The sequence below is a fragment of the Protopterus annectens genome, chromosome 9.part0 (assembly GCF_019279795.1).
Source record: "Protopterus annectens isolate FY-2018-M chromosome 9.part0, PAN1.0, whole genome shotgun sequence".
NCBI classification, from domain to species: Eukaryota; Metazoa; Chordata; order Ceratodontiformes; family Protopteridae; genus Protopterus; species Protopterus annectens.
Genome location: NC_056743.1, coordinates 1,562,382,920 through 1,562,671,277, shown reverse-complemented (window position 1 = coordinate 1,562,671,277; position 288,358 = coordinate 1,562,382,920).

Sequence of the window (288,358 nt, the reverse complement as noted above, 5' to 3'; positions counted from 1 at the left end):
ACACCTCTTTGCTTTTTATTACATTCTGAATGTGGTAGTAATGTGTAATTATGCATATTAATCTTATTAATGTCTTGCTGTATAAGATGTGTTTTTTGTAATAAATGCTAATTACACTTTATATAGCTTAAGATATCTTTGTAAGCTTCCTCTTTTACAGCTATTTAAGCTCCCGACATTGATAGAAATGTATTTCACAGTTGGACTAACTATATCTTTGTATTTAACCATTGTCCTGTTTTTGTGTTTGTACTTATCCTTGTATGTGTGCTGAAAACGTCTTACCATTCATTTCACATATGTTATAAATGCATTGTATAGACATCCACTTAAAAGATACAAATAAAAACTGTCTGCATAAAAAGTGATTTTCAAAATATAAACAACCAATCCTTCATTTCATGGGAGAAAACATGTCATCTTTGAATAGGTTTACCATTAAAGTGACCCCTCGTATCCCTATTCAGCATCTTCCCTCAGCTTTCGCAACAAGTATAACTAAAAGCATCAGATTCTTATTGCTTGTGTGCTATCAAACTTTAACTATTGAACTGTATAATATTCAATTAAACACTATTACAGTGGTTGTCATAACAAGAAACTGGATACTTTTTAAAGAGAATAGTAAAAAGCAAATCCAACAACTACAGGAACTGATAAAGCAACAGAACTTGATGATAGAAAATATGGAAGAAACTTTAACTGATGTAGAAAACAGAATTTCTGACTATGAAAAACATACTGACACACTAAATAGACAAAATATTTCACTAATGGACAAAACTGAAGATCTAGAAAATCAATCCAGATGCAACAATCTCTGGATTTATGGAATACCAGAAGAAACTGAGGGTAGTAATATGGTGAACTTTCTTAATACATGGCTTCCAGACATTTTAAAGCTTCCAGAGGCTCTTTCCTCCGAGATTGATAGAACTCACAGATCCTTAAAGCCAGTCTCAGCATCAAACAAAACAGCAAACAGTCCCAGGTCAGTCATAATCAAACTCTTTTCATCTCAAGGTAAAGAACTTATATTAAAAACTGTCTGGTCTAATCCCCCTATCAAATTTGGAGAGCACACAATCTGGTTTGATAATGATTATTCATCTGGGGTGGTGGCCAAAAGAAAAGAGTGTTTACCACTAATAAAAGAACTTAAAAAAAGACAACTCAAAGTGCATCTGCTTTTTACAGCAAGAATTAAAATCTTCTTCAGTGATGGCCCAAAAATATTTGACTCAATAGAAACAGCAGTGATTCATCTATCAACTAATGTATGAGACTGTCTTAATGTGTATTATCACTGTAAAGGTTTAGATGATGTAACAAAGCAGGTGTGCTATTCATTTGTGTAGTATATTTTACATTTAGGAACTGCTACTGACATATGTATTTTCAAGTGCATTAGTGCAGGTCATACATGTCTGAGCAAATATGTGTTCAGGCAGCAACAAGTGTCTTCCCTTTGGTTGCATTTTTACATGGATTATAATGGGATGAAGAGTAACAAGGCAGTAAACATACTAATTCATGACAATCAGCTCTTTCCATAGAGCACTGATGAGCAACTGGTTTGCGCAATCTATGGCAAAGTGTTTGCACATGTGAGACACACATTTAATGAGTGCTATTTGAACTTGATAAGCACTTATGTACATGGCCTAGGGTAGACATTTTTGACAGATACTATGGTGTTTATAATGTAGTTTATATATTGCAAACATTGTGTCATAAACGTTACGACATTAAAGACTATAAGTACTGCTTTCCCAGTTTGTGCAGTGTTAAGTAATGAGCAAACGTGGTTCTCTGCTTTATTGGGAAATACTAATACACCTGTTGGTTCGCCTTCCTCCATGCAGGCACACTAAGCTGAGTGGTACAGCAGTCAGCACTTTGGACAATACTGAGTGTAATAAAAACACCTGCTGCCTAGCTGTCCCTGTAGCAGCAGGTGTAACAGCAGTGAGCTCTTATTTTGAACACAGATAATACATGGTTCAACTCCAGCTCAATATATATATATATATATATATTTTATCTTATATATTCATTTTTTGCAAATGTGAGTTTGGATGACTATAGTGAAATGCCATATAAAAACATACACTACTCGATTTATGTCAACAGTACACATATGGATTTGCAGATGGATACATTCATCGGTCTAAATAAATATTATAGGAAATATTTAATATTAGTGCAATTAATCTTCTCTAACTGTGTGTTTCTTTAGTATAGTGAGTTTAAGCAGCATTGCATGGAGGTAACTGCACTATGCTATAGGATATGAAGAGCCATCTGCCATCACTCAGCATTGGTGCACAATGCCAAACTCCATGCAAAAGCAGTGAACAAATAGTGAAGGGCATCATTAAAGATTTATTATTTATGTGTATGGTGTGTGACTCTATTTTTTGACCAGAATAAATGTGTGAAAATAGGGTAGATAGGAAAGTGGTGAAATGTAGGGGGGACAAGCAGGGGGAAGAAAAAGGGAAAAACAATATAGGAATGTATAGGAGGGAATTAGGAAACAATCATAGCTATCAGCACTGTAAAATGACCATGGATAGAATACTGGATACATTTTAATTGACACCTTAGCAAAGATGAGTGACAACAATGCACTAATGTTGTATAGCCAATTGGACTAAATCAAGTGTGTCAAGAAAATACATGTGCAAAGCAGAGAGCTATATATGGGACAATATTTTTTTGTGGGACAGATGCACATGTTTTTATTTTTTTTCACTAAGAGAGGAATGCTGGGTAAGGGACATAGGTATGTCAGAGTCAGCTAAACAGTGTAGGTGAGAAAGTGGTTGCAGACAAACAGGACAAGCAAAACAGAGACAGGGATGGTGAGATGTATAAAAGGTAGGGGTACACCATGATTGGGGATAGGGAGGGGAAATTGGAGGCCCATGCTTGTCAAACATGGTGACAGTGAAAATCTAGTCCAAATCCACAGAATTGTCATCACTGACCCCTTCCTAGGCCTGCTGTGGGAGTGCTTGATGTTTTCTTTTCTCAAGCATTCTGGTGAGCATCTTCTCTTTTATCTGAGGCGTGCACCAATGGTACTTTCCAAGACCTCACGCACCATGCCTGGCATCTCCTGGCAGGTGATAAAATCACCACCTCTACCAATACTTCTGGAGGTACCACTGCATCAGATGCCAGAGTAGTGCTACCTGATGTTGAGGGTTCAGGTAGTACAGGGGCTGCAGAGGCAGTACTGCCAGACTGCATCCCAGATGAGTATTGATGGGGCAGTACTTGGAGGGATTGCAAGCTGAGCCACACTGTTTGGGCTACTTCTCTGTGCTGGAAAATTTTTAGTAATTTGTCAGAAATTTATGACATCAGAATGTTGTGACCACATATATAAAATAACAAAGAGAGATAAGGGGTGGGGTAAGAAAGAAAAAAGAAAAAAAGATAATTATAACCATCATATGGAATATATAATAAATTACTATGATATAAATATACATTTACTTTTACATTAATTATACCTTTTAAAAACTACAAACTAGGACTGATAATTATTCTAAGTAATCCTTACAATATGCATATATTGCACATAAGCTTTTTCAAATAATACAGATTGTGTTAACAATATGGCATTTATGTCATTTAAGTCTAAATTATTATGTTAATATTTTTTAATTATTTTATGATATATTTGTTAATTGTGGAATCTGAACCCACAACATCTGAATTCAATTGTTTACTACAGTTGCCTTGACCTACAGAATGAAGCATGCCTGCTTGATTTTACAGTTAAGATATGCATGCTTAATTTGCTACTTATGTATAGAAAAGCAATAGTTCATAGGTTCATAGGTATGTACTAGGCTAATGGCCCTGGAGTCTTTGCAAGCCTATCCCATAAAAGTGCCCTGGCATCGTGCCGCCCGACATTAGTTCCCAGTGCCTCTATCAAGCAGAGCCACTGGAGTGATCCCCGAGGTGAACTTTCTATAACCCATCCACTCATCAAGAATTTACTTGAAGAGTGCCAGCAAGATGCTCTGCTTGACATGTATGGGAAGTTTATTCAAGAACTTGGGCAGTCTCTGGGTGAGGAACCTGTCCCTCCAGCATATTCTGCTGATTCTGGTAATGAGGTTGAGGTCTCTGGAGCATGTGGTGCAGAGGTATTGGGATTTCTTTAGATGTAGCATTTCTAACAGAGATGGGTCAAACATGGCTTTGTAAGTCAAGCAGAGATTGCCTCTAAATAGGTGATATGAGACAGAAAATAGCTGGAGTCGTTTGAGTCTGCCCATGTAGGACATGTGTTTAATGCCTAGGATCCTCTTCGTGAGGTACTTCTGTGGCCTGTCCAGCTGTTGCAGGTGTCTAGTGAGGTACATGCCAAATGGTGCATTATACTCAATGATTGGTCTAATGATGGAAGAGTAAAAGAGAGATGATGACCTCTTTCTTCTTGGATGCAAAACCCTTGGTAATGAGATGTGCCACATAGAAGGACTTTCTGACCACAGTGGCAATGTGGTGGTCAAAGGAGAGGTTGCTGTAAAGCTGCCTCCCCAGATCTCTAATGCCTTCAGTGTTCAGTGGGCTCCCACCAATGCGGTAATTAGTGGGAACTAAGTTTTTACCAAAGGGGATGATGATGCATTTTTTTTGGCATTAAGCTTAAGGCCATGGTTTTGACACCAGTCATTGATCTCAGTGAGGCCTTTCTGTAGGATGTCTGCATCACTTGGGGAGTTAATAATGGCTCCCAGCTTGCAGTCGTCTACAAACTTGGTCAGCCAGAGTCCCTCCATGTGGGTCTGGACTTCTGAGAAGTAGATGCTGAACAGGAGAGAACCCAGAAGCAATCCCTGTGGGACTCCACTCATGACTGGTTGGCAGTCTGACTTGGAATCTGCTATGTTTTCACTGTGAGTTCTATCTGTGAGCCAATTTGCAACCCATTTAGTGATATAGGGATTGATCCCTAGTTTGGTGAGTTTATCAATAATTCCTGAGTGAGGAATGGTATCAAAGGCCTTGGCCAGATTGAGGTAGGCTGTATGCACTGCCTTACCTTCATCCACAGCCCTGGTGACTGACTCAAAGAAGTCAACCAGGTTGAAAAGGCATGATCACCCTTTCACAAAGCCAAATTGCATGAGGTCTAGAGTTTGGAGATTTCTTATATCTTTGCTAATGAGGTCCATGATGATGCGCTCCATAGCTTTACATATCAGACTTGTCAGGCTAATCGGGCAATAATTCCCAGGCTCTGTAGCTTCTCTCCCTTTATGGAGAGCAATGACTGTAGCAGTGTGCAATTCGGTAGGGACAAAACCTGAGGTGAGGCTGTGACTGAAGAGGGCACACAGATGTGGTACCAGTTCACTTTTTGGTTCATGTAGAGCACAGCCAGGGATAGTATCAGGTCACATGAAAGCTGTATTCTTGGCCTTCATCAATGCAGCTTTAACCTGTGCTGCAGTAATACTGGGTGCCTGGCATTCTTCCGGTATTGTGATTGGTCCTTTGTGGGGGAGGGGTAAAGTTGGCACTGAATCTGTCGGCCAGTATGTTGGCAATATCTGTTGGCTCAGTATAGGAGGTACCATTGTGCAGTAAATCAGAGAAAATCTGGGTATTGCTGTGGAGGTTCTTGATATAACTATAGAAGGCCTTATGATTGTTTTTAGTGTCTGCTGCAATTCTGCCTTTATAGCTGCTTTGGAGGATTTGATGAAGGATCTTAACTTTTTGTTGAGGCTAAGGGAGTTTTTCCAGTCTTGGGACTTCACCTTTTTTTGCAGCAGTTTCTTCCTTCTGTTGTAGAATTTTTATAACAGGGGACCACCAGATTGACTTCCTTTTTTTTGGAGGAGAGCGGCTTGGTTTTGTTGGGTATGGCTAGTTCCATGCATTTTTGTACATGTTCATACAGTGCATTGGTGTATGATTTGGCAGTCATGAAGCTATTTTCCATTGGCATGGGTGCCATGAAGTTATCCACCTCTGTTTTTAGGAGCCCAAAGTCAGCTTTGGAGAAGTTTTTCAAGGTAGTTACCTTTGCGGGAGGTGTGGGTGAGATGTGGATTTCCATGGTGATTAGTTTATTTTTGGATCTGACCAGGGAGGGGTTGACTATTGGTGTAGAGCAATGGTTGTTAATGTTAGTAATAACCAGGTCAAGGATGTTGCTTCCTCTAGTGGGGGTCAGAATGAGCTGGTTCAGGGCATTGGAATTAATGAATTCCAGGAAGCACTGGGCCAGTGTATTGGTGCTTGAGTAGTTTTCCCAGTTGATGGAGGGGTAGTTGAAGTCTCCTAATATGAGAGTGTTGGGTTGGACCTTAATAGATTCCAGGGTGCTTAGGAACGTGGAGTGAGAGTCTAGGGACATGGTTGGGGACCTATAGCAGGCTATGACCTGGATCGCCATTTACCCAATGTTAGTTGTACCTATAGTATCTCAGATGCTTTATGCTGTGCTATTAGTCTGGAGGTGTGCATATCCTTTATGAATATGGAGAGACCACTGCCATTGGAGCTTTGGCCCATGTTTTGGGGCTGAAAAGTGTGGAATGAGTTATAGCCTGGTAGTGCAGGGGTGCTTTTTGCTCCTTTAAACTAGGTCTCCATTACAGCACAACTGTTGATGTTCTCCAGTTTGAGGAGTGCTTCAAGTGAGTGCATTTTTTTCAAATATAATTTTTATTTCACTTTCCTTTTTACTACTATGAACATTATAATACAAGGTGAAAGTAAGAATAACAATGGGGTTACATATGATCAAATAACATATGTTGCATTCAGATTACATGGCGTACATGGTGATTAACCTTGATATTTCAAAAAATAAAACAAAAATCATGCAGAAAAAGAAACAGTTATTTTTTTCATTGTGATAAGCATTAGTAAAAGATAAGTATGACTTGTAATGTTGAGTATGACTTAGAATTCACACTTGATATAAAACAACTAACCTTTTATATAGACAATATAACTTTAACCATTGTTATTTTCACAAGAGGAAGCACATAATCGTATATCTGTGTCTATCTAAGCAACTATTTACATTTACACTGGGTTGTCACTCATGCAGAATGTTCTAGTAAAGTTTAGAAGTTAATATTGTTACATATAATAGCGGTAGATACAAATATCCAAGTACTAGAGGACAGTTTGCTATATCTAATGTATTGGCACATTTTTTGTAAAAAAGTTGAATTGTGGTCTCTCTATTGAGTTAGTAGGAAAGTTAGTATTGGTGGGGAGTAGTGGAGTAAAATAAAATGCTCTAGCTGACTTAATGAAGATCTAGCTAAGGACCTCTATACGTCTTTTCCAGTATTTCTTGAAATATGTTAATTTCTTGTGGCTTACTGTTCTTAGTTTGTTTGCTAAAACATATTTGATAGCTATAGATTTGAACTCTGCCCAGGAAGTTCTGGATCTGTCAAGCCATTTGAGGGCTATATAGGATTTCAGTATTGTACACAGTGTTACAATGATATGTTTGGATTCTGTATAGGAATTGGGGAAAATGTTTAATATTGCCATTTCCCATGAGAGGGTGGATTTCATATAGCCTGTTTTCTCCAGTTTTGCTCTTAAAGAGCACCAAAGTTTATATATGTTTTTGCAAGACTAGAATATGTGGAGAATATCAGCTATTGTATTGGAGCATGTAGGGCAGAAAGGTGATGAATTAGCATTTATTTTGCTCAGAAAAAGTGGTGTGTGATATGCATTGTTGTTAATCATAAATTGAGTGTAAATTAATTTTTTAAAGGGAGTTAGTTTTATATTTATGCCTATTGCTGCTATTTTTTTGTTCATTAGTCAACTTATTATTTTGACTCATCCAATAGGTTAAATATAGTATTTTGTTTTGGTATTTAATTTGAGTAATTAGTCTATACTTATTTGATAGCATTTTAGTCCTCAGTAGTAGAAGGGAGATTATTTGTTGGTTTAACTGAAAGTCTTGTAGAGTTACGTTAATTTCTGATGTCTTTAAAGTTACTAAATACAGAATTTGTTTAATAATTAAGCAGTATTTTTTACTTGCTGCTAGAGAATCAATAATTGAACTCAATGGTTGATCTTTTATTTGGTGAAAGTCCTAGACTATACAATTTTGTATGATTGGATACCTATCTAGGTTTAACATATTGTTGTTTAGTCTGATATTAGGGTTCATGTGAATTGGTTGAGCCATAACTAAGGAGTTCTTTAAGTTTAAGGAAGTTATGAGCTTTTGGAAAGGTTACATTACTGACTATGGTGGGATGTATTTTGAAGTCTCTTAGAATCTTGTTATTAAGAAAAGGTATAGCTCTTGGATTTATATTGGAGGAGCTTAGATGTTGGTGATAAATTTTTATCCAGAGAGGGTGCCAAGAAGTATCAGAGGGTTCATAGTTGATTAGGCGCATAATGTGGTTAGCAATGATAATGAGATAATATGTCTGAAAGCCGGGGAGGCTTATACCACCCTTTTCTTTGGGCAGGGTTAACTTTGTATAACTAATTCTAGTGTTTTTTGGATGCCAAATAAATTTGCCCAATATTGCTTTCATTTTGGAAAAAAAAAACTGGAATGAATTGGTTGACGGCATGGAAATGATATAAAATTTTAGGGAGAATATTCATTTTTATGATTGATGCCTTGGAGAAAAGGTAAAGGTTTAAGTTTTTCCACCTATCAAGGTCTTCTATAACTTTTGACCAAACTTTATAAAGGTTATTTTTTACAGTTTTCTTGTGTGGGTGAATAAAGGTAATGCCCAGGTATTTGAGTGAGTAATCTACTTTAATCTTTGATTCTGGGAAGAAAAACTCCTTGTGGCTTAGAGGGTTTAAAGGGAATATAAGTGAGTGCATCTTGAGATTTAGACTTCTAACACTGAGCAGCATGACCCTCCGATTGCATTTATTTATAGGTGTTATGGTGGTAATTTGGTCTTTGGAACACCGCCTATAAAAGGCACTATAGGAGTGGCAAGAGCCTTAGTCAGTACCCAGAAACCCAGGGTGACAGATGCAGGCCATCTCTGGCAAAGCATCGAGGTCTGTCAATCATGTCATCCCAAGCAGACAGATACTGGATCCCCTTAGAATGACACCAGAAACTTAGCCAATTGTTGAGGTCAATTATTTTTTGTTTGTACTGGGGTATCATTCTGGGTGATGGTAGGATACTGCTCAGGGCTAGGGTCATACCTGCCTGGGCCACATAATCTGAGAGCTCCTCTTATTCTTTCTAAACATTCAGCATGGGCTTTCCTGTTCAGTGCTATCTCCTGGGTGGCTGTAAAATAAAAAGGAGAAAAAAGAGAAGAGCATTATGCATACCAGTCTTGGCTATTTCCAGCTTTCTGTCTTATCTAAAGTATCTTTATCTGTATACTTACACAGCTGTGGGGTGTCAGCATTCTTAAACTCATCCAGCCATTGGTTGAGACTGTGCCTTTTCAGGTAACTGAAGTGGCACCTGCATTGCTCTCCAGTGCATGGAATTCCAGTTGCACTGGAGACAGCCTTGGCAAGATTATTCCAAGCCTCTGATTTATATTAAGACACAGTATAGTCCCCCTGCAATAGCCTACAGCTGTGGCACTTTTCAGGGAGTCCAATTAAGATTCTGGACTCCTCTACACCCCATCTTTGAGCCCTAAATTAGGCTTCTTCCTTTTTTGCTCCTGCCATGTCTGTACAGGTCATACAGCAACAGTTAAAGTGTTTCTTATCGCATTTAAAGGTCAGTGTGCAAACACGCACAATCATGTCAACTGTGTTTGCATGATATTAAGCAGAGAGTAACAATGCCAAACAGAGAAGAAGGCAGTTTATGAAATAGGAAGGGTAATGTGACAGTTGCCATTAGTTTTGGGGTTGGTTGCTGCTGTACCTGTTAGTTGATTTAAAGTGGCAGACATGTATTGGGTGAATAAATTTTATGACCTGACACATTTTTTTTGAGTTACTTTACACACTGATCAAAGTAATTAATAAAATGTGGGATTCAAACTTATGTAAAACAGACAAAACATATTCTTCTACATAGGTGCTTTTCCATCCATGCCACAGAAGAAGTGCTTGTCAGACATGCTCATTAATTATATGGACACATGAAACAATGAATGGTTAATCATGTATGTGTGTGACCTGACAAGGTCCTGGTTTATACATCTATGTGTATCTAACATTTTATCATTGAAGTATCATTGAAGTATGAAGTCCATTCTAGGGCAGAAAATACACTTTTAAGTACAGAAACATAATTGTCAGTGTACCCTCAGTCACACATATAATTCATATGATCTCTAGTACTCTCATATATATATATATATATATATATATATATATATATATATATATATATATATATATATATTGTTATTTATAGTTATGTTTATATTGTTCTTTAGTTTTTAAAATTGAATGGACAAGCATTAATATAATTCATAGGTGTGCTAGAGTAGAACCCATGCTCACCTATATTGTGGGCATTAGCTTATAGCAATTGCCACAGGGAAGAGTGGGCAACAGATGTATTTTTTTACAGTCATTAATGTACAAAGCGCTCATTGCAGCTGAGACCTTGTTTGACAGACATGCTCATCTGTTATACATACACATTAAAGAGTTGAGTGGTTAATCATATATGTGCACAACATGAAATTCAGAACATAAATGTTTAATTGTAGAACCATAATTGTATTAACAGCCACAGTTAGACATGTAATATATATGATATCCTGTGTATGCTCAATGCACATGCTATACGTAAATAGTTATGAGTGAGTTTTTCTATAAAGTAAAGTGGAACAGCATTAATAAAACTTTTGAGCTTGCTGGATTAGAACCCTGGCCCACCTTATTGTAGCCCTTAACTTATACCTGCTAACACAGGAAGAACTTGACAGCAGCTGTAGATTTTTACATTCATTACTGTGTATGTGTGTTGACTGCTGTGTAACGCAGCTTAGCGGGTTTGTGAGGTGGAAGCCAACACATGCTACAATGAATCCCTTTTGAAATTGACAATGTCTGCTTGTTGTCTGCAAAAAAAGGAAAAAACTGTTGCAGAAAAGAGGAAAATCCCAGGACGAAAAAAACTCCCTTAAAAGCCTCAGTAAAAAGCTGAGATCCCTCATAAAATCTTCCAAAGCTAGTTATGTAAATAAAATTGCCAAAGATTCCAAAGACAACCACAAGGCATTCTATAACTATGTCAAGAATCTAAATGACAATGCTCAGATCTGCTCTGAGCTACAGCAGAATGGCATTAAATATACTGATCCCAAGGATATTGCCAATATCCTGGCAGATCGATTCAGTGCCAGCTTCACCCCCCTCTCTCACCCCCTAAATGGCCCATCTCAATACTGGAAGATTACCAAATTCTGGTAATAACGGCCACATAGGTAAAAACGCACTCTCCAAAGCTAAGAATACAGCATCCATGGGACCAGACGACATCCCGGGCTGTGTACTACATGAACTACAAAATGAACTGGCACCTCACCCAAGTGTCATGTTTAATCATACCCTCACCTCAGGCTTCATGCCCACTGAGTGGTGCACAGCTACAGTTATCCCACTTCACTAGGGGGGATCCACCTTGGATCCCGGGAACTACTGCCCCATCAGTCTGATGAGCCTGATCTGCAAGGCCATGGAATGTATTATCATGGAACTTATAAACAAAGACATTGGCAACCTTAAAACACTGGACCCCACTCAGTTTGGGTTTGTGAAGGGCCGATCTTGTCTCCTAAACCTTATTGACTTCTTCAAGTCAGTCTCCAGAGCCGTGGACAAGGGTAAGGCAATCAACACAGCCTATCTGGACCTCACCAAGGCCTTTGACACCATCCCCCACTCTGGAATCATAGATAAACTTACTGAGCTGGGCATTAATCCCTACATCACTCGGGTTGCCAACTGGCTTACTGACAGAACCCACACTGTAAAAGTAGCTGACTCCAAATCCAGCTCCATACAAGTGAAACGTGGAGTACCTCAGGGTTCAGTCCTGGGACCTCTCTTGTTTGGCATCTACTTCTCTGAAGTACAGGCCAACGCTAAGGGACTCTGGCTAACAAAGTCTACAGATGACTGCAAACTGGGAGCCCTTACTGAATCCCCAAATGATGCGGATAATCTACAAAAGGGCCTTACAAAAACAGATGCTTGATGCCAGATCCATGGGCTCAAGCTCAATGCCAAAAAATGTATAGTTATCCCCTTTGGGAAAAAACATGTACCCGTGAGTTATCACATAGGTGGCAGTACACTAAACACTGAAAGTATGATAAGAGACTTAGGGACACAGGTGGACAGTGGTCTCACCTTCAATAACCACATCGCCACAACAGTCAGGAAATCCTTCTATGTGGCACACATCATCACTAAGGGCTTTTCATCCAGAAAAAAGGAGGTCATTGTCCTACTGTACTCATCCCTCATTAGACCCATTATAGAATACAATGCCCCATTTGGTATATACCTCTTAAGACATCTGCAACAACTGGAAAGGCCACATAAATACCTCACTAAAAGAATCACAGGCCTAAAGCAGATGCCCTATGTTGACCACCTTAAAAAACTCCAGCTATACTCCGTCGCATATCGTCTACTCTGAGGTGATCTCTGCTTAACATACAAGGCCATGTCAAACCCAGAGCTGTTGGACATGCTACACTTAAAGAAATCCCAATCCCTCAGAGCCACATGCTCCAGGGATCTAAATCTTGTCATCACAATAAACAAAACATGCTGGAGGGATAGGTTCCTGACCCAGAGACTCCCCAGACTCTGGAATAGACTGCCCATACATGTCAAGCAGAGTGCCTCTTTGGTCCTCTTCAAAAAGAACCTTGATGATTGGATGGGAGAAAGGAAATTCACCCCGGGGTCCAGGGGAAGTAAATAGTGTGGGAAGAAATAGCCAGGGAATTGTTATGGCTTGGCTTGTATAGGCCCTAGGGCCGATAGCCTAGTACCAACCTATGAACCTATAAACCTAGGTGTTCTGAACCTTCAAGTGTTGTGGAAGCCTGCTGACCACCGCTCAATGCCGCTTAACATGTTTATGCAATGGTCAGCAAAAGATGCAACAATGTATCCCTTTTGAAATTGACAATGTCTGACTATTGTCTGCAGGTATTATGGACCTGCAGGTGTTGTGGAAGATTGCTGACCATTGTGCCATACCACTTAGCATGTCTACTTGTTGTCTGGGCTATTACACCATGTTTGCACAGAGCTGAGCAATGCTTACGCATCCATTATACATGCTTTGATTGGATGTATTCATTTTAAATGGATGGATCAAAGTTTTTTATCTTGTCTGATGAAGCAGTCAGTGAACCGTGAAAGCGCTTACTTTTAGATTGTTGGTGTATTAAAATGAGAGATATGCTTTATCTAGCCATGGTGAAAATGGACTCATATTTTGTACTCTACTTATGCTCTTTGGAGCAGGCGATCTTTGTTCAGCAGTGTTACCTTTCTTTTTCTTTTTGACTACATGCAACTGGTCAGTGGCTAGACAGCTCTATACTCTTCTCCATATACCCTTCAATATGGCTACAAAAACTTGAACAAACTTGACAAAGCTTAATATCATCATATGAAGTACTCATTAAAACCAGCATAACTTTAACAAGGCAAATTTCAGTGTAATTAACATGCCTAGAAACATTTCATAGTTTCAAACGAAATGCTGTAATGTACGATATAAAAAGCTTACTCTTCTGTAATTTTTTTTTTTGTTGAAATACACCATTCAGAAAAAAATTACATAAAACTGAATTCTCAAAATATTAATATCAGAAAACCTGTGTTAGTGCCATAGATGGATGAAGGCCTGACTACAGATCAAGCAACCTGAGTTGGTGTAGCAGATTGGGTGTTTCATGGCACAGACAGGGCGATAGGAATGCAAATCCTGTGGGTAGAAATGGTGGATCCTGCCTGTGTCATACCACTGCACTAATAACAGAGCTTTGGCAGGAGAGTGGAGACCCATCATGATGCAAGGAGGTGGTGTCAGGAAGGTGTGTCTTTTGACTCCCAATTTGGTGATGGTAGCCCCTGCTGGCACAAATGGAGAAGCATGCATGCTGAAAAGATGGGTATATGTGTCCCTTGTAGTTATACAAGTGCTCATGTCACCACTAGGAGCAGGGTTAGTCCTCCACAGAAATAATAGTCACAGATACAAGAGGGAGATCCTTACTAGCAATGAATGATATATAGGCATTCCTATTTCATTAGGGATCAAGATAGCCTCTAAGGTTGACCTAGACATTGAACTGCACATCACTGTCTCATTTGAAAATTGGCTTTGTGTCTTGTTATTTCACTCAAACTTAAAACAATATAACTATAACTTGGGCATGGTGTCCCTAGAATCTTTTTATGCAATTTTAGTATACTTTAATACTGCAGATGTTTCTTCACAGAAGAGACTACATGTCACTGACTGCCCTGTATTTTGAAGTTAAATGTTTGCTAAACTACTGCAAAATGACCAGTCTGCAAAAAAGCAGGGCAACATTTTCAAAGTATGCTTAGTGACTGAAACTTTGCATTGAAATGCTGTACTTTCACCAAGACATTTATTTATTCTCGCTAATGAATCCCAATATAGCGATCTAATTCCACACTAGTGCTTTATGATCTTAAAATTTTCTTAAAAAAGTAATGGAGTGAACTAAGTTTTACAAATTTGTCTTATTTATACTGCCACACTTGGCTATATCATCATCAGCAGCAGCAACAGCCTCCATTTTCCCATTTTTTCTACATGGGGTCAGGGTATCCTGTTAACTGTCACCAACTCTCTTGATTCAGTGCCACACTCCTGCCTTCTTCAGCACTCATGCCTAACTGTCACAGATCTTCTTTCACACAATCCATCCACCTCTTTGCTGGACACCCTCGCTTCCTCTTACCTTCTTCCTGTCTGTCCCAAATCTTCCTCACCAGATTGTTTTCTGCTTTTCTACACATTTCCAAACCACCGTAATATGTTCTCTTTGATCTTTTCTGCAATTGGAGCTACTTTGGCTTCTGCTGTTATGTCTTCATTTCTTCGTCTGTCCCATAGTGTGCATTCTACCACCCATGTCAGGCACTTCATTTCCATCAGCTCTAGCTTCTTCAACTGTTCTGCCTTTACTGCCCAGGTTTCTGTACCATATAGTAGTACTGATCCCACCACTGTCTTGTACACCTTACTTCTCAGCTTCTTTGGCATTCTTCTGCCATAGACTACACCTGACACTCTATGTCAGCCCCTCTGATTCTAGCTTTGACCTCTTCATTCAGACTCCATTTCTCCTCAGCTATCCCTCCCAGATACTTGAAACTGTTTAACTGTTCCACTACCTTCCTTTCTATATTTATTATCAGCTTCTTCTGATTTCCCCAGTTTGCTGCCATTACTACTGTCTTATCTGTGCTTAGTTTCATCCCATGTGCCTTCACTTTTGAATTCCATTCTCCTATCCTTTGCTGAAGTTCTGGTTCAGTGTCTGCCTGTAATGCCACATTGTCTGCATACAGCAACTTTGTTATCTGTCCCCTCCAACCTGTTTGCTAATGTAGTCCATCATCAGAATGAACAACAGTGGACTCAGAGCTGAACCCTGGTGTATACACACTCCCACTGGGAGCCCCTCTTTGAGGCTGAACACTGTTTGGACTTGAGTCATTGGGTCCATGTACATAGCCTGCACTAATTCTACCAATGGGACTTCAAACCACCACAGTACTGCCCAGATCAGCTTTCTTGTCATATGCTTTTTCCAAGTCTAGGAATGCCCATTTGGGCTATCTCCTCATCTCTAGCTTCTTCTCAAGTATCTGTCTCACTGCAAACACTGGGTCAATTGTGCTGCACCCTGATCTGAATCCAAACTGCTCATCTCCCATCTTACATTCTACTTCTCTGCTTATCCATTTATCAACCACCCTCTCCAGAACTTTCATGCAATGTGGTAGGAGTTTGATGCCTCTGTACTGCCCACAGTTATGGATGTCCCCTTTGTTCTTGTACACATGAGTATGCTTATTCTCCAGTCATCTGGGATGTGCCTTTCTCTCCACACTGCTATTAGTACCCTCAGGAGTCATTTCTCCTCTATCTCACCCAGCATCTTTATCATATCTGCCGTGACCTCATCTGAGCCTGCTGCTTTCCCTGACTTCATTTTCCTTAGTGCTGTTCTTACTTCTTCTAGAGTGGGCTCCTCTTCTTATCTCATTGTAGGCTGTTTATGGGGCAGTACAGCTTCTGTGGGTTTTTTTCTTCATTCAGAAGTTGCTGGAAATACTTCTTCTATCTGCCTTTGATGTCCTGTGGAGTGGTGAGCAGGTTGCTGCTGGCATCCCTTATGAAGGGTGTCTAACTATCTTCTTTATTTTTCTGTCTTTCATAGTTTCATAGTTTCATAGTTTAGTACTTGGCTATCTGCCCTGGGGCATTTATAAGCCTAGCCATAGTGATGTGGCTTTCGCCACCCCATGTAATGGTACAAAAGTGTAAGAATACTGTGCCTCTGTCTAGTAGTAACACAGTGAAGACCCCCTTACATAATATAATTAGTTTACTGTGCCTCTGTCTAGTAGTGACACAGAGATGACCCCTGGGGTAAACCTACGATCTCCCATCCACTCGTCAAGATTTCTCTTGAAGAGAGTCAGTGAGGGGCTCTGCCTAACATGAACTGGGATTCTGTTCCAGAGTATGGGAAGCCTCTGAGTTATGAATCTGTCCCTCCAGCATGTCCTATTCATATTTGTGCTGAGGTTTAAATCTTTAGCTCTCGTGGTTCTGATGGATTTGGATTTTTTGAGGTGGAGCATGTCCATCAATTCCTGATTGGACATGGCCTTGTACATCAGGCACAGATCACTTCTGAGTAGGCGGTATGCTACTGAATAGAGCTGGAGTTTCTTTAGTCTGGCAGCATATGACATATGTTGGAGACCCTTGATCCTCTTGGTGAGGTACTTTTGGGGTCTCTCTAGCTGTTGCAAGTGCCGGGTGAGGTACATACCAAATGGGGCATTGTACTCAATCATGGGCCTGATAAGGGAGGAGTATAGGGGTACAATGACCTCCTTTGATCTGGATGTGAATCCCTTCATGATAAGGTGGGCAAGGTAGAAAGTCTTTCTAACCACTTTGGCAACGTGGGTGTCAAATGAGAGGTCACTATCGACTTGGGTCCCCAGGTCTCTGATTACTTTTTCTGTACTCAGTGGGTTACTGTCTATGTGATAATTTGTGGTTACTTTGTTTTTCCCAAAGGGGATGACTATACATTTTTTGGCATTTAGTTTAAGGCCATGACTCCGGCACCAGTTGCCGTTTCAGTGAGGCCTTTCTGTAGGATGTATGTGTCAGCTGGTGTATCGACTATGGCGCCTAGTTTGCAGTCATCTGCGAACTTTGTCAGCCACAACCCTCCCATGTTTGCTTTCACATCTGAGAAATAAATGCTGAACAAGAGAGGTCCCAGGACAGAGCCCTGTGAGACACCACTTGTGACTGGCTTTGAGTCTGACATGGCTCCAGCGATTTTGACTTTATGGGTTCTATCCTTTAGCCAGTTTGCAACCCATCTTGTGACATATGGATTTACATTTAAGCTGTTGAGCTTGTCTATGATGCCAGAGTGGGGTATTGTGTCGAAAACTTTAGCCAAGTCCAGGTAGGCTGTATGGACTGCTTTGCCCTCATCAATGGCTCTAGTGACAGTTTCGAAAAAGTCAACCAGGTTCAAAAGGCAGGATCTGCCCTTTACAAAGCCGAACTGGGTAGGATCAAGTGTCTGTAAGTCCCCAATGTCTCTGTTTATGAGTTCCATAATGATTCTTTCCATAGCTTTGCAGACCAGGCTGGTTAAGCTTATGGGGCGGTAGTTACCAGGGTCTGTAGAGGTGCCTCCTTTGTGGAGTGGGACTACTGTTGCTGTACGCCAGTGTTCAGGTACATATCCTGTAGTAAGGCTAAGGTTAAATAGCATTTTTATGTGCGGGTTTAGCTCCTCTTGGAGTTTACGTAGCACGCAACCCAGGATACCACCGGGTCCCATTGATGCTGTGTTTTTAGCTTTAATGAGGGCGGTTCTCACCTGGGCATCTGAGATGACAGGGAGGTTACATTCAGCTGGCATAAGTATTTCTTCTTTTGGGGGTGAGGGAGGGGAGAAATTTGCACTGAACCTGTCTGCCAGGATGTTGGCAATATCTGTGGGTTCAGTGTATTGTTTGTCATTGTGAACTAACTCTGAACATATCTGAGACTTTCCGCCCAGGTTTCTAACATAGCAGAAGAAGGCCTTGTGGTTATCTTTAGTGTCTATAGTGATTTTTCTCTCAAAGTTGGCCTTGGATGTTTTTATGAGAGAACGTAGCTTTCTACTAGTGCTGGTCAGAGATGCCTTCTCTTTATGGGATTTTGCTCTGTCGTGCAGTAGCTTCCTTCTTTTGTTATACAATTTGTTTATGGCTGGGGTCCACCAGACAGGACGCCTGCCCTTGGTGGAGAGGGTCTTGGTTTTATTTGGGATTGCATGATCCATGCATTCTTGGAGATGTCCGTAGAAAGCATTTGTGAAAGATTCTGCATTGTGGGATGTGGTTTCCACTGGCCCAGTGGGCTTAAAGGATACCATCTCAGTTTTAAGAAGTGTAAAGTCGGCTTTTGAGAAGTTTTTCACTGTAGTCTTTTGTGTTGGGGGTGGAGGTGGGATATGTACATCCAAGGTGATTAGTTTGTGGTCAGATCTCACTAGTGAGGGGTATACTTCTGGTGTGGAGCACTTTGTCCCCATGTTTGTGATGATCAGGTCTAATATATTATCTTCCCTTGTGGGAGAGGTAACTAGCTGTTCCATTGCATTTGAATTTATGAATTCCAGGAACCTTTGGGCTAGGGTGTTTGGGCTAGAATAATGCACCCAGTCTATGTTAGGGTAGTTGAAGTCTCCCAATATGATGGTGTTTGGTGAGACATTCATATCCTCCAATGTCTTCAGGAAGGCTGAATTGGGTTCCTGGGATTGGGAGGGTGGTCTGTAACATGCTACCAGTTGTATAGCAGTTTTGCCTATGGTTAGTTGCACCTGGATGGTCTCTGATGCTTCATGTGTTGCCACTAACCTGGAGGTGTGGGTGTCCTTGATGAATATGGACACTCCCCCTCCCTTTTTGGTTTGGCCCGAGTTTTGGGGCCGAAAAGCATGATACAAGGTATAGCCTGGTAGCACTGGGGTGCTCTCATGAGCCTTGAACCAGGTTTCACTTACTGCACAGACATTGATGTTCTCCATGCTGAGGAGTGCATCAAGTGCCTGCATCTTGAGATTTAGACTTCTGGCGTTGAGCAGCATTACCCTTAATTCTTTTCCATTTTTGTTTTCTAAGGAGGTGGGTTTGTCTTTTGAGCCTTGCCTAAAAAAGGCACTATGGGGGTGGCAAGAGCCTTAGCCAATATCCGGAAGCCCAGTGGTAACAGATGCAAGCCGTCCCTTGCGAAGCAGACAGACATCGGATCCCCCTAGAATGACACCAGTATTTGAGCCAATTATTAAAGCTGATCATCTTGTCTTTGTATTGTGGCATCATTCTTGGTGAGGGCAAGATGCTGCTCAGGGTCAAGATTATACCAGCCTGGGCTACATAATCAGAGATCTCCTCTATGTCTCTTTTCATGTAGTCCAGGGAGGTACGTCTCAGGTCATTCACACCGGCATGAACAATGACGGAGTCATATTTGTACTTGCTTTGGAGTGACCTGAGTGCATGTGTTATGTGGCGGATCCTAGCTCCCGATAGGCAGCTCACCGTTACTCTCTCCTTGTTCAGCCTGGTAAGCGGAACATCAGTGTGTCTGACTATAGAGTCACCTATTACTAGTGTATCAGGCATGGTGTTTGGCCTTAAGGGCTGAGATTGTTTGACACACTGATTTATTGAAGTATGTGTTGCATGTCTTATGTTTTGAGGTGGTGGATTTTTGGGTGCCTGCTTTGGGAGCCTCTGCTGTTTTGGTAAGTTTTTTGTTAGAGCCTCCGAGTATGTCTTTGTGTTATTATGTGTTAGATTTGCAGTTGTGGTAGGTCTATGTGGGACTGGGTTTGGTGTGTGTGTGGTTACCTTCTCCTCCTGTCTGGTCTTGCCAGTCCTGAGTTGAGAGAGTTCAGCCTCCAGTTTGGCTATATAGTTGCATCTCTCACATGTATTTGTGTTTGTTGATAGGAGGAGAGGGTTGTCTGTGTACATGAGACAATTGTAGCATTGTCTCAAGATTCCCAGATTAACCAGCTGAACCAGAGAGGATGCTAGTAATCTACCACTCAACATGCTAGAATATTATAAGGGAGTGCTGTGCCTTTAAGGGAAGAGGGTACTCACAGGGGTGGTAGGTGGATGTAGTGATATAGACCAAACCACAAACCAAGAAAGTACAAACGGATCCAAATGCAGCAAGGTATTCAAAAATAATCCACTGGCCACAGGACAACATGAAAGTTTAATGAAATAAAGCGCTTTTCGTCTGCTTACATAAGCAGACTTCTTCAGACAATACAGAACTGTAGCACAAGGCTTAAATAGTTACCAGACACCTCATTAACAATCAATTGACCGATCAGTCTATTAATTACATATGTAAATTTAAAAGCATAGTCACAGTGTAACTTAAAAAACACAGTAAATAGGACTCATAGAAAGTTAAAATGACCACTCTAAGCTAACATATTCAATACTGTAATTATTGGTTTTAAAAAATAAATGTGTATAAATATAAACATAAAATATGCATTAAGTAAACATAAAATATAAAATATAAGTGATGACAAGCAACCCTAACCTGTCAAGACAAGGAACTTATCTTGACTGGTTTCTCAATTTTAACAGGCTGCTAATAGAGCAGCCATCATTCAATCCAGGTAATACATAAGCATTAAACCTAATCTGCCATCTTAATTCTGACGCCTCCAAAAACAAATGTAATGGGGCCCCTCTCTTATTTTCAGATATCTGATCGATCACTAAAAATCTGAAAAAATGATCTTTGTACTGAATAATGTGCTTGGCAAGGGCATTATCTTGTTTTTCCTTGCTAATGGCGTATTGATGTTCGTAAATTCACTCACGTAATCTACGCTCAGTCTTTCCCACATAAAATCCTGCACATTTTTGACATTGTGCTAAGTATACGACCATCCTGGAATTGCAGGTACATCTACAATGCAATTCAAATCTATGATTATTAATTATGAATCGATTAGATGCAAAGATGTATCTACACTGATTACAATTTTGACATTTATAAATCCCTGGTGTCCGTGTGGGAATACCATCAGGTTGTTCTAGCAAAGATTTCAGGTTTTTGCCTCTTCTAAAAGTGAGTTCTGGTCTGTTACCCACTTTACCAAACACTGCATGGTTACCACGAAAGACATTCCAGTTCTTAGTAATGATGTCCAAAATAAGATGGCTATTAGCGCAGTATGTTAAAATTAACCTGGCATTAATGTTGATGTCATGGGAAAATGGTTCATCGTGTCTAACTAACTCGGGTACATCCATATCAGCAAACTCCCTATTTAAATCAATCTTGAGTATAGGTTGATATATACCATTCAGTCTCTTATTAGTAACCTCTTTAACTAAACTCTCAAGTAGGGATCGGGGGTACCCTCTGTGTAGGAACATGCTAACTAGTAGCTTACACTCATTATGAAAATCTTCTTCAATGCTCACCATGCGAGCTGCTCTAACTAGCTGCCCCTTGACTACCGACCTTTTTTGGTAGTTCGGGTGGCAGCTGCTAAAGTGTAGAAAGGAGTTGGAATGTGTGGGCTTTCTATAGATACTAGCTGCATATTTATTCAGCTCCATGTTTTTAACTAGCCATATATCCAAATATGCAATGGCATTCTCGCTGAAGTTAGAAGTAAAAGACAAAACGTCTGTGGAAGAGTTGAAGAAATCCAGTATCAAATTGCTGTCTGGTTCACCTCCCTCCAGCAAGATAAAAATATCATCAAGGTACCGTGTATAGTACCTGATCTTCTGCATAAGTGCATGATTGTTCAATACGTACTCCTTTTCCCAATAGGACATCACCATGTTGGCTAAACTTGCCCCACAAGGTGAACCCATGGCAACCCCAATTTTTTGTAGATAGAAATTCTCACCCAACATAAAGTAGTTGTTAAATAAAATCAAGTCCAGTAGTTCCATAACTAATGAGGTTTCGTCTACTGGGGCACCCTTGTTCTTAAGGGTAAAACCCACCCATTCAATTGCTAATTGTAGGGGGATACAGGTATATAAGTCTTTGACATCTATTGTCAAGAAGTTGTATTTTTTATCAAATGTCAAGTCACCTATTTTTTCCAGGAAGGACCATGAATCTTTGCAGATTTGTTCTTCCTGTTTCAGATATTTCTGTAAAATAGAATCTACTAATTTAGTGCAAGAATATGTGGGGGATCCTCGTCCGTCGACTAATGGACGCATAGGAGGGTTGGAAAGGTCCTTATGTATTTTTGGAATCCCAAAAAGACAAGGGAACCTGGGGTATAGAGTGGTGAGATACTTGTACTGGTCTTGATCTAGTCGACCTTCAGAGAACATTTCATCTAGATTATTTTTAATGTTGTAATAAGCTTTGTTTACTTCAGATCTAGAGCTTAAGGTATAGGCGTTGTTGTTAAGTAGATCAAGCATTCTATCAAAATAGTCAACTTTATCAAACACCACTACTCCCCCTCCTTTGTCCGGTTTACAGATACGTAAACTATGCGCTTTAGCAAAATCAAGTAGTTCCGGTTCTTCCCTGCATTTATCAGCTGTTCTAGTGTTGGATAAATGCATATTCTTCTGCCTTAAGTCTAGTTCACACATATTTTCAAAAGATTGAATTATAGGGTGCAGTGGGGGATTAAAGGTACTAGGTACCCTGATTGGGTTGTCCTAAGTGTTATTAATATTAGAATTATTACCAAACAGCAAATTGAAATTTAGCTTACGGGTAAACAATTTAATATCGATAATAGTCCCTACTAGGTCAAAACTTTGTTGAGGTACATAAGTTTGCCCTTTGGAAAGAAAATCTGCTAAATCACTTGGAATCATAACAGAAGAAAAGTTGTAAATGTTAAAATCCCCTATTTGATTAGTAGTAATGACTGGTTTCACAACTTCATTAGCAAGGTCCAAGGAAGTGTCAATATTCCTAGCTATATTGGGAATATCAATAACAGGGGCAACAAGATACCCAGGATATAAATAGTCAATACATTGAGTATTACTGTCAGCATTAGCAACAATAGTCCCATCATAGCAATTCTCTGTGGAAGGGCTCAAGTTGCTGACAGAAGTAAATGTTAGTCTCTGTTGGTTCAGTCTCTGGTAGTTCCCCTTGTTCTGCTGCTGGTAGTTGTTGCGTTGCTTTGGAATAGCCCCCAAATGATTGGCGTTGTGAAAAACCTGCTGTTGGCCAGTGTGCACAGATGAAATTACTTTGTTGGCCTGTTGCCTCCGGTTTTGCAACCTCTCGCTTCTCCTAACTACATGTTCAGTTTGGGAATCTACAAAAGAGTCCAAATCTCTAATACTAGTAGTTGGGATGTCACTGACGGAGTTCTGCCTTCCGTCATTAGCAACAAAACATTCATTAGTGTTGGATGTAGCGCTTACTTTAGTTAGCGAGTGCTCACTTAGAAGAGAGGTTTTGAGAACAAGTGCTAGGCTTATAATAAAGCGAGTAGACTGATTATTATAAGAGTAGAGCTTTCTTAAGGGAAAATTTGAAGAGCAGACTTGGTGGAGCCAGAAAAAGTTTAATCTTGTTTAACCGGTGCTGCGCTATGCGCACAAGCGCGCAAAGCCATGCAAACGCGGATTTTAAACAGGGAACTTCAAAAGAGCTAGAAATGGTTCAAAACAACCAATTACTACAAGCTATTGTGCTGAGGTCACTCCTTCAGGGACAGATAGGCTGCTCAAGGCTCCCCACTCCCACTGGTGAGCAAAGAAACTTCCTTCTATCCATGTAAGGTAATGGACAACACAGGAACTACACCACAGCTCAGAATACAGCAAAGCCTGTATACTGGTCTAAACTAGTCGAGGAGAGGCGGGAAAACAACCTGATATAGTTTCTTTGTGTCACTTACTGAGTCACTTTCCATAAGCTGGTAGAGTGCCTCCAATGCCTTATTCTTTGCTATTGCAATTTTTTTCTTAGCTTCTTTGTTAGCTAACCAGTAGTCCTGCCTGATTATTTTTTTCTATCTCCCACTTTTTCCTGTACTCCTTCTCATAAGCGGCCTTAGGTCAACTGGTGCCCTAGGCAAAAGGGCTCCATGGCACCCCCCACCACACCACCTGGTGCCCACATCCTGGTCTACCTACACCAAATAAATACTGGAAAAGTGCCCCTAATAGAGCAGCGCCCTAGGCCGGACATCTGCATTCCAACACCAGCTTTCCTTATGTACCTTATTTCCATACCTGGCTTGGCCACATATCTTTTCTGTAGTCCTAACACATGATGTTTTAGGTGCTGCCATTCTTGTTCAACTCCACCTATTTCCTCCTTTTCCTGGGGTGCTAGAATTCTGAGTTAATTCCTTGAACTGCTGTACTTTCTCTCCAGTCAACTTCCAGGTCTTCAGCCTGGTCTCTGTTGACCTTAGAGCCTTCTCTGACCACTGCTTGCAGCTGATTGTGGCAACTAGTAGTTTATGCTGTGGGCTGATTGTTCCACTGGGGATATCATTCTTGACTATATAGAAGCTGTAAATATGAGGCAATAAATTACATAAGTGTTTTGTTGATACTTGGACCTACTTTGCAACACCCAGTGATTTAAGTACCATGAAGCATTTTGTTACTCGTTACACTTTTGTATCATATTTTAATAAAATACATTTTAAGCTTTTTATTAAAATTATGGCCCAGATAAATTTAGGATATCCACAGTGATGTCACTTTGTAGATGCTATGCTTGATATCCATACACTTTAAGAGATGCGTCTTCTTGCATGCTCAATACTGCATGCATTAAGGTGCATGGTTATACATAACACTTTCTCTATGCTGATTCCACTGAGGTTAAATTCCATTGTTTACAATGTGGCCTCAGCATATGGAAAATGTTCTAAAAGTTTTTTTTTTATTGTAACACTGAAATGGTGAAAATGTTGGTGGGGAGAAATATATATTTTTGTCAGTTTATGTTCCACATACTGTGGTGTATAGGTATTTTTTCCTCATCAGCAAATCATTTTAATTAAGTCCACAGAATATAATTTTCATGAGTTAGTCATCATAACAAAAAAATGTTTGAATACAAAACAGCAAAATATCTTATCATGAATGGAAAGTGGCCATAAGTAGATATATGTGCACTCAGCCAGACTCAAGAGTTATCCCTGCGTAGGGCTGAAGATGTCAACAGAATGCTGGACAGAAAAGGGGGAATATCTAACACAAACTGCATTTTATTTTATTTTATTTAGTTTTATTTTGTTTTACTTTTGTGCATGTGAAAGTATGAGAGAGAGAGAGAGAGTGATGTACACCATCAAGTGTGCCAGTTTGCCTAGACCTGCTGGGCAGCATTAAAACAGTCCAGCAAATAAAGCTTTCCTTTCCCAGATTTGCAGGGTTGGTGGGTGAAGAAAGCCAAATTACTAAAAATACAGACAGCAGAGTCAGCCAAAGAACCTCTAAGCATAGGAATGCAAGGAAGTTGTGGTTTGGTGGGGGGAGGAGGGACAGAAAATGCTTCAACAGTGATATGTGTTATTTATGTACCCACGGTCATAGTCCGCCACTCGTATAACTTTACAATACTTGCTTAATGATCACTGTTGCAGTGAGATTCCTCGTGGATGTAAACAGTACTAGATCAGTATAGACCAAGACCATAACGGCTTTGTCATTGTAGTCATAAAAAAATAGTTACTCACTTAGACAGAGGTCATTTGAATACTGATCTGCTATCTTTCACTAGTTTCAAAAATAGAAGAAATAAGTAGTTCAGTTAAGTAGTTGTTCCCTCAGCATAGTATGTTTATTGGCTATGTACATCCATTTATAAACATCAGTTGCAGATATATTTCCTTGCTGTTATGGTGTTTAAGAAAAAAGGCTGAAGCTGAATAATCTGGTTTGAGGTTAATACAGAAACTGCCTTAGGCACAAATAATGATTTTGTCCTTAAATAGCACTTAGCTCCTGTGCCTGCACCTTTGAGATTTTATGAGCTGAGAGTATGGCTGCTAGAGAAGCATCTTGCAATATGAGGATTTCATGGTAATTGTATTTACTGGTTCACACAGACCTGAAATCAATTTTTTTCTGTTGGAAAGCAGACATTCCAAGGAGGGAGAACTAGTTTCCTTAGGGGTCTCATGTGGTGGAGTCCTTTCAGAAATTGTATAATTATGGGGATGGATGTCAAAAGAGGATCCACAGGCAGACAAGCTAAGATGTGAAGCAGGCAGATAAACTAAGATGGCTGACAAATAAATTTCAACAGAATCATGTGACAGCATTTTGTCAAACTAGGTTGAGTAGCTGAAAAAGTTTTGTAATAAGGTTGCCTCAAAGTGAGTACCGTATGATATACACCATAAAAAAAAAATTCCTTTTGGCAAGTGGGGATTTTCTGGTAGTGCTTTTCACCATCTCTTGTAATATATGCAGCACCTCAGGTGGTAATGTGTGCATGTGTGGGATTAAGGTTCTAGTCTCCATGCTGCTAGTCTGAGCATTTTGAGGTTTGGTTGTACAAAGGTCCCTCCATGCTTTGTTAACAATGTCCAGGGGTTCAGAAGTATGTGTTGGTAGAGCCCCTCTTTGCTTAGTTGCAGCTGGTGGAAGAATTGAAATTGTCTGCCAAAAATGAACTATTAGGATAAGATCTGCTTTGCCATCTCAAGCTTCAAGCATTACTCCAAGGAAGATGTGAATGGGAGAAGTACATATATTAGACTCTTTTTCCACTGCAGAAAAAAGATATTCATTGCCTTGGTCTCTCTGCATGTGTACCTATAAAAAAAACATTGAGCTGATTCAGATCTAAGCAGGCAGGTCTAGTACTGGATTCTCCAGAACAGTGTTACAGTGTGAAACAACTGGTAAATATTCACACTCATATTGCTTCTAAGAAAACCTGCTTATTGACCTACAGAAACATTGTAGGCCAAGAGAATGAAGAAGACCTTCATGAGAAGGATCTGTTAGATAGCCAGACTCAAGGCCATCATAGTCATTTTTCAGGGCAGGTAAGAATATCCCCCCCCCCCATTTTTGATATACCAAATGCATGGAATATTGCCTTTAATAATCCTCAGTACTCCTGTCATTCAAATTGCCTTGAAAATTTGAAATATATCAAAGCCAATATCTATTTTACAATTATATACTTGTTCTAATCATAATAATTTAATTTCCAAAGTGCTTTGAAGATTTAAATCCTGGGTGGACTATTTTACTCATCTTTGGTTAGGGTTTTCACAACCCTGAGATATTTACAAAGGATATCCTTGGATTGTTTATTAAATTTGTGCCATGATTTGATCTCCTTTATTATGGCCAAGATGACAGCTAGCAACTCTTCCAGTGGATATCAGAGTGTATGTATTTTGCGCATCTGTAAATGCCCATATCCCATAGTCAACCCTTCACTTTTTCCTTATAGGATTACAGCTCATGATCCATTCTGAAAGGAATGTTTGTACAACACAATAGGCTTATTCACATCTCAGTATTTTAAGACTGTTGCATTTGTTACTATTTTGTGCATTTCAGAATATTTCATTTGTAATAACTATACCAAGCTACATCTTGCACAAATAGCTTTCTTAAAAGCATAGTCATTGTTCAAATATTAAGTCAAATTTTGTAGGATAATGTTTTATTCTTAGAAATTTCTGCAATGTGTACTTGTCTTCTAGCTTTGGCATTTGCACAACTGTTCTGACTTTTTCTTCATCAGGTTCAAGTCCCTTTGATATTAGAATATGTCCCATTTATTTTAGATTTCCAATCATTTATCTTGACATCATGCAGTTTTATCTGTTTAGTAACTATATCAGTTTCCTATTATTCACTTTTTTAATTAAAACCAACAGTTACAGATTAAAAAAATATATATTTACAACACCTTCCAGTTTCACTTTTTAGATTCAAACTATGAATTGTTTTACGACTCATAGACAAGCAATTTAAAATTTAGATTTTGTTCTTTTTGCTGAAATATTGAAACAGGATTCTTATTCTTCTTAACTTTATTTTTACATGCAAGAACCTTTTAACCTGGTGTTTTGCTAATTCATTCTCATTCATTATTTTCGACATGCTGACTTATTGTCTTGATGGCTGTGATGCATATCACATATGATGCTCCTCTCACTTCAATATTACCAGCAAACAGGTCATTTTCATATTTCTATTCAATAACATATAAATTATTTAGAACACACGTTTGTCCTTTTTTAGCACAGATTCTACAGCATTTTTAAATTTGGGACAAAGCTTCTTCTCGTTCGCCACAATTAGTATATGAGGCATTAGTTTCAATTGTATGGTATTTTCGTTGATTTCCATTACTGTTTCTCCGTATTGGCTCATGAATCTATTTGATGTCTTTGAAGAAAAAGTACACTTTTGATTTCAAAGCTTTCATTTTTCTAACAAATGTCCTTCCACTGAGAAAATTCCCTGAGTATTATGAAGCATTAGTAAATGCTTTTAAATATCTAGCGTGGTAGTGATAGTCTCACACCTCGCACATTTAGATAGACATCCTGAATATAGTCATCAGTGATCTCTTGAATGCAAATAAATCTCTTCACTTCTAGGCATATTTTTCACTTAGACTTATTTGATGTTGATGGTTTTATCAGGATAGTGGGTGAGCAAGACAGAGTCACTGTGGATTATGATCAGCCACCTCCATGAGACATTTCAGCACTCTGGAAGCCCACGTGTTAGTATTTACAACTCTAATGTTCCCTTGCTCTCTCTCTCTCTCTCTACATATATATATATATATATATATATATATATATCCCTCTCTCTCTCTACATATATATATATATATATATATATATGTTTCTGTTTGTGCTGGGAAGCAGGAAAAGAAGCAAGCCATTAAGCAACATTTGCATTTCTCCGTACTAAAGAATGCAAAAAAAAAAAATCCAGATAAATGATGCCACTTTTATTGAAACAGTCATGTTTAGAGCAATTTAAACATGGCAAGGCCTTTGGATTAAGCTAATGGAGAGAAGGTGATAGTCAAGACTGGTAGCAGAACAGAGACAGGAGAGTGGCCCGCTGACAGCAAAGTTATTGCCTCTCAATTTTGACTTTCAAAACCTACCCTTCTTCTCTCTACTTTCCTCTGTCATACAAACTGTAGGTGGATTATTAGCTTTCAGGGGCCAAACATTTAAATTCACCAATTACTTTAAGATGAGGAAAGTTATAATTTCTTACCTTTATTGAAATGTTTTGTCTATGTCCTTTTGATATTTCCTTGGCAGAGTCCATACTGGACAATGTTCTTTCTTTAGCTGCCACTGAAAGAATCCCTCAGGAAAATGAGATAGAGTTTTAGTCTGGACTTTTCATGTCCCCAAGAAGAATAGATTTTGGAGACTTATTCTTATTCTTAATATAATAAACAATTTTATTACAATAAGTTCAACATTTCTGCAAATCCTGCTTCCCTTTCTTTTACCAGAGGCTGTCATGATCATCAGAGATATGAAAAAAGCCTACCAATATATCACCATCTACAAGGGCCACATACCATTCCACATGTCTCTTACTGAATTTCAGTGCATACAGTTTGCCACCTTGCCTTCTGGGCTATCCACTGCAACCAGAATAATCAACAAAATGCTAAGTTTCAGTTTTTCATTACCTCTAACTCAAAGCATCCTTATTTACCTTTACATTGATAACTACCTAATTCAAGCCCTCTCTGAAGAGGATAAATAATCCTAGAGTACATTATTTCATGCCTTTCCAGACTGGATGTCTCTATAAACCATGCAAAATTGGGTCTCAGCCTCTCACACAGGAAGACTTTTCTTGAAACATTCCTGGATATGAAGAAAAAAGGCTATCAGTCCCACAAGACCTGTCCCCTGAATGTTTTATGTTGTTGAAAGCAACAGGAAGACGTGTGTGACAGTAACAGGCATCCAGAAGTGACATAAGCACATGCAATCCTTCGTAATCATAGTCCCTTTTTTCATGCTCCATATAAGGAAAATCCTGTGGAACCTGGAGAGGTTGTGGCACTAAACTGCTAGGTGGGAACTAGTGATGATATCAGGCTTCTCACTCTTTTCTACCCAGCATCCCGCTCATGTCCTTAGAGGAGCTAGTAGATCAGCTCTACTCTGGCAATGACTATAATTCTGGAAGTGTAGCTGGATGGGTGCACCTCTACTGTGGCTGTTCTCCATTCAGGATGGATCTCTCCCCTATTGTTAATCACCCCCAACAATTCTTCCAACTTAGTACCCCATTAATCTTTGTTGTGCAGCAATTATATTTATTATTCCTCTTCTTATTTTTTTTTTCTTTATCTTCTAGGTGCTTTGCCTGCAAGGGATAATAAGTTGGGGATTGGAAGACATTTTTTGAGTTGGTGGGGTAATAACATGATAGAGATAGTTATTTTACTTTTGTGGAATCTAGTGTTCAGAGAACTTTTTGTTTTCTTTTTATAATGTCGTTTGCATTAGTTAAGAACTTGCCTTGTCATATATAAGTCAATGAACATGGGGCATATGTTCCTAGAGAGATTTTCAGAGCACCTTTTGTTTTCCTTTTATTATGCCGTACACATGGGTTAAGCCCCACTTTTTCATACATAAGCCAGTGCACATGATAGGCATGTTAATCTGAAACTCATTAGTATAAACTATACTTATGAACCGACATAAATTAATTATGTCCCTAAAATCCTATAAAAGAGTTTTGTTTCCACATTCCTGTTTATTAATACTACCTTCAAGTCTTCATACCCAGGAAATAGACCTCAGGATCATTAACCCAATTCCCAGTTCAGACAGTCTGGCCTTCAAAATTACATTTTGAGTTTGCATATGACAAATACTCGTATGAATCCTATATGACTTTATCATAAATAAAGTTTATTGATATGTTCTCTGTTTTGTATGTTCTGCTGCTGTAAAATGATATTATATTTCTTCATTATGTGGTCATGCTCAAATTTAACTTGCAAATCATACCTAATTACTTTCTTAACTGAAGCCATGCATGAAAAGAATGAGTTGATAGCTTGATTTACTTTACATTTGTCCACCTGACAAGGAAAGCAGAGGCCTATTAACTATGTGCAAAAAGAGCAATGGGTCACATGATCAATGGTGTGTAAGCAGCAGTTAACATAAAAAAAATCTGGCTAATATTGACTAACATGCCATCATTAGATTCAAGTCATATTACTATGTATGTATGCTCAGACATATTGATTGGTAGCACTGGATATCATTCTGAATTTCTTTGCCAGCTTCTGAAGGCATAGTGTATCACTAATGTGAAGGCATGGCCTGTGTTAATCAACATAAAATACAAAGCCAGTGTTTTTCAAAATGGTCTTCAGCCACTAAACTAGAATCTGGAAAAACACATTTTCCCCTGATATGCATCTTCCATGTAAATATTGGCCCATAAACCTAATGTCCAGCCTTCTATAAACATGTTTAGATGGAAAAACAATAGTGTTGATAATACCTAATGACCAGTACCCAATGTCCAGCCTTCTACAGCCATTCTCAGATGGAAAACAATAGCATCGACAGTACCTAATGTCCAGCCTTCTACAGATATTCTCAGATGGAAAACAATGGCATCAACAGTACCTAATGTCCAGCCTTCTACAGACATTCTCAGATGGAAAACAATGGCATCGACAGTACTCTAATGTTCAAATCCTATACATTACACTTGCTTGTAGGATATAGTGTATCAGTGGTCCAGGTGACTCCCAACTCTGTTCCAACAGACAGAGGTCCTACAGTCATACAAATAGCCATGGCCACACCTCTTTTGACCCAAAACACATATCTGGTTGAGCAGTGATAGTAAATGGCATCTTCTTCTCAAAGGCAGATAGCTAACTGCCAACTGGATATATGGATTATGTACTTTTAAAAACATGCTTACCAAAATATAGTGACAGTCTGTGGTTGAATCTGCTGCTGTGTTGTGAAGAGAAAGACTACTTTTGAATTTATTTGATCATAAAAGGTGACAGGGAATTGTTATTGGGAGTCTGTCTGCTAGTTTAGATGCATATAGAGATTTTTATCTTGTTACCTACTGACATTTGCTGTCTCAAGGAATGAGGGATAGTAGATAGCTGCATTTTGTGGGGATTGTTCATATAGGTGGCTAAGAACTCAAAAATTATATGGTTTTGTGCAAGGTGTATGATATTGAGAAAAAAGCTATGGTTACACTTTAAAGACTGGTGGGTGAAACAACATGTCAAAAAGCTGTTTTATACACCTTAATTTATGTTTTGATAGCATGGTAAAGTGGAAGGCATATATTGAACTGTGAATTTACAGATGTCATATTTTTCTGCAGTGCAGATGTCATGTGAACAACAGCTTATTGCTCTTAAGGCTTGTCAGGGATCTCTACAGCCCACTTGGTCATTCCAGTAAGGAATCATGTACTTTAAGAAAATCCATGGACTATCTTGGAATCATTGATTATTATTATCACATTTCATAGCATAAAGCGGATGGTTACCAATTCAGCACTCCTGTGCAAAAGAGAGTCTAGTCCTCAAGGAATTCAGGCAACAAGTGGCATACAAACAGTGTACCTGCAATTCTGTCTTAGTTATACAGTAGCATTACCAGAGACTACAACATGAGATGTTTAATGTGCTAAACAGTCCATGGCCCTGGATGCTTATTTTCTCATACAAGACCGTTTCGTAAGCATTTTATGAATTCTAAGCTAAAACTGAAGCAGCTTTAAACATCTTACTTGTACTGTATAGAAGATGCAAAGAACTTGCAAAATCTCTGTCATTAAATTGTCACTTGTAAATTCTAGCAACAACAACAACACACACACACACACACACACACACACACACACACACACACACACACACACACACACACACACACCACCACCACCACCACCACCACCATCACCACGTACACCGGTAGCTCAAAGGTTTATGACCATGAACTCCTGAGGAGCATGCAAAATGTTATATTTTCCAAGATGCCTTAAAATATTCCCTGCCCTGCAGCATTTACTTTTTGATTTTTTTTCTGATGTGGTTGTTCACCTGTAAAGTCTTTCCAAAAAATGTGGAAGTCACTTTCTTGTCTGATTAAAAGAATAAAATTATCAGAGGTATCAATTAAGATATTTTGATTTTATCACTGGGATCTTATTAAATATGTTATAATGAGAATTGCTTTCTTTGGCTTAGTTTCTTTGCACTGCTTCTTTAAATCTATGAAGTCGAGAGGAACTTTTATTAAGTTGCGTTTCTGCACTTCAGTAGAGCTTGTGCTTTCTGAAAGCATATCATATGATGCTGTTCATGTGGAAAATAAGAAAATGGTTTTAGCTCATCATACCTTATTACAAGCTGCAATGATCTTTGAGAAAATGTGTTGTAAATAGCATCAGATGCAATTTTCACTTATGGCATGATACCATCCTTAGGAAAGTATGAACAAAGGATCAGATGAAATGTTTTGTATAAGAAAGTAAATCAAAGGTACAGGGACCATATTTATAAGACTGCATAAGAAAACACGCAGCAAGGGAATTTTTAGTCTATAATGTTTCTAAATGTTTCCAGGAATCTGGTGATCTTTAAAACTCCCTGTAAAATTAAAGAGAAACTAGCTGAAAGCAGCTTTAACGTTGCTGTCCACAGATGCTATAGTTTTCACAGCTTTACAAGAATGATTATGGAATTTACAGTGATTTCTTTTCCACACTATGCAAGATTATTAAAAATAAGATGACATACACAATGGTCAGTATACATAGTTCACATGATAATAGGAGGTTACTAAGCTATTGGCCCTAAGGCCCTTATAAGCCTAGCCAAGAGTTTAGCCCATGTTTAGACAACTCAGCACCCAATGCCCCTGTCCAGCAGTGACATGGGTGGAATCCCAGGGGTATATTTTCTTTTTTCCATCCAGTTTGTACTTATAAAGGGGTAAAGAGGTACTCTGCTTGATATGGAGAGGGAGTCTATTCCATAGATGGGGGAGTCTATGGGACATAAATCTGTCCTGCCAACAAGTCCTGTTGATGTCAGAGACCAGGTGTTAGTTACTCAAGTGGAGCTTAACTTGTGGATATGCAGCAGTCCCATCAAGATGGGGTCTGTGATCTCCTTGTATGCTAGACAGACGTCACCTCTGATAAGTCTGTATGAAACTGAGCAGATGTATAGGGCTTTTTACGGGTCTACTGCAGGAGGTGGTTTCCCCTATTTTGACTAGGTGGGCTCTATCAGTGAGCCAGTTTGCTACCCATCTTGTAACATATGATTAATGCCTAGTTGAGAGAGTTTATCTATTATGCCAGTGTGGGGAATAGTGTCAAAGGCTTTGGCCAGGTCAAGTTAAGTGGTGTGAACTGTCTTCCCCTCATCCATGGCTTTAGTGACTGACTCAAAGAAGTAGACCAAATTTAGCAGACATGACCTCCCCTTGATGAAGCCAAACTCGTGGGAACAAGTGTTTGGAGGATGCCAATGTCCTTGTTAATGAGGTCCATGATAATCCGTTCCATGGCCTTTCAGATCAGGCTAGTTAGGCTGATGGGTCTTTAATTTCTTGGATCGGTGGATGCCCCACCTTTGTGTAAATGGATGACAGTGGCTGTCCTCCACTCAGCTGGGATGATGCCGGTACTCAGGCTTTGGTTGAATAGGGCTCCTAATGGTGCTGCAAGTTGCTGCCTGAGTTCACGTAAGATGCAGCATGGTATGTTATCGGGTCACATGTAGACTGTATTTTTTTGCCTTTGAGAGAGCAGTGATAACCTGTTCCCTAAATATAAGGGAAAGGGGGTAGGTACTAGGGGTGTCCTGATTTACTGATGGGGACAAAGAGGTGAAGTTTTCGCTGCATCTGTCAGCCAGCAAGTTTGCTATATGTATGGAATTTGTGTATGTGGTATTCTTGACCACCAGTTCTGAACAGATTTGGGTGCTTCCTTTGAGGTTGCGGACATATGTGAAGAAGGCCTTATGATTGTCTCTGGAAGATGTGGACAATATGGACTCAAAGTTTGCTTTGGAGGATTTCACTAGTGCTCTTATTTGCTTGTTCAGGCTAAGGAGACATTGCTTCCAATTGGGCACCTGCTTCTTCTTGGTCTTGGACACAATTTTTTCCTTTTGTTATAGAGTTTTTTTAATTGCAGATGTCCACCAGTCAAAACCAAAGTATGTAAGCTATCAAGACAGTTTTCATTCATAAAGTCCCCTCACTGCCTATAACTGTCACTGTGCACTTTTTGGTTCTAAAGTTTGAAGTGCCACATAATTATAATGCAGTATTCCTTGTAAGGGATCCGCAAATTGATTCCCCCAGCATGATACTCCACTGGAGTAACTGCATGCTATGGAATTCATGGATGCTGGGAAGAGATCTTTACAAGGAAGAGCAAGCAAGACATACTCATGATTCACATCTGTGCATCTGAATGATAGGAATTTGGGTAGTGTAAAATGGAGCTGAATTACCCTGCACAGACTGACAATGTAAATGATGATGTATGTGAAAAGGAAAGTATAACTGTGTCTGTATGTGTGTGTCTCTGCATGTATGACAGTTCTAGCATAGTTGTGGATGGGACTGCCTCATACACAAACACAGACACATACTCATGTGCACACACACACACACACACACACACACACACACACACACACACACACACACACACACACACACACACAGTCAAATTATTTCTGCAAAGAAGGTCTTCAGTCTCTGCCTCTTCTTACACGTATAGTAGTACCCTGCCCTTCCCCTGTTCTTATACCTACCTCCAGCTACAGCTTTCTTTAATTGTCCTTACGCCGGTGTAAACGTCTTAGAGCTCCTCATTTTTTCCATGCGTTTCTCACTCCTGTTATTCATTCTAAGTTGTCTTCCATCCTCCACACATTCTCCCTTGCCAGACAATTTTCCTTCTCATGTCCTGCTCTTGCTTCCTACTAGTCCTATCTCCTCTTCTGATTGGCTGAAACAATAAAGCTTATTATAGCAAATTCATCTAACTTCTTGTACCATTTTAACTTTCCTAGAAGCCACTTTGGTCTTTACTTGTCTCATGGTTTGTACTTAGGATAACTTGCTAAAAAAAGTTTGCATGGATATTTGTTTATTTACTTATCTTTTTTGACTGGGTTAGTCCCAGTAGGCTAGTAGCCTCTTTTCTGGGGACACCCAAGGTGGTATTTATACTACAAGGGGACATTTGGCCAGGGCATTGGGATACTTTCCCAACTTTTTTCAATATGTGCCATGGGATCTTTTACATCTACCTAAAATACCATAAATTCAAACTGATTGGACTATGGTTTACAGGTACCATCTCATGCAAAGGACAAACTGTTTTAAACAGAATAAACAGTTCATGGATGCATTTAAATAGCAATGTTTTTATTTGGGGGCAAAGGTATCTAACCCTATTCTGGGGGATGCACCCCTTTCTAGATAATAAAACTAGCTCTGGATTCACTGCCCTTCAGAGGAAATGGACATGCCCTTTTTAGGAAACTGAAATAGATTTTAAATTACCAATCTATAATGTCTTACATTCCCACCCCCACTCTGTTGACAAATTTAGTCCCACTAGGCTAGTAGCCTCTATCCTGAATGATTTCTTTCCTCATACTTTAAATGAGTAATGCAAAAGATTATCTTTTCTGGGTAAATGTTGCTTTTTATTTTTGGGGTGTATTTAAAAATGTCAACGTTTTTTTTATATGCATCCTTGCATGTGAATATATTCGCAGATGGGAACTAGATACCAAAGAACACAGACTCACTATTTAAAGCCATTTCACATGTATCATACTTCATAATATTTTGTGTCTACTCTTAGGCAACAGACACTTAGAATACCATAATTAGAGTGTACTAGGCTGTTTCATTCATTTGGAAACAACTCAAGCCTCTGCAGATACGGCAGCTGCAAGGACTCAAAACAGAACCAATACCAAAGGAAAAAATTAGACCAGCACCTGTAGCATCAAGATTACTTTAATCTGATGGTAGTACAAACTACATATCAATCAGATAGAGTGAATGCACAAACCGGTGCATTCAGTGTGAGGTGATTATACTGGGCATTTGTGTACATCTCTGCATAGGAGTCATTATTGCTTGTGATTGCAGGGAGTATAATCTTTTTATACCATCACTTAGTCGGCTGTAGTTTGCTTTGTAGTTTGCTTTGGTGAAGTTCCTTAGTTTTTTTGCAGCTTTGGGAGTGTGGGCTCCAATAGTTACTTTGATCGAGACTGATTTATGGTCCAACCTTACCAGGGAGGGAATCACACAGGAGGCAGTGCAGTGACCACCTATATTGGTGAGTACTATGTGAAGGACATTAAAGCCCCTTGTGGGGGTGCAGATGATCTCCTCCAGAGCATTTGCATTGACAAAGTTCGTGAACCTCTAGACAGGCATGTTTGAGCTCATGTATGTCACCCAGTCGATGGAGGAATAATTGAAATCTCCCTTGACTAAGGTGTTGGGCTGTATGGTGAGTGACTCCAACAAGTCCAGGTAGGCATCGTGCTTTTCTTGGTTCATAGAGGGGGGCTTATAGCTAGCAATGATGTGGTAGGGTGTTTTGATCATAGTTAATGGGGCATGAAGTAGTTTGAGGGAGTCATATTGTTTGACCAATCTAAAGGTGTATTTGGCTTTAGTGAAGATGGACACATTTCTACCTTTACTTCTTTATCACTCGTTCTGAGATCTGAATGGGTGTAAGGTATCATAGCCTTGTATTGCTGGGGTGATGTCCATGGCCTTGAACCATGTTTCAGTGACTGCACAGACATCAACATCTTCCAAGGTAAGGAGTGCTTCCAGGGAGTGCAGTTTCATGTTTAGACTCCTAGCATTAAGCAGCAAAACCTTGAGTTTGTCTTGAGTGGATTTTGCTGTGTCAGAAATGTTGTTGTTCTGATATTTCCTAAAAAAGGCACTATGGTGGATGCAAGCACCTTAGCCAGTATCCAAAAGCCTAGGGGAGACAAGTGCAGACTATCTCTGACAAAGTAGCATGGCCTGTTGACCATATCTTCCCAGGCTGACAAATTTTGGATCCCCCTGGACTGATACCAGAAGCTAAGCCAATTATTGAAGTCAATCATTTTTGTTTATATTGTGGCATCATTCTGGGTGAAGGTAGAATACTGCTTAGGGCTAGGGTCATACCTGCTTGGGACACATAATCTGAGAGTTCAGTTATGTCTCTCATCGTATAGTCCAGGGAGGTAGGTATCAAGTCATTCACCCCAACACAGACTATAACAGAGTCACAATGGTACTTGTTGTTGAATGACCTGAGTGCATGTGTGATCTGACAGGTCCTGGCACCCGATAGGCAGCTGACCATGACCTTCTCCTTGTCCAGCCTGGTGAGGGAACATCTGTGTGCCTCACTGTGGAGTCTCCTATGACCAAGACATTAGGTTTTGAGGTGTTTTGCCTTCGAGGCTTATTTGAGACACTGATATGTGTGTCGTTATATGCAGTGGTTTCCATACATGTTGAGGTGTGTGCAGGTAATTTGTATGCTAGACTGAGGCCACCTCTGAGGAGTCTGTATGAAACTTTTAGAGGGATAGGGCTTTTAGCCTAATTGTGTATAGTAGATGTTTCAGGCTTTGGATTCTCCTGGTGAGGAATCTCTGTGGTCTCTTAAGCTGCTGCATGTGCTTTGCAAAATACATGCCGAAAGAGGCATTGTACTCAATAATGGGCCTTATAAGGGGAAGAATACAGGGATGTTATGACCTCCATGTCCCTGGATGAGATACCCTTACTTATAAGGTGGGCCATGTAGAAAACTGTCCATACAATGGAAGTAACATGGTGGTCAAAAGTTAGGTTGCTATCAACCTGGGTGCTCAAATCCCTCACGACTGATTCCATGCTTAGGACATTGTTATTAATGTGATAATTTGTGGGGATGTCACTCTCCCCAAAGGAGATGATGATGATGATGCATTTTTTCGTATTCAGTTTGAGGCCATATTTCTGGCACCAGGCATTTGTTTGGGTGAGACCCTCTTGGAGGATGTCCACATCACTAGGGGAATTGATGACAGTGCCCAGCTTGCAGTCATCTGCAAACTTCATCACCCATAGCTCTCTGGTTTTGGCCTGCACCTCAGAAAAGTAAATCCCAAATAACAGAAGCCCCAAGACTGATCCTTGGGGTACGCCGCTCATTACAGGTCTGCTTGAGGTGGATTCCCCTATTTTGACTAGGCGGGTTCTATCAGTGAACTCACACTGAGGAAGGCACTGTAATCATTTGCCGAAACCGGTTTGTGCATTCACTCTATCTGATTAATATGTAGTTTGTACTACCGTCAGATTAAAGTAATCTTGATGCTACAGCTGCTGGTCTAATTTTTTCCTTTGGTATTGTTTCATTTATTTGCCATACCAATTGAAAGCAAAAATATAGCACTGACACATGCACATCTTGCCAGAATCACAGTCAGCATAACACTTCTCCAGATCATTAAAGGAGATCCCATTTATGTCAGCAAAGACACAGTCCATCTAACACTCATCGTCATGGTGCTCCAGCTTCAACACATCTCACAGTCCATCTAACACTCATTGCACACATCATCATAGTGATCCATCTTTAATACACCTCATAGTCCATCAATCACTGATTGCATACATCATCGTGATGATCCAGTTTCAGCACATCTCACTGTCCATCGATCACTGATTGCACAGACCATCATGGTGATCCAGCTTCAACACATCTCACTGTCCATCCATCACTGAGTGCACACACCATCATGGTGATCCAGCTTCAACACATCTTACTGTCAATCCATCACTGAGTGCACACACCATCATGTTGATCCTGCTTCAGCACATCTCACTGTCCATCCATCACTGATTGCACACACCATCATGGTAATCCAGCTTCAGCACATCTCACTGTCCATCGATCACTGATTGCATACTCCATCATGGTAATCCAGCTTCAGCACATCTCACAATCCATCTAACACTCATTGCACACATCATCATAGTGACCCAGCTTCAACACACCTCATAGTCCATCAATCACTGACTGCAGACACCATTATGGTGATCCAGCTTCAACACATCTCACTGTCCATCCATCACTGATTGCAGACATCATCATGGTGATCTAGCTTCAACACATCTCATAGTCCATCGAACACTCATTGCACACATCATCATAGTGTTCCAGCTTCAACACACCTTATAGTCAATCACTGATTGCACACATAATTATGGTGATCCAGCTTCAACACATCTCACAGTCCCTCTAATGCTAACTGTGTGCATCATTGTGGTGATCCTGCTTCTACACGTCTCCCGTCATCTGAGTAGAGAATAAAATGTTCTTCTGTATTTAAGACATTATGCACATTTATACATCATAAAAGTTTCCATGCACGTTTTTTTTCATTTTGAAAGCGGGTATTATCAAACACATTTGACCTTACTTTAGAACAGTTTGCATTTCTCACTAACACAGAAAATATTTAGGCTTTTATAATCTCTAAACATATCTTCCAGTTTTGCTGCTTGTCTGTTTCTGGAATTATTCTAGGTCTCAGAGCTTTAGTGGAAGCTTTATTTATGTCATGCTCTCAAAGTAAGTTCTACAGGTTGGGGATGCAAGGGACTTGTCTCTCCTGACAAGTTATTATTGGTTAATGTGTCGCTTTCAGGTACATCATTGATATGTATGTCACTGGACTCTAAAGACACTGACACAGAGTGTCTAAGTTGTTTGGAATTCTCCTGTGGCAATTGCTCAGCCACTTGTAACAACTATCTGCTTAGGTTGGATATTGGATATCTCAGGAATGACCTATGTTTCTAATTTTTCAGTGGTGCAACTACACCATCAGTTTGGAAAAAAAAAAAAATATATATATATATATATATATATATATATATATATATATATATATGTCCACTTTGGAATTTTGAAAGACTGTAATCTCACAATTCAGTATTTCAAACTTACAAAGCCACAGACTCACATTTCCGCAACTGGCAGAAGCGCAAAATTCAAAATACTGAAGAGTGGATATTTTGAATTTCCGCTTCCGTTGGTACGGTATGTGGATGTGTAGGTTTAATTTTGATAAGTTTGTGTGTGTAAGTATGTTGGTTAGGGGTTTAGTGTGTGTAAGTGTGTGTTGTGACTGTTGTGTGTGTGTTTGAGGGACTGTAAGATGTGTGTGAGTTTTGTTTGTGTTTCTGTTTGTGCGATCTTAGAGTTAGAATATATAAGTAGGGGAGGTGTGGGGAGCACAGCCCCCCACATGGGGGGTGCAAGGGCGCTTGCACCCCCTGCTTACATGTAGTTTAGATGAGTTTGTTTGATTGTGAGGGGGAGTTGTGTGCATGTTTATGTGTGTATTCTATCTGTAGCGTAATTACGGGATTTTGAATTTCACGGTTGTGTGTTTTCGAATTTTTGAGTTGTGGTTGGGTTTTCGGTTTTGTAGTTTCGAAATACTGAATTTCAAGATTTCAGTATTTCGAGATTACAAAGTATATATATATGGTTTCACTTCATAAATGCAAATTGCTGAAATACAGAATTTCAGCAATTCGTGTCCATGTAGCCTAAACTTCTAAATAATGAAAATGCATAATCGCGAATAGGACTATGTCGAATTCGTGCTTATGCATTTTCATTATTGTACAGAAGTGTTCGGCTGGGATGGTGTCTGCAGTTTAAGGTGAGTGAGTGTGCGGGAGTAGTTTTTATATCTTGTATGAGTGGGTCAGGGTAGGGAGGTGGGGGTATGAGTGTGTGTATTGGCTGTGTGTGATTTTTTTGTTTTACTGTTTGTGCAATCTCTGAGTTAATATATATAAGTAGGGGTGGGGGGTGCAGGGGCATTTTCCCCCTGCATATGTGTAGTGTAGGTGTGTGTCTGTGTGGTGTTGTGTTGTTTTTCCGTATTTTGTGGTGTGGGTGCTATAGTTTGTGTGTTGTATGCTGTATGCTGTGTGTTCAATGTTGTGATTTCGTGGTTGTGAGGTGTCGGAGTTTTAATGGTTTCAACTTTATACTGTCGAAATGCTGAAGTTTGATATTTCAGCATTTCAGCACTATCAAGTGTGTGTGTGTGTGTGTGTGTGTGTGTGTGTGTGTGTGTGTGTGTGTGTGTGTGTGTGTGTGTGTGTATATATATATATATATATATATATATATATATATATATATATATATATATATATGTATATAAAAATGTATATGCAGCTGGTATCCCCCACACAGGTGAGCAGTGTCGTCACCACCATGATGACCTGAAGAGATGAAAGGGGGTGGTCAATTGGACACCTGGGTCCAAGAATTTTGGGCAGGGGATGCCCCACAAGTACGTAAGAACTTTTTCCTCTGTTTCACCAATATCTAATCCGAATGTCTACTAAACTGGTATGCAAAATGGTGTGCTTCTCTCCCAACAGCTGCAGGGGAGAAGGCTGGCAACATCGAGGCACATGCTGGTTGCTTGGCCAGGTTGCATCGGGAGTGTGGTGAGTATGGGTGTATTATGCTAACTGTAGTGAAATAAGCAAAAAAGAGTAAAGCATTAACTGCAATAAAGTATGTACAGTAAAGTTTGTATTGTAATAAATGTGGACTTAGAGATGTAGTGCAATAAATGAATAATGCCAACTGCAATAAAAACATGAAACAATACCATTACCTGCATTAAAGTATATACAATAAAGTCTGAGGTTCAATAAGTGTGGAATTAGAGCTGTTTGTCAAGAAATGAATAATGACAACTGTTCTGAAATAACACATGAACCAATACCAATAACACCAAGGTAAGTTGTGTACAACACCAAGATAAATTGTGTACATCAGGATTGTCTTGATTTAAGAACTGCAGTACAACTGCATGCATTCAGGCTGTAAGATAAGGTACTGCAGTCAAGTATAACACTGTAATAGCTGTAGAATACACATGTAATGGCTGCCAAATGTCCTATTTAACACATACAGTACTGTTCAAGGCTGTTTCTAGGCCAATATTGTTCACATAATGCTCTGTCATCCACAAACAGCAGGTAAGCAAGGTAGATGGGTGAGGTAGCCCACTTCATGATCTGATATTGTTTGTTGACTTCACAGATATTTCAAACCAATAACAATATATTGTGTACACCTGCATTCTATATACTATTGTATAGATTACCTACTATCTCTGCCATGCTTGTATTTCATGCATGTGCATTTGTTCTACTGTCACTGCAGTCTAGTATACAACTGTAGCACTACTACCACGTCATATTTTGGTTCCAGGTGAGCTCTAGGGAAATATCAATCAATCAGTAATAAGCAGTGACTCAGTAGCTTGGTTTTTTAAATGCTCTGTCTGTAGTGCATTTTGCCACCCAACCAGACCAGGGTTCAAATCCAGTGCTATGTAGCACTAAATATTACAGTATCAATCACGTAATGTTTACAGATTTTTCTCTCCACAGGAACTGCAGGTAAATGGGTGAGGTAGCCCATATTATGAGTAAATAATCATGTGTTTAGATGTCACAGACTGTTAAAATCATTAGCAAGAATGTGAAAGTACAGCATAACATAAAGGAAATAAATATAATAATAATAAAATAAAATAAAATGTGTAATCTTGGTATGGCTGTATGTCTGGAATGCCTGTTCAAAGCTGCTGCAGCCAATTCATACATACCATGCAGATGTCTTCTGCAGTCACTGCTATTAGGTTCTATCCCCATGCCTGCCAAGCAAGGCATGATAGTTGTTTAGTTTCTGTACTGTACACACACATGTCTCTCAAGTGTCACACTGTCATGTAATGTAATTAGTAGTGCTTAATCCATCTGTCACAGGATTATCTTCAGAATGATTACTTAAATTGCAAAGTACCACTACATCAGCTCACAGTACACCTTGGTAGTTATATAGGTCTACCTGATGTGCAAGTGTTCTGTGTAGTTGTGTACCCACAGTTGTTACTGCTTGATCCATACTGTCCCATGTAAATAGCTTGAGAGGTACGTACACACTACAGCAGCTATAGGGGACTGCTGCACATAAAGAAAGGACAGACCCAAAGAGCAGATAGTAGTACATTTGTCAAGTAAATAGCCTATAATGGTAATAATAGACTGTTTTTCTCTCTTTCCCCACCCCTTATCTTCATTTATTTATTATCGTTATGCATTGGTTATGGTTTACTATTCACATATGTTGTTAAATTAGTTGTATTTTAGGGTATGTGTATTATTATTGTTATGTATTATAATGGTTGCATATTGACATTTCTTGTTGAATTACCTATTTTGTTGACTTTATGCTGTAACTGTTACTGGCATGCTGTTAACATACTGACTGTTCTGTCATTTATTGTTGTGTTTTACATAATATGCATTGATATGTAATTGGATTATTTCCACAGTTCTGACATGTTGCTATTACTATGTTTTGTTCATAACTAACCTATACTTATTGCTATAACTCCATTACCACAACACATCAAGGCAGGCTGGTTCCCTGTGATCTCCCTACCTTGCCTCAACTAGCCATGGCACTGGGTCCTAGCACATCTGGGACCCAGGCTGGTGGTGTCCTCCCCGCTGCCTCTGCACCACCTGTGGCATTGGGTGGAACCACCTCAGAGGATGAGGCCTGGCCTCCCCCTGGGAATGGTGCTGGAGAGGCTGCAGTCACCCAACAGGAACTGCCGGTCATGATGGGCAGGATCATTCATCAGACCTATGCACATCACCTGTGCAGGATTGAGGTCAAACTAGCCAACCTGGTGGAGCAGGCTGGCCCTGGTACCCAGCCTCTTGCACAGCCACCCTCGGAGCAGTGTCAATTGCCCATGGGTGGGGATGTCAGTCATGTTGTTGCTGTCTGGAGGCACATGTGATTCCGATTCCACAACACCCTGCCCATCCAAGGTGTTTACCTCCACATGTCTCACATACTACCCTTTTCTGCTTTCTTGTCTGTCCTGTCTATCTGCTATTGCATCCACTCCTACCCAACTTACCTCCCCACACATACCTATGTCCCTTCCCCAACATTCAACTATCTCCTTAACTCATTAACCCCGAGTACCTTCTCATGGTGCCTCTGTGCTTAACACTGAGCGCGCCATGAGAAGATAGTAATTTGAAGCTGTTACCCCCGAGTGCCTTCCACAAGCATGAGAAATTGGCATCCAGATTTGTAGCTGAACTTAATATAAAACACGCTGAAATGGTAACTGAATGTGTAAATTACCTTATATAGTTACCATTCAGCATGTTTTTACATTAAGATCACATTAAAAATATTTTAGAAAATCCTGTTTAAAAGTTCTTGATAAAGCAAGTGGTGGCAGCCAATCGGATTCTTGTAATCCAAGCCACCACTTGCATCACACTCCCACCCACAACAGTAACAGCACATATGAAAGCTGGAAGTTGCTCTTTCCAAAATTCCAGTTACATTCCTAGGGCCTCGTTGTTATAGAAGTCTTGTACATAAATGTGTAGGTCTTTTTAATGTAAACGCGATGCTATTCTAGTTGTTTCAAATTAGGTTTGATGTTTCTTTGACTGAGGTGGGCGGCCACGGTGGTGCAGTGGTTAGCATTGCCGCCTGACAGCAAGAGGTTCTCTGGTTCAATCCTTGGCTGGGGTGCCTTGTGTGCGGAGTCTGTATGTACTCCCTGTGGCCACGTGGGTTTCCTCCGGGTGCTCCGGTTTCCTCCCACATCCCAAAGACATGCTGTAGGTGGATTGGACATTCTAAATTGGCCCTAGGTGTGAGTGTGTGCATGTGTGTGCCTTCTGTGGAAGGTTGGGTGCCGGGCTGGAAACTCTACACTGTAGAAATCCACTGCCAATCATGAGCGGGCAGGTGATCCACTGTGGCAACCCCTAACTGGGAAAAGCCGAAAGAAAAAGAAGAAGTTTCTTTGACTGAGGTATATGTTTTCCTGGGGTCTATATTAGAACATCAAAATTTCACAGTTTCGAATGTTCTAATATTGACCCTTATTCAGTGAATGCTGACAACATTGAACATGCAGAACAGCAAATTTTTTCCTAGGGAAAAAAATTTGCTGTTCCGAAACACATACACACAACACAAGCACACCAAACAAACAGCAATCCACACACATACACCTAAAAGCTTACAGCTAACCCTACACTAAACTGTACAAACACCACTAACTATCCACTTACCTTAACTCAAACCCTAACCCTAAGTTCCATCACTATCGCACACTCACCTCACCTGCGCCCTAACCCTAACTCACCTAACCCACCCTAACCCTCATGTCCACATAATCACACACATACCTAACCCGCACCCTAACCTTAACTCACCTAACCTGTACCCAATCGCACACTTACCTGAACCCGACCCGTAACTTTCCACCACAGTGCTGAAAATAGTGAAATGACAGAAATGGACAACTGAATTCTTTAAAGAGGAAAACATTTGATTTTCTGTCGTTTCACTATTTTCAGCGTTCACTGAATAGGGGTCGATATTAGAACATTTGAAATTGTGAAATTTCGATGTTCTAATATAGACCCGTTTTCCTGACATTTTCACAGTCTGCATTTTGGAGTCTTTGTATGATTTACAGCATTAACAAATCCCAATCAGTATTGCTGACATTTACTTGCTGTACTTACTGTAAGCATATACTGCCTCTTCTTTTGCTAATCTGAGTGCTTTTGATTACTATCTGACAGCATAATCCCTTTACGGTATTCCTGTATAATTATTCTATTGTTGTTTTTGCCTTCCTTCCCTCCTAGACTTTATTCCTTGATCACTTAAAATAAAGCTGAAACGAGACACTGTAATTGTTCCTGAGCTAACCATTACCAAGAATAGTCCCAGCTCAAAACGGCAACCTACAAAAAGTTGCAATAAGATTTTGACACTAAACTTTACGCCTTAATCACTTAAAATAAAGCTGAAACCAGACACTGTGATTGTTCCTGACCTAGCAAAAAAGAACGAATAAATAGAAAACGCTCACTTTATTACAAAAACAAAGCTTTTGGGAAATATCCCTTCTTCAGTGTTCAAATACATTACTTAAAATCATCTTATTTAAATGAACTAACGTACAACACATGACACAGCCATCCAATAAGAACACACAAATCATTAACCATTCAATTTTTAAAAGAAATATATTACAATATAAAACACTTTGAATAAAAATGGAAAATTAAACCTAACATTTATTCAATAATAACGCATGATTATCATAGGGGTATAAAGACTTATTTATACTGTTTTTGTTTAAAATCTAACATAGGTTTAATACTTACCATATTATTAGGCCCAGGTGCTCTATTAGCTTTGAGTCTTATAATCCACTTATATTCAGACATCTCTAATTTATTGTTTATATCTCCAAGCCTCAGATTTTTATATACAACCTCTAAAACTTTAAATTTAAAGCTATGTGAGACTCCATCATCCATTGTATGCTTTGCTAAGGCATTTGATCCAACGTCCCTTCTTATATCCGATTTGTGCTCAATAATACGGTCCTTTAATCATCTTGAGCATTTTCCCACATAAAACCCTTGGCATTGTACACATGTTGTCAGATAAACTATCATAGTCGTATTACATGTTGCCTGGTGTTTAATGTCAAAATTTGCTCACTGGATGCTCAAAAAACCTTTTATCACAAATGTTAGGAAAACAGCTACAACTACAACATGGAACTGTTCCAGGTTTATACACTATTTTGTTCACCAAGTTTACTACAAAATCTTTATAACATAATTGTCTCTTCAAATTGTTCATGTTTCTATATGCAAATCGAGGTATACTACCTAATATAACACGTAACTCATGTTAAGACATTAAAATCCGCCAATTCTTTTTAATTATTGTCTCCACAAATTTTGTCATACTATTATAAGTGGTGACATATCTTAAAGCAGGAGGTGAAGTTACATCATTTTCTTTCATTATTAGCGAGTGATCACTAAAATGTGGGGGTGCCAAAGTGGTTCTACTCTTTAGTATATTGTCTTTTATTTCCATGACATAATCCTTATCATAACCTCTATTTTGAAGTTCCTCACATAGAACTCCCATCTTTTCCTCACACTTTCTAAGATCTGTATTCAATTTGCTAATTTTTAGTAATTGGCTTTTAATAATGCCACCAAACACATGTCGAGCATGCATACTTTTTGCGTACGTATATTTATTCACTTGTACATTCTTTCTATGTACACAAGTTTCTAACATATTATGTTTTTTATATAATTCGACATCTAAAAAAGACATTTTACTATAAGAAAATTTCATGGTGAATTTTAAAAAATCGGTGGTGTTGTTTAAGTATTGAGCAAAACACTTTAGCTGTTGTTCATTCCTTTCCCACAATAAGAAACAATCATCAACAAAACGCTGATAAAAGAGAACATTTTCTGTAAATGGATTATTATCACACATGACATATTGTTTCTCCCATTGACTTAAAATAATATTAGCATATGTGTTTGCCATGGGCATGCCCATGGCTACACCTGATGTTTGTAAATACGGTTGCCCATTAAATAAAAACACGTTTTTTTCCAAAACAACTTCTATTATACTACAAAGAGTTTCAATCTCCCTCCCCATCATATTCACATTGAAACACAAAAACTCTCAAATTGCATTTACTCCATACTCATTAAGTATCACAGTAAATAGAGAACCCATATCCAAGGTCACCATTATATATTCTTGAGTTCCATTATCACCATACCATGAATAAAGTTTTTTTAGAAAATCACCAGTATCTTTTATATAACTGGACATACTGGCAGATATTTGCTTAATTTTTCCTGAACATATATGGATAGGGGCTATGTTGACCACCCTCTTCCTGAGACTATTGGTCTCATTGGTGGTACAGTGAGAGATTTGTGTAACTTTGGTATTCCATATATAACCAGAATAACTGGACTTGGAACAGAAAAATAATTAAAAAGTTCAAGTGTGATGTCCCCTTGCGTTTGCATTTCATAGACAAACATATTTATCTCACTAATAATCTTTCTCACATCACTAAATGAAATTTCTCTAAAAGTGTGTTCATCATTCAAAAAGCACCTCCTAAGTCCAATGTATTCATTTTTATCAAAAATAACTGTCGCTCTGCCCTTATCAGCTTGTTTGATAATTATATTCTCGTTATCACATAATTGCTTGCAAACTAAAAATTCAGCATATGACATATTATACGATCTCACCTTTAATCTCCCACTGGAGACATCATTATACAGTTGTCTGAGCTCATCCTCACATACAATACTGAATACGTCCAGTATCGGACAGTTATTAGGAATGAGAGTGCTTTTCTTTTTAAACGTATCAATTACCTCATTTTGTGTGTTCTTAAACAACATTTTTAAGCATACATTTCTAATAAACTTCTTCAAATCAGTCAATGCTTCTACAATCATGTCCTTGCTGCTGGGAATAAATTGCAAACCCTTGTTCAGCAGTCTTTCCTTCTCAGCAGTTAGCGTTAAGCTCGATAAATTTAAAACAGAGCTTTGTGGCTTACCAGTCATCTGCGACCCTGCTTGCTGTGAGGTAAACGGGCTGTCGTTTTTCCTCTTGCCCATTGCTGGAATCATTCATTGCTGAGAACTCCCTCTTGATTGTGGGCGTTTGTTGACTTCCACCTTTTCTGGCAATTTGGCCACTATCGGTTGGGATAGTTTTAAAAACACTTCTGCTGGTTTGTTTTTCACTGACGTTGGCATTGACCCCAAAGAATTCACATAATTTTCAACCAACACATTCACAGTAGTTGAAGGGGGTCTCGCTGTGGCTGTTTCATTAATATTACTTTGCTGGCCAATCATGCTGCCCGCTGCACTGTCCACGATATTCCGCATTTCGTGATTGGAATGCTGCGATTTCTGGACACACCCATCCTGAACTTACAAAACCTTTTCAGTTTCGGAGAAGGTATCTAGTTCATCCATTTTACTTCTTTTTCCTCTAGAGTAGAAATTATTACTTACATGATTTTTCAGTCATGAGAAGATATGGCCCATCTTAAAGTCATTAATGTCTCTTTGTAATTTATGTTGTTTGATTGCCTGCAGTTTATTATCCAATATATTCATTCTATTTAACATCAGCTGATAGGAACCAGAAATATCCATAAAATTTACGGATCCAGTCAATTCATTCTCCATTCTTATAATTTCATCTGAAAGTGCTTTTTCAGTTGGTAGAAAGTGTTCATTCATCAAGAGCATATAACCTCTGCTCAATTTTAAATTAAGTTGTTGCCATGCTTTCAGAAGCTCAGGGTATGTGCCTGACCTAACCATTACCAAGAACGGTCTCAGCTCAAAATGGCAACCTACAAAAAGCTGCAATAAGATTTTGACACTAATTACAAGAATGAAGCTAAAAGCCATTGTACTTTGATAAATTAAGCTCAAGTTAGCTATGTTTATAGGCTTTGTAAACCTAACTAGCCATGGTGAGCACACTATCAGGAATGCATTGCAGTCTCCTACTGCTTAAATTGATCCTTTCCCACCCTACCCATCCCGTCCTCTTCAATTGCTTTTTATTTTAATTAAATAAGAATTGTAACTGGCTTACCCCGTACTACTTCATCCCCTTCCCATTAATCAAAAGTCCCCCAGCAAAACAAAATATTTACAAAGTGAAAAGACTACTACTTGTCCCTCCTTATACTGGTTAACAAAATTTACCTTACTTTCTGTTTTTTACTTACTGATTGGCTGTTGCAGACTCCTTCATTTAAGGTGTAGTCCCCCCACCCCCACCCGTTACCTCACATCTGGATTAAACCTATAGTAGCCCCCCTAAATCCTGGGCACCATTTTCAAATAATCCACTCTACTAATTTGGCTTCCTCCTCCTGTATGGCTTCTGCAATAGCATGCTCACTAGGTAACTTGAACTAAAATAAATGTGGAAATGCAGTATCTTGTTCTGTAGTATTAGACTAAATGGATGCTTATATTTTTTCTCATTATAGTGTTAGGGGTAATTAATTGAATGTACAGATGTCTAGAACTTAACATAGATTGATAGTTGCTGCTTGTGATAACTTGTCGCACTGCATAGTGTATTTATAGCAACTGCTGTATGATGTCTCTATTTCCAGACTCCACGAGAAATTAGTACTGATGAACATTACATTGTAACAGCATATATGAAAGTTGGAAGTTACTCTTTCCAAAATTCCAGTTACATGTACTTCAGTGTCCATTCAGTAAATGAGCTGCTGTCTGTCTAATACCCGGTAAAGGACTGTTTTTTATTTCATTCTACCTGGACGTGCACATGATATTCTATGTCACTATTCTACTGGCTTCACATTAAAGCGATATTCAACATTTCTAATACAACAATATATTTACAATATTAATTCAATAATGTCAAGTCTGTTTTACTGTGAGGAAAATAATCTGTGTGTAAGAACAATGGATATAATTTTTGAAATTTATCAAATTAGGTGTTAACTTCTCAAATCAATTTAAAATGTATTTTAGAAAGTCAGCATTTTATCTCATGTTTATTTTACGTTATTATTTGAAGTGTGTTACCAGCTTGTGTAATTAAACCATTCTACCTGATCCATTAAATAGTATAAGATAATAAACTGCTGTGCACTTTCCCAAGAAAAAGGTTCTATTTGTGCGTGAATTTTGGATGATAAGAAATGGAATGCTAAAATAGTTGCTTTACCAATGTGACATAAAGCTACATCTTTCTGTCCGTATGCTGAAATAAAAAGAATACGGAATAAATTCCATATTTCCTTTATATATCAGTTAGCAAAATAGAATACCTGTCACTGTGTTCTAAATTACAATTTATTCCATTTTTCCAGTATCATAGACAAAAGCTGACAGAAAGGTAAATGATAAGCAGTGTAGCATTTACAGAATTTACAGCATACGCTTTTCACTTTTTGATTTTTACTGCCTGAAAAGCTGCAATGTCTTTGCTGCTTTCTCATTTTCATGTAGGTTTGAATCTGAACTTTCACATTTATCACATCACATTAATCAGTTCTACTGGAGAACCACTGTAACCTCACCTATGCATCTGGTGATCAAATATTTTCGCATGTTTCTCAGATTTGCCTAGTCTTAACTTTCCTAACTTCTCAAGCAAGGACTTGTGTATATTTTATGCTTATAAGGTGCTCATCACTCACTTCTCAGCTGTCTCCTTTTCATGATGTGATCTCCTTATTTGCTGCATCATTTAGACTCCATCTTTTTTGTTTCAGCAAGTAATATTTTGAACTCCAGGCGAGTTCTCACAAATGTTATTATATTGCTAATAGAACTCTGCTTCACATGGATGGAGAGCCTGTTCCAGAGACGAGATAATCTTTGTGATACATACCTATCTGCTGATATTGGCTTTGACTTCAGAGAAGTAAATGCCAAAAAGGAGTGGTCAAATAACTGATCCATGAGGGACTCCACTTGTTACTGACCTCTTTGTAGAGGTGGACTCCCCAGTTCTAACTTCCTGGGTCCTATGAGTCAGCTGGCTATCCACCGGGTAACATACAGGTTTATACCTAACCTCTGGAGTTTGTCAACAATGCCCAAGTGGGGTATTGTGTCAAATGCCTTGGCCAGGTCAAGGTAGGCAGTGTGAACCATTTTTCTCTCACCACAATTCCTACACCATTTCTAGCCTGCCTTCCACCTGAGTAGTAGACTCTGGATCCCAAGACAAGTGGCTCTGCCCTTCCATCATCTCATCTCTTGGATATATAGGATGTCTAGCCTCCTCTTTATCATCATGTCATCCACTACCTAGCTGCATCTTGTTAGTGAACCTACATTAAGTGTAACAATTCTCAGTTCATGTTTGGCAGGTTGATTGGTTTTACATCCGGCTTTTGCTCAACAGAGCTATCACAGGTAACCCAGGCTGGGCAATGAGACATCGGCCAGCCAGTAGCTTATTCACCCAGGGCTGCTGGGCTTTATGGCGGGCACACACTGGCCAACAGAAGCACATATACCCCTCCCTCCATTAGCAAGGTTCCCTGGCATAGGTCAGAATAGGCCGGGTTCTCTGCCCACTTATCACTGGTAACTAGTGATCATTCACTAACTTGTGAAAATCTGTGAGTCAGATATTTATACAGGTACATTTGCAAAGCTGTTTGTCGTACATGTATTTTTTATATGGTTATTTTAGGTGCTAAAAAGAACAAATTGTGTTGCACATTTTTGAGTAGGATGAAGAAGTTTAGTTTTGCCTAATTATGCAAGGTATTTGATTAAAACTTTGTGAGTAGTATTTTGAAGGTAATGTTAAATATAGATATATGCAGGCCAAATAGTAGTCTTTTGTTTTAATCTGACCATTTCCAGTTTAACTCTTCTGCTCCCCAACTTAGATTTCCTCATATGATGATCTTCTGGACTCCACAGACTTTAGGTAACTGTAAATTGTAACACGTCCCTGTGTCACCTGTTACTTTTTTTAGTTTTAATACTATTTTGAGCTATCCTACCAACACATAGATGCTGACTGAAGGACTGCACTGCAATATTTTAACTGCAGCATGCATTCTTTCACTCTTTTTATTTATTTTTTTACTTTGTAATCATTTTGTACCATGTGCATCTGAAAAAAAGAGATTGCTTGGGTGACTGTTTCATTTGGTGCATGTACACACCAGTAAATGTTACTGAAGGGTAATCTTATGTAAAATTTCATTCTGGTACTTGTGCGTAAATCATTTTATTGAACAGGGTGCTTGGGGAAATGCTTCATTTGGTGGTTACACAAATTAGCAGATGTTACTGAAGAGTTATGAGTAGTGATCCGATCAGAATTCATGGGTGAGGTACATGCTGAAAGGGGCATTTTACTCAATAATGGACCTTATAAGGGAAGAATACTGAGATTTTATTATATAACTGTGTATGGCAGTGTGAAACGTCTGTAACTGTACTCTGGTTTTTGTCTTATTTTTGGAATTGTATTGGTTGAGACAGAGTTCAAGTTTGAATGTGCTGCAAATCCTTAGATCAGTTTTACATACTGTTGTGTTCCTGAATATCTAAAGCTGACTATTTCCAAAGGCCCACTTGCTCACCTCTGTCAGCTGCTTCAAGTGAAACCCTGGAAAACCAAATGTCCTTTATGTACATCTGCTGTTCCAAAATTTGCAAGGGCATTTCTTGTGCACAGCCCCCTTCAGGTCACCACTCACATTTTCTATTGGATTTAGGTCTGGGATGTTTTTCTGTGTAAGAAAAGGCTTCTGACTTGCAACCCTACCCCATAGTCCAGACACATGGAGAATATGGGAGATTGGTGTCACATGTAGTATATAACCAGTACTTGCCAGAAATTCCTGCAGCTCCTTCAATGTTGTTGTTGTAGGTCTCTTGGCAGCCTCCATGACCAGTGTCTTGCCTTTTCATCAATTTTGGAGGGACGTCCAGTTCATTGCAACATCACTGTTGTCCCATAGCTTCTCCACTGTTTGACTGTCTTCACTGTGTTCCATGGTATATCCAATGCTCAGTAAGATATATCTGCTGTACTACTTTAACTTAATTACTCTGGTCTTTGTCCTAACAGATGGTAATGACTCTGTCTTATATTACACCTGTACAAGGAATATGATGCATGTCTACTCAACAGATAATGTGATGCAATTTCCCACTTGCACATTCAGTGTTCGTTTCTGAATTTTTCATTTTGGTGCTTGTGCATACCAGGAAATTTTACTAAATGGTTGTTTCAGGGAAATCTTTCATTCTGGTGCCTGTGCGTACTTCTGCTTATACTCAGTAGTTGGGCATGTTTCCACGCTTTGTCAGTCATGGGTGGAAATTAGGTGGTAGGTGGTAGGGCTCAGTAACATCCAAGTGTTATACTATTTTGACTGAATTATAATGATATAGTATTTCTACTGAATGATAATGAATGCCTCTGCACTCCACACTAACATGTATTAGAACATGCTAATGCAAAGAATACTGCCCCTGTGGATAGGATGGAAGATTTGGATGGACTAATCAGGTAATGCATATGATATACATATATATGCAGTCTTCCAATACATCTGTCAAATATCAGTACTAATCTGTTTACAATTTCTTTCCTGTGAAGGCTTGTCCACCTTCTGACACTGGCATGGCTTCACGACCAGGAGAACGATAAGTGAGAGTGTGGGTATGTGGCCAGATATGGAAAACAGCAAATAGTCGATGGGCAGCTCACAAGGCCAGACGTTTACATAATGGGCTCATGCATGGCTTGATGCACAGGGTCAATGGATCTACAATCTGCCATGACAGCATCACCGCAGAAGAAGTTCACCTGTTCACCTAACTGAGGTGGGCATTGTGTGAGGAGAGCTATGCAGGATTGGTAACATGCAGCTTGTGAGAAGAATGGAAAACACCCATGACCAAGTAGAACCAGTATAGTAAGTAAAACTCTGTTATGAAATGTGTTGTGTAAAATATATTTATCTGAGTTTGGCAAATAACTGTGGTAAGGAGCTGATGAGGATGCTGGGAAAGAACAACTGTTTTAGGAGAGTGCTACCTCATACAATCTAATATGTCAGTGACCATCCTGCAATACTTCTTTTTTTAGTCTGCTTTTATCAGGCATGTGTAGAGTTTAGATGACAGGAAGGGCTTACTAATACAGAAATTGATCCCTTAGGTCCATTGCTGAATGGACACATGTAAAGAGAAAAGGCATAGGTAAGGCAGACTGCTGACACTGAAGAAGGTCATGAGACTGCAGTGTTATCTGCTGTCTGAGTGGGTAGCCAGCACAGGTATCAGACAGATGAGATGGCCTTGCCTACCACTGTCCCATGCCTGTCCTGGGTTCATTAGTGGAGTGGCGGTCCTTACCTTGCTTTTTCTCTTTACATGTACCCATTCAGCAGTATGTTGGCTATACTAAGAATGTGTATATTTACAATCATATGTGTCTACATGGTAAAACAACTGCTCCTGAATGCTGTACACATGCACATATATCAGTTTTGTTAGGATTTACATTATGGAAATTATGATTTTTTCATATTTTGGTAAATAACTTTGCAAGGGAGCATGTCAGTATGCCAAGTAATACCTCATTTTGAAGACAGTATTGATAGTTTCAACATGGTAAAAGAATTGTGCCTGTATGTTGTACACATGTGCAGATATCAAAGTTTGTTTCGGACATAGGTTATGGAAATTATGATTTTTTTTCATATTTTGGTAAATAACTTTGTTAGGGAGCATCTGAATGTGCTAAGTAATACCTCATTTTGAAAACAGTATTGATAGCTCTAACATGGGAAAAGAATGATGCCTGTATGTTGTACTCATATGCAGATATCAAAGTTTGATTTCGGACTTAGGTTATGGAAATTATGATTGTTTTCATATTTTGGTAAATAACTTTGCAAGGGAGCATCTGGATGTGCCAAGTAATACCTCATTTTGAAGACAGCATTGATGGTTCCAACATGGTACAAAAATTGTCCCTGTATGTTGGACACATGTGCAGATATCAAAGTTTGTTTCAGACTTAGGTTTTGGAAATTATGATTTATTTTCATATTTTGGTAAATAACTTTGCAATGGAGCATCTAAATGTCTGCTAAGTAATACCTCATTTTGAAAACAGTATTGATAGTTCTAACATAGTAAAATAATTGTGCCTGTATGTTGGACACGTGCAGATATCAAAGTTTGTTTCAGACTTAGGTTATGGAAATTATGATTTTATTTTCATATTTTGGTAAATACCTTTGCAAGGGAGCATCTGAATGTGCTAAGTAATACCTCATTTTGAAAACAGTATTGATAGTTCTATCATGGTAAAAGAATGATGTCTGTACGTTGTACTCATATGCAGATATCAAAGTTTGTTTTCTGACTTAGGTTATGGAAATTATGATTTTTTTTCATATTTTGGTAAATAACTTTGCAAGGGAGCATCTGGATGCACCAAGTAATACCTCATTTTGAAGACAGTATTGCTGGTTCCAACATGGTATAAGAATTGTGCCTGTATGCTGTACACATGTGCAGATAGTTTGTTTCGGACTTAGGTTATGGAAATTATGATTTTGTTTTCATATTTTGGTAAATAACTTTGCAAGGGAGCATGTCAGTGTGCCAAGTAATACCTCATTTTGAAGACAGTGTTACTCCTTACAACATGGTAAAAAACTGTGTCTGTGCACTGTACACATGTACAGATATCACAGTTTGTTTAGTCTTGTATGATTATGAAAATTATACATTTACAATACTTCTCATTATTGTGCCCATATCGTTGCAAGGGAGCATGGTGATCACACAAATGATGCATAATTTTGAAGCTTACATTCAGATGCACAACTTCTATGCTGATATGTAGGCTCTGTCTGTTACAGGTGATGAGATATTATGCTTTGTTTATTTATCAGTTATGAGAAATAGTATATTAATCATATTTCTGTGAATATCTCAAGCAAGGAGCATCACACAGTAATGGTTATGGTATCATTTTAAAGCTGGCATTCATACTAACAAATTAAATTCAAATTGTATGGGTCTGCATGGTACATTGACCAAGATATTGTGCTTTGCTTTTCCAAAAAGGTAAAAAATATGCACAATATCAGCATTCCTTGCCAAATATTTAATAATGACTTTGATATGCACTATCAACATTTACACTGTTGGAAAGGTCAGTGTCTGCTGAACAACTTTCATGTTTACATTTTTAGTCTAGCTCTTACAGTTAGAGAGTTATGAACATTTGTTTTCTGTATGATATTACAAATGGATTTTCTGAAAATGAGCTCAGGCTGCACTGTTGTTCCTATGGTGGAATTAAGCAGGCAGCTTTTTCTGAGCTGCTCCAGAGTGAATGAGTTAAAAAAATGGGCACCTGTCACACAAAAACATCGCCCCATACATAGCTCTCCATTTTGCACACGTAGGTTCATAGGTTCATAGATTAGTACTAGGCTAACTGCCCTTGTGGGCCATTTTAAGCCTAGCCAAATACCCAATTTAAGTATCAAATCTTGCACTTTGTGCATGTAAGGTAAAACCTTAACCATTATGCCAACCTCCCTCTTCATACGACTTTCTACTGATTAGCTTTCTTGATTCGATGTTACAAAAAACATTTTATATCAACCAAGAAAGGATGTTTAACTCACTGTGTGAGAACCAATGAAATTATACCATTACATCTTTGTGCACACTTTCGAGCTATGAAATTCTAATCTTCCCCCTTCAATACCCAAATTTTTCTTAGAGTCTGACTTGGCCTCCATCACTTACAATGAGAGTCTCCCCAGTGATATAGGAAGCATCAGAAGAGCAAAGGAAAGACACTGCACTGGCACACTTTTCTGGCTTCCCAGACCTCTTCAAATGCAAATTTTCATTTACTTCTTTCATCAGATCTGGATTTTGTCACAGATATGTACTGAATCTGTTCTTAATGAGTCCAGGAGCAACACAGTTCACACGAATATTCATGGGACCAAACTCAGAAGCCAGGACCTTGGTCAATCCTAGAAGGGCAGTCTTGCTTACACAATATGGACCAATACCCACTGTGGGATTGTAACCAACAATAGATTATATTAACACAATGGACCCACCACCTCATTTCGGCATATGAGGAACAATGAGTTTTATTAAGAGGAAGACTGCTGTCAGATTTACATCAAGTATCAACAAGTATCTTGTTCCAAGTTTCCTTGCTGCAATCCAGCATATTGCCTACAAGGGAGTTTGTTGCTGCATTAGACACAAAAATATCAATCCCACCATACTGCTCAACATTCATCTTGACTAGCCTTTATAGATGATCTTTTTTCCTACATGGTAGACAACTCCTGAAACATTAAGACCTTCAGACTTCAGCTGTGCCAGTGCTATATCAACATGTTCCTATGTTCGACTGCTTATTACAACATGGGCACCTTCTTGTGCCAAGTGTTATGTAATAGCTAGGCCAATCCCATTAGTAACACCAGTAACTAGAGCTACTTTCCCTTTATGCACTTCTCTTGAAGCCGCTATTCCAGTGGTCTGCATATTTATGAACAAAAGGACACAAAATGAGGAAAAGGTTTGTAGTGAAACTGTAGGACTCTCTAAATTTGCATACCTCCATATAAATGAACTTTGATCCAAATTCTCTGGACATAACTAATTTGGTCCAATTGGCTTGACAGCACCTTTATGTTGTCCTCACCCATTTCTCTAGGGCTTCAAAATGCACAGCTGTTGCTGTACAAGAAATGAATAGCTATGGTTCTTTCTTACACCCGTCCTGCACATCCCTACCTGCCTTTCACATTGTTTTTCCCCTGCTTGCCCCCATTTCACCACTTTCTTATCACCCCCTTTTTCCTTTTCTTTATATTTTATTAGTGCGGGTTTGCACAGAGCAACGTGGTGCAGCACGCCACGCCACTTTGCTTAGCTCAGCTTAAAGGAGCTAATGTTGAACCCTGGTTCTTCACAACTATAGCAGACTGCATTAACCCATCATACTACATAGGCTTTAGGGTAAACAGCTGTTTCCAGCAAAACATACTGCTTGCTGCTTACAGTCATTATAAATGTAGCTGAAATAAAAACCTAATGTGTAAACTGGGAGTGTACCCTGAACTCTGGTGCAATAGTAAATAATAATGAAAACCTGCTAATGGATGTAAGTGAGGCCTGTGATAGCAGGTATTTGTGCCCTTTTATCAGCAACTTGTGGAAAGACACCTGCTAAGGCAGCAATGGCAAAGTACATATACAACTGGGACCCTGGTGCAGAAATACAATCATATAAAGCCACGCATATACTCATGGATGTAGAAATGTTTCTCACAGCATATATATGTGCACTATGGCCACCATCATCAGCAGCATCCAATGAGACACTGACATCAGGTTGTGAGGGTGACATACTCCATCCCCCTGATCACCTGTGAAAAGTAAACAACAGCAGTACATTACTACCTGCACTTTTATGTAGAGTAATCCACACAGACTCATACAGATGAGGATCCACAACTGCATTACAAGTCCCACATCTTCACATCTCTGCTCCCATGCACAACAGACAAACTCACAACAACATGCACAGACAAGTCAGGCGTTTTATAACATGCAGTTCAGCTATATCCAGTTAATGCTGCCAGTACAATACACCTGTGAGGTATGCAGTATGACAGTGTATATGATAGAACTACACATAACACCCAGTACACCTATCCTGAGAATGATATGTCAGTTGTAGTATCATTGCCTCGGGTATGTACCATCTCCCTATTATGTTTGAAGAGGCATCTTGGAGTAATTGCCTCATGTATAGCAGGCTGCATAGTCGCTCATAACTATAAGTGCAAACGTGTTAATATTTGTACAAATACACACCTGTGATTACCCAGGTTATGCACTGTGCTTAGCTGTTCCAGACTGGAACATACAAATAGTCTACTGTGGCTAAGCACAACAATTGTACATAGGATGAAATGGCAGCCCTTAACTTTCTTAGGGTATATATAATCCATGAAAAACAGTATCACACTTACCAGGTACAGGACCATGGGCTTCAGCCACACCTGACAGACCTATAAAAAGGTGAGGGAGAGGCATTGTCAGCATTACCAAATGCTGCAGCACTACAAGGTAATATGTGCATATATCCATATGTACAGTAACTGCTGTGATAATGGCTATATTACTGACATTCTAAGTATGCGTGTACAACTGTGCTTAACCCCCCCCCCCCAATGCAGATAGACCTGACACCCATGTACTGGTATGCACAGCTTTCCACAATGACTGATACTGTATTACACTGGTCAACAAAGCAAGTTTATTTGGATGCTCCTCTTCTGTGGACGCTGTGGCACCCACCTCCAGGTTGTATGGTGTGATGGATGCTTGGGAGCTGTTAGTTGATCCTAGGTTCACCAGGAATTCCTCTGTGGCCAAAAGTGTTTTTTCCATTGCAGGCCCTCTACTGGTTGCAGCACAATTTCTGGCAACAGCAGCTGCCCTATGTTGTGCACCATTCACCATATCTGTGGCCCGCTGTCGGACTTGCTCATAAGTCCTATCCTGTTGGACAATCTGATTAACAGTCTGCACAAGGTGTGCCCAAAATGCTGCCTGTTGTTCACGATTGTGCTTAGCCCTGCTAAGCAGGATGTGATGGTGGTGCCTCAGGCCATCCAGTATTACATCATTCTCTGCAGTTGTGAATGGTGGATGTCTCCTTCGATACATGGTTCCTGAAAGATAACAAGAGGGAAACACATTACAGGACCAGATACATGGACATCCACTATGTACAGATCCTGCATGCCCATAATGGCCTGCACTATCCAGTGCTCCCTCACACGTCATACCCCACAGTCTGGAAATACACTACATGTGTGGATATCACCAAGATAGTTATGTCCCTGTGTGCAGAGACAGAGTCTGCTGAATGTCACTACACCCATCAGTGCAGTCTACTGTGGTGTGTCCCCTATGGGCAAATTCCCACTAATATGTTATACAGCCACTGTCAGACAAATAGCAGTGTGCTATTACAAGAACTATATGGGGGCAGCCCAGCAACACCAGTGTGCCAAAATAACAGAAAGCAATGCAAGCCTGCTGTAGTATATGCCCTTTTAGGCATCATACCTCTCAACTTTACAGATGTTTGCAGAATGTCACGATGTTTGCCTCATACATGTGGTCATAGTCACACAAACCTGTGGATGTCTGACAAATGGTTGGCTAATCATTGATTGCTGATGTAAGAATATACTGTCTGTGTCTCATACAGCACCAATTTGCCTTTTGAAGGTAATGCTCAATAGCAGTTAATTGCTTCTGCACCAATGTACCAATCAGTGTCTCAAAACTGCTAATTGCAGCCAAAACAGCTTAATTACATCAGTAGCCAATGAGATGCCACCACAGTGCAATATATAAGGCCTTCATGCAGGCCTTGGCCCCTTTCTTATTGTTTGAAATGGACATTACTGGGGTGTGGAGACTAAAGCATTACAGAGTATAGGTGCAACTGCTGTCCACTGTAAATATTTGTGAAATATGTGCACAGTTTTGCCTCATATGTTTGGTCAGTGTCCTACAACATTGTGGTCATCTGACAGTTCACTGGCAAACATTGTGGGCTGATGTAAGTAAGGGAAGAGAGACACATGAGTGTCACACTTCATACCCATCAGAATTTGCATGCTAATGCAGTAGCTGTTATACTATCACTCCACTATCTTTGTAGGGTCAGACTGATGAACATGTCCCATACCTCTCAACTGTACAGATTTTCGCAGAATGTCCAGATTTGTGCTTCATATTTTTGGCCAGTTTTTCATAAAATTGTGGTTTTCTGGCAAACTCATAGCAAGTCATTACAGATTGACATTAAAAAGTAATGACAGACATTTGAGTTTCAGACTTCATGCCATACAGAAAATTCATGTTAATGGAAAACCTGTTATTATATCAACTTTCTAAGTTTGTAAGAGCAGTATTTAAAAAGTGTCACTATTTTTGGGCCTTTGTCCCACTTTTATTTATGGCTTTGTCCAGATTTCTAGCTCTAAGAGGTTGAAAGGTATGACATATCCATATCTCTGGCTCTTTGCCACCCCTCCCAGTATGTATGGCTGTGTCCAGATCTCTTGCTCTAGGGGGTTGGGAGGTATGGTAGGTCTGTAGCAGCTACCTTTACATACAGCTATGCATGCTACAGGTTGCAGCTGCTGTTGCAGCCTACAACACTTAGGTGGGTTTGTTAACACTTTGCTGGACAGCAAGTTGTACATGTCACTGTGGCAGCTGTGGCAGGGCTGTCATTACGGCAGAGCCAGGGTAAGGGTATTTTGTACAATCCAATTGGTGAATGTGCGCAAGGTACATCTGTTATGCAACAATGAGAATAATAGAGTGGTAGACAACATATAGTTAGGTGATATGTATATGTGCATTGTGATTCTGCCTGCAGGCCTTTAACTTACAAAACTAAGTAGCAGTTAATTAAGTAGCAGTAAACTGTGGGGATTCAGACTGCAAGACACAGTCATTACTTGTTGTCTGCACAATAATGTAATTTAAAGTGTGTCAGAACACTGGAATTGAACCCAGGACTGTGTGTGGCAAAATGTACTGCATCCAAGGCATTTAATAGACTGAGGTACTAAGACACTGGAAAAGCATGTGTATTTGCAAGATATATGTGTACATATACAGGCTGTGAGAGACATTTCTACAACCATGAGTATGTATGTGGCTTTATATGGTTGTATTTCTGCACCAGGGTCCCAGTTGTACATGTACTTTGCCATAGCTGCCTTAGCAAGTGTCTTTCCACAAGTTGCTGACAAAAGGCCACATATACTTGCTATCACAAGCCTCACATGCATCCATTGGTATGTCTTTGGCTTTCCACTGGTATATTATTGCACCAGGGTCCAAGGTACACTCCTATTTCTCCCATTCCTTTTATATATCATTTACATGCTTAATGACAGTAGGTAGCAGTCCGTATGTATTGTGGAAACACCTGTGTAACCTAAAACCTGTGCACCATGGTGGTTTTATGCACTGTGCTATAGTTGAGCAGGGCCCTGGTTTGAGAATTAGCAGAGGTATTTACTTTTTACATGAGAGTAACACCATCATAGACACATAAAGACATTAGAGCTCTTGAAAGCTCATTTATGCTGAGGTAAGTGAAGGTCGGGTGGCATAATGTCAGGGTAATCTTATGGGCTAGGCTTGTAAAGGTTCCAGGGCCATTAGCCTAGAACACACCTATGAATCTATGAACCTAAATCTGTGCAAACCCACTTTAAAAAATATATAAAGAAAAGAAAAAAAGGGAAATAGGAAAGCGGTGAAATAGAGGCAAGCAGGGGGAAAGCATAGTGAACAGCAGGAAGGGTGTAGGAAAGAACCATAGCTATCCATTTTTTGTACGGCAACAGCTGTGCATTTTGACAGCTTTTTTAGATGAATTTGGACTTTCAAACCCCAGAGAGAGGGGTGAGGACAACATAAATTTGTTGTCAAGCCAATTGGATCACATTAGTTGCGTCCCATGGACACATGTGCAAAATGGAGAGCTATGTATGGAGCGACATATTTTTTATGCTGCAGATGCCCATCTTTTATTTTTAAGGAGAGAGTGGAATGTTGGGGAAGGGACATAGGTATGTGTGGGGAAGTCAGTGGAGTATGAGAGGATGCAATAGGAGACAGACAAAACAGCAGACAGGGGCAGTATGTGACACATGAGAGTGTAAACAGCTTGGACAGGGAGGGTGTTGTGGAATCAGAGGTGCATGTGCTTCCAGAAAGCAGCAGTGTAACTAAGGTCTCCACCCATGGGCAGTCAACACTGCTCCTTCACTGCTCCAAAGGTGGCTGTGCTGGAGGCTGTGTGCCAAGGCCAACCAGCCCTACCAGGTTGTCCAGTCTGCCCTCAGTTTGGTGCAGGTGATGTTCATAGCTCCTATGAATGATCTGGTGCATCATAACCAGTAGTTGCTGCTGGGTGACTGCCTCACCTCTGCCACCACTCCCGGGGGGGCTGGACCCTGTCCCCTGAGGCAGTTCCACCTGATGCTACAGGTGGTGCAGGGGCAGCAGAGAGGCCACCACTGGCCTGGGTCCCAAATGTTCCTGTTGAGGTAGGGTAGGCGGATCACTGGGAACCGGCCTACCCTGACATGCTGTGGTGACAGAGGTATAGCAATAAGTATAGGTTATTTATGAACAAAACATATTGTTAGTAATAACAGTATGCCAGAACAGTGGAAATAACCCAAGTACATAACAATGCATATTATGTGAAACACAACAATAAATAACAGAACAGTCAGTATAATAGCAGCATGCCAGTAACACGGTATAAGGCCAGCAAAATAGGTAATTCCACAAGATATGTTAAAATGCAACCATTATAATAGATGACAGTAATAAACACATGCCCCAAAATACAGTTTAATGTAACAACGTATGTTGATAGTGAACCACAATCAATGCATAACAATAGTAAATTAAGATAAGGGGTGGGGAGACAGAGAGAAAAACAGGGTATGTGTACTATTGTTGACTATATACTTGACAGCAGTACTACTATCCACTCAATAGGTCTGTCCTTTCTTTATGCATACAAGTCCCCTATAGCTGCTGTAGCATGTAAATACCTCTCAAGCTATCCGCATGGGGCATTATGGGCCAAGCTGTAAAAACTGTGGGTTCACAGCTACACACAACACGTGCACATCAGGTGGACTTATATAACTACCAAGGTGTACTGTGGGCTGGTGCATTGATACTCTGCTATTTAGGTAATCATGTTGATGATAAACCTGTTTCACAGGGATTACACACTACTAATTACATTACATGACAGCGTGACACTTAAAAGACATGCATGTGTACAGTACAGAAACTAAACAATTATCATGCTTTGCTTATTGGGCATGGGGATATAACCCAATACCAGTGACTGCAGAAGACATCTGCATGACATGTATGAATTGGCTGCAGCAATGGTTTTACAGACACCCCAGGCATACAGCCATACCAGGAATACATGTTACGTATTTCACTTTATTTTATTATTATAATATTTATTTCCTTTATTTTATGCTGTATTTTCACATTTTTGCTAATGATTCAGTCTGTGACATCCAAACACACAATTATTAATTGATAATATGTGCTATCTCACCCATTTACCTGTTGTTCCTGTGGAAAGAGAAGTTGTGAGCATTATATAGTGAAACCTAGTACTGGATCCAAACCTTGGTCTGTGTGTGCCAAAATGTAATTTATACAGTGCATTTAACAAACTGAGCTACTAGTCACCACTGATTATTGACTGACTGCTATTTGCTTACAGCTTACCTGGAAACAAAATATGACCTGACAATAGTACTACAGTTTTATACTAGCTTTCAGTGACAGTAGAACACACATGCATGAAGTATAAGCATGACAAAGATAGTAGGTAACCTATACATTACCATATACACTAAAGGTGTACACAATATATTGTTAGTGGGTTTAAATATCTGTGGAGTCAACAAACAATATCAAATAATGAAGTGGACTACCTCACCCATATACCCTGCTTACCTGCTGTTTGTGGATGACAGAGCATTATGTGAACAATTGTGGCCTAGAATCAGCCTTGACTAGAAAGAGAAGTTGCGAGCATTATATAGCTCTGAATCCACACTTATTACACAATAGACTTTATTGGCTATACCTGCACGCAGGTGCTGGTATTGTTTCATGTTTTTATTACACAGCAGATGTCATAATTCATATCTTGCAAAACAGTTCTGCTAACACACTTATTGCACAACAGACTTTATTGGAAATTCCTTCATGCAGGTCCTGGAATAGTTTTGAGTTTTTATTGCACAATAGTTGCGATTATGCAGGTGTTGCAATACAGCTGTAATTCCACACTTATTGCAGTAGAAACTTTATTGTAAATACTTTGTTACAGTGAATGCTTTACTCTTCCCTGCTTATTGCACTACAGTTGGCAGTATTCACTTATTGCAGTACAGCTCTTAGTCCAAATTCATTGCAATACAATCTTTACTGTATATACCTAATTGCAGTTAATGCTTTACTCTTTGTTGCTTATTTGACTATAGTTAACATAATACATCTGTACTCACCACACTCACAGAGCAACCTGGCCAAGCACCTGGCATGCACTTTGAGGTTGTGATCCCTCTCCTCTGCAGCTTTTGGAAGAGATGAACACCATTATGCATACCAATTTAGCAGACATTCAGATTAGATATTAGTGGTACACAGGTAAAAGTACTTACATACATGTGGGACATTCCCTGCCTGAAATTCTTGGACCCAGGTGTCCAATAGATTCCCCCTTATATCTCTTCTGGTCATCATAGTGGTGGCAACACTGCTCACCTGTGTGAGTGATACAAGTTGCACTGGTGAGATCCCTTGCCAGCCAGTCCCAGGACTCCGCCTTGCACTTTGAGCCCTGGTAACCTCAGTGCAGAAGCCAGCCTTCATGGTTTTTCCCAAGGAGTCCAATCAAACCATGGATTCCAGGATGCCCCAATGCTGTGCCCAAAAGTGTGAACCCTCACCAACACCTGCCATAGTATCCTTTAAAGACATAACTCCAATGGATTAAGCTGCATTCCCACCTGTTGGGATTAATATAGCCTGTTTACCCACCCTTATATGTCATTGGGCAATATTTGAAAATGCAGTGTGTCACTTAGCAGCACACAAACCAGCACAGCTAGGTTGAGCAGTGCGAAAACCCAAAGACCCATATGCTTAGCAGTGCTTAGCGATGCACAAACCAGTTAAGCAGAGCCGAGCAGTATGTAAACATTTCGAGCCATTATTGTGTTTATACAGTGCTTAGCAGGTTTTAGCATGCTTTAGCAGAGCCTAGCGAAGTGCAGCAAACCAGAATTTACAAATAATTGCCATAATTTATATTTCAACACTAAATGCTTATTTCCCTTCCATGTATTTAAACCCTGCACCTTCTGCTGATGAGGCTGTAACTCTATCCATTTGGCTACATGGATATGTGAAATTCTGCCAAATCTTTACATACACATCTGAGCTACGTATAAGCACTGCCGAGCACCACACCATGCCACGCAAACCCACTCAGCTATGTTTAAATCTGACATTTAGGTAAATTAAAAGCATCCGGTTTCTATTTTTAGCTGTCTGCCAGGTGTCTCAGCAATGCTTAACATTGCATTGCTGAGCTCCATTCCACAACCCACAAACATGCTTTTTAAATTAAAAAAAAGTACACTGATATAGTGAAATTGGGTAGTGCAGGGAGTGTCTTACTCATCTACAGACACAGTTAACACTACACTCCCTTCACTGATCCAATAACTGTATTCCTCATCTCTCTATCAGCAATACACCATGATTATTATGCATAGTGTGCTGCCGAAGGGGAACCAAGTACACAGACATAGTACCATTCCATATAGGCTCTACACTATGCCTACACAGATTTTATTAAATCCTGGGGACACTTTTTCTGTGAGTTGCTCAGAAAAAATGTAGTCACTAAAACGCAATAAGTAAATAAGTATGCTTATCTACTCACTTGAATGGTGCATAATGCTCATTTGAAATGCAATAAAAGCTGGTCTAATGTGCTGTATGCTGTCTGTATCAGTTTGTCAAAGGTTCACTTCCACGAACCTTTCTTTACCGATCCCAAACCACCCAACGTGCATGAATGTTCACATCGAAAAAAAAAATTTCATCAGGGAAAGAAAACACTTGGCCAACACTACACCAGAACACACACTGCAGTATATCAAACCCACCCAAGTAGGAGGCTGTGCCCCCCACCCCCCAACCATATATACCAACTCCGAGTTTGCACTACAGTAGGGAAAAAGGCAAATTTGTGCCAACTGCTTCCTTTCCATACTTAAATCTTTTGCAGATGTGAACATTTGCAGAACTGAATGTTCAGTGGTTTCAGGTCAATGAAGGAAGTTTTGCAAAAGTGAACCTTTGACAAATTGATATAGACCCTCTGTATGTATATCATATATATGTCAAAACTGATGGTGATATGACAACATACTGCAGTAGTAATACCAACAGTACCACTGTTTGTTAAGAATCACATGGAGAACTGTCATTAAATGAAGGCCTGAAAGCCCATAAAATTAGATATGCTTGCCTCTCACTGATGGGGATGCTGAGTCCATGATTGTAGACTCTTAGTACAACCCTAACCTGAGGAAACCATGAAAATTACCAGGAGAATTGATGGAAACCCTTTGAAGATACTCAAGGAGTACCAGGAACCTGGTTCAAGATTTAACAATAGAGTACTACAAGCTCAATAGTGGATGTAGGTTAAACAGAGCTGCAATACCAAAGATTACAGACTACTCTGTGTCATTAAGAAACTTTAAAACTATAACTGACCCAAAATTATATTATGCAGAGGTATGCTGTTTAAGTCAAAAGTGAACTTTAATTCAACTTTTGCATTGTAAATGAACTGCACTTAAGGAATGAAACTGTATCCAGTGTATTGCATTTGCTAAAGTAGAAGTTTTAACATGCCCAGATCAGTTGAAATATAAAAAATTGTACTATTCTGTTTTTCCATTCCTGTGTTACAGACAGCAGCTGTAGAAATATTGTGAGTTGATTACTCCAACAGAAAAACAATAGCAAGATTTTTTCTGATCTGTGGGTGAACCACACTTTTTTCAAACACTGAGTGACTCACAAAGACTCTAGTGCTGACCATCTTTAATATTGATCAGAATGTAATTGTCTTCAGGTCGATGAGTGAGGTTACTGATGGACACAGGCTCCAGGAACATATGTACATGATAGCTACTGTTCTGACCATGTCAAAAGGCAAACCACCCTTAGAAAACTGTGTAAGGATTACATAAATAACAGCTACCTCACTGGTTTCAAACGATATGATAGCCAGGAGAATATGGATCAGTCTGACTGGAAAAATGTTTGTCTTAACAACTTTCAAGGAAAGCACTTAAGGCATATATGGACATGGAAGGCGTCAAATAGTGGACTACTAAAAATCAAAGAAAGAAGTGTTAGCTAGGACCAGTGTGCCTTCTAAAATTCAAGGAATGACATTTCATTATCAAATATTTAGTTACTGTAAAATAAAGCACAAAATTCTAACCTAAATCTGTTTTCATATTATAGTTAGAGTCAAAAGGGATTGACAGTTATCGTATAATAATACACGTTTTAGCAGTTGATAAGTGTTCAAGAATAGAGAATGTCCCTGACTTCAGTAAATTATTTACTGAGTATACCTGTCCATCTAAAATTGGGATGGGAACTGTATTATCCCAGAAAGTGGGTGCTGAAGAGGAACGAGTCTTTTACAACAAAAGGAAGTTAAATAGGGCTGAGACAAGATACTAGAATGATTCTCTGTTCAGTGTATACTAAATTCAGTGCATTATTACTTACAGGGACACAGATTTACTTTATCGGTTCATAGGTGTGTACTAGGCCAATAGCCCTGGAGCCTTTACAAGCCTAGCCAATAGGATTACCCTGGCATCATGCCACCCGACCTTAGTTCCCAGTGCTTCTGTTGAGTAGAGTCACTGGAGTGATCTCCGGGGTGAATATTCTATTTCTCATCCATTCATCAAGATTTCTCTTGAAAAAGGCCAGTGAGGTGCTCTGTTTGACATGTATGGGAAGTCTATTCCATAGCATGTGCAGTCTCTGGGCTATGAACTTGTCCCTCCAGCATGTTCTGTTGATTGTGGTAATGAGAGGTCTCTGGAGCATGTGGTGGGGAGGGATTGGAATTTATTTAGATGTAGCATTTCTAACAGAGCTGAGTCAGACGTGGCTTTACAAGTCAAGCAGAGATCGCCTCTAAGTAGGTGATATGAGACAGGAATAGTTGGAGTTTTTGAGTCTGTCCATATAGGACAAGTGTTTAAGGCCTACGATCCTTTTTGTGGGGTACTTTTATGGCATCTTCAGTTGTTGCAGGTGTCTAGTGATATACATGCCAAATGGGGCTTTGAACTCGATAATTGGCCTAATCAGGGAAGAGTAGAGGGAGACAATGACCTCCTTCTTCCTGGATGCAAAACCCTTAGTAATGAGATGTACCACATAGAAGGACTTTCTGATTACAGCGGCAATGTTGTGGTCAAAAGAGAGGTTGCTGTCAACCTGTGTTCCCAGATCTCTTATAATGCCTTCTGTGTTCAGTGGACTACCATCAATGTGGTAATTAATGGGAGCTGGGTTTTTCCCAAAGGGGATGACGACACATGTTTTAGCATTGAGCTTAAGGCCATGGTTCTGACACCAGTCATTGGTCTCAGTGAGGCCTTTCTGTAGGATGTCAGCATCACTTGGGGAGTTAATAATGCCTCCAACTTGCAATCGTCTGCAAACTTTGTCAGCCAGAGTCCCTTCATGTTGGCTTGCACTTCTGAGAAGTAGATACCAAACAGGGGAGGACCCAGGAGCATGACTGGTCAGCAGTCTGACTTGGAGTCAGCTACTTTCACATTGTGGGCTCTATCTGTGAGCCAGTTTGCAACCCACCTGGTAATATATGGGGTTGATACCTAGCTTAGTGAGTGTTTCTATGATTCCTGAGTGGGGAATGGTATCAAAGGCCTTAACATGATCAAGGTAGGCTATATGAACCGCCTTGCCTTCATCCACAACTCTGGAGACTGACTCAGAGAAGTTGACCAACTTGAGCAGACATGATCTACCCTTCATAAAACCAAACTGTGTGGGATCCAGAGTTTGGGGATTCCCTATATCCTTGTTTATTAGGTCCATGATTATGCATTCCATAGCTTTGTGTATCAGACTTGTCAGGCTAATGGCTCAATAGTTCCCAGGGTCTGTAGTCGCTCCTCCTTTATGGAAAGGGGTGACTATAGCAGTGCGACATTCAATAGGGACAAAGCCTGAGGTAAGGCTGCGATTGAACAGGGCACACAGGTGAGGTGCCGGTTCACTCTGTAGTTCATGTAGAACACATCCAAGGATATCATCAGATCCCATAGAAGCTGTATGCTTGGCCTTAGACAGTGCTGTTTTAACCTGTGCAGCAGTAATACTGGGTGCCTGGCAATCTACTGGTATTGTGATTGGTCCTTTGGGGGGGGTAAAGTTGGCACTGAATCTGTTGGCCAGTATATATTGGCATTATCTGTTGGCTCTGTATATGACAGACCATTGTGCAGTAGCTCAGAGCAAATCTGGGTATTGCCGTGGAGATTCTTTACATAACTATAGAAGGCCTTGTGATTGTCTTTACTATCTGCTGCAATTCTGTTTTCATAGCTACCTTTTAAGGATTTGATGAGGGATCTCAACTTTTTGTTGAGGCTGATAAGGGAGATTTTCCAGTCTTGGGACTTCACCTTATTCCGCATCAGTTTCCTCCTTCTGTTGTAGAGTTTATTTATGGCAAGGGACCACCAGACTGGCTTCCTTGTTTTGGAGGAGAGCCTGTTAGCTCTATTGGGTATGGCGAGAGCCATGCATTTGTGTACGCGTTCATACAGTGCATTTGTGTATGATTTGGCAGTCATGCAACTATTCTCCATTTGCATGGGTGCCGTGAATTTAGCCACCTCTGTTTTTAGGAGCCCAAAGTTAGATTTGGAGAAGTTTTTCATGGTGGTTACCTTTGGGGGTGGGAGGGATATGCATTTTCAAGGTGATTAATTTGTGGTCGGATCTAACCAGGGAGGAGTTGACTATTGGTGTAGAGCAATGGTCGCCCATTTTAGTAATGACCAGGTCAAGGATGTTGCTACCTCTAGTGGGGGTAAGAATGAGCTGGTCCAGGGCATTGGAATTAATGAATTCCAGGAAACGTTGAGCAAGTGTATTGGTACATGAGTAGTTTTCCCAGTTAATGGAGGGGTAGTTGAAGTTGCCTAGTATGGGAGTATTAGGTTGGACCCTAATATTCTCCAGGGTGCTTAGGAATGTGGAGTGTGAGTCTTGGGACATGGTTGGGGACCTATAAGTGGTAACGCACCCCTGCAGTGGTTATGCAAGCAATAGGACATGAACACTGCATTATGTGGGTGAGCTTTAGTAGTAGTACCACTGTCTTTTTATTATGCCATCAGATGTAGGCTTGACAACAGCCAGAGGAATGTGAATGGTTTATCTAGGTCCCATAATTCATCCCATAGAATTAGAGGTTTTATGCGAGGTAGAGGATCATTGTGCCATAGTGGCTATATAATATGTCAGAAATGCTGTTTTGATCTGCTTACATGCACTATATAGATTGACAACCATGGTGGTGTGTAAATTCAATATATTGCAGCAGCTTAACTCTGTAATAGCACAGTTTAGTGTGAATCAATGGATAACTAATGCTGAAAGAAATATTAAAAGTTGATAAATTTAGAGATATTTGTCTCTGACAGGCAAAGATAATGATACAAAAGTGGAGGCTGTTGGTAGACCCCGACCAGAAGAAAGTGGAGAATACCAACTGAACTAATGAAAGTCCTATGGATCCTATGAATCTACTCAGGAATTGTCAGGAGTTTAAGCAATTTAAGCTTCACACCAAGAGTGTGGCTTTGTCAAGGGGAGATCCTGCCTGCTGAACTTAGTTGACTTTTTTGAAGCAGTCACCAAGGTTGTGAATGAGGGTAAGGCTGTGCATACAGCCTACCTTGACCTGGCCAAGGCCTTTGATACCATTCCCCACTCAGGTATCATTGATAAACTCATCAAACTAGGCATCAGTCCTTACATCACTAGGTGGGTTGCAAACTGGCTCACAGACAGGACCCACACAGTGAAAGCTGCGTATTCCAAGTCAGATTGTTGACTAGTCATGAGTGGAGTCCCACAGGGCTCAGTCCTGAGCCCTCTCCTGTTTGGCATCTATTTCTCAGTCCAGGCCAACACAGAAGGACTTTGACTGACTATGTTCACTGATGACTGCAAGCTAGGAGTCATTATCAACTCCCCAAGTAATGCAGACATCCTTACAAAAGGGCCTCTCTGAGACCAATGACTGCTGTCAGAACCATGGCCTAAAGCTTAACGCTCAAAAATGCTTTATCATCTCCTTTGGAAAAAGCTCAGTTCCCATGAATTACCACATTGATGGGAGCCCACTGAACACTGAAGGGGCCATAAGAGATCTGGGCACCCAGGTCAACAGCCACCTCACCTTCGACCATCACACTGCCAGTGTGGTCAGAAAGTCCTTCTACGTGGCACATGTTATAACCAAAGGTTTTGCATCCAGGAAGAAAGAGATCATCATCCCTCTCTACTCATCCCTCATTAGACCAATCATCGAATATAATGGCCTGTTTGGCATGTACCTGACTTGACACCTATAACAGCTGGAGAGACCACAAAAATACTTCAAAAAAGGATCCTAGGCCTTAAACACATGTCCTACATGGACAGACTCAAGAAACTTCAGCTGTTCTCAGTTTCTTATCATCTGCTTAGAGGTAATCTCTGCTTGACTTACAAAGCCATGTCCAACCCAGCCCTACTTGAAATGCTACACCTAAAGAAATCCCAATTCCCCTGCGCCACATGCTCCAGAGATCACAACCTCATTACCACAATTAACAGAACATGCTGGAGGGATAGGTTTCTCACCCAGAGACTGACAGTGCTCTGGAATAGACTTCTCATTCATGTCAAGCAGAGCACCTCTCTGACCCTCTTCAAGAGAAATCTTGACGAGTGGATGGGTAACAGAAAGTTCACTCCAGGGATCATTCCAGTTGCTGTATTGGATAGGGGCACTGTGAACTAACATCGGGTGCCTTTGCAATTTTTTTGAGCTAGGCTTGTAAAGGCTCCAGGGCCATTAGCCTAGTACACACCTATGAACCTATGAAGAGCTACTGTGTTTCACTGAGAGACTTTAAAAGCAAAACTTGTGTAAGTGGCCACATTATGTTAAGCAAATGTATGCTTATTTTACTTTAATTTGTATTTTTCATTGTAAATAAAACTGCACTCAAAGAAAGAAACTGTCTTAAGTGTGTTACACTTTCCACAATGCATACATTTAATATGCGTACAATTACAGTGGTCAGTTGAATAATTAGTCAACCAGTACGGGAAGGCATCACGGTCCTGAGAACCAAAATAATATTAACCAGTGGTATAATCCAGCCTTCTGTGATTGACCTAATCACTGTAGTATGACTTGCCTCATGGAACCAGCTGTGTAATGATAGACTTAGTCTATATATGTATTAAAGTAAAATGCCAACTTAGGGGCTCCTAAGTAAATGATATCAAGACAAACTGAATTCATCCTTGGTAAATACATTCTACATGCAGAGGTCAGCATGGAAGACTAAAATGTTTTATAGGAATGTATTTATGTATTAATTAATTTATTTATTCACTTTCTGTAACAAGTTAAAGATGTAGCAGAGAGGATTACTGTGTTACACCAATTTGGTTGTCTATTTGACAAACTGACATGGTAGATGAAGTAGGACGAAATGTAGATTTCTCATAGTTATGACAGTGTTTTGGGTTTTACCGACTGGAAAAGGAAACCTTCTAGTTTCACTTTACAGTCAGGTGTGAGGCAAAGTAGTGAATGTTCTACAGGAATTGTAGGTGATGGATTGTGTTTGCTGATGTGGGAAGCCATTTTATGGTCTTATTTAAAAGGCTTCCTGGGTATATCTGATTACTATAGCATATACAGTGTTAAATTAAAATTAGCTATGTTTTAGGTATTTATTAGCCTATTCAAATATTGTACAATTTCTATTATAAATCTCTTTTTATGAATGCACTTTATGTCACTTTTATCAAATCATGTTAAGAATTCAGACTGGAATTAATATCTGTGTTTTATTCATATCTGATGCAATTAATATTCAATAATGACTATAAACTTTGTAAAACGTTTTAAAAGTAAATACATGTGCAGAAATACAATGTTGTTACAAATTATCAAACATGTTTCTGTTCCTTAGCCAATCAGCACAGGACCTATTTCAAAACTTAGGATAGTTGGGGTATAATACTCCAATGCATGTCTAATAAGACTGAATCAAATATAAGTAGTAATGAAAAATTTTATTATATACTAATACATTGACTAATGATTATAGAAATATATTTCTTATACATTATCATAAATATTTCATTTTTATTGAGATACTAATTTATTTATTTATTTGTTTACACTGGGAAAGTCTAACTAGCAGGTAGACCCTTTTCAGTGGAGGTCTGGGGTAAAATGTTACAGGAAATTACAAATAAAGGAAGCTTCCAAACTATTTATAAAACTTGCATATCATATATTGACAATGATGTACAAAGGTCATTAAAGTGATTTTATGAGCCAGTATCTATACAGTATGATGTCATTTATTCAAAGTAGTTCTCAATTAAAAAAGTTTAAAAAAATTAGCATAGCTGAAGATTAGGACAGTTACAAACATGTATATAGTATAGAATATACAAAATATATAGCTTTGTCACTCGGCAGTACGATAGAGCAAAAATGCCTTATCTTGGAGAAGGTTAATTGTTCTATCTAACTCAGAGTAAAGTTTATTGCAGCCTTCCTTAATTTCACCTTGATATATTCATTTATTCTTTTCACTTCTACAGAAAACCATTTTAAAGCTTGCTTTAAACATTTTACTCATCTGTCTCTTCACTTAAACATTCAAGTTACTGCTCACAAGCAGAGATTATGGCATATCTCATACTTTTGACAGAAAACAAGAAACTCTGTCCATCCATGCCCTAAAGATCCAGTTAAAAGCAACTAGACTTTAGAATCACAGTGTTTTGATTTGTCTAAGATGGAAGCTGTTTGTAAAAATGCACTGCAAATTGTCTGTTAAATTATTATGGTATTAATTCCATTATACTGTGTTCTGTCCAATATTTTGTAATGTCTCATAGCTGAAAAATAAGCTTTTGGTATAAAGAACCTATTAATAAAATAAGTAAGTAATTCTAACAATAGTTGTTATCTTAAAGCAGTGCAATTCTTCTATGAAATGTTTGTTTTCAAGTGATACTTTATTTTGAGGTTTATTGCATTGGTATGGTCATCCATTAAGAGAACCATTGTAAGTTTAATATTATTATTTCATTTATGTAATTGTCATTTATTTTTCAGTAAAACTGCGACTAGGAAAATGAGAAAGGTTGATAATCTTTTCAAGTATGTCCATTTCACAAGTTATATCTTTAAATATCCATTTGTGTCTGTAATGATCACTTCTTTGACAACAGAGAACTATAATAAAGGATTATGCACAAACGTGAATCATAACAAAAACATACATTGTCATATCTCCTGTCCTAACAAATGTGTTTTAGAGAATGCAAGCCTACAGATACTTTTTAATAGGGGTAGTCTACTGCTGGAAAAAGCCACAACATTTAAAAATTATTTTAGTGGTAGATTGTGTTTTTCTTCCAACAGGAACAGCAAATAGCACTACTTAATAAAGTCTCATGATGGATTGATTATTTATAATCAAGCTATGAGCTCCAAACTAGGAACCAGTTCTCTAATGAGACATCTGTGACAGTGTTGTCAAATGCCTGTAATACAACCAGGTTTCTCTACAAAATTCTTAGTTAAAATAATAAGAGGGAATGCCGAACCTTGCATCACAGACTGATTTTTGCAAGTCCTTTCAACAGAGGGAAAACATCTGGGCTATATGTAAAGTCCCCCGCTGAGAAATCTCTTCTCAGAATCAGCACTTCTGTATTTCATGAACCTTTATTTACTATAAACGAACTTTGGCTGAAATAATGCCATCCATGTGTTTTATTACAATCAGCATTAGTTATTCAATCTGTAAATGACAGATGAAGAGATAATGCTATTCTGCCTCAATTCCAGAGCTTAGTATTTATGTCAGATTGTTAGTAATGAGAAATGTTATTGTACCTGTCACAAACTCACCATTGCTGTACTATTTAGTGGTGAGAGTGCATATATGTACCTGTCGTTGTGGATTTTCCCTCACCTTTCAAATAATAAAGTTAAAAAAAAGTGTATTTTTAGTTAATTATTTTAGTTGATAATGAGTGAATGAAATGCTTTTAAAAGACTTTTTAGCCACAATGCAGATAAAAGACAAAATGAAACGATCTAAAATAAGTTCAGAAACCAGTAGCTAAGTATAGACTTAAGTACAACCACAAGTATAAAGAACAAAATTAATAAAAGTGGATTCAACATAGAAATGATTGGTATCATCACAGTCACATTAATAAACCTCAGAACAAATAAAAAATGAACACTGTGCTGAATTAGAGGTTGAAGTAATGTTGGTATAAAGCAAAAAAGAATCACGGAAGTTAGCCCAAGTGGCCACCTAGAACAAGATACAGACAATTATTCAGCAATTCACCCAAGGATAAAAGAAACCATGACTGAGTTAGTCACTAAAGGTAATGGAAAGGTACTGCTTAGGGAAAAGTTTACAGTGCCTTTTTGTTGTGACTTTCGGCTTTTCCTGGTTAGGGGTCGCCACAGCGGAACTCCGGTCTGCTAATGATTGGCAGTTGATTTTTACGTACCGAGTTGCCAGCCCTGATGCACAACCTTCAACGAAGGTACACCCATTCATGCATGTCTCCACGCACAAGACGCTCTAACTGAGAGTCGAACCGGACAGCGTCTTACTGTGAGGCGACAACGCTATTGATAGGTATTCTTGAGAAAAATGTATGTAGTCAAACTAGGGTGTGACCAGAAGACACTAAATGGAAAAGACACTTACCTGTTCTCCTAAAACAGTTGTATTTACAGAGATCCTAGAGTAGTGGTAATGTTAATTCAGGTATCATATGATCTATGCTTTCTGCAATTAACTTGAAAGTTATCCTTCACACTGGAAATGAGTTGAGACTCACAGATATACAAACAGAGATCCACTAGGGTCTTTCTAAATTGTATCTCTTTAATGAAAAATGACCAAAACTAATATAATCAAATAGATCAACAGTAGAGACACATATAAAACCTTAGCACAAAAAATAGCAGTAATGTTAATTCAGGTATCTAAGCCCCCTTACACTCAATGTGGATTCTGCAAAAACATTTTACTGATAATTTGTAACCTCAAATTTAGAATACAAAATGGGTGTTTAACAGGTACTTCAAAAAAAAATAAGATTTTATATTTCTGAACCTGCCAGGATATTTAAACTCATGAAGACAAGTCTATTCCATCACAATAAACAGCACTAAAATACAAACTGTCTGCCTTTCCTGAGATTCTCATCAAAATATGAGGCTATGGCTTTTGCATCCTAGCCCAGGTTTAAGTTTATTATAGTGCTTATGTCCTAAGCACTTTTTCATAACAAGCAACTTAAAACAGTATAATGCAGTTCAAAATCTAACCAATAAAAATTATCAATAAATATGTAATACATTTGTTAAATAACCTTCTTACTAGACAACAAACCCCTGCTGCAAAAATGGCAATTGTTACACTAAGTATGCAACACTGGAATAATAAGAAACTTTGTAAATTAGTAAAAACATGAACAGATACCAATTGCAAATAGCTGCAAGCCAGTATTGCCAAGTTCTCCAATAATGTCCTTAATTATTGTATATAGCTAGCAGGTAAAATTAAGCAGAGCAGACTTGTTTAAAACAGATAACACTGATAGATAAAATAAAGCAGCAAACAAGCATGCCAGCTGGCAAGATATTCTTGAACATTCCAGACTTAAAACAGGCTTCAGAGAAAAAAAATCATGATGTTTCAATGTTTGTCATTTAGCAAGCAACTTTCTAAGGTTGTAAGGTTAATATCTGCCCCTGATTTTGGACCTTTGCCCACCATTACTTTTTGGGGTCTATATTAGAACATCGAAGTTTCAGAACTTTGAATGTTCTAATATCGACACCTACTAACCGAAAACTGATAAGACCGAAAATTTAGAACATCAATTTTTTTCCTAGGGAAAAAAATTTGCTGTTCCAAAACACATATACACAACACAAATACACCAAACAAACAGCAATCCACATACATACACCTAAAATTTTACATCTAAACCTAGACTAAACTATACATACACCACTATCTACCCACTTACCTTAATCCAAACCCTAACCCTATGGTCCATCACTATTGCACACACACCTCACCCGCGCCCTAACCCTAACTCACCTATCCCACCCTAACCCTCAAGTCCACACATTCGCACACTTACCTGACCCACGTCCTAACCCTAACTCACTTATCCCACCCTAACCCTCACGTCCACACAATCGCACACTTACCTGAACCTGACTGTAACTTTCCACCGCAGAGCTGAAAATAGTGAAGCAACAGGAATGGACAACCAGATTCTTTCCCTAGGAAAGAATTTGGTTATCTAAAACTTTGCTATTTTCAGCTTTCGCTTATTAGGTGTCAATATTAGAACATTCGAAGTTCTGAAACTTCAATGTTCTAATATAGACCCTTACTTTTTGGCTTTCTTTTTATTTCTAATTAAGAGTTTGAGATGTATGTGGGTGGTTGCAGTGGGTTGTTTGCTACATTGTGGCAACATTGAAATGAGAACAGGCATTTCTGCATGGAAGTTATTTAAGCATTTATTAATTTGATCATAATCAAACATTTAGGTATACAGTTACAGTTATACAAGAGGCATGGAAGTTATTTAAGCATTTATTAATTTGATCATAATCAAACATGTAGGTATACAGTTACAGTTATACAAGAGGCTGTGGTTAATGGCCACATCTATGCTTTTTTGTGTGTTTTGTGTGTGTGTGTGTGTGTGTGTGTGTGTGTGTGTGTGTGTGTGTGTGTGTGTGTGTGTGTGTGTGTGTCTAAAAGAGGGTTAAAATAAATTACTGTGGACAGTTTTTATATTTTTATTTTATTTCAATCTATTTGAGGTGTACACAATAAATATATGTGGCTTTAATTGCTGAGTTCAGGGGCAGTCTGTAAATGATAGTAACTGACACTACTTCCATTTGTTCAAGTTAAGCAGTCATGATTCTGGCTTTGAAAAACTAGTATGCAGCTTTGTAATGCCAACTGGAATAATTTATTGTGGCTATGTCAGACATCTGAGGTATGCACAGTCAATAAACTGGCTATAATTGATGTGTGTGGGGTTTCCATGATGAAAATGACTGCACAGGGGATGGCTGCAATGTTTCTAACATTAGCAAATTGGCCATTTTTCACTTTCAATCACAGCCAAACATCAGCATTGCACAATATACATGTCTGACTGTGGAGATGTGTGATAGGATATGTTTGATAGCAACTGATCATTGGCATAGTGGTACAGTTAGCAATATTGTCATCTAACAGCACTTAGTTCCCTGGTTGAGGTTTTGGCTGTAATTATTTCTGAGTGGAGTCTGCTTGTATTCTTTGTCTCTGCATAGGTTTTATCCATGTGATCTGGTTTCCTTTCCCAGACCATCCTCTGAATAATGTATGTCTATGGATATTGGTCCTTTTATTGTCATTACAATCAAACACCATACACAGGGTATAGAGAACTACACTGATTGACTGTATTACAGTGACCATAAAACAGTGGTAGAACACTTTTCAATTAAGCCATGATAAAGGACAAATTATTATCCCAAGGATAAAAATTCAAAGGGGGATATTCCAAGGTGACTCTCTGTCATGGCTGCTATTCTGCCTTGCCCTTAACCGATTAAGCTGCCTACTTAGCTTAGGTCATGGCTATAATTTGGCTCCCAGAAAAAAACAAAGTGTAAAGACTTCTCATCTTCTCTCTGTTGATGATTTAAAACTTCATAGCTTATCATATGAGGAACTGAAAGCACAACTGCAAATTGTTAAAACTTTTTCAGATGATATAAGAATGTCTTCTGGTCTTGATAAGTGTGGAAAAGCAATCTTTAAAGCAGGAAAGCTGCAGCACCAAGAAAAGATCAGTTTGGCTCAAGAATGTGATATAAAAGAACTTGAGCAAAAGTAAGTGTATAAAAATTTGGGAATTGATGAAGGATCAACAATAAAACATGAACAAATGTGAATAAAACATAGTAAGGAATACTTTAGTAGACTTAAATTAATCCTGAAAACAGCTTTGACACACAGGAACAAAATCCAAGCTATAAACCAATTTGCTCTTCCTGTCCTAACTTACAGTTTTGGAGTGACTGACTGGTCCCAAAACATGTTGGCTAGATTAGATAGGAAAACAAGAAGGATGCTTCATGCCCACCAAATGATTTATAAAAAATCAGTGCATACCAAGATTATATATTCCCTGTTCCAAAGGAGGGATGGGTCTCCTTGAAATTGATTACATGTATAGATCTACAATTGTGGAACTCCACACATGTTTTGACCTCACAAGACCCAAATGTAGTGAAAGTTTTGAAACATGAGGAGAATAAATCTAAGATGACTTCTCTGCTTAATCTAGCAGAAGCATATTGGTGTCCAGCAGGAATGGAAATCAAACCAAAAGTGGATAAAAACCGGGCAGCAACTGAATCTGTCAAAAAACAAAAGAAAGAATATAAGTATAGAAAACTTCTGGAAGAACCTCATGTTGATCAGCAACAAATGCAGGAATGGTTAAGGGAAGGCAAATTCAAACCAAGAGATGAAGGTTAATATTGGCGGTCCAAGATAGTGGGCTGCATGCAAATGACAGTAGTATTAGTCACTTTCATTCACAGTCAGCCCCTGAACCCAGCAATTAAAGCCACATTTATTTATTGTGTACATCTCAGATATCAGATTGAAATAAAATAAAAATATACCACAACTGACAGTCAAGAAACTCCAGGCAAATACTCTGCTTAGAACAAAAATTAAGTCCAAACACATAAATTAAGCAGAGTAACTCAATGGCTGTGTTCAAAGTCAAGCAAAATTTATTAAATGATGTAATGTAAGTGTAAATGCTAGAGTTCATAGGTAAACTTGTTATAGAAATAATTTATTGCATAGAACGTGGATCCTAATCAACAATATTGTTAAAGATCAGGGGATGAGAATTTCAGGGTTATGTGTAGATGATGATAAGTTTGAGGAAGAGATGGCGGACTTATCAAAGAAGTTTGTAGATAGAAGCTTCCAACCACATAAGGTAAATGCAACCTTATCACAGGTAAAAGGACTATGAAGGACACAAGCTAGACACTATTTATCGGAACATGATATGACAAGTATTAGACAACATGTTAAGAGTAATTTAATGAGAATGCCGGTATATTATTCTAGTAATGTCAAACAGGTTTTAAATGTATATAAAAAATTTTGGCCAGTTCTAACAGCGGATGATAAAATAAAAGATATAGTGGGCTCACAACCAAATTTTACCTTTAAGAATATGAAGTCATTAAAAAGAATTTGATGCTATCCAAGATCAAGATGTGACAATGTTGAGGCTATAAAGATTACTAGACCCTGTGGCAAGTCCAAACTTTGTGGATGTATAGATGATACCAGTCAGTTTTTAGATCCAGACATGAATGGGAATTTTATTTTCAATGTTAATGCTGATTATAACACTGTGCATTTAGTCTACCTTGCATATTGTGTAAAATGTCAGTCCTTTTATATAGAGAAAACCATTCATAAATTTAGATACCAAATAAGGGAACATCAGTATAATATAGCTAGGCAAATTTCTATGAATGCGCTAGCTAAACATGTTATGAATCATAGTAATAAGCATTATTTTAAGTTTTTAGTTATTCATAAGGTCGAGGAGAGTGAAAGGTTGGGGGACATTATTAATAAAACAGACGAAAGGGAGACTGGATGGAGCATTTGGTACCATTGAGTGGGTACCATACCAATCGGTGGATGAATGTGGCTGATTCCATCTGTTGTTTGATCACACGTAATGGTTATTGACCTGCTGTACCACAGTTCCACACCATTTCAGCTTACCCACTGATTCAATTGCTTCCTGTAGCCCTATCCTTTGCTTTGAAATCAACAGCCACCACTGCCTATATTCTTTAGTTTACTAGAGAACTTGACAGAATATGCTTTCAGTGATTTGAATTTGATCATGTTAGTTCCAACAAAAGGAATATAAGCAGCATGTGTTATAGTCTACAATTATTATGTATTGTATAACATGTATGGTCTACAATTATTATGTACTGTATAACATGTATGATCTACAATTATTATGTACTGCATAACATGTAACTCCAACTTAGCCTATAATTTCTTTTCCTCCATCTCCCTTAAGAAGATCTTTATGACTGATCCTAACTCTACTGCCTCTTCAGAAAGGCCATTGGACAGCTGCCCAACTACCATTCTTCCTTGTTCATTGAAATGTTCTTAGAGAATGCAGTTTGTCTATTTGAGGCTGGGTTCTAATGACCTGAGAATACTTCAGAATAACTTACAGTATCATTATATATATTATCTACTAGTTCGTATAAATATCTGGAGAGTCCTCAAGCTTGGAGACTTGCACAGAAGGGATAGGCATACCCATTGGGAAGGGAGTTGGGCAGTGGGCCTTGATCTGGTTATATCCACTACTTCACCTGATGACCTAGTCTTGGCCAGTGAGTAAGAAATATGACATAAGCAAAGACTGGACAGCAGTCATGTAAGAACAAGGCCACTCAAGCCAGTGACAGTAGGCCATGTCAGGTGCATGTGAAGGACCACACATATGCACAATGTAAGGGTTCAGATGATCCTAGTCATGAAGAATGTGCCCATTTCATCACCAGTCAATAATGTTGTCATCTTCAGGATGATGGCAAGAGCACTAACTCCATGATAGTTGCCTGAATGGAGGTGCTCCCCTCATGATCGCTTTCACCATAGAAAAACTGGAGGGATGCCCCAATCTCTAGGGAGTAAACAGGCTCAAGTCGGATTGGGTAGGGCTTAATTGTCCACAAGAAGATGAGAAAAAAGACACAGAAAAAAATAACAGACACATTAAATGAATCTCAAGCAGCTATAAGTTTGTGATTTCATTTGTAGAAATACAGGACGATGTGCTGATGTAGACCCTGAAAAAATAACAAAGCGCAACAAAAATTTCAACTCACAGCAACAGCAGCACTGCAATACCCAAGAGAAGTACTATAAAGATTTGCAAATATGCAGTACAGAAGGACAAAAAGAACTTCCACAGTCACACAGCACTGATGCAATATACATTGAAAGATAATACATCATATCTATTTTTAAAGTTACATGATCAGTGTTACTTTATATGGGAAGGCCCTAAACTGGACAAAGTATCTGGTACATTGTTATGAACACATATGTATTAATGCCAGTTGTGTATCAAGTATCATCAGATAAAATTAAGAGTAGTTTGTATAAAATTAAAACAAGTACAGCTAATAGTTAGAACATTTTGTGAAATGTCCACTGGTTTCAACATTCACAAATCAAGTAACCATTATTTGTTTTTCTTGTAGCTGCTCCCTGGCAGTGACTTGACTGCTAAGTAAAACAACTTGCAATGACCTTGTACATGAAAGACAATACAAATCCTGACTCTACTGACCTGTAATTTTCTGAAATAAGGAGTGGTTATTATTATAACTTTACTAATTCCATAAAAATACGGCATATTTCCAATATAAGCATACAAAATGAAGCATAAAATTTAATAATAGTTACCTTTACAGTGCACTGATGTATTATGCAGTAGAAATGACCCATAAATTACACTTCACATCTGCAAAATGTTATACTCCTTTATTTATCTTTCCTATCTCACTCACTCACTCACTCACTCACTCACTCACTCACTCACTCACTCACTCACTCACTCACTCACTCTTTTTTGAAATGCTATGAATACTATAGAAACTTGCACATTTAAAATTTTCCACATTTGTTTTTGAAGAGTTAACATATGTATATACTTTCTAAAGCTGGGCGTGAGTCCAGTAAATTACTGTTTCTAGATTTTACATTCAACGCACTGAAAAGGCTACACTTATAGTGACTACAAATTCTAGTGTTGTACACATCCATATGGGTTCATAGGTGAGTACTAGGCTAATAGCCCTGGAGCCAACACAAGCCTACCCTAAGGACATACCCAGATGTCCTGTTGCTGGACGTTAGTTCCCTGTACCCCTATCGAGCAAGACTGTTGAAATGATCTGAGACCTGGTTCAAGGCTCCAGAGACCACCCCAGCGCTACCAGGCTACACAGCATATCACATCTCCTGACCCTCAAACCTTGACTGAATCCCCAAAGGATGTGTGGACCAAAGCCCCAAAGGAGGTGAACATAGGAACATGGTAGGCAAGTGATCAGAGGGCCAAAAGATGCCTAGCCATATGTATATTTAAACAGAACAACTTTAAAGTTCTTGCCACCCTTTTCAAGCACTTAATAGTATTCATCTCCCAAATGGAGCAGGACCGTACATGATAACCGCGGTGTAAATTTGCATCTATCCATTCCAGTTATCAAGACTAACACTAAAGGTAGCCACATTAGTACTTTTATTGACCAATAAGGGTAGTTTATTTCATAGGCTAGGAATACCTTTAGTTAGGAAATTTTCCCTTCAGTGAGTTTTATTTATTTGTTGGTCAAGATTTAGGTGTTTAGTGTGGATTTTTGTAGAGCCATTGGTTTTGCAAAGAAATAGGAGGTAAAATAGGACTGGATCTTTGATGGTTCAAAAAGCGAGACGCAAGTCATCTCTCAGCAACTTGTAGAAGGATAGTGGTGCTAATCTACTGGAGTAGCTCAAGGATTTAAGGCCTTTCATTCTTTTGGTTTGAAATCTTTGGGACATTTCTAATTCAGCAATATGCTTGGATTTGTGCAAGCCAAAGGAGGCATTGTATTCAAAGATATTTCTGTTAAACATAAAGTGTAATGGTAGGATGATTTCAGTGGATCTTCAAGATATTTCCCTAGAAATTAACTGAGACATTGAAAGGATTTCCTGACTATGATGGAAGCATGATGACTGAATAAGAAAGCGAGTTATACACATAAGTACACAGGTGTCTTATGACCACATATGTCTGAAGAGCAGTATCATTTATAATGCGTTTATATTACCTCATCGAAATTTTACTGCATCTAAGCAATAAATGTCGAACACAGTTGATCAATGCAGCAAAATATCGAACGAGGATAAAAAAAAAAAACTAAAGGGCGCCCACTCTCCACCCCCTCCCCGCTACTTAAATTATATCAACTCCAAGACCGCACTACATTGAGGTAAATGGAAATCTCCCCCTACAAAGATTTCCATTTACCTGGCCGATATTCTTTGCTTTCAATATTGTCATGCCAACAATATGAGATTCGATATTGTCAGCTTGCGACAATATAATACAGACCCTTTATAATATATGGGATGGAAGTCACTTTGTGACTAAATTCAACTATGCTGCACTTTTTTTCCATTTAGTTTGAGACAATTTTTGATACAGCATGTACGTGCATATTCTAGCCCTTGCTGGAGCTATTTTGTATCAGTGCTCAGTTTGCAAACTTCAGTAAATTTAACCAACCACACTTCTAGGATATATATTCATTGATAGATAGATGCATACATATGTAGATGGTTGTAATTCAAAAATTTGAATACTCATCTGGTTGAAAAGTTTTTGTGGATGTAAAGCAGAGAAAATGCACAAATAGGTGAAAGATCATCTGTGAGAATCACATATGACTGACTTTAATTTTATATAATGTAGCTCAGTAGGAGTGTGTAGGAAAATTAATGTTTGAATAAAAAAGTGGTGGCTGTGAAGTTGGTGTGTGTATGCAATTGTGCGAGGGTTAACGTTAGAGTATGGGTTAGGTAATGGGATACATTCAGGGTTGTGCATGTTTTATGTTGTGTCTACTGCCTGTACTGTTGTCATGTGCAGTGATACTGCTAGCAAAGGGGATTTTAGTAAGGTAATATGTAGAGTTCATCCCTCTGCACCAGTTCATTCATGTGTGCTAACCCTAACCACAATCCTAATCCTAACGCCAAGCCTACACATTACATTATGAAAAAACCTTACCCTAACAGTACCAGTACCAAGACAATACTTGAGCTTTGATTTGTCACTGGGGTTTATTGATATACGTCTTTTGTAGTGGAATGCTTAGTCACACGATCTTAGATGTGAATATTTCTGAGCCTCTGTTTTGAGTTTTCAGCCTTTCGTGATAGCATCATATATACATGTTTATAATATATATACATATACATACCTTCTCCAAAACATCATACACATGCATACGCACTATATGTGTGTGTATATATATATATATATATATATATATATATATATGGTTCCCATTCAGAAGGTCGAACGGCTGAAATCTCGAAATGCATATGGTCGAAGCCATTTGCTCGAATTTCAGAAGCTCGACCTTCTTAAAGGGAAATAAAAAAAAAACAACAAAACACAAAACAATGTTTCTGCAGGGGGGCAAACCCCCCTGCACCCCCCACACAACACGCTACTTTTTTATTCCAACTCTGAGATCGTACTACAGCGCAGAAAGGGAAATCTCGCATTCTGCGCTGTATGCTGATCCCCAGTCAGAAGGTCGAGCTTCTGAAATTTCGAGCATATGGTCTCGACCATATGCATTTCGAGATTTCAGCCGTTCGACCTTCTGAAGAGGAACTGTATATATATATATATATATATATATATATATATATATGTATATATGTATATATATATATATATATATATATATATATATATATATATGGGTCTACTTTTATTAGTCAAAGTTACATTGCTTCGACTAACAAAAGTATGACCCGACATCCACGAAAGTGCACTTCAGTGACAGTGCACTTACACAAAAGCCTATTCACCAAAACATGGTACAGTGGGGATAAGGAAATATATCCTTTTCCCCACTATAGTGCGATCTCGGAGTTGGTATATTTAAGTAACAGGGTTTTTTGTTTATTTTGCATTTATTTTGCTGATTCAGTGAATCAGCTTAATAAATACAAAGTAAGCAAAAAATATTATTTTACAGGGGTCAAGCCCCCCCACTCCTCATGTGGGGGGCCATGCCCCCCCACACCCTTGCTATTTAAATATACCAACTCCAAGATCACACTACAGTGGAGAAAAGGATATATTTCCTTATCCCCACTGTACCGTGCTTCAGTGAATCGGCTTTCGTGGAAGTGGGGCCGTACTTTTCTTGTTCGAAATAATGTAATTTCAAACAAAAAAGTAGACCCATATAACTATATATATATATATATATATATATATATATATATATATATATATATATATATATATGGGTCTACCTGACATGGTCGACAGTTCATATAGTCGACAGTTTATTTGGTCGACAGTTCATTTGATCGACAAGCATTTTACCAATGTGGGGGGCTGTGCCCCCACCCCCCCAACTATATATATCAACTCCAGGGTTGCACAACATTGAGGAAGGGGGCAAATCTGCTTGTCGACCAAATGAACTGTCGACCAAATGAGTGTCGACTATATGAACTGTCGACCATGTCAGGTAGACCCATATATATATATATATATATATATATATATATATATATATATATATATATGTGTGTGTGTGTGTGTGTGTGTGTGTGTATTATATATTTATAACTATATATAAATATGTGTATATATATATATATATATATATATATATATATATATATATATATATATATATATATATATATATTTATATGGGTCTACCTGACATGGTCGACAGTTCATATGGTCGACAGTTTATTTGGTCGATAGTTCATTTGATCAACAAGCATTTTATATATATATAAGTTCATAGGTGCATAGATGTGTACTAGGCTAATGGCCCTGGAGCCTGTACAAGCCAAGCCCAAGAGAATTCCCTCGCATTATGCTGCCCAAAGTTAGTGCCCAGTGCCCCTACTACTTCTAAATTTCGAAGTTTCAAAATGTGAACGTTAATGTGGTTGAGACCATAAGACTGAAGTTTTGAAATGTCAAACAATTTAAATGGAGATTGCCGTACAGTGCAGAATGGTATATTTAGTTTTCCTTGCTGTAGTGCAATCTCAGATTTGGTATATTTAATTAGCAGGGGGTGTTGTGGGTGTATGGTGCTTTGACCCCCTGCAAAAATGTAAAAAAAAAACAAAGAAAAAAATGTTTTTGTTTTTATTTTTTTATTTAAATTTTGAAGTTTCAAAACTTCAGTCTTATCATCATGGCCATAAGAAAGTCGACGTTTTGAAATTTCAAAATTTAGAAGTAGACCCATCAGCCCCTTTTTTCCTATTTTCTACATGAGGCCTGGGTGTCTTTCTTGATTTAGTACCAATCTTCTACTGTCCTTGATGGTCATGTCTGATTGACACAAGTCTTCTCTCATGCAATCCATCCATCTGTTTTCTGGCTGCCTTTGTTTCCTCTTACCTTCTTCCTTTTTTTGCAAATCTTCTTCACCAGATTGTTTTCTGTTTCCCTGTACATGTGCCAAAACCTCTGTAATCTGTTGTCTTTGATCTCTGCAATTGGAGTACTTTGGCTTCTTGTCTGATGTCCCCATTTTTTCATCTGTTGCACAGTGTGCATCCTACCATCCACCTCAGGCACTTCATCTCCATCATCTCTACCTTCCTCATCTGCTCCGCCTTCACTGCCTGATTTCTGTACCACACAGTAGTACTGGTCTAACCACTGTTTTGTATAGCTCACATTTCAACTTCTTTGCCATTCTTCTGTCATATACCATCCCTGACACTAGCTTTGCTCTCCTCATTCAGACCTCCTTTCTCCTCCGGACTTCCTTCCTCCTTAATCACCTCTGCCAGATACGTGAAACTGTTAACCTGTTCCAGTATTTTCCCTTCTATCTCAGCTTTCAGCTTCTGATTCCCATATTTGCTGCCATGGCACCTATCATGTCTTTACTCAGTTTCATCCCATGTGCCTTCAGTTTTACATTCCATTCAGTAAACTCTCAGTTAACTGGAACTCAAGCAACCGGCAAAAAAATATCAAAGAAATACATTACAATTTTCATGTGTTGCATTTTCTGTTTTCCCCTGCAGAAGCATACCTTATGTTTTTAGAGTTTTAGAGTTTTAAAAAGGAAGACAGGAATAAATTCCCTCTCTCTCCAACCTGAGATCAAGATAAACCAAACAAATAGCATAGGGTACATTATTAGTCAGGCCTATTTTTAATAGTAACTATCAAGCAACCAGAAACTACAGTTATCCGGCATGTACCAATCCTCATGGGTGCCAGTTAACTGAGAGTTTACTGTATTATTTGCAGAAGTTCTTCTTCAGAGGCTGCTTGTAATGCCATATCTTCTGCATTGAGCAGCTTTGTTGGCTTGTCTCCTTCCACCTGATTGCTAATGTAGTCCATCACCAGTATGAACAGCATTGGGCTCAGAGATGAACCTTGATGCACACTCACTACTACTGGGATTCCCTCTATGAGTCTGATCATTGTTTGTACTTTTGTCTTCAGTTTGTGTACATAGTCTACTCTTAATTCTACCAATGCTTTTGAGACTTTGAACCATTACTAAACTGCCCACAACAACTTTCTTGAGACCTTGTTATATGCATTCTCCAAGTCTAAGAATGCCAAGTTGGACTCATTCCTCATTTCCTGCTTCTTCTCAGCTGTTTCTCTCACCTCAAACATCAGATTAGCAGTGCTGCATCCTGATCTGAATTTGAACTGTTCATCTCCCATCTTACTTTCTGCTACTTTGCATATTTGTTTCAGTCACCATTTCCAGTGTAATAGGAGTTTGATACATCTATACTTTTCACAGCTGTGAACACCTCATTTGTTCTTGTATATTAGCACCAGGATGCTTATTCTCCAGTCATCTAAAATATGCATTTCTCCCCATACTGCTATGAGTACCCTCTAAACCTTCTCCCCTAATTTATACACCATCACAAACATATCTACTGTGACCACATCTGAATCTGCTGCTTTCCCTGTATTTATTTTCTGCAGTGCTATTCTTATGTCTTCTAGGGTGGAATCTTCATCCTCTTTCATTATGGGCTGTGTCTGGGGCAGTAAAGCTCCTGTAGGGTTTTCTTCCTTCAAAAGCTGCTGGCAGTACCCCTTCCATCTGCCTTTAATGGCTGTTGCTGGCATCCCTTATTTAGGATGTCTCATATCTATCTTCTTTATATTTTTGTCATTGCCTTGTAACCTGAGTTTCTTTGCGCCATCCATTGAGTTACTTTCCAGAAGCTGGTGGACTGCCTCTAATGCCTTGTTCATTGCTATTGTGACTTCTGTATTAGTCTCTTTGTTACCCAACTAGTATTCCTTTTAGTATGCTGTTCCTTTTAGTCTGATCTGCATTTTCTGTCCCTCGCTTTTTCCAGCACTCCTTCATTCTTTTGATAACTTTCCGGACTTCTACATTTCACTACCAGCTTTCCTTATCTATCTATTTCCATACATAGCTTTGCCACACAGCTGTTATATAGTGCTCCCATGTGCTGTTTTGAGAAGTTACTATTCTTTGATGACTTCACCTATTTCCTCTTCTTTCTGAGGTGCTATAGCTCTGAGTATTTCCTTGCATTTTTGTGTTTTTGTTCCAGTCAACTACATGGTCATCTACATAGTCTCTGTTGACCATATAGCCTTCTCTGACCATTGCTTGCTGCTGATTATGGCAACCAGTGGTTTATGCTGTGGGCCAACTGTTTCACTGAGGATGACTTTGCAATCTCTGACTCTACCCCAATGTCTTTTCCTTACTAGGAGGAAGTCTAACTGAATTGCATATTGATCACTCCTGTATGTCATCGCGTGACTGTCTCTCTTGATGAGCCATTTGTTGACCACCACCAAAGCATTTGCCAGACAGAAGTCTAGAATGGCCTCGCCACAGATGTGCATGCACAAAATCTTAAGTTACTTGAAACAGAAATATAAAGAGATACAGTATGGTTGGATTAAAAAGAAGTGAGATAAGATTGTCTCATTTTGGAGCTAGGGACTTGCATCAGTTATGCTGTTAGTATGTAAGCAAAGGGAGGAGCGTAATGAGATATCTAGCTATGCTATCAAAAATAAAGCAGGAAAACTAGTTCATGACCCATTGGTAATTAATAAGTTAATGGTGCAATGCTTATAAGGGATATATAGCTCTTTTAGACAGAGGATTCAAATTGAATTGAGGAATTTTATCAAGTTGCACCCTTTCTCAACTCTCCAAGCAAGATAGGGTGGCCCTTACAAAACCTTTCATAACATTGGAAGTTCATGTTGCAATTAAATCATTATATTCAGTTAAAACTCCCAGCTCTGGTGGGCAAACACAAGAGATTTATAAAAATCCATGACCCAATTAATCCCAATTATGCTTAAAATATACCACAAAGCAGAGTTTATTAACATTTTTCCATTATCAGCACCCCAAGCTAATATTGTTATAATCCCTAAGCCAGATACATATGTTCTGGATTTAGTGTTCTATCGACCAGCATCCCTTCTTAATTTGGATAGCAAAATATATGCTAAATTATTATTGCCTGTGCTAGAGAAGGTTGCTACTAAATTGGTAAATGAAAGACTGTAGGGCTTTGTTAAAGGAAGCTATGGGGACCCAATTTAATTAGGCTATGGTTAAATTTCAACAAGCCAGTGCATATCAATAAAAGCCCCAGGCAGCCAAGTTGCTGGATTTCAGCAATGTATTTAATTTAGTTGAGTGGAAATGTATGTGGTAAACAATGGTCAAGTACAATCTTCCGAGGCAGCTTGTTGCCAAGATTCAGCTGCTCTATCAAAACCTACTTTCTTCAGTAGGGTCAGGAGGCTATTGTTCTCTTTTTTCAAGTTTCCCCCTTTCTCCCTTGCTTTTTATTTTTGTCACAGGAGGTTTAGCCTCATACCTTGTCAAGGAAGCCATTTTGTATGTCATTTTAAATTTATTCCAGGGACGATATTGTCTTCATGGTTTGCCAACAATGGTTTTATTTGGGTTAAAGATCCAATAAATGTTATCCTGCTTTCAGTGAGATTGTTGAATAACTCTGCTACTGTTTCAAGTTTAAAATTAAATATAAATAAGATGGTTATATTTCCCTTGAATAAAGCCTGTGCTGACATAAAGGATTTAATTGCCTCATCCAGTAAAATGAGCTTCATAACTGAATGTAGATGCTTGGACATTATGACTTATGCATGTAAAGGTATGGATATAAAACTGTAAAATGTTATCTAAGCAAGTAAAAAACTAAATTCTTGTTAGGGATCTTTAAATGCGTCTTTTTGGCATAATGTACAAGCTATTAAAATGATATTATTACCCAAAGTTTTGTTTTATTTATATACTTTACCTTGGCAGTTAAATCAAAAAGGCATTTTATACAATTAAACTAAAAAAAAACAGTGAAATAAAACAAAACCAAGATCTTTTTAATAGCTAATGAACCATCAAAACAGAACAAAAAAACAACATTAACAACAAAACAGAACAAAAACAGCATTAACAGTTAGAGCTTTTGTCTTTATCAAGACTTCTTCAGACTGAATAATGCCAAAATTAAAGATTTAAATAACAAGCAAAGTCACATGATATAATTACAAATTAAAATTTTTAACCCATTCTTCTTCATGTATGCCACAAAGTCTTCTCTATTATTAAGACCATGGGGGGGGGGGTAGGCGGCATTTAATCTCACCTGCCAAGCATACTTACACCACCATAGTTTATCCTCAGCATCAAATATTTTCTCAAAATGTACTACTTCATCTAAAACTATAAAGCTAAAATTAACACTACATGTGCCTAGCTTATAATGTTTTGCCAAAGTATTCCTTTCATCTTTTACTTCAACAGCATGTTTATGTTCAGAAATATGTTTATATAACTCTCTGACTGTCTGACCAACATAAAACGAAGGACAAGATTTACATAAAACTAAATAAATAACAAATTTAGATTTACAAGTAAAGATCCCATTAATCTTAATTCTATAATTATTAACAACTTCATTGGATTCAACATATAAAAACTCACATAAATTATAATTAAAACATTTAAACATTCCTTGCACTCAGTACTTTAGGTTTATTGAGCTTAGCCAGGAAACGTTTTTAAAACGTTTGCCCTTTTTATTTACAAAACCAGGTTCATCTCCTACCAGTCTATTAATGTCAGGGCAAGTCTTTATGATTTTCCAATTATTTCTCATGATACTTTTCATAGCTTTTTGATCTACACTATTATTTAATTGATGTCCTCATATTACAGACTTCCTCAAAAGAACTTGAAAGCACTTTTTCTGGATACCCTCTACTTAAAAATGTATTGCTTAACCTTGCACCTTCCATATAAAAATATTGATCCATCTTAGAAAGACTATTGACTCTCATTAGCTGAGCTTTGACTATGTTCCCTTTAGTTTTTTTTTTTTTGAATGCATACTACTATAATGCAATTAGGTATTACTTTGCACCTCTTTTTTGTGTATTTTAGTTAATAAAATTTCCTCAGCTTTTAACACAGTGACATCTAAATAATTAATACTTGTTAAATTATACTCACAAGTAAAATGCAAAAAAGAACAAATTCCATTAATATATTTTAAGAAATCCTTTAACATTTCCTCACCCCCTCACCAGACCAAAAAAAGTCATCAATAAAACATTTAAAGAAAATTATACTGGTTGAATAAACACTTAACATAGTATTCAATCTTCCCCAGCCTTGCATAAAAAAATTCTGGTCTATATCACATAGTCAAATTGCCGTAACTTCGACTGACATATGTTCGAACATATATATCCAAAGTTATGGAACATCGACAACCTATAAAAAAATAAATAAATAAAAACACAACAGAAAAATGTAAAACTAGTTTTATGCAGGGGGGCAAGCCCCCCTACACCCCCACACCCCCACCGCTTCTTAAATATACCAACTCCAAGATCGCACCACATTGAAGTGAATGGAAACCTCCGCTTATGGAGATTTCCATTCACATGCTCGAACATTTACAAATTCGAACATATGGTCTCGACCATATGTCGTTCAAAATTGTAACTGTTCGACTATGTGATATAGACCCAAAAAAATTCATATAGCTGGGGGCCATAGCAGTTCCCATAGCCAGACCATTGGTTTGACAATAAAAACTTCCATTAAATTCATAAAAGTTATAACTTAAAATTAAGTCAAGCATTTCCATTATAAGACTAATCATGTTACTAGAAAACAATTTAGAATTCAATAATTCAAACCTTACTGTCTCTATACCTTCTCTATTTAGTATTACAGTATAAAGTGATTGAATATCTGAAGTCACTAACAAATCAGACCGGGATGCTGAAACACTTTCAAATTTCTTTATAAAATCAAATCTGTCTCTAATAAAAGTACTGTTTGTTTCAACCACTTTGTGGAAGTGTTTATGCACACATATTGCCACAGCAATAGTACTTTTGATACTAGATACTATAGGCCTGAGTGTGTGTGTGTGTGGGGGGGGGGGGGGGTATTCAAATCTTTATGTATCTTTGGTAGGCCAAAAATATGGCTTAATTTTGGATTATCTGTTCTTCAATATCTTCTTAAAGAATCAGTTATCCTGCCACTGTAAAACCACTGTTCAATAATAGAGTCAATTAACGAAAAAGTTTTCTTTACTTCTCAAAATGATACTACTTTATAAAACCTTTGATCAGCTAAGCTAATAACTCTAATGTTCTGTTCTCATAATCTTTTCTGTCCAATAAAACTAAAGCACACCCTTTCTCTGCCTTAGTTATTAAAATGCTGTCTTTATTAATCATATCATAAAAACCTCCTTTTGTCACATTGGCAAATTGTTATCTATAGTGAGGCTTATTATCAAATAATTCTATTAAATGCAACTCAGTAGTCATAAGAAATAATTCCAATTCTTTTTTGAGTAGTGGATTCAAATGCTGGATTTAAAAACACATCATCATTAAAAAGATTCATTATTAAAAAAGTTTGAGGTTCAATTTATGCACATGGTCTCTAAGGTCAATAATAGTCTCACATTTATAGGCCCTTCTGGCCAGGACAAAACCCCAACCGTTACTTAAAACAGTGCACACTTCATCACTTGAAGCATAGGAAGAAAGGTTAACAATTTTAAATGAAAAATCAGCACCTGATGCACTCTTTGTTGGTCCCTTCTCTTCTTCCAGTTTCTTTTCTGAACCTCTCTTCTCCAAGGGACGTTCTTTGCTGCTTCTCTTCTGCCCACGTCCTGGTTGTTCACCCTTCCTGTTGGTAAACTTGAATTGGCTGCCTTTTTGGGCCGTTCTGAAAAGTTTGATTGACCTGGTTTTCTACCATCCTCGCTGTTTGGGTTGTTATTATTAATACGTTTAGCTAAACGCTGAGATTACTGCACAGTATTCTCCTCAGTGCCTGCCTGAGCATTTACAGCATATACTGTTCCTCTTGCTTCATCACTCACTTCTTTGGCTCTCTGAAGTGGCTCAGAACAAGGATATGCCATGCCCCCTCATAGTCAGCTTGATCCCTTTCATATTTTTTTATTCTTTTTTTTTAAGGATCTCACTTTCTTTAATTAATCTGTCTTGAAAACTTAGCCTCAAAATTAACACTAGAGATGCTCTTTCAAAGAAAAGAAAGTAGTTTGAATTTTGTCATTTAAAGCAGTGATTCTGCTCTTGTTAAGCACTGACAACATTTCAACATATTGAAAACCAGTTCTCTGGTTTAGGTCAATCCATTTATCTATGAAATTCTTAGGCAAATAATTACCTATGGGCATAATTGTGACTCTAAACCATTTTGAGACCCTTTACACTCTTAAGCAGTTCTCAAAATATATATTGTCCCATTGAAGTCTCTTCAAATGAAAAAGGTCTTTCTCTAATTCCTGAAATAATTTAACATGACTGGGAGCCCCGCTGGTTGAATTGAGCAAAACCCCTTCATGAAATGGGTCTACCGGAAGAACCAAACATCCTGGCACACATCATCACTTCTCAGGATTCCTGTGTTGTATTTAGATGGATTGCTCTTAGATGTATACGGAACTTGGGTAACAGTTTTACTAATGCAACCCTCTGGATTCAAAATGATTGAACCACTTGGAGTTTCATTTAATGTGAATCCCGAAGGCAGCATTAAAAACTGGAACTGGTCTGGCTTTGCATAATAAACCACTAAAGACACAAAAATAACAAAAAAATAGTAAAACTGTTCTAAGAAAAAGAATCATACTCAAAAGATGGCAAAATAAAACAAAACAAAGACTGTTTAATAACTAATGAATCAAAAAAACAGAACGCAAAACAGCATTAACAGTTAACGCTTTCGTCTTTTATCAAGACTTCTTCAGACTGAATAATGCCAAAATTAAAACAAGATTTAAATAACAAGCAAAGTCACATGACATAATTACAAATTCAGTGTTTTAACCCTTTTTATACAATTGTCATGGAGTGGGTTAGCTAGGATAGACTATACAATGTTAATGCTTTATAGGCAATATGGAGGATTAGGAATTCCTAATTTGAACTGATATGGACAGGCAGCTGTTGAATGGCAGTTTCTTAGACTGAGATCTGACACTTGTCCATCATGATTTTGGGCAGAATTGGGAGTTATTTATTTTCTACATTTTGAATTGTTAATTGAAGGGGAAAACAGAGTATGGGACCCTAGAGGGTTAGACAGATGGTAGGTTAAACTGAACTCAGAAGGTCTGGTAGTAGGATGTGTAAGAATCTGGTTTAATAAAGATTTCTAATTACTAACAATACGTTGTATTGCAAAACTGGATTAGGAATGGTTATCATTTTTGTGAATCAGATTTTGAGAAAGGATTTCACTCAACTTAATGGTATGTTAATGGTAATGATAATCTGTACTTGTGGCAATATTTGCAGGTATCTTCTAAAACAGCAGAAGCTTGTAAATATCATAATACATTCATACAGTATAGCCTGGGTACTTCTAACTTTACTCGCATGTGTAGGCTTTCTACCATTGAACACTTCAACTTTTCAACTTTATATCGACATTTGGGAGAATATACAAATCCATGACAAGAGTGTCTTAGGCAACAGTGGTTAAGGTGAGTAGTCAGAAATATTAGAATGGATAGATAAGTTGAAGTTTTCAAAGGGTATAATAACCCTGCATTCCATCCTTGTATATCTTTTGTCCTTTCTAAGCTGATAAATGTGTGTCAGAATATCCCAGAAAAATTAAAACATTAAGGCTGGTTGAGTAATTCAAATTGTTGGAGATGTGGTTCTGTGGACTCAGACTATTACCATATGGTACATGAATGTGTAGTAAAAAAGGGTAGTATACAATTCTATCCTGGCCTACTTACTGCATCATGGGCCACTATTCCCATTTGGAGGGAAAGCTCCATCTGGCTGCTTGTTTTGTTAAGGTCATGATTTTAGAATCTCAAATGCTACATATACTGAATATAATATTTAAACCGTGGAAGGCCTCTAATATTGACATGGAAAAATTTTTATCAGTTGAGTAACATAAACATCACAATATGTTTGGCAAACATGGATCAGTGCAGTTATATAATCAGTTTTGGTCTGTTTTTGTATACTGTTGATCACAAAGTGACTTTGATTATTTTCTTATGTTTTTTTTTCTTTATTCCAAACAAAATGTGTCCTAAAGTTTGTGATGTTTTGCATTTAATAAAGTTTATCTAGAAAAAAAAAAGAAGTCTAAAGTGGCATCTACCTCTTTATTCATGTTGCCTTACACATTCTATCTGTCCCAATATGAGCATTCAAGTCCTCCATTATCAACAACTAATGTTATCCTGCTTATTCTAGTCAGCTCTGCAACTGCTGATGAATGTACTTATTTCATCACCATTTGCATAGGCTGAGATTATGAATGCTGCCATGTCTTTACACTGGAATTCAATCTCCTCCTTTCCATCATGTCAGCCACTTCCAAGATACATCCTGACAGTTTACCTATAGTCAGTGTAGAAATCCTTAATTTGTTTTTGAAAAGTTGATTGATTTTTGCATTCAACTTTCACTGGATGGGGAACTGGATTCTGGCCAGCCAGTAGCTTAGTGAGAGCACACTGGTGAATAGAATCATATAAGCCCCTCCCACCTTTAAAATTTGCCTTTTGTGTAGGCCGGGTCCTCAACTTTCTTATCTCTGGCAATATTAGTCAACATGACCAAATCACCTAGAGTAAATTTTTACACTGTCAAATGCTTAGTCATGACATGGCACATACTCTATGATCTATGTTATCTTCTCTAGAGGATACTGCACCACAGTTAATGTCCAAAATGGCTGATCTACACAAATTATTCTCCAGATAAGTACCCCTTAGACTCTGAGATGGTGCCCACAAATCCATTTAATTTTGGGTGCACTCTGTTTAGCCTACCTCTGAAGTTTGAAGTGGAGCACCTACAGTATCATGATTCTGGGAAGGGGATGGAATACCACATAGATAGACATGGGGAGAATAGGTAAACACCACACAGGAATTGGCCAGACCTTAGGCTTGAACCAAGATCGGAACAGAAGGCTTTCTAAATTTTTGTGTATTTGATTACTGTAAACACAACAAATATTTTGTGAAATTACACCACCATGAGAAATGCATACTGTTCTGCATTTAATCTTTCATTTGATAGACAGCTTAAAAACATGCCATCAGTTTCCTTATATGGTTGCATCACATCTTGGTAATTCACTTCTTGTAAAATGATTCATCATTTAATATACTCAAAATCCATTCAATATTTTATTGTGACCATAATAACCACACCCTTGCATTGCCCACTTCCCTACTGTGTACTGAATTTTGTAAAGAATGTTGCTTAATTTCATTTCTGTAATAAAGTTCTAATTTCATTGTCACTCATTTTTTCAACTGTCTGCAAAGTTTGCCTCACTGGAGGGTTAAAATTATTGCAGAATTATAAATATGCACATTCACGAAAACTTGACACTCAGTAGAATTTTTAAGTTCAATTTTAAGTAAGTAACACCATCATGATTAAAATGCCCATAGGCCTAGTAATTTGAGTTTGTTCAAAGCTGAAATTTATGTAACAATGCTGGATGTATGGAAGCCATCACTTCTGAAGTTAAATTAAAAACCTGAAACTGTAATATATTTGATGTTATTTATTTCTTCAGCACCTGCTACAATTGTGGCCCATCACACTTGGGCAACCTTGCCTTCCAGCTGTTGAATGCATTATACACAATGATGTTTGTGGACCATTGTGAGATCTTTCTTAGTCCATTAAACTTTCCTGACCTTACAGAGAGCTCCAGGTATACATCTGGGCCAATCAGAGCATTTTTTGAAAGAATGCATGCTCTGCTAAAAAACATTCATGCATACTTAGTGAAACAGCATTTTAGTGCAAATCTTAGTTTTTATCAAATAAAGTAAGTCATTGCACTCATTTTCATCTCAATTTCACCTGTTTTCTATTTTCTGTAGATTCTTCATGTTGTTTTGCCTGCATGAATACTGATTCTAACTTGAATATGTAATTCTAGAAATCATTTTGATTTATTGATTTCATTAGGAATGCATTTAATCTTAATGCCCAACTATTTATGTGACAGTCATTACGCTTTTAATATACCCAGAAATTCACAACCTGCTCTATCAAACATGGCTTTGAGCTCCTCATGCAGTGCAGAGTTCTCCTAAATACCTTTTGGAAACTTTCAAAGCCTTACATCTTTTGGAGCTCTTCAGCACTTTGATGCATTCCATAAAACATATTAAATCATTTCTTCTCTAGTTGTTTAAGTTTTCCAGATCAGCGCTAGCAGTACTTTTCATTGATGGAGTTGACATTACTGGTAAACAGACCAACTAGAGCTACTAATATTCCTTCTGTTTTACATATATCATAACCCATAGATTTACTATTATTGTTGCACAAACAGTTATCTAAACCCCTCTTAACAGTAGGTGAGCCATTTTTTGCTGAACAACTATTGGTGAAGGTGGCCAATGGGGGTGAATTAGGGTCAATATCACATTGTCGAACTCTTAAAAGTTCAAACGTCATATGGTTAACACCATATGATCGAACTTTTAAAATTTTGAATGTTTCAATGGAGATCTGCGTACAGTGCAGAATGGAAAGATTTCCCTTTTCTGCACTGTAGTGCAATCTCGGAGTTGGCATATTTAAAGAGCAGGAGGTGGGGGTGCAGGGGGATTGACCCCCTTCTTAAACTGTTCAGGTAGGTTTTTTTCTTTGTTTTATTTTTTTATTACATTTTTGAACTTTTAAAAGTTTGATCATATGGTGTCAACCATATGACGTTTGAACTTTTAAAAGTTCGATTATGTAATGTAGATGCATGCAATAGCTTAATACGTAGGTTCAGTGTCCAGATATCCATTCAATGTATGGAGTAAATTGTAAATTTTGGCAAGAAGCAAGTGGAAAAAAATCCTCTTCAGGACTAAATAGGTCTTTTGACTTCATAGTGGGAGCCAAGTGTAAGCAAGGACAAACAAGTTAGTAAACCACTGTAACCAATATGGAAATCAAAACCAGTAAACCAGGTATAAAACTATAACAATAAGCTCCAGAGACTAATAACATCTCTAAGGATTTTAATATTAAGTGATTTTGTCTTCTTAACTAAAGAAGACTGCTTCCGAATTAAATTAAAACAGTGAGGCAAACAGTTATAGACACAAGTCACATAACATAAACATTCTAACCAGTCAATGACTTCTTATAAGTTCATAGATAGTACTAGGCTATTGACCCAAGAGCCATTTTAAGCCTAGCCAGTGTTTTCCAAAATTTACCAAAATATTGCTGACTTAGTGCCCCAGGGAATTTTATGAGTTATGTTATAGACTTATACACATCAAGTGTTCACAGACTGTACCTGTCCATAAGTTTATAGGTTCATAGGTTCATACAAGGTTACTAGACTAACAGTCCTAGAGTCCTTACAAGCCCAGCATATTTATCCCTAGTTGCCCCAATTGTCGGTGGTTAGGTGAATGAGGTTCACAGATTTAAGGGTCTATAGTAGTTAATACCCTTGTCCAGGAGGGACATGGGCACCACCCCAGGAGTAAATTTGCAGTCACCCATTCATTGAGCTAGGTTGCATTTGAAGAGGGTCAGGGAAAGGCTCTGTTTCATGTGAATCAGAAACTTGTTCCAGGGAAGTGGCAGTTTCTGGGAGATCTCTCCAGCATGACCTGTTCATACCAGAGGCTAGGTTAAGATCCTTGGAGTGAGTGACCCACGTGCAGTTTGATTTACAAATGTATAACATTTGGGAGCGATACCTAAAACTATGCATCTTAATTCTTCTTTTTTACCTTACAAAAGGAAATTCACCCCCCAGTTCAGGGGGAGGTCAAACAGTCGTGGACCAAAAGACAGGAAAAGAAAGTTTTCAGGAGAAAGGCAGGATCAGAGCAGAAGAATGAGACATTGACTGATCTTGTGTTCAATTATACTGATGTTGTTCTTGATGTCTCATATTTGACACTGTTGAATAAGGGTCTGAACTTTATTCCTGCTAGTTATGCAAAATTAAGTGATGTGTTGTTGGATTTAAGACTTTTTTGCCGCCGTTTATCGCTAAAGTTATTCTTCATTGACAAACATGATGCTGTTGGGATGAACAATGAGTCATCTAAGTTTCGACATAACAGCTGCTTCACACCATCCTTACCATCTCATGTTGACTCATTTCTGAAATTATGTGAAAAGGATTTTTATGCATTGTTTTTTGATGGTAACAAGAGTGGTAGGTTTTATAATCTAACTGTTGATGAGTCTACAGCACTATATACACTCAAAAACAACTATCATATTACCATCAAACCTGCAGACAAGGGTGGTGGTATAGTGTTATTGAATGTTTTAGACTATGAGACCTCCATGATTTCTTTGTATCAGATACTGCCACCTATAAGGAAATAAGTATGAATACCGTTGCCTCTATTATTAACAATGTCCATGATGTTCTACATGATCTGCTCATGTGTAGACAGATTAGTGTCAAGCTTTTTGAATATTTATACGTTGAACATCCTGTGACACCCATCATAAAGGGACTTCCTAAGATCCATAAGGGTGTTTCACCTGTGCCCTTGCGACCCATAGTTTCTAGTGAAGGATGGGTCACCTCCCATGTGTCCAGTTTTTTAGAGTATCTTCTTAGACCAGTTGTTGTTAGATATCCATCTATTTTGAAGGATACATATGATTTATTGGACACTTTAGAGAGTTTGACGTTAGATACTTCTACTGATTATCTCCTTATTTCTATGGATGTCAATAGTCTTTTCACCTCAATACCTAATGATGTAGGGTTGCAATACTTAGATGAACTTTTGGCTAAGGAGAATGGTTTCAGTAATGATAGGAAGATATTGATTCATCAATTGCTTGAAATCGTGCTCTGTAACAATGCATTTTTGTTTAAGGGCCAGCATTATTTACAGCAGTGGGGGGTCGCCATGGGCACCCCCTGCGCCAATACCTATGCCAATCTGGTTGTATTGCAATGGGAGAAACAGTTTTTATTTTCACATGAGATGTATGGTCTTATCTGACTATACAAACGTTTTGTGGATGATATAATCATAGTTTGGGGGGGGGGACTAGAGAGGAGTTCATCAACTTTCTACAGTATCTGGAAACGACTACCTCATTTCTTAGGTTTACTAGTGAAATCTCATCAGATGAGATACATTTCCTAGCTGTGACTCTGAAATTCCATACGGATGGTTCCATTAGATCAACCTTATACAGGAAGAATGTATGGAAAAACAGCCTACTTCCCTTTGATAGCATGCACCCTAGAGGTATGTTTCCTGGCATTGTTAAAAGCCAGTTCCTCAGGGTACAGAGACTATGTAGAGAGGAATCATCCTTGTTAAGAGAAGTGGATATTATGGAGGGTCTATTTCTAGATAGGGGATATGACCACACTATGGTCAGTAGTATTAGATGTGATACCCTTGGTAGTATACAAGGTGGGAGTAACACTGGGAACCTTATGGATGGACAATTGGCCACTACTAAGAGCTATGTTACTAGTAACAAATTAAATAGAATGAATGAAATGGTCAAGTTTATAACTAAGTATACTAGTAACATTAATGCCATCAAGAAGGTCATATCGAATAATTGGAATGTGCTCATGATTGATGATAATACTAGGAGATTAGTAGGAGTTAGACCAGGTTTTGTTTTCAGAAATTGTGAGAATTTGAAGATGATCTTATGTAATGATCATTTTACTGTTCCTCCATCTATGCCTTCCACATCATTACCCCTTGGCACATTTCCTTGCCACCATTGTAAACGATGTCGCTACTTAGCAGACACACAAAGATTCTTGAATCCTTTCACTCATTTTGTGTTTAAACCCAGGTTTCATGCCACATGCAACACTAAGAACTTGGTCTATCTTGCAACCTGTAATGATTGTGAAGCGCTGTATGTTGGGCTAACCACCCAGAGGTTGCAAGATAGGATTTATAATCATTTATACAGTATTCGCAAGTTGAATGAAACAAATACCCTAGCGAAGCACATAATGGAGTTCTCTACACACAGTTTTTCCTTTAGAGTTCTAGAGGTATTGAAGCCAAGGATACGGGGTGGCAATTTAATCAATAAGTTAGCTTTGATGGAATTAAAGTGGATATTGCAATTAGGCTCGCATATACCTCCTGGGCTCAATAATTATGTATCCCTGAAACCAGTTCTTGAGTTGAGTAACAAATGATGGTAACATTCTAGAATATAGTCAGAGAGTTTCTATTTAAATTTTAAGTACATATTTTTTAGAACATTTGGCTTTTAGAATATTTGGTTTCTTACATTCTGGTTTCAAACTGTGGCTGTGTGAGAGATGGTGGTTATTCAGTCACTGTCTCTTTCTACTATATTTGTTATTTGATTAATATTTATATAGATATGTATTCTTTTTGCTTACTTTTATATATATTTTTTATATATATTTGTGCATTCATATACATTCTCTGAATGCACGATATATCATGTTTCTAGTACAACATTCCATCAGGTTCTTCATATTTCACATATATACTAATATATATATATATATATATATATATATATATATATATTTTTATAACCATATTTCCTATGTACATATACAGTCTACATCCTTTGTTGTGTTTTTTGTTTCATATTTCGTATTTATTAGTTGTCATATGGTTTTCGGCCCCTTAGTCAGTGGACCGTAACTTTTGCATATACGATATGAATAGTGGACTTCTAACAAGATATAGTTCTGACTATAGTCCACTATTTTTGTGATGTGTGAATATATATATTCTTCTACGTACATGCTTATATTTATTTACAGCCCATGTCTCGTGATGTTTCTTGAAACTAATGAAGTTAAGAACTTTTTAACTTTTTAATACTTTTCAATACTTAATTATGTGCCCTCTAGACTTGAGCTGAAGTTCTGAGTTGCGTGCACTGTCGGTTTGACAGTTGCGATCTTCAGCTGGTTTTTTGGACCTTTGATGTCTTCTAAGTCTGACTGTACATTTCTAAGACATAAAGCTATATGCTTTGAGCCGTAAACAAATAACGGCTTGATGGCTATGATTTTTATGTATACAAGACAGCTTTTGGAAAATATATATGCTATAATGACAACAGTTTTTTGAGTGCTATTTGCATTTGATTTTCTGTAATTAAGCCATAGGATAATTTACTTATAGTTTATGTATAGTGACATTTTTTGAATTTAATGGAGTAAATTTCTTAGTATTTAATCATGCGCTTTTTAGACTAGAACTGACGCCTTGAGCTATCTGTACTGTTCGTTTGACAGCTGCGATTTCCAGCTAATGTGGTGGATTTCTAATGTTTTTGAAGTCTAAATGAGTATCTTTAAGACATAACTTCTATGTTTTGAGTCGCAAGCAACTATCGGCTTGATGCCCATGTTTTTAGTATGTACATGAAAGCTATGAGATATATACGATATATGATAGTTTTTTGAATGCTGTATGTTTTTAAAATTTTCTGTAATTAAATTGATTGAATGATTGACTAATTCTCCCGCCTTGCTGTATCCAAGTGGTATATAAGGGGCTTGTGTTTTATGCATTTTTAATGTCTGATGAAGCGTGGGATGACCCACGCGAAAGCGCTTATGTTTCTGGTTGAAATAAAGAATCTCTTCGTTATTTTACTTTGCTGAATGTTTTCATTTTTTTGGACTCATCGTGGTTTGGTAATCCTTCTACTTTCTACAAATGTATAACATTCCCATCAGAGCCATGTCAGAGACTGACCTTTAAACCAGCACAGGCTACCAGTTTGCAACCTCTAGGAGACAGAATACAGTGACAGGGCTTTCAGTCTTTCTGTGTAAGACTTGTTTTGTGTACCCTGTAATTTCTTGGTGAGAAACCTCTGTGGTCTCTTCAATTGTTACAGGTATCTGGTGGGGTACATGCAAAAGAGAGCATTGCACTCAATTATTTGGCCTGATGAGGGACAAGTATAATGGAATTATGACATCCTTAGATGTGGATGTGATGCCTTTACTTACAAGATGTGCCGCATAGAAGGATTTCCTTACTATTGTGGATACATGGTGGTCAAAGTATATCAACCTGAGTGCTAAGATCACATACCACTGGGTGTACACTTAGGGGTGTGCTGTCTATAATGCAGTTAGTAGGGATGTCAGCTTTTCTGAAGGGAATAATAATGCATGTTTCCATTTAGCTTTAATTTTTGGCTTTGGCAGCAACCATTTATCTGTGTTAATCCTGTTTGCAGTATATTATTTATTTTATTTTTTTATTTTACATTTATTTTACATTTGTTTACCGGGCTAGTCCAACTGGATATATGTCCATTTTCAGTGGAGGCCCGGGGAGAAAAGCTCCACTACATACTACTAAACAATTTCAAGATATACATCAATATACAAAAATAGAGGGGAAAAAAAAAAAACATATGCAATAACTTTGAAACAAGTTGAATTAAATTTTGAGTAAAATGAAAAACCTAGGATGGTAAAGAGAGAGAAAGGATAAAGAATATTTAATAATTAGTTAGAGTAAGTAGAAGAGAAGAAAAAGAATGGATGTTAAGGAGTCAGATAATGATGGGAAAAAAAAGAGAACGTTGTTGGGAGCCTCAGTGATTGCTCCCAATTTGCAATTGTCACTGAACTTGGTCAGCCACAGGTGTCCAAGTTTGCCTAGACTTCTGAGAAATAAATTCTGAACAGTAAGGGGCCCAGAGCAGAACCCCGTGGTATATCACCGGTGACTGGTCTTTTGCTAGAGGTGAAGTTGCCCACTGTGACAGTAGGTGTCTTGTCGGTGAGCCAGCTGGCTACTCATCTGGTAATGTAGGGGTTAATTCCCAATTGGGAGAGTTTCTGTATAATACCTGAATGACAGATTGTGTCAAATGCCTTGGCTAGGTCAAGGTAGGTGGTGCGCACTGTCTTTCCCTCGTCCAGAGCCTTGATGACTTTCTCAAAGAAGTCAACCATGTTTAAAAGTCATGATCTGCCTTTAAAGAATCCGAACTGGGTTGGGTCCAGAGTTTGAGATTACCTATGTCCTTGTTGGTAAAGTCCATAATGATTCTTTCCATGGCCTTGCAGATGTGTTAGTCAAGTTTATGGGCCTATAATTCCCAGGGTCGGTTGATGGTCCCCTTTGTGCAAAGGGATTACTGTTGCTGTCCTCCATTCCACCTGAACATAGCCAGTTCTCAGGCTATAGTTAAACAAGGATGATCCAAGCGGGTCTGCTAGGTCATGTTTTAAGTTGTTTAAAAGGCAACCTGGGATGTTGTCCGGTCCCATTAATGCCATGTTTTGGGCCTTGGAGAGCACAGACATGACCTGTTCTCTTGAGAAAATAGGCTGAGGTTTGCTCCAAATCTGTTAGCTAGCAGGTTGCCTATTACCTCTGGATGAGTATGGATGGTGCGATCCACAACTAGTTCAGCACCTAGTCGGGTATTAACTTTTAGACTTTAGATGCAGTTAAAAAATGCCTTGTGATTATCCTTAGCTATGGTGGCTATTTTTGCTTCATAATTAGCTTTGGAGGATTTGTTTCTTTAAGCTAGACAGGGATTTCTTCCTCTGCTGAGCCAGTTCCCTCTGGTTCTTGGACATTAATTTCTTTTGCTTGTTGTATAGCCTGTTTATACTAGGGGTGGTTTTAATACGGTCAGGTGCAGCTTATAATCAACTGCTTCATTGGTTATACAGGGCATTGGTATACACCTCTGCAGAGGAGTCCATGTTATCTGTGTTCAAGGGAACTTTGAAACTTCTTATAAAATCACTTAGTAGGAAGTAATTTGTCTGAAAAAATTTTAAGCATTTTTGAGCTTGCTAGGGTATCTGGTCTTATAATTACAATCAAACGAGACTGATTTATGGTCCAGTCCTACCAGGAAACACATCAGACAGGGGGGTGCATTGTTTTCCATGTTAATGAGTACTATGTTTAGGACATTTGATCTTCTTGTGGGTGCGCTAACTAGCTGTTCCAGAGCATTTGAATTGGCAAAGTTCAAGAACCTCAGAGCCAGCATATTGTGGTTATGTATGTTTCCCATTTGATAGTAGGATAATTAAAATCACCCAAGAGTAAGAAGTTGGGTTGTATATCAAATTACTCCAGTAAGTCCAGGTATGCAATATGCTTTTCATGTTTCATGGTGGGGGACCTATAGTTAGCTATGATGTTGTGGGGGGATTTACCTCTAATTAATTGGATATGGAGTAGCTCATGAGAGTCATACTGTATGACCAGTCTTGAGGTGTACTTCTCCTTAATGAAGATGGATACACCTCATTTTTTGGTTCTTCCACACTTAGTTTGTGGTCGGAATGTATGGAAGACATTGTAGTCCTGCACAGCTGGGGTGCTTTCCACTCCTTTGAACCATGTCTCAGTGACTGCACAGACATCATCATCTTACAAAGTAAGGAGTGCTTCCAGGGATTGCAGTTTCTAGTTTAGACTCCTAGCATTAAGCAGCAGTACCTGCAGTTTACCTAGAGAGGATTTTATTATGTTGGGAGGTGGGTTATTTTGACACTGCCTAAAAAAGGCACAATAGGGGTGACTAATGCCTTTGCCAGTATCAGAAAGCCTACAGGAGATAGGTGCAGACCATCTCTGGCAAAGCAGAGTGGCCTGTCAACCATGTCTTTCGACGCTGACAGATATTGGATTGCCTTGGACTGACACCAGAAGTTAACCTAATTGTTAAAATCAATCATTTTTTGTTTGTATTGTGGCATCATCCTTGGAGAAGGTAGAATTCTGCTTAAGGCTAGGCTTTTACCTGCCTGCACCATGTAATCTAAAAGCTCAGTCATGTCTCTCTTCATATACTCCAGTGAGTTACATTTCAAGTCATTCACTCCCATGTGGACTATGACGGAGTCATACAGGTACTTGTGGTTGATTGACTTGACTGCTTGAGTGACTTGATGGATCTTGGCAGCTGACAGGCAGCTAATTGTAGTCCACTGCTTATGCAGGGGGAACATCCATGTGTCTCACAATGGAGTCACCTATGACTAATACATTAGGTTTTGTGGTGCTAAGCCTTATGGGGTTATTCGTTGAGACACTGGTGTGTGTGTGTGTGTGTGTGTGTGTGTGTGTGTGTGTGTGTGTGTGTGTGTGTGTGTGTGTGTGTGTGTGTGTGTGTGTGTGTGTGTGTTTGGGAGGCATCTGATCTTTTGGTAAGTTACTAGTAAGTACCTCTACATATGTGGGTTTATGTATCGTGTCTTTATTTACTGTGGGAAGTGTGTGTGTTTTTATGTGAGAGGCTTGCTGCTAATTTAATAGTGTAACTACATCTCTCACATAAAGTATTTGATTGTTTCAGGAATAAGTGGTTGTCAGTATAAATGAGACAATTCATACATTGCCTCAGGGTGCCCTGCCTGTCCATAATAGCAGGCTCTTACTGTATGGTTTATTAGGGAAGGGAATGGGTTAATTTGATAGGACTGTGCTGGTAGCACCAATACTACAAGAGGGATATATACTTTGTATAGCATTAGGAACATAAGGGCCATACCAGGGACAAACCTGCGAGCCTCCATCAACTGGTCCAAATTTGATTTAAATATGGTTAGGCTTAAGCTTTGCTTCAAATGGATGAAAAGCCTGCTCAGAAAAAGGGCAATCCTCCTCCCCCACCCCACACCATGGTCTACAAGACATGTAATCCTTATGACTGGGCAGTTGAAAATATATAAAACCATTCTATTACTTACGGATTTCAGACGAGAATCACGTCCCTTCTATAGACACAACTGCAAACAAGGGAAGGCAACTAGTGTCTTCTTCTGCTTTAATGTTTTGTCTATGGTCCCAACTCAGCCACATTAAAAAGGAACTGAAAATAGCACAAGAAAGTATTGTAGTACTGACTACAATTTGGTGTTTACTCAGGGAAGCAGGTGCAGCTCTTGTTTCTTGTCCTTCATTCTAAAGACAGGTTGTAAACCAATGTTATCTAACATGAGGGAATAGCTTGTAGCATAGAATGTCTTTGGGACCTTCGTATTTACCTAAAACACAGATGTTCTGATAGCTATTTGAAGGAACCAGTGTGGCATTTCACAGTAACATTATGTAAACCAAGACTGAAAGCTTAGCTACAGACAACAAAGAGCTCTTCTTCATTTTCTATTTCTTTTTTTATGTTGTAGTCTTGGGTAAGAATTAAAGGGGTCAAAATCACTGTGATGAGAAAAACTTGCCAACTGTGCAAAGCAGGCATTCAAGGCATATACAAGACCAGATTCATATGGTTGGGGCTATATGATCAAGTTTCTGAAAACCTGAAGCTTTTGAATGGAGATCGCGGTACAGTGCAGATTGGAAAATGTACCTTTTCTTCACTGTATTGCAATCTCAGAGTTGATATACCTAATTTGCAGTGGGGTGGGGGGTGTTGGGTAGATTTTTGTTGTTTGTTTGTTTGTTTGTTTTGTTGTTTTTTTTTGTTTGTTTTTTTTTTTTTTTTTTTTTTTATGTTCAAGTTTTCGGAAACTCGATCATATGGTTCTGACCATAGGAATTGCGAGTTTCTGAAAACTCGATCATCTGATAATGATCCACAAGAGCATATATTTAAAAACATTTGGTAACATAATTTTTTTCTTAACAAAGTTAAAACTTTTAATCAATTTAAAATACCAAGAGGTAAATACACAATGGTATAATGAACTTGTATAGTATTAGAGTTAGGATGAGACTATTATAAATACATTCATGTGACTGATTTGTTAATTAAAATAAACCAGATAAGGCAGCCCATAAATTAGTGAGGAAACACAAAGGGTAGTACTAATTATATTATGCCATGTGATGATCCATTATGTTCCTTTACATTATGCAATGTTATGCTTTTCTATCTTAAGTTGTGATATGGTTACTTATTTTGCTTCAGTAATTGATGACAGATTAAGTGATAAATAATTAGTTGTCCCTTCCAAGTCTCCAAAAATATAAATTAAAAATTCCAAAGAATAATATTAAGCTGAACTTATTAGTGTTGCATAGCAACAAACTTAAATAACTTGATATACATGATACTGTCAGGTCAAATGCCTTATTCTACAAAGAATGAGTATTGAAGTGCACACATATCATGCCTCAGTCTTTACAAAAACAGCTGCACTACCTCAATATAACATACTGAAAACACATATTCTATATTTTCCAATACTTGCAAATACTTTATGCAGCACTAATATAGTCTTTTGCCTAAATATTATAACTATAATGTTATGTTAACAACTGCATTAAATATTTTGAAAGTAATATTTTTCTGTTTAACCAAAAGCACCATAAAGCGATGCAAGACCTGTCATTCTGCAACAAAGTAAATATGTTTGTCAATGTATTTATTTATCATATGTAAATGGGAAGACTGTAAGTTGTAGTGCATTCTCCAGGCAATCAAACTTGTATAGCAATTCTGCAACATAAAATGGCAGATATGTTATTTGGATACATATTACCTTATCTCTTAAGAAAAGCAGCAGACAATTAGGGAAGCTACAACAATGTTCTATGCACCATAGCTTAATTTTGTTTTTTTCCATGTGTATTAACATTTCATGTTACGAAGCATTTAACTAACTTGAATGACTTTAGAAGTGGAGGGCCAGATTCCAAAACATTTTATGCTGGAAAAAAGCTAAAGACATATATCCTAATATTAGGGGAATCTGAAAATGAGTATGACTGCAATGTAGCCTTGAGGATGCTTGATGCAAACAAGGCATCTTTGTTAGTTCACTTTTAAATACTCAGAATGAAACTCAAAAGATTCCTGACAATTCTCAAACTTGGAAGTTCTACTCTGGTTAAGATGCCTTGAAATCCTTCAATACATCCACAGTAGGTTCATAGAGCTATACTAGGCTGATGACCACTAGGGTTTTTTCTAAGCCTAGCCATGCAATCCAACCCAATTGTGTCCCTATGTATCATGGGTGTTTATTAGGAGGAGGAGGTATGTTAGGTTGAAAGTTTCTAGAGGTTATGTGTGGCAAAGAGTATGTTCGTTTGGGAATTATCATCTGCCTTTATCTATCAAAGACATGTAGGCCAGACCTGGGGTGAATTTCCAATTTTCCATCCATTGGTCAAGGTTATGGTTAAATGTGGTTGGGCATAGACTCTGCTTCACATGGATGGGGAGCCTGTTCCAGAAAATGGGGATCCTCTGAGATACATATCTGTCTCACCAACTATCTTATTTATGTCACAAGCAAAATTTAAATCCTTGGACCTGTTGGTTCTGATGCTGTTCATTTTGTAGATGTACAAAAGGTCCATTAGGGCAGGATCTGAGGATGTCTTGAATGCCATGCATAGATTGTCTCAGGTACATGCTGAGGGAGGATTTATACTCAATAATGGGTATGATCAGGGTCAAATAAAGTGTCATATTGTATCCCAGGCATAGATAGCCTCTCAGTAACCTGTAGGAGACAGAGTATAGAGAGGGGGCTTTAAGACGATCTGTATATGACAATGTGTTTTTTCCCTGCAGTCTACTGGTAAGGAATGTTTGTGGCCATTCCAACTATTGCATATGTCTGGTCAGGTACATGCCAAAGGGGCCATTATACTCAATGATGTGTCTGATAAGGGACAAATAAAGTAGTACTATGACTTCCTTGAACCTGAATGCCATGCCCTTACTTATAAGTTGTGCAACATAGAATGATTTTTTACTACGTTGGCCACATGTTGGACAAAGGTCAGATTACTGTCTACATATATTCCTGCATTCCTAACTGCAGGGTCAATTCTTAGGGATGTTTTACCAATAGAGTAATTAATCTTGGACACAGTTTTCTTTAAAGGCACTATAGTGCATTTCTTGACATTGAGATTTAATCCATGACTTTGACATCAATTATTTGTCTGTGTTAAACCCTCTTATAAGATATTTGTGTCATGGGGGGAGAATCTATAATAGCTCACTTTGTCAGCCTAAGACCCTTTACATTAAACTTTACCTCTAAGAAGAAGATGGCAAACTTGGACTGGGACCAGAATGGAGCACTAAGGTACCCCGCTGGTGACTAGTCTCTTAGTGGAGGTGGTATGTATCACCAGTCTTGACATCATGGGTCCTAGCTTTGAGCCAACTGGCAATCCAGTGAGTTATGTAGGGGTGTATGCCCAGTTTGCTGGGTTTGTTAATTATATTCAACCGGGGTATTTGATCAAATACCTTAGCCAGGTCTATGTAGGTGGTATGCACCATTTACCTCTCATCCATTGCTTTGGTGACATCCTCAAAGAAGTCCACCAGGTTTAGTAGGCATGACCTTCCCTTGACTAAGCCAGACTGGACTGGGTCCAGTGTCTGATGGTTGCCTATATCTTTCTTGATCTTTTCCATAATAATTGCATATTAGACTAGTCAGAATAGTTCAGTAGTTGCCAGGGTCAATTGATGGTCCAACCTCGTGAAGTTGGATAATAACTGCAATCCACCAGTTAGACTTCTGAAACTTCTTCAGTAGATCCACAGGTCCTTGAGCTTCTTCTGGTCAGGGTCTTCACATTTAGTCTCAAAACACTCTCTGTCTGACAGACAAAACTATGGACCTCTGCTGCTTCTTCTAACAGGATTTATCCAGGTGATTCACTTTATACTATGTTATTATAGGCTTTTTATTACCCTGATATGTTGTTTACACACACACATACACACACACACACACACACACACACACACACACACACACACACACACACACACATACACTATACTAGTTTTTGATATGTGGTGTATATACAACCCATCACAGCAAAATTTCTAACATATACATCAACACTATACCACAGACGATTCTGGATAATATATCCATTTTAAATGTCATGTTAGAGTTTACTGATGTGGTCTGCCAATTTGAAGCTCTACCATCTGTGGCATCTCTGTCTTGCAATTTTGGAAATGTATATTTTCTTTTAAGTTGAAAATGAAATGAAATGTGAGAATTGCCTTGTCAGAGAATACACATTGCTTTTTGACTTGATCCTAAAGATAAGTGACAGGTGTAAGTTTATCCAGAATACTAACAATAACTCTCATCATCATCCCCATGTCTAGTCATATAATGATCTATTCCTTAAATGATCACACAAAATTATATACGGGGACTGAAACTTACCCAAGACTAAGTAGAACATCATTGGTAAATCAAATACAAAAATGTTTATTTGCTATTATACCATGATCCCCCCAAAACGTGCACGCTGATTGGCCAGCGTGCCCATTGTAAATCGAGTTATACTAATGGAAAAAGGTCCGGTCGCCCGGACTTTTTTCCATTAGTATAATTGTTTTAACACTGTTCGCTATGTTAAATGGGTTTAACATAGAGACAGCTTTAAAATAAGCAACGGAGATCTCCGTTGCTTATTTTAAAGCTGTCTCGCTATGTTAAACCCATTATACATAGCGTGACATTGTTTTTAAAATAAGCAACGGAGAAAGCAAGATCTCCGTTGCTTTTTTTTAGTGTCTCGCTATGTTAAATGAGTTTACCATAGCGAGACAGTTTTAAAATAAGCAACGGAGATGTCCGTTGCTTATTTTAAAACTGTCTCGCTATGTTAAACTCATTTAACATAGCAAGACACTAAAAAAAAAGCAACGGAGATCTTGCTTTCTCCATTGCTTTTGCCCACAGCTCTGATGTACTGCGCAGGCGCGCAGTACATCAGAACTGCCGCGGATGCCAGACATCTGCGGAAGGGCAGTAAACAGGCATTATACTATGCCATTATTTAAGAAAAGTAATAGTTTCTTTTCTTAAATAATGTCATGGTATAATAGCAATAACCCACTTCTGGGTGTGGGTAATGCTAAATTTACCCACGGTTGGCTTTGTTTGGTCCCTCGGGCTTCGCCCTCGGGACCAAACCACGCCAACCGTGGGTAAATTTAGCATTACCCACACCCAGGCTTGGGTTATTGCTATATTGTTTTACAAAATAAGACATACAGGCAGATTATTCAAAGTCCCACCAGAAAAAGTAGATTCTTCACATTCTTTGTATCTCAAATAGCATAAAGGATATATTTGCTGCTATCCACCCACTATTACCACTCTGGGGTTTTAGCAAAGTTAGAACTTGACAAAGATCAAACCTGTATAAAATTATCACCGAGTCTAATAATGAAACTAAAAGTTTTCTACACAGAATTTCTTCACTGTATCTTTGAGCATATGGATGCTAATAAAATGTTGTCTTTTTTAAATATATTCTAACATTTCAGATGGAAGGAAACTAGTCTTAGTAGGTATGAAACATCAGTTGCTTAACTGAAAATCAAATAGAAATAGATCAGCCACTTCAGTTAATAAATGGTAAAAAATACTAAAGAAAGAAATTAATAAATATATGAATAAATCAGGTACCTGAAATAATCAGTCAATGTAGAAAGTATAATATGCTTTCATAAATAGAATGTCTAGAAAATATTCTCAAGCTGAAGCGATGGCGTTAACAGTGAAGAAGTTATTAAAGACAAAAAGCTGATATCTAATTCACCAATCATTATTCTAAGGTGTATGTAACACATAGCAGTGTTGTATATATCCTGGATCTGACTGAAAGAATTTATTATGCACCTGTAAATGACAAGTATATCCATGAAGTTCTGGGAAAATTATATTATGGACTTGATTCCAAAAGACTTGTTCTCAGTGTTATCAAGCAGGCTGAGAGCAGGTATTTTGGTATCTGGTCCCCATTGTAAGACTGTTTGCAGACAGGCTTTAAACCAGAGTAAGTCACTTGTACTGAGAGCAAGTCCTTCGGTACTGAGAGGAACTCTTTTGGAATCTAGCCCTTTATGAAAGCAGTGGGTATGGAATAAATATCCAACAAAGGTAGACGTTAAAGAAGAAACTTACAAAACCTTTAATGATTATATTTACACAAAGTACTGACAAGGCTGAAATCCTTACTGACTGGAAATCTGCTATTATTAAACCAATATATGAAGACAAAAGTTATATTAAATGTGTTAATTCCTATAAATCCACAAGTTTGCTTTCTAACACTGCAAAACTGATTGAGAAGCTACTACTACAGGCTGAATTAAAAGAGCTGAAAGCCTTTGTTCATGACAATATTAACTAACTGGCTTACCAGAAAAAAAAGATCAGTTTTAACTTGCAGCAATTTATTTTACCGAAATGTTATAAATGTATTAGGAGGGAATTTTTTGGACAAGTGTGGATTATGTCTGCTGTTTTAATTCTGCCTTCATTAGGGTTCTACATCAAAAACATATTGAAGAAAACAGAGAAACTGGGATTATCTGACAGCTTAGCATGATGGACAGCTGATTAGTTATCAGGCAGAACATAACAGGTGGAATATAATGGTCAAAGGGGTAAGATAATGGGTTATGGGCAAGGTACATCAAAAAGGTGCATTCTTGGACCACAGCATTTTAATTACTAGCTGTTGGATATAAACATCCAAAAATGTGTTTTATTGTCTGCATGCTGAAAACTTACAACTTTGGGAGACTCATTGCTAGTACATATGATCCCCTTGTTCTGCAGAACTGTATCAAAAGCTTAAAAACTGGGCTGAATCTTACATACATATTGTCAAGAGGGACTAAATGAAAAGAAACTTAATTTCCCATTCAAATAAATTCTGCATTTTGTGATGAGATCTGTCAAAATAAATATTATGTGAATCCAACAAAGTGATTTCCCCTAACTAGTTATGCAGCCAAATGCTTGAAACAATTCACGAGGCACACATAGGTATAGTTAAATACAAAAAGAAAACACATGGGATGGGGATCTACTGGAAGTTTAAGATCTGACAGAGCGAGTCCTGAAACTAAGACTCTTTCAATGGGATTGATTAGAAATAACAGAGAACTGTGAAAGTTGTTGTTACACATTAGGAATGAGTTTTGCAGTCACAGCAGCCCTGCTACTTTGTATACTAACTACAAGAGTGCTGTAATTTATAGAAAAGGGACTTTTCCGAATTAGAGCAATTTTGGCCTCAGTATGTATTTCACTGTAATCACACTTACATTGTCTCAGTTCTGAGGATCACACTTAGTTTCATAGATAGTTTCATAGATTAGTACTAGGCTAACAACTGTTGTGGGTCACTTTAAGCCTAGCTAATTATCCCGTGTGAGAATCCAACCCTGCACCAACCTCCCACCCTCCCACTTACATCTTCAAGCTTAAGCTTACAATATGAACCTGATTTGGACTGGCATTCCTCACCAAACAGTGTTGGTAAACAATTTTTAAATGAGCCGTTCCAAAGATAAAATGATACCCCATAAAATACCAAGCAATTCAAAGAGAAAATTAGCTGCAGATTCTTTCCTCTTCAAGGACAGTCTGTATCTTATTTATATTAGTTATTATTTTATGCATCCAACAGTTACACAGTTGAGAGATACATCAGTACATTAATTCATTATGTTTCTTATGGAAATCTTCTTATGTCAATGGGATTCTAATCATCAAACATTTGACTTATTTTTTCAGGATCGTAAAATTCAGCATATAACAATCAGTTCAAGATAACATCAATCAACTGGTCAATCAACCATGAGGGTGCTTTATGATATTGCTGGCTTCCTTACAAAGAGGGTGCTTTGTAATGCCCTAACTATACTCCTAGACTGGGGGGCATATGATTTGCACCACTACCAACATGAATGAATGCTTCTTCAGAGTGATGTTAAAGGATAACACAAGGCAGTGGCTTAGGATGCCAAACATCAAACCACAGGGTGCTCATTTGCATTGCTACCTATCCTACAAAATTGTGGTCCTCCCTGCCAGTTCTATCTGGTGCCCAAGCTGTTATTCAAACAATCAAACACATATCACCTTGTGGGCCATAGTTATATTTTAATTTCTCTACACTGCTGAAGCTGCCTATTTTCCTTTTTTTCCCCCATAATTGTTTATTTTTGAATTGGAAAGTAAATGTTCTCATCCCTTCATCTGCCTCTACCATTTATTTCAAGAATTTGTGGTCACAAAGAGCAGAAAATGTTTTCTATGCTGTCATTTTCAACTGACTTTTTACATAGTCATCTGCAATTAATTATTTCCCTTTTAATAAGAGAAGCTTGCTTAACCCTTTCTCAGCAGTATTCTGTGTGCAGAAAAATGCTAGACCATCAGACTGATATTAATCAAGTTGTTATAATCATGTGCAGATGTGTTAGCATAAAACACACCATTTATTTAGGAAGTAATAACAGTTTAGGTTGTTCGACTCATACGCAACTCAAAATAAAACATTTCATAAATTAAGAGTGATACTTTGAACATACATTTGTCTTTTGAAGGGGGCAATATTGTTTCTCTAAATATATTTCCAAATTTGTATTTCATATCGAGATATATTTTATAGCAAGTTGTTATTGACTTGGAAAGATAAATTATTTTATTAAATGCATCTGTGGTTTATTTTTCGAAGGTTTATAACAGCTATATTTATAATATGACATCATGAATATACTTGAGTGCTTTCAGTTCCAGTATGCATTTTTTTTTATCTCCCATACAGATGTTTACTTTATCTTCCGCAGTGGTGCAGCGGTAGCATTGTTGCCTCATAGCAAGAGGTTATCCCGTTCGATTCTCGGCTGGAATGCGGGGAGTGCATTCTGGGTGGCATCTGCATGTTCTCCCCGCGGTTGGGTGGGCATTCGAAAGACATGCGTAAATGGGCGTGCCTTCATTGAAGGTTGAACGTCAAGCTAGCACCTCGGCATTCATCAAAATCTACTGCCAATCATTAGCGGACCGGAGTTCCGCTGTGGCGACCCCTAACCGGGAAAAGCCGAAAGACAACAACAGATGTTTACTTTCATTTTGAATTTATTCATACTGGTCCTGTGATGTATTTGAAAATGTGGATTGCTCTTACGCCTTGGTATGGACTAGGTCATAAACATATCCCTTTTTCATCTGGCATCAATACCCAATTATAACATATATCACTAGAACTTCAGGACAGGTATAGCCAATCGAAGAGAATTGATCAGACAGGTTTTGTAGACCAAACATGTTATAAGGTCTCAATAAACACTCAGATGCTGTTTTCTGTTTAGTGCTGAATTTTGAAAGGGAATCTAATTATAGAATGTATATCCCTCACAAGTATAGAAAGTTGTGGTTGAACTAATAATAAACTACAGATTAGAGCTAATGCCTGAACCAGTGGAGAAAAGGAGGTAACAGCACTCTTTCTCAATATGATGATAAGCATGTAAAATTATTTACCAAGGAAAGTGAAACAAATAATAACAGCTGAACATTTAAGTGTAAACCAGCTCCATAGACATATAGATATAAATCCCTGACTACAATCTAAGTGTCCCGGGTTCAAATAGTGGCACAGGCACTTGTTGGGCTGGTGTGGTAAAAGAGATGAACAATGAGGCTTTACCTGCTCAGCTAATCATGGGATAGGGGAAGGGGCATGTGTTCAGGTATATCACTGTGGTAGAATTCCTTGTGAAAACTGAAGATCACACAGTGGTGTTGTCTGTGGGAGAGTTACACCAGGATTGCATCATATGCATAGATGTGGTTGCATACTGCAAAGACCATTAAATGCCTCCTAGGATGTTGCAAACATGAGTAAGGGAGTCCAGGGACTCAGCTATTATAAACCTTACAATGAGAGTAGAAGTAATGGCTCATAGGCCCATTCTCCTCCAATACCCTGTCATCACCTGCCTGTTTCTGTCGACCCCAGGCCAGAGGAGTCAGGGTACTGAATGAAGCTGTTTAACCTGCAGTATTTGGGAAAACAAGAGCACAGACATGAGTTTTTTTTTTTGCCACATATGTTCAATACAGCTGAGAAGCCTGCACAAAAAAATATTTATACATACACACATTAATATTATAAATACATTTGAAGTGCCAGGTATTGATACTCTACGACCTAACAAAACCAGCTACTACATTAACTTTATAAACTACTAATCTGATCATGCAGTGGTCTGCTGATTATTTCCATTCAATAAAATACATTTATTGAACAAGCACATATTCCAGATCTATATAGCAGTTACATTCACAGAAACAGATGTTACGCCAAATATCACACATGGACTACTTATGTTGAATTACGTTCTTATGAGTGAGCCATTTAAGCAATATAAATTTTAAATAGTATCTTAGATTATTAAAGTAGGTACATTGAATTTCATTATAGGTAAATAAGACCTGCCGAAAGATCGATTTAATGATTATTAACCCATCTCAATCAGTCAAGAAAAGTAAAAATTCAAACCATAATTTGTGAAAAAGAGGAATTAAAGCCCTGACCGTAACCCAGATAAACATGGTTGATTTAGTGGTCCAGGAGTTGTTAGGACTGTGGTAGGGACTATGGAAGTGAGTGACTACTGTCAGGGGGGCAGAATTGGTGTGGCCAGTTCACCCTTGATGACCATAGGACTGCAGAGGTATTGCAGGTGACAGCTATTGGCCAGTGACTTTATCCTGCAAAAGGATGGGAGACTTGCTCCAGTGTGGAAAATATAGCAGCCCCTTAAAGGTTTTAGTATTGTCACAGTCTCTGGGGGATGAGTGTAGACCAGAATAAGGAATAAGTCTAATGTGACAGGGTGGTCTACCTACTCCAAAGCCTCCAAATAGTTTGATATGGCTCTCTCCCTAATAAGACACCAAAAGGGCCACAGAGCATTCTCTTTAACTTGGGAGTAAATAAGTTTGGCTCCTCCCCAAACAAATAGCTCTGGCTCTTACTCCTTACTAACATGAATGAATGGGCCAGTTTAGGACCAGGAAGCGGAGCTATCAGGCAGATTGTGCAGCAAAAAATATAACTTTCTCAGGGTAGAGTCATTCCACCACCATGGAAGGTACTGTGCCTAATGCATCCCTTAACTTAGATGGCACAGTGGTGCAGAGGTTTGCATTGTTGCTTCACAGCAAGAGGTTCTCTGGTTCAATTCTCTGCTGGGGTGCCTTTTGTGTGGTGTCTGCATGCCCTCCCTACATTCATGTGGGTTTCCTGTGGGTGCTCCAGTTTCCTCCCATGTTACAAAGACAAGTAAAATAAACATGGTTACAACTGCTAAAGCTGCCAATGGAAACAAAACAAACTGCAAGAAAAACCTTCTGCAGACCACCACAGCTCCACGATGCAACTGTATACATGTCTAAAAAAACAATTGGTTAAGACCAAGAAGTTTATCCAATAGGAACGTTACCACTGAATGCTTCACTACTGGCTGTTGACTAATTTCTAGAACTGCAGTTGGCCACTATGCTTCCAATCAATACTAAGACTATAAATCTGCATTTGCATATGTGGTCCACCCCACATTTGTGATTGGGCATCTGGGTTTTAAATAGAATCTGTAGCAGGATTCACATATGATCTGAAGAAGGCTATATCAGCTGAAAGTGCTTATTGGACCTATTTTTATTCCGACATTTCACAGTCTTACTCAATAAACTTTTGATTTTAACAGTTGCATCATGGAGCCGTGGTGGTCTACCGAAGGTTTTTCTTGCAGCATGTTACAAAGACATGCATCTGGAGTGCTTCTCCCTGGGCTTCCTCTGAAAACTGGCTTGTTCCAAGTCAGACTTTCCTGGTAAACAAATAATAAATAAATAACCTTATGTAACACATTAAGAGTGCTGCAGCTCAGACAAAAGTGTAAACAGTCAGCATATTTTCACTGTGAGTACCATTTTTGATGCATCACACACAGTGAATTCACACTTTATCTCTCCTTCTTCTATCAACTGTTGCATTTCTTCCCTTCATAGTATCTGTCCTGTAACTGTAGAAGGTAGCTCATATGACTATTACTTGCTCACATTTGCTTATTAACTGAATATTAACCTGTGTGTTTGAGTAAGCCTCACAATATACTGTTTGCAAGTCGGTGTGATCTCAAAGGCAGTATGACTAGATATCAGGCTGTTGGGGCAAGTCCCCAGTTAAGGTAGCACATGGATACAAGCCTCTTTTAGAAAAACTTTTGTTTAACATGCTGATGATCATGAGTTTGTACACTTTAAGGGAGTGGCAGTAAACTGGTGGAACTTAATCAACTGTGACTCAAGCTGCTGAAGCAGATCCAGATAATGTATGTGTACTGAGATATGGATGTAAGCCACTGTAGTGACCCACTTACCCTTAGCTACCTGAACTTAGCATACTGCGTCATCCAAATGGACATGTTTTGTCCTTCATGAAAGGATTATTTTTAATAACCTCACCTCACTATCCAGGTTGAAGTCAGGAGAAGAGCAGAAGTGGGCAGTGATCTGTAGAAGACTGGAGTTTTTTTTTTTATTAGCCTGACCCCCAACCACTGAAGTCAATATGCTCAGTCTTACTAGGCTCCATCAGTGAAGCATGTGTTTATAAGTTCATAGGTTAAGTACTAGGCAATCAGTCTGCTGACCATGATAAGCCTAGCCTGTGTCTTTTGGCTTTTCCCAGTTAGGGGACGCCACAGCGGCACTCCGGTCCGCTCATGATTGGCAGTGGATTTTTACGGTGCCGAGTTGCCAGCCTGATGCTCAACCTTCAAAGAAGGCATGCCCATTCATGCTTGCACCTACCTGCATGTCTTTAGTGTCACTTGGCCGTTGGGAGAACATGCAGACTCCACACAGAAGGCGCTCCAGCCGAGAATCGAATGGGAAAACCTCTTGCTGTGAGGCAACAATGCTAACCGTTGCACCACTGTGGCTCATGACAAGCCTAGTCAATAACCCATATTCAAAAGTTCCCTCTAGTCTCAGGAAAGGCAACAGAAGATAAACTGGGGGAGAATTTGAGGTTGCCGATCCAATTATCTAGGGTTATTTTTAAGGTAGCAAGGGGTACTACTCTACTTGACATGTAGTGGAAATTTGTTCTAGAAATGGGGGATACATTGGGGTATAAATCAATCATAGCAACATGCCTTATGTATCTGCTGATGAAGGTTTAGTTATGTTAGCCAGGTATTTGAGGAACTGTGTGTTCCGAGAAGGAAAAGAAGATCAAAGAGAATTGAATCTTACATGGCATAAAAGATTAAATGCTGATCCCCATGGAGGAGTCTATAACAAACTGAGTAGAGAGAGAGGACTGGCAGTCTGCCCTGCTAAGGAAGATTTTTGAGGCCACTAATCCTTTTAGTTAGGAATCTGTGATGTCTCTCAAATTGTGTGACATCTTTAAAGAAATACATGCCAAAAAGGACTTTATATTTAACGATGAGTCTGAGAAGATATGAGTAAAGGAGAAATAAGATTTATTTGAATCAAGAGGAGCTATCTTTGGAAATTAGATAATCCAGATAGAAGGCTTTCTGAAGAGCAAAGAAAGTATGATCAGCAAGTGTGCCTAGCTATCTCTTGACAGTGTCTGACTGGAAGGGTTAGTCACCTATATGGTATTGAAAAATGTTTTTGTTTACCTGAATAAATTACATTACATACTTCCACATGCATAACAGCAAAGGTATTATACATGTACAGCTTGGATAATGGCAGGCAGTAATTTACTGGTCCTTATTGATGCATGTTACACATTGTCATTCACCAGAGGACATCAGCACTTGCAAGGGGTTGGACTGCCACATGTTCCACTGGATGGGTAAGAAAGCATCAGCTAGACACTCCCTTCTTTCCCTTTTGGCTCCTCTAGTCCCTGGGCCACTACTGAAAACACAGTCATCTGGGCCATAGTCAGGAGTTTGTTTTTCTATTCTACTGAACTACAGGTTGTTGTTGTTGTTGTTGTGTCTTCTGGCTTATCCCGGTTAGGGGTCGCCACAGCGGAACTCCAGTCCGCTATGTTTGGTAGTGGATTTTTATGTGCCAAGTTACCAGCCCTGATGCACAACCTTCAACGAAGGCATGCCCATTCACAAATGCCTCCATACAGAAGACGCTCTAGTTGAGAATCGAACGCAACAACGTCTTGCTGTGAGGTAATAATCTATTATTTGTTTTTTTTGTACAAATAGATTTTTATAACAAATATTACAGTTAGAAACAAGGCTTGAAATGGCCACCGGGTCGATAACCTACTAACCTCCTATGATACTGTGATCCTATGATCCTTTGCATTTGCACCAGAGCTCTCTTGAATGAAGATCAGTGCTTGACAGTATATTCGTATCATCAAACCTGAGGACATGTTTAAGAAACTCAGGTGAAAGGAGCATCAAACATATAGACTAATGACCACTTTGTTGTGAACCAGGTTTGTTGCATGGAGCACTGAGAGACCAGATCTAGGTGACCCAAATGAATGATGAGAATCACATGGGAATGTCTGATGGAGGGTTCTGTGTAAATAAGTTCTGGATGGACCATGTTTAAGATCTGACTCATTAGAAAGCAGAGAGAAAGTGTGGTCAGGTAGCAGTTATTTACTGTCATGATAATAACTCTGGCACCCAGTGCTGGACACCAACAGTTAAATTAGCAGTTAAATTGAAGAACGTGATTTTTAAGGCAAAACTTGTCAAAAGTCACAAACGGTTCTTTTAATTTATCAGAGAGGTACCTGCAGGCCTAGAAGGCTGCAGTGAAAGCAATTGTTAAAATGAAAGCTATTGCATAGTTAATGTTTGGAAATGTGGTAGAAAGAATCTATAGCTGGAATTAAAGATGTGCACAAAACTGTCTGTAACCTCAGGATGGGAAGAAGAAACAGCACCCATGCTGTTCTACAAAAGGACAAGGAAGTGTTGAACTCTGCTGGGTGTTGGTTGGGTAGAACAGAACATTTGGAGGAAATCCTTAACTACACAAATCTGTTCTCCTGTGAAGAAGTAATGCCTGAAATCTCTGGTGTCTTGTGATCCATTATTGGAGCTGACATCACTGGGGTGCTAAGAGATCTCTGAAGTGGTTGGTATATAGGTGTGTATAAGATCTGGCTGAAACCATACACTGTTGAAGTATGGTTACTGTGCATCTATACTGCTGCATGGAAGCCCAGCACAGTGCCTTTGGTCTGGTGACCTGGTGGGTGGGTTGATTTTCATCATCTTTGAGAAAAGAGACAAGAGGATATGTTTCATTTATTGTGGGAACACTTCTACATAGCCATTCAAAGTATTAAGGCAGAGTGCTGGAGTGGATGAGACCCTTGACTGGTAGTCAAGCCACAGGTTCAGGAAGCACTTTTTGGATTTCATCCAGGCCGTGGAACAACAGACCAGCTTGTTAGCTTTTTGTATTTATCTTGGAGGTGGTCATGAGAATTTGGTAATTCTTATTGCATTTTGTACGTGAACATTTAAAGGCTTTTTTTAACAGAACTCACTGGGAGAAATGTAGAACATCCTAGAGGATGTTCTCTCTCTCTCTTTCTCTCTCTATCTCTTGGCTGGCCTAGGAAAACTTAGGAATCCCATGAGTAAAGCACGTTTAGGTCTACCCTTCTTAGTCTGATGCCACTGGAACTGTCATGAGGAGAATGGAAAAAAAGTGAGTGGGTAATAATGCCAGTATGCTTATGTATGGCTAGGCTTGGCATACTATACTGCCTTTATCTACTCAGAGATCCCACAAGTTAATTAAATGCAATTGTTAATGAGGTGAGGCTCTACTAGGAGACACATCCAAAGTGAAGATATCTTACAGACCGCATCACACAGGCAATGTCTAATATTAGTCTAAGTACAAATGTAAATGGTAAAGTACATAAAAACGTACCAGAATAAAAAACAGGATTATGTACCAAAATTATATATTTACTGATAAAGGTACAGTAGGTTGCCCTTGGGTGCTAGATTTAGGCAATAGATACATGTCAGATGTCTTCTATCACTGCCATATTTTTTATTATTTTGAAAATTAAATTATAGCTTGACTCTTAAGGATGCTAAAATTCAAATGATTGTTGTGCTTTAAAATAAGATATCTCAATTCAGTATTAAACAAAGGGAGACCCAACAAGGCTACCTTATATCTGAGGTAGACAAGAATAATCATGCCTCTCAAATCAATGAACTTTTGCAGAAAAACTAAAAACTAATTACAAAGTATCTGCATGCTCATTGTCTTTGTACAATAAACAAAGCTTTCAGTTGTGCTATCAAAATAAAATTACCATAAATAAAAGAATAGGTGAGTTAAAATGATCATAAATAAAAGAACAACTGATTAATACTTTTGCAATTATTATGCATCCCTAGGCACAAAACAAATTAAAACATTTGAGTACTGTTTGCAGATTCAACTACACAGGTTTGTTGACTAATAAATAATGTATCCTACTCAGCCTGTTTAATACGTTTTGGGATACAGAGTGACCTTTGTTGGCAGTGAAGTTCAGTCTGTAGCCATCAACTTTACACATTTATAACCATACCATATTAGACAGTACTGAACATCTTTCAACTGAAGAAAACTGACGAAATGAAACAAAAGAAAACAAAACAGGATAGCCATCTGCTTAGAACAACGGATTAAAGCGATAAACTTACAATGAGCTTTGTGGAGTTATACTGCGTTTGGTTCCCTTAATATACACATTTAAACTGTGTGCCACTGTGCTTGTCATTTAACTGGACAGTAGTGATTATTTAAATGTATATGCAGCAGCACAGGTTCTTTGTACACTTGGGAAATGAAGCTCATTTTACTGTCACGCATACTCTAACAGATTTACCATCATTGTTATCACTTTATACTCTTCAAATTTTGGCTGTTTTTAGCATATAATAACAGCTATTGTACAAAGTAGAAGACTCTCAACAAAAACTGTAATTTTAATAAAAGATTACATTTAGCATGTTTATTAACTTAGAATTGCAGTCAAGTTTTAACAGCTGTAATTCAGTCCAGTGTGCAGCAGTGCTGTTAATGTCTATACTCTCCTATAAGCATCAGACCAGAACAATACAAGGCAGAAAACTGGACACGCAGTAATGTCCAGCAGTGTGATCTTTATTGGGGAAATAATGGCTGCCTGGGTCTGTTACAAGTCCTCATGCCACAGGTGGAGGTCATCTCCACAGCTGGACAGTCCATTATGTCTCTTATAATGTGTACCTTGGAGTACACTACTGCACTGTTAAATTGGTTTGTACTTGTTTTATTATTACTCTGTTTATATATCCTCTACCAAATGTCTCATTAAATCCATATACATGCATTATTTAAGTATACACACACACAAATACACACATACACACGCACACGCACACACACGCACATGCACATACGCACACACGCACACACGCACGCACACACACACACACACACACACACACATACACGTACACACACATACATGCGCACACACACACACACACACACACACACACACACACACACACACACACACACAAACACACACACACAGACACACAGACACACAATCAGGTATGAAGGAGAGAGAGTAGTATTGCTGAAACTTAATTCATTCTCAGATAGCTCTGAATACCTTAACATGGTAGACCCTGGTTTTATAAAATCTTATCAAGACAGCACTGATATATAGAGACTTTATTTTAAATATCATGCAGAAGATATCCTGAAAAAAATTAAAAAAAGAAGACAGACTTGATGCACAGGTTCCTAGATAAAAACTGCCCACTGCTTGCATACACAACTGTACCAGGACTGGAAAAAAGTGGCAGTGTAAAATCATGGGTACATAGAAACATTCATACCATAGAGTTATGCCAGACTGAGGGCAAGGCTTCCTTGCTAAAAGGAAGTAGTCCATAGAAACCAAAAGCTGATAGGCCAAATAAGAGGCATAGTGACAATAAAGAGGACTGATGAGGGTAAAAACAGATTATGCATTGTTACTATGACACAGCAAATTCATAATTTCTAGACAGAAGATATGTAGCAAGAGTAAAAAAGAAAATAGAGGAAAGAGACATATTTACACAAGAAAAACTGTTCAAAGTTACAGATAATAATTTAAGACATTTGATGCAATGGATAAGAGCAAAACATTACCAAGATTAAGAAACACTAAACTGCCTAGAAAAGGAATCAACAGAGGTTGTGAGACAAGATAAAGAATGCAAAGCAGAGGACACTGAAATTTATAAAAAATAAAAAGGACATTGAGAGATCTATTATGATGCAACATTTTTACAAAGAAGAAAATCAAACTGGTCAATATGAAAAGAAAATATAGCTCCAAAGATATCTGAAGTGAAATACAGACAATGACACTTGGATATGGTAAATTTTACAATAACATCAATACGATCACAAAGGTTCAATATAAAAGCAATGTTTAGTGAGGCAGAAATTAAACAAGCAGAAATTAAAGTAATAGACCAACTGTGAAATAAAGGATTTAGTGTGGAAATTCTAACACAAGCAATACCACAACACGATGAGCCAATGAGTTTATCAGATGGAGGAACAGCTGATGGAGTGGTATGCTTCTGAGGAAAATATGTCAGAGGGCAGTGTTCTGGAACCTTCTGTATGAGACTCACATGAAAGTCCAGCTAAAATTGCAAAGCAAAAGGAAAAAACAGGAACCATAGAGCAAAAAGGATGCTCTCAGTCTAGAAGAGAGTGATCTAAGAGAACACATGCTTGATTTAATAGAGACATACAGGTATATTTAGACAGATGAAAGAAACAGATCACAGAAAGCAAATAAAACCCAAAATGTTAGAAGACAGGTAAAACAGATAAACATTGTCATTGGAACTATTAACAGAAATTCAAGTTGATATAACAGAAATAATAGATTATAGTTTCACGCAGCTAAACTAATAGTAGAAAAGTCTTACTGCAAAAAATGTAGAGTACTGAAAGGAAGTCAATACATATAATGTCACAGTGGAAGCAATGCTAGAAGAGCACAGCATAGGGAAATATAATCAAAAATTCTTAGAAAGACAGATATGGTACAAGCAACACAATATCAAAACAGATCAGGGATATCATATGTTATTCCCAATAATAAACTAAAAACCTCGGCAAAAGGTAAAAAAGCTAATAGGTATGCAAACAAATATGAATCAAATTTGTAATCCAATCAATTCACCAATGATCAAAATTAGTTTTATAAAAACATTTTTGGAGAATTGTGAAACAAGCCCCCGGATTCAGCAAGCTGTGCACAGAGTGCAGGAATAGTGCAAGAACTGCTGCACGCAATATGGCTGACAAGCGATCCAGGAACGAACTCCCGGGATGTGCATGAGTGCTCCTACACTATTCCTGCACGGACACACTGCTATATGCTAATTACCTAATTTGCTGGTGAAAAACATGCAAATGAGGTGAATCAGAGATCCAGGAAGCAGGCAGGCGTCTTTGCAGGAATAGTGTAATCTGCAGAAATGGAGGCATAACAGCTCCAAAGAAAGCATGTATTCAATGTAGTAGGCATGCCAATGGCCAAATATATGGCCATTGGCATGAAAAATAGTTGCAAAATTATAAAAAAATAACTTTTTTTCTCTGATTTCAGCCGTTTAAGTGTAGGGTAGTGGTGTCCAAATGGGATCAGTCCAAAAATAAGAAAAAAAGTTGGAAACAAACTTTTAAACCCAAATCAGCATTTTGCCATGATAGTCAATGACATGCATAAGACAACAATACCAGGAAATAGTGGTTGCTAAGGGGGAAGGCTCAGTGTGAGTATGGTAACTATGAATTATCATTTTGTTTTATGCAAATGAGGGAACTGATACTGAATCATAGATTTCTTCTCAGTGCTAGCTTGCACCCAACCGTGAAGGTGCAGCAACACCATGGTATAAGTATAAGAGGTAGATGACCTCATAAGGAGGAGTGTCATGCATGCTGTAAGCTTATTGGAGTTCTGTGGCTCGTGTTTGCCCTTAGCTAAGCACAGCTAAGGAAGGCGGTGTGTCTGAGGCTGCCTAGCAGTGTTTACATTGCCTAAATGGCTGTGCACGCTGCGCACTGGGTTTTAAACAAAAAAAGGAAAAAAAAAAAAAAAAAACAGGAAATGGCAGCTCTATTCACATCTGAGCACTGGGTATGTGTGCCGCTCCTTGGGGCTTAAACGAGAAGGTAATGGGAAGGGAAAATGGCAGTAGGAAGGCAATCAAGGAGAACTAACATAGCTGGCAGGTGAAATGTATCAGAATCAACCAATTATATATGGAACAACCTAGCACAACTATGCAAACACCTTCCAGTCTGTTTTTTCCCGCAAACTCTACACCACCGGTGTACACAGATGGGCAAATTTTACCTGACAAAACTAACAAAATGTTAGGGGCTGCTGTTGCTCTCAGACATCAATATGTGGAAGAGGCTGAGGGTGGTGAGGATGTGAATGCTGATGACCAACCCACAGTGAGGAGAAGGAGAAGAGTGTACAGACCCAGGGTAACCTACCAGGGGCTACATGAGCTGGAGATAGTGGAGAGCTATAGGGAGGACAGGGACATTCTACAGCAAATTGTTGAGCTGTGTTGGCCATGCCTCACACACAGAACCAACAGAGGGGAACTCATCCCAGTGAATACCAAGGTATGTGCAGGCTTAAGAATACTAGCCACAGGACCCTTCCAAAGGGCAACTGGGGATACCATGGGGATCTCACAGGCATCAGCATCCAGGGTACTCAACCAGTTCCTAGATGCCATGTCAGCACATGCCGGTGAGCACATATATTTCCTCAACACCCGTGAGGCATTGACCAGCAATATGCATCTCTTCCACAAAATAGCAGAATGCCTGAGGTAGTGGGTGCTATAGACTGCATGCACATACACATCAAAGCACTACCCAGCGTGTGGGGTAGGGTCTACATAAACTGCAAGGGCTTCCCCTCCATCAACTGCCAGGTCATGTGTGATACCCAGGGCATTATCTTGAATGTGTGTGCTGGCAGCCCTGGAAGCTATCACGACTCCCACATCTGGCATATGACACAGTTGTACCAGTTATTTGCCAGTGGGGACAGCCCATATGACCAACTAGTGGGGGGATGCTGGTTACGCACTGGAGCCGTGGCTGATGACACCCATCAGAAATGCACACACACCTGAACAAGAACACCATAATGAGGCACATGCACAAACCAGAATCATAACAGAAGATGTGTTTGGGATGCTCAAGTCATGGTTCCGCTGCCTGGACATATCCAGTGGAGCCTTGCAGTACTCTCCAGCTACATGTACACAAATGTTCATAGTATGTGCCATGCTACACAATATGATCCTGCAGAAACAACTGCAGACAGAACAGCACGGGGCAAGGCCACACAGCCTCCCACCATTGCCAAGGCCATCACAGGCACAGTGGGACTCGGAGGAGGAACAACCTGAGCCTGCCCATGTAGGCAGAAAGAGGTGTGCCCAGTATGCTCAGGCTTTGGCCAAGAGGCAATGCATAGCACATACACTGACATGGTAGGGACCCAGGGAATGACACCTCTCTGCGACTCGCACATACAGTAAAAGAGAAGCCAAACATGACACTACCTGTGCTTTACCATGTATAGGGAGTGTACTATGTGCATCCGACATAGTCAGCCCTCCTGCACCGTCCTCAATACTAACACAGCCACAAGGTAAGTCACTCTTCCTATCAATTGCGGAATGGAGTAATGTTCTGATAGTTGTGTCTATGGTATGAATGTGAGCATGCAAGGGAATCAGGTAGTTGAATGGGATGGCAGCAGATAGTAGACACCTATATGGGCAGCATGAAATCCATAACAAATACTGGTGTCAACATACTAGGCAGTACTAGACAAGGAGACAAATCCCACTGCAGTACATGTGGTGGCCCAAATGTGTGTCCATAGGACACACATGCATGTCAGTGAGGCATACCCAACACCAGCCTCAGCCAGCAGGGCAAGTGTAGATGACAATAAAGAAAGGCTGGGCTAAGGCCTCCAATTGATGACAATGATGAACAGCCCCCTCCAGACCTACACAGACAGACTACAACAGGTCTGGCAGTTGTATGTTAGTTCTGAAGGGTAAGAAGTCTGAAACTAAAATGTAGGTCAATAAAACCTAAGATCTGTACTCTACCGATATGCCTCCAGTCTGCATGATAGGTCAGAATGCAAAATGAAAAGGAAAGCAACAGAGTACCTGAAATACCAGTACAGTCATAGCAAATGTTTAAATTCATGAGCAAAGTTGATATTTAATTTAAATAAGGTCCGTGAATTGACAACTTTTTTTATGCATGGACTTTTTACTAAAGTTTACTTTATGATACATTCTATGCTGTAGAATGAGTTTCTCGTTTTTATATAGTTGACTTTATATAGTCAAATTTTTAGAATGTACCTTTAATAATTTAACTAGTTTGTAAAGGTGCGTTCTAGTCCTGAACTTGTTTTTACCATTTAGAGACTATTGCTTTTACTATTTAGAGATCACTGATTGGCTGGCGCAATCACGTGTATTTTAGCGCGGCCATTTTTAAACAAACTGCAACTTTGTGGTTTATTTGTTTCTGAAGACGTTACTCTAATAGAGTGACAAAAACGTGCAAAGTTATAATAATCTTTTCAAACATTAAAGAAGAACTTAGCGAGTGGCTGTTTAGACATCTCTTCTTGTTTCACCTTATTTGTTCACCTGGTTTTTGTTTTTTCATCTGCGTGCCCATACTACCCCTGCCTGCAAACCCAGTAATAGGTGGCTACAAACCTGCTCATAAACCACAATGTGAAGGGGAACTGACCAGATATATGAGCCCTGCCTCTGGGTAACCAGGGTGAATCTGTACAGCTGACAGGAATGGCCACAGCAGGATATGGCCATTCTGTTATGTCGATAAATGTACAAGAAGGGGATCCTCAGCAACTACAGTACCAAGGTGCAGGGCCATTTGCACAGAACCATCAGCAAGTGTCTGCAGCTACTTCTCCAGAATGGCATGAGTGTGCAAGAATATGTAGGCTGCAGACCACAATACTGGACACAGCTTCATTCATGCTGTATTTCCTAGGAAATAACTGTGAGCAAATAAGTATATCTGTCAGTAGTTGATGACATAATATATCACAGTGCAAAACAGTACATATGTCTGAATATCTCGACAAACACCAACCATGTAACACAGGCAGCACAGACACAATAGTTACAGCATCCCACTATCTGTTGCCCATTGTGACTCCATATTGTCAACCTATCTACAGATATCCTGTAGAAACAGGTTGTTGCTGTAGCTGTAGAACACCAAACCCTGGACTGGAGTACAACCTACCTGGAATGGATTCACACACTCTGTACAGAAGGTCATACTGGGCATGCTCCTACACTTAGAGAAATGAAGCCCATGTCTGACAACACAGTGGACTATACATATCTGTCAGTTGCAAATGTCTGTGCCCACACACCACATTGTACACCATTCATGCTTTTCACACACATTAGATAGGAATACTCACACATATCCCAGGCCAACACACTATAATATGTCAAACATTCACACACAGAGATGTGGGGAAGAGAGAGACAGACAGTGACAGAGAGATTTCAATCATGAGGCCTGTCCCACCCACCACACATTCAATTGGTCAATATCACATGATGCGCTGATATCAATCACTGTAAATATTGCTTTTGGTAGCCCTCAGCCCAATAGTGTCTGTGGTGCTTATGATAACTGTGTAACAGGATTGTACAAATCAGTATTTATCTAGCATTTGTATACCTAGTCCTGTCAAATGTAAAGTTGTTTGTGACTGAATATGTGTGTGTTTGTGTGTGTGTGTGTGTGTGTGTGTGTTCCCAGAGGAATGGTTTACGGCCCATTCACACACACTGCACTTCCCATTGCCTATGTTAGCACTCCTGCTGATGTCAGTCACCTTGAAATAACCCTTTGGACAAGTGCCAGCCCCATAAGCTCTGTGGTACTTGCAATAACTACATAATGCTATAGTGTAGCATACTGTTTAGGTAGGAGTTCTAATCCCAAACATGACAACTGTGAAACTGTGTGCATTTGTGTAATAGAGTGGCTGTGTCTTTGATAATTCCTGATGTTATGGACACTGACACTTACTACTCTCCCCTTGCCCCTCCATTAGCACTGCTGCTGATGTTAGTCACCTTCAAAGATACCTGTGGAAAGCTCTCCAACATATAAGCACTGTGGCACTTGCGATAACTGTGTAATACTATAGTGTAGCATATCAGTTAGGTAGGAGTTCTAATCCCAGACATGGCAACTATGAAACAGTGTGTGCTTGTGTGAGAGAGTGTGTGTGTGTCTTTGATGATACATGATTTTTATGGATACTGACACTTACTACTCTCCCCTTACCCCTCCTTCAGCCCTGCTCCTGATGTTAGTCACCTTCAAAGATACCTTTGGAGAGCTCTCCAACATATAAGCTCTGTGGTGCTTGCAATAACTGTGTAATACTATATATAGTACAGCATACTAGTTAGGTAGAAGTTCTAATCCCAGACATAGCAACTGTGAAACGGTGTGTGTTTGTGTGAAGGAGTGTGTGTGTTTTTCATGATACCCGATTTTATGGACATTGACACTTACTACTCTCCCATTACCCATCCTTTAGCACTGCTGCTGATTTTAGTCACCTTCAAAAATACCTTGGCACAGCTCTTCAACATGTAAGCTCCATGGCGCATGCCATAAATGTGGAACAAAGTAGTAGCAGTAACTACATAGGTATGGGTTTGAATCTCATCCATGGCAAGTGTTTGTGTGTGTACATATGTATGTCTGTACCTCAAAGATTTTAGCCCCATTTACACACAGGACACATCTCAGAGCCTGAATTTAGCAGTCCTGCAGATATCATCCAACTTAGAAGTACCTGTTGCCAACCCTCAACCATGTAAGGTCAGTGGTGCATGTGGTAAATGCATAACCATAATGGTCCATAAAGATTGTTAGATAGAGGTTTGAACATCACCCCTGGCAAATGTAAATGTGTGTGTAGGGTAAAATTATTTTTGGGATCTCTTACCCACTACATCACCCAATGCCAGTATTTACAAGGCTGGTGATGTTCCTCACCCTAGAAGTACCTTGGGACAACATCCATCCTGTAAGCTCCGTGGCATGTGCGATGAATATGGTACACTGTAGTAGCAATACATAGCTAGGCAGGGGCTTGAATCTCAGTACTGGCAAGTGTGTGTGTCTGTCATCGGTATCCTGTGTGGAGTTTGCTGTGATTGTGTAATAACAGGATCCATTGTAGGGTGGGTTTTTGCTTAATTATTATGTTGAAGACCTAGTATATGTCACAATGTTCACCTTACAAGGACAACAGATATCACACACCAGAGAGGTTGGTGTAGCCAATCCATAGCCCTATATGTGACATTATGAACTGGTGAACAATATAGGCAACCCTTTTATTACTCATAGAACACTCTCCACCCACATCTCATACACAAACACACTTGGCTAGGCAACAACCACTATACTGATAGTTCCCTGCATATTGCCTCACAGATCGTAACCACAGTGTGATTGCAGTAGACTACATGCCTATTGACCACAACAGTGCCACTGACATCAGAAAGTACTTTGATGTGCTACATCTCCTGACTGAGTGTGTGTTATCCAGCAAATAAAAGGACATGGCACCCTGTTCCATCCCCTCAGTAGGTAAATAAATGTATACAGTGGCCATTTTGCTATGTTCCCCACTGGACACCTGCAACAAATGTAGAGTCTGCCAACGTAACCCACAAAGGGAATACCATGCCTTATACACATGCCCTTATGGACAGACACCACTATCTTCACTGAATACCTGTATCATGCTGTCAATGTAGGTGCAAGTGCGGCCTCAGTTGCATAGCCAGGTCTCACCAAATGAGGTCAGGAATGCTACTTGAGAAGATAGCAATCTGTCCACATACCATGACCCAGAGACCTCAAGTACACTTCCACATGTCAAAGAACGTGTGTGTGGGACATGTTCACAACCCAGACACTGTCCATGTTATGGAATATAGATCACATAGATGGGAAGCAGTGCACATCACTGGCCACCCACAATAGTAACCCAGATAAGTGGATGGTGAATACAATACTCACCTCTGGGGACCACTCCAGGGACTACACCCCTGAGCCACACTGGGGACTATTGTCATGTGGCCTGATGCCACATTATTCCCTTGGCCTAGCCTTGTACAGCCTTCAGACCAATTAACCTACTACACACTTGTGAAGCAATGAACCTATAGATCTCAGTACTGGAAAGTGTGTGTGTGTGTGTGTGTGTGTGTGTGTGTGTGTGTGTGTGTGTGTGTGTGTGTGTGTGTGTGTGTGTGTGTGTGTGTGTGTGTGTGTGTGTTTCCAGAGGACTGGTTTATGGCCCATTCACACACACTGCACTTCCAGATGCCTGGTGTCAAAGCCATGGCCTCAAGCTCAATGCCAAAAAGTGCATTGTCATCCCTTTTGGTAAAAACTCTGTACCCATGAACTACCACATAGGCAGTAGTCTACTTAACACCGAAAGTGTGATAAGAGACCTTGGGACGCAGGTGGACAGTAGTCTCTCCTTTGATAATCACATCACCACAGTAGTCAGGAAATCCTTCTACGTGGCTCACCTCATCACAAAAGGTTTCTCATCCAGGAAAAATTAGGTCATTGTTCCACTCTACTCATCACTCATTAGACCCATTATAGAGTACAGCACCCCTTCTGGTATGTACCTCACAAGACATCTACAACAACTGGAAAGGCCACAGAAATACCTCACAAAGAGGATTACTGACCTCAAACAGATGCCCTACGCAGACCGTCTCAAAAAAACTCTAGATTTACTCTGTTGCATATCGCCTACTCAGAGGTGATCTCTGCCTAACATACAAAGCTATGTCAAACCCAGAGCTGTTGGACATGCTCCACTTAAAGAAATACCAATCCCTCTTAGCTGCATGCTCTAGGGACCTAAACCTTGTCACCACAATAAACAGAACATGCTGGAGGGATAGAGTCCTGTCCCAGAGACTTCCCATACTCTGGAACAAACTACCCATCTATATCAAACAAAGCTCCTCATTAGTACTCTTCAAGAAAACTCTTGATGATTGCTTGGGAGATAGAAAATTCACCCCGGGGATCACTTCTGTGGCTCTGCTTGACAGGGGCACAGGAAAATAATTTTCTTGGGTGGCAAAAGCCAGAGTACCATTTGGCTAGGCTTATATAGGCCCTAGGGCCAATAGCTTAGTACCTACCTATGAACCTATATATAAATATATATATAAATACATATGTGTGTATGTACATGTATACATATATCGACATATATATATATATATATATATATATATATATATATATATATATATATATATATATATATATATATATATATCCACACATATCCTTGTTATGTGTAAACATGAGTGTTGTATTTACCTTCCCAGATGTATTCCACCATATTTATCTGATATGTGTATATCTAGATATAAAAACATGATTGATTCAACACTATTTTCACTTACAAGTACTAAACAATTGTAGAAGTCAAAGCAGTTCACTACTATTCAGTATGTGTACTGAATGATATATTTGAAAAAACAACAGACATCATTACAGCTCAGATGGCTTAGTGGTTGACAACTGTGACTATAGTGTACAGGGTCCTGGATTCAAGACCTGCAAGAGCTGTTTATTTTGTTGCCAGGCAGAACAAGGACTGTTGGATACAGAGTGGTAAGGCAGATTTCAGCAGTTTTAAGCTGGTTTGCATGGTTTTCATGATGGTAAGAGCTGCTAACGTACAGTTAAACAAAATGGTGCTTACACCATGCAAGCTTCGTTTACCACTATGCAAATCTGCTTAACATTTACATTTACGCAATGCTGAAACATGCTAAGCATAGCTCAGCCCTAGTAACCAATGATCACATTTCAGTCTGATAAAATAGCAGGGTAATGACATTTTAATAAGTGTATTTAATTCCATGTACATAACATGCACTATGTGCTGATATTACAGTAGCAAGGGGTGTGAGTGTACTGTATGGGACACCCGAGTATACATGTCTAGCACAATCTTTTCTCTTTGTATGTGTTTCATACTTGGGTATTATCCCAGATTATATGCAGTCATACTTGCATGTATTGTATCATTACGTTACTACTTTTAGCAGTGCTTTTCCAAGTAAGAGTAGATTGCTGATTGTAGTACTGGAACCATACACCCCTGCATGCAAAGCTCGACTCTGAGTACTATCGTGTTCTTGGTGTGTGAGCTGTATGTTATTAAGTATCTCCTATTGGATATTGATCTGATATGTGGATATTAACTGTAGATTACTATGTGTTTAGGACATGTCATTGAGGGCTGCTGTCATGTAATAATGGCATACCTATCAGTGTCAGACATCTATCTTTCAAAACATTCATCCTAATGCATAACCTGTTGGCTAGCTGATTTCTGTGTGTCCCCTGTAGAGATGTGCAGATGTCAGGTATCCATCTTGGCTGCTTACAGACAATCTATGATTGACACTGACATGTCTGCCAGCTGTGTTATGAATGCCACAGCTAGGAAACCCCACCCTGTATGCACCACATGCCATAGATACCTCAATCAGACTACCACAGTCAACAGAACATGCTTGAGTACAGGTCTCTAACCCAGACACTGGCCATGTTATATAATATATGTTACATGCATGTCAATTAAAGCACCTCACTGGCCTTCTGCAGGAGAAAACCAGATGATCGGATGTTAAATTTAACTGTCACCCTGGGGATCACTCAAGTGGCATCGGTTGATAGACGACCTGCTGACAAATGGCAGGTGGCATGATACCAGTGTATCCACATGCCCTACTCTTCTCATCTCTCCATGGGCATTAGCCTGGTACACACCTAGGAACACTTGCATCTATGGACCCCAGTACTGACAAATGTGTCAGTGTGCATTGCTGAGAATAACAGTGTCTGTGTGTTTGTAAACCTGTAGCTGACAATAATCTGAGGGCTTTCTCACCTACTACACCACCATTGCCATATTTAGAAATGGCTGCTTCTGTAATTGACATTAAATGTACCTTGTTATACTCTTCACCCTATGGGTTACCTGGAGCTTGCAGTACAAGCATAACACTGTTCTACAAATGGGTAGATAGGTGTGGGTTACCGTCTGAGTCCTGGCAAGTGTGTGTATGTGTGTGAGTGTGCATATTTGTAGGAGACAGCATTCTGAGGCCACATTGTCCAAATACAATAAACCCTGACATACATTATAAGGGATAGTGATGTTGCTGACATTAGGAGAGCTATGACAAACCCTCACCCTACTATCCCTGTGGCATGTGCAGTAAATGCATATCCCTGTAGGAGTACTGATTAGATAGACAAGGGGTTGTATTGCAGTCCTGGTCAATATGTGATTGTGGGTATGTCAGAGCATTATCATGGGTTTCAGTGAGTACAATATCCAGTGTGGGTGCTGGGTATACTGTCTTTAATCCATGGTACCCCCAGTACATGTCCCAAGGCCCACTGTGTGAGGACCGCTGTCACCATCAACCATACAGGTAACTGATTACACTATCCAACCCAATGATGCATGTGCTGTGTGCAAAATCTCTTTAACAAAATGGACTCACTGACAATGTAGTTAGCACTGCTAAACCCCGGTCTGTCAAATGTGTCTATGATGGTATGTGTTTGTTAATGTGTATATGACAGTATGTCATACTATGTATTGTTCCCACCCAGCACATCCCCCATTACTATACTGTACAAGGCCTGGTGCTGTTCTTCGCTTAACAGGAAACTCAGGACACACCTCACCCTAAAAGCTCTGTGGTGTGTGCAATTAAAGCCAAACACATTAGTAGTGATAAGTACCTAGGTAGGGGTTCTACTCTCAGTGTTGCCAAGTAAGTGTATGTGTATGTGAAGGGATTTACTTCAGTTTGCAGAAAATATATGTCCCAGGAGATCACTTGTCTGAGAACTAACTGGCTAAAGGTAACATTTCAAAGCAATCATCATGTGGAAATGCATTCAAGCAAAATTAGTAGTGGATGTGTACATGCCCTCTTCCCCACTGTACAGCTGTACAGTGATACAGGAATTGGTATATATACATGGGTGTCATTGTTGTGACCACAGCCTCCCACATTGGGGTTATTGCTGTGGATATCCCCCTGCTTAGTGTGCTGTTATACTGTACAGTTTATGTTAACAGGTATCACACTATGTGTGGTTCTACACCACCCCACACCATCCAAAACTGGGGACTGTGCTACCCACACTAGCACACCTATACATACCAAATTCAGGATTGCACTACATTGGGGAAGAGGACATATACCTTGCCAGTACCATTGTCAATGACATTAAAGTGGCGAACTGATTACTTCCTGATGTGATGTTTTGGCAATTTGGCCTGGGTGTAATTACATAGGCCAAAATGAGTTCACTGCAAAATGAAGTACATCCATGTGGACAGTATTCTCTGTGTAGTGCATCAACACCAAAGCCTCTGTTTGTGTGTTATTCATGGACCTTTGTTGTGTGCCACCCAATACACTTACAATTGTCCACTGCAGAAGAGCTGCTGACATCAGCCACCATGCACTCAGCTGTATACACCCCTCAGACCTATCAGCCATGTGGCACATGCAGTAACTGTTATACAGACCTGTTACCTGTGTTCAGCTGTACCTGGGATATTACACAGTCAATGTGTCACCACAGTGCTACACCCCTTGTAGGACAGGACAGCAGACCAACATCCTGCTGACACATAGACACCTAGAACACAAACAGAATACATTATGGAGACCACGATCAGTCAGTGTTAATAACAGCTATAATACATCATGGCTGGATGACTACAAACTGTGACATGTAAGCATTAATCATTCCACCTGAAATCATGTTGAACAGCCTTACACTGCTAAACCTTAGGACATTCACCCTGTGCATCAGAGCCATATATGCATGTCCCTGCATCGATGGTATGGATGACAGGGATGTGGCACAGGTATCATCATATGCCCAGGGTGTGCTGTGGGTTAGCCAGAGGCCTAGGTTGAGCCATTTGCTTGACATCATGTGTGTGGGTTAGGCAGTTCTTTATTAAATGGGCTGTGCAGATGTGGTGTGTGTAGGTATTGAGGTGTGCTATCTGTGTTGGTGAAGTGTGTGTGTATGTAGGCATGTCTGATATGTGGCTGCCCTATACAGGGGTTTGTTGGACAGCTGCAGACCATACATGGTAGGGTGTACATTTCACTGTCTCTGGGCATGGACATGGGAGCTGTGCCTGCCAGGGGTTTCATGGGCACTACCAGGCAGAAGCCCAGATATGTTACTCTTCCCCAATGATGACAATTGTCCACTGGATCAACATCCCTGTTGGGTCCGGCCAGGACCACATGCATGTGGTGTTGTGGTGTGGACAGCAGCCCCTCTGCAGTGCTGGTGCTGGTACTGCCACTACGGGAGCAGCCGTGAGTTGTTGTATGTCTTTACAGACCTCCACCTGTTGGTGTTGCTGACCTACATCCATGTGGCCACCACCCTGCTCCCACCACATGCTCTACCACAGACACCAGAGGATCGAGGATTCCCACCATCTCACCCAACCATCTATCCAGGATCTCTGCAAAATAACAGTGGGCACCTGCAAGATCACGGATGCTGTCAAGTACAACAGAATGAGTAGCCCTTTGGAGCCTCAGACTCTGTCTAGTGTAATCTTCCATATGTGCCTGTGCCTCCATGATTGCCCAAAACATCTGTCTGGTGACACCTGCTGTGGCACTTTTGCCAGGGGTATGAAGGCCAGCAGCCCTTCGATGAGCACCCCTGTACATCTGCCTGTGTGGTACCTCGCCTGTCATCCGGCTATGGCTGTTGTGTACAGACACATTTGCCATAGGCTCCACACTGTCCTGTCTCATGCCACCACCCGGCAACTGCCCCCCATCTATGGCCACCGGTGATGGGGCATGTATGTGCATTGACACTGTGTGTGGGGATGGGGTGGATAAGAGTGGGATGCCAACTGATGGCACAGCTTCAGCCCCTGACAACCCTGCCTGTGCCTCACCATGCCTATCATTATTGTCAGAGTCTGTATGGACACTAACATCAGTTTGCCGGGACCCTGACCCACCTCACCACCTAAGAGGGGCAAACAAAAAATGTAATTTAAGACCTGTACATTATGGTTTACCTCTATACACATATATACACATGCACACGCACACACACACACACACACACACACACACACACACACACACACACACACACACACGCACACATGCACACACGCGCACACACACACACACACTTACAGGTGAGGTGGCACAAAGATATTGCACAAACCTCTCATTACTCAACAGTCAACATGCATGACATATGGCATTCAACAGCATGCACTGCAGCCATACTCAATCCTTGTTACCAACATTATACATCTCTATGATGCATGAGTTGTGTTAGTAGGTGATGCCCCTTCCACTGGAACACACTGCACCCATGTATACAGTATTGCTGTGCACCTGTACAGTACACGGGCATGTACTGTGCACCATACCTCACTAGTGTACACACCATTGTTGAATGTGTATATGTGTATCAGTTACGTCTCTCTGTTGCTCACAGCCCCTACGTGTTTGTCTGACACACACCTGGGATGATATGAGGACTGATGTCAATAGTTAATGCCTGACCTCTGATTTGTAGATCTCATCATCACCAGTGCATGTATGAGCAATAAAATCTGATTACACTGACAACCTTCAAAGCTAAATGTGGATATGAGGAGTGGACACACCCTTGTTGACATGTCAGCCTTTTCCATGATATACAGTGGGGTCACAGTACTGCATATGTTAACATTACACACACTCGATATGTGGCATATGACCTGTGCAATCCAATGCAATGTCAAACAAATGTGTTAGTCATGCAGATGCTGAATGAGATGCATACAATATGTGGGTTACATAAGTGTGCATACCCTTAACACAATGGTTTGTTGCAGCACCTGTTAAGAGCACTACAGCATTCACTATTCCTGGAAGGGGTATACTAGCATGGCCCATCTTCACTTGCCATTATTTGGTCACTCTGCCCTACAAATGTCCCCCAACTCTGCTGGATTGCAAGGGCAGCTCATGTGGACAGTCCATGGAGGTCACACAGTGCCTTCACTACTGCTGTGGAGCTAGGGTTATGTCTGGCACAATTCATGACCTTGACTGTGTTCAGATACAGCCATTCTTAGTGAGCTTTGGATGTATGACTCAGTTCACTGTTGTGTTTCAGGAATGACACTCCTCCCCATCCTCAGCCTTATTGCAGATGCTTGACAGCTATGGGCCACACATGAGTGTTATTTTGCAGTGTTTCAAATTCCAAATGCCATGTCTACTTGTCTAGTTCCAGCTAATGAACAGCAAACCATAAGGTGTACACTGGCACCAGCAAGATAAAAATGGGGATGGTGGCCCTGAGGTGGAGTGAGGTGTTACTTGTGAACCACATGTATCTTTATGAATACTGTCGGTAGGTTTCAGCCTTGGTCTCATGACATTATTACACACTGCAACATATGCCTTTGGGAGACCTGATGTTATGCATATGCTACTGGCAGAGAGCCCTGGATGATGTTTGCTGTGGAACAACTCTTCCATTTGATTACCCTAACCCAGAGGCCACACTTATGCAGACTCCAGGTGATTGTTGACACTGGTACTGCACAAGCAGTACTTGCTAGACATTCCTGCAAGTCCCTCAGTGCTGCTGCATATTTCTGGGCAGCCTCCATGACCAGTTTGCAACATTTGTTGTCATCTGTTTTGGATGGGCATCTGTTTATTTTCTACATAATGTTGTCCCGTACTTCATACACACATGCATGATAGTCTGCACTGTTTGCCATGGTATATGTAATGGTGAGGTAAGGCTATTTTTCCAATTCCTGAGTGCTACCTTTTGGATATGAGATCCACTTCATGGTTTGTAAGATGTGTGCAAGCCACAGCTGCTTCTGTTGCAGGTGAGTAGGCAAATGTCATGGACATACTTCTTGGACAGCAGACCATTACTTGGTGTGACATTGAGGCCCTGTTCTTGATGGAACGTGTGTACTCAAGAAGAGTGAATGCTATCAGTACCTCACAACCTGCGTCCACAATATGTTATTTGGAGTGTATGCACACATATGCTTCCAGTGTTTGTTGAGGTATCTATTCCCCTTATTTGTTGTCCTAACATAGGATTCCATATTACACATTCATTGCTCATGTTAGGATCACAGTACAGGTTGAAAAAGGTATGGAATGTGATATTGTGAGTTGCCGTTGTTTAGATCAGGTACAGTTGTCATTGTAATACTGGTGTATACACTGTTATAGCCACTGTATAAGGGTAATGTTTCAGACATGTCCCTACTGAAGGCCATTTGTCCCACCATTATGTTCATCTCTGTCCACACACATTACACTGACAGGTTGTTAGATATACTGCAGGAGGACTCTTACAAACCCTTCAGATATGCCACCATGGTGACCACTGTGATGCAGTGCAGTTAACAGCAACAATAAGTGAATATGTACAGCATGCATTATGGGTAGGTGTGTTAAATGTGTGCATGGCAACTATCATATTGGCAAACCTGAACAAAACAACTCCATACTCACCAGCTACAGTCTGCTGCCCCAGTCACATACCAGAGGGACTTAAATAGTCGTGTGAGAGACTTAATGTCAGTAGCCACGCCTGTGGCATTGGTACAGGGCGGGAGCAGCATTTCAGCACATCAACAGTACAAGCCCACAATGCTAGAGATTATGCACATCTTTTCATTACTACTCTGCAGCAACAGACTATCTTATCTGACATATGCATGTAGATACTTTACAGATGAAAATGGATAAGCAACAGTGGTCTACTAATGTGCCCTGGGGCATTACCTGCATGCTCCTTGACGATTGTGTAGATGGCATCCACCTCCACAATGCTGTCTTCAGCTTGCTGGCTTGGCTGGTGGACGGGTGCCCCAAGGCTGGCAAGGAGCTCTTAGCCTGTGTCAGTGGGGGCTGGATGGCATGACCCCCACCTGTGGCTAGCTGGTCCCTCCTAACTGCAGTGGGAAGCTGGCATAATGGTTACGGTGTTTACCTTACAGACAAAAGGTGCAGGGTTTGATTCTCACAGAGGGTAATTGGCTAGGTTTAAAAATGGCCCACAGGGGCAGTTAGTCTAGTACTAATCTATGAACCTATGAACCTATGGCATGCTGATGGGCATAGCGGATCAAATCTGTGCAGCGTTGCTGCACCTGCTCATAATTACAGTTGTGCTGGCCAACATCGTTTAAACTGTGGACGAGTTTGTTCCACAGGGTGGTCCTCTGCTGTAGATCCGAGGCCCTGTGCCCAAAGAGGATGGCATGATGGACTATGAGGTACTGGATTATAGCATCATTTTCCAGGGGTGTGTATTGCAGGCAGGTGTTCCCGGGACATTGTACCTGGCAGACATAAACAGCAAAAAAGGTCAGAGGACCTCATACAGTTCTCCATGTTCACATCAACAGTGGGTATTACTTGCAAATAATCCAGACTATACCATAACACTGTAAGCTATCATGGCTTGTATATCTTGCATTACACTCTTGGCCTTGACCTGTCCAGTTCACCCAGTGTTGGATACTTAATGGCATAATCCACTACACACCATTCATTTCTGTGTAGAGGGATGACAGTGACCATCTTCCATGTGTATGCTGTTTAGATGGTGCATGAGTGTGTTTGACTGTAGTGTGTGATGGGACTGTAAGCACATGCCTGTGTTCATGTAGGAGGCAAACTGTGATGTTCTCATGCCCCATGTTGTTGCCATCAGTCGGCAAACTGTGATGCAGTGCAGTTAACAGCAACAATAATTGAATATGTACAGCATGCATTATGGGTAGGTGTGTTAAATGTGTGCATGGCAAATATCATGGCCAAAACATGGCTGATGTATTGGCAAACCTGAACAAAACAACTCTATACTCACCAGCTACAGTCTGCTGCCCCAGTCGCATACCAGAGGGACTTAAATAGTTGTGTGAGCGACTTAATGTCAGTAGCCATGCCTGTGGCATTTGTACAGGGTGGGAGCAGCATTTCAGCACATCAACAGTACAAACCCACAATACTAGAGATTATGCACATCTGTTCATTACTACTCTGCAGCAACAGACTATCTTATCTGACATATGCATGTAGATACTTTACAGATGAAAATGGATAAGCAACAGTGGTCTACTAATGTGTCCTGGAGCCTTACCAGCATGCTCTTTGACCATTGTGTGGATGGCAACCACCTCCACAATGCTGTCTTTACCTTGCTGGCTTGGCTGGTGGACAGGTGCCCCAAGGTTGGCCAGGAGCTCCTAGCATGTGTCAGTGGGGGCTGGATGGCATGACCCCCACCTGTGGCTAGCTGGTCCCTCCTAACTGCAGTGGCATGCTGATGGGCATGGTGGATCAGATCTGTGCAGCGATGCTGCACCTGCTCATAATTACGGTTGTGCAGGCCAACGTTGTTTACTCTGTGGACGAGTTTGTTCCACAGGGTGGTCCTCTCCTGTAGATTCTGGGCCCTGTGCCCAAAGAGGATGGCATGATGGACTATGAGGTACTGGATTATAGCATCATTTTCCAGGGGTGTTTATTACAGGCAGGTGTTGCCGGGACATTGTACCTGACAGACATAAACAGCAAAAAAGGTCAGAGGACCTCATACAGTTGTCCATGTGCACATCAACAGTGGGTATTACTTGCAAATAATCCAGACTATACCATAACACTGTAAGCTATCATGGCTTGTATATCTTGCATTACACTCTTGGCCTTGACCTGTCCAGTTCCCCCAGTGCTGGACACTTAATGGCATAATCCACTATACACCATTCATTTCTGTGTAGAGGGATGACAGTGACCATCTTCCATGTGTGTGCTGTTTGGATGGTAGCATGAGTGTGTTTGACTTTAGTGTGTGATGGGACTGTGAGCACATGCCTGTGTTCATGTAGGAGGCAAACTGTGATGTTCTCATGCCCCATGGAGACTTGCTGTTGTTGCCATCCGTCGGCATTATGTCCATGCTCACCACTGATGGAGGCAGGAGTGTGGGTGATGTGGATATCCCCCTGTACTACTGTTGTGGACAGGGTGCCACTGTTCCCACCTATCGTGTCTGATGTAGGTTGCCTGTATCCATAGCATGTGTGTATGAGGTGTGCTTTACCTCTAGTACAGGTTGACTTGTGTTACTGGCTCTGAGACTGTGTACATATGTGTTGACATGGTTGGAATTGGCCTTGGTGGTTTGCATATGTCTGATTTCTAGTTATAGTCAGACTTACAGAAGGTCAGCTGTCAACCTACATTCTTGTTCAGATAGAGGTGTACTTGCATCCAAGCTGTGGTTTGCACCTATGTGTCCCTGTATAGCCACTATAGCAACCTATTATGTGCTTTATGTCTTGGAGGTGTCCACCAAGGGTAATTACTCTATTGTTGGTGGAGGATGGTTGTACAGGTAAGATACTGCTGATTCCATATAGCTACAGTGGATATGAAGTGTACACACTCCTGTTACAATGCATGGTACTTGTGCAAATGGAACATGACCCCACAAAAGCCCATGTCAACACAAACCCCACCTGTGATGTGTCCTATAGCCTGTTCAGTTCAATAGGAAACATAACAACCTGTCCTGTGAAAACATATAGGTTCATAGGTGTGTTCTAGGCTAATAGCCCTGGAGCCTTTACAAGCCTAGCCCATGGGATTACCCTAATATCATGCCACCCAACCTTAATTCCCAGTGCCTCTGTCAAGTAGAGCCACTTGAGTGATCCCTGTGTGCATACCCTTAACACAATGGTTTGTTGCAGCACCTGTTAAGAGAACTTCAGCTGTCACTATTCCTGGAAGGGGTATACTAGCATGGCCCATCTTCACTTGCCATTATTTGGTCACTCTGCCGGATTGTAAGGGCAGCTCATGTGGACAGCCCTTGGAGGTCACACAGTGCCTTCACTACTGCTGTGGAGCCAGGGTTATGTCTGGCATAATTCATGACCTTGACTGTGCACAGATACATCCATTCTTAGTGAGCTTTGGATGTATGATTCAGTGCACTGTTGTGTTTCAGAGATGACACCCCTCCCCATCCTCAGCCTTATTGCAGATGCTTGACAGCTATGGGCCACACATGAGTGTTATTTTGCAGTGTTTCAAATTCCAAATGCCATGTCTACTGGTCTAGTTCCAGCTAATAAAAAGCAAACCTAAAGGTGTACACTGGCACCAGCAAGGTAAAAATGGGGATGGTGGTCCTGAGGTTGAGTGAGGTGTTACTTGTGTACCACATGTGTCTTTAAGAATACTGTCTGTAGGTTTCAGCCTTGGTGTCATGACACTATTACACACTACAACATATGTCTTTGGAAGACCTGATGTTATGCATATGCTACCTGAAGAGAGCCCTGGATGATGTTTGCTGTGGAACAACTCTTCTGTCTGATTACCCTAACCCAGAGGCCACACTTATGCAGATTCCAGGTGATTGATGACACTGGTACCGTACAAGCAGTACTCGCTAGACATTCCTGCAAGTCCCTCAGTGTTGTTGCATGTTTCTGGGCAGCCACCATGACCAGTTTGCAACATTTGTTGTCATCTGTTTTGGATGGGCATCTGTTTATTTTCTACATAATGTTGTCCCATACTTCATACACACATGCATGATAGTCTGCACTGTTGGCCATGGTATATGTAATGGTGAGGTAAGGCTATTTTTCCCACTCCTGAGTGCTACTTTCGGATATGGGATCCATTTCATTGTTTGTAAAATGTGTGCAAGCCATGGCTGCCTCTGTTGCAGGTGAGTGGGCAAATGTCATGGACATACTTCTTGGACAGCAGACCATTACTTGGTGTGACATTGAGGCCCTGTACTTGATGGAACGTGTGTACTCAAGAACAGTGAATGCTCTCAGTACCTCACAACCTGCTTCCACAATATGTTATTTGGAGTGTGTGCACACATATGCTTCCAGTGCTTGTTGAGGTATCTATTCCCCTTATTTGTTGTCCTAACATAGGATTCCATATTACACATTCATTGCTCATGCTAGGATCACAGTACAGGTTGAAAAAGGTATGGAATGTGGTATTGTGAGTTGCCGTTGTTTAGATCAGGAACAGTTGTCATTGCAATACTGATGTATACACTGTTGTAGTATTGTGAGTTGCCGTTGTTTAGATCAAGAACAGTTGTCATTGTAATACTGGTGTATACACTGTTGTAGCCACTGTATAAGGGTAATGTTTTAGACATGTCCCTACTTAAGGCCATTTGTCCCACCATTATGTTCATCTCTGTCCACACACCTTACACTGACAGGTTGCTAAGATATACTACTGGAGGACTCTTACATATCCTTCAGATATGTCACCATGGTGACCACTGTGATGCAGTGCAGTTAACAGCAACAATAATTGAATATGTACAGCATGCATTATGGGTAGGTGTGTTAAATGTGTGCATGGCAAATATCATGGCCAAAACATGGCTGATGTATTGGCAAACCTGAACAAAACAACTCTATATTCACCAGCTACAGTCTGCTGCCCCAGTCGCATACCAGAGGGACTTAAATAGTTGTGTGAGCGACTTAATGTCAGTAGCCATGCCTGTGGCATTGGTACAGGGTGGGAGCAGCATTTCAGCACATCAACAGTACAAACCCACAATACTAGAGATTATGCACATCTGTTCATTACTACTCTGCAGCAACAGAGTATCTTATCTGACATATGCATGTAGATACTTTACAGATGAAAATGGATAAGCAACAGTGGTCTACTAATGTGTCCTGGAGCCTTACCAGCATGCTCTTTGACCATTGTGTGGATGGCAACCACCTCCACAATGCTGTCTTTACCTTGCTGGCTTGGCTGGTGGACGGGTGCCCCAAGGTTGGCCAGGAGCTCCTAGCATGTGTCAGTTGGGTCTGGATGGCATGACCCCCACCTGTGGCTAGCTGGTCCCTCCTAACTGCAGTGGCATGCTGATGGGCAAGGTGGATCAGATCTGTGCAGCGATGCTGCACCTGCTCATAACTACGGTTGTGCAGGCCAACGTTGTTTACTCTGTGGATGAGTTTGTTCCACAGGGTGGTCCTCTCCTGTAGATTCTGGACCCTGTGCCCAAAGAGGATGGCATGATGGACTATGAGGTACTGGATTATAGCATCATTTTTCAGGGGTGTTTATTACAGGCAGGTGTTGCCGGGACATTGTACCTGACAGACATAAACAGCAAAAAAGGTCAGAGGACCTCATACAGTTGTCCATGTGCACATCAACAGTGGGTATTACTTGCAAATAATCCAGACTATACCATAACACTGTAAGCTATCATGGCTTGTATATCTTGCATTACACTCTTGGCCTTGACCTGTCCAGTTCCCCCAGTGCTGGACACTTAATGGCATAATCCACTACACACCATTCATTTCTGTGTAGAGGGATGACAGTGACCATCTTCCATGTGTATGCTGTTTGGATGGTAGCATGAGTGTGTTTGACTGTAGTGTGTGATGGGACTGTGAGCACATGCCTGTGTTCATGTAGGAAGCAAACTGTGATGTTCTCATGCCCCATGGAGACTTGCTGTTGGTGCCATCAGTCGGCATTATGTCCATGCTCACCACTGATGGAGGCAGGAGTGTGGGTGATGTGGATATCCCCCTGTACTACTGTTGTGGACAGGGTGCCACTGTTCCCACCTATCGTGTCTGATGTAGGTTGCCTGTATCCATAGCATGTGTGTATGAGGTGTGCTTTACCTCTAGTACAGGTTGACTTGTGTTACTGGCTTTGAGACTGCGTACATATGTGTCGACATGGTTGGAATTGGCCTTGGTGGTTTGCATATGTCTGATTTCTAGTTATAGTCAGACTTACAGAAGGTCAGCTCTCAACCTAGATGCTTGCTCAGATAGAGATGGACTTGCATCCAAGCTGTGGTCTGCACCTATGTGTCCCTGTATAGCCACTATAGCAACCTATTATGTGCTTTATGTCTTGGAGGTGTCCACCAAGGGTAATTACTCTATTGTTGGTGGAGGATGGTTGTATAGGTAAGATAGTGCTGATTCCATATAGCTACAGTGGTTATGAAGTGGACACACTCCTGTTACAATGCGTGGTACTTGTGCAATTGGAACATGACCCCACAAAAGCCCATGTCAACACAATCCCCACCTGTGATGTGTCCTATACCCTGCTCAGTTCAATAGGGAACATAACCTGTCCTGTGAAAACATATAGGTTCATAGGTGTGTACTTGGCTAATAGCCCTGGAGCCTTTACAAGCCTAGCCCATGGGTTTACCCTAGTATCATGCCACCCAACCTTAATTCTCAGTGTCTCTGTCGAGTAAAGCCACTGGAGTGATCCCTGTGGTGAATTTTCTATTTTCCATCCACTCATCAAGATTTCTCTTGAAGAGGCCGAGTGAGGTGCTCTGCTTGACATGTATGGGAAGTCTATTCCATAGCATGGTTAGTCTCTGGGTTATGAACCTGTCCCTCCAGCATATGGGAAGTAATACTCAGTACAGTAAACCAGTTGAATGTGTGTGCACACCCTTACACTGTTATGTTGTGTAAACACCTGCTGAGATGATTACAGCATCCATTCATCTTTGGTTGTACTCTAACGTCATATCACATCTTCACTTGGCAATGGTTACTCACCTTCCATGAAACAACTTTGTTTCTTTTTTAATAGAATTGTACAAGTTATTGGTCACATTTGACGTGAGAAACATTTCAACATGACTTCCTGTGGCCTCATTAGCATACAGCACACAGACCTGGCATTCCAACAGAGGTGTGTACACTTTGATATCCAGTGTATATGGATGTTGATATAGCTGTTAGTGGTAGGCATGGACAGTAGGTTGTAACACAGTTGTACACTTTTCTCATTACTACATGATAAGCATGCCTACTGTAGTACCCATATCAGTGGCATGGCAATGCAACAATCAATAACAGTGCACATTTTATTTTGTTGTATATAGTGACAGTGATATTACACACATGTGTAACATGCACATCCTATTTTCCAGACTGCTTGTGAACCATGTTATTACTTTTGTGCCTTTCAGCTGAATATATGCATACATACACATACTCAGGGGATACCTGGTACACATTTGTGTTCTATGTCATTATGGCACACTGTATTTACAGTCTTTCAGTTCAGTCATATATCTCAACCTGTTATACCAGGACTTTTGGTCATTGGTCCACCTCATTGGATGACAAAACAGGGAAGTCAATTTTGATAACGTATCAATATAGCTGCCATAACACAAGTATATATGTAAGTGACTAGAGATATCTGTCACAACTGTGAACTTTGTCCAGAAAAACACTGTACAGTTGAATGTTATTAATTCAATATATCACGTACAGTTTAACACACACATCTGCAACAGTGCTTTACTATGCTCATGCCCTATATAGGTATCCTAGATTTACAATACAAACATGTAGAATACTCATATTCACAGGTAACATATGGATATGGACAAAATCCCATTAACTGGCCTAGCAGTGGTACAGACACAACTGTTTGACAGACACTCTAGTGGTTACTATATGTGAACTGTCCTTTCCCAGGGTGTGTCAGGCTCCTCAGCTGTGACCCAACCTTTCCACCTCTTAGAGCATCACATGTGGACAAAGCCTAACATTACGGGGAATATATAGGGACAGATCATAGATATGCCTATTACAAAGCTATGAAGTTTGTGCATGATACATGTCACATTACCATGACTGTTCTGAAGGTGGTGGGGTCCGAACCTCATGTGTCTGTCATAGCTTCATTACGTCCACCTTCAGCTATTAGCCAGAGTAATATAGATGTTTGGAGGAACAGAATAAACACTATGATAGCTAAATCTTGACATTCTGTGCAGATCTGCACAGTTGACAGGTATGACCCACTGCAGACAGAGACAAATGCTATGTCCATAGCATTTGTTCAGCAGGACAACATTACAGCAAGTATTGATAGCACATATACATCTTTCATAATCATCTATCCCATTTTTATAGACCAGTTACTACATTCAATTTCATGCTTACATGTTGCACATACCTGGTTTATCTTCAGGTTCCTTCTGTGTACAGGATGTCTTCCTGTTTCTTAATTTGAGGTTTTGTTTAATTAATTAATTAATTAATTAATTTATATATATATATATATATATATATATATATATATATATATATATATATATATATATATATTTTTTTTTTTTTTTTTTTTTTTTGGTGTGCCTGTTTCCCTCTCTTTCTCTCTCTCTCTCTCTCTCTCTCTCTCTCCGCTACTGGGATTGAGCTTGTTTGAGTAGGTTGAAGCATGGCTTTTGTAGGTGATGCTCATGTTCAGGTGATGGCCTCTGCACCAGTTGCTGTTCCCCACTTGCTAATTGCATGCAGGCATCTGTGTAGGTCTTCTAATAGCCAATGTCATAGCAATCCACTACTATAAAAAACTACATCATGTGAGCATTTTTCCTTTGCCTTTCCTGTATGGAAGACATCCTTCCTGTGTGTGGGCAGCAGTGTTACAGACAGCAGGTAGATATACCTCTTACAACAGGACTTGTGGGCACAGGCCAACTACATGTTTGTATAAGGTTCCAGACCTAGGGACAGCGTGTGAGTATGGCTGTTATATGCATTTAATACTGCTAGTTTTACAGGGTTTGTGTGTACATGCTAGTTTAGCATTAAATGCAGTCTGTTTGCATAGCTCTCAACTGTGGGCCTATCTACATGATGACCAGAGGATTGGCTGTTATGTTTTGTCTGTTCCGTACCCAGGTCTTGCCCCTGACATATCAGTGGCATTCACTCCGTTGATTGCTGTCAGTACATGGCAACATCCATTTGTGTTTCTGACTTCATATTCCTGAGTAAGGGTGTGTTGCAACCAATCCTGTAACACCAGCAACGTTCACAGTGTATACCAGCAATATTTCAAATATGTCCCTGTGTTTCAGCCTCTGTCCTCCACCTATATACCAGGCTTTGTCCAAATGCCATGCAGTAAGAGGTTGATATGTAATGGTCTATCATTATTTAGTGCTGACATTACTGCTATCATTCCAGTGATGTTGTGGACTCCCACACAAGTTGTGGGATAGGGTACATATATATGAGGGCTATAGTTGAACAAAACATGTGTGGCCTGTACAGTCTGGAGGTCAGTGTATGGAGAATACTGTTATATGCCCTTGTAAGATATTTTATGGGGAAGGGGTATTAAATGCTTTTAACCTAAGTTGTTACAACTTGTGAGGGATATCAATAATAAAAATATTAAGGTACATGGCGGTACATTTTCATATGTTTTACCATGTGAACAGTGGTGGGCTAGAGCTTACTGTCTTGTATATAGTTCTGTTTGTCAGTGTGATAGTGACGTTTTACCTTAAGCATTGTTATGTAACAGATACAGTTACATTGTGACAACTGATACTTTCCCCTAGATGGTTGAGTACAGAGTGTAATTGGAGGCTGTTGAACTACATCTGTAATTAAGTGTTGATTGATTTTTATCTTCAAGGCAAGTGTGTTTTTCACTGTTGTACTACTTGAAGGCTTTAGCCTAGACAGCAACGTATGTTATGTTTTGCAGATTACTGTATCATACGTTTTCTTTGAGAGTTGCATTAATCAGTTATTATGTATTTCAAACACCTAAATGCTATAAGAAATGGCATAAACAACTGAAATAGTACACAAATAAACATTTATATGTATGCAAACTGTGTGTGGTGCCATGTTCTTTGCATTGTGTGTGGGTATATGTTTCATGCAATAATTCTCATTTGTAGTAAAGAATCAGACACTGACCATTTGAAAAGGTGGCAACTGTAGGAATAATGGCTGTTTGATATGCTGTACACCCTCTATATGTACTCTCTTTATATATATATATATATATATATATATATATATATATATATATATATATATATATATATATATATATATATATATATATATATATATATATATATATATATATATATATATATATATATATGTGTGTGTATGTATATATATATATATATATATGTATATATAGATATATGTGTGTGTGTGTGTATATGTATCATTAGAATGTTTAGTGCTTCCACATTGTACATTCCCTATGGTAGACTTACTGTTCTAGATGGTATGTTAGAGAAATCATCCTAACATCTCACAGCTGAGATGGCTTACTGGTAACTGGTTGTGGCTATGTTGTGCAGGGTTATGGGTTCAAGGCTTGCAAGTGGTGGTTATTTTGTTGCAAGGCAGAACAGTTCAGCTGTGGAGGAAGGCATAATGGCAATAATTACAAGTGATCCCTATTTTGGGCCCCTTCATCCCCATTTACAGTGCCTTTGGTCAGATGTTTTGCAGTGAGAGGTTTGGATCTGATGTCCGCATGCACTACATATATCTATCTATCTATCTATCTATATATATATATATATATATATATATATATATATATATATATATATATTTATGGTTCTAGGTTATAACACCGACAGCACACAACATCGACAACGACATCACCGACACCACATCATCGACAGCTCATAAACACGACACCACACACACCCAACACATCATCACAACAACCAATAAACAAAACAAATTCCCTGACCAAAAACTACACACACAACACAAGCACACCTAAATCCTAACAAACAAACACTAAACCTTACATACACAACTATCCACTACCCTAACGAAACCCTAACCCTAAGGTCCATCACTATCGTGACACTAACCTAACCCACGCCTGACCCTAACTCACTTAACCCGCCCCTAACCCAAACAAATTCACTACTGCACCCTTACCTAACCCGGCCCTCTAACCCTAACTCACTTAACCCGCCCCTAACCCAAAACATTCACTACTGCACCCTTACCTAACTCGCCCCTAACCCTAACTCACTTAACCGCCCCTAACCCAAAACATTCACTACTGCACCCTCACCTAACTCGCGCCCTAACCCTAACTCACTTAACCCACCCCTACCCCTACAGACCGCCAACATCGCACACTTAACTTACTCGCACCCTAACGTCCGTCACTACCGCATACTTACACATCCTTTCCCCATCTCGGTGTTCTCCGCTTCGGTGTTTTCATCCGTCGATCTTCTCGCGTCGGTGATTTCGCTGTCGGTCTTCCCATCTGTCGACGTTCTAACCTAGACCCATATATATATATATATATATATATATATATATATATATATATATATATATTATATAAATACATTGTTCCTACTGTTGAATGACTGCGCTGCATGATATGTTTGAGAAAACATCACACATATCTAGAGCTCAAATGACTTAGTGGTAACTTGCTGTGACTATGGTGTGCAGGGTCCAAGATTTGAGACTTGCAAGGGCTGATTATTTTATTGCTGGGCAGAACAAGGGCTGGATACCGAATGATTAAGACACTTTTAAGCAGTTGTTATCGGGTTTGCGTAGGTTTGTGCAGTGGTAAGCAATGCTAACCTCCAGTTAAATGTGCTTATAGACAGCCTGAAAAGTGCTTAATCTGTGTAGGCATTGCTTAGCATTGTGCAAACAGGCTTAAACCCGCTTACTACTGCTTAAAAGTGCTTACTCCCGCTTACCCCCATGCTAATTTCTTTAAAAGAAAAGAAAAAAGGGGTGATGGGAAAATGGTAAAAAAGGGGGCACAAAGAGGGAAAGACAATAGGGAAAGTAGCTAAGGGTGTTCAGGACAGGTGTAGTGAAGGTCCATAGGTGTCCATTTCTTCTACAGCAACAGCTGTGCATATATACTGAATTTGGAGATATATTTGGACACTCAAACCCCTGATAGAGGGGTGAGGACAACAATAATGTGTTGTGAAGCCAATTAGACCAGATTACATGTGTCCAGTGGACATGTGTGCAAAATGGACAGGTATGTATGGGGCAACATTTTTTTGGGGAACAGATTGCTCTTTTTTTTTTAAGGTGAGAGTGGGATGTTGGGGAATGACAGTAGGTATATTTGGGGAAGTAGGTTGGGTAGGAAGACAGACAAGACAGCATACAGGGGCAGTATATGACACATGTGGAGGGTTAACATCTTGGACGGGGAGGGGTGTTTGGAAATTGGAAACCCATGAGCCCCCAAATAGAAACAGTGGGACTGAGGTCTCTACTCATGGGCAGTCATCACTGAACCTTCATGGCCCTGAAGGTGGCTGTGCTTGGGGCTGAGCAGGAGGGGCAGGCTGACCCTCTAGTTTCATCATGTGGCCCTCAAGATAGTGTAGCTGATCTCCAAACTCCCTTCAGAGCTCGCTACTCACCAATCCCCGGTCCTGACTTCAGGTGTCAGTATCCTGTCTGCGCCCACTCCCAGGGCGGGGATGAGCCCCATCCCCTGAGGTGGTTCCCCCCAAAGGTGGTGCAGGACAAGCAGATGAGGAGTTCCCAGGGTGGGTCCCAGATGTGCTGGGGCCCGGTACCATGGCCAGATGAGGTGGGAGAGGTGGGTCCGCTAGGACCAGCCTTCCCAAATGTGCTATGGTGTTGTAGTTTTAGAACATATGCGTGTTAGTAATAGTCAACACAATCCAGGATTAGTTATAACACCATGCATAGATATTCCCATTAACCCAAAACAACAGATTTGGAACAGTTGCATAGCAAATGGAATAAATGCATATATGGAACCACAGTGGCCATGACAACAATGTGCAGATTACAATGATAGCAATAGGCCACTAATGATAGCATTTCAATATGGAACATTAATAGAAACACATTTCAATATTTTTTGAACAATAGGACATATATCCCAACAGTAGGTTTTGTGTAAATATACCCATTTTTATGTGTGTTTAGATTATTGTTGCAGATATGGTGGGGGAGAGATAACAATTAACAACTTATATATCCTTGCAGTACTCACATCTTTAATAATCATTGCTCTAATCATTATTCTACAGGTATTATTACAATACCCTATGGCCTTGGTTTGGGCAGTGGTATGTTTGTACACAGTGTATACTTCAACTGTCTTATAGCTAACTTCTACTTCTCTTATCTGGTAGACCTGTGGAGGGAATGTTTGTTAACAGTACCTGACTATTTCTACACATATTCCCAGATTCCTAGTTGTACTTATGCACATACATCTCAATCTCTTAATGCACAACATCTGGACAAAGCTTGACAACATGGGGGTACAAATAGGGACATATTTTGAATATTGCTCTTATAAACTTTTAGACAGTTGCTAGAGTAACATGATTTGTTTTAATATACATTTTCTGAAGGATTTGAAGTCTGACACTCAAATGTATGTCATTATTTGGTGACTACAATCCTGAGATCATCCCACTGATTTGCCAGGAAAAAAGAGGAACAGGCCAAAAATATGAGCCAAATATCTGGACATTCTGGGAAAATGTGTACAGTTAAGAGGTATGATTATGCATACAGCTTACTACCACTCCCAGGATTCGAACCATGGCAGTGTCTGCTAAAAACACAACAATTTTTGGTTCATCAGAGTGAGCTATTTAGACACCATTGTCTGTTTCTTCATTGTTTTCTTTCTAAGTCTCTCTTGGTTGTACAATCTTACCTTGAAATTACAACAGTCTTATACAAACATTCCTAGATATATGTTTATGTAGCACAGTGTGAGAAACAGTGGTTGATACAACAGTACTATTCTGATATCAGATGTTGGTGAATACTACATGTCAGGCCATACAATACCAGAGTAAACACTACTAGTCCAAGATTTAAAAATGTTATTGCCAGGCAGTTACAGTTTTCTTATCTGAAAGACCTGTGGGAGGAATATTTAACACTACCTGACTGTTTCTACACATATTCCCAGATTCATCTCAATCTCTTAATGTACACACTCTGGAAAAAGATTGACAACACGGGGGTAGAAATAGGGATATATGTTCAATATTGCTCTTATAAACTTGGAAAGTTGCTAGAGTAACAGGATTTGTTTTAATATACATTTTCTGAAGGATGTGAGGTCTGAAAATCAAATTTATGTCATTATTTAGTGACTACAATTCTGAGATCATCCCAGTGATTTGCCAGCGAGACAGAGGAACAGGCAAAAAATATGAGCCAATTATCTGGACATTCTGCAAAAATCTGTACAGTTGAGAGGTATGATTATGCATACAGCTTACTACCACTCCCAGGATTTGAACCATGGCTGTGTGTGCTAAAATACAACCATTTGAGTTTCATCAGCGTGAGCTATTTAGAAACTGCTGTCTGTTCCTTCAGTGTTTTCTAAGTATCTCTTGGTTGTACAATCAGACCTTGTACTTACAACAGTCTTATGCAGACATTCCTAGGCATGTTATTTTTATGTAGCACAGTGTGGGTAACAGTGATTAACACACACAATACCAGAGTAAACACAACAACTCCAGGATTTAGAACTTTATTGCCAGGCAGTTACGGTTTTATTGAAATATCACATATATGGGACTATTACTGTCATATTGTCTGATTTATTCAGCATAACCCATACACAGTTGTTATACTGCCAGGTGACTTTCTACTACTTTAGCTTTACTTGGTATGACTACTACAAGCAGGATTGTTACTCACCAGCCTCATGACACAGCCTTTGCAGCCTACTGCCATGGGCTTCCTGATTCACAGCCCACTCAGCTGTAGTTGTAAGGGAAATAGAGAAATATTTAGCCATACCTATCCATCACATACACAGGTTGAACTTTGGTAAACAGTTATTGATATGAATACTTACACACTGCTGGGACATCACCCCTCTGCCTTGCTTCTTGGTCCCACTTATCCAAGAGCTCCCTCTTCCTTTGCTTCAAGTTGGCATGGGGTGCAGGACCTGCTCACCAGTCTGAGGGATACCAGTGGTACTGGTGAGATCACAGGCAAGATGGTCCCAAGCTTCTACTTTATATTGGGAGCCCTGGTACTGGCCCTGCAGCAGTCTCTTGTCATGGTTATTTACCAGGATTCCCAACATGACCTTGGACTTCTGTATGCCCCAGCACTGTGCCCGGAAGCGCATGCCCTCGCCAATACCTGCCATACTGCCTACAGTGGGAAGCTGCAACCAGTTATGAGTTGTATTCTGCCTGCGGGGCTTAAATACTGCCGATTTCCCACCCTTTGCCATGATTGGACAGTTTTGAATATGCTGAGCTGAGCTAAGCTACAGGTAAACCTGCTTAGCTAAGATTGGCAGTGCTTAAAGGGACAGGTTCAGCACTGATTACCAATGGGCAAATCCACTTAGCTGGGCTACCTGTTGCTTAGCAGTCATATTTACACAATGCTTACACCTGGTAAGCAGAGCTGTGCAATGCTTAGCATTGCTTATTTTTTTTATTTTATAGACTATCTGCTGTATGGGATTAATTCATCATTCATTACATATTATAAATTTGTTTACTGTCCCGGAAATTCCCCAATGTGCTTTCATTACATTTATTCATGTGTGACTATACTGTATGGGGCACTTGTGTTTATATGGGGGTTTCACAACTGTATTAAACTGACACCACATCTGGACCTACTACAGTACTCTGGTTAACAAATACATGTTATTTAGTTGCTAATTATAAAAAATGATGTAATGCTTTCACATGTAAAATATAAACTGGTAACAGTGGGGAATCAAACCAGGAAGGGTTGGTTGTAAAGTGTACACTCTAACCACTACACTGTTACACTACTGATTATATTGGATGTCTCTTGCTATTTAACTTCTTGTGCTGTTTAAGCTGGACTAAGAGTAGCTAAGCAATGGGCACACCCATGTAGCTACACTTAAACTTTATTGCATGTTTAAAAAAAATATGTGTTGTGTTTTTTTATTATTATTTTTGCCCTTCAGAATATCCCCGCTAATGCTGAACCTGTTATTCTATCAACTTTCTGCTTTGTGGGATGATTGTCCCTTTTGGCTTTGTCCACATCCCTTACTCTGATGGGCTGGGAGGTGTGTGCTATGTGCTTATGCTAAGTGTGTTATTCAATCAACTTTAGCCTTGGTAGGGCCGATTGTCCCTTATGGGTTTGACCAGATTTCTTATCCTGATGGGTTGGGGGGTGTTACGAGTGTTTTCACTCTTTTTAAATCGCTGAAAGGCAATTCTGGAGTGCAGGAGGTGTGTGTATTGTGAGAGCTCTGTTCTCAGACAGCACCCCCCTGCGCTCATACATGGAACCGTGTCCATTTTAGAGCATGGCAGTGTGCCTTCATACATATGCATGGTGTACTGCCATGCTGAGCAGGAACGGTCCCTGCCATGCAGGAATAACTTATTCCTGCACGGCTGCTTGATGAATCTGGGAGAAGGTAAAAGCAATAATAACACCATTTAGAAAAGAAGAAGAAATGAGTACATTTTGGAGAAGTATTTATTACTACCCTGTTGAACATAACAAAGATGATGAATGGATAGAAGAGATAAAAACAGTAACATGCTCTCATATAGAGTATATGAAATCAGTGGAAATAACAACTAGAGATATTAAGTCAAAATTAAGGAAGACTCCTAACTGGAAAACCTTAGATACAGATACAGTACCTAACTTCTAGCTAAAGATAATGGCATCCATAAAGAAAAAAATATTTAGTCCTGAGTAAAAATTACTTATATGAGCATCCCAAACAGACACCAACTCAGTTAAAAAAAGGGAAAAACATGCTCCTCTGAACTAAACACCAATAACTTGCCTTCCAACAATATTTAAATTATGTACTGGAATTGATACAGACAGATTGTATATCCATTTAGAAAAAAAATCAATTATGGCAATAAAACAAAAATGTAATAAAAGAAAGTCATGTGAAACAAAAGAAAATCTATTTAAAAAGGCTGTAATAGAGCACTGTTAAAAGAGGCAGTATCTAGGCATGGTGTGGATAGGTTACAAAAAAGAATTCAACAGCATTTCACGTTCATGTATTTTGGTATGCTCACAGATGTAAAAGATGCACTTTACACTGATCGATTACATTTTAGCAAAAATGAAACTGTAGCAAACCACTTTACAACTGAGTAATGATAATGGACAAAATATTATTCCAAAATGATTCTTTGTCATCACTGTTGTTTTGTCTTGTTCTTAACTGACTAAACTGCTTACTTATTAGACTAGGCTATGGCTGCAGCTTAACTAGCAGAAACTATAATTGTTCAGTGACTTCTTAACTCCTTTTTGTGGATGATTTAAACTGTATAGCTCATCAGACTAAAATCTGAAAACACAACTATAAATAGTTAAAACTTTTTTAGATGATATAAGAATGATGTTTTGTCTTCATAAATGTGCAATAGCGACATTAAAGCAGGAAAGCTGCAACACCTATAAATTTCAGGAATGTGATATAAAGGAACTTTAGCAGGAGAGTGTGCATAAATATTTTGAAACAGATAAATGGGTTGGCAATAAAATATCAACAAATGAGAAGAAAACAAAGTAAAGAATATTTCAGAAGACTTAAGCTAATATTAAAAACTGCCAATTTGGCAATTCCTGGTGAGGACTGGAGGCTTCATATAACGGATGTGTATTTCAAAGGGTGGTGGCCACAAGTGAGCTGCTGTTGAGATGGGACGATATGCTGCATGCTCTCATTGCACACCTTCCCCATCAGAATGTAAATCATGGATATCAAACTGATATGGGGAACTTATGGGTAAGGGATAGCAAAAAAAAAAAAAAAAAGACTGATGGGGATGGCTAGGGCCCTAGGATACTGTTACATTCCATGAACAGCCCCAGCTATATCAAAGAAAATCCAGGTAGAATGAAGACACAGATAGAGCTGTCATGGGTGTCAGGCACTGGGTAGAAAGGCCATAGGATAAAGCAGGGACCAGAAAAGATCCAAATATAATAAACATGATAAAGCAGTCAAAGATGACATCTTTGCTTAGTTTACCAGAACTATTTTGGGAAGGAGTGAGACTGAAAAAACAGAAGTAGATGAGAATCAGAGAACAACTGAAAGTGCCACAATGAAAATATATAATATAAAGAAGAGGACTAGACTAAAAGGAAAGAAAAATGGAAAGGTCACATTTATAGAGACAATTACAGAGAGCCACTGGAATAACCCACCTGTTGACCAAGATTTGACACATGAATAGTTGAAGAAAAGTTAATTTAAACTGAAAGATAAAAGGCTAATAATGATTGCTCTAGATAATGGGCTGCATACATGTTGGTTTAATAAGTGTCTAGAAAAAGTGGGAGAAACAAATGTAGGTTCTGGAATACAGAACTGGAAACAGTTACACATCTTGTTTCTGGTTGCAATATACTCATAATAGAGGTTCTGTATACATAGACCCACTAGTATTACAAGACTGTTGAACTGGGGATTATGCAAACACTACAATATACAAGTAGCTGAGAAGTACTGGAAAATGAATGACAAAGCATTACTGAACATGATGAAGTTCTGATTACACGGAATCAATAAATACCAATAGTTAAGGAAGTAGAAGCATGAATTCAGAAATAGTAATCCAAGACAAAAAGGACAAAAGTAGCACTGATTACAGAAATGGCTACAGCAAGTGATTATAGTGCCCTTTGTACTGGCAGACACAAAATTGTAAAATATCAGCATTTCCAAGCAGAAACTACAGCAATGTGGGATAAAGGCACTCAAACTATTTCAATACTAGTAGGAGCAACAGGGATAGTAAAGAAAACATCTCAAACCTATTTAAATGTGCTATATGTACATGTAACACGATTTGCTTTGAGTCTTTTGGCTTTTTCCCGGTTAGGGGGTCGCCACAGCGGAACTCCGGTCTGCTAATGATTGGCAGTAGAGTTTTAAGTGCTGGCTTGCCGGGCCTAATGCACAACCTTCAATGAAGGAACACCCATTCATGCATGTCGCCACACAGAAGATGCTCTAACTGAGCATCAAATGGGCAACATCTAACTGTGAGGTGACAATGCTACCGCAGCACCACCACTGCAGTATATATACATGTAACACAATATGAACTGCAAAAGGAGGTAGTTCTGGGTACATTGCAGTTGCTGGGAAGAACACTATTGGCAAACATCAAAGACTGAAGAAATACTAATTTCTTAAACCCAAATTACGTCCTGACAAGGAAACGTAGTCCATTCCTATCACAGTATAAGAAATCCAAAATATATGGAAAAATTGAAAATGTAAGTTAGATATTTATATATACACTAACAGATGCAAAGCTGCCATGTTTACTGAATGTGAAAAAGATGGCATCCATTTCTTTCTCTCTTTTTTTCTCAGTCCATGCTTTACAGTGCCTTAATATGCTGCTGTGAAGTTATAGACTTTGTCTCTCCTCATTCATTAATAACCCTGGTGGAGAATGTTAGTTTTTTAATCTAGTGTTGTATGTATGAGTTCTACTCATTTTCTAACCAAAACTAACAGACACAGTGCTGCAAATTACTGCTGTATTAACAAAGGCAACAAAGAATTATGTAGGAATTTCCCATGCCAAGTAAAATCTGTGGCATGAATAAAAAGGAAAGTAAAAGTATGCCATAAAACAGACAGCATTTCTGACTCTCAAGAAAATCAAACATCAATCTGATTGATCTGTTCATCTAAGTATGAAAAACATATCACCCTTTCCCTGCATTTTACTACTGCTCTAAAAATTACGTGCCTCATATTTTCCATTCAGCTGTAAAAGAACTATGTATTATAGTTTTAAGTATGTATGCATTTATTTATTTATTGAAACCATGCAAAACTGCAATACAGTTCAAAATAAATGGTTACATTTCATAAGATACTTAGATGATTTAAAAACTGAGTAGGAACACAGAATATTACAGAATCGGAAAAAAAACATTTTAAAGCATATTATTTGCATTTTTGATATGTTTAAGAGCTTTAAAACTGAATACAGAACAAAAAATCTAAGCATACTTAACATTATTTTTTCTCAGCAGCTCAGAACATGACATCTCAGAACAAGGGTTCTGGAAGTACATTTCAGGAATATTTTGGCAGAAATTATTTGTTCCTGTGTGTGGAATTTACCGAAAACCATATGGACCTAAAATACACAAAGACTTCAGATGCATTTATTTTCATTACACAGTAACAGGACATCTGCTACAAATTAAGTAGATCCAGGTATACATTTGAACTATTCCTGTTTCTCAAAACAACAAAGCATTACATTAATTAAAGAAAATCAGTGCAATCTAGAACACCGCCAACATTAAGGGGCCCTGTACAGATCAGTGAATGTTTGCTGAAGCATTTTTAGAGTCAGTATCCACAAACATCTTTTTTTTTTTTTGCACTTCTGCATGCCTCCACGTTACTAAAAACTGGAGTTGTAGGTCTTTTCTAACAGGTATAATAATGAACTTAGCATCATGTGCTTATATCAACCTATTACAAAATTTAAAGTTGGAAACAATCGTTGAGGAACCTACTGAGAAATACTTTTCCCCCTGACATGGCACTGCAGTTTTATAGTCAGGCATATATATTAATGTCAGAAAAAAGGAAAGTATGACTTCTTCTTTCACTAAGATCATAAAAATATCTCTTAACAGTAACATTGATGTTATACAAAAATAAAGAGCAACAACTTTGAAAGGGGCAAGCCCCCCTGCACCCTCAGCATGCCATGGCTCTAAATATATTAACCAAAGAGCTGCTGAATCTCAGATAAAGAAAATACACCCTTACACACGGTTCAGCAGTCGTATGGCAAGCTTCAGTATTAGTATGCAGGAACTTTTGTGTTACAGTGTTCTGGTATATGACAGAAGTTGTAGCTGTGGCAAACTTCAGTATTAGTATGAATAAACATTTATGTCACAGTATTCAGGTATATGCTAGAAGTGCTAGCTGTGGTAAGCTTCAGTATTAGTATGCACGATCATTTATGTATTTATGTTACAGTATTCAGGTATGTGCTAGAAATTCTAGCTGTGGCAAGCTTCAGTATCAGTATGCAGGAAAATTTGGTGTCACAGTGTTCAGGTATGTGCTAGAAGTCGTAGCTGTGGCAAACTTTATTATTAGTATGCATGGGCATTTGTGTCACAGTGTTCAATTATGTGCTAGAAGTGCTAGCTGTGGCAAGCTTCAGTATTATTATGAATGAACATTTGTGTCACAATGTTCAGGTACATGCTAAAAGTGCTAGCAGAAGTATTATGTATTTTCCAGACATATTATACTGTTACACTACACATCATGTACTCAAGTGGAAATAATAAGAAATCTTTTTGGTTTTAGAAAATGAAAAATTTATTCGGATTGTTTGAAGAAAGTTAGATGCTGAAGCACCACCATTACTACCTGACTCAATGAAAGTAACAATAATCCATTTGTTATACTCTGGTTAATATCAGATGTCTATAAGACACATGTGACAACTATGTAATGGATTGCACTAAGGGTTTTACTGCATTTCTCAGAAAGCATGGTATGGTGTAAGATTAGTAAATGAGATTCCTTACTCTGTTGAAAAGGGCACTAAAGTCAATTAAAAATATTCTGGAATTCATTACATTATTTACATAGCTATAAGACCACTAAAGTGCTTATTGAACATTTAAGTAGTATAATTATGATCCTCCTCAAAACAGCAAAAATGTAAGTGTGAGTAGAGGAATATATAAAAAATATAAAAACTCCTCAGATTGCAACATCTTGAAGTATTCCCCCTGCTCTCAGGTACCTTGGTCTTGATCTTAGTATGAATAACTGACAGAGGGTACAAAAGGCACAGCCCCATGTCAAGAGTTACAGGCCTCCATTAAAAATATTTCAAAAGTGAAGCAGTGAGCTTCAGAATTCATTTGTTTGTCAGAAATGGACTTTAATTTTTAAAGTGTAAAGGCTACAGTATCAGGACTCACTTTTCTGATAAGAAGCCACTTTTAAGTAGATGTCTCGAAAAGAAGTCCTATATATTATTTTGACAGCATAAATGTTGTCATTTTCAAGATGCTTAAACATGCAGGTAGCTTCTTCAGAGGAAAGCAATGAAATTTGTCTCTGACAGATGCATTTGCAAGTGAATGGGTTTGCACATGGTCATATTAGGGTTTTAATATCTATTTATTAGTTATGGTCAGTGCTTCCCTTCCATCTTGTCTAACATGTCAGCTCTAGCAGTTTTGATTTAAATTGTTGTAGTTACAATAACCAATATCTGTTTTTGTAACAAGTGAACCAAAGAGTATTCTTCAACCAGTAAATGTTATGAAATGGATTTATTTTCTTGTTATTTGGCTTGCTTTTAAACAGTGCCATGATACTTACACAAACTATATTACCCGATGTATGTACAAGTTATTTGCATTTTTCTATGCTGCATGCTCATACTTGCTGTTATAATAAAAGTTCTCAATTTAAACTACTGAGCAGGATATTTATCCACATCAACATTTTTCTTTAATGAACTCATAACCATGTGTCAGAGACCAGTTGAATTCCAGCTATGGAATTGTCTCTATAACCAAATTAATCAAGGAGATCGAATCATTAACCATATTTTCTAAAATATAACAACTTCCACTAGTGGAAGGGCAGTGCTATAAAAAATGAAAATCATGTCATTGTAGGATGCAGCAGAGAGCACAAAGCATTCTCATGGCTGCTTGAATGATGGCCCCCTAAGACAATATGATGTCTTATTTAGGACCAGTTTGATGGTTGGCAGGCACTTGAGCTAAAAGAATACAAAAAAGTGAAATGTCCTAATTTCATCTTAAAAGAATCCCCATTCGTCTGCCATTTACAACCCAGCCATGCCCTTTTGCACTTTCTTTTGGGTAAATTCATTATTATTATTCTTTATTAGCTTTTGAGTCTATTTCAACTCAGCGCTATCCTCTCTTCGTCAAAACTATCTATATTATGATGTTATAGTTAATCAGTGCACACAGGAAATTCCTTTTCTTCAGAGAGTGGATGGTATTTGGTTACAAGGGCTGAATGTGAATTGCAAACAACACAACACTTGTGTATTGCTGCTATATAGTGTCATATTAAAAAGCTTACTGTTTTCAATAATGGCATTTTATAGCAAGGGCTTTCTTTGCATTTCACCTCTGTAATGTAATTCAGGGGAAATGAGCTAGTACAACCAAATACATGGAGATGCAGTCACAGGACATTCATTTAACACATTTTATGTTACTGTGAGAGTGCCAGAAAACTTTACAGCAATTGTTTTTTGGAAATACAGGTCTAGACCACATATTATTTAAGCATGACAGAGGTGGGTTCTTTTAATTATTTGTAGAGGAGTGTACTATTAAACTGGAAAAAATATGGTATATATTACTACATCAGCAAGAAAAATGATGCTGTCACAATGAGTGTTTGGTAGCCACTGTAATAGTTGTTATAATGTGGTGATCAAACATTGATGTGGAATACCTGTTTACATGTAATGGATTTCAATGGCAGGAAAAACTTGCCTACTTTACAACATTTTCTCTTAACAGAAATTCTGTAATGTTTTGTGCAAGCAAGCAGCTATTCTCTTTTCATCATTTTACAAAACTCATTTTCCATGTATGGTTTCCAAAACTACAAATTTTACTTAAGAAAGATCTCACAACTGAGAAAGATTATACTATAGAACAATACTGTTTCCTGCAGTCATACCTAATCAATATATATATATATATATATATATATATATATATATATATATATATATATATATATATATATATATTAATATACCCACATTGTATTTAACAAAACCAAGTAGTATTTATTTAGATACTTGAGTAATCCAAGATGCAAATCCCTTTTCTCACTTCACTGACGACTAAAGCAAGTGCATTAAGCAAATAATCAACCTTAAAGCTGGTGCTGCATAAAAAGCATATTATATTTCTTTTACATAAATTCAGTTGTAGCCTATCTGATCCCTGTTGTTGTGCCTTTCGGCTTTTCTCGGTTAGGGGTCACCACAGTGGAACTCCAGTCTGCTAATGATTGGCAGTTGATTTTTACATGCCGAGTTTCCAGCCCTGACATACAACCTTCAACAAAGGTACTCCCATTCATGCATGTCTCCACGCAGAAGACGCTCTAACTGAGAATCGAACCAGACAGCGTCTTACTGTGAGGTGACAATGCTACCGCAGCACCACCACCGTGGATCAAGCCTATCTGAACCCTGTAATTTCATTAAATTCCTTTTATAGACATTTCTTCTGTCCTGAACCATTACAACTACCTCATCATCAATGAAAGTATTATATTCACCAAAAAAATGGTATTTTGGCAAACAAATATAGACCTGAAGATATGTAACAAGATTTAGAAAGAAAGTAGAGGAAAGAGACATACTTACACAAGAAAAAACATTCAAACTCACATATATTTTAAGACCCTTGATGCAATGGATAAGAGCAAAACGTTACTAAGATTAAGAAACACTAAACTGCCTGGAAAAGGAAGCAACAGAGGATGTGAGACAAAATAGAATGCAAAATAGAGGTCATTGAAATAAATAAAATGGACATAGGAAAGAAAAAGAGATCTAATATGGTGTGATATTTTTGCAAAGAAGAAAATCAAACTAGTCAACATAGAAAATATAGCTCCAAAGATATGTGGAATACAGACAATGACACTTGGCTATGGTAAATTTCAAAATAACATTAATAAGATCACAAAGGTTCAATATAAAATAAATGTTTAGTGAGGCAGAAATTAGATAAACAGAAATTAAAGTAATAGGCCAACTATGAAGTGAAGGATTTAGTGTGGAAATTCTAACACAAGCAACATCACAACATGGATGGAGGAGCAGCTAATGGAGCAGTATGCTTCTGAAGAAAATATGTTAGAGGGCAATGTTCTGGAACCTTCTGTAGCAGACTCACATGAAAGTCCAGCTACAATTGCAAAGCAAAGGAAAAAAAAACAGGAATCATAAAGCAAAAAGATGTTCTCAGTCTAGAACAGAATGATCTAATGGAACAAATGCTTGATTTAATAGAGACAGAGAGGTATATTTAGACAGATGAAAGAAACAGATTACAGAAAGCAAATAAAACCCAAAATGTTAGAAGATGGTTAAAACAGATAAACACAGTCATTGGAACTATTAATTGAAATTCAAGTTGATATAACAGAAATAATAGATTATACTGCCATGCAGCTAAGCTAATAGTAAATAAAGTGTTACCACAAAATTGTAGAGTACTAAAAGGAAGGCAACACATATAATGTCACCATGGAAGCAATGGACAGAAAAAAATACAACTCAACTAAGGCAGGAAGTACCACTGTTAAAAGAGCACATAATTGGGAATAGATAATCAAAAATTCTTAGAAAGACAGATATGGTAAAAGCAATACAATACCAAAACAGATCGGGGATATCATATGCTATTTCCAATAATAAACTAAAAACATCGGCAGAAGGTAAAAAAACTAAAAGTTATGCAAACAAATATGAAGGAAAATTATAAACCAAGCAATTAATTGATGATCAGAATTGGTTTTATAAAAACATTTTTGAAGAATTGGGAAACAAGGTAAAAGCAATAATGACACCATCTAAAAAAAGAAGAAATGAGTACATTTTGGAGAAGTATTTATTAACACCCTGTTGAACATAACAAAGATGATGAATGGATAGAAGAGTTAAAAACAGTAACATGCTCTCATATAAAGGATATAAAAATCAGTAAAAATAACAACTAGAGATATTAAGTCAGAGTTAAGGAAGACTCTTAATTGGCAAACTCTAGATACAGATACAGTACTTAACCTCTAGCTAAAGATAATAGCATCCTTAAACAAAACAATGTTTCCCTGAGTAGAAATTACTTATATGAACATCCCAAACAGACACCAACCTAGTTAAAAAACAGATAAAAACATATTCCTTCTTAAGGGTGAACCTGCAAGACATCCTAAGAACTAGACACCAATAACTTGCTATCCAACAATATCCAAATTATGCACTGGAATTGATACAGGCAGATTTTATAGCCATTTAGAAAAAAATCAATTATGGTAATAAAACAAAAGTGTAATAAGAGATAGTCATATGAAACAAAAGAAAATCAATTTAAAAAAAGCCATAATAGAGGACTGCTAAAGGGGGCAGAATCTAAGCATGGCATAGAGAGGTTACATAAAAGCATTTCATATTCATGGATTTTGGTATCTTTACAGATGTAAAAGATGCACTTTACATTGATTGATTACATTTTAGCAAAAATTAAATTGTAGCAAACCACTTTACAACTGAGTAATGATAATGGAGAAATTATTATTCCAGAATGATTCTTTGTCATCACTGTTCTTTTATCTTGCTCTTAACCTATTAAACTGCTTACTTAATAGAATAGGCTATGGCTGCAGCTTAACTAGCAGAAGCTATAATTGTTCAGTGACTTCTTAACTACTTTTTGTGGATGATTTAAACTGTATAGCTCATCAGACTAAAATCTAAAAACACAACTACGAATGGTTAAACCTTTTTTAGATGATATAAGAATGATGTTTAGTCTTCATAAATATGCAAAAGCAACATTAAAGCAGAAAAGTTGCAACGCCTATAAATTTCAGGAATGCGATATAAAGGAACTTTAGCAGGAAAGTGTGCATAAATATTTTGAAATAGATGAATGAGTTAGCAATAAACCATGAACAAATGAAAACAAAAAGTAAAAAATACTTCAGAAGACTAAAGCTAATATTAAAAACTGCCTTGACATCTATGAATAAAGTTCACCTATATGTCAATTTGCTTTTCCTGTTCTGACTTACAACTTATGTGTTACTGACTGGTCCCAAACAATGTTGAATCAGGCAAGAAAACAAAAAAAAATGTTTCATACCTATCAAATCATATATAAAAATAGTGCATGCCATGATTATATATCCCTTTTTTTAAGGTATAGACCTCCTTAAAGTTTTGTATATGTATAGGTCTGCAATCACGGGACTACATGGTTATTTGTTAACATCTCAGATTCAAACATAATATGCTGCTCCAGTGGCATAAAATGGTAAAGTTCTGACTGCTGACCAGCCATCCCGGGTTCACTTAGTGGCAGGCAAGAAATGGGCATGCCCATTCTGGGCAATCCCTAGTGGGGACTGAGGACTTCATGTTAAGGATGTGTATTTCAAAGGGTGGTAGGCACAACTGAGCTGCTGTTGAGATGGGGTGATATGTTGCATGCTCTCACTGCACACCTGCCCCTTCAGAATGTAAATCATGGATACCAAACTGGTATGGGAAACTTATGGGTAAGGGATAGCAAAAAAAAATGACTGAAGGGGATGGCTAGAGCTCTAGGATGCTCTTACATGCCATAACCAGTCCCAACTATATCAGAGAAAGCCCAGGTAGAACGAAAACACAGATAGAGCTGTCATGGGTGTCAGGCATTGGGTAGAAAGGCCATAGGATAAAGCAGGGACCAAAAAAAGATCCAACTGTAATGAACATGATAAAGCATGGGGAAAAGAAGTCAAAGATGACATCTTTGCTTAGTTTAGCAGAACCATTTTGGGGTGAGAGAGACTGAAAATCAAACCAGAAGTAGCTGAGAATCAGAAAGCAACTAAATGTGCCACAATGAAAAGAAGTAATATAAAGAAGAGGACTGGACTAAAAGGGAAGAAAATGGAAAGGTCACATTTATAGTGGCGATTACAGAGAACCACTGGAATAACCACATATTGACCAAGATTTGATACATGAATAGCTGAGGAGAAGTGAATTTACATTGAAAGATAAAAGGCTAATAATGGTTGCACAAGATAATGGCCAAATTTCTCCTAGTAATAAAAATGACACCTTGGGTCTCCCCTGGAAAAAGGTTATTAGCCAGTGGGACTTACCCTATTAACAAAGGAAAAATAAATTAATAAAATAATCCCCCATTACAGATCTGACTGCTGTGGTTGTCAAGAGAAAAGACTTTGTCTTGACGTTGCTTTGAGGTGGACTCCAGCATTTATGCATAATTTTGCTTAGTAAATTCAAATTGCCTTCTTCTCTAATTTAGTTTGCTTCCATATGTGACATGAGTAAACGTTAAAAGTTACGGACTTTACAAACTAACGCTTCTTTGGATGTAGCTGTTGATAATAAAAAAGGGCAGAAAACTGCCTGCAGAAACATTACATAAAGTGGCCATTTCTGTTACAAATTAAACATTTCCTGGGTAGCAAGCCATTGTTCTCCTCAAACCTGCAGCTGTCTCCACTAGCATTCAGCATGATATCCACAAATTTAAACAAAGACGTTTGTAATAAATAAGAAAGTTCTACAAATGTTTCAGCTTCATTTGCAGTACACTTCGTAGTCTGAATAATATGAATAAATGTTGCAATTACTGGTGTTGTCTGTATGGATGCATGTCTTTTAAAATGCCATGAATGAGTCCTTGATGCTAGAAGCTTCATTAGTCTGTCAGACAGTGCAGAGAACTGAAGCTCAGACTTGTTAATAAGCTGTTCACTACTCCAAGAGTACATGATTTGAATCTTTTTACTTTTATGTACCTACTGTTTGACCTTGAGTGAGTTGTTTAACTAGACAGTGCTTTGGAACAATTAAGAATTTGTGCTAAGCACCTTAATAATTTCTTAGACAATGGGCCTAGTACTGAACTATGAACTATCTTCTTCATAATGATGACGGATTTCCCAAAGATTTTCCAGACAAGTTCTAATCAAAGTAGTATTTCATTACAGGTGATACTTTTCTGCCCAAAAATGTCAAGGAGATTTCAGTTTCATGACGCAGCACGGAGAAGGACAAATTTGTGCAGCAATTTTGACTTTTCTTCCTTTACAAAAACATTAGTCATTCCATGACAGCATTATCCTGTCTTCCCTTTTTTTTTCAGCATGAATTGTCCAGGCAGATTTAAGATCTAAAGATACGAAACAAGACAGCTCATCTTTGCAGTTTAAAGTAATTGGCATTGCACCCCATTTCTGCGGGAACAACCTGTGCAACATGGATATTCCAGAACTCTGAGACCCTTGCCAAAGGTTGAATACTTCAGTTGTATAGCTTCTTCAGTGTTACATTGTTTTAACTCAGCAGTCTACTGATCTGGGTAGCATACAACATTTAGGTTCATTTGTTCTTTTTGTTTGCTCACCTTTTACTTCTTTCTTTCTAGCTTCCCCATTCTAAGGCTGAGGTCATAGTGAAACCTAAGGGCATCTTCAGGAGGCTATGCCATTGACGGTTTCAGCTGAATGATTTTTTTTTCATTTATGAGATACCCTTTGGTACTCCCGCTTATCCTCTTCTGCATTTGCCTGTTAAATCTGAGGGCTACATCCAAACATTGGTCACCTGAGACATAGTTAGGGTTTATCCCTCAACACAAGAGCACTAGCCTTAGGATCATTTCTTCAGGGAATGGCATGATCAGCTAGTTGAAAAAATAACTAAGAACCTTAAATTAATTGAAATAAATGTACTCTTTAACTTACAGAGCTGGAGGATGTTCTCTTGTAATATTGATCCATCACAAAACAGTGTATGTCTCAGTCTTTATTTTTGTCCTTTTGTTGTTAACAGTTCTAAGAAAAAAAACATGTAGATGACGCAATGTTTGCCTAGTTTGGGAAAAAACGTTACTTTAACATGAGATTAAGTCCCAGTACTGCTATTTAGGAAGAATTCTCAGTAATACTGGTGAGTGATAAATTCATGATATGAAAGAAAATTTCTGCATATAGAAATGTTTAGCCATTGATTGCAGTGTCAGTTTTACAACAGAAAGCACACTTGTCTTTGGTGATGGAAGACAAAAAGGATGTGGGTTCTATTCCCACTAAAGGAACTGGATTGCTGACACTGCGATGCAGCATTATGTGGGTGCTGTACTCCTGAGTGTGTTATCATTCATATGAGATGTCAAGTTGATGTCCCATCTGCTTGAGTTGGTGGAAGCTCAGTTTTATATAAAAGAACTATCTAGTATCTATCAAAAACAGTAGAGGAAACCACCCAGTGTCCTGGCCAACTTTCCCCTAGTAGTAAAGGTGCCATCACAGATCTCCACTGAAAAGAGGCTACCAGTCAAATTGGACCAACCAGGTCAACAAAGGATTTACTGGACAAGTGGGCTAGTTCATAGCTCTTTCAACCATGACCCAGGCATCAGGCAAGAAAATAGAATTGATATCTGACAAAAATATAGAAGTACAGAATTATAAAAACAAGTCATTCAGCTTTCAGCATTGTCAGTGAAGAAATAAGAAGAGAGATTTACAGCTGGAATAGCATAATTATGCTACTTGTAGCAGCAGTATTACAAAAAATAATTGCTGGTTTAAAATCAGTTGGCCAGTTCTGTCCAGTAGTTGGAAGTGAAAATGCTGGCATGTGCACATAACTCGAAGGATAAAAGATTTCTAACAATGTGGAATCATTTTTAGGCAATTTTGGCATACATTAGTAATTCACTAAATATCATTGTCCTAAGCACTTATTGGCTATATAAAATCTAAAATTGAAATGCTTAACAATTGAAGCTGTCCTTTGAAATTGCCTGAGCATTTGTTGGCTACATACAGTATGCACAAATGACATGCCACAGTAAAAAAAGTTATTTGAAGATCCCTGGGCTTTATGGGATAAAGACATGTACAATCTACTACTGAAATGCCTGAGCATTATAGAAATGGGATGAATGATACATATATATGGAACCTATTCGATAGCAAGATGCATTACTTAGCCATTGTTTCTAAAGCAATTACAGGTGATGTCCTTGTGGAGGTATTCAGATAGTGAAGTCTTAAACCCTAAGACAGAGTCCTGAGTTTTTATTTTGAGGGAGCAATTTAACATGAGTTACATTAGGTATTTTATAAAAAAAGGGTTTTGTAATGTGTTTGTAGCATGCAATTCTCAACAATGTAAATTCTTAAAGTTTTATGAATGCATGCTTCCATTAACAACAGGAAATGTTAATGAAAATGTTAAGTAAGACAGTTTTGATATAAACCCTAGTTATAATTTTAAATGTGAAATATAATATTTTCCCAATATCCATGCAAGTTGCACACATATAAATAAAGATTATTGCATATTATGAGTTTCTCTTACTCGTGTTAGCAGGATAGTGTCAAATAAAATGAAGTTCAATATCTGAACTCATAAAGTTACAACAATTTTACAGAGGGGTAGAGTCCAATTTTAAGGTAACTTCTTTAGTGAAGTTTTGTTTTTGTATTTTATCAACAAATGCTTCCTTAGCCTCTTTTGTGTAACAAGATGGATACAATGAACCTTAACTATATTAGATTACTGTTTCAGAACATACTGTAGCAAGGGAAAATTCTTTCATTTCAATTTCTCCAAGTCTTTTGGGTTTCTAATACCATGACAAGAATGATCACATTCCTAAGTCAAAGTTCATGAAATTATTATTGTTTCAGTCTTTGATGTTAGCCAAAGGTGCTCCCCTCAGCACCCATAATGTACCAGAACTGACTCTTGCAATTCATAAGGAGTTACATGTATTGGTAACATATCTTAATGCAACTGGAAATTCTTTTTTATGAGACACATTGCTCCTACTACTATTGGAACTTTCTGAGCATTCTTCTTTCACATTGTCCTTGCTCTGCCTGCAAATCCTGGTATTTTATGACTTTGTATCTTACAGTGCATAAAACACTGTAATCACTGGGTGTTACAATTCAAATGATCAATGCTACTTTTGTCTTCTTTTCATGGACTACTATAACTGGATTTTTTGGATCTATTTTTTGAACTGTTGTTAATGATCCCAACCCAGCCACTAGGGATGCACAAGCCAGTGCATTTATTTGTGCAGGTCCCAAGCCCGGATAAATGGGGAGGGTTGCGTCAGGAAGGGCAGCCAGCATAAAATTTTGCCAAATCATGCATGCAGACAACAGTACAGATATACATACTGGATAGGGCGAGGCCTAGGTTAACAATGACCACCACCAGTACTATTGGCCAACAGGGTGCTGGTGGAAATTGGGCTTCTGGTGGCTGAAGGAGGAGAAGAGGGGGAAGGCATGCCCGAAGGCAAGTAAAGGCTAGGACTGTGGTAGTCAGGGTTGGAACTTTGAATGTTGGCAGTATGACTGGTACAGGGAGAGAGCTAGCTGAAATGATGGAGAGAAGGAAGGTTGGTATATTGTGTGTGCAAGAGACCAGATGGAAGGGGAGCAAGGCTAGGTGTATCGGAGGTGGGTTGAAATTGAATTATCATGATGTGGATGGGAGGAGAAATATTGTAGGGGTTATCCTGAAGGAACAGTATGCTAAGAGTGTTTTTGAGGTGAAAAGAGTGTTAGATAGAGTGATGTTTATGAAACTGGAAATTGATGGCGTAATGATGAATGTTGTTAGTGCATATGCTCCACAAGTTGGGTGTGCGATGGATGAGAAAGAAAAATGTTGGCGTGAGTTGGATGAAGTGGTGATGACTGTACCCAAGGGTGAGAGACTGGTGATTGGAGCAGATTTCAACAGGCATGTTGGTGAAGGAAACAGAGGGGATGAGGAAGTGATGGGTAGATATGGTGTTAAGCAAAGGAATGCAGAAGGTCAGATGGTAGTAGATTTTGCAAAAAGGATGGACATGGCTGTGGTGAATATGTATTTTAACAAGAGGGAGGAGCATAGGGTGACATACAAGAGTGGAGGAAGATGCACACAGGTGGATTATATCTTATGTAGAGGGGCCAGTCTGAAGGAGATTGGAGACTGTAAAGTGGTGGCAGGGGAAAGTGTAGTTAGGCAGCATAGAATGATGGTTTGTAGGATAACATTGGTGATCAGGAAGAGAAGGAGGAGTGTGACGGCAGCACCAAGGATCAAGTGGTGGAAACTGAAAAAGGGTAATTGTGAGGTGGAGTTCAGGGAAGAATTAAGACAGGCACTGGGTGGCAGTGAAGAGTTACCGAATAACTGGGTAACTACAGCAGAGCTAGTAAGGTAGATAGCTAGAAAGGTGCTTGGTGTGACATCTGGAAAGAGGAAGGAGGACAAGGAGACCTGTTGGTGGAATGAGGAAGTACAAGAGAGTATACAGAGAAAGAGGTTGGCGGAGAAGAAGTGGGATTGTCAGAGAGATGAAGAAAGTTGACAGGAGTATAAGGAGATGAGGTGCATGGCAAAGAGAAAGGTGGCAAAGGCTAAGGATAAGGCGTATGAAGAGTTGTATGAAAGGTTGGACACCAAGGAGGGAGAAAAGGTCCTGTACCAATTGGCTAGACAGAGGGACCGAGCTAGTAAAGATGTGCAGCAGGTAAGGGTGATAAAGGATAGTGAGGGAAATGTACTCACAAGCGAGGAGAGGGTGTTGAGCAGATGGAAAGAGTACTTTGAGGGGCTGATGAATGAAGAGAATGAGAGGGAGAGAAGGTTGGATGATGTGCAGGTAGTGAATCATGAAGTGCAGTTGATTAGCAAGGAGGAAGTAAGGATAGCTATGAAGAGGATGAAGACTGGAAAGGCTGTTGGTCCAGATGGCATACCTGTGGAAGCATGGATGTGTTTAGGTGAAATGGCAGTGGAGTTTTTAACTAGATTGTTTAATGACATTTTGAAAAGTGAGAGGATGCCTGAGGAATGGAGAAAAAGTGTTTTGGTACTGATTTTTAAGAATAAGGGTGATGTGCAGAGCTGTAGTAACTACAGAGGGATTAAAGCGATCAGTCACAGCATGAAGTTATGGGAAAGACTAGTGGAAGCTAGGTTAAGAAAGGAGGTGATGATTAGTGATCAGCAGTATGGTTTCATGCCAGGAAAGAGCACTACAGATGTGATGTTTGCTCTGAGAATGTTGATGGAGAAGTACAGAGAAGGTCAGAAGGAGTTGCATTGTGTCTTTGTGGACTTAGAGAAAGCATATGACAGGGTACCTAGAGAGGCATTGTGGTATTGTATGAGGAAGTTGGGAGTGTCAGTGAAGTATGTAAGAGTGGTACAGGATATGTATGAGGGTAGTGTGACAGTGGTGAGGTCTGCAGTGGGAGTGACAGATACATTTAGGGGGTGGAATTAGATCAAGGATCAGCTCTGAGCCCTTTCTTATTTGCAGTGGTGATGGACAGGTTGACAGACGAGATCAGGCAGGAGTCCCCGTGGACTATGATGTTTGCAGATGACATTGTGATCTTTAGTGAGAGTAGGAAACAGGTGTGGGAGACCATGGAGAGGTGGAGATATGCTCTAGAGAGAAGAGGAATGAAGGTCAGCAGGACTAAGACAGAATATATGTGTGTGAATGAGAGGGAGGACGGAGGAATGGTGAGGATGCAGGGAGTAGAGGTGGCGAAGGTGGATGAGTTTAAATACTTGGGATCAACAGTTCAGTGTAATGGTGAGTGTGGAAGAGAGGTGAAGAAGAGAGGACAGGCAGGATGGAGTGGGTGGAGAAGAGTGTCAGGAGTGATTTGTGACAGACGAGTACCAGTAAGAGTGAAAGGGAAGGTCTACAAGAAGGTAGTCAGACCAGCTATGTTATATGGCTTGGAGACAGTGGCATTGACAAAAAGGCAGGAGTCAGAGCTAGACATGGCAGAGTTAAAGATGTTAAGATTTGCACTGGGTGTGATGAGGGTGGACAGGATTAAGAATAAGTATATTGCAGGGTCAGCCCAGGTTGGAAGGTTTGGAGACAAAACCAGAGAGGCAAGATTATGTTGGTTTGGACATGTGCTGAGGAGAGATGCAGAGTATACTGAGAAAAAGATGCTAAGGATGAAGCTGCCAGGTAATAGGAAAAGAGGAAGGCCTAAAATAAGGTTTATGGATGTGGTGAGAGAGGACATGCAGGTGGTTGGTATAACAGAGCAAGATGCAGAGGACAGGAAGAAATGGAAACAGATGATCCGCTGTGGCAACCCCTAACAGGAGTAGCCAAAAGAAGAAGGTAATGACTGATTCCATCTTATATAAACTTCATCATTCCCTATAATGCTTTGTGGGCCATGTTTCCAATGTTTTCAACTACTACAATATTGTAATGTTTGCACAATCCCCACTGCCACAGTCTTGCTACATTATTATACCTGTCAGTATACAGGCCCTCTGCTATTAGTATATCACACCCAGAAATATGATGTGCAAATGTTTCTAGTTCTGTTTTATATAACATACATTTGTCTGTTTCTCCCACATGTTCAGTGGACTTTGAAAAACAATGTGTGCACAGTCCACTGTCCTGAGCATCCAATATTAACCTATCATCTTTTGTTTTTAATTGACCTCCCCTTAAAGATTCATGCGTCACATCCTGATTGGCATGTACTGTAAGAGTTTATTGTACTTGAACTATATTTATGCTTTTTCTAAATTTCTTGCCTTCTCATCTGATCTTTCTCCTTAAATTCTTTCTTTTGTTTTTTTGGCACATTCAGTTGCTTCCTCATTTTTGTCCATTTCTTGTTTGATTCCCATTCCCGTTGACAGTAATATGTTTTTGCTAAACAAATCAGGAACGTCATCTTAGACTTGTTCTCCTCGTGTTTTTAAGCTTTCACTATGTTTGTATCAGGGGAAGTCAGCAGATTTTATGCAGTCCTACAATTGCAGATCTGTACATGTAATCAACTTTGAGAAGCCTCATACCGCCTTCAAAATAAAGAATATATAATCTTGGTATACACTGCTTTTTATATGTCATTTCATAAGCATGAAGCATTTTGTTGTTTTCCTGTCCAGCTGATCCAATAGCTTTTGAGGCCAGTCAGTGACCCCGAAACTGTAAGTTAGAACAGGAAGAGCAAACTGATTTATAGCTTGGACTTTGTTCATAGATATCAGGGCTCTTTGCACTATTGATTTAAGTCTTCTAAAATATTCCTTACCGAGTTTTGTTTTCTTTTGTTTATGTTTTATTGTCAATCCTTCATCAATTACTAAATAATTATATACTCCATCCTGCTAAAGTTCCATTATATCACACTCTTGTCCCAAACTGATATTTTCTTGGCAATGCAGCTTTTGTCCTATAAATGTTGCATTTGCATATTTATCAGGATTAAGTGACATTCTTATATCATCTGAGAAAGATTTTGACCATTTGCCTTTATGCTTTCAGCTCCTCATCTCATGAACTATATGGTTTTAAATCATCCACATAAAGAAGATGAGATGCCTTTACACTTTGTTGTTTTCTGGGAGTCAAATTGTAACCATGACCTAATCTGTTAACTAGGTATCTTAATGGTTAAGGGGAAGACAAAAAAAAGCATCAGTGAAAAAGAGTCACCCTAGAATACCCCCCTTTGAATTTTTATCCCTGGGATAACAATGTGTCCTTTATCATGACTGCTGCAAAGTGGTTTGCCACTGTTAAATGGTCACTGTAATGTATTTGATCGATGTATGGTGGCTCTTGTACATCTGTAAACACTCCTTCATGAGGGATTCTGTGAAATGCTTTTTCGTAATCTATCTATGCCATACTTAGATTCTTCCCATTTTTTACAATTCTCCATTATTACTTTATTTAACAATAAATGATCCTTTGTTCCATTTGATTTTCTTTTGTTACTATTTTTGTCTACTGCCATGATTGAGTTTTCTTTTGAATGAATATAAACTATGTCAGCATCAATTCCAGTATATGGTGTATACATTGTCAGAAGACAAGTTATTAGGCTATGGTTTTTAGGATAGCTTGCAGGTTCAGTCTTAAGGAGTATTGCTTTGCTTGATGTTAACCAGGCTGGTGTCTGTTCAGGATGCGTATATAGGTAGTTCTTACTCAGGGATAAATCTTTATGTAAAAATGTTAATACTTTTAGCCAGAAGTCATGTACTGCATCTAGGCCTGTGGGTTCCATTTAGGAGGTTTTCTTAACTTTGTTTCAATTTATCTGGCCTTTGCTTCAATCCATTTCATATCTTGTACATTTGAACTTCTTACTGTTTCTTTTACTTCTTCTATCTCCTCAGCATCTTTGTTATGTTCCACAGGGTCTTCATAGATAGGTCTCCAAAATGTGTCTGTTTCTTCTTTTTTTGGTAGTGTTTGTATTCCTTTTGCTTTGTTTCCCAGTTCTCTACAAAATGTTTTTGGGTAATCACTGAACTGCGTATCTTGTACTTTTCCTTTACATTTATCTGCATATCTTCCAAGTTTCTCTGCCTCCACTGATATCTGCAGTTTATTACTTGCAATAGTGTAAGACAGATCCTGGTCTGTTCTGATACTGCGCATTGCTTTTATTGCGTCTATCTTTCTAAGTATTTTTGTTAATCTGTTCCATCTTCTACACTCTTAAAACAGTGTCATTTCTTGTGTTAATTGTTTTATGTTTTCTCTATTCGATGCTTCTATGATGGCATTTGATTTATTCCCATCTGAGTCTATATTACGATGTTGAAATGCAGTAATAGTGAACATCTAAACATTGACAAGTATTCAGTGAAATGTATTTCTGCGATTCGCTGAATACTTAAAGGGCAAACAAATATTTGCCTCGCAACCCAACAGAACTAAATTTCCCTAAAACAAACCCGCCCATGTGGGGGGCTGTGCACCTTACACACCCCCCAAAACTAAATATACCAACTCCGAGATCACACTACAGTGGAGAAAATGGCAAAATTGTATAGTTAGCCAACTGCATCTTTGCCCTAAAGTATTCAACGAATTGTGTAAGTGAATTTCATTGAATACTTATTGATATGTAGATGTTCGCTATTACTGCGTTTCGATGTTATAATATAGACTCTTCCCATACTTTCCCTTATTGCTCTGTGTTTTTGTGTTAACACTTTATCTGTTATTAATTTCGCTGCACAATAACATATCCTTTAATTTCTGTTATATCACATGAATTTCCGTTACTAGTCTTAACTACTGTGTTCATTTGTTTAATCAGACTTCTAACATTTTGGGTCTTATTGACTCACTGTAATGTATTTCTTTCATCAACCTTAATATTTCTATCCATCTCTATTAAATCAAGCACTTCTTCCATTAGATAATTTTTTTCTAAAATGAGGGCACATTCTGTGTTCTCTATTTCCTGTGGGCATTCTACAGAAAGTTCCAGAACATCCTGTGACATATTCTCTTCAGCTGCATCCTGCATCATCCATTGCTCTTTCATATGGGAGCTGACTGGCCTATCACAGCATTGAACACTTCAGAGTTGCCACTGTTTCCTTCTCCTTCCCTTGCTGTGCAACTCCAACTGAACATTTGTACTGGTTTCCTACTGAAGACTACAGAGTATCTTCATGTAGCAAGTGATCAGATGTTTCCAGTTCCACCTGTTTCTCTTTAATTTGGGGACTCGTTCCATCATGATGTGACATTACCACAGCTTGGTTTTCTACAGTGAATTTTAACTTCACAGGTAATCCATAACTTCAGTTTTCTATTTATTTTACTTCTCCATTGCTCATCCTCCTTTCTACGTTCCTCTTTTGTTTTCTTATTTTTTGTATTGTGAATTTTCCATATCCAGATGCCTTTGCCTGTATTTCTCTTCAAATATCTTTGCTGCTGCTTTTTTGTATTGATTAGTTTTGCTTTCTCTTTGCATATTTATTGCACCATATTACATTTCCTTTTCTTTACCATGTCCATATTTTGTCCTCAGATGTCACCTGATCCACCTATTTCTCCTTACTTTGGGGACGTATTGTTCCATCATGCTGTGACATAACCTGTGTTAGACGTTCTACCCTAAATCCTTCAGTTTGCAGGTATTCCATAACTTTAGCTTTTATTTGTTTTACTTCTACTTTACTAATCTTTTGTTATACATTCCCTTGTGTGATTTAATATTTGTATTGATTAGTTTGTCTTTCTCCTTTTCTATACCTTTCAAAGATCTCTATTCTTTTTTTTTGTTGTTCTTTATATTTCGTTTTCCAAATGGCCCAACGTTTCTTGGTTTATATAATGTTCATGAATCTGTTATATTAATGAACACAAATCTGCATTTAAAGCTTTTTGAGTTTTTCTTCTGCAAGTAAGTTTATTTCCTCTCATTTCTCTCAATCTTTTTGAATATCTTCTATCCTGAAATTCTGGGCTTTTTCCATAATAGTAACAATGCATAATTTCTTCTTTATCCTCAATAGTCCACTCTATCATCTTTATGGCTTCTTGTTTGGCCTATCAGTTTTTTGTGGGTTTTGTAGAATACTATTTTTGCAGTGTGTGTATATATTCATACACACACACACACACACACACACACACACACACACACACACACACACACACACACACACACACTTTTGGATCAGTGTGGGTAGTATCGACAGATATGCCCTCTGCAAAAACCACTGGCCTTGTGTTTCTTATTTAAAAGAAATCATGACATTGTCTATAAATGTAATCTATTAAATAGCTCTCAGTGTTAAAATTATAGACATGTTGTCACACACACACACACTTTGATGTGTTTTGATATACTAGTGATAGATTCACAACATTGCTGCCTCTCACTGCTATAATAATTGTGTCTTTCCAGTGAAGTGACTAAGTTGACGTGAAAGAATATTTAGAAGCTCTTTTTAATGCAAGTTTTTCCTAACATATATATACACCTGCTTTTACTTTGTCTGCAAAAGAGCATAAAGAATGTTCAGTCTGGCAGAGGTACAGGAACAGATTCTTTCTGTGGTGTAATATAAGTTTAATTTGTGTAACTTTTTGCATTGGACAATGTTTTTGAAATTCAGTTATAGTGCCAGAAGTAGAAATGTATAAGGTTACTTGATCAGCACTACAATGGAAAATTGTATAATGTATAAGCTGAATAGATTAGTGAATAAAATAGTAAATGTTGTCTGGCACACAAACTGGAACATTCAGAAATGTTGTCTTATATGTAAACTACAACATCTGAAAGTTTTTTTTTTTTTAATCCGGAAGGGAAAGACAATGAGTGCTGGTTAAGGCCTACCCAAAATATTTGGTAATGTATCAGTATAAACATAAGAATGAACACAGATGTTATGTGCTATAAAAGAAAGCCAAATCAATAAATATATATATTTAAAGGTATGTTTTATACTTCATTTGATGAGAGACTTCATTTTGCATCACCCTTTAAGATAGCTAAGCAAGAAAAGGCTGAAATGCATTGATAGGATAAATTAATATGATAATTTGGAATATATATATATATATATATATATATATATATATATATATATATATGGGTACCTATTACTTGATCGACAAGTCAAAACAGCGACACTCACATGTTCGACTCCACATCATCGACACTTCATAACATCGACGTTTCAGGTAAGCGATCTTCCCCCTCACAGGACCCATGGTAGCACTTGTTTCTGTCTTTTAACGCGCAAGGTTTACGTCAGTCTTCAAAATGTACTCTGACAGCATTGTCCTTACCTTCTTAATAGTGAAACGAGTACTACCATGGGTCCTGTGAGGGGGAAGATCGCTTACCTGAAACGTCGATGTTATGAAGTGTCGATGATGTGGAGTTGAACATGTGAGTGTCGCTGTTTTGACTTGTCGATCAAGTAATAGGTACCCATATATATATATATATATATATATATATATATTGATGATTTGATTGGGAATGCCATTAACTGGGAAAACTACTCGGATACCAACACCTTTTCCCAATGGTTCTTGGAATTCATAAATTCCAACGCCCTGGATCAACTAATCCATTGTCCCACCAGGGGCTCCAATATCCTAGACCTGGTCATTACCAACATGGGAGATAGATGCTTCACAAGAGTGGTCACCCCCTCATTGGTCAGGTCTGATCATAAGCAAATCACCCTTGACATCTACATCCCACCCCCACCCCCCAGAAAGGAAACATCAGTAAAAAACTTCTCCAAAGCCAACTTCATGCTACTCGAGTCAGAAGTGACAAACTTCATGACACCCATGCAGACAGGAACTGAAAGTTCGACTACTGAATCCTACACCAAGGCACTGTATGAGCACATCCACTCATGCATGAATCGTGCCATCCCAAATAGAAGCAAGACACTCTCCTCCAAAAAAATGAAGCCAATCTGGTGGTCCCCTGCCATAAACAAACTATACAACAGAAGGAAGAAACTGTTGCAGAAAAGAAGAAAATCCCAGGATGCAAAATCTGCCTTACCAGCCTTAGTAAGAAGCTGAGATCCCTCATAAAATCCTCCAAAGCTAGTTACAAAAATAAAATTGCCACAGATCCCAAAGACAACCACAAGGCATTCTATAGTTATGTCAAGAATCTAAATGGCAATGCTCAGATCTGTTCTGAGCTACAACAGAATGGCACTAAATATACTGATCCCAACGATATTGCCAATATCCTGGCAGTTCGATTTAGTGCCAACTTCACCCCCCTCTCACCCCTTAAAGGGCCCATCTCAATACCAAAAGATTGCCAAATTCCAGTAATCATGGCCACATAGATAGAAGCTGCACTCTACAAAGCTAAGAATACAGCATCCATGGGACCAGATGACATCCCAGGCTGTGTACTACATGAACTACAAAATGAACTGGCACCTCACCTAAGTGTCATGTTTAATCATAGCCTCACCTCAGGCATGATTCATGCCCACTGAGTGGTGCACAGCTACAGTTATCCCACTCCACAAGGGGAACTCCACCTTGGATCCTGGGAACCACCGTCCCATCAGTCTGACGAGCCTGATCTGCAAAGGCATGGAACGCATTATCATAGAACTTATAAACAAAGACACTGGCAACCTTCAAACACTGGACCCCACCAGTTTGGGTTCATGAAGGGCCAATCTTGTCTACTGAACCTGATTGACTTCTTCAAATCAGTCTTCAGAGCTGTGGATGAGGGTAAGGCAGTCCACACAGCCTATCTGGACCTCACCAAGGCCACTGACACCATCCCCCACTCTGGAATCATAGATAAACTTACAAAGCTGGGCATAAATCCCTACGTCACTCGATGGGTTGCCAACTGGCTTACTGACAGAACCCAGACTATAAAAGTAAACGACTCCAAATCCAGCTCCAGACAAGTGACAAGTGGAGTACCTCAGGGTTCAGTTCTGGGACAGCTCTTGTTTGGCATCTACTTCTCTGAAGTACAGGCCAACACTAAGGGACACTGGCTAACAAAGTTTGCAGATGACTGCAAACTGTGAGCCATTACTGAATCCCCAAATGATGTGGATATTCTACAAAATGGCCTTACAGAAATAGATGCTTGGTGCCAGAGCTATGGGCTCAAGCTTAATGCCAAGAAATGTATAGTTATCCCCCTTTAGGAAAAACAATGTACCCATGAATTACCACTTAGGTAGCAGTACACTAAACACTGAAAGTGTGATGAGAGACTAAGGGACACAGGTGGACAGTGGTCTCACCTTTGATAACCACAGGAAATCCTTCTGTATGGCACACCTCATCACTAAGGGCTTTTCATCCAGAAAAAAGGAGATCATTGTCCCACTGTAGTCATCCCTCATTAGACCCATTATAGAGTACAATGCCACTTTTGGTATGCACCTCACAAGACATCTGCAACAGCTGGAAAGGCCGCAGAATTACCTCACTAAAAGAATCACAGGCCTAAAGCAGATGCCCTATGCTGACCGTCTAAAAAAACTCCAGCTATACTCTGTCGCATATCGTCTACTCTGAGGCGATCTCTGCTTAAAATACAAGGCCATGTGAAACCCTGAGCTGTTGGACATGCTCCACTTAAAGAAATACCAATCCCTCAGAGCCACACGCTCCAGGGATCTAAACCTTGTCATCACAATGAACAAAACATGCTAGAGGGATAGGTTCCTGACCCAGAGACTCCCCATACTCTGGAATAGACTGTCCATACATGTCAAGCAGAGCACCTCCTTGGCCCTCTTCAAAAGGAACCTTGATAATTGAATGGGAGATAGGAAATTCACCCCAGGGATCACTTCAGTCACCCTGCTAGACAGGGGTCCAGGGAAGTAAATATTGTGGGAAGAAATATCCAGGGAATTGTTATGACTAGGCTTGTATAGGCCCTAGGGCAGATAGCCTAGTGCCAGCCTATGAACCGATAAACCTGTAACCAACTAGGGTAGGCCCATTACAGTAGATGCTAGGGGAGAAAACTTGCTTTGAAATATACATTGGAATTCATAGAATGCATGACATTTACAGAGAGGACAGGAAAAGAATAATGGCAAAGTCAGAAGCAAAAGTCATGGTACATATAAAACGTACAAATGTAGATATCCTAAAGATGGTGCTATGAATTATCTTCAATACCAAGAGCACAGCTTGAAACCATTTTATTAGCAGCACAGTCTGAGTATAGACTAATTACTATGTACATGTACTATCACTTTATATACTGTGCATGGGCTTTTATGAAGGTCACATGTACAGCTCAAAACACCATATTGGATCCTTTATTAGTTTAGCCTCATTTAAGAATCTGTTTGGACAAAATTATATTTTAAATGTCCATTCACTGAGTTTGTTGATAAGCTGGCTGATTGGTACGTAGCCAGTTTGATGTGATCATAGGTTCAAAGCTAATACCATTAATTTAACTACTCATTAAGTTCAAATCTAGTGCCATTTAATCTATAGTTTAGAGGCCAAGGTAGGTTTCTAAACCTTTGTGGGTTTTACAGTTCTGGTACTGGTTCTTAATTCACTGGAACACTGCACTTATTAGTCTGCATGATACACTCTTATGGGGTGCCAGGGAACAACTCTCTACTGGAAACTGTGACTATTTCTTCTTATCTGGTATATCAGAACAGTCTTTGTCCTGTTCTCTGGTATCTAGATTCATTTTGCCATAAATGCCAATGTCCTTAGCCATTGCTTGTCTAGGTCTTGACTGGTGGCACTGTCTCCTATAAGAAATCCCTAAATCATTTCCTTGACCTCAACTCAAACTGTACCTGATTTACCCATACAAATTCCAGGAATCCACTTCAGACATCTCCTACTGCAATTCAAGAAGTACTAAGAATGTTTTTTTTCTTTTTTTTTTTTCATTGAATGACTTTTCCTTTGCTTGCTTGCCATGCTGAAACTTACGCACGTATTATTTTCTCTCAAACAGTCATATTCAGACACAGATTTATCAACTCCAGTCTGTTTCTAGTATGCCTACTCAGCAACAATTCTTTAGGTGTATTTGTTATAGCATGCTCTGGAGCTTTTCTGTACTGCAAAAGAAAAAAATGAAATGTTATTCTCATTTTCTAATTTATTTATTTCATTTATTTATTTATTCGTTTATTAACATTTGATTCTAGGAAAAGTCCAAACAAGTAGGTACCCATTTTCAGTGGACTCTTGGGGAGAAAGGCTCCAAAGTATTACAAAAACATTTTAAGAACAATAATTATACAATCTTCCAAAATAATACATAAACATCTGCAGTTTAAATAATTATACTAAATTAGACATAACATGAAAACATTAGTTAGGAATAGATACAATTTATCTGACAATGATTTAATATCTATAGAAATTTTAACCACTTACAGAGAAATTAAAGCTAAGTTAATATAATGCAGAGCAGGAATTATAATACAAAGCGAAATAAAGAAAAAAGGGTTATGGCATATTTCAAAAGAGAGTCAGGGAAGAAAAAGTGAAGTAAAAAAGTGAGTGAAGAAGGAAGAGTAAGGAGGTGTAAGGTATGCATAGGTACATCTTCATAACTAGAGATGTAGTTTATCCAGCAAAAACAAATCCAGGTTTTGGCTAGGAATTCTTTCAGAATGGCTTTAAAGTACAGGAGGGAGGGTACTGACCTGACAGATACATGTTAGAAGCTCCAGGCCTTAGCAACATGGTATGAGTACAGACCATGAAAAGAAGACTTGATAGGTTTGGAGACAGATGAGCTTTAGGTCATTAGATTGTCATGGCTGATTGGGAATATAATTTATAGAATGATATTTAGTGCTTGAAAAGCATAAGCAGATGGATGCTGGATAATTTTAAAGGTGATAAGAAGCTGCATATATGTTAATTGGTGGGGTAGTCCTAACCATTTTAGGCTTTTTAGTGCTATACAGTCATGGGTTCTGAAAGGGGATTTTGCAAATTTAGTCACATTGTTATAGCATTATTCAGGTTTTGACTTTTGTGATGTTTGGAGGTTAGTAAGGATGGAAGTGCCATAAAGTAGTGAAGTGAGGAGGTAAGTAGCAGCAAATGTGGTTGTAGTTGCATTGGTGAGAACATTTTTGGCTTTGTAAAGCATCCCTAGTTTTGTGTGAGTTTTTTAAAGCAATTTTGTATATGCAAGTCACATTTAAGATTATCATTCACTATTATCCCTAATAATTTGCTATAAGAAGTGACCTCAAAGCTTGTATTTTTAAGAGAGAGGATTTTTTACATTTTGTTTTTTCATGAGAGAGAAAGATATGGGCAAAAAAATAAGTTTTTTTTTTTTTTTGGGGGGGGGTGTTGAGCATGAGTTGTGAAGTACAAAGCCATGTTCCAGTGGCTGTTAAATGTGCATAAGAATGTGGATTCATCTGCATGGAGGCTGTGAGTGAGTATGTTAAACAGGAGGAGACCAAGGATAGAGCCTTGTGGTGAATTAGTTTTGATTGGGAAGCATGGAGAGTGGGTGGATTGCCATATTACTGACTAATGCTTTTTGGACTGGTAACTTTTGAGCAATAGAAGAGTGGGCTGAGATAGAGCTACTGAGGACATTTGAAGTATAAGTTTTCTGCAACAAACTGTGTTGAAGGCACATATATTTAAAATATAAATATATAGATTTTGTTCATTTCCTGAAGGTTTGCAGAACTCCTGCAGTTAACTGATTTGTTGTTGGGTGTCCTGATAAACTAGTGGAATAAATTGATCCATTTCACTTAAAAAATCTTCTGTTATAAATTGCATTCAGTTAAAAGTGTCAATATGTCAAATTAACTTTAACAAGAATGTACTGAAAGTGTTCCTCAGTCAAGGCATTTACATAATCTGTAGTTCCTTCTGTAGCATTATCTGACATTTCAAGCAATAAAATTACACAGGTTTATCAGCATTACTATAACCCTTGGAATCTCTGCATTCTATCTGAGAGTCATAGGCTGACAGTATTATAGCCCATCTCTGAATTATTGCTGCTGTCAGAGTAATTAAATGGTCGGTAACTTTGTGACACCCCACCCCTGGCACAGTAATTAAGGAGCCTCAATCCTCACCACTAGCATCAGTGGGGGACGTACATTGGGAGGATGACAAGCACACACACAATATTTCCAGATGCAGCTCTATGCATCAAGTGCAGTTTCCCTTAAGAACACACAGAGGCCACAGTCAGTCTCAAGCTAGTTTCTCCCTCTTTCTTCAGATCCCCAGTAAGACTCCCCACTGGCACAGCTATAGAGTTGAGATCTCAGCTGACTGGCCAAGCCAAGACTTCCAGCACCCTCTCTATCCAACCAGTGCTTCGTGTCCCTATCCACGTAGCTGACACACACGCACACACACACACACACACACACACACACACACACACACACACACACACACACACCTGGGAAAGGCTGGTACAGGTTTGCTAGCTGTGCCCCTTTCTGCCCAGACTATAAGGTAGTTATCACTACCAGCAGCCACATCCTTATCAGCTACTTTAAGGCCCTTAACGGTGTCCAATCTAACTGTGTAATGTTACTATCAATACAAATGGTAGTTTGACCAAGAGCAAGACTATTAGGAGTGGCCCACAGTGTCACCAAATAAATATGCAAGTACTCTCAAAACTTAAATATGTCTCACAATTATCAACCACAATGAAAGGTTTAAATATATTTAATAACAAATAATAAAAGAACAAGAAAATAGTATATAATCAGTTACATCAGAGTTCAAAATCACAAGAAAGATTTAACACAACATTGCAGGACAGTCTCAAATAAATAAAGAAAAACATCTAAGCTATACATCACTGTATTCCTGACTGTATCTAAGAGAAATTACTGTATCCTAGTTAACTTACTTACAGAGTAAGCAAAACAGATGTGGTGAGTGGATGTTCTTGTCAGGTCAAAGACAAAATACAGAATGCCCAGTCGCTCTCAGTGAGTTCTTAAATTAATATACCACAGTTAATAAACCAGCAAGCTGGAAAAGTGTGAAAAACCAGTGAAACAAAACAAAAAAAACGCAGATATTCTGATGAAGTCTCAGCTGTTAGGGATGAAAGTGCTTAATACTGGTGTGTGGTTTACAATAAAGGTGGTTTTTCATCTTATGCCCTCTTCTCAGTGCTGTTTTTGTTTTGTTTTTTAAACTAATGTCCCAAATATTACTGCTGGGATAGCTTGCAGAATGATATCACTTCTTGTCATTTTACTCTATCCCAGGTGAAACCACCCACTGATGCACCTGGAAGCATTCAGCATCTACCGGTGAAAATACATAGATCACAGATCTTTTGGCAAACGATGAAAGTTGTAAAATAATTTACATTCCTCCATATTTAAAGACAATACAAAAAAACTTTTAGTTCTAGATATTATGTCTTCTGTTGCACTGAAACTGAAAGATAACATCTCTTTTTATGGCCCAGCCATAAATTAACTCAATCTTAGCTATTTTTCTGAAGTTAACGTCTTGTGTTGCAGTTTCCATTGTTAAAATATATACATCTAAACAGTTACAATGGTGTATATACATTTCTGTTCAGTACTTTACAAAATATCTCTTCAGCACGTCTGTACAATATGACATACAGTTCTAATACATCTGTAACACAAGCATCTTGCATGAAGCATGTTGACATTCACAAATGACACACAACCATTTACAAAATTCCAGATAGCTGTGCTGGCAGTATTTACCTTTTGTTACACTTCTATATAAATTATATTATTATTCACAAATGACATATACTTATTTACAAAATTCCAGCTAGCTGGGCTGGCAGTATCTCATTTTGTGACAAGCTTACCTAAAGTCTCAGAGGTATTGGTAGACTTCCTTTGCTCCAAAAATCAAAGTGGTTGTTTCCTTCTTGAATTGAAAAGGCACATGGAACTGATCTTTCAACATCTGAAGGCATGACACATCGAGTCACTGCAGCTATATTATGTGCTGAGACATCTCAAGCAAGTGAGGCATGCAGCTCTGAATGATAGTGTGCCACCGCCTTATCATAAGTCAGCATTTCTTTATATTGTCTGAAGACATTTTGCTAAGGTTGCCTCCATTGCAAAGACACATTTTCTTTCAGAGGTGCTAACACTGTACGTCAACAAAATATTATGATAATTTGGTTAAGAAATGCTTGTAACGCTTTTCCAATTTTGGAAGGGTGACTTCTTCTATTGAATTATGAATCCACTTCCTGTCTAGTTCATCTCCTAGATATTCAGTCTCCAAATTAGCTTACTCACATGCTGATTTCTTTTAAGTCTCAGTTCAACGTCTTGCAATCAATGTAGCACACTATGAAAGTTACTGAGAGGCTTGATTTCTGTATTTCCTGTAAGCTGCAAATCGTTAATCTTTCAAAAACTAGATGATGCACTGAAAGTAATCATCGTCCTCATCATCATCATCATCTTCATCATCAACCCCCCCCCCTTTTCCCATTTTTCTACATGGGGTCAGGGTGTCATGTCACCTGACACAATCTCTTCCTATTCAGTGCCACTCTCCTACCTTCTTCGACATTCATGCCTGACTGTCACACGTCTTCTTTCACACAATCCATCCACCTCATTGCTGGACACCCTGAATTCCTCTTGCCTTCTTTCTGTCTGTCCCAAATCTTCTTCACAGGGTTGTCTTCTGCTTTTCTACACCATCATAATCTGTTCTTTTTTACTTTTTCACAATTGGAGCTACTTTGGATTCTGCTCTTATGTCCTCATTTCTTCATCTGCCTCATAGTATGTATCCTACCAACCACCTCAGGCACTCTGTTACCTCTAGCTTCTCAACTGCTGTGACTTTACTGCCCAGGTTTCTGTACCATACAGTCATACTAGTCACACGACTGTTTTCTACACCTTACTTTTCAGCTTCATTGGCATTCTTCTGACATACACTACCTCTGAAACCTTGTGTCAGTTGGCTGCAGCCCCTCTGATTCTAGTTTAAACCTCTTCATTTGGACTTAACCTTCTGCTCAACTACCCCCCAAATGCTTGAAGCTGTTAACCTCTTCCACTGCTTTCCCTAGTATCTAAATTTTCAGCTTCTTCTGACTTCCCTTATTTGCTGCCATTACAAATGCCTTATTTGTACTCATTTTCATCCCATGTGTCTTCAGTTTTTGCATTCTGTTCCACTATCCTTTGTTGAATTTCTTGCTCAGTCTGCCTGTAATACCACACCATCTGCATACAGCAGCTTTGTCGACTTGGTCCCTCCAACCTGTTTACTAATGTAGCCCACCACCAGTATGAACAACAGTGGGCTCACAGCTGAACCCTGATGCACACCCAATCTCACTGGGAACCTCTCTGTAAGACCAAAAGTTGTTCAATTTTTAGTCATTGGGTTCTTGTACATAACTTGCACTCATTCTACCAATGTTTCTGGGTCTTTGCACTACTACAGTACTGCCCAAATCAGTTTCCTTGGGATCTTGTCATGTGTTTTCTCCAAGTCTAGGAATGCCCAGTTGGACGTTTTCCTCATTTCTAGCTTCTTCCCAAGTATTTGTTTCACCACAAACATCAGGTCAGTTGTGCTGCATCATGATCTGAATCCCAACTCCTCATTTCCCATCTTCCTTTCTACTACTTTCTACTACTCTGCATAGTCATTTATCAATCATCCTTTCCAGGACTTTCATGCAGTGTGATACCTCTATACTGCCCACAATTGTGAATGTCCCCTTTGTTTTTGAACACTGGAACTAATATGCTTATTCTCCAGTCAACTAGGATACACCTTTCTGTCCATATTGCTATGAGTAACCTCAGGAACCATTTTCCCTATCTCACCCAACATCTTGATCATATCTGCTGTGATCTCATCTGATCCTGTTGCTTTCCCTGACTTCATTTCCTTAGTGCTGTTTCTTACTTTTTGTCGGGTGGGCTCCTCCTCTTCTCTCACTGTTGGCTGTGTCTGGGTCAGTACAGCTTCTGTGAGGTTTTCTTCATTCAGAAGCTGCTGGAAGTATTCCTTTCATCTGCCTTTGATGTCCTTTAAACTGGTGAATAGGTTATTGCTGGCATCCCTTATGAAGGGTGCTTGACTATCTTCTTTATCTTTCTGTCTTTGCCTTGCAACCTGATAGAGTTTTTTTGTGTCATCCACGAAGTCACATTCCAGAAGTTGGTAGATTGCCTCTGATGCCTTGTTCTTTGTTGTTGCAATTCCTCTCTTAGCTTATTTGTTAGCCACTCAGTATTCCTTCCTAGCCTGGTCTGTCTTTTCTATCTCACACTTTTTCCTGCACTCCTTCTTTCTTTCATGACTTCCTGGTCATCTGCATTCCACCACCAGCTTTCCTTATGTATCTTATTTCTATACATGGCTTTGCCACATGACTGTTCTGTAGCCCTTACATATGCTGCCATTCTTTTTCATCTCCAACAATTTCCTCTTCTTCTTGAGGTGCTAGACCCCTGAGTAATTCTTCAGTGTTGTACTTTCTCTCCAGTGAACTTCCAGGTTTTCAGCCTGGTTTCTGTTGATCTTAGAGCCTTCTCTGACCACTGCTTGCAGTGGATTGTGGCAATCAGTAGTTTATGCTGTGGATTGACTTTGCAATCCCTGATTCTACCCCAGTGTCCTTTCCTTACTCGGAAGACATTTACCTGAGTTGCATGTTGGCCACTTTTTTATGTGATCTTGTGACTGTCTCTCTTTCTATGTGTTGGCTACCATCAAGTCATTTGACAGACAGAAGTCTTGGATGGCTTCTCCTTCTTTATTCCTGTTGCACTGAAAGTAAAGAAGACATATTAAGAACCACCATCATGACTGTTTGACTTTAGCACATGCAGATTTAGTGTGGAAGATGAGTGGAACGCTGTTTCATTTTTACTGTGGTAGCACTGACTGCTTTGTAGGTCAGGTTTTATGTATAGGATTTTATATGCAATGCTGCATTTTCCAAGCATGAGTCTGCTTTGAAATTCCAGCCTCTTAAGATCAGTATGTTATATGCAGTGATGTATGCAACAAGGCAAGTCTGTGGCAAATTTAGCTGTTAGAAAAACCACAGAAGAGTTTGGGGAGATGGAATGTACAAACAAGACCGGTATTAGCATTGTTTGTAAGCAGTTGTTTAGCTTTGTGAAATGTACCAATAAGAGGTCTGTACATTTTTTTTCAAATGTAGGTCTTGATAATGTTGTTTACCTAGATACTTAACATGGCTAACAGTTTATACTCAGATGCGTTTTGGTGCAGTTTTAGTTAGGAGATGAGATTTCCTGCTTTGGATCAGGAAGTAAAGAGCAAACATTTGATCTGTCATCATTAATCATAATATTTGATTCAGAAAGCCTTTCTAGAAGATTATTAAAATAATTTTGGAGTACATTGGCTTTATTTTAAGTGAAGAATCCAGATAAAAAGAACCAAATTACATTTACTTCTCTGAAGTCAAGGTCGATGTCAGTGGTGTCTGGTTGACTACATTTGCCGATAATTGCAAGTTAGGCACTGCCATTGAATCCCACATCGACACATTTGTTCTCCAGGAAGGGCTGACACAGACAAACAAGTGGTTTCAGAGCCATGGACTAAAACTAAATGCCAAGAAATGCATAATAGTATCCTTCGAGAAGTCATCCACCCAATTGGCAACACACCCCTTAAAGCTGATCCAGTAATCAGGAACTTAGGGACACACATAGACAGTATTCTAGCCTTTGACCATCACGTGTCTACAGTAGTGAGGAAATAATTCTATGCTGCGCAACTTATAAACAAAGTTATGGCATCTAGGTCCAAGGAAGTCATTATTCCACTGTATTTGGCATTCATCAGACTTATCACTGAGTACTATGCTCTCTTTGGTATGCACCTAACAAGGCATATCCAATGATTGGAACATCCACAGAGGTTCCTTTCTAAAAGAATACAGAGCATAAGTAAAATGTCTTATGCAGATTTCCACAAGGCCCTATCCTTGTATTCTGTCTCCTGCAGGCTGTTGAAGGGAGATATATGCCTAGCATAGAGGGCATTGTCAGATCCCAATCTGATGGACCTCCTGCATATCCACAAAACAAACAGCACCAGAATTACACATTCTAAATACTTATACCTTGCCTGTGATATAAATAGGACCTGCTGGAGGGACAGGTATTTATCCCACAGACTAGCCTATCTATGGAACAGGCTCCTCATCCATGTGAAGCCGAGTTCCTCCCTAACCCAGTTCAAGTGTAACTTGGACAATTAGATGGGGAAGTGGAAATTCATCCCTGGCTTGGCACCTATGTTTCTAATGGACACAGGCAGCCTGTAAATGGTTCATCTCCCAGGCCTTTGCTTGTAAATGTTCCATACCCCAAGCCCCTGCTTATACTTATCAAGGGTACCAGAACTTGTCAGAGATTTGGGATGCATGACTAGGGTTAAAATGGCCCTTGTGGTCATTAGCCTAATACATACCTATGAAGTATTGGTGTCATTCTAAGGGGATTCAGTGTCATTCTAAGGGGATTCATTGTCTGTCAGCCTGGGATGACATGCTCGACAAGCCACGTTGCTTCGCTAGGGATGGCTTGCACCTGTCACCCCTGGGCTTTTGAATACTGGCTAAGGCTCTTGCCACCCCCATAGTGCCTTTTTTAGGCAAGGCTCAAAAGACAAACCCACTTCCATAGACAACACAAGAAAAAAAAAAACTAAGGGTAATGCTGCTCAACGCCAGAAGTCTAAACCTCAAGATGCATACACTCAAGGCTCTCCTCAGTATGGAGAATATCGATATCTGTGCAGTGACAGAGACCTGGTTCAAGGCTCCAGAGAGCACCCCAGCACTACCAGGTTATACATCATACCATGCTTTTCGGCCCCAAAACTCGGACCGAACCACAAAAGGAGGGGGAGTATCCATATTCATCAAAGATACCCATACCTCCAGGTTAGTGGCACTGCATGAAGCATCGGAGACCATCCATGTACAATTAACAGTGGGCAAAACTGCCTTTCAGTTTGTAGCCTGCCACAGACCACCCTCCCAAACTCAGGAACCCCACTCGGCCTTCATGAGAACACTGGAGAATATGAAGGTCTCTCCAAACACAATAATATTGGGTGACTTCAACTACCCAAACATCGACTGGGAAAACTACTCAAGCCCCAACACCCTTGCCCAACGGTTTCTAGAATTTATAAACTCAAATGCTATGGAACAACTGGTCACCACTCCCACTAGAGGGGATAACATATTGGACCTGGTCATCACCAACATGGGGACTCTATGTTCCACACCAGAGGTATGTCCATCATTGATAAGATCAAACCATAAATTAATCTCACTGGACATCCATATCCCATCCCCACCCCCAGCCAAGGAAATCACGGTGAAAAATTTCTCAAAAGCAAATTTCACACTTCTCAAAACTGAGGTGGAATCCTTCAAAACCACCAGGCCAGTGGAAAATACTGCCCAAACAGCAGAATCCTTTACAAATGCATTCTATGGACACCTACAGGAATGCATGGATCATGCTATCCCAAATAAAGCCAAGATTCACTCCTCCAAAGGCAGGAAACCAGTCTGGTGGACCCCAGCCATAAATAAGCTATACAACAGAAGGAGGAAGCTACTACATGATAGAGCAAAATCCCAAAAAGGGAAGGCATCTCTGATCAGTACTAGCAAGAAACTACGATCCCTCATAAAATTATCCAAGGCCAGCTTCAAAAGAAAAATTGCGCAAGACACTAAAGATAATCACAAGGCCTTCTTTAGTTATGTCAGGAATCTGGCGGGCAACTCCCAGATATGCTCTGAGTTAGTACAAAATGACAAAAAATACACTGATCCCACAGACATTGCCGACATCCTGGCAGACAGGTTCAGTGCAAACTTTCCCCCCCTTCCCCCCAAAAGACCAAATGTCTATCCCAACAGAATGTAGCCTCCCTGACATCACAAATGCACAGGTGAGAGCTGCCCTCTCCATAGCAAAAAACATAGCATTAATGGGACCAGATGGTGTCCCAGGCTGCATCTTACACAAGCTCCAAGAAGAACTAAACCCTCACATAAAGTCACTGTTCAGTCTCAGCCTTACTACAGAATATGTACCCAAGGAATGGCGTACAGCAACAGTGGTCCCGCTCCACAAGGGTGGTGCCGCAACAGACCCAGGAAACTATCACCCTATAAGCCTGACTAGTCTGGTCTGCAAAGCTATGGAGTGTATCATCATGGAACTCATAAACAAGGACATTGGTAACCTCCAGACACTGGATACTACACAATTCAGCTTTGTTAAGGGCAGATCTTGCCTCTTGAACCTGGTCGACTTCTTTGAAACAGTTACCAAGGCCATAGATAAAGGGAAGGTAGTCCACACGGCCTACCTGGACCTCGCAAAAGCCTTTGACACAATACCCCACTCAGGCATCATAAATAAGCTCACCAGCTTAAATATCAACCCCTATGTCACAAGATGGGTTGCAAACTGGCTCAGGGATAGAACCCACATGGTCAGAATTGCAGGTGCCACGTCAGACTCCAAACCAGTTACAAGTGGCATCCCACAAGGCTCAGTCCTAGGACCTCTCTTGTTCGGTATATACTTCTCTGAGGTACAGGCTAATACAGGAGGACTATGGCTGACCAAGTTCACAGATGACTGCAAGCTGGGCGCCATAATCAACTCTCCAGCTGACACAAGCATTCTCCAAAAAGGTCTCACAGAGATGGATAACTGGTGCCAGAGCCATGGCCTTAAGCTAAATGCCAAAAAGTGCATAGTCATTCCCTTTGGGAAAAACAAAGTGCCCACAAATTACCACATAGGTGGTAATCTATTAAGTATGGAAGAAGTAATTAGGGATTTGGGGACCCAAGTAGATAGAAACCTCTCTTTTGACAATCACGTTGCCAGAGTGGTTAGAAAGACCTTCTATATAGCCCACCTTATCATGAAAGGGGTCACATCTAGAACAAGAGAGGTCATTGTGCCCCTCTACTCATCACTCATCAGGCCCATAATTGAATACAATGCCCCATTTGGGATGTATCTTACCTGACACCTACAGCAACTGGAGAGGCCCCAAAAGTACCTCACCAAGAGGATCAAGGGACTCAAACAGATGCCCTATGCAGTTCGGCTAAAGAAACTCCAGCTCTACTCAGTTGCTTACCGCCTACTCAGAGGTGATCTATGCCTGACTTCTAAAGCCATGTCCAACCCAGAATTAATGGACATGTTCCACCTCAGGAAATCCAAATCCCTTAGAGCTACACGCTCCAGGGAACTAAACCTCAGCACAGAAATAAATAGGATAAGCTGGAGGGACAGATATATATCCCAGAGGCTGCCCTCACTCTGGAACAGAATCCCAATCCATGTTAGGCACAGCCCCTCACTGACTCTCTTCAAGAGAAATATTTTTTTTTTTTTATAAATATTTTTATTAATTTCCAAAAACAAGAAAACATGAATGCAGGTTATTTATGACAGTGAAGTATTTACAAATTATTTAAAAAGGTTGGCTAAAACCTCTAAACAGATATCAAACATCAAAACCAAAATAAAGTATTTACAAGGGTGTCTATTGTTGGCATATAATTGACTTTCTATACAATTGTTTCCTGATTATAATGTGCTACAGTCATTACTCTCCAGTATTTCAGTTACTTTTTGCCATGCTATATATAATGATGTAGTTCTTTCAGTTCTTCCTTTAATAGTGTTCATTTCCAATTGCGATACTGCTGACACCATATTCATGAATTGCTTAAAAGTTGGAGAAGCTTTGGATTTCCAGTTTGATGTAATGTTCTTCCTTGCAATGGCTAGGAGAGTCCACAAGATTACATATTTTGTTCATGGTACACAGTCAGGTACAGGTGCATTAAACAAAATAATAGATTTGGAAATCTGGAATTTGTCATCGAATACCATTTGCAGAAAATAATTTATTTTATCCCAATATGGTTTAATCAAATGGCATTCATAGAACATATGTTGCCAGTCTGCTTTTATTGATAAATCACATCTGCAGCAGCCAATATTTTTCTTAAACATAAGTTCCATTTTATGAGGGGTTACGTAAGATCTGTGTATGAATTGCCATGTAAAGAGTCTCCAATGTAGTGAAAGTGATGTCTGCTTTGGAGAGAGAAGAATTCATTTTTTTGTCTCTGTCACTTGGCACATGTCCATTAATTGATCTATAATAACTCCATATTTTGTCATTATTATAAGTTTTTATTTTTTTATTTGTTTTATAAATAGATGATAAGTATCCCTTTCCAGGAATGGGTTGATTCATTTGTAATATTATATGTTCTATAAGATTAAATCTTGATGAGTGGATGGGAGATCGTAAGTTCACCCCTGGGATCTCTTCTGTGTCCCTGCTAGACAGGGCCACAGTAAACTAACCTTAAAAGGGCTATCTTCTGTGACCTACTCTACAGATGCACAGTCAACCAATCTAAAAGGGTGGCGAAAGCCAAACACACTGGCTAAGCTTGTAAATTCCCCAGGGCAGATAGCCTAGTATCAACCTATGAACCTATGAACATATAAGCTATAAAAAGAAACTACAAAGACACTATAATAAATACTTAGATGATGTTAAATTCTTAAGAAAATAATTCTAATAAAATCAACTAAGCTGGTTTTCAATTAGAAATGTGTTTCTTAAGCATTTCAGGGAGTTTGAAAGTCCCACCGCCACCACCACCAAAATAAATGTAACATGTATTGACAAATGGTTCAGTAATATGTCTTTAGGAGAAATCCACACAGTAGCAATATGATATGTCATAAGAGCTGAAGAATTACTGATTAGGATTCAGATGTCTGGACTGAATGTCACACACAGGTCTCCTTAAAAGAACGATGACCAGTTCAAATTGTGAATACGATTATTCCAGAAAGGAAAATGTATTTATGGTACATCATCATCAACTTTATGTTTATTAAAGTGGTTATCAGCTAAGGACTGTACAAGCGACAAATAACAAAAATAAATTGACAAAGAGAAGATCATCAATAGGATAAACAGACAATAAAGTAGCAGAAAGAGCAATCACCATGTCGGTCAAAATGCCACAAGTCTCAGTCTTGGGCCACATAAACTTTATCGTTTTATTACTGACCTCCACTCTGCTACTAATGGCACAACTGTCATTAAGAACACTGATGATGCTTCACTGATAAAGACTGCTAAGTTCCTCGGAGAACTTCAGGAGACTCAAAAAGTTTTACCTTCTACAGAAACCTGGCTCAAATATTCTCACCTCCTGCTGAAAGCAGGGGAAATAAAATATAAAAGGAAAAATATCTGCTGCTAATAAAATGAGAAGAATCAGTTTAACTGTGATTTTTAGACAATATATGCAATAATCTGTAACTGTTATTGTGAGATGTGGTAACCTGAATGGAAGCACTGGTGTACCGCTGCAAGTAAGTAACATAATAGTGCAGTACAAGCACAAAATACCTGTGTTTTATTTTCTGTACCAGTCCCCCATGGCCTGCTGATCTACTAATGATTTTGATCTCATTTTTCTCTTGTCACTGAATTAAACTGTGATGTAGAGGCAAGATCCAAACAGAGGTGGCCATCATTTGTGCAGCATTGGAAAAGTCTGTCCCAGCATTTGCATGTTTTTGTTTTATATTTCTACAAGCCTTGTGCTTCATAATGCTAAACTTGAGCTGCATGCAAACTTACAACAGCAAAGAGAGTTTCTGCTAGATGTTACATTCTTTTCATGACATATCAGAGATGACACCCAAATAGCTTCCTGCGTGGGCTAAGCAAGGATAAGAAGAAATGAATTACATTCTTTTAGGTCTTCTGAGATATCATACTACTCAGTGATTCTCTTCTAGGTATAATTTTAGCTAAAGCTAATGAATGAATCATCTGTCTCCAACTGGCCATTTAGCCATATATAGCTGAAAGGAAGACATTTATTTTATGAATGGAATAATAAAAATAGTAATAAAAAATGTTTTCTTAATCTCTTGGACCACAGTTCGCAACAGGCTCCCATAATTTCTTTTTTTAGTCACAAGAATTGGAAATTACCCCACAGAAGACTACAAAAGGTCAAATATAGAGCTGACACAGAGGTATCATGCACATATCTAGATAGATAGACAGATTAGATAGATAGATAGATAGATAGATAGATAGATAGATAGATAGATAGACAGATAGATAGATAGATAGATAGACAGACAGACAGATAAACAGATAGATAGATAGACAGACAGATAGATAGACAGACAGAAAGACAAATAGATAGATAGATAGATAGATAGATAGATAGATAGATAGATAGATAGATAGATAGATAGATAGATAGATAGATAGAAAGATAGATAGATAGATAGATAGATAGATAGATAGATAGATAGATAGATAGATAGATAGATATGGAGATGTTATTAGTTTTAAAGTCTGCAGCAATGTTGTCTGTGAATGTGGGATTTATTTTCAGCAATTTGATTCGCTTTAAACATATATCAGTTTTGTTTTTGTTATTCAAGGGGAGAAATGCTCTACATTACGAGCACAGCTATATGACATATGAGATGAATCCAATGTTCTCTCAGTCCAAAGCCTCACAACTAATTTGTAGTTAAATATCAGACCTTATTGAACATCCTTTAAGATGTCAGTGTTTACTAAGACTGGTTCAACTAAAGAGCTGAATATTGTCTATCAAAGACTAAACCATTCTTAATTCTGAAAAATCCAGCAACTAATACTGCACAAAAATACCACTGAGAAACTCAAGTGCAGATTTATTTAGCTGTTTTAATTACACAAATTGAGTGAATGTGCTAATATGTGGTTTTCCTTACTCAGACTAAAGCAGTAATCAGACATAAAGGTGTAAAAGCATGTTACAGTTTTCTTTTTGTACAACTCTTATCATTGCAGTATAAAACAGCTGCTCACTTAACCTCCCAGATTTGCTCCTATAGATTATGAAATCCCAAGTTTCTTACAGTAGCCTTTCCTCCTTCTGTGCTGTTGGTCATATTTTATTATATTTTCAATTCAATAATATTTCTGTGATAGTCATATGAGCAAATAGACCTGACTGGAGGGAATAACTATTGGCAATAGTGTTATTTGTCCACACTGACAGCAGTGGCAGCTATCAAGAATTGATTTGCTGTTGCATAAATTTGTAAGTTAGTGTATAGGTTAAACTGACTTCTGCTGATGCTAGAATACCGTATAAGGTGAGTTCTGTGTTATGGTGTGTTCCTCCGTCAGACTTATTTGTAGGCGGTTGCTTGGAATACTTCAGGAGCAGTGTAATCTGGCCATGGGGACTTGATGTGCTGCCAGGGTGATATCTGTAATCACAACATTTCAAAATGAAATGGAATTTCTGCTAATTTGATTTAAGTTGGAGACATGCATTCTCAGAGTCTGTTGTTTCATTTAAGGGGTTTTACAGTATCATTCAGAATGGTGAACCACTTCCTAAATAAAGCAACTCACATTGCATTTGCTTGATTTTGATTGTTAACAGACCGGCAGTCTGTGAAGATGTCATAGGCATGTTAAGGTTAGGTTTCAAATTTTGACTGAGCATAATGCACTTATATATACATAACATTCCGAACAAAAAATGTGAAGTCAGTTTACTCACCAATTGTCAGTGTAGTTGGATGCACATCTTTTCTGTGGAATGTTACACTTCTAGAAGGTACATACATTCCTACATTCCACAGGATTTTCCAAAAAAAAATTCAAGTTTAAAAGCGTAAGTTATGCATGCAATAATGCCTGACATGGTGTGTGTTAATATAGCAATAACCCACGCCTGGGTGTGGGTAATGCTGTATTTACCCACGGTTGGCGTGGTTTGGTCCCGAGGGCTTCACCCTCGGGACCAAACAAAGCCAACCATGGGTAAATACAGCATTACCCACACCCAGAAGTGGGTTATTGCTATTATACCATGACATTATTTAAGAAAAGAAACTATTACTTTTCTTAAATAATGGCATAGTATAATGCCTGTTTACTGCCCTTCCGCAGATGTCTGGCATCCGCGGCAGTTCTGATGTACTGCGCGCCTGCGCAGTACATCAGAGCTGTGGGCAAAAGCAACGGAGAAAGCAAGATCTCCATTGCTTTTTATTTTACTGTTTTGCTATGTTAAATGGGTTTAACATAGCGAGACAGCTTTAAAATAAGCAACGTCGATGTCCGTTGCTTATTTTAAAGTTGGCTCGCTATGTTAAAACCATTTAACATAGCGAAACAGTAAAAAGCAACGGAGATCTTGCTTTCTCCATTGCTTTCAAAACCTGTCTCGCTATGTTAAATGGGTTTAGCATAGAGAGACAGCTTTAAAATAAGCAACGGAGATCTCCGTTGCTTATTTTAAAGCTGTCTCACTATGTTAAACCCATTTAACATAGCGACAGTGTTTAAAAGTAGAGTTATACTAATGGAAAAAAGTCCGGGCGACCGGACCTTTTTCCATTAGTATAACTCAATTTACAATGTGCACGCTGGCCAATCAGCGTGCACGTTTTGGGGGGGTCATGGTATAATATGTAATTAATGCCCACCCAGGGGTGTTGTGAGGCCTGACGCCACAGGTGGAAGGCCTCTACAAACCTGCAAGAGCATTAATTACACATTAACACACACCCTGGAGGGCATTATTGCCCTTAGAGAATGGTTTCTCAGTAGAATTGTTGTGTTTTACTTACTTATTTATATTTCTTTTATTCCTATATTATTTTTTTATATATTTTGGATGTAAAATAGTTCCTCTGCCTAATGTTTCTATGTTGCTGTAGTATATGTAAATGGTGTTAGAGGAAGCATTTTACCTACAAAATATATAATTTAAAAATATATATCTGATATTTGCTTTATTTTTTGGTCCCTTACTGCTAAAATGTTTTCTTGCTGGTCATTTGGGATTGACGTCACTAAATAATGACATACATTTGACTTTTGACATTATTTCCTTCAGAAAATTCATGTTAGCAGAAATTCTTTTATGCAACTTACTTTTTATTTATTTTTTTTTTTTATTTTTATTTTTTTAATTCTTTATTTTATTTTATTTTATTTATTTAGTTTTTGTTAACCGGGAAAGTCCAACTGGACGTTGTCTGTTTTCAAAGGAGGCCCGGGGAGAAAAGCTCCATTACATAACAAAAAAGAACATTTGTAACATTTATATACAACAAGTAATGCATCACAGCAGTACAACTTTAAAATATTCAACAAAGTGAAGGAAAACATCCAGTATTCACTATTTTTCTATATAGTGTGAGATGAGACAGAGAGAGAGTTATACAGAAAGAGAGTCATACAAATTGACCTTCTACATTTAGTATCAAGTGAGATAGAGAAGTTCCACAAGACAGGTAGGACATCATAGCAGTATATACATTAAAAAGTGGTATTTGACTACTATGCAGATAGTATACAAAGTGAGGTACGTGCTTTTGTTCTACTTGTCTAGTCTGGAGAGAGATGGACTATTCAGTTTATGTCTATTTACATATATACATTGTGTTTGTAAAGCACAAACAGGTATAGAGTACATTGTGTATAACTCTATGTTTGGGAGTTATGCATTAGAGGAAGTCTTGCTAACTGGACCAAAGCAATAGTGGTCGGGATAGTATAGAGGGATTAGAGTTTTGGACTATGTGACACATAGACAAAGCCAGGAGTGTACTAGATGGGCCTTAAGGATGTTTTTGAATTGGTTGGGATTAGCTGTGGCAGTTATGAGTGAGAGGAGATTATTCCAAATTTTAGCTATAGTGTGTGAGAGAGAATAAGGCTTTGCCAGCTGTGTTGTTAGCGGTGGTAACAGTAAGAAGTTGTTTATCGGCTTAGCAGAGTGGGCGATTTGGGATGTAGTTGGTCAGCAGTTGCTTCAGTGCAGGAGATTTGTCGGGTTGTTTTAGGGTGTTGTAGGCTATGACAAGTTGGTGATAGAGTAGTAAGTGTGGCAGTTCAAGCCACTGGAGTTCCCTAAGTGATAGGCAATGGTGGGTTCTGAAAGGGGAGTTTGTAGCGAACTTGGCAATTTTGTTATAGCAAGACTCGAGTTAGACCAGTTCGGATGTCCTGATATGAGTGAGAATTGGGCTGCATAGAGTAGTGTAGATAGAAGGAGGGTTTGAGCTTGGGTGATTTTAGCATGGTCTGTTAGATAGTTTCTTTGTCTATATAGGGATCCCATTTTTTTGTGCACCTTTTTTATAGTTTGTGAAATGTGAATGTCAAAGTGGAGGTTATTGTCAATTTCTATGCCAAGGAGCTTAGTGTGGATGAAGGGAGAGATGACAGTACCATTACTGGAAGAGATAGAGAAAGGTATTGGTGAGGTTTTAGATTCGTTTGGGGAGAATAGACGTAGTTTTGTTTTGTTAGGATTTAGGATGAGTTGAATATTAGAGATCCACTTTTCTACTGAGGTAAGAGATTCCTGGGTGAGCTGCTGAAGGATGGGGAGTGATGAGGCTGAGCAGATTAGGGTGGCATCATCTGCATACTGGATTAGGTTGGCCTGCTGGGTAGAGGTATATAGGTTGTTAGTAAAGATAGAAAAGAGTAGTGGGCCCAATACAGAGCCTTGGGGAACACCAACTGTGGATGGGAGTAGGGGTGATAAGACTCCTTGCCACTGGACAGCTTATTGGCACTCAAAAAGGTAATTTTTGAACCAATTAATGGTGTTAGGGATTAATGCTAAAGAAGTTAGACTGTCTATTAGAATGGTGTGGGAAATCATGTTGAATGCCTTTGAGAGGTCAAGGAATATAGCAGATACAAATCTATTGTTGTTTCTATGCTGGTTCACTAATTGTGTAAAGGAGAGAAGGGCTGTGGTTGTGCTGTGGTGTGAGCGGAAACCGTGTTGTGTGGGAGAGGAGATTGTTTGATGTTAGGAAATGCATAACTTGGGAGTGTATGCATTTTTCTAGTATCTTTGATAGGGGAGATAGGATGGCTATGGGGCGGTAGTTGGTGAAATCATAAGAGGTTTTGCCCTTATGAAGGGGAATAATGTAAGATATTTTCCAAATGTGAGGGATGTATGATTCTTGTATAGATCGGTTAATAAGGATTGAGACTGGGTAGCATATTGAGTTTGCAGCCATTTTTAGGAAATGTGCTGGTAAGCCATCTGCTGCAAGAGTTTCAGTTTTAGGAGGTATTTCTTTATTATAGAGGTATGGACCATGGAGAAAGTGAGGGTAGAAGAGTGTTTGGGGGCTATTGGCATGGGAGTACAGTTATTATTGGATAGCTGAGTAGATAGAGAGATGATAGATTCAGTAAAGTGTTGGTTGAATTTGGAGGCTATCTCGCTATCTGAATTTGTGGAGGTTGAGGTGGGAGTAGGTGTGCTGGCTTTTCCTGGTTTTAACAGGGAATTAATTGCATGCCAGAATTTTTGAGGGTTATTAGCATGTTTATTTTGGTTGTTTAGGTAGTAGTTCTGCTTATCAATTTTGGTTTGTTGTTTGACCTAGTTCCTAAGACTTTGATAGTTTTGTGTGGAAAGAATTGTGTTGTCTTTCTTCCAAGTTTTCCAGGCATTGTCTCTGAATTTTAGTAGGACTCTAGTCGACTTGGTAAGCCATGGAGCTGAGTGAAGCTTAGTCCTAATTGTTCTTAAGGGGGCTATTTGATCTAGGATCTTAGTGAATGTAGTATTAAAATAATCTACTGCTATGTCCAAGCTGAGGGAGCGTAGTGGTTCCCAGTTGCAGTTTTGAAATAAGTTGTTGAGTTTGGCAGAGTTTACTTTGTGAGTATTTCTGACTTGTCTAAGGATTGTAGGTTTGGGTATGTTAGTACATTTTCTTAGGAGGAAGGTTGGTAGGTGGTCACTAAGGCTGTCTGGTAGGCAGCCAGTTTGGTAGTTTTTTTCTGAGTAGTTCACTAGGGTCCAGTCTAGTATAGATTCTTTTTGAGATCTCTTATCAATTCTAGTAGGTTCTGAAATAAGTTGGGAGAACCCGTATAGGTTTATGTAGTTGGTGGGGTTTTTGGAGTTGCAGGCTAGCCAATCAGTATTCAGGTCTCCCAGAAGAGTAGTTTCTTTTGGGAGGGTGTCTTTTATCCATTGCAGCATCTCCTCAATCATTGATGATTTATTCCCGGGGGTATATATGCACAGAGAATGTTGATGCTCTTTTTCTTGTTTATTTGTAGCAGGGAGCCTATGATTTCAGTGGTATTAAATTTAGGAGGAGAAGTTGGCAGGGGTTGCATAAGAAGTGTATTTTTGTAGACAATTGCTACACCTCCCCCTTTTTTACCTGTTCTGTCAAGCCTCATGACATTATATCCTGGAGGCATTATATCCTCATTTTGAGTGCTAAGGTTTAACCATGTCTCAGTTATGGTTAGAATGTCAGGGGAGTAGTGTGTTAGGAATGCATGAAATTGAGGCAGTTTATTTAATATACTGCGAGCATTTAGGTTTATGATGAGTAGGTCAGTATTTTGTATGTATGAGGGTATAAGGTTGCTTGGACCAGGATTTGGGTGAATATCTCTGGATGTAAGGAGATTTTTTTTAATAATACATAATGTCTGATTGCATGTAATATATCTATGTGTAGTTTACATGATGTTTTTCTACTGTTAGGTGGTGGAAGGTGATTGTTGTGTAAATATTCTGTTTTGTTATGATAAAATAGAGAGGGAGATATAGGGATATTTGTTTGAGTTTTTGTGGGTGTGGAGGTATGTATAGTATGATAGTTATTGTGTGGTAGGGGTAAGTGTGAGTGTGGGGATGTGGTGTATGTTAGGAATGTGAAGGTTAGTAGGAGGGATGAAAGAAAGTAGAGCATGTTTTGTGTCATATTGGATTTGACTAGAGTTTTGTTAATTGGGTTGGAGGTAAATAGGGGCAGGATTTGGATAGTCATAGGAGATTGGTTGTATGTGGTGGTTAGGTGATTTGGGTTAGATTAAATCTAGATGTAGTGGGGGTGGGTGGGAAATGGGGGTGGGGTAGGGGAGCGGAGTGAGCCAAGCGGAGCGGGGCCCCACACAGATGCAGAGGCTGTAGAGCCAATCTGTTGTGGTTTTCCAGATATTTTCCAAAGGTAAGGTATGCTAGGTTGCAGGGTCTGCTGATATCCTGCACCTTGGCTTTATTTATATTTCCTTTTTGCAGTATCCTATGCCTTAGCTATAGGAGATTAAGGTGCACATTTCAAGTCAGTGCTGCAGACCCTCCGAGCAGTTTTATTCAGGGTTAAAATCTACAGATTGAACATTAAAAATGGTTGAAGAGTTATTAACCTTGTTCCTTGCAGTTAGCACACTACACAAAATCGTATGTTTTAGGTCATTTGCAGGTAGTAACTTGCTTGTGTGGGAAGCAGTTCCAAGGTTTGGGGGGGGCAGGCTGGTTAGGGCGGATAAGATAAAATTACTTTCCCTAGAAAGGAGAAGGAGAGGAGAGAAAGATTTGGTTACGGAAAAACAGAAAGTAGGTTTAGGTTACTTCAACAAAATCTGTTCCTATTTTGAAGCATTTGTTCCCATGTTATTTCAGGCTTTATCCAGATTTCCTGAGCTAAAAGGTGGAGAGGTGTGCAAACCTCTTATCTACTGCCAGTGTTTCATCGATCTCACTGTCTCTCAGTCTGCCACACAGACACCACCCCCCACTCATACACCCTTGCCCTTCAGAAAATTAATGCCAACCCAAATCGTAATTTGTTTTTTTTTAAACAGGAGTATGCTCTTGTTTTGAGCCTTTGCTTCCTCTTAATTTTATGTTTTATTCATTTAACTGGTGTAAGAGAAGAGAGGTACGTAAACCTCTTGAATGCTGCTGCTGCTGGTGTTGGATCGCTCTCAGTCTTCACACTCTCACTCACACATACCTTGCTTTCATGCACACATTCACACACACAGACAGACGCATAAACACACATGCAGAAACAGAAACATACACATACGCACACTTTTTTATTTTATATTTATATTTTACACTCACTAAACAGCAAAAGCACTGCTTAGTGAGTGTAAAATAATGGCTCGATCATTCTTGCATTCACTCACATGTGCACATACATTAACACAAACAGACATAAACACAAGCACACTTTTGTTTTTCTTTTTTTTTAAATATATTTTACACTAGCTAAACAGCAGAAGTGTTGCTTAGCGAGCGTAAAATAATAGCGGCCGTTCCTTTTTCTCAGTCTGAGCTCCATGGTGGCTTGATATGCTGCTGTGAAGTGGCAGACCCATTTTTCAGCAGACATTACTTGTACATTAATACCCTGCTGAAGAGCACTCATTCTCCAATCAGGGTGCCAATGTACAGTAAGCCCATTTGCTAAACAAATGTAAATATTCTGTGAACTGCAAATGCTATTACTATGATGCAAACAGCAGTGCTATCAGTAAAAAATATTCATTACAGGAATAATGTCAAACGTGCATTATCAGTCTCGGCATTGGTACTATAATATATTACAGCACACACAAACCCATAATTATATTTTTCTGTAAAGTTTCACAAACATGTTTTCTTATTTTGGAAGCTGTGCAACCAGGGCATATGTTGTCAATGCATGTTTGTTCAGTCAGACTTAGGACTGTAAGAATTCCTTTCTCAATACATTTTTTATTGAGACATCTACAGAAGTATGAAAATTATGCATATTTGTTTAATTAGCAATATAAAATAATACTGAATTGCTCTCAAGATGTAAAATTTAGTGCAAATACCAACAAATGTTTTCTTCCACATCATCCTGGGTTTTACCTTATGCTATACAATAGTTTGTAATTCACTTGGTTTTGGAAATACAGAAATAGTGTATATCTTCATAATTGCTATCGAACAACTAGTACTATCTCAAGTATACAGTACATAAATAGTGACAAATGAGGTTTGGTAACAAACTGATTTGTCCAGGGACATCTTCAGAGGGGGGTTAGATAAATACATTAGTGGGAGTTAAGAGGGTAGGGGGAAATAAGGGTTAAATGAGAATGCTGGAGGATTTGGAGGAAATGCAGCAAGAGTAGGGAGAGGCTTAAGTGTTTTTTTACTAGTGTAACTTGGTAGGGAATCACATTTTGGTATGAACTTGCTACTTGCTACAGCAAGTATTACGTCCAAGATGACCTGTGGGTATTCCTATGGAACAGGTAGACCTTGGATTACTGGCAGGTTTTGCTTGTAGGAGACAGGTGGTATGTGCAGGTAATTTTTTTTTTATGCTGGTGGGGCATGGCTGTCAGTTAGGGGTGGTTTGGCATGGCTTCTGTTCACCTTTTAGTGCAATATTGGGTAGCTGTGTTTTTTCTTCCCTTCAGGATGTTTGCTATGGTTGGGGTATTGTATGGATTTGCATGTTTTGGTGGGTTGGTGTCTGGTAGAACTGCTTGTTATTTGTTTTCTTTATATAGCCTTAATTTATAACTGCTCCCGGGTGGAAAGTGGATGGCGGTTTAACGGGACCAAAAGGTGTTTGCAAACTTGGTGGGGCATTGCAGATATGTTGGGTGGCATGCCTTGAAGTTTGGCTGGAGACCAGTGGTTTCTTGGGGAGGATCGTGGCAAGCAGGTTTTTTCTTGTTGTTGTCTGTATGGCTTTCAGCAGTTTCCCCTGTATGGTGAGTGTTGTAATTGGGGACAGAGCCACTTGTTTTTATTTTCCTGATTTGAGTATCCTAGTTTTGCTCTCCCTCTCATAACAGTTGTTGCTGCATAAAGTGATCATCGGCATAGCGCAGTTTGGTGGTAACATAGTCAGATGGCTTACTATATGTGTAACAGCAAGTCAAATGTCGTTGGTTATTATATGGTTTATTTGGTAATGCTTTGGTGTATTTAGCTATATGATCCAAGTCTTAAGTAATTTATACAGGGTTAATACCAGCCATTCATTTTGCTTTGTACTTAATGTTTCAGTTTGTTACCTAGTTTAATTAGCTACAATATGACTCTTCCTTGTAGCTGTTTAAATGTTGGGTTGCCACCTCTTAAGTGCCGGAATTTTGTGTGACTTTCTGGTTTTGTTTCCTATTAAAATGTGGGCTTAGGCATTATACCAAAAAAATAAATGGTGAGTAGTTTTCTGTGTTGGGGGGGGGGTCGCACATTTCAGTTTTCTGAGCATGTTGGCATGCTTGCATCTTGGGCACTAATGGTTAAGGGGGAGGGGGTTGGCGTGCTTTCTTCTTTGGGGTCTGTCGCAGCTCGGAATAATGGTGTGGTTTATGTGGATTTCACATGGTGTCTAGATGTTGCTTCAATGGTGTGGTTCATCATGTGGCTTACAGCTCACTTACTATGTTTCTACTGCCTGGCAGATTGCTCTGGATCAAGCTGCTAATTATCAAGGTACTTGAGTTTCGGTCTCACTAGTGGTTATGTAGGCTGCTGTCCCACACCCCCTCCCCTCCCTAACTCAAGTTCCCTCAGATTTCCTGCATTAAGAGGTGATCCACATTATAATCTGCTTATTTATAAAAAAAAAAAAAAAAAAAAAAAAAAAAAAGGAGGCTATGGTGGGAATCAGTTTCGTTATTTAACGAATGAATGAGCATATTTAGTGGCCATGGGCAGAAAATGTTGCAGCTACTGTTCACAGGCTTTAAGGCCCAAGAGTAACTGTTGTGCACCACATTGTGAGGGTGGGCTGAGGAGAATCTGCAATACAGTGTTAGTATTTTATTTGTCCTCAATACTTTGACATTGTTTTATTGGGGTGTTTTAGCTATCGTGCTTTAGGGTTCTTATTATGCTGAATGTCTGGATTTGCAGAGGCACAGAGCCTCACAGAACTTGGGCTGTCTCTAGCTTAATTAGTCTTTAGGTAGAGTGGGGCAGGATTGTAGGATCAAAGGCACCAAATCAAGTCATACATTTCATTTCCAGGGTTCACATCCAATAATAATTGCATGTGTAAATTTCACTTTCCAAGCTATAAGGCATAAATTTAAGATTTCTCATACATAAATACAGTCAATTTTTAATAAAATTCTGTATGCACATTGATAATCTTCAATTTTCATCAGTATATGAAGGAGAGGGCGGTTTATTGCTCATCAGTTACATATATAATCATACCTCCCACCGGTACAGATCTTCGCAGAATGCTCAGATTTTGGCGCATATTTCAGTCTGTTTCTCATAAAATTGTGGTTTCTGTCTCATCGCTGCTAAATCATTGAGAGTTCATAATGAGAGACACATTTATTTTATACCTCTTAATGCAATAAATTTGAATGAAGCCAGACATAATGGATGGGGGGGGGGGGGTCAAAGGCCTGAAATTTATTCATACAATTTCTGTACACATCTGATGGGGGTCAAACACCTAAAAATTGTGACATATTTTAAACATTGCTCTTATACAGTTATAAAGGTGTTAAAATCACATTTTGGGTTGATATGTAATTTTTTTCAGTGAAATGAAGTCTGAGACTCAAACGAGGGAGTGGCTGAAGCCGTGTGGTGGTTGGGAAGATGGGCACTTGCCGTGTGTCCATGGTATGATGGACCTTGGCTGTTTAAGCAGTTGGTCGTCATGTTGGTGGTTGAGTTTGGTGTGTGTGCTCCATCCCGAGTATGGCTCTCAACTTTCCAGATTTCTGCAAAAGGCTCAGACTGTGAATCCTGGCAGAAATGAGGGCAGACACTTGATTGGCAGACTTACTCTCCCACAGAACATTCATGTTTTTCCTGCAGGGTGGGTTTTGGTCTGGGCATGCCTTTTCTGGAGCATGCACACAGGGGAGGAGTGGGGCCATTATATCCTTTTGAATGTCTTCTGCCCCATATTTTCTGTCCATTTCTCTTAATATTTTGGTTTCGGGCAATTCATTAGGAAATTATGAGGGTTAATTTCAGAAAGTAACTGACAGGCAGCAGAGTGTAGACATAGCTTTCAACCTTTCAATCTCCAAAAGGAGAAGTACTAGCTCTCGTAATTTGGAGCAAATGGGCAAAAGGTAGAATACATATTTAGGGCTTATTAACAACTTCAAATTGGAAGGTCATAGGATAGCTACAATAGCATCTACATTCAGTAGGGGAGGTACATTAATACAGTGATTTGTCCAGGACTTTGTTGCTGTTGAGGGAGAGGGAATTTGTAGACACTTACAGTTGTCTTTCATTTTACAGATGCAAGAAGTGCAGAATTGCAGCACCTGGTGGCCAGAGGGATGTGGACTCAACAGGCATGAGAAGATGCTGCAGTGAATGTGTCTGCCACTGGAGCAGTATGCAATGAGGTCACAGTTTTCCAGCATGCAGCTGAACCTAGAGTTGTTGTTTGTGTGTGTTATTTGGAGCTGCAAGGTGATGTCTTTGATTTTGTTTGATCTTGTGCATCAAGCATCAGGATTGAATCTCATGCTGCATTATCAGTAGCTGGGGTCTTCACTGGAATGGGTCAGGTTGTAGGAGTATTACCATGGGAGCATACCATTCATTGCAAGGGATGGGTATAATTATTGCACTAAGTAATTGCTTACTATTGAAGGAGGTATTAGGTGGGTAATTTGCCTAGGTATTTGTGATCATGCAGAGGGTAGAGAGATTGTGCAAAGGGCTCCTGCCAGTAAGGATTTGCCAGATAGGCTTAAGGGTATTGCAATGGTTATCTATATCTTTATAGGTTGGAGTGAGGTTTAAGTAAAGATGATATTATATGAGGTTTCTGTCTTTGGTAACATCTTTTGATTAATGGCGAGCTTCAGTTTTGTGAGGGTAGAGACTACAATGTGAGGTTGCGGTCAATGAAATGGAGGGTAAGATAGGTTTGTGTAGGTCAAAGAGCCTTGGTGTGATGTAGATGGATGAGGTTCTGGATAGGAGTAGTGAAGTTAAGGTGGGAACAGCATTTTGCTCTATTGCAGGGTGTCTTCCTTTAGATGGAAGGGGGGGGGTCAGCTTCTTACATGTGTCAGCTTCTTACACACCACCAAACTAAGCATAGTTTGATATTGGCTTTGGCAGAGTTGGGGGGGGGGTTTGTTTGTTTGTTTTGTTGCATGATATCCAAATATATGGAGAGGGCTACGACTAAGTTAGGGTGGGGCAAATTTTTTCTGTTGATGTGGAGTTGAAGGAATGCTATGGATTAAGGGTATTATTCTGGTTGGTGGTGACAGGGCAGGTGGGGAACATTGATGATAGTAGGGCATAAGATGGTGCAGTAACCATAAGCAGTGGCAGCCAGTTAAGTTCAGTACAGTGGTAGGGGGATTATTTGAGAAGGACTTATGTGTTTTCTGGTCCAAGGATTATGATAGCAATGGAATGATTAGCATCCTTGGGGAAGGAGATGACTGTGTTGGTGTACCTTAGGTACAGTTTAGCCTTTAGTGGCGTGGTTGGGATGCAAGCCATGACTGCCATTGGGAAGTAGCATTTTTTTTTTGTCTGTGTGTTTAAGGTCATGTAGAGGTTTAAGGGGTTTCACACCAGTTAGCACAGTAATCATGACCACAGTATCATGACAGGGTTCACCTTTCAGGTAGGAGAGGTGGTCAGAGCACTTTAGCACTGGGCATTATAGGTGAGTTTTCAGGTACTAGGTCATTGAAGAATCAAGTAAGGGAGTTTATAGACTTCTCCAGAATGCTCAAAGTTGCCCTAATATGTTTGGCCTGTTGATTTACTTTTTGGTGTATTTCATTTAGGGATGTTCTTATATCCTTTGTGAGGGTGGGTGTGGGTCATCAAACGCTATTTTGGTTATTGGATGTTTTACTTTGCAATACTAGTTTTCATTTGTTGGATGGCTTTGTGCTTTTCAGTGCTGGTGGTGCATTTGGCAGCTAATGACCAGTTATGAGTACAAATGTTTTACAAGGGCATGGTCATCTGTCATTCAGATGGGATCATTGGTTTTAATTTCAGTTGCTTATGCAGTTGGTTGCTTTGGGTTTTTCTATAATACAGCTTTGGGATATTGATGATCATTTCAGTTTGGATCAGTGAGGTTGGAGTACACTGAATGATGTTTGGCTTCGACCTTTAGGTTTGTTGAAAATTTTGGTATGAAGAAGGGGGAACAGCCTGGTGAGGCTGGTGGGCAGAGAAGAGGAACACGCTTTCCATCTTCTGTTCCCCCTGTGATGTTGGATGTTCATTTCAATGATTTGTGAAAGAAAAGTGAGCTGTTGGAGGCTGCTTGATATATAAAATAAGCCAGCAGAGGTATGGATGCTGCTTATTGGTTGGTTTGTTTCATTCAATAAGTGGTAATATGAAGTGAGTGATGGGAAGCTGCTTCATAGGTAAAATAAGTGACCAGGGGTGAGGACGATGCTTATTTGGTGGATGTGTAATTCAATTAATGGTAAATGAAGTGAGTTGTGGGATGCTGCTTCATAAGTAAAAGTAAGTGAGTGGAGGCATGGATGCTGCTTACTGGGTCAGGATGAGTGAGGTCACGCTGTCCTGATTAACATTACATGGATGTTTATGCTGTGATTATAATAATCCGCTATACTATGTTCAGTTGTAATTAATAAATATTGTTTAACAAAGTTATGTTATGGAAGTTTAATAAAGGTCATCAAATGTCATTTGGAGTGATGTGTTTATTGGAGGGGACCGGGACAATCTATGTTTCTTTCTGCCATCATGACATTTACCACCATGCCTCTCAATATCATGTAGTTCTCTCGGTTATTATGTACATCTAGTTATTAATACATTCAGTGCAGGACATTCTAGACCAATAAATGTTGTGCCTTTTTGTTATTTACACTTTGCCCTTTCTTGTGATGTTTATTATTAATTGGTTAGTGACCTAGCAAAGGAAGCTAACCTCAAAGAGGATGATGTAAGGAGTTATGAACATTGAATGAAAGCATACAAAACAGGGGCTATACAACATGAATGAGTGTTAATGGCTGTCATACTATGCTTACTGATATATTTTAGAAAGCTTACAGTTACTTCAGTATTTCTCTGAGAAGAGTGCTGATTCTTTCCAAACTCTCCTATGTGTGCTAGTGTTTATGTACTTACAGAAATGTTTTCTCAGACTATTTATTATGTAACCTTTAGAAACTTAATTCTGCAGGTCATAATATCCATAGTGAGAAGGCATGATGAAATTTTGGTGAATTGTTATCCTGCTGTTTCACCCAGAAGAACTAGAAAGTGCATTTTACAAAAATTACACTGTTAAATAATGATAAATTAAAAAAATGCAGCTGTCTCAGTGGTCATACTTAATGGAGTTAGCATAATTTTAGTTGTTAACTTGATAAGCAAATTGCTGTTGCTTTGGAGTTTAAGCACTACTGATGCATTTCCAAAAACTCAGAATCAGGATCTGATTAGCCATGAGTCATTTTTGATAAAGAGCAAGCTTGTGCAGAGCTTAAATGATAACTTATGTCCTGTAGTCACAATAACCCATTGGATTAGTGGTGTGACACATGCCCCTTCTGTCCTTGAAAATGATTTAACTATTTCATGGTTCTTCATATCCTGTCCTGAACCCATCTCCCCTGCACCACTGGTGCTAGCTATATTAATCCTGTTTTAGTGTTTGGCAACATTAGTGGCATATGAGAAATATGCATTACTACCCTCTCCTGTAGTTAGTGTGTCTCCTAAAAATTGTGAAAAGACAGCAGTGAGTCAAAGTGCAGAGAGCATTAGGTTAAGCAGATCATCTTCATTAATGTATGCAAATCAAGTGAGCAACAGTAATATCTAGCCTTCCTTTACCCTTCAAAGTTTAAAACTGAAAGGAAGGCTAAAACAGCAGCGTCACACCTGCACTGTTGTTATGTAAGTCTAATTATGAGTAAACACTGTCACTGTTTTGGTGACTGATGAATCAAGAATCTTGAAGAACATGCTTTCCTGTTACATTCTGCCTTATTCCCATCTCATAGTACATTTCCTCCTTGTATAGCATGTCTGCTCCCATCAGTATATGAATTTCTATATTCTTTGTTACAAGAGGACACATTGTCAAGGAGCTCTAAAAAAAAGGAGTGCGCAATCAGCTATTTACTGTAAGAAGTGTTGCTGAAAACTGGAATTCACCTTCTGGTCATCTAGACATGATTCTTCTGTTTATGTTTCTGTAGTAAACTTGCATGTCTTATTCTTATGCAAAATGAGAGTCGGAGACATAGAATGTTACAGCACAGGAGTGTGCATGTGCAGCTTCTTTTCCAAAATATATTTCCCAGCTGGTTTCTGATTTAGTCATACCCCAGATTTAATAAACTCCATGTAGGAATAGTGCAAGCCCTACATGGAGTATATCATGGCCATGTCTACAGATCCCTCTCTACAGCTCCCTCTCGGCAGCACACCTTGCATATTAATGAAGAAGCGCTACTGAGGGAGAGTCATGTACATTTACTGAATCAGTGTAGGGGTGTGTTACAGTGCTCAGAGATATGTAAAACACCCCCTGCACTGTCAAATTGCCAGATGGCACTACAATATTAAATTAAATGTGTGTCCTCAGCCAGTTGTAAAATTTATATGTAGGGAGTGTGTCACAGTGTCTGTAATACATCCCCTGTACTGTCAGAGTGCTGTAAGGCAGTGAAATTAAATGTGAAAATATCACTGTCCCTTTCTTTTTTTTTGTGTGTGTGTTTGCATGGCACAGCACGGAGCTTAGCAAGAACATGTGCCAGACATCTAAAATAGAAACTGGAGGGTTTTAATTTTAATAGAAAAGGTCAAGTTTTTGCATAGTTGAGCGGATTTGCGTGGTGTGGCAAGGTGCTCAGCAGTACTTAAAAGTAACTGAGAGCTAACTAACAATATAGCTCTGATCACCATGTCCTGGGTAGCTGAAAGGTTACAGTAATGGCCTTGTGTGCAGTAGGTGCACAGTTCGAATACAGACCATTCAGCTTTTTACATGTGATAAGGAAATGTTGTAAATATGTTTTTTTTTTTTTATGTATAAATTGAAATTTGTTAATTAGATTAGTCCAGCTTGACCAGATGCCCATTTTCAGTGAAGACCCGAGGATAAAAGCCCCAGTTATACACAAGTGTCCAATACATTAACGTTACACTATCAGATAATGTAGTGAAATGCATATGTTTAGGGGATATAAAGTAAAATAGATACACATAATAATAAATTATCATTAATGAACAAATACTTTCAATAATTTTTTTTTTATTTTTTTTAAAAACTCTGGTTGCCCATAGCTAAGCTCTACTAAGCCAAGCCAAGTAATGCTCAAACAGGCCCTGTTTTAGCAGTACTTAGCAATGCGCAGTTTCGCTTAGCTAGTTTGAGCACTGCTAAGCAATCCCAGTTTAAGCAGTCCTCAGCTAAGTGGGTTTACGCACAACTAAGCATTGCTAAGCATTCCCTGTCTAAGCACTACTCAGCTGGGCTCAGCAAGTTTGTGCATTGCTAAGTGGAGCTGAGCATTTTTAAAAATGGCCAATGGCAGCAAAGGGTGAGAAAATACCCTTATTTAAGTGCAGTAGGTGGGAATACAGCCAGAACATTTTCAAGTTTAATCACTGCAGGAGCTATGACTGGAATCAGAGAGTGAGAGTGATTCTGGGCTCAGCACTGGAACATATTGGAGTCCAGGGTCATGACTGGGCTCCTTGTCAAAGACCAAGGCGACAGACTGCTGCAGGGCCAGTACCAGGGCTCTAAATACAAGTCAAAGGCATGGGACTGTCTGGCATGTGACCTCACCAATGCAAATGGAATTCCCCGCACTGGTAGCAGGTGCATCATCATTATGATGACCTGAAGTGAAGGAAGGGGGGGCTCCTGGCCCAATGGAGCCAAGATGCTCGGGACAAGAATGCCCCAAAAGTTTGTAAGTATAGGAACCAGTGATTTATCAAATTCTAGTATGAATATCTGATAGAAAGGTATGCATAATGGTGTGCTTTCCCCCACAGCTGCAGAGGAGAGGGCACGCAACCTGGAGGCCCATGCAGGGTGCCTGGCCAGGATGCACCGAGAGTGTGGTGAGTACAGATATATCTTGTGATATATAGTAATCTAATTTAGAATGAGTACAGTAGTAACTGCCAGTAGGTATAGTCTGCTGTGCGTGTACTGCAATGAATGTGTACGTAGACCTGGATTGATATAAGTGAGTATTGCCAGGTACAGTTCAATATAGATGAAAGCATGAAACATGCTACTGTTACATAGGTTCATAGGTTGGTACTAGACTATTGGCCCTAGGGCCTATACAAGCCTAGCCACAACAATTCCCAGGATATTTCTTCCCACAATATTTACTTCCTTGGATCTTTGTCTAGCAAGGCGACTGTCGTGATCTCTGGGGTGAATTTCCTATCTCCCATCCAATTGTCAAGGTTGCTTTTGAAGAGGGCCAAGGAGGTGCTCTGCTTGACATGTATGGGCAGTCTATTCCAGAGTATGGGGAGTCTCTGAGTCAGGAACCTATCCCTCCAGCATGTTTTGTTCATTGTGATGACAAGGCTTAGATCCCTGGAGCGTGTGGCTCTGAGGGGTTGGGATTTCTTTAAGTGGAGCATGCCCAACAGCTCAGGGTTTTATATGGCCTTGTATGTTAAGCAGAGATCACCTCTGAGTAGACGGTATGCCACAGAGTATAGTTGGAGTTTTTTTTAGATTGTCAGCATAGGGCATCTGCTTTAGGCCTGTGATTCTTTTAGTGAGGTATTTCTGCAGCCTTTCCAGCTGTTGCAGATGTCTTGTGAGGTACATACCAAATGGGGCATTGTACTCTATAATGGGTCTAATGAGGGATGAGTACAGTGGGACAATGACCTCCTTTTTTCTGGATGAAAAGCTCTTAGTGATGAGGTGTGCCACATAGAAGGATTTCCTGACTGTTGTGGTGATGTGGTTATCAAAGATGAGACCACTGTCCACCCGTGTCCCTAAGTCTCTAATCACACTTATGGTGTTTTGTACTGCCACCTATGTGGTAATTCATGGGTACATGTTTTTTCCCAAAGGGGATAACTATACATTTCTTGGCATTAAGCTTGAGCCCATGGCTCTGGCACAAAACATCTGTTTCTGTAAGGCCCTTTTGTAGAATATCCATATCATTTGGGGATTCAATAATGACTCCCAGTTTGCAGCCATCTGCAAACTTTGTTAGCCAGAGTTCCTAAGTGCTGGCCTGTACTTCAGAGAAGTAGATGCCAAACAAGAACGGTCCCAGGACTAAATCCCGAGGTACTCCACTTGTCACTTGTCTGGAGCTGAATTTGGAGTCGGTTACTTTTACAGTCTGGGTTCTGTCAGTAAGCCAGTTGGCAACCCATCGAGTGATGTAGGGATTTATGCCCAGCTTAGTAAATATATCTATGATTCCAGAGTAGGGGTGGTGTCAAAGGCCTTGGTGAGGTCCAGAGAGGCTGTGTGGATCACCTCACCCTTGTCCACAGCTCTGTAGACTGATTCAAAGAAGTCAATCAGGTTCAGGAGACAAAAATCAGCCCTTCATAAACCCAAACTGGGTGGGGTCCAGTGTTTGAAGGTTGCCAATGTCTTTGTTTATAAGTTCCATGATAATGCGTTCCATGCCATTGCAGATCAGACTCGTCAAATTGATGGGAAGGTAGTTCCCGGGATCCAAGGTGGACCCCCCCCTTGTGGAGTGGGAAAACTGTAGCTGTGCCCCACTCAGTGGGCATGAAGTTTGAGGTGAGGCTATGATTAAATATGACACTTATGTGAGGTGCCAGTTAATTTTGTAGTTCATGTAGTACACAGCCCAGGATGTCACCTGGTCCCATGGATGCTGTATTCTTAGCTTTGGAGAGTGTGGTTCTACCTATGTGGTCATGATTACCAGAATTTGGAAATCTTTTGGTATTGAGATGGGCCCTTTAGGGGGTGAGGGGGGTGAAGTTGGCACTAAATTGATCTGCCAGGATATTGGCAATATCCTTGGGATCACTATATTTAATGCCATAGTGTTGTAGCTCAAAGTAGATCTGAGCATTGCCATTTAGATTCTTGACATAACTATAGAATGCATTGTGGTTGTCTTTGGAATCTTTGGCAATTTTATTTTCGTAACTAGCTTTGGAGGATTTCATGAGAGATCTCAGCTTCTTACTGAGGCTGGTAAAGGAGTTTTTTGCATCCTGGGATTTTCCTCTTTTCTGCAACAGTTTCTTCCTTCTGTTATATAGTTTGTTTATGGCAGGGGACCACCAGATTGGCTTCCTTTTTTAGAGGAGAGCATCTTGGTTCTATTTGGAATGGCACAATTCATGCATGAGTGGATGTGCTCATACAGTGCCTTAGTGTAGGATTCAGCAGTCAAACTTTCTGCTCTCGTTTGCATGTGTGTCATGAAGTTTGTCACTTCTGACTTGAGTTGCATGAATTTGGCTTTGGCAAAGTTTTTTACGGAGGCTTCCTTACTGGGATAGAGGGGTGGGATGTGGATGTCAAGGATGATTAGCTTATGGTCAGACCTGCCCAATGAGGGGGTGACCACTGGTGTGGAGCATCTATCTCCCATGTTGGAAATGACCAGATCTAGGATATTGGAGCCCTTGGTGGGACAATGGATTAGATGATCCAGGGCATTAGAATTTATGAATTCCAAGGACCGTTGGGAAAAGGTGTTGGTACCCGAGTAGTTTTCCCAGTTAACGGCAGGGTAGTTGAAATCACTCAGTATGTTTAGAAAGGTGTAGTGAGAATCTTGGGGCATTGTGGGGGAGCCTTGAACCATGTCTCAGTTACTGCACAGATATCGATGTTCTCCATTTTTAGGAGTTCATCGAGAGAGTGCATTTTGAGGTTTAGACTTCTAGCATTGAGTAGCATTACCGTTAGATTTTGCATGCTTGTATCTGTGATGATGATGGTTTTGTCCTTTGAACCTTGCCTAAAAATGGCACTATCGGGGTGGCAAGAGCTTTAGCCAGTAACCTGAATCCCAGGGGCGACAACTGCACACCATTTCTGGCAAAGCATCATGGTTTGTTGATCATGTCACCACAGGCAGACAGATACTGGATCCCCTATGAATGACACCAGAAGCTTAGCCAATTGTAGAAGTCAATCCTTTTGTCCTTATACTGTGGTATCATTCTGGGCGAAGGCAGGATGCTGCTCAGGGCTAGGGTCATACCTGCCTGGGCCACATGATCCGAGAGCTCTTCCATGTCTCTTTTCACATAGTCCAGAGAGGTACGTCTCAAGTCATTCACTCCAACATGGACAATGATAGAGTCGAATTTGTACTTGTTGTGGAGTGACTTGAGTGCATGAGTCACGTGGTGGATCCTGGCACCTGACAGGCAGCTGACTGTAATTTTCTCCTTGTTCAGTCTGGTGAGTGGGACATCAATGTGCCTGACTATTGAGTCACCTATGACTAAAGTGTTGGGCACATTGTCTTGCCTTAGGGGCTGTTGTTGGGTGGCACACTAGTGTTGTGAACTATGTGTCACTTTGGTTATGACTGGTGTTTGTTTGCATTTCAGCTTCGGAGGTCTTTGTTGCTTGGGCAGGTTAATGTTAAGGGCCTCTACATATGTGGGTTTAGTGTTGCTATGTGTGGGTGTTGTTGGTGTGGGGTTTGAAGGGCTATGTGTTGCTTGAGGTGTAGTGCAGGTGTTAACCTTCTCCTCTTGGCTGTCTAGCACAATTTTAGCTGGATTGAGCTTTGCTTCCAGTTTGGCTATGTAATTGTATCTCTCACAGGTTGTAGTGTTGGGTGGTAGGAGGAGAGGGTTGTCTGTGTACATGAGGCAGTTGCTGCATTGCCCCAGTATGCCCAGATTCACCAGGTGGACAGGAGAAATCACTGGAAGCTGACCCTTGGACATGCCTGTTTAGGTGCTTTTTTTGTAAAGTACAAGAGCTGTTTTCCATTACCTTTGGAATGTACTTTGCAATTATAGGCTGTTTAGTGCCTATGATTAATTTTTCCTTATTAACAAGGAGAGTTGAGTGCTTGTATCAGTTTAAGGCTTCCAAGTGCTTTCCAGCAAGTTCTAGAGCAAGTGCTAGTCATGGGGGTTCAGATTTTAGTGCTATTACTGAGAAACCAGCTAGTTCTAAGGGAAAATTTGAAGAGCAGACTTTCTGGCACCTGGAATAGTTTAACCTTAGCCCTGCGGTGATGCATGATGCGAAAAACATGCAAACACATGTGTTTTTAAGCCAGAAAGTTGAAAGGGATAGAAATCAGAAAGTTAATCCAACATTAATAATGTTTGGGAATAACATGTGTATACCTTATTAATAATACATGTTCTGGTAATAATGTACACTGTCATTGAAAATGTGAAGGGAATAAACTAACTGCATGCCTAATCTACAGCAAATACAGTACAACTGCAGTCAGAATTGTGAATAAATAAAGGTAGTACTTTATACATTGTGTGATAACAGATGTGTTCCAATGCCTGCATTATTTAAACTGTAGAACAATAAAGATTGCCAGCTTATAAATTACCAATCACTGTGTCATGTCACCTTCAATAAATCTGTGTTCTGACAATTGTTGTGTGTATTCTGGGCTGTTGTTCAAGAAATCAAATATTACAGTTTTTTGAAGTAAACATTAGTATAGCACCATGAAGTGAATGAAGGCTAGCCAATAAATAACTGTCACACTACTAAAGTGTAGATGTGGAGCTGTACTACAAGATATAATACAATTTGGTATTTGTACTGCACTAAGATCTGAACCTAGAGTAGTACTGTCTAAGGTATTAGAGTGTGTTTCTCCCAGCATTGTCTTGTGGTAATATGCATTTCAGCTATATGCATCCCTCAACGTAGGTATGGTGATGCAGGCAAGTATGAAAATGTAAAAGCTGTAAACTGCAAACATACCGTCTGCAAATGTATATGGGTCAGGTAGGCAACCCAGCACCCTGATATGGTCTTTACAGATCACATATATTCCCATCAACGAGGGGTTAATTGTGTATACCTGCATTGCAAGTATTAATACACAGTTCACCTATTATCTCTGTCATGTATGAATCTCGTGCATGTTATGTTCAACTGTCACTGCAGTCTTGAGTGACACTCTGCCTATATTACCAGGTCACACGTTGTCACCAGGTGAGGTTTAGGTGCATATCACTCAATCAACACACAGCAGTGGCCCAGTAACTCAGTGTGACAAACAATCAATATGTTCATTTTGCCACACGCAGACCGGGGTTTGAATCCAGGGACAGGTAATAGGATATATTTATAGTAACAAACAAGTAGTACTGACTATTAATTGAAGCAGTTATGTGTTCTGAACAGATTTTCTCCCCCCAGGACTTACAGGCAAATAAATGTCTGTAGTAGCTGTATGAAGGGTATAGTAATGTCTGTGTCCAGATGTAGTAGTGTGTAAACAGCATTTCTCAGCAAGGTGATAATACTCCATTAAATAAAACAACATGAAGTACAGTACTATTCTAAGTTAATAAGACAAATTAAATGGTCTATTGTTGGTACGGCTGTATAGCTGTTGTGTCTGTAAATGTCTACTGATAGTCTAACCCATGCCTGCCAATGACGGCAAGATGAGTGTAAACTCTATATACTGTGTACGATATATGTCTATCAAGTGTCACATTGACATGTATAGTGATCACTGCTGCCAAAAACCTTGCACACAGATATAAAACCAGTTGAAGTATGCCAGAAGCACACTCACACAACATCAGTGCAGAGTATGCCTTGGTAATCAAATATGTTCTTCTGACATGTAATAGTCACCTGTAGGTGTTTTGGCTTGGTCAATACCATCCCATCTGGATAGCTTGATAGGTATGTACATGCTACAGAAGCTATAGGAAACTTCTAGACATAAAGTAAGGACAGACCAGTAGAGAATTAAGCAGTACTGTTGTAAAAAAATAAAGCCTATACTGTTGGCAGTAGAATGTCTTTCTCTCTCCCCACCCCTTATCTGCATCTCAAATTATTATTCTTATACTATGGGTATGGTTCCATTTTCAACTATGTTGTTCTCAAAACCTAATGTGGGGCCTTGTGTTGTATTATTGGTTATATATTATAATGGTTGCATACTAACATACCTTCTTGAAATACCAATGTTGTTGGCCTTTTGCCGTAACTGTTACTGGCATGCTGTTACAATAATGACTGTGATTCCATTTATGCCTGTGTTCTGTATGCTATGCAGTTCTATTGTTCTGCATTAATTGGAACACCCCATGCATGCTGTTATAACTAATATTGAAATGTTTTGTTTATGACTAACCAATACACTCTGACAAACCTCAACCACCGTAGCACACTTGGATAGGCCGGTCCCAGAGGATCCACCTAGCCAACCTCATCTGGCTGTGGCACTGGGTCCCAGCATTTCTGGAACCTAGCCTGGAGCTGACTTCTCCATTGATCCTGCATCACCCTCTGGTGAAACTGCCTCAGGGGATGGGGCCAGTCCCCCCTCAGGCACAGATAGGATGTCGTCACCCAAAACCAGTTTCCAGGGTTGGAATGCAGGGTTATACAATGTGATTTAGATGACTGACTGCACCAGATCAAGGGCAGAATGGTGCACCTGGAGGGGCAGGTTGGCCCCAGCACCCAGCCCCCAGCACAGCCACCTTCGGGGCCATGAAGGGGCAGTGGTGACTGCCCATGGGTGGGGAGATCAGTCCCACTGTTTCCATCTGGGGGCAGTTGGTCCTCCAATTCCCAAACAGCCTCCCTGTCCAAGGTGTTTACCCCCCTCATGTGTCATACACTGCCTCTGTCCCCTGTCTTGTCTGTCTTGTCTGTCTACAAATGCAGCATCTCCTACCCAGCTTACCTTCCCAAATGTACCTACAACCCTTACCCAACATTCGAATCTGGCCTTAAAAAAAAAAAAAAAACAGGGCATCTGTCCCACAAAAAAAATATATATCGCCCCATACATAGTTCTTCATTTCACCCCCACATACACTGTCATCAATCAGTCATCCCAGCAATTAATCAACAAAGTTATGTCACCCACACCCCTCCCTGGGGGAATGTGATTCTCCAAATTTAAAATTGTCCACAACATGCACAACTGTTGTTATAGAACAAATGAAGAGCTATGGGCTTTTCCTACACTTGTCTTGCACATCCCTACCTGCCTTTCATATTGTTTTTCCCCCTGCTTGCTGCCATTTCACCACTTTCCTATCACCACTTTTTTTTTTCTTTTTTTGGAAATAGTGTGGGTTTAAGCGGGGATAAGCAAAACTTAGTATCGCACAAACCTGCTTAAATCACCATATAAGATTTTGACACTGTTTTGCACATCAATAAAGTAATCTCTCCTGCCAAGTCTTGGATACAGGACTTTCTGAACTACAGCATAGTGTATTAGTCCACTAGGCCAACTCAACTCTGTGATTAACCTGTGTTCCCATAATCTATCATGCATTACAGTGATATCACATCAGCAAAAATTTACACACCTGCCAATTCTCAAACCCAGGACTCTCTGAGTTATAGCAGAGTGTATTAGCCTACTAAGCCAACTCAGCTCCACAGAATAACTGGTGTTTATCTAGATATATCATGCATTACAGTGATGTCACATCAGCAAAAATATTCACCCCTGCCAAGTATTGAACCCAGGACCATGTCAACTACAGCATAAAGCATTACCCCACTAAGCCAACTCAAGTCTGGGAAATAAATGGTGTTTTTACAAACATATCCTGCTCACCAGTGACACACTACTTCTACATATAATGGGATAAATGACAGCGTACTTGGGCCTGTGATGCAGACACAAAACCAGTACACAGTCAAATACATGTTGATGGATATATGTCAGGCCTATGACATCAGGCAGAGCTGACAACTACACAGACTGTTGCAGAATGTCCATAGCTGGGCCACCTACTTATGACACGATTGTCATAAAACCTGTTCCATGTGCTGAAGTACTGTCAAGTCAGTGCAGATCAAAGTTACAAAAACATGATAGACGGATCATTGTCATACGTCATACCCATCCGAACACACATGTTCATGCCAATCCTGTGTAGCACACTGTATGCATGTACATATGTCTTGCAGCTACTCCTCCCATAATAATGACTCAGTAGCTCTATCTGTTATATTCCTAGTGTGTCTGGCATCTGGACACCCACAGTCCTGGCCCACAGTGCAGTCTGTTGCATGACAACTACATGTTTGTCAATACAACATAGAAATAACTGAGCCCTGCAATCTCCAGCAGAAGTGATTGCTGCTGCTGCAGTCAGTGCCACCCACAGTAGCACACCAATGGCCTGAAGTGTGGGACAGATGTCACAAATATGAATACATATCCTAAATGTCGCCTACCACTCTCTGGATGGGATTATTACTTAACATATATACCAGAGACACATGCCCCACCTGGACTGTTATGGGTACCCTCACCCTGGTCATGCTGTGACACAACAGCTGACACTGCTCCCTCACTGACATATACAGCTTGCTGTTCCCCAGTGTCTTCACAATCCCCAGTATGACTCCTGGCCAGAATGCAGCAGCTGTGGCCTGCTACACATACAGCAATATGTTCATCAACCTGCTACAGACCTACCATACCTCCCAAACAGCTAGAGCAGGCCATCCACACAACACCCAAACACAAATGGTTAGGTGGGGGAAATGTTCAGGTGACAGGGACATGTGTCACAGCCTCACCCTACAAACATACACAGTTGATAGAGCAGCATCAACAACAGCAGCAGCATGCGCATTCATATAAAAATGATGTATGACACTCACATCTGCCTGTCTCCTTACTGACCCCAACACATATTGTTAAACAGTATACTGCCCCGAATCAGAAGGTCTGTTAACAATGGGCAAACATAACATGCACAACTGTGGACATACCACATCAATCCAAACAGTGAACAGTATTTCTACCTTCCCTCTGTGATGCTGTAGCTCCCACACTTCGATAATGTCCTCCTCACAGGCCAGGAAAAGGGCCAAGGCCTACATGAAGGCCTTAATTATAGCACTGTGTTGCCATGCCATTGGAAAATGAAAATGCAACCCAGCTGTTCTGGATGCTATTAGCAAGTGTGAGTCACAGACTGGTGCACAGGCAATCACCTGTTCATGAGCATTACCTACAAAACACAAGTTGCTGCCTATGGTAAAGAGGTCTGTGACTTTCTTCATGAAGACCGACTGCAATTTCCAAGGAAAACTACCAGTGGATTTCTGCTCACAAAGGAGTACAGCACTATACCAGGTATGTCATAGAATTAACCATGTAATGGAATGCAGATGGGGGGATGCAGTACTGGGAAATAGGAATTTCAACAGTAGATCTCAACAACATATCTTGAAATGACATTTTGCTGTTACTCTGATGTCCAGCACTTACAGTCTTCCCTTTTGGCTCTGTCTGCAGTGACATAGATCACAGCTCTGGCCCATGAGTCCCTCCAGCAATGGTCAGCTCACGTACAAATGCTGCTGGATTGTCTGTTGTACAATAGTGACAGTAACTACTTTTGGATACAGTTGGCATATCACATCATGTACTGTCATTGAGCCCCTCTCAGTCTGTGAATGTCATACAGGGTTAGTTCAAAGATTGTCCAGGTGTCCCAGATTGTTCCTGACATACTCTGGCTAAGTGTTCCTGACATACTCTGGCTAGGACACTGTGTACTCCACACCTGTATATCATTGCATGACAGCTATGGCTAGCATACATGGTGACCCCCCTGCAGCAGAACAGCAGATTATAGGTAGTGGTAGTGGGGGGACAGCCTCAGCAACAGTGTGTACATATTGAGCATACAATGTAAGATAATTGATACAGTAACAGATATTAATGTACCATTACTGTGTTCTTAGAGGTCTGGCATGTCACAGACACATTCCCCACACTCTGGGTCAACCATTACATATTCTCCAACTGGCTTCCAGATATCCACATTTGTCTGGAGGGGGTCTACATATATCAGGCACATGTAGACATTCTGCAAACATCTGGGTACTGCAGATGTTGGACACCTACGAGGAGGAAACCCTACATCACATATGCACTGCTCTCAGTTATTGTGTAGCACAGATGTTGCTGGAATGTCCACATACACTTGTAGTACCACTCACATATTTGTCGGATGTTGGCTGTATGACATGGTATTGTAACATTGTTCATATAAGACAAACCACGGTCTATGGCAGCGATGGGTGTGAACACAAAACAAGACAGTCTGTCACAGCACACAGGCCATAAGTGGTATACCTAGGACCATATGAGGTTACTAGGCTATGGGTCCTGAGCCACCATATGCCTAGGCCAGATATTAGCTCATGTGTATGCAAGGCAGCACCTGATGCCCCAGTCCAACAAGGACACAAGTGGTATCCCACAGGTGTATGTGCAGTTAACCATCCAGTTATCCAGATTCCACCTGCAAAGGTGTAAATAGCTACCCTCCCTGATGTGGACAGGGTGACCATTCCACAGCATGGTGAGTGTGTGGGACACACATCTGAGCAACCAACAAGCCCAGTTGATCTTCATACACCAGGTTGAAGCCGTGTGTGTGTGTGTGTGTGTGTGTGTGTATTAATAGAGTTGAGTTTGAGTTTCATTTGAGCAGCAGTCCCAACAATGCTGAGTCCATGACTGTCTTGCATGCCAGATAGAGGTCACTACTGAGGAGTATGTATGAAACCAGGTACAGGTTTGGGCTTATAGCCTATCTGTGTATGGTAGATGTTTGAGGCCCTGGTATTCCCTGGTGGAGAACCTCTGTGATGTCCCCAGCTGCTGCATATGTGAATGGTGAGCAGGGCATTTTAAAAAATAATGGGCATTATCGGGGGGGGTATATGGATGTTAGGACACCATGTCCCTGGATAACGTAGAAGGTTTACCATACAATGGAAGCAACATAGTGGTGAAATGTCATGTTGCCATTGACCTGTGTGCATAGATCCGTCACAACTGATTGCATGCCTAGGATGTTGTTAGTACTGTGATAATATGTGTGGACGTCAATTTCCCCAAAGGGGTTGACACTGCATTTTCTATATGCGGCCTGAGGCCATATTTATGGCACCAAACATGTTTCTGCAAGAGACCCTCCTAGGCAGATGTCCACATCACTAAAGAATCTGGTGACAGCACACAGCATGCAGTCATCTCCAGACATGGTCATCCATAGGCCAATGGCTGTGGTCTGCACCTCAGAAATATGCATCACACATAGCAGAGGCCCAAACACAGAACAACAGGTTATGCTGCTAGTTATGGGTCAACCACCTGAGGTGGATTCCCCTATGTGGATTAGTTGGGTCATGTCAGCATGCCAGTGTGCTACCCCTCTGGTAACATATGGTATGATGTATAGCTGGAAGCATATATCCATTATGGCCAAGTGGGTTATACTGTCAAACACTTTGTCCAGGTCAAGTTAGGCAGTATGCACTGTCATGACTCGTCCATGGCTTTGGTGACTGTGTCAAAGAGGTTTACGGAGTGTAACCGACGTGATTCCTTCCTTCATAAAGCCCAACTGTGCATGATGGATTGTTAATGAGGTTCACTATAAACTGTGCTATGGCCTTTCAGAACAGCTTAGTTAGGCAGATGAGTGTATAATGTGACAGATTGGTGGATGCCACACCTTAGTGTAAAGGGGTGACAGTCATTGTCCTTCACACGGCTGGGACAAAGGCAGTAGTCAGGCCTCCTTTGAATACAGTGTCTTATGATGTTGCAAGGTTATGTTTGGGGTTATGTAGGATGCTTCCTGTGATGTGATAGGCTCTCATGGTGGATGTATACCATGATGTTCACATGGCAGTGGTGACCTGTTCCCTACATATAGGAAAAGAGGGCAGGTACTATGGACATCCTGATGTACTGATGGGCAGGACAAGGGGTGAAGCCTACACTGACTCTGTCAGGTATCAAGTATGCTATACCTACAGCACTGGTATAGCTGGTATCCTTCAACACCACAAGTGAGCAGATGCAAGTGCTTCCTGTGATGTTGTAGACATATGTGAAGAACGGGCAATGATCGTCTGTAGTGGATGTCAACAATGTGGGCTCTGAGTTTGCTGTGCAGGTTTCCAGTAGTGATCCCATTCACTTGTTCATGCTAAGGAGACATTGCTACAAAATGAGTACCTGCTCCTACTTTGTCTCGGACAGCAGTATGTCACCCCTATTATAGACACTTATGTATTGCAGATGTCCACCAGGCAGGTGTATGTATCCCTGCAGAGAATGATGTAGTCCTGTTGGGTATACCTGACTCCATGCATCTATAAAAATGCACATATAGCACTTGTGTGTATGTGCGGATATTGGTGCCAGTCTCTACAGAGGTGTTGGGGCCTGTGAACCTGTGTATACCACCCCCCAGGAGGCTGTATTCCATGTTGGAGGTGTATGTATGTCTGACCCTAGCTAGATGAGAATTGTGCGAAGATGGTGACTGCAAATGTGAATGCATGATGGTTGCTTTGCCATGAAGGATGAGACTGTAGGGATGCTGCAGTGGTAACCTGGGTTGTGTAATATCAACTTCAACACACCTTCACCTCATGTGGGGGTAGCTCCTATCTGCACCAAGATGTTTGCATTTCCATTGTTGATGGCTCTCTGTCCATTTGTGTGCTGGTATGGGTACATCTCCCAATGTATGTTTGGGTCATTCAAGTGACACAGGATCAGGGTACAGACCCAAATCATAATACAGTTGATGAGGTCGGGTTCCAATCGCATGACTGAAAATTGTAAACGGAGAACGCATATTGAGCGAACCAGATTGGTTGAAATGTTGAAACGTCATGCGCGTAACACAGAAATCACCGTAAGGAATACTTTCCCTTTACTTCAATGCAGTATGATCTCGGCGTAGGAATATTTAAGTAGTGGGAGTGTGGGGGTGCAGGGGGGCTTCCCCCCTGCCTACAGCATTTAGGTAAGTATAGTTTTTTTATTTTTATTTTTTATTATATTTTTGAAATTTCAAACATCGCTCATATGGTGATGACCATATGGTGTTCAATGTTTGAAACTTTCAAAAATATAATATAGACCCGATGAGGTCCATATAGGCAGAATGGATTTCCTGGTCACATGTGGCCAGTAGCTAGCTATGATTTGAATAGCTGTGTTGGCAAAGGTGAACTGTCCCTGCAGTTTCCCCTGTGCATCTTACTGCCTGTACAACATAGAGGTGTGTATGTATCTCATCTATACTGACATCATATATCCTAAGTCATTTCTGCCTACACTTTGGGGTATGACTGTATGATAGGATGGTTGACCAGGTAAGGCTGTGGTACTCTTTGCAGTTTTGAATCATGTGTGTGTGATTGCTCAGATGTCAGCATTCCCAGGGTTAAGAATGCTTGCATTTTAGGGCAGAGTCATGTGTAGACTCCTATTGTTTAGCAGCATGTTCTTCAATGTGTGCTGCACTGACAGTTGTATGTTTGTAGTGATAACTTCACCAGTTTTCCTAAGGAAGGCAATATGGGGGTGGCAAGAACCATTGCCAGATGCATGAAGGCCAGTTGAGATAGATGGAGGGCATCTCTGCTGAAGAATCGTGGTCTGCTGACCATATCATCCCAGGCTCACAGATACTGGAACCCCCTGGAATATCACAGGATAAAAGGCCACATGTTAAGGTCAATCATTTCCTGAATGTATTATGGCATCAGTCTGGCTGACAGTGGAATGGTGCAGAACATTAGGGACATACCTACCTGAGACACATAATCAGTGTGCTCACTCATGTCTCACTGCATATAATCCTCGGACATACATCCATGTCAGGCACTCCAACATGGACTATGACAGACTCGTGACAGCACCTGTTGGTGAGAGACAGCACTGCGTATGTGATATGGTGGATTCTGTAACCTGATACACAAGTAACTGCGACCATCCACATATACAGCCAGGTGAGAGGCACATCAGTGTGTCTCACAATGGAGTCTCCCATGTGTAATATGTTTGACATGTATGAGACACATGTGTGGCTATGGGACACAGGTGTGTGGCCATGTGTGGTATGTACTGTGTAGGGCTGTGGTGTTCACATGTGGCTTTGTCTCACAGTTTTCCTTTGTTTGCAGATATGTATGTTAGTGACCTCTGCATATGTGTGTGTGTGTGTGTGTGTGTGTGTGTGTGTGTGTGTGTGTGTGTGTGTGTGTGTGTGTGTGTGTTGTGTAGGTGTGAGTGGTGTGTGAGGTGTACTGATTGGGTTTACAACCTGATCGGGGACAGATATGCATGCTTGACAGGGAGAGAGCATGGACTGTAGGCTCCTAATGTCATTGCATCTCTCACATGGTGTGTTCCTTGCTGGCATTTGTAGATGGTTGTCCATTCATGTATATGAGGTAGGTGCTACACTGTGCTAGAATGCCCATATCAACAGAACTGGCAGGGGAAACTGTAGGACATTTTCCAGTCATATAGTCCAGAATCTGAGGGAGGAAGGCCAGGGCGACCTACGAGGTGGTCCTACAGCCTAGGTGCTTAATACAACAGTGCAGGCTGACACAACTGCATACAATGTAGACAGGCTATAACACGCAGTAATAGGTACAACAGGACAATGCATTTGAACACCTTATAGGACATGCAGCAAGTAGCAGGAAACATCAAGATCAGGAGGGCAATGCATGATTTATTGCCACTATGTTGCTGATAGCCACATACATGCTGTGATTATAGATGGCGGGGTATGATGTGTGAGTTAGTGGTGGATAGTGGTGACAAATGTGGATGTGCAGGGTGTGTAAATAATGGTGAGCAATGTATGTGGTCCTGTGATGTGTTCCCCTCTTCATGTCTTTCAGGTGGGATCCACCTTTCTCAGAAGCTGAGGCCACCATAAATAATGCCCTGAGACTCCATTACCAGGTGCTGTTGTCAAGAAGTTGCCATAACCAGCAAGAATGCACTGCATTGTAGGCAGACCTCATGGCATCGGTTAATCATGTGGGCCAGCATGACAGGAGCTATGAGCAGGTCTGACACTGGGCAACAGATCTGATACATCATGCACAGCAAATGGATGCAACTGTGGCCAGGGACCGTGCTGGCACAGGTGGAGGGCCTGCTATACAACAGCCACTCTCAGCCACAGAGGAGTTCCTGGCAAACCTGGGTTCAGCCACCAGCTCACAAGAATCGATCACATCATATGTCATGGAGGTGGGGAGCACAGCTTCCACAGATAAGGAGCCTCCAGTTGTCATCATGTTAATACTGTAGCATTCATAATGGCAACCTCTGCATACCTGTAGACATATGTCAGGTCAATCTCTGGGGGGGGGCTTGTATGCACACATTTTTTACACATATTGTGAATGTCAGCAGTGTAGGTAGTATAACAGTTTGTACTGTACCTGTTGATATATGCAGATGTTATCCTGTACCAATGCGACATTTGTGTCTGCTGACAGTCCCTCTCCCACACAAATCCATAGGTACCTCTGGTGTGGTCGGGGTCCATAATGCTGTAGCCAGTGAGTGTGGCACAGTTTTGTTATGGCTCATCTATACCCTAGGCATGTTAAGAGCTGCAAGTTTGTCATGGACACAACTGTTAAGCTTAACCATATTGCAATACTTGCATGTTCACATGTGGAAGAGTTTGCTGCAGTGCATTACAACAGTAATCACAGTTGCATATTTGCAAAAGCTGTAACATATTAGCACATATTTTTGTGAAAGTGTAGGCAGTCTGCTCTAAACGGGTGCATTACTATTGTGGAAACAGGTGTACTGTGTTTTAGGTGAAGGTCCATCACATACATTGACATGTCACTTATCTCACAGGTGTATAGTAGTAGCCACATTAACTGGACAGAGCTGCACTGCATGTTGTTAAGGGCCTGTCTTGTGTGTATCTGTTGTGGTCTGCTTGTGTGTTGTGCATGGCATCAGTCATAATGTGTAATCTGTATAATGCATTTTTGGCACCTCAACTGTATATATATATATGTGTGTGTGTGTGTGTGTGTGTGTGTGTGTGTGTGTGTGTGTGTGTGTGTGTGTGTGTGTGTGTGTGTGTGTGCAGGAGTTAATGCAGTCATGTTGTCTTTCCCTTACAGCTGACCATGGGGGTTGAAGTGTGTCCCCTCACAACCTGATGTCACTGTGTCATCAGACTCTGATGATGATGGTGGCCATAGTGAGGCACAAGTGGGGTTGTTGGGAGCTGAATCAGTCCCATTGGTTGACATCCAACTTCTTTCCCCAATGTTGCTGCACACAATCAGTAGACCCACACATGCCCAGTCCCCAACAGCCACAGATATTGGACAGTCAGAGGGTGGAGGCATTCAACAGGAGAGTGTGGCAACTATAGCATCTGTGACTGTAGACAGTAGCCATAGCCAGACAGCTGATGAGGTCCCACACAGGCAGATTGACAGTGGTGCTAAAATAAGGACTGCTGCCCATCCAGTACCTGTCAGAGGTGTCACAGCATGTGTCACCCAATGCATGTTTGAGTCCATCATGGAGGCACAGGCATGTTGTAAACGGTACATCACACTGATGCTCAGGGTCATGGATGCCACACTGCCTGGCATGCATGACTCTATCCATGGCATTGGTGATGCTTACATCATTTCGCTGATGTAGTGGATAGACAGTGGGGTGAGACAATTGTCAGTCCTTAACTGTGCATTGTCTCTGCATGGTAATGTGGTGGGAGTAGGGCATCAGACACATGGACATAGGTCAGCAACAACATCAGCTGAGATATCATGTGGTCATGCACAGTCACACTCCCATAGTGGCAGTACCACCAGCACTTTCGAAGGGGAGGTGCTGTCCACACCAACCACAATGTGGCGAACCATGGACAAATGGTCCTGAGCGGTCCCGTTTGGGACACAGACCCAGCAGAGACCAGTCATCATCAGCAAGTAGTACTGCATCTGGCCCTGGGCATGGTGGTACCAGTGCCACTCCTGGCAGAACCAGTTCACATGTTCATGGCCGGAGATGGTGAACTGTCCATTCTGCCATACATGGTTCACAGCTGGGGGTACTGCCACTACAGGAGTGTGACTGTGCATGGCCACATGATATCTCAGCTGATGTTGTTGCTGACCTATGTCCATGTGTCTGATGCCCTACTCCCACCACATTACCATGCAGAGAAATTGCACGGTTAAGGACTGACAATGTCTCGCCCCACTGTCTATCCACTTCATCAGCAAAATGATGTAAGGCATCACCAATGCAATGGAAGGAGTCATGCATGCCAGGCAGTGTGGCATCCATGACCCTGAGCATCAGTCTGATGTACCATTTACAACATGCCTGTGCCTCCATGATGGACTCAAGCATGCATTGGGTGACACATGCTGTGACACCTCTGACAGTTACTGGATGGGCATCAGTTCTTCATTTAGGGCTGGCACATGGCTTGACTGTGTATATGCACACACTCACACATCACTGTCACATGCAGGTCACCACCAGACACACACAGCTCCTCTCCATGGCCCAGCTGACCAGCACCCTGCCAGACACACACACACACACATATGATGTCAACTGTGTGGCACAGCCTAGACCTTTGGCAACCCCACATCACACCCTGTGCATGTAATGATACCTGTGCCACATCCCTGTCATCCATACCATCAATGAAGGCACATGCTAATTTATTTATTTATTTTATTTTATTTTACATTTGTTAACCGGGCTAGTCCAACTGGATACATGTCCATTTTCAGTGGAGGCCCGAGGAGAAAAGCTCCGCTATCTACTACATGGTAACAAAACAGTAAATACAAAGTACACAATGCATATAAATCACAAATAAGCAAGGCAATAAACAACAATTTCAGGAAGTTACAAAAAAATGGGGATAGAGAGACAAGGAGGTTACTTAAGTACATGTATGGAAAAAAAGTGAGAGAAGAATTTAAGTTGTTTAAGAAAGTTAACAAAAGTGTTACTAGAAAGGTATAGTATATAGTTGAGATAGTCATATCTCAAGTCAAGAGGAAAAAATAAAGTGAAGAAATAGATTTGGGAGAAAGTGAAAGGGATATAGGAGAAGAATAGGAGGTAGAAGAGGAGCTAGATCAGCTAGGGTTGATGCAAGAGCAAAGCCAATGTTTAGTAAGAAAGAGTTTCAATTTGGTCTTAAATAGCGTAATGGAAGTCTGGGCTATAAGGTCTGGAGGAAGTTGATTCCAAATTTTACCGACTGAGTTGGAAAATATGGAGTCACCTGCTGTATTCTTTGAAAGAGAAGTTTGAATCAGTATTTTATTAGAAGAGCGTAGGGCTTTTAAGTTGTTGTAGAGTTTTATAAGGGTGGAGAGCATGGGTATATTTTCAGGGTGGTAAAGGGCTTTGTGGGCAATTGTGAGCTGATAGTACTGAATTAGGTGGGGTAATTCCAGCCATCCTAGGTTAGAGAGGTTCAGACAGTGATGTGTTTTATATGGAGAGGCAGTGGCAAATCTGGCAACGTTGTTGTAGGCTGTTGTAAGCTTATTTATGTTATGCTTAGAGAGATTAGTATATATGGGGGAAGCATATAGTAAAGTAGAGATAAGATGTGTTCTAGCTATGGTAGTTCTTGCTTCAGGGGTTAGGAAAGTTCTGATTCTGTAGAGAGAACCTAACTTTCTATTAGTTGCTTTTATGATGGAGTTGATGTGAAAATCAAATTTTAGTAGGTTGTCAATAGTAATACCCAATAGTTTGGTTGTTTGGTCAGGAGAGATAAGGGTGCCATTGTTAGAAGTAATTGTGAAATTAATAGAGGGAGACAGGTGTGTGGGTAAGAAGAGGAGAAGTTTAGTTTTCTTAGGGTTTAAGAGAAGACAGTGGTTGGAGAACCATTGTTCAATAGTAGTGAATGTCTTTTGGGTAAGGTAGTGAAGGTCAGCTTGGTTTGTGGCAGAGCAAATGATAGTGGTGTCATCAGCATATTGAATACAAGTAGTTAGGGGGGTGGCAAGATGCAAGTCATTAATAAAGATGGAAAATAAAAGAGAACCTAAGATGGAGCCCTGAGGGACACCTAAAGTGGTGGGGAGAAGTTCAGAAAGATTGTTGTTCCATAAAACAGCTTGTTTCCAGTTTTGAAGATAGGAAGTGAACCAGCTTAAGGCAAGATTATCGAGAGAGAGAGATTTTAAGCGATGTAGGAGGAGTTGGTGATTCACCATATCAAAGGCTTTAGACAGGTCTACAAAGAATGCTGATGAAAGAAGATTGCTATTCCGGTTAATATTAATGGAGTCAATAAAGGATAATAAGGCTGTGGTGGTGCTATGGTAAGGGCGAAAGCCATGTTGGCAGTTAGCGAGGAGATTATTAGATAGGAGGTGATTTAGTAACTGTTTGTGGATGCATTTCTCCATTATTTTTGCAATAGGAGATAGCAGTGCTATAGGGCGGTAGTTAGAGTACTCAAATGAATCGCCCCCTTTGAAGAGGGGGATGATGTGTGAGATTTTCCAGAGTGAAGGTATAGTACTTTCTTTTATGGTTCTGTTTATTAGTATAGAGATAGGGTAGGCAATAGCTTTGGCACCTAGCTGGAGATATTCAGCAGGCAGTTTGTCGGCTGAGGGGGTAGAAGCTTTAAGTTTTTGAAGTAAGTTTAGAATATAGGAGGTAGGTATGGGTTTAAGTTGCATAAGTGGAGGAGTGAAGCTTGGGCTACCTAATAGAGAGGGGTCAGGGCTTTGTTGGTTGGCCAGTTTAAGTATTGTAGACGTAAAGAAGTGATTGAAAGCATTAGCTGTTTGTAAGGGAGAGTCAGGGCAGGAGCCGAGTGGATTGGGAGTTTCAACTTTTCCGGGGGAAAGAAGTGTGTTAATAGATTTCCAAAATTTATGTGGATGGTGGTGGGAGGATTGCTGTAGCTGGGTGTAAAAGTTCTTTTTATCTTTTATGATAGCTAACTTTGTTATGTTCCTTTTTTGTTTGTAGCTAAGGTGATCAACGGGGTCTTTGGAGGTTCGCCATTGAGTCCAGGCCTTATTCCTACTAAGGATTAGTTGTTTTGTGTTGGTTGTAAGCCATTGGGCTGTATTATATTTCATGCGAATAGATCGCCTGGGGGCATGTTGATCTAAAATAGTAAGAAAGGTTTTATTAAAGTGGTTAACAGCGTCTTCTATTGGAAGAGTTTTTAGAGGAGACCAGTTAACCAAGCTAAGTTCATTTTGAAACTGATGAGGGTCAAAATGTTTTTGCTGTGATATAAGCGAATTAGGGGAGGTGTTTTTAGATGAGTTTTGTGCCTAATGATGTATGTGAGAGAGTGGTCACTAAGGTCATCTGGGAGGGTACCTGTTGAATACTTTTGTTGGGGACTGTTTGTCAAGATCCAGTCAAGTATGGTATATTTGTTATTGCTCTTATTTATTCTAGTTGTGGAGTTAATGGTTTGGTAGAATCCATGCAGGTTGATAAGGGTGGATGGATTAGTTTGGTTACATACATTCCAATCAATATTGAAGTCACCTAACAATATAGTTTCTTGAAGAAGATTAGTTGAAAACCAGTTAAGTAGGTCTTCTAATATGGGGGGGTTATTGCCTGGGGGAAGATAGGTGCAGATAATGTTAATAGTTTTGTGTGGGTTAAGGGAGAGTTTGGAAATAATAAGTTCAGCGTTAGTGTCATATGGAGGGGTTTGGGCTGATTTGTTTACATCCAGTCCAGATTTAAAGAGAATAGCTACTCCGCCACCTTTTTTATTAAGACGGTCTTGTCTTAGGATGTTATAGCCAGGGGGGATGATTTCATTATCTTTTATTGTGGGTTTGAGCCAGGTTTCGGTAAGACAGAGAATGTCAAATTGTTGGACTTCTAGAAGGGCGTGAAGAGCTGGAAGTTTGTTGCAAATGCTATGGATGTTAAGATGAGCTATCGTGAGAGATTTCAGAGGTTTAGAATGTGGTGTAGGCAGAGTTATCATTTGTTGGGAGTTAGGGGATATTGTGAAGGTTTTTGGGCCTGGGTTGGGATGGATGTCCCCATCAATTAATGATAACCTTTGAATAAGGTGAGTTAAATGTGTGGGCTTGAAGCAGTACAAGTGTTTTGTGTGTCTAAGAATAAGGTATTTGATATGTGAGAGATGATGATATTTAGATTCAAGATATGAGTTGCAGTATGTAAGACTAAGATGGGTAGTGAGTGTAGATGGGGGGGGTAGCTAGGGTGTGCCTGTGTAGAATGCTAACAGTAGGATTTAAAGGTTGCTCATAGCAGGTTATTAAGTAGGTAGAGGAAAGAATAGTTAGAAGAGTTAGTAGTAGGAGAGGAAGGTGAGTGTAGGACATGTTGAGAAGGGTAAGAGACTGTATAAAATAGGTAAGTGTTCAAGTAGAGAGGGTGGGTGTGGGAGGAGATGACTATGGAGTGGGTGGAGAGGAGGAAGTTCTGATTGGCTATGGATTGTGGTGGGTGTGGTTATGTGTGAATAAATGTAGAGGTGCTAGGGGCGGGTGGAATTTGGGGGCAGGGAGGGGAGCGGACTGAGCCTGCAGGGTGAACGGAGCGGGTAGACACAAGAGAGTGGAGTTCAGCAAGAAACAATCAGAGAAAGGGAAAAACAAACAGGTAAGTTAGTAGGCTAGAGAAAATGAATTAGTGAGTTATCTAATGTGTTGAAATAAGAATATAGAGGAGCTAAAGTAAGAGGAATAAAGGTAAGGTAAGAGAGGTTAGGTTAAAAAGCAGTTCTGGAAAAAGTTTCAGTTAAAGGACAGATAAGAAAGGTTAATGGAGGCAGAAGATAAGCAGAAGAGTGGGAAAAAGGGAAATAACAGGAGAAAAATAATAGATGTGCCACCTTGTGGCAAGATGTATGGTTGCAGGGACAGACAGTAGATCAGAGGGCTAAGTTCAGGGTTAATAAGGCTAATATGTGTCTGATGCACAGGATGAATATAATACAGTTAATGGCAGTTTGTAGTGCAGTAGTGTTATTCCCTGTAAGGTGCTGTCTGCTGGCAATTGTCATGTATACACATGAAAGTGTATGTACCATTGTGCCATGATGCTGTATTGCTGTTAGTACTGCTGACTGACTGTTGTCTCATAGACCTTATTCTGTTTCTGTTCCAGGTGTCTTTGTGTCTAAGTCGTGGGGACTGCTGACTTTTTAATCACCAAGGTACAGCTGTATATGTGCATGATTACCTAGGTGCTTATGCATAGAACAGTGTGTGAGGGATAATGGAGGCAGACAGCGTAAACTTACATGCATACCCCTTGACACACCATGTTATTCTTGATACATGTTACCTACGAGTTCTGTAGGACTGCAGGTTCATAGGTCGATAAAAGGTTACTAGAGTACTGACCCTGAGTCCCTTACAAGCCTAGCCATTACTTTATCCCAAACAGAATCTTTGATCAGCACCTGTTGCTCCTGTCATTGATGGATACAGGTTGGGCCCCTTAGACAGATTTCTGTTCTCCCATCCACTCATCATGGATGCACTTGATGAGGGTATGCATGGTTCTCTGTTTGACATGTATGGAAAGTGCATTCCTGAGACAGGGCAGCCTCTGAGAGACAAACCTATCTCTCCAGCAGGTTTTATTGCTGCCACATATGTGATTCAGGCCTGTCATGCTGGTAATGTGCAGAGTTAGACTCACATATATGGGGCAGCTGTTGAAGAGCTGAGCACAACATTGTCAACTTGTCCAATACCAAGTTGTGCACTACTGATCTGAGGCTGTCTGTATGGAACAGGTGTTGAAGGCCATGGATAACCTTTGTGGGTGTTAACATCGCCTATCCAGTTGCTGCAGATGTCTACACAGGAACATATCAGACTGGCCAGGATGATAATTTTTTGTTGTACTGACTAAGGACTATAAAGAGGTAATGTCCATCTTTTGTCTGGATGCAGTCCCTTTATCTATGTGGTGAACCTCATCCAAGGCTTTTCTGAATACTGCCACTACTTGATGGCTGAATGCAATAGTGTTATCAACCTGAGCACCCAGGTCTGTCAACCTGTACAGGTTGTGTGTTTATGGGTTTGCCGTTGATGTGGGAAACAGTGGGAAAATGTCCTCATTGTATGGTATGATGGTACTGTTTTCTGCATTCAACTTGAAGCCAGGAACTTAACATCATTCCATACCTGCTGTATGACTCCATTGCATTGTGTTAAAATCACTCTGTGGGTTAATGACAGACAGAACACTACTTACAGTTGCAACAGCCTTAGGCAATACCTACATATGTACGTGGTGGCAGTTAGCATTCATGTGGAGATACATGTGGGTCATTGGGGGCAGTGGGTACTCACAGGGCCTACACATGTCTACATATTCCACACACATAGGCAACACAGAGTAGTGTTGCTACCCTATCAAATGTGCAATGTGGGACACTTCTTATAATATCATGAGACAAACCATACCCATGGAAGGTGCAATGGATAGGACTTCTTCTCTTGGTTTGCCAGTATGACAGCTTCTTTGTGTCACATTACCATGGCATATGCTATTTCTCATAACATTAAGGTGCTTCTGATGTGAAGTAACTACTATATGCAACTAGTAGACAACATTAGGAAAAGTTTGCTGTCCTACACTCTGGGGATCTCTGTATTGTTTGAGTTGTTTTCACAGGTCACACCTGGTCAAACATGGGCTGCAACCTGCAGGATGGGACAGGTGGTGGCCATATCTCTCACCTCTACAGATTTCTGCAGAATGTCCTGATGTTTGCCACATATTTTTGCTCTGTTTGTCATAACATTGCAGTTTTCTGGCACATTAGTGGCAAATCATCAAAGACTGATTTTAGACAATAATGACAGATATTTTCATGTTAGACTTCATACTATTCAGAAAATGCATGTAAATGCACAACCTTGTTATGCTATCTACTTTCTGTGTTTGTCAGAGCAATATTTAAAGATTGAGCCTAATATTTGGCCTTTGTCCCACTTTTCTGTATGGCTTTATCTGTATGTCTTTCTGTAAGGGTTTATGAGGTATGGTGGTTGCCCTAACACAGTCACACTGCTGCAAGAGAATATACATACATACACACCCACTCATGTACTGCCCTTGTTGAGAGTAGAACCCCTATCTGGCTAGTTTTATATATGATACTGCTATATACATATCACATGCACCATGGATATTATATATTTTTGCAGTGTTTGCCACTACTATTCAGGTGGATGACATTTGCAGGTGCTCTAAGGATTGCCACTGGGGGGTTAACAGGCCCTTAAAATGATATAACAATGTTACCCACACACATGTTGCAGGGGGATGTGCATTTAAACACACATACACACAGAGTTGCCAGTTTTGAGATTAGAACCCCTACCTATTTAGTTATGTACACTATAGACTGATGTACATATTACATGTGCCATAGTACTATTACATTTCAAAATGTCTAACTTTGCATCTAAGGTGGATGACATATGTATGCCCTGAATAGGTTGGCAATGGGGGAGTTAACAGGGTGGAACCAGTACACAAAATGCTATAACCATTACACACACACACAGGCAAGACAGCCATGCTGCTACAGGGGATATGCATATGCAGACATATACTCACATAGTTGCCATTATTGAGATTAGAACCCCTACCTGTATAGTTCTATGTAGTATAGTGCTATGTACTTATTGCATGTAACATGGGGCTTATATGCCATGGCCATATCTCTCAACCTCTTAGAGCAATAACTCTGGACAAAGCCTTCAATAATGGAGGGATAAAGGCCCAAAAATAGGGACACTTTTTACATATTGCCCTTACAAACTTAGAGAACTGATAGAGTAACAGGGTTGTATTAACATGAATTTTTGTGAAGGGTATGAAGTCTGAAACTCAAATGTCTGTCATTATTTTCTGACTTCAACTCTCAATGATTTGCCAGAAAAACACAATTTTATGACAACCGGACCAAATATATAAGCCAAACATCTGGACATTCTGCAAACCTCTGTACAATTGAGAGGTATGACCTGGAGAGTGTCAAATGGTGCATCAAAGGTAGTTGACATCAACAGACCCTGTAAAGTAATGTAATGGAGGGGTCAACAGGCCTCAAAATTGTATAACCAACACACACACTGGATATACTTCACACACAAACATACAGTATCAAAGTTGGCAGTAGTGAGATTTGAACCCCTACCTTTTTGAGTTGTATGGACTATAGTGCTATGCACTTAACGCATGTGCCACGGAGCTTATAAGCCTGGAGAGTGTTCAACAGTGCATTTAAGATAGATGACATCAACAGGGCCTGTAAAGTAATGCAATAGGGGGAGTCAACAGGGTGGAAGAGGCCTCAGATTGGCATCTTTCACACACACAGAGGATATGCTTCATATGCACACACACACAGACACACACACACACACACGCACACACGCACACACGCACACACGCACACACACACAGACACACACACACACACAGTTGACAGTATTGAAATGAGAACCCCTACCTATCTGGTTGTATGTACTATAGTGCTACATACTTATCGTGTGCACCACGGAGCTTATAGGCCTGGAGAATGTCCAATAGTGCATCTAAGGTGGATGACATCGGCAGGCCCTGTAAAGTAGTGCAATGGGGGGTTAACCGGCCTCAAAGTGCATTGGCATCGCACACTCTTAGGTAGGAAATGCAAATAGCCACAAGGGAATATACTTATACATACACATTGAGTTGCCATTTTTGGGATTAGAACCACTACCTATCTGTCTACACTGTAGCACTATGTACTTATCCCATGCAGAGAGTGTCTGCCACTGCTGTTGGGGTGGATGACATCAGTAGCTGCTGACAGAGAGACCAGTGTTGTGGAGAACACTAGTCACAGGTCCAAAACATGGGTGGCCATTACACAGACATAGGTCTGTTGGGCGTGTGTATTCTGCTGCACATATAATATATACAGAAACACACATGCACACACACACACACACACACACACACACACACACACACACACACACACACACACACACATGGCGACTGATGTGAGATTACAACCCCTACCTACCTACTATTACAAAATGAAGCTCAACATAGTATTTGCATGTGTCACTGCCTAAAATTTGTGTACGTGTGGTTGTAGCAGTACATCACTCTATGCCTTTCAGGGTCTCTCTCTGACTCTCTGTCTCCCTGTCTCTCTCTCTCTCTCTCTCCCACTATCTCTGCCTCTCTATAAAAGATATAGTTGTATATGTTACCAGATATCAGTATGTATATCACACTCAACAGATCCAGATAAATCTTTTATGTACCATATGCCAATAGATGGGGTAAACATGTCTGATGGGGGTGGGGATAGACAAGGTTTACATAGCTGTCTGTATGCACAAGGGATATGTGTACATCCCAGTTCTATAGTCAGATGTGGGTTCAGACATGGGCTGAAAGTAGCTAAGTGTAGGACATGCCCAGTATGACTATCAATGGTAACACAAAGACTCCAGGCCAGACCTACCTGTACTCTGGTCCAGGATTATGTGTGCTACAGCCGATTGGCTGATGAACCTGTGTAAACAGTCCAGCACCTCATAGATATACTGGCTGAGAGATCTCCTGGCTGTGTGCTATCCTTATTAACTGAGTCATATCTAGGGTGGGTACAGAGTGTATTAAACTGAGCACAATTTTGCACAATATGTGAGGTATATTTTACACAGCACTGTGATGTTCTGGTATGTCAGTAGCAGAACAGTATAGATTAATGTGAGGAACTGCTGACAGATATTTAGCTACTGACTCCATACAGTGCAGGGAACCCAGGCTACTGCATGAATTGTTCTAGTCTGCACATTGTACGTTTGTCTGGCCACTGGTTCCTCCTTCCCCTTATATTTCACCCTTTGTCCTGCTCTTCTTCAGTCACAGGCTTTGTCCACAGTTGCTGCTCTTATATAGTTGTAGTTATGGTGTGACTGGGGTAGAAGTTGTAACATCACACACAGGGTTAGGGACTTCACACCTCTGACTATATCTGTTTAGCAGGTTGGCCAGCATTGTGCCCCATAAATCTGCTCTGGTCCTCAGATGGTTTGTGTTGCACTGTTATTATAAGGCTACCTGTTGGCCATACCTCTCAAAGACTTACAGTCAGACATCTGGACAGGGCCATATATAACAGTCAGACACAGGCCCAGACATGGGGACAGGATCTTAATATTGCTCTTCCAAACATAGACAGTTGGAAGAATGGTTTTGTATTAGCTTGCATTTTCTTATGGGTATGAAGTCTGCATGTCAACTATTTGTCATTGATGTTTTCACATCAACCTTTATTTATCTGCCAGTAGTTTGCCAGCAAATGCAATGTTATGATAAACAGAACATATATATGAGGTATACATGTGGACATTCTGAGAAACCCTGTCATTCATGGGGTATAGATGGTGCCCACTGACTTGTTGTCAGTACTGACACAGTTACATGGCAGCCTTTATATCCTGGTGCTAGACTGAGTTGTCACAACCTGCTGTTCTACTAGGCACTGTCTAGGTTACTCAGAGCTGTGTACTGTCCATAACTGTGGTCCCTGTCCCTGTCCTATAAATATTGACTTCTGGACACTCTGTAGAACTCCTACTGTAGGTGTAGCTGACATGCAAAACAGTAGGCACAGCCTGTCTCTTACCATTGACCCAGTTAACCACAGTAATGTACTTAGCCCACTAAGCCACAACAGCCACCAGTCAGTGCTCTCTACTTCCTGACACTATGAACCACACACATACATAGCACATTGACCCCTGCATATTGCGGAAATGGAACATGTTAGCAAGTTGATTGGGACATCCCTGGGAATGTGTGGTCTGCTGCTATTACCTTCCAAACAAATGTTATTGTAGATGTATGGGAACATGGGTGTATTGGGGGCAGACCATACCTCTCAACTGTACAGATTTTTGCAGAATTCCCAGATGCTTGCCTCATATTTTGGGTCCATTTTTCATAAAATTGTGGTTGTCTGGAAAATTACTGCCATATCATTAAAGACTGAAGTTAGAAACTAATGACAGACATTTGAGTTTCAGACTTCTTACCTTTCAGAGAATCCATGCTACTGCAACTCCTGTTATTCTATCAACTTTCTAAGTTTGTAAGAGCAATATTTAAAAATTGTCCATGATTTTGGGCCTTTGCGTCACATTTCTTTATGGCTTTGTACAGATCTCTTGCTGTAAAAGGCTGAGGCTTTGTAAGTCCCTCACATAGTGCAGTAGGTTTAGCTGGCTTGGGGCCTATTGCATATTCTGGGGCAGCCAGTATTTGGCAGATATTTTCTGCTGTCTGACATAGTTATCATTTGTCTGGAGCTATCCTGCTAGCCCACTCCATTCCCTTGCATACATGCAGCAATACCATACATCTGCTACCACAGTCTACTACCCCATTCATTTGTTATTAGGAAGAGTGTCTTACCTCTTGCCTGCAACATTTAAGAGGACAGTGCTTCAAGGCTGACTCTGTTGGATGCATGCAGTACACAGCCCATACATGATAAGCTCAAGGTAGTGTGATGTGGCTGGCATCCTTTTTACTGTGTATGTGAGTCAGAATGTGGTGTCAGTCCCTGGGTCCCTAGGCTGTCAGTTCATGTGCTATGCATTGCCTCTTTGCCAAGGTCAGGGGGTACTGGGCATGTCTACGTCTGCCTACAGGGACAGGATGGTGGGGGAGCTGTGTCTCCCTTCCCTCTGATGTTCCTGCCATAGCTGTTTCAGCAGGATCATACTGTGTAGCATGGCACATACTATGAACATGTGTGCACATGTGGCTGGAGCATACTGCAGGACTCCACCAGATATGTCAAGGGAGCAGAACTGTGACTTGTGCAGCCCAAACACATGCTCTACAATGTTCCTACTTTGTGTGTGTGTGTGTCTCATTATGGTGTTCTTCAGTTGGTGTGTGTGTATTTCTGATGGGTGTAATCATCCACGGTTCCAGTGCATAGCCAGCATCCCCCAGTAGATGGCCATATGGGATGTCCCCCCTGGAAAATGTTTGGTACAGCTGTGATGCATGCCAGATGTGGGAGTCATGATAACTGCCAGGGCTGCTATCACACACATTGATGATAATGCCCTGGGCATTGCACATGACCTGGCAGTTGATGGAGTGATACCCCTTGCGGTTGACATAGACTCTACCCTCCTCACTGGGTGGTGCTTTGATGTGCACATAAGTGCAGTCCATGGCAGCTAGTAACTCTGGGTAGTGTGCTACATGGTGGAAGAGATGCATATTGTTGGTCCTCTCCTTAGAGGTGCTGGGGAAATACATTTGCTCACTAGGATGTGTTGCAGTACCCTGGATGCAGATGTCTGTGAGACCCCCATGATGTCCCCAGTAGGTCTTTGGAAAGTGCATGTAGCTAGTATTGTTAAGGCTACACATACCTTTGTTTCCACTAGGATGGGTTCCCCTCTGTTGGCTCTGGGTCTGAGGTGAGGGTGGTAGAGCTCAATGAGTTCCTGTAGTATGTCCCTGTCTATCCTGTAGTGCTCTACTATCTCCAGCTCATGCAGCCCCTGAAAGGTTACCCGGGGCTTGAACACTCTTCTCATCCTCAGTCTGAGCCTATTGTCAGCATCATCATCACTGACCTCAGCCTCTACCTCATACATATGTAGCAGAGAAGCAGCAGCCCCTATCATTTTGTCAGTTAAAATTCCCAAGTGTGTATTCCAATGGTGCAGAGTATGTGGGAATAATCAGATTGAAGGGTGTATGCATACTTTATAGTGGTGTGCTGCAGATGCAGTCTGTGTGATTGGTGGACTATGATACATTCCACCTGCCAGATATATCATTGTGGAGTTTGAATGGGCCAGGGTCAGTGGAACAGGCTTACCAATCTTTTATATTTGATTGGCTTTCCCAGGCTATTTCCTTTTATTTATTTATTTATTTCAATTTCTTTCACTGCTAAGCCCTGCAGTGCTCCATGCAAACCTGCAGCACTAGTATAAACATTGCTCAGTAGGTTGGACCTTCCCCTGTACATGGGCATGCTTAGCTTTTCTTTAACCAGCTAAAACACATGCTGTGGGGCTAGGTATAGCTCAGTAGCCACAGACTCACAGACCTGTTTAGCTGTGCTTAGCTGAGTGCAAATAGGTGCCTCTTAGCTCCAATCTGCTTAAATAGGGTGTGACACCCACCTTTTTGATGTTAGGTATCTGTTCTGCCTACACCAACGCAGTTCTAGACCTACCATGGTTAGTACCTCTGGACACGGTGACCTTTTTTGCTATTCAATAACCCTGGCTCATTTACATACACCTAATTGTGTATATCCTAGATACTGCACTACACCAGGGCCTATCTCCTTAGCTATCACTATAACCTGCCATTGTATGACTCTGCATGCTGGCTACTATAATGCAATTCATTTGCATAGCTTCAAATTTCATATTTTACACTTTTTATTATTATTATTTTTTTTTTTTGCAAAATAGCATGTTTGCATGTCACTGTGCACTACTTAAAAGTGGCATATGTATTAAAAAAAAGTTAAATTTGTCATATATTGCATTACTTTTTTAACTCAATGGCCATAGTTTTGGCCATCTGCATGCCTACTGTGCAATATACAACCTTTTATTTGGGCTGTTACAGCCCCTGTTTAAATTTTATACTCTGGTACACAGTTTGTAACCACGTACAAGTTACACTTGATAAAGCTAGGAACATCCTAGCGAAAGCGCTTGTATTTACGTGGTTCCTTTGGTGTGTTTTTACATTAAAAAAACAGTTTGTGGATTTACTCAAGCTTCGTGGTGTCAGTTTTGTAGCACTATGGCACTCATGTCTTAGTCTGAATAAAAAACACTTTTCTATTAAACTGTAGAAAACCATTTGCTACAGTTTAGACCACACACAGAATACTGAAGCACTCAGGTTTCACTACAAATGCAATCTTGGAGTGACAGATCATGATGAATGATGGCCAATCACTCACTCCCAATCCTTTCTGCTTGGCACAATTGCCCCTCTAACCCTACCCTAGCTATGCTTTTGCATCCAACTTGATCTGCATAAAACCCTGGTTTACTAGAAACACAGAAAATAAGATATCATTTTAAATAATCATTACAACCTTTAAAGTAGTATGATTTACATTATGATTTTCATTACAACCTTTAAAGTAGTATGCTTTACCAGAAAGGCTCATCCAGACTCTGCTACACTTTGCTGTGAAGGAAAGGTTAGTTTGCGTTTATTTGTTGTATTTTGTATTACTTTATTGCCTTTTTATATTTTGAATACTGTGGTTTGTTTTGTTTACCTTGTGTTTTACTTGCATTATGCTTTAACTGCATATTAAAACTTCAAAAGAGACCACAGCTCTGTCTCTTCTGAGTCAGGCAGAAATTAGAACTGATCAATTAAGGACTCATTCATGAGATAGAAGAGGTCACTTAAGGTTAATCATTTGTGAACTGAGGGGGTGGAGCTAGGAACTAAACCTTCCATTTAAGGGATAAAATAAAACATTTCAGATCTTTACCAGAAAGGCTCATCCAGACTTTGTTACACTTTGCTGTGAAGGAAAGGTTAGTTTGCTTTTGCTTGTTGTATTTTGTATTACTTTATTGCCTTTTTATATTTTGAATACTTCGGTTTGTTTTCTTTACCTTGTATTTTACTTGCATTCTGCTTTAACTGCATATTAAAACTTCAAAAGAGACCACAGCTCTGTCTCTTCTGAGTCGGGCAGAATTTTTCCCCACCCTCCCACGCAGTTACATTTGTCTTGTTAAATACCACTGTCTTTCTAGTTGCCTGCCTCTTATGTTAATCTGACCATATATTTAATTTCCTCTCTGCTTTCACTGGCTTGTGTGAGTAATCATAAAATCATCATTTTTGAAATCCCACCCCTTCAACTATTTAAATTTATTGGCCATCCTAATGTATTCCACAGTACCAGAATACAAAAGTAACCACCCCTTTCAATCCATCTTGCTGTTTTAAAAATAGTAACTCTCCAATAAACCTTAACTTTTTAAACAGGTAAAACTTAAGTTACCTACTTTCACCTCTAACTTCTCTAGTGCACACTGCAGTGTGCATTTTTTTTTCATCTTACCTTTAAGCATCCCTGTGACTAGCACTTGCTCTAATACCTGCTGGAAAGCACTAGGAAGCCTTAAACTGATACAAGCACTCAACTCTCCTTGTTAATAAGGATAAATTAATCGGAGGCACTAAACAGCCTATAATTGCAAAGTACCTTGCTAAGGTAAAGAAAAACAGCTCCTGTACTTTACAAGAAAAAAAAAAAAAGCACCAAACCAGGCATGAACAAGGGTCAGCTTCATGTGACTTCTCCTGTCCACCTGGTGAATCTGGGCATACTGGGAAATGCAGCAATTGCCTCCTCTACACAGACAGCCCTCTCCTCCTACCACCCAACACTACAGCCTGTGAGAGATGCACTTACATAGCAAAATGGAAGCAAAGCTCTCTCCACCCAAGATTGCACTAGACAGTCAAGAGGAGAAGGTTAACAACTACACTACACCTCAAGCAACACATAGCCCTTCTAAACCCACACCACCAACACGCACATATAGCAACACTAAATCTACATATGCAGAGGCCCTTAACTGTAACCTGCCCAAGCAACAAGGACCTCTGAAGCTGAAATGCAAACAAACACCAATCACAACCAAAGTGTCACATAGCTCACAACACCAGTGTGCCACCCAGCAACAGTCCCTAAGGCAAGACAATGTACCTAACACTTTAGTCTTAGGTGACTCTATAGTCCAGCACACCGATGTCCCACTCACCAGGTTGAACAAAGAGAAAATTACAGTCAGCTGCCTGTTGGGTGCCAGGATCCACCACATAATGCATGTACTCAAGTCACTCAACAACAAATACAAACATGACTCTGTCATTGTCCATGTTGGAGTGAATGACTTCAGACGTACCTCCCTGGACTACATGAAAAGAGACATGGAAGAGCTCTCGGATCATGTGGCCCAGGCAGGTATGACCCTAGCCCTGAGTAGCATCCTGCCTTCACCCAGAATTATACCACAATATAAGGACAAAATGATTGACTTCAACAATTGGCTAAGCTTCTGGTGTCATTCAAAGAGGATCCAGTATCTGTCTGACTGGGACGACATGATCGACAGACCACGATGTCTTGCCAGAGATGGTCTGCACCTGTCACCCCTGGGATTCAGGTTACTGGCTAAGGCTCTTGCCACCCCTATAGTGACTTTTTTAGGCAAAGTTCAAAGGACAAAACCACCACCATAACAGGTACAAGCATGCTGTCAGAGAAATATGTATTTATGTATATGTCTAATGCTTATTAGAAGTTAAAAGAATTAACACGTTTTCATTCCATTTTATATGCAGCTTAATTCTGTGTGAAATTATAAGATGCTTTTTGAAACTGCAGTATGCTTTCTGAAAACTGCAAGATGCCCCCTGACCTAGTAATTGCTAGCACAGCAAAATTCATGTTTATGCCTTTTGGAAATGTACTAAGAAGCAGGTGATTATCTGCTAGGTCAGGAAATAATAAAATGAAACAATGCTATATTCTATAATGTTATGATTTTGAACAATCAGCTCTGTTCATGTTATGAGAACATGCACAGCTGTGGAAGAATAAAAGATACATAAGAGAAAGGACTGCTTGAAGAATCTGTACTTGCTTTGTGCTCGAATTAGCTGTAGTACCTTGAATAGAAATATAACATGGTGGGAAACTGTAACCAAGGCCACGTTGTTTTTCTTAGGAAGTTTTTCATAAAATTGATAGTGCAAGCAGGAAATTATGGATAAACAACTGCTATGTAATGATGATGTTAAAACTTGTGATCTACTACGTCAGCTTGATAGGCGATGTCTTGTTAGAAAGTGTATAAAGATTAATTCATTTCCTGATTTTAGTTAGACAAACTCTGTATTAGCACGTTTTTGTCTCCTTGCTGCAAGATTAAAGTGCCTTAACCTGAACCTACCGTGTATTGATCATTTTTAAAGTATATTTTTCCTTTGACAGATTGGTCCTTCGAGCCGGAAACATCTCTCGCTCTAGCTCAGGTCAGATGGGCCCGGTGGCATGAAACCGTATGGGGAAGAAGCCACATTGGTTCTTCTGCTTTGAAAAGACCTCCGACTGAATTGTCGTTCAAAAGAGGCCAGCCACTGTTTCTGATCTGCGATTGGAGGATGAGTCAACAGTTCCGGTGAGATCAATCACGGAGGCTCAGGTAAGGAGGAATTTACCTTTTTTTCTGTTTTAGATCAGGGACTTGTTACAGTATTTTGTTTGTCAGTGAGATCTGTAAAGTGCAGATCAGAGACAAAAAAGATTGCTGTCTTGTCATAGATCAGGGAAACAGAATAGGTAGAGTTATTCTAGATAAACTGTGAAGAAGTGTGAATCGTGGTACCACGTGATAAAAAGGGTTAAGTAACCATTTCTAACTTAGCTAAGACAACATGGGAAATAAGTGCACAAAAAGTTCCCGAGATCTGCCCTTAACCGAAGACGTGAAATATATGCAATTACAGCGTGCCGATAATGTTAGGTACTATACAAAATGGGTTAATAAATACAAATTTGATGGGAATTTAGATAAACCTTCACTTATCAAACTTGTCAAACAACTTAAAATGGATGCAAAATGTCAGATAAAAAAGCAATGTCAATTAGGAGTACCTCAGGCACACAGGTGGCTTGAGGAAGCAAATTGCAGGGAACAAAAGAATAACAATTCAAAAGCAATGTTTTTAGATAAAGAAGACAATAATTTGGTAATAGCAACAGCCCCTCCACCCCCTCAGCTTCCCTTACCAGAATATAAAGCGAGTGGACAAGCTGATCCACCTCCGCTATATCCAGCTGTTCCTGCAAAACCAAAACCGTTTGTCAGAGATCCTATCGAGACTAGGTCTCAAACACGCAACTTAAGAGGGGATATTGAATTGTATGAAATAAATAAAAATTCACAAGCTATGAGTGAAGAAGAGATATGTCCACTCATAGAAGTACCAAATCCACAGGCAGGACAGGCAGGACAGCACCCAACTCTTCTAGTATATAGACCGTGGACACTGGAAGACATCCAAAAAGCCACAGAGGGAATTCCCCATCCGAAAGTTAATTTTAGAAAATTATTAGAAGGCTTACAGGGCATGAAGTTAAGTTACCATTTAAATGGAGAGGAAGTAGAGAAAGTAGTCAGACAAATCGTAGGTCCAGATTGGCACATGATCAGTGGCAACTGGAATCCCCGTGATGCAGAACATAGGCCACTCCCACATAGTAATGCAGAACTGGATAACAGAGTGAAAGGTCTGACAGACCGAATCTCTGAGAAGTGGAAGCCTAGGGCTGACTGGACTTGTATTAATCAATGCATACAATAAGAAGGTGAAACTGTTGATAGATATTATGCCAGATTATTAGAGTGTTTTAATAACCATTGTGGAATGCAGGTACGTGAAGACCAAACACATGATTCCCCATATGAGCAGCAGCTAAAGAATGCATTTTTGAAAGGCAGTATTGCACCCATTAGCAGCTTTATTACAAAGCACATGGTAGATCATCGTACAAGTAGATTACAGTCATTACTTGAATATGCAAGACATGCCGAAAGGCATTTTAATAGCAAAAAGAAAAAGAAAACTCAAGTATTTGCAGTAGAAGATGGATCAGAAGTCTTTGTAGTACAGACCGGGAAGAAGGGTAAGAAAAATGCCCAGGGAAACAAACAATCTGATAAACGATCAGAGGACTTTGAAGAGAGAACGAAAAGGGGTGAATGTTTTAAATGTGGGAAAAAGGGACATTTAGCAAGGGATTGCAGGCAAAATAAAAAGGTAACCACAGAAGACAAGGAGGGTGAGGACTGACTATATGATAGTCAAGAATCACTGGAAAGAAATAATCAAGAAAGGACAAGTGCAAATGTGATAGAAGGAGTAGAGAATGTGATAGAAGAAATAGAGGATGTGCATGAAATCACAGATAATGAAGAAAATGAAATTTTAGACTTAGCATTATTGAGCCTAGAGCTCTACGTAGCAGACACAAAACCAGAAGTTACACTTCTGGTAGAGGGGAGGGAAGTTAAATTCCTGTGTGACTCAGAGGCTTCAAGGACCCTGATACATCCTTCCAAACTACCAGAAAATTCAGAATCACTTGATTACATATTAGTGAAAGCAGCTAATGGACAGCTGTATCGGGAGACACTCTCCCACAACATAGCAATAACTGACCCTGTTTCAGGGATGACCCAGAAAAGAAAAATTGTTGTTTCTGCAAAATGCCCAGTAAATCTTTTGGGCAGAGACGTAATGCAGATATTTGGCATAGCAGTAGTTCCAACTATGCAGGGTATGGAAGCACAGCGACAAATGGATACTTTTGTAGTGCGACCAGAGGGTGAAACATTTTATTGGTACAGCCAGGACTTGGTTACAACTGGTCCAGGGGCAGTAACCGAAGAACTGATGAACGTAGCCATCAGTAAATCCCCCTCCCTTGACACTGATAAACAGCATTTGTTGCATTGCACTATATATTACTGTAGCAAACCAGGACCTGATAAAGAATATGAGCAAGAACTGTTTAGAAACCATGCTAATAGATTAGTGTTACGAAATCTGTACTGGGACACAGAAGGAAACAGTGTAGTAAGCTGTTCATTGCCCCAGGAATTCCTAGCACTTTACAAATCTAATCAATTACCACATGTGAGTTTGACTAAAGATAAAAATGTGAAGTGGGCAGACCTAGGAGAAAAAGTCACAAGGTGGGAAAAACAGACAGAATTAGAACTTTCAGAACAGGGAGTATGAAAGCAGAAGTTGAACTGGATAACACAGACACACCCAGCTGTACACTTGCAGGCAAGTGAGGACAGCTGAGTAGCACTCTTACTAGAAGAAGAAGAAAAAGCCTTACGAGACATACCAGAGACTCTCTGGTCAACAGGAAAATCAGATGTAGGACTTATTCGTACAGCAGGACCAGTCACTATCACGCCAAAGTCAGCATTTAGACCTCAAAAGAGACAATATCCCTTGAGAAAGGATGCAGAAGTAGGAATCAAACCTATAATAGCAGCCTTACTTAAGGAAGGAGTATTGATAGAATCTCCCGATTCACCATGTAATACACATTTATTTCCTGTTAGGAAAGCAAATGGAGAATGGCGTATGGTCCAAGATTTACAAGCTGTAAATGACGCAGTTATACCTAGGGCACCTACGGTGCCAGATCCACACACCTTATTAAATGATTTAAAACCGCAACAAAAGTATTTTTCTGTGGTAGATATCAGCAATGCGTTTTTCTCAATACCGATACACCCTGACAGCCAACATTGGTTTGCATTTACATTTCAGGGGAAAAGGTATACATATACGCGACTACCACAGGGATATTGTGAGAGTCCAACAATATTCGCACAGGAAATGGCAAGTAACCTGGTGGGATTTATCCCACTGAAAGGCAGCCAGATTTTACTTTATGTAGACGACATTCTGCTGGCAGCCCCCACCCAGCAAGAATGCAGAGAAGATACCATAGCATTGCTACAATTTTTAGCTATTCAAGGACACAAGGTAAACAAAAACAAACTGCAACTTTGGAAAAAACAGGTCAAATACCTGGGATATGTAATATCCAAAGAGGGCAGAATATTAGATGAAGACAGAAAAACAGCAATATTACAAGCACCCAAATCAACTACCAAGAAGGAAATGATGTCCTTCCTAGGTACTACTAATTTTTGTCGGAGTTGGATTCCAAACTATGCTTTGGAATCTGCTTCACTGACTAACTTGATATTCAAGAAGCCTATGGCAGCACAAGAATTATTACAGTGGACACCAGAAGCAGAATCAGCTTTCTGCAAATTGAAACAACTAATAGCATCCTCATTAGTTTTAGGATTACCGAACTATCATAAATGATTTTTCCAAACTGTAGATTGTAAGCAGGGTTATATGACATCAGTGTTAACACAGCAGCATGGGGACAAACAATGCCCCATAGCTTACTATTCATCACAGCTAGACCCAGTGGCACGATCCCTGCCCTCACTGTGTACAAGCAGTAGTTGCAGCTGCAATGGCAGTGCAGGCTTCAGCCTCAGTAGTGTTATTCCACCCTCTCACATTGAGAGTACCTCATGCAGTTGCGATTATTTTACTGCAAGAAAAAGTAGCATATCTTTCTCCTGCTAGACATCTTTCCTGTATGACTATACTGTTGAGTCAACCTCATATGACAATTGAACGATGCACAACTTTGAATCCGTCAACCTTGTTCCCAACCCCTGCAGATGGCAAACCACACTGCTGCCTGCAGGAGATTGAGCAAAAGACACTACCTAGAAAAGATCTCATGGATGTTCCCTTGGATGATGCTGAGGTGACATACTACGTGGACGGCTCATGTAGGAGGGGTCCTACAGGACAGAATATAGTGGGGTATGCAGTAGTTTCTGATACTGAGATTTTAGAAGTGAAGTCGTTACCGCACAACTTATCTGCACAAGCAGCAGAATTGATTGCTTTAACAAGGGCATGTACCTTGGCAAAGGGTAAACGAGTGAACATTTTTATTGATAGCCAGTATGCTTTTTCTACTGTACATGTTTTTGTGCAGCAGTGGAAAAATAGAGGAATGATAACATCTACTGGTAAACCAATTAATCATGCGCAATTTATTTTAGATTTGTTAGACTCTATTCAGTTACCTCAGAAAGTAGCTATTTGTAAATGCGTAGCTCATACCAAACAACAGGATAGGATTTCAAAAGGTAATGCGAGGGCTGATACAGCTGCAAAACAAGCAGCTTCAGCTTCAGAAGTATTTTTTTTGAGTGAGGAATTACAACCATCTGAGATTTTAGACTTAGAAATGTTAAAAACAATGCAGACACTTACTCCAAATGTAGAAAAACAAAAATGGATAAAATGAGGAGCAATTCTTGAGAAAGGGCTGTACATCTCCAAAGAGAGGAAACCAATTTTACCATCTAACTTGGTTAGATATGCAGCTTTGTTGAGCCATGGGCAGTGCCATGTCTCAACAGGGGGGATGGTACAGTTAGTGAATCAAGTGTTTATAACGTATGGATTTACAAACTACACAAAAATTTTTTGTGCAGCATGCCATGTTTGTAACAAGCATCATGCACAGAGGGCATTGAAGCCTAAGCAAGGGAGTTTCCCTACACCACCGTATCCATTCCATACTATCTGTATGGATTTTATAGAGCTGAACAAATGTGAAAATAAGAAGTACTGCCTTGTCATTATAGATATGTTTTCCAAATGGGTGGAAGCTTTTCCAACTAAAAATCCAGATGCAGCTACTGTTGCAAAAGTCCTCGTTAAAGAAATTATTCCGAGATTTGACATACCGGAAAAGATTTATAGTGACAATGGCACACACTTTGTAAATCAAACTATACAACAATTGAGCCATTATTTTGGGATTTCTCTGAAAAACCATTGTGCATACCACCCCCAATCTGCATGATTAGTAGAGAGGCATAATGCAGTTTTGAAAAATAAGCTTAGGAAATTGATTAATGAGACACAAAAGAACTGGGTGCACTGTCTGCCTCTGGCACTGTTGAGTATGAGAACTGTTCCAAATGTAAAAGGGTTAACTCCTTTTGAAATATTGTTTGGGAGGGCATATTATACACCTCAGTGGAAACCTCTCATGCCTGCAGACCAGGAGGCTGACAGTTCACTTGCAGAGTATATGAGGCGATTTTTGAATAACAAACTTTTGCAGTTAAACTCTGTTTCAGATAAAGAACAAGCCAAACCATGGGAAGCAGCAATAGTCCCAGGCACGTGGGTCTGGGTGAAATTCGTGAGGAAAAAGAATTGGAGTACTCCGAAGTGGGAAGGACCATACCAGGTGCTACTGTCAACACCCACTGCAGTCAAGATCGCAGAGCAAGCGTCCTGGATTCATCTGACACACTGTAAATTAGTTAAGAACTTTGAACTGGACAAAAACCTTGCTACTGTTGTACAACGAGAACAAAATGACCAGGTATAGAGTAAACAGGAATGCAGAACAACCTCAGAAAATTTGCATGATTATTTTGATAGCTATACTGATAACAATGATCTTTTTGCTGTGGCCTTTCCTTTTTCCAGCCACACGAGTTGAAGTGAACAAACGTGATGCATTACTCATAGACTGGCATCCAAACTTTAACACTTACCAAGCAATTAAATATGTGCATGCTGAGACTTTTAATGTTTCAAACTGCTGGATTTGCACAGCTATACCAACAGCATATGGGGGATTATTGATGACTGCTGTCCCCCTAGGGGTCAATGAGACCTGGAAAAACTTGATTTTTGATACTACACCCGTGAAATCACAAGACAAAATAGCATTGTACCTACTTGTTACACAAAAAGGGATTGTATGTTTTTATAAAAATGACACTATTCAGGTGGGTTGGAGCAATTGCAATGTGACTGCTTCTTATAAATGTTATATTAAGGCTAATAAGGCAGAAACTATCTGTGATACAAACTATGACTCATGTTTTGAAAAAATGAAGAGAACTGTTAGTGAAATACAGCATAATACTGTTCTTTTGAAGCAACTTTCTATTATTGACAAAAAATGTTTCATGCAGGGTGAGCATATATCAATACTAAAGTAGAGAATTGTTATTTTGTTTGTGGGAAAAAAGCATATGAATGGCTACCTGAGAAATGGTCCGGCAGTTGTTTTTTGGATTACCTGGTTCCGGCCATACGACACACTGCAGCTTTGCCTCAGGGAAAAATTCAAAATGTCAGAGAGGTTAGCAGTAAACCTAGAAGTCCAATCAAGAGACCCAAGAATCCAGTGGGATGAATCGAAGCAGGGTGGAGAAACCATAACTCCGTGAAAAACAAAGATAAACTGACACATATGGACTTGAGTGACACCATTATATCGTGGGAAGGCATAGCCCCTGCATATGGCGCAGTGAAATCGATTTGGGAGCTGAGACAACTGTCCAAACTTCTCGAAGTTATGAGCAATGCAACTTTTTCCGCCCTTGAATTAGTGACTGATGAACTAAATGCTATGAGAACTGTGGTACTTCAAAACCGCATGGCTCTTGACTTCACCCTAGCGGTGAGAGGTGGTACGTGCGCTTTAATCAAAGAAGAATGCTGTTCATATATTCCTGACAACCAGCACGAGATAACCATCTTGAGGTGATTCAGCAAGTGTCAACCATGACCAAACCAGGCCCAAACCCACTGACGGACTTTTTCCAGAATTTGTTTGGGGGTGGGGTTCCATCCTAATGAACATCTTGATTGCCATTTGTGTGGGATTACTCCTATTAGGAGCATGCATTTGTTGTGGTATTCCCTGCATGAAAAAGTTAATCAAAGATTTTTTAGATATGTCAGTTTCTGAGATTTTGTATCAAAGTACTGAAATTGAAGAGTTGCTGAAAACTGAAATGCTTTCATAAGTCTAAACTACATGACTCTCTTAACTGCAAATCCAGAATGGAAGAGGTTAGGAGAAGAAGTAAACTGTTTATGCTTTTGAAAATAGAATGAAAAGTATTAACAGGGGGGAAATGTCAGAGAAATATATATTTATGTATATGTCTAATGCTTATTAGAAGCTAAAAGAATTAACATGCTTTCATTCTATTTTATATGCAGCTTAATTCTGTGTGAAATTATAAGATGCTTTTTGAAACTGCAGTATGATTTCTGAAAACTGCAAGATGCCCCCTGACCTAGTAATTGCTAGCACAGCAAAATTCATGTTTATGCCTTTTGGAAATAAACTGAGAAGCAAGTGATTATCTGCTAGGTCAGGAAATAATAAAATGAAACAATGCTATATTCTATAATGTTATGATTTTGAACAATCAGCTCTGTTCCTGTTATGAGAACATGCACAGCTGCGGAAGAATAAGAGATACATAAGACAAAGGACTACTTGAAGAATCTGTACTTGCTTTGTGCTCGAATTAGCTGTAGTACCTTGAATAGAAACATAACATAGTGGGAAACTGTATCTAACCGGTGGTCACCAAGGCCACGTTGTTTTTCTTAGGAAGTTTTTCATAAAATTGATAGTGCAAGCAGAAAATTATGGATAAACAACTGCTATGTAATGATGATGTTAAAACTTGTGATCTGCTACATCAGCCTGGTAGGCAATATCTTGTTAGAGAGTGTATAAAGATGAATTCACTTCCTGATTTTAGTTAGACAAACTCTGTATTAGCACGTTTTTGTCTCCTTGCTGCAAGATTAAAGTGCCTTAACCTGAACTTACCATGTATTGATCATTTTTAAAGTATATTTTTCCTTTGACACATGCAAAATCTGAAGGTAATGCTACTCAATGCTGGAAGTCTAAACCTCAAAATGCACTCTCTCGAGGCACTCCTAAAAATGTAGAATATCGATATCTGTGCAGTAACTGAGACCTGGTTCAAGGCTCAAGAGAGCACCCCTGCAATACCAGGCTACAACTCTTACCACACATTTTGGCCACCAAACCAGGACTGAAACACTAAAAGTGGAGGAGTGTCAATATTCACCAAGGATATTCACAACACCAGGCTAGTTGCCCAATGCAATGCGTCTGAAATTCTCCAGGTGCAACTAACACTAGGTAAGACTGCAATCCAAATTGTAGCTTGCTACAGATCCCCCACCATGCCCCAAGATTCTCACTACACCTTTCTAAACATACTGGAAAATATTAAGATAGAACAAAACACCCTAATACTGGGTGATTTTAACTACCCTGCCATTAACTGGGAAACCTACTCGTGTTCTTGGAATTCATAAATTCCAATGCCCTGGATCACTAATCCATAGCCCCACCAGGGGCTCCAATATCCTAGACCCGGTCATTACCAACATGAGAAATTGATGCTCCACACCTATGGTCACCCCCCTCGTTAGTGAGGTCTGACCATAAGCTAATCACCCTTAACATCCACATCCCACCCCCACCCCCCAGTAAGGAAACTTCCATAAAAAACTTCTCCAAAGCCAACTTTATGCTACTCAAGTCAGAAGTGACAAACTTCATGATGCACATGCAGACGGGAACTGAAAGTTCAACTGCTGAATCCTACACTAAGGCACTGTACAAGCACATCTATTCATGCATGAATCGTGCCATCCCAAATAGAACCAAGTTGTGCTCATCCAAAAAAAGGAAGCCAATCAGGTGGTCTCCTGCCATAAACAAACTTTACAACAAAAGGAAGAAACTGTTGCAGAAAAGAGGAAAATCCCAGGATGCAAAAAAACTCCCTTACCAGCCAAAGTAAGAAGCTGAGATCCCTCATAAAATCCTCCAAAGCTAGTTACGAAAATAAAATTGCCAAAGATTCCAAAGACAACCACACAGCATTCTATAACTATGTCAAGAATCTAAATGTCAATGCTCAGATCTGCTCTGAGCTAAAACAGAATGGCATTAAATATACTGATCCCAAGGATATTGTCAATATCCTGGCAGATCGATTCAGTGCCAACTTCATCCCCCTCTCACCCCCTAAATGACCCATCTCAATACCGGAAGATTGCCAAATTCTGGTAATAATGGCCACACAGGTAAAAAGCGCACTCTCCAAAGCTAAGAATACAGCATCCATGGGACCAGATGACATCCCGGGCTGTGTACTACATGAAATACAATATGAACTGGCACCTCACCTAAGTGTCATGTTTAATCATAGCCTCACCTCAGGTTTCGTGCATACTGAGTGGCGCAGAGCTACAGTTATCCCACTCCACAAGGGGGGATCCACCTTGGATCCCGGAAACTACCGTCCCATCAGTCTGACAAGCCTTAACTGCAAGGCCATGGAGAGTATTATCATAGAACCTATAAACAAAGACATTGGCAACCTTCAAACACTGGACCCCACCCAGTTTGGGTTTATGAAGGGACGATCTTGTCTCCTGAACCTGATTGACTTCTTTGAATCAGTCTCCAGAGCCATGGACAAGGGTAAGGTGGTTCACACAGCCTATCTAGACCTTGCCAAGGCCTTTGACACCATCCCCCACTCTGGAATCATAGATAAACTTACTAAGCTGGGCATTAATCCCTATGTCACCCAATGGGTTGCTAACTGCCTTACTGATAAAACCCGCACTGTAAAAGTAGCCAACTCCAAATCCAGCTCCAGACACGTGACAAGTAGAGTACCTCAGGGTTCAGTCCTGGGACCACTCTTGTTTGGCATCTACTTCTCTGAAGTACAGGCCAACACTAAGGGACTCTGGCTGCAAACTGGGAGCCATTATTGAATCCCCAAATGATGTGGATACTCTACAAAAGGGCCTTACAGAAACAGATGCTTGGTGCCAGAGCCATGGGCTCAAGCTCAATGCCAAGAAATGTATAGTTATCCCCTTTGGGAAAAAACATGTACCCATGAATTACCATATAGGTGGCAGTACACTAAACACCGAAAGTGTGATAAGAGACTTAGGGACACAGGTGGACAGTGATCTCACCTTCGATAACTACATTGCCACAACAGTCAGGAAATCCTTCTATGTGGCACACCTCATCACTAAGGGCTTTTCATCCAGAAAAAAGGAGGTCATTGTCCCACTGTACTTATCCCTCATTAGACCCATTATAGAATACAATGCCCTGTTTGGTATGTACCTCTCAAGACATCTGCAACAACTGGAAAGGCCATAGAAATACCTCACTAAAAGAATCACAGGCCTAAAGCAGATGCCCTATGCTGACTGCCTTAAAAAACTCCAGCTATACTCTGTCACATATCATCTACTCAGAGTCGATCTCTGCTTAACATACAAGGCCATGTCAAACCCAGAGCTGTTGGACATGCTACACTTAAAGAAATCCCAATACCTCAGAGCCACACCCTCCAGGGATCTAACCCTTGTCATCACAATAAACAAAACATGCTGGAGGGATAGGTTCCTGACCCAGAGACTCCCCAGACTCTGGAATAGATTGTCCATGCATGTCAAGCAGAGTGCCTCTTTGGCCCTCTTCAAAAGGAACCTTGACGATTGGATGGGAGAAAGGAAATTCACCCCGGGGTTCACGTCAGTCACTCTGCTAGACAGGGGTCCAGGGAAGTAAATAGTGTGGGGAGAAATAGCCAGGGACTTGTTATGGATAGGCTTGTATAGGCCCTAGGGCTGATAGCCTAGTACCAACCTATAAACCTATGAACCTATGAATTTGAATACCTAAGTTGAACCAACTGTTCATGTCATGAGTATCAGTTTGTATCTTTACTTCTGTTTCATGACTTTACCATGCTGTCAGTAAGTTCTGCTTGAGTATGACACCCACTACATCTATGCTGCTCAGAGTTTGTCTAATATAAGCTTTGAGCAGATCATATACCCTTCTTGGAATAGAACATACTGTTGTTTCAGAACAGATCTTTATAATTTAGCAGACTGATACCATAAGCCCACAAATAAATGTGTCCATCTCTTCAAATTATCATCTGTGTTTTGTTACTCACATTTTGTAGTTCTGACTTGCGTTTCTGAACTTTTAAAGGAGAATTACTCTGTGTATCTGTTTTATTAACCAATGTATCAACCAACCTCCCCAGAACATTAATGCAATGTGAAAGGAATTTGATACCTCTGTAATGCCCACAGTTGTGGATATCCCCTTTTATTCATGTACACTGGCATGAGCATGCTTATTCTCCAATCATCTGGGATACATCATTCTCTCCACATGCTATGAGTACCGTCGGAGCCATTTCTCCCCTATCTCACTCAGCATCTTTATTATCTCAGCTGTGACCTCATCTGAGCCCCCTGCTTTCCAATGACTTCATTTTCCTAAGTACTATTCTTACTTCTTCCAATGTGGGCTACTCTTCTTCTCTCATTGTAGGCTGTGTCTGGGGCAGTACAGTTTTTTTCATTTAGCACCTGCTGGAAGTACTCCTTCCATCTGCCTTTAATGCCCTGTGGACTGGTGACAAGCATCTTGCTGACATCCCTTATGAATAGTGTCTGACTATCATCTTTATTTTTCTGTCTTTCCCTTGCAACCTGATATAGTTTATTTGTGCCACCTACAGAGGCACTTTCCAGAAGCTCATAGAGTGCCTCCAATGCCCTATTTTTGCTATTGCAACTGCTTTCTTAGCTTCTTTGTTGGCCAACCAGTATTTATATGTCTTTTCTATCTCCCACTTTTTCAAGCACTACTTCCTTCTTTTGATGACTTACTGGACTTCTGCATTCCACCAACAGCTTTCCTTATCTACCTTATTTCCATACCTAGCTTGGCCACATATCTGTTCTGCAGTCCTCACACATGCCATTTTGAGGCACTGCCATTATTCTTCAATGCCACATATTTTTTCTTCTTCTTGGGGTACTAAACCCTGGAGTAATTTCTTGAACTGTTGTGCTTTCTCTCTAGTCATCTTTCAGTTCTTTAGCCTGGTCCCTGTTGACTTTAGAGCCTTCTCTGACCACTGCTTACAGTTTATTGTGGCAACCAGTGGTTTATGCTGTAAACTGCCTGCTTCACTGGGAATGACTTTGCAATCACTGATTCCACCCCAGTGCCCTTTTCTCATTAGGAGGAAGTCTACCTGAGTTACATGTTGACCACTCGTATATGTGATATTATGACTGTCTCTCTTTCTGTACCATGTCTTGGCTACTATCAAGCCATTTGCTAGCAGAAGCACAGAAGGGCCATTCCTTCTTTATTCCTGTTGCCCCACCCATGTGGACCCAGGCAGTCCTCATATCCTGGTCTGTCTGTCCCAATATGTGCATTCAAATCACCTATTACCAACACCAGTTCATGTTGTCCTGCTTTATCTAGTAGGTTCTACAACTGCTGTATGAATGCAGTCCTTTCCTATCATAACCCTGCAGTGGGGCACAGGCTGATATTATGAATAATGTCCTATCATTAATTGGAGTCTGATTACCATGAGTCTGTCACTAATTCTGATGACATCCCTTACTGCCTTCTGAAGCCTCTCTCTCAACACAATTCTGACACCATTTCTAGCCTGTCCTCCTGAGTAGTAGACTCTGGATCTCAAGTCAAGTGGTTTTGCTGCACTGCCCTTCCAATCTTGTGTCTTGGATACATAGGATGTCCAGCCTCCTCCATACCATAATGACATCCACTTACAAGTTCCATCCTGTCAGTGAACCTACATTGAGTGTAGCAATTCTTTGTTCATGTTTGGCAGGTACATTGGTTTTACGTCCAGCTTTTGCTCAACAGAGTTATCCCAGGTAACCAAAGCTGGTTAACTGGACACCAGGCATCCAGTAGCTTATTGACCCAGGGCTGCTGAGTTTTATGACAGGTACACAGTGGCCAATAGGGGAACATACACCCCTTCGCCATTAGCATGGGTCCCCGGCATAGGTCAGAGGAGGCGAGATCCTCAACCCACTTAACACTGGTAACTACCCATGTCCATTTGGTGACATTAGTCAACAAGAACAAATCTCCTAGAGCCATATTTTACACTTTCAAGTTGCTAGCCCTGCTACAACATGCATTCTGTGACCTGCAGAGTACTGGGAGAACATGTAAACTCCAAACTGGCATTAGCCGGATGTCAGGATCAAACCTTGTACTTTGTGCATGGAAGCAAAGACCTTAACCATTATGACAACTGGTCTCCTAAAAATACATAGAATAATAGTTACAACTTGTCCCTTTTGGTCTCCCATTATTTTTGGCTTTGTCTAGAATTCTTGAGCAAAGAAATGGAGAGGTATTTTGGTCTGATCCTTGTAAAATTGTCACTTTTGGCAAATTGTTGCAGATTGCAGCTATTAGATTATGACATGCATGTGAGTTTCAGATTTTGTGCCCTTCAGAAAATGTTTGATAATGCAAAGCTTGTCATCCTATCATATTTTGATGTAAGAGGAATATTTAAAACCTGTTTCTCATTTGTTCATTTTGTTCTTTGCTGATGATTCTTGAACTAAGAAGTTGAGAGGCAGAGGGGAGTTGCACTGCATGGTTCTGGCATCAGCAAGCTGAGATACATTTCTGGGCCACTATTTACAAATGGATTTATTCACTTGATCTCAATCAAATATCTGCAAACCAGAAATAGAGACTAGGTGGTTCACATTGCTGCATTTGCTTAGTACAGTTTTTGTCTTTATCAGTGCTGTGTTTCTAGGAGAGGGTTGGAACACTGATATAGTTATTTACATCTTCATAAGCTCAGCAGGTAACACACTTGCATTTGTTGCAGAAGTTTGTGGATTCTATCCCATAACAGACATTGGGACACAGTTTTCCAATCCCCAGCCTGCGGTGCAGCATAATGACGCTCTGTACTCCTAGGTATACCATCCTTCAGATAAGACATTAAAGCAAGGCCCCATCTTGTCTGAGTTTAGTAGTAGTTCAGGTAGATGTAAAAGATCTCACAGCACTTATAAAAAGCATAGGGGTGCTCTATTAACATTTAAATTAATTTTATACCATATAAAACTTTAAATAAATTATTTACACATTTTTTACATTTATACTTAAGATTATTTACTACTTACCTACCATTTCTACTTCATTTCCTAAGTTATGGAAACCTCTTTTCCTCGTAGAAAAAATATTTGCCTATGTAACATCATTTTAACTTTTTCTCTATTGTTTTCATACATCTGTTTTTCTATTTTGAATATTTTGTCAGTTTCTTGTTCCATCTTTTTATCATAATTCCATAAAATTACTTTATATTTCATTTATTTCATTATTTATTCTTCTTTCCACTTCTAAATATATATTTTTATATTTCTGTTTATACACTATCCACCACTGTGTCCAATCTTTTATAAAATTGCTTTACCGTTGTATATTTCCATAATATTTTTTCTCTCTTATAATTTCTTCCTCCATTTTTAAAATCAGCAGTTAATGTCTTTATACCATTTTCTCATTTATGTTTTCACCAGCTTAACCATTAACAGCCCATACTGTTCTATGATCTGATAATTTTGGCATCTGTACTCCCTTCCATGTTATTTCTTTCATGTCTTTAGTGTAAAATGCATTTCAGTCTTAAACATTTCCCTTGTATATGTCTAATCTCTATTCTTTCCTACTTTTAAGTCTCCACATTTTATTATATTCCTTAACATCTTAATATCTTATGATTTCTTTCTTGATACCAAGATAGGATGAAGGCAAGGAGGATGTACTCTCCTTCTTTTCATTTCAGATATCAACATACAACCAACAACTCCTTGCTCAAAGTAATGCCTCCACAGATTCCTTTCCAAATTGGTTACTAACACAAATCCACTATCCATTTAGCTCTCCAATTCTTTTAGCTATTGCCAATCTCCCTCCTCCTGCTTCATTACAAAAGATTAATAACCTACTGAGTGACTTAACCTCCTGTATTTGAAGCATCAAAAATCTTATTCTTCTTGGTGACCTTAACCTCAACCTCCTTGGCCCCTCACAAAACTGCATTTATGAACCTCTCAATGTATTTAATCTCACACAGCTTGTCTCTGAATCTACCAGACCCAATCCTTTCACATCATGTCACTCATTGCTTGATCTAATCATTACAGACAATCCTTCACTTATTTTTCATGTCTGTATCCACCCTCTCAACCTAAATGACACTCCACTATAAGCGTCAACATCCACCTTGATTACAAAACGTCTCCCTCTAAAACTCATTATATTCTGACATACATCGCAAGCAAACATTACCAAACTAAAAACAGGTCTATCTTCTCTCAACTGGGACCCTATACTCTCCTCCTTAGACCCCAACATCGCCCAGCTCTTCACTCAACTTCTCTGTAATCTACAAGACTCATTCATCCTTATAATCACAAAATTGTACAAGCCCAAGAAAAACACCTGACTCGTGAACTTAAAACCCTTCCATCTCTCAGACACAAAACATCACACTCCTGGAAGTCTTACCCAACTCCTTCTACCAGACAATACCATACCCTCCTTATAAACCTGTCCGAACAAGCAATTAGATGTCATAAGAGTCATCATATGAGAACACATCAATCAAACATTTTTCACTCCTCTAAATAATTCTGGGCAGAGGTCAACAGGTCAAAAACTCCTCCCAATGCCCATTCATCCCCCTCTTCATTCATTCTCAAACTTGAATACTCATTTCTCCACCCTCCCCCTCCATCAGCTCATATTCTTTACTCCCTCAACTTCTCCTTCACCTCCTCCTTATATTCCCCTCTTCTTCTTTAAAAAGATCATAACTAGGGTTATTATATCTCTTCTTAAAAACCTAAAACGTGACTCACCTTTCAGGGACAAACACCCTCTCCTCCTGTTCGTAGTCCAATGTCGGGAGTATATTGTTACTCCTCAGTTTTATATTTACAGCCTTTGCTTAACTCAAAACAGTATGCTCAATATATTGAAAACAGCAAAAATCACACCTTTCCTCAAAATATCCAACCTCAAACTACCCAGTGATTATTGCCCTAGTTCCATCTTTCCAACCCTTGGAAAAATCTTAGAAAAACTGGTCAATAATCAACACTGAAAACTACATAAGTCAATACTGCACTACCACCACACTTTAGACCTTCACTGATCACACCATTTTAGCTATGAACAAAGGCCTCCATACTGGAGTCATATTTCTAAACCTTTCCAGAGACTTTGACCTGTTTGACCACCCACCCCTATTTGATCCACCTTAACTAACATTGGGTTAGCCCTGATGCTATTCCCTAGTTCCAAAATTACCAGTTCAACTTACATTTCTCAGTAAGTTTTAACAGCAGTACATCAGCTGCCACTCCCTTACTAAACAGAGTCCCTCAAGGCTTCATACTGGCCCCTCTGCTTTTCTCCAGTTTTATCAATAAGCTTATACTCAACCTTCCCCAGTTTCCAGTCTTACTATACACTGATGATATGATTATCTGCCACTCCAATCATGCAAACCACTCAGTTCAACACGATCTATGAAATGATTTCCTCTTACTCATTAACTGGCTCAATAACAAAAAAAAATATTACCCAACTCCTCAAAAACTAAAACTATAGTCTTTGGAGCTTCCATTAAAAGGCAAAGAACCCCAGCTCACTTCTTGTGCTTGACCACCTTAATAATGCCATTTTGCATGTTAACAACTTCACTTAACTTCCACTATCATCTCGAAAATACCTGGAAAAAGATAAACTCCCTACTCTATTGGGCCAACAAAACCCCCTCTTTCCTCTCCTGTACAATGAGAAATGCTACTGGCAAAAAGGTTTTTCTAGCCCAACTTGAGTACTGCTTTCCTCTTGTAGCATCTACCTCCAAAAGAAACTGTACCACCAACCAATCTCCAACTCCATCTGCTACTTCATTACCCTTTCCCCAAAGTATGAACACCACTGTCTTACTCTAGTCAAAAACAATTGGCTGCAATGAGACAATTTGCTCCTTTGTTTCTGGTTCCTAAAAGAAAACTTCTCCCTTTCTTTTTCCTTTAGTTTGCTTATACAGCCTCCATCATATTAACTTAGATATCAAAGCCACCCAGGGACTCTCTTCTACCTAAAACCAGGCTGCAAGCTCTAACCAATCCCTTCCTAACCTTGGACTCAAGCTCTGGAGGGATCTTACCTCAAATCTTAAAGACCTCTCAAACTACTCCTTCATTCTGGCAAAACTTAAAGAACATTACAAAGCAGAGGCTGTTTGTAAATGTTCAGCTTTAGGTCACATAAACTAGTCTCCCTAATCTCTGACACATACTGCTTATAATTTTCATCATACCATCTCTTCTCTAGCTCCTATAAGTACTCGAGCTAATTTAAATATTGTACACGATGGTTACTGTTGACTATCTTCATAGATCATTTTTTCTATTGCATATTGACTATACTTTTGTTTTTTGTGCATTTTATTGTAATGATTATTTTTATTTTTTTTTCCACTTGATGTGTTCAGATTCTGCACTGAGACTGAAATTGGTCCAATAGGATCATTGTTCTACTCCAGTTAACAAACTGTATAAATAAATAAATAATGAATAAATAAATGCTGTTATGTTTTTAATGTTAAACTCTAGTGGCAAAATAATACTGTCCATAATGTCATACCTGTCCACACTGCCATCACTTTTACTTTTTATTCGTACCACTGGTCATCTTCTCTGTGGCTATTGAGAAACTGCAAACATTTGTTCCACTCAATTCCTTCTTCCATTCCTCCTTGTCCTGCTGCATCTGCATAATCTCTTTTTTCTTCTATCAAAAACTCTGCTGCAGAGATAAACCCTAAAAACTGGATACTCTAGCAGCTGTGAATGCCTCCAGTGTTTTCCCTTCACCAGTTACTGTTTGTGTTTACAATCTCTCATTTTCTTCCATCTGTAATATTCTCTCCAAAATGTCACTCCATTGCACTTCCTCTCCTTCCTTTGGCTCTGCCTGGTTCATCAAATCTATCAGCATCTATGTCTCCAGTCCTCCATTTTCCAACTCTGTAATAGTTATTTCATCTTTTTCTCCTTCCCTTGTTAAGCTTTCTCATACTCCTCTTAGGGTTGCCACCTTTTAACAAGGGCAAAGTGGGACATGGGGGTGTGGTCAACATGATAGGGGGGTGGCCAACATGGCACTGGCCACACCCCCACCACAACATCACCAGAGTCGTTAAAGGAGATGCAGTATTAGTTATGGGTACAACATTGTGACATTACAGCATACTGAAAACTCAAACCATTTAAATGAAGTGAACTACTGCAAACACACACATTAATCAGTTGTAACAGTAAATAAACTTTAAAGGAATAAAAAACACACTACTCATTAAACAGATATTTGTTTATTTAAAACGTTAAAAAAATTCATAAACCAACCATTACTATTCAGAAAGAAAACTTAAAAAAATCTACATACCACATACAAGCCAGTATAAAATTAAGACTTTTTATTGTCAATTAAAGCTAAAGCAAAGAATATACTGCACCCTAGCAAATTAACGCTAAACAAAGAAAAACACAAAATTACAAACTGCACCCTAGTACTTTATACTGCACACTAGTACACTAAATCACTTTTTTTTAAAAGTGTATTTTGAATTTGATTTTATGGCTTGAAGAAGGGCCCGATTTGAAACAATATTTGAGTAAAAGTCATAACATTTCATCTGGTAATTTACACTCATCATTAGTTCAGCTTTTAACACGTCCACACTACATCGGTTTCACCATGTTCATTAGCTGAAAAGTACTGCCATATCTGCCGGGGCGTCTCCTCTTCTCCTTGAGAGAGGAAATAGGACTGGAGCACTGGGAGATTTTTCACTACTCTTTCAATGGCTGGGAGTAGTCACATGTCTTAACAGACTCTCAAATTCCATGCCACAAAACTCAAAGAAGTCTTTCAAGTCTCTGGTCCTTGTGGCCGAACCTGAGAAGTGGCTGAAAAGTTTCATTACACATACTTCCACGTCATACGGTAGTTGTGCTGCAGCTTTTTGGGCTGCCTTGTGAATGATATGGGCAACACAGTTAGCCTTCTGGAGTGATGGGCACTTTTCTTTTAATCTGGTATACACACCATATTTCTTCCCATAGTTCACACTGGCATTATCAGCCCCATAAACTGAAATGCTGTTCCAGGGCAAGGAGTGCCTTTCCATGATGTTGGAAATTTGCTGTGAAATAGCCTGTGCAGATTCATCAGGGTCTTCATAGAATTCCAAAAGGCCATTCACCACCCCTTCTTCTTTAGAAAAATACCTCACAACAAGGGGAAATAATTTTATGTTCCCCTTGTTGGAAGCATCTGATGAAATTGCAAATGAACTGCCTGGTTTTTGAAGGTCATGCAGGAGGCATTCCAATGTGTGCGGTCCCAAAACATTTTTGACTATGACTTCAGCCTTGGTTCTGCCACAAGATAGTTTCTTTGCAGTGTCCGAGTCACTGTACAACTGGCTGGCCAACTTTACTGCACAGTCCAAGCTGTTATAGGAAATATTGTGCTTAACAGCATGTAAAACCTCAGAGGCTTCTGCTGCAATGATCCTAAGTTCTGGTCCCTCAAGGTTTGCGTTCCTTGCCCACTTTGTCATCAGGTGAGTGGATTTAGCTTGAAGAATAGCAGTCTTATGTTGTTCGGTTGCCTCATGTCGTGCGACATCATTTCTTCCACCGTGGGTCACTAGAAATTCTCTCTTGCAGTACCTGCAGAACGCTTTGACATTATTGCATCTCTCGATCCAGTCAAATTCTGTTTTCCAAACGTCCTGCCACTTGCACATTCTCTTGCTGCTGGTTGACTGTGATGAAGCTGCTGCTCTCTTCATGCTTGACTCTGTACTTACCTGACATGCAACATATTTACCAAAACTGTGTTAGTAGGTGCAGTAACTTACTGCTGCACAGCACAAATGAACTGGCACAAAAAACATTGGCACATGAAAGAACTGGCTCGAAAAACATTGCCATGTGAAAGAACTGGCTTGAAAAACATTGGCCCACGAAAGAACTGGCTTGAAAAACATTGGCACACAAAAGAACTGGCTCAAAAAACATTGGCACATAAAAGAACTGGCTTGAAAAACATTGCCATGTGAAAGAACTGGCTTGAAAAACATTGGCACACGAAAGAACTGGCTTGAAAAACATTGGCACATGAAAGAACTGGCTCGAAAAACATTGGCACACAAAAGAACTGGCTTGAAAAACATTGGCATGCGAAAGAACTGGCTTGAAAAACATTGGCACGGGAAAGAACTGGCTTGAAAAACATTGGCACACAAAAGAACTGGCTCAAAAAACATTGGCACATAAAAGAATTGGCTTGAAAAATATTGGCATGCGAAAGAACTGGCTTGAAAAACATTGGCATGCAAAAGAACCGAGGAATGGAGCAGAAAAGAGTTATTACAAACAGTTTGATAAAGGTCAAATAGTAAATTAGGTAATGTAGGGGGCATTTGGGCCATTGAAAACTAACATTAATACAGCTTGTAGAAAATGAAATGCATTATTTTTACCACCGAACATGCCCACCTCACCCCACCTCTCAAGAAAAAAAAAGTTAACCTCATTCACTGAACCAAAAAACACTAAAATGAATGAGAATGCACAGTGGATACCATAGATCTGATTTAGCTTTTGACCACAGCAGTTAAAAGAAATGTATGACACTAATTTACACAGCGCAATGATCTATTAATGAACATGCCCAACAGCAGCACTGGTCATAATCGGATTATAATGAAAACAGTACATAAGTTTATTGAAGACATCACTAAAACACAAACTACAAACTTTTCTACTTATAAAAGCAAACTACCCTGTAACAACGACATGGTTTAGCACAATCTCAAATACATTTTATTTATTTTATTTTACATTTGTTGACCGGGCTAGTCCAGCTGGATTTATGTCCATTTTCAGTGGAGGCCCGGGGAGAAAAGCTCCAGAGGTAAAATCAATTTTAGAAATACAAAAAAGACATAGTACAAATGTGTTATACAACGGGAAAAATAAAATGTTATTACATATATTATAGATCTTAACTAACTAAAATAATGCTAAATCAGAAAGTGATTAAGTTAGAGGTTAACTACTAGCAATACAAAAAAAGAAGGTAGGAAATATTAAAGTGAATAAAGTAATATTTACAAAGAAAAGGGATAATTTGTCAGTTGAAGAGTTGAGGTAGATGAGGAAATCCAAGTGGTTAAGAAAGGTTTATGATAGAGTAAGGTGCAAACAGGTTAGTCTGGGTTGGTACAAGAGCAAAGCCAGAAGTTATTAAGATGTATTAAAAGTTGTTTCTTAAAGAGTGGAAGAGTGGGCAAAGAGGAAATGTCAGATGGAAGATTATTCCATATTTTACCTACTGAGTTAGAAAAAAGGCAGTTGCCTGCAGAATTAATAATTTTGGTAATATTAACAAGTAGTTTATCAGAGGAACGTAGTTGTTTCTGGTTAATATAGGGAGTCAAGAGGTTACAAAGAGCTGGTGTTTTAGAAGGTTGGTATAGAATTTTGTGTGCTATTAAAAGTTGTTGAAAAATGAGCTTGTTAGGGAGTTCCAGCCAGTGTAGTTGTTTTAGGTTTAGACAGTGGTGGGCTCTAAATTGGGATGAGGTGGCAAATCTGGCAATATTATGGTAAGATGTAGTAAGTTTCTTAAGGTTACTTTTAGATAGATTAGTGTAAATAGGGGAAGCGTACAGGAGGGTAGAGATAAGGTGTGTTTGGGCTAAGGTTGTCCTAGCTTCAGGTGTGAGGAAGGGCTTTATCCTGTACAGGGATCCAATTTTTTTATTAACTGCTTTTATTGTGCTGTTGATTTGACAATCATAGTTAAGATTATTATCGATAATAACACCAAGAAGTTTAGTTGTGGAATCAGGAGAAATTATGGTGTTGTCAGTTGCTGTAATACAGAAGTTTAACAAAGTCGATTTACGGGTAGGTGAAAAGAGTAATAATTTAGTTTTCTTAGGGTTAAGGAGTAGACAGCGATTGGAGAACCACTGTTCTACAGTTGAGAAGGCTGATTGAGTTTGAATCTGGAGTTCGGTTTGAGAAGAAGCAGTGCAAATAATAGTGGAATCATCTGCGTATTGTATTTGATCCACTGAATCACATACATTGCATTAACTTCTGAGCATCCATCCACAAAAACAAAAATAAACAGGAAAAAAGTCTGTAAACATTTTAACTTTTAAAAATACTTTTTGCAAGAGAAGTAATATAAACTACAATGTACAGCAGACTCCATGGGCTCCTTTTACCTCAAAACATAGCAATTAAGAGTAATTTACCCAGCACAGCAATGCAATAAACAGGCCCAAGTAAAAGCAGCACACCCATATTCACATTACAAGCAAAGCAGTACATTTTAACCTTATTAAAAATGCATAATAAATTAAATGCACACATTTACAAGTATAAATGAAAATAATCTTGAAACAGCTTCGGCAAATTGGCAACATGTACCTACTAGAATAATAAATGAATTACATTAACTGTTAACATTCCCCCTCAAAAGGTAGACTTGTACTACATACACACTGACTTGCAGGAACTAACAGGAAAAATTACCCAAACAGTATATCCTAACTTCCTGAAAACAGCATTAAATTGCACACATTTCCATACAAAAAAGTGCAAACTATGCTCGAACATTTTCTATCTGCAAACAGACAATACCCAGAAAAAGCTACGACAATAGAAATACATCACACTAAATTTATATTTCACTGCCCCCCACCAGAAATAAACAACTTCTATACACAGTTCAGCCTTTTAAAAGTAATGCTTCCAAATCATACCCCCAAGAATAATAACAATTACATATACATTCAGGTTTTATACCTTTAAAAACTACTACTCAAAAATATCAAAATAACCACTGCACAGATTTAAATACTGCATACTGCACCCCCATCTACCTCTAAACATTAAAAAAATGAAACCACAATATATTCCCATTTTAAATTACTACTCAAAAATCTCAAAATAACCACTGCACAGATTTAAATACTGCATACTACATCCCCATCTACCTCTAAACATTAAAAACTTAAATAAAGCACAATATTCCCATTTTAAATAACTAAAGCCACAAAATGCTATTATGTACTTACCACTATCACAGTTATTGCTGGGTTAGCTTGCTTCCTTCCTGCTGGAATGGCTAGTTGGATGTTCAAGTGGTGGCTGGGCTGGCTCCTTTGCTGGCTAGCAGGCTCCCTTGCAGGCGGGCTGGCTGGCTTCTTTGCTGGCTGGCTGGCTGATTTCTTTGCTGGTTGGCTTCTTTGCTGGCTGGCTGGCTGGCTGTCTTCTTTGCTAGCTGGCTGGCTTCTTTGTTGGCTGGCTGGCTTCTTTGCTGGCTGGGCTTGCTGGGCTTGCTGGGCTGGCTGGGCTGGCTTCAGAAATAGAACTCTCAGATCTTTTTCATTCACAGCTGTAGAGCTTAGTGCTCTACAGCTACAACCTTTATTGGGCTCTTCTTAGTAAGTCCCCGCCCCCTCCAATCCCTGCAGCCAATTACTGTGTTGCATTACCACCTGGCCCTAGCAGGGAATCCCTCTAACTGCAGGTCCGGGTGGTGACGTAGCCACATTGCCGTGGAAAAACCGGAAGTATTTTCAGCTTTTCCATGGCAATTGAATTCACGATTGTGAAAAGGGGAAAAACGGGACTTTTAAAGTCCCACGCTTGGTGACTGCAGGAAGCGGGATGAAAGGGCTCAACCTGTGAGTGTCCCACTGACAACGGGATGGGTGGCAACCGTAACTCCTCTCTCCAGCTCTGCTGCTGTTCCCCTCCACTTTGGAGTTCCCATAACTTCAGTAGCAATGCTTCACTGCCATCTGGCAGCTCCATAGGGTGCTGCACTTCCTCTACTCCAAAGAGTAGGGATATGGGGATATGTTATTGCACACATATTCCACAATATACATCATGCATGGTTAGCAAAAAATAAATTCAACAGCTATATGTAGTACAATGTCGAACAGAGATAATAAGGGAAAGCATATATATATATATATATATATATATATATATATATATATATATATATATACATTAATAGTAAAAGAAAAAGAGAAAAGAAAAAAGTAATGATCCTCCACTCATTCACTCTTTATGCCACTGCAATTACTTCATCATCAAAGAGCAATGCCACAATTTGCTGTATAATAGTCTGTCACAGTGAGTTAAAAACAATATCCAAGCTGCTCTACTTATTATTTTATCATAAACATCAGCCGTATGAGCATTCAGAGTGTCGTAAAACATACATTTTAATGATGCACTGTAACAGAAGATATTCCTAAAAGTGTATAATCATGTAATACTTGAGTATAAAACATATAAACTCTCAGTCAGTATAATTAAGCAACAACCCACTCCTGTGTGTATGGGCGTATCAGAATGTACCCACACATGGATGTGGACGATTGCCATTATACAATGATATTATTTAAGAACTAAATTGCTTACCTTTCCTAAATAATGTCTTTGTAAAACAGAGCTGTAATGTTCCTCCACATTCTTCCTTGTTTACTGATATACTGTGCATATGAATGAGACTTACATTCCCACACTTGCAAAGCACATCAGTAGAGTGTTGGAGAAGCAAGGAAGAAGAGAGAATTTCCACTGCTGTGTTTTTTCTGCCTAGATTCTGTGAGAGACAGGGCTGAAATGCAAGAAAAATCAGGTACATTTCTGACTCTTTAGTTTTGCAGAATGTACCTGATTTTCTCATATTTTGCTCTATCCCTTAACACATACAAATGGAAGGTCTGTCTGCTCAATGGTACTTCAGTAGCCAGATCTTTTTCTTTTGGTATATGCTTGAGTTACAACATGCATGCTTTTTGGGTTGTTCAATCATCGTGCTTATTTCTGAACAGTAATGAGCAGTCACTATATAATATAACAATAATCCATGGCTGGGTGTGGGTAATGCTGGATTTATCCATGGCTGGCATGGTTTGGTCATGAGGGTGAACCCAGAGTGACCAAACAAAGCCAACCATGGGAAAATTATTGCTATTATTGCTATTATGCTATGACATTATTTAAGAAAAAATACACTTTTTTTAAAATAATGTCTTTGTATAATGGTGCTGTGGTGTTCTTCTGCCTTTTTGCCAGTATCATGGGGCTTTCCTGGTGTAACTCGCATTCATTTGAGACTTACATTTCCACATTTACGCAGTGCATCAGTGGTTTGAAAAGGAAGCTATAGAGAAAGAAAGGTCTCCATTGCTTTTTTCCCCCAGTTAAGATGTATGAGAGAGACAGGGCAGGGAAAATGCAAGGATAATTAGGTATGTTTCTTTAATTTTGCATAACATACCTGATTTTCCTTGTATTTTCTCTGTCCTCTTGTACCCGTGAACTGTTTGGATTTCAAAGTTTATTTTATTTTTTTAATCAAACAGATGGAAAGATCCATAGCATATATCAATAGAAGAAGGTCCAAGCAACCAGACTTTTTTCTATTGGTATATGCTCGATTTTACAACAGGCCCACTACTTGGGCTGACCAATCAACATGCACATTTATGTATGTTAATGGACAGTCATTGTATAGTAAAGCATGTTCCATAGATTTTTCACAGGAACACATATTGTCAGGCATATACTCTTTAATCTTATAGTTCATCAATCCTTAAAAAGGTAGTCTAGCTAATATTAAGCTCCATAAAAAATCTTGTAATTCATATGTACTAAAACAGGGTTTCTGTTTTGCAGATACTGCTACTAAGAGACAAAGAACAACCCACTCCAAGGTCTAATATTATAGTAGTAATTCATTATAAAGATATAACACAATCTCCTATTTTGTATAAACTGAGTTAAGGACTGCCTCTATAAAATCTATTTCTATACATATTCACTAGCAAATTAATGAGAAACAAGTTTTCACTTTCTTCTAACCTTATGACCCCAAACTATTTTAAATGTATAATATAAAACTTCTCCTAACAAATCTGAGTTCCTGTTTTGGGTTTTCAAAAAAAAATACACTGTTGATGTAAAGAAGGCCAGAAACACAGCTGAGTTATACCAACCTAATCCGACTTCTCCCTTGTTACAGTACAGGACCTCCTTTTGATAAGGTTAAGCCTATTACTCTGTATAAATGAAAAAAAATAATTCCAGTTGTATTTTTCTCTATCTTTGGGAAAGGGATAAATACTTCCTATATAAAGTAACTTGTCCAGAATAACAGATTTCAGCATAAAAAAAACTTATTTTAGAAAGATAAACAAAATGAAAAAGATGGCCACATATTCAACAAAGTCTTAACCTTATTTAAAAGTTCATCCCATTCTTCATTATAAACATTAGAATTGCCAAAGGTAATATTTATTATTGTTACAATCTTATTTTGGAAAATAATACTTCGAAAAGGAGTAGCAATCATAAATCCTTTACATTTATGACCATTAAGTTGTAAGACTACAGTATTCTGTTGTAAAGTAAAAAAAAATATTTTGTATCAGCGATGTTACATGAAAATATGTTTAAGTCATCTGCATATGATAAGCATGTAGGAATCAAAATAGAATTAGTAATAATAAGTGAATTATACTTGTAATACACTTTCACACATACAGCATTTATAACTAAACTAAATAGAAAATCAGCCAGCAGACAACCCTGTTTTACACCTCTTTGAATATGAATTGCTTTCTCTAAATTTCCATTACTCAAAGGTCTGTTCAATGAATTGATGTAAATATCCAGGAAAACTCATAATATAATTTTTCAGGTATACCAATATGTTGCAATGAGAAATAAAATTAAAAGGTATTAAAGGGATTGCCAAAATGGTAAAAGTGTTTACCTTACAGGCACACGATGCAGAGTTTGATTTTTATCTTTGAAATGGAAATTGGCTAGGCAAGGGCAGTTAGCCTATTAATTATCTATGAGCTTATAAGCTTTGGAAATTTACAAGCCAGAAGTAACCCATTTCCTTTCTGAATCTCATAAATTATTTCACATAATAGGATCAATAAGTCTTTAATAATTTTCCTGCTATCCACAAATCTCATTGTAGAATAAATTTGATAGTAACCTTAGATAACTTTTGCTCACAATCTTACAAAATATTTTGTAGTTAGGTTATTGAGTGTCTGAGGTATCCATTTGGCTAAATTTTATCTATGCCCTTTTTTATATATTAATGCTAACACCCCATCACAAACCATAGAGTGCTTAATGCCATTCACAAGCCAATTGTTTAAAATGGACAAAGCAGACCTTGTATATAGGTTGTTCCAGAAACTTATTATCTGTTTTACTTAGTTATGGTAATTGTAGACCTTTCAAATTGCAGCAGTCTATGATATCTTCCCAAGAAGCAGCAGCAACCTGTGTTAGCTTCATTTCCATCCATCATTGTCAGCAATTTTTATCTGGTAAGTCACCATCTTCCAAACCAGTTATTAGAATGCCATCTCTGTCAGAAGCTCTCAAATCCAACTCCAGCCCTTCTCAGTGTGCACTGTGACAATTTTCTGTGCTGTCATAATAACAGGAAAGAGTAGGGGAATCCCCCTGCTGTCCTTGACAAATTTCCTCTACTTAGTATGAGTAACACCCCGGGTCACCCCTGAAAAGAAGCTGTCAGCCTACTGGGAATAACCTGGTCAACAAAAATTATAAATAATTAATGGTTGCCACTATATTTTAGTTACTTCAGTATATCTTTGTGTTCTGACTATTTTAATGCATCAGAATCATTAAGTGGTTATGGTTATTATATCTCAATGGATCTGCTGCTTTAAAGTTGTTGGAGTATATTTTTTTAAATTTCCAAGAAAATAGAATGGTAGTTGTGTGAGTCACAGGCATCTTGCACAGTTCCTGGAACCTATTTTCATTTTCATTTTTTTTGCTTAAATTACTTTCTTCAAACATAAAACATCTTTATAAATTGTTATGTATGACTTAGGCAATCTAACATTTATATAAATGAAAATAAAACATAGCGACATAATCTCATTTGCAAATATTATACATTACAAGACTTGTGTTCTTATTGCAGCTCTCACCTCTTTAACAGCAGCTGCAAATGCTCAGCAAAATGAACTAGCTGAGCTGCATGTAAAAACCTTCCCATTTTTGTCTAAGTACTGACAGACCCTCTCCCTCTTTGTTCCCAACATGTCAAAACTGTCATTGTAATCCAGGAACTGTTAAATGACCACGCTTGCTTCAATTTCAAAGAACTTTTAACAGACATTTAAATTACTTTGCTATTTACCAACATCTGCAATGGGAATTGGCAAAATGTGCTATCTTTGTTTATTTGTTTAAAATATTTCCTTACAATGCAACACAGAACAAAATAAGTCTGAATTTATGTTCTTGAATTTAGGTTAATAATATTTTTCTCTTTCTACTGAAGCACAAATGTCTTTTTACATGACATTTTCCCACCCCTGTTGTATAGGCAGCTCCATCCTTGACACATAACTCTGTAACATACCAATACTTCATTCAAACCATAATCCTTGAGCACTACAAATTAGTAATTTTTCTGTGTTGGGAACATTGCCAGGATTAGTAATTTTATAGCATTCACTGTTGTTTTTTTTTTTCATAAGGAAATAGTCTTTCATTTTTAAGAATGCATTATGGGTGATTTGTTACCATATATAAATTATTATATTCATTTATTGGTATTTTTTCACATGTTCAGTGTGCCCCACCAGATAGCTACTATGTCTCTATTGTGCAAGAAAAGGAGCCTGGGGCCACTTCCGGTCCAGTCTCATCTCATGTCATAGATGGGGACAAAGTCTCATCTCATGTCATAGATGGGGACAAACATCCCATACACTGCATCAGTATAATGCTCAGCAAGTTAGAAGAATGCTATTTGGCTTTTAAGAAAGGTGTCTTGGCAATCAAATGGGCCCTTACCATCTTAAAGTATTTGTTGTGAAGGGACATTATATTAGTTATGAACCATGTCCCTCTATAGTGACTATACACCCTCCTGTCCTTTAAGGGGGGTGGGGGTGGGGACAATCATGGGAAGTTATGATGGCTGAGCCTGTGAAAACACCTTGGTTGCTTTCATACTGAGGCAAAATAAAATAACTCACTCAAACAATGCAAAATAATAATGGTGCAGAAAACGGAAAGTTCAGCTGACTTTAATAAATAAATTTAATAAATATTAATATTTTATAAAATAAATCAGTCAATGACTTTCACCTATAAAATATGTTTTTACACTACTTTGGATTATAAACCATTCTTTTGTGCATTGGTGTATTTGCATTATGTTTAATATATGTATGTTTTGCACAATTATTTGTTTTCATACATTTTTCAAAATGTTTTGTATTTTGAATTTAGTTTTTGGGTTTCATATTGTCTAATTGTTTTTGAGTTTTGATTGCCTGCAGTAAAATGACAGAGTCTATTTAATGTAGTTTTAAATGTTTCCTTATTGACTCTGATGAAGCCTGGATATTTTATGGGTGAAAGTTCTTGGTTATTGATTGATTTTATTAAATACTAATATTTATTAAATTTAGTTATTAAAGTCAGTTGAACTTTCAGTTTTCTGCACCATTATTATTTTTCATTGCTTTCATACAGATAAGGTTGTTCATTAACAATAAAAGGCAAGAAGTTAATGAAAATCATCTGCCTTTTAAGCTATACAAGGACCACTTCCCCTTTGAATATTAAAGACTGATTCTTGGGGTGAGAGATGAGGGCAAGAAGTATCTAGGAAGCAACAAGAGTAGCTGAATAGCCCCAAAGTCAGGAATGATAAAAGCTGTTATACTGTATGCTGAAGAAAGTCTTATGGGGTTACTTGGAAGACGTGTTTGTCTGGATAAAAACACAGAATGGTTGTAAATATTGTTTTGTTCTGAACATAGACCAGACTTCTGTGACCATTGTTTCATGTCTCACTCTCACTGCTCTATCCTATGAATTCTAGCTCACAAAAAATAATGCATTAGTACAGACTTTATCTGGATAAAAGGTCTAAGGTACAGAAATTGCTTGACATTACCATGTGTTCTTATCAGTCTCCCTTAGGTGTGCCTTATGGATTTGTATTTGGTTCCCTTCTTATGATTGTTTTCATTAATGACACAGTTTATGCTGTAGACTTGCTAATTTCTTGCAACATAAAGATTATTCAAGAAAATTCTTCTCTGCTAATAATTTATCTAATATCTACTTGCAAATACAAACCAGTTTCAGTCAACTGAAACAATGGTCACAGGTCTGTGTCTTAATTAATCCAAAAGCAAGGTTATGACCTTTTCAGCTAACCAGTGACAGCCAAACAATCCATTTATTCTCAAAACTGTTAAATAAAAAGGGCAAAACATGCATGTTCATTTGCATATATCCCATGAGCCTCCATTACAGGAAGTTTAAGGTATCAGACAGTGAGATCTGAAAGTGAGTGTCCACACATGGCACAACAGATAGTCAATTGGAAATAATTAAAGCAAAGCAAAGCCTAATAACAAGTGGATGAGGAAGGTTTATGCAGTTGTACATTGTAGTGAGTACAGTAATAGACGTGTGGACTTCACTTGCGGTGTCATGCATATTAAGAAAAAAAACACATCAGTAAATGTTCCAAATGAAAAATAATTTGATTGCTATTGCTGAACTGTGAAAACTGTACAGCTTACATATGACAGTTGTGCACTGGCTTATAGCACTGTTGTCCTCCGACCATCGGTCACTACTTCCATTGCATAACAGTCAGCAGAGCCATGCTGCCAGAAGCAATTTTTCATCAGGCTTTGCCACAAAACAAGAAATGACAATAACTAGTCTCCACCATTGATTTCTTATGGTGCCTTGTGCTAACCATCATGCAACAGAAAATGCAATACATACATCATTGTACTGGGCATGCTCATAATGAAGTACAGCAATTGCTGGATAAACATCACCCACCCATGCAAAAACATAACAAAAGTATCACAGAACAGG